Source organism: Bombus vosnesenskii, unplaced genomic scaffold, assembly GCF_011952255.1.
Source record: "Bombus vosnesenskii isolate JDL3184/JDL3185 unplaced genomic scaffold, Bvos_JDL3184-5_v1.1 scf7180000014105, whole genome shotgun sequence".
NCBI lineage: Eukaryota > Metazoa > Arthropoda > Insecta > Hymenoptera > Apidae > Bombus > Bombus vosnesenskii.
In genome coordinates, this window is record NW_022883371.1 from 4,048,512 (window position 1) to 4,259,971 (window position 211,460).

Here is a 211,460-nt window from a genome sequence, read left to right on the forward strand (position 1 = left end):
TCCAATAGAATTTAGCCTTCCAATAGAACCAAGGATTACGTGTCCGGTATCGTACGTGCGGATAACTGAGCCCGATAACGTTACATCACTCATAAACATACGCAACTGATACATCGGAACCTTGTTAGAAACTCAGAAACTTATCCTGTTCCTGCCTGAGTAGCTATCGCGCGGGTTTGCAAGAATAAAAAGAAGAAAATAGCAAGGAACAAAACGAAAACGATAAAAACAAATTATAAGCAGAAATCTAAATCGCATTAAATAAATAAGTAAATTAATCGGTACATAGTAGATAAATGACAAAGAAACATAGAAGTAAAAGGAAACAACGATAGAAAAATAACAGATGTGACAAGAATAAAATCGACGCATAACACAAACAAAAATAAAATGTACGAAACCTACGGATCGACATAACAACTGGAAAATGTTCACCGTGACACTAATTCGCGTTTGACCAACCTCAAGCGCGAAAGAATGATGATCCTTGGCCGGTTAACAGTCCCGATTCTCCCTCTACTATATCCCCAACCCCCTGAACCACCCCCGCTCAGCCCCTCGATCCCTTCCATCCGCGACCTCTATTAAGCGTTATATTCCGCTATCCAGCAGCGATGGAGGATAGTTCCAGTGTATTGGCATGCTGAAATACGGGGCGCGTTCGAAGCGCCGGCAGCCGTCAGGGTATTGATTTACAATGCTTACTCCTCTCCACAGCAACTCCCATAACTACAGACCCCTTCTCCGTCTCTCTCTCTCTAACCAACCTACACTCGTTCCTCTGCCATATTTTCTGTCTTTTTTCGTCCTTTACGTTGCGCGCTGCGAACTCTGTTCGTTGATCTCTGGCCGACGATCGTCCGCGATCTCGCCGATCTCGCTTTTCCTCGTTCGTCGAACGCTGGCCCCCCCTCGTGACCGATGAAACCGACACAATCGGTGACCTGGTTGCCTCCAAGATAAGCGGTTATACGAGAGACCTCGAGAACACGGCTGGCGCACGATTTTATTTTCATCCGGTCGTTTCCAACGATGTACAGGGTTGAGAGCGTACGACAGGGTGGTTACGGTGACCCGGTTGACGTTACAACGCAAACATCATTTAGACGTTTCGCCTGGCTTCTTTGCGAAAAACTTGTTCCACAGTTTCTTAATACGGTGGTTCGTCGATGAGGCGTGAACAGTGTTCATTGCGGCTTATTAAGGTTTACTTTTGGTAACTATCGGCTTTTACGTTTTCGCTTCGTACGACGAATATACGCAAACGTTTAAGGCTTCGAACGGGTTTGTTCTTCTTTTCACGTTTTTTCGAATTTCTTAACGCAGATGTTGAGGCGCGAAGAGCGTTAACGAGGCTGGGATCTATGCAAAATATTAAGTTTTAGGCTTTTGCTTCGTACGATGAGTATAATCGTTGAAGGTTGCGCAGGGCTTCCTTTCGACAGGTTTTAGAGTTTTCTAACTCTACCAGGTGATCGAGGTGCGAAGATTGTGGCTGGGATTCGTGCAAACTATTATTCTTTAGTTTATTACTTTGTACGATGAATATGGTTGTTGAAGGTTTTTAATGGACTCTTTTTGAGACACTTTAGAATCTTTTAATGTGTATTTTGGTTCTGAAGTATGGAAGATGTTATTTCGACTGGGATTTTGTGCATATTGTTACTCGTAAGTTTATTCATTTGCACGATGAATATCGGGTTTTTTACTCTTTGCGTGGGTTCTTCCGGGTTTTTGTTTCTTCAAATGGACGCGTTGATTTCCGGAATACCGAGGTTTCAGTGTATAAGAAAGCGTGTTATCGCGTGTTATTTTTTAGATAAAATTTGAAAAATTCATTCAAGAATTAATTGAATAGCCTGGAACCTGTCAAAGCGAAGAAAGTAAATAAAATTCTTGTCGCGAATTAAAAAATGAAAGAAGTAAATTTCTGGTTAAACGTTCTATACATAATTCAAAAACAAATCTAACTTTAGAATGCTTGCAGTTATACGCAACATATCGACGATATAGCTTCGTTTCTTTTAATTTCGATCAATTCTTCCACGAAAGGTAGTCTGAAAGGTTCGTACCATCCAGATGATCAACCGAAAGCTTTCTTCCAATATTCAACCATACAAACAGCTCTAATTACAATAAAGAAAAATTCTTCCGCTAAAATAAAACACACTCCACGTACGAGACTAATTATTCAAAAACTAATTACAATAAAGAAAAATTCTTCCGCCAAAATAAAACACACCCCACGTACGAAACTAATTATTGAAAAAGTGATAAGCCATCTTCTAGCCGAACTATACAGCTACGAAAACACCACGTACATTATTTTCTACCATCGATGGACCCCATACAACACACTATCGACGTGGTCGCATTAATATGAATGAATAAAGAAAATATATGAATTTCCGATGAACATGGTGGCCCAGATTCCGCCGGTGACGGAATTTTATTTTCAAAGGGACGTCTCGTACAGCGATTGTGCATCGAATCGCGCTTTCATCGAGCCGCCGCCGGCTCTCGCGAATATTGCGCGGATTTGCGTAATCGCGAGGCTCGCTAGGATCAGCGACGCCAAGGGAAAACGTCTGATACCAACGGAATCATCGGAAACAAATTCCTCTGAACGAACGCGAAATGAATATTTACGATGCATATGCCGTGTCTTTTTTTTCCTTCGTTCTTCATTCCCTTTTTCTTCTTCTTCTTCTACTTCCACTCTCCTCCTTCGAGCATCGACGAGCTCGTTTGTTTGCGAAGCCGGCGCGCACAGTGACTGTATCGATGTTCCAGTTTGCCTATTCGCCGTTGGAAAAAAGGCGAATAACGCGGAACCCGATGGAAATTGCGAAGGCAGCATGCAAATATTTGATGGATCGGGTAGTCGATTAGGAAGTTGGGATCGAGCGTAAGAGTAAATGGAAAAATTAGGGACAAATGAGAAACTTATAGTTGCGCGTGGCGTACAAGTACGTGTGTTTATTCGTAAATTTGTATTGCGCGCTATATTATCGCAATGAGTTTGTACTTGCATATGGAAAACACATATTCCCAGACTTGCATCGTACATTACGTTACCGCGTTATATGTGCACGGCAAATACAGAGCCGCGGATTTCCAGCGTATTTTAAGTTCATGTCGTATCTGACACCTTTGTCTAAGCTTTCTTAACGCTGGAACTACCGATAGTTAACAGGAAGCTATTTCTACCAAACCCAGTCAAAAGAGTGGTCTTTAAAAAATACGTAACGATAGAATATTTGTATGTTTATTGATTTATTGCTTTCTTACAGAAGGAATTCCATGTTGTGTAGTATATTTTTGGTATTATCAATCCATCTGGGACTATCATCCCTAAACGAGGGTCGACACATTTATAAAATTGTAGAACCAGTCGTTTTGACCGCTGTGGTATTTCTAGCGTTAGCATCTAGCGATCTAACGATCGATCCGGAATTTTCCTGATAACTGATATCACCATATCGAACGATACGCAGTAAAAATTTGAAAAACACGTGGGAAGTTGTACAAAACGAGGAAACTGGTTAATTGAAGTTCGATAGACAGATCGCAGCATCCTTTTACACTTTGACAAGTGCCAGTCATTTTGACTGTTATTGACATAAGTAGCCTTGATACAAAATTATTTTCAATTTGAATACAGAAAATACAAAATAAAATTCATTATATTATTCTTTCAGTTATCGTTGCGAAACTCGTTACATCATTGCGGAAAAAAATATAACATGAACATTTTATTTTAAAATGAAATTGTAAAACCAGTCAATTTTTTTAAATTTTCTTAGAGTTCCTACGATCACAGAATTTGATCGTTCGTTCCAACGTTCCTCGAACTTTGCCAAATTTTCAAACGAGGCGAATAACAGGACAAAAGTGAGGAAATTACGACCGAAATAATCATTTTCCTGATAATCTATATCAGGGCTTACTGAATTTTCGTGATCAGAGACCCACTTCCGGGAACGGTATATAATTCTTCAAGACTCGGTCGAACATTACCAATTTGATTTATTAGCAATTTAAGATCGACCAGATACGAATCTGCGACGTAAGAGAAACTAGATACCTGGTAACTCTCGTCTTAGCTTTAACCGAATCGAATTATTCATCCGACGATTCTCAATGATTAAAACACTTCTAACGGGCAAGTAAATTATTCTCGTTTAATATTTAACGTGGCTTCCCCTCTGGGTATCGATGATCTAAATCAGAGCTTCTTAAACTATGGGTCGCGACCCGATACGCGGTTAGAATCACGAGATCGTGAACATTTTTCCGACTACCGCGCACCTGTGAAACGACGAATATCAATCGTCTGGCATTAAACGACGACGAGGAATTCATCGAGTTAGCAATCGACAAAGGGAAAGGACACCAGCTTCTTAAAAAATCTGTAGATCGGTTTGTGCTTGGAATCAGGACATAATTTCCAGCAATCTCTAAAACGACCTTAAACACGCTCGTGACGTTTCGTACTGGATTTCTATTGCAAAACGACATCTTCGTCATTGGCGATTGTAAAATGAAGATATCGGTTAACTGTGAAAAACGTTGAAGATACTCCGCTACATCAAATATTCAGCCAACATTCGATTCTTCGTGCATAAATAAACAAGCATATTCGTCTGACGATAATAAATCGTGAATATCAATTATGAATGTAACAAAGAACCGTTTAAAATCGAACTTGTTCCATTTACTACCGATCAATGTTTTCTTTGCATATTTACTTGGTATAACCGAGGGTTCGCGTAAAATTTCACCCGAGGAGAATGGGATCGCGAATGGAAAAAGTTCAAGAAACGCTGACCCAGATCAAACATTACGTTTCATAAAGAAAAAGAGAGAACTAGGCCGGAATCCTAATACGCTGCTCATAGATTGCGAATTTGTATGCAAAGTTGCGGGTATATTATATAAAAAAATATGTAAAATATATAAAGCAGAGCGCTGCAACTTCTACTTCTTCGGTTGCGTCTATTAAAGTATGAATTTGCATAAAAATCTGCGGTCTACTTACGAACTAGACTACGCTTAAATTCTATTTCTTTAGTTGTATCTATAAAAAGAAGGAATTTACATAAAAAACCTACAGTCTAGTTATGAACAAGATTGCGAGACACTTGTCGTTTAACTGGGATACTTTTAACGTAGAAAATCATTTTTTTAAACAAGACCAGAACACCAACGATCAACGAATTACCTGTCCCTTCTTAGTCGTCCTTCGTGACGAACGCGTATTATTCACCTGGCTATTATCGCGTATGTAAATATCTGCACCAATGACGCGCAGGTTAGGATGGCATTGTGAAAGAAACTGGCAGGGCAGTGCTTTCTAAAACGCCGTGCACGGTCCCGTTTTTCTTCACCACGCGATTCCACTGGTCGTCGCCGTACGTAGAAAGCACAGCACAATAGAATTCTCGAATCGCTTCCGTTCGACCGCGGTTATTAGTTGCTTGTTCCTGTCTGGCTCGGAGCACACGGGCTGAATTCCAAGATGAATCGACGATAAGAAAAAAAATCGTGACAAGGAAATGCAGATGTATTTTTGCCGCGACGTTCGCTGCAATTGCATCGAGTCTCGTAGGCTTTTCTCATGCCTTTTTACTTCGCCGGAAGTAAATCCAAAGGAGAAGGTAATCTCGAATGAAAGCTCGCGTTTTTAAAGGCTTCGATTCAACAAAAATGCGAGAATACGTTTCGTACAGGTTTCGCAGAGTATTGTTAGTATTAAAAGATCGTAGGAAGATTTTGTATCAGGTATCAGGCGTACGTAGAGATTAGGTATTTTTAGGTCATTTTTTATCGAATATATTAATTATTTAAAACTGGTAATTAGCCACGTTACGGTAATTTTATAGTAACATGATCCACTATAAATATATTTAGAAATATTAATTCAAATAGAGTTCCATTGAATATTATAATTAGGTACGTTCAGATATACTAGCGTTCGAATGGAATTAATGGGCGCGCGAATGACATAGCGATTAAAGTGTTAACGTGATCTAACAATCAAGGTTATGAATGATAGTGTACTACTTATGGTAGCATTGTATTCAAATTGCAATATCCATTTGTGCATTCAAACGGCAACTAAATATTGACTCGATTACCAGCAGTGGGATGATATTTCTTATCGATGTTTGCCAACAATGTGCCTTGCTTTTCATTTTCTATGGTGTCAACTACATCCATATGACCAAACAATTTCGTACGTCGCATCGTTCTAACAAATTCTTCGAATATCACGCGCCTTTTCGCGACTTAACAATTCAAGTAAATAGAAGATTTCAGAATTTGAGTTCCTATGGAATACCAGCATGGTTTGTGTCTATCATAAACCTCGTAATTCAATTATCGTATACTTCGTCGTTGCATATTTTCATTGTTCGTGTTACGTAACACTCGTTGGCGATGAACGTTAAGTATTATTAGCAAAAGAAATATTTCGTAAAACCGCCCTGATATTTATCAATTTTTGTACGATATCGTTGAGTCACAGATCCATATATAATACAAACGTAATATTTTATATAATATAATGCAATATAATATACTGATAAAGTTCAATAATCGTTTTCGTCGTGCCAAACATCAGACATTCCTGTTTGCACCTATGCGAGTAATTCCAACATAGAAATTCTTCAACGATTCCAATCAAAAACTCTAAGATCCTTAAGGATGCATGTTGTTATGTTACCAACGAAACAATACATCGCGACCTTAAGATAGCTACAGTTAAAGAAGAAATATTCAAATTCAATGATAGATATAACATAAAAATTAACAACAACAATTAATTTATTTATAATTCTCAATAAAAATACTTCCAAATATAAAAAAAAAAAACGTCAGACACACCGAACAAAGTAAAATAGCGCAGGAAGAAATATTCGAATGCAACAACAGCAATAGAAATTAAAATGAAAACAACGGAAAACGAACACGAAGCCTGGTCACTACACGTCCTTAGACGAGATTTCAATGGACGTTCACCCATGGTCGTAGCTTTATGGCATTGCGTAAAATGAGTTACAGGCCGGATAATCGGGTAATAAACTTCCGGCCAAGACCCCCCGTGTGGGCGGCCACGTGGGTCGGACCAAGTTGCGGTATTACGGCGACGACGTCGGTGTAAATATATTTATTATGACCACCCTTGTCGCCCCGGTTCACCCAGGTAAGAGGAACAGGCTCGTCTGAAAATCCTTTTGCTTCGATTGTCTCCCTTTTCTCTTCTATACGAACTCCGTTCGCCCTAAGTCAAGACTGCCACGATAATTTATGATGAAAGAACTTTCCTTGGACGATTTCTGCTCGTTCTACGTTCTGTGGGAAAATTCTTTGCCTCTTCCGTGTTGTTTCTCTTTTTCATGCTCTTCCATCATTTAAACTTCGAAATCTTAGGTATAGGTATTTTAAGTACTGATTTTCGACCAGCCTTTGTTCACCATGTACATGTAACCAAAAGACTTGCCTTGAAAAATTTCGACTCGTGAATTTTCTGCAGAGAAATCCTTCGCTTCTAGTGTTTCTTTTTTCTTTAGGTTTCGAAGTCTGAGATTTGCATCGATGCTTGAGAACGTCTATGATCGTTGCTTTTTCTAACGAAGGGCGTAATTGAACACACCTAACGCAGAAGAAATCGGTTTCTCTTGGATGGTGTTCACTTACGAATATCTATGAACGTCTACGGTTCGGTGAGAAGATAGGAAGTTTCGAGATAATAAGATAGCTAAGTTACTTTAAACACTTGCGGAAGATAACAAAAGAAGATAGAAGTATTTGAACATTTCCTATTTTTACTACCTACTTATTTACTCGTTATCACGATCGTTAACACAGCTAATACTACGTTACGTGTAGTTGTTACAGTAGTTGGAAAGCGCAGTGAAACATAGGTGAATCTCACCGGTTTCGAGAATGTGTGCGAGTTCTACTAGCCTCTAATAACTAGAGTGTGAATATCTGCGAAGGGACGTAGCATGTGCAACAACTCGGCGACGAGTGAAACACGAAATTGCGAGTACCGCGGCGAACATCACTGGAAGGCGTCCAGCACGAATTCTTGCGCCTCGTTTATTAGGGGATGAACTATTTAATGGACGAAGCGTAACGTAAATATGGAGGCATTCTCAGAAAGCTAAATGGGTTTTACTTTGAAAGATCGTGGACACATTGCACATGGTATTTCCCTTTCGGATACCATTAAGAGTCTCACTTCGGTGCTATTTCACTTGAAAGTTACACAAACAGCTACCTATACGTTTCTATCTTCTAAATTTTATTCCGTTGGTGTTAACGTTGCGCTAAATTCGAACACGATTATTAAAAGTTTAATATCAGCTTGAGAAAATGTTTTTCTTCATAAACGAACAGATTAATCAACTAAAGGGTTAATACGAGCTACCTCGTTTTAAAACGCTACAAATATTCGTTTCCATCGATAAAAACAAAATTCTTCTTATCTAAATAAAACAACTACGCGAATACGCTTGCAGTGGCTAGAGAAAATATTGGCACACCGTTTTATTTATTGTAACGTGTATATAGCAATTTGTTAACACGTTCGCTACCACGCGTCACACATATGCCACGCACTACGTATGTATTAGGTTGCCCGAAGAGTTTCTTTCGTTTCATAAGGCGATAATAAATGAGCAACAATTTCTGGTTTATATTATTTTATTGAATTAGGTATGATCCATTTCGTTATATTTCTATTATTATGTTCGTGCATAATTCGGTAAACTAACATAAAACAAAAAACATTGTGCGTCTATTATTTCGTTATATTTCTATCATTATGTTCGTGCATAATTCGATAAACTAGTATAAAAGAAAAAAACATTGTGCGTCTATTATTTCCTCATAAAACGAGAGAAACTTTTCGCACAACCTAATAGTTGCTTTTCAGAGCCAAGCGACATACATACGTGAAACATATTGTGTTTCAAGTTTCTTTAAGATAAATGCACGATATCTTATTTATTTTCACTGGAGATACTTTTAGATATTACAGACAACAGCAAATTATCGCCAGTCTGGCATCGTGGCACATTGTCTTTGGTTATTTTGACTTTCTCCTTTCGATTGACAAAAATTCCACACGACTATCGTCTTCTAAACGCGAAACGTGAATTACGTCAAACAGGTAACGATACAATACGTCACACATGTGTGACGAATGGTCTGCAGCAAAAAGCGATAACACAGCGTCGCACGTATCATACGCGACGCGTCCTAAAACCCGCTTGGATCTTTCTATTTAGCGTTTTACGTTATGATATACGCAGTCTTATGAAGTAGATATTCTGAAAGTTTGAAACTTGGACTACGAACAGCGACTGTTTCTCCAAACGGCGGTAGCAAAAGAATTGAATTAAAGTATACTAAGTTTCGTATCGGTAGTGTACTTTCATACGACCAGAATTTGATACTTTGAAAATGAAATGTAAGACCTGATGAAAAAAAGGGTTCGTTGGGAAATAGGTATTTTTTATTCAGTTAATTTGTACTTTACAATTTGTCCAGCCGGACATTTGGTAAATTCTTCTATTTTATTGCTAAATAACACGTGGATGACTACCCCCAGCGCGAAATACCATCTTCCAGTTTGTTTATTTTATTTCTTTACTGAGGTCAGTGCGGTGTTTTCTTTTCAATCTTCTTATATCTACATACAGCCAGAGATTTTCGATCGACCGCGTAGAGCTGGAAATATCCTAGCAAAAACGTGCTTCTACATACTTGTATTTCCCAAAGCAGTATTTCTCTTATTAGGTTCTATATTTCACTTTGATCATAGACGAATTTGTACAGTTATGTGAAAACAGCTATCTATTAGCGAATGATACGAAGCTTGATTAATTAGTATCTAAATTCTGTAATAAATACAATGGTGTGTACAGATACATTTCCTAGCCATTGTATATTCCACGAGGTTCTACCTTTCACGCTCGATCTAACTATATGCAGCACGATGCAGTTGTATGTATGCACATAAATACATAGATGGTAAACCTGACGTAAAGGCGGACGATCGCGACGAACGTCGTCGCGAGGAGAAAAGATGATCCGAGCGGAACGTAAATTCAGCGGTAGCGGGCACGTACCTGCGCTACTGCCATGGACGGAAGCAATCAATAAGGCGGCTTAAATTACGGGAGGAATCGTCGTTGACGTGGAGAAACAGAGCCACGGGGCAAGCGCTAATAACCCAGATGCAAATTGATAGTGCTCATTATCATAGTAACAACGATCGTATACAGGCTCGTAAGAGCCACGCCGCGAAAGGGGCCGCGAGATTTATTTCGCTCGTTTAAATTCCCTGCTGCCGCTGGCGAAGCGACGAAAAACTTGTCACGAGTGGAAAATATCGCTGTTTTCACGACCGAAAGTGCTATCTGTGGTTTTTGCGATTCCTCCATGTTCGTCTTTCGTTTTGCAATAATGTTGAACTACCAAACGCGTCAAACAGATTTCAGATTTCTTCTCTTTGGTTTTCTTCCATTTTTATTATCCTTTATCGAACATTAATTGCGTATTACGCGTTACATACGCCCATATTGGGACATGTTCCAGTCTCATACAGAACGCGACAATTAACACAGATTGTTAAGTGATTAAATTGTTATTTCATAGGCATAGAAAATTCTGATTGAACGATCAGGTATTCGAGAAACTTTTGCAGAAATTATAACATATATAGTAAAAGAATGAAGGAACAATTATACATTGACTTCTATCTATTGGTTTGAAAATGTGTAGCTATGTAAATTTAAGTTTGCCGGATTAGCGGTTAGTGACTGTCGATCGAAGAAAGATGTAAAGACATATAGTTACGTTGATGATTTAATAACGCGCTTTGTCTAAATCGTAGCTACGATAGGCTTTCAGAAATTACCTATAGTTATTAATTTAGAATGTTAAATTACATTCACAATGTGCTCATTCAAAATGTATTTATGATATTCAATTCGAATTCATTAGCGATACGACTAGACGGATCTCAATCGTACGATCCTTCGTCGCTGATTAAGATCTTTATTCTTGCGACTCTATTATTTGCTCTGGTGCTGCATTGAATCAACCACGTGTTTGCACAGCTGTGAACAATATATTACACTGTGAAATATACCGTTTCAACTAATCTGCAATAAATACTACATTATTGTATTATTATTAAGTTGCTAAACTCTGCACAATCCAAGCTTCTTCAATTGTAACTTCGCTGGCGCAACGTCTCGATTTCACAGTAAGAAAGAAATTAAATGAAAAAAAAAATGGATTTAAGGTTGTAGAGGCAACAAACAAGTTGAACTTGTTTCGTTAGAATATTCGTAACACGAAAACTTCTAACGTCTCATTTTGAACGACGAAGAAATAATGTTGCAAGGAATCTCATCGAGAGAACAATCACAGTTAAAAGTTCCTCGACCTCTTACGTCGAACATCGATCGGTATAACGCGATTCCAGGGAAAAACGTGGAAATTCCAGAGCGTCTAGGCGCACGTTGGCGTCCCGACGAGGTGTCACCTGTTGAATCCAGCCGCAACGCGAAACACGGACCGCCTGTTTCCCTGGAAATTGCATGTTGTCAGAATGGAAAGAACGGACAGAGCATCGAAAGGGAAACCAATGGGTCGGCAACAATGATCGCCAGCCTTTCGAACTCCTTAATGACAGTTTCGATCGGATGGAACGATTTCCATCAAACACCGCTGTACAAAATAACGATTTATAGTTTTGCTATTTATTCTTAGGAAACTACACGAAATAATTAAGTAGCGTGTGAGTACTATAAGATGAAATGCTATTAATATTATCACATATATCACATGCGTAACTAATAAAGGACTAATAATAATGAGGACAAAAATAAAGAGAAGATAGCAAGACAGTGTAAAATTTATAACAACGGAAGAGACTTAATATTTTTCATGACAACAAAGAGGACAAAGACACAGCTAGCTATATAAAAAGTGATCAAGAAAATCGTAATATAACTGCGTACTGGTATTAAGGTTATTCTATACAAAACCATCTATTTCATTATTTTAAAGCGCAAGGTCCATGTCTAAATTATTTTTAAGTACAGAATAACATTATAATCAATTTATATGTATAGAAGTTATAAACAAAGTCAGAAATTATTTACCTATAATATCTATAAAAATTAGGAAGACTTAGATCGCTAGATATTTTCATTTCGACAGAATCAAATTGCGTTCCATGCATAGGACGTCCAGCAACAAGTAGAAATCGATCGATGAACAAAAATAGAACGAGCAGTAAGCGGGACGCGTTGCGAATTATAGGTACATTTAGTGATTCATATCGTTGTTAATTTAAATTATCAGGTAATGGGTTATTAGCTGACCGTTCACGGGGATGGTCGGGGAAATTTAATTAAATTCATTTGAGACTTATGAAGAGATATTCGTTTAACGAAGCGCTTCGATTTAACGATATCGCGCCACTGCGTATGTTTACTTCGTTTAAAGGAAATTTGTTGGCTCGAAAAAGTTTGCTGAAAACGATCGCCGAAGTACGAGACGAAACTTGATTATCACGTAACAAATCCACTCACCGGGTTTTCGAGTTACCCAATAGAACGCAGAAAATTCGAAAGTAATCCGAAGATGAGCCAAAGAACACATAGCCCAAAACGAGTATGCACGAGAACGAAAAAGTCTAAAGAAACTTAAATCTAACGCAAGTAATAGGAGGACGAAAAGAAGTTTCCAAAAACAAGTTAAAATATCCCTGGAAATTTAAAGGGAACATCGTCGAAAAAAGCGACACTCCAAAATCTCAACACAAACAGGAAGAATATAACGGAACTGAATTGTGTAAAGGAAGAACCTTTACTGCAGAACTAAGGAAAACCAACCGAAGGAAACCCAAGCCTAACCTAAACCGACCGTGAAAATTAAAACCGCTCGTAGATCACGGCGAAAATGACAAAGATCGAACGAAACTTTCCAAAGTCCATGAAAAGATCCTTATTCCGAAATTATTTACAAAAACCACAAAAATCAAGAGAAACTCGAAGAACCTAGTCACCGAACCAGAAACTCCCAAATCCGCGCAAATCCAGCTAAACCTATTGGAAAGAGCAAACAACGATGAAAAAAACAACGAGGATAAACGAGGAAGGAAAAGGGAAAGGAATAGTCACGTGAGAGGGTACGCGTGCACGCGCGTGTCCCGACATGTATACGCATCGTGAGGCACGCACGGCCGCGTATCCTCGCGCTCGCTACGTTCACGCTACGCTTCCTCCCCTCCCCTGCGTCCACTGCGCTACCCACCCCTCCCCTCTCCTCCCTCCACCACAGCGATCTTGTCCCCCCCCCCCTCTCCCCCGCCTGTGCATCGTCCGCCTGACGCCCCCCACCCCCGAGCCTAGCCGGTTACCCCCTCTTGTCTCCGCCTCCTCTCGGCTCACTCTCGTCTGGCTCGACGGTCCCGAAGGCAGCGGACAATTTATGCCCAATTACACCCTAATTACCGTAATGGCACGACTCCGGTACAGATGGTGCACGGAGTTAAGTAACTGTCACGGGCCACGGGAGCGAGGCCTCGGTTCTTCGATCGGTCGTTACGACGCCGCGCGGCGCGGCGCTTCTATGCCTATATAACGTTTTCGTTACGTTCGCGTTCTGCTGTGTCCCGTAAGTCGTAAGTTGCGCGATCATTGCGATGGAAATATATATGTACTCGCATATAGCGTTAAGAGGTTAGGATAGATATCTTAGAGGAAAGATCTTTTGGTAATTAATAGTATCTTGGCTTAAGGCTATTTTCGACGATATCGACGTATATACGACGTAAAAGAAGCGCGATATTGTATTAGCGCGCAGAAAGTAAAAGAAACGCTAATTGTTGTATGCACGAAGTAAAAGGAGCGCTTCTATGCTTTGCCAGTGCATGTATCTGTACGTAAGATATAATATAATACCTTGGCTTGTGACTTTTCTAGCGATAATTGTTTGATCGCGTAGAGTACAAGTTCGTTTGTTCGAGGATGGGACGCTTCTATGCCTTTGTAGCGTTTTCGTTACGTTCGCGTTTTTCCGCGCCTCGTAACGCGATGACTGCGATGTAAATATTACATACAGCGGTAAGAGGTTAGAACGAATGAAAAGATCTTTTGGTAAGTAATATCTTGGCTTATTACTTTTCTAGTGATAATCGTAATTGCAGTACAAGCGCGCTTATTCGAAGACGAAGCGCTCTTTTATCTACGCGGCGTTCCGTTACGTTCGCTTTTTACTGCGTTCTGTAAATTACGCGATCATTGTGACATAAAGTTGTGAGGTTAGGATGGATTAAAAAATGGCAAATGACGATTAATGTCTTGACATATGGTCTTTTAGTGGTTCTTCTTCCACTTATAGAATAGCGTTCCGTTCTATTCGCGTTTAGCAACATCGCGCAAGTTATACGGTGACTGCGGCGTAAGTTACAGAATTGAGAGGTTAGGATTAGTTATGATTTGAATCAAAAGATTATTTGATAGCTAATGTCTTGATCTCTGACTTCTTTGATGCTTATTATGTGTATAAACTAAAACTGTATTTATTCCAACATACAGCTCTTCTATCTGTAGCTTTTTTTTCCATTCTCATTTAGGAAATTTAGGCGATCCGATGATTGCGATGTATGTACATACAGAGTTAAGAGGTTAGGATGTCACGATTTGCATCAAAGAATCATTCGATGGGCAATATCTTGGCTTATGACTTTTCTAATCATAATTGTTGCATATATAGAGCTGTTGCATAAGTTTGTTTATTCGAAGATAAGACGCTTCTGTATATAACGTTTTGTTACGTTTACGTTTTTTTGCGCCCCGTAAATCGCGCGATAATCGCAACGTAGAATTCACAGACCTATGGATATTTCGTGCTTTATGTGCAGAGCAGAAGTTTATTTATTGGAACATGGGTTATTTCTAAGTTTAGCGTTTCGTTTCACTCGCGTTTAACATCGTCTTATAAGTTGCGCGATAATTGCGATAGGCATGCAAAGTTAGGTTAGGATAGTTAGATAGGTGGATGATCATCCACCGCTGTGTATGAAAGGATCATTTGATAGTTAACGTCTTGGTTTATGATATTTTGACACGTTTTAAATATTTGATACACACGGTAGAACTTCTCGTTTGAAAATATCGCGCGTCGTCTCCTCAGTTCGATATTGAAAGGCGATAAAGAGTAGGATCGATGGACGTTTGTACAAATTATTCTTGGCTGTAAATGTTTCCTTAACCTACACACGGACACGCTGCAATTCATTAATTATAAACAAATTCTCCTCTTTCGTAACGCTGTTATTCTTTAGCATTTTCCTCCTTCAATTTCAATATGAAATCGCCAAGTGAACGAATCCCGTGATGACCGAACAGACCTTGAACCTTCATCTCTATTTTCCAAGAAGATTAAAACCAATAAACACTTGCGCAGGAAAAATAAATTTCTCGATCGAGACTCGGTGAGTTTCCGGGAAGATTGTTGTAAAAATGGACGATTAAACAAACTGTTTAATGGTAAAACACGGGTGAAATCAAAGCCAAAGTAACGAGAGATAATACGCGAATTTACCGCATCTCTTTGCTGTACTCCGCATCCACAGCGAGAGAAATGAACTTTGGACATTGCAGGCTACGACATACTGAATCATAAAATCAATCAGGAATGTTCAATATGTAGTTATTTCTGGTTCAATCATCACTCAGACCCGTAACAACAACGCGTCTAAAGAAATTATAATTGAAAAGACTGCGTCACTTTGTAACAAAAAAAAATAAAAGAGTATCTGCGAGCGACAAATTCCCTGAACAGACGAAAATAGTACGATCTTAGAGAATTTTTAGACCATTCGGACGTTCCATGTTCGATTGAGCGATCGCCAAACTGCGAAAGAACGCTCGTTTAAAGGTACCTTGGTTAAGTTTGCGAACATCATTACTCGACAATAATAAGTTCGCACTAAACGAGTAGATACAGGCGAATGATCTTACTCTCGTGCTATCTTCTCGCTCGTTTAGTTTGATATTATATTCCATAATGAAGAAAACGAGTGTAACATAGAGAGTACAAGCAGGTAGTCGAGACGAAATTTCAACTCGCATTTCAACTTTAGTCGTTTCGACTATAGTGGTGTCCGTGTCAGGAGCAGATTGCCGGACAAGTTTCCAGCTTATCACCTTGGAAGCTAGACGATAAGGGACACGTCGTTCTCGCGATCCCCATTATCGAATTCCTGTTCGTCGTTGGAAAGCCTGGTAGGTTTCGTTTTCCGTACGAAGAGACGCGTTAATAAATGGTTCTATTTCGGAGAAACGGCCGCCTAATCGACGTGAACCAACGAAGATGGAAAAACACAGGCGAACGGGTCGTCGCGTCGCGTCGGCGTAGCATGTGGGAAACACGTGCTCCGCAAACCTCACCTTAGAAATCGTGACTTTGGAGCGGCTGTCTGGCTGCTTCGTCGTCATTAAAATCGAACGACCTTCGGAAATGATGAAACACGAAGGTTAACGCTAGAACTACGTGCCAGCCTTTAATATAATGAGACTGGCAACGTACATACATTTATTATGGGAAATCCAAAAACGCGAAGATTTGCGAAATATTGGAAACTTTGAATCAGCAAGCCTTGTTTTGAAGATGGAATAACGCAGCAGACTTAACACGGCTTCGATTCACATACGTGTGCCACGAAACGAGATACTTCTAGCTCGCGGTTAACGCGTGAAAAATTGTACTTTTCGTTTATTCTAACACAGAATGTACGTAGTATGGGAGAAGATCTTTTAGAATGAAATACTCGTTACAATATTGTAACAACGGTGAAACAAATATCTCTTCGTTCTATCAGAATCCTCGATCACCGAATGGCATAGAAGCTTCCAAGTATCAACCGGATTAAAATAAAAGATCATTTTTCAAATGAAATTCAAGACACATAAGTATAAGCTAAACAGGTGTCCCATGGAAGAAATTTTCTGGCGAGGCGGTTGAAGGGTGAAAATACGTGGAGGAAGTTGGCGAGGAACAAGTCGGCCAAAGATAAATCGTTTGGAGTTGCTTGTTTTTTTTTTTTGTTCGGGCCAAGAGAGACAGAGAGAGGGAGAGAGGCAGCAGAGAACGAGGCGTGGCTTCGACCGCGACCCCATAGTATTTCACCATACCCCTTTAATTCGGCGTATAACGCGGCTCGATAACGACTGCTACTATGTACTCCCCCATGGGACTCGTTTTCACGGTTCCGCGTTTCCTTGCACGGCCAACGTGCTGAAATGCCGCGCATTTCAATTCTCCCGACTTCTTCCAATGCCCCGAAGTAAATTAGATACAGAGATAATCTCGTCCCGAGCAAAGACATAGCGATGTTTAACAGTTGACTTTGCGATAGTTTTCAAGTTCTGCTAGTAAGCAAATGGAAACTTTAGTTTGACAATAATATTAGGAATTGGTTTCAGTGCCAATGTTTTGACAGTTCTGGATATTGTGGATTAAGGGCTTGATAACAGTTGGAAATATTTCAGATCGAAGGATCTTGAAGTCGTTCTGAAGTTTCGCCGCTAAGTAGCTAGAAATCTTGGTTTGACGTTAATATTAGACGTAGGTTTCGGTTCGAAAGTTTGGACACCTTTGGCTACTGACACGCGTTTCATAAGACTTGGAAATGTTTCGGATCGAAAGTTTCGCTGGTCGGTAAGTAGAAATCTTTGTTTGAAATTAGAATTAGCGATAGTTTTCGGTTCCAGTGTTTTGACAGTTTTGTATGTTAACGTCTGTGGGATTGACAACACTTAAGAATACTTCGAAAGTAACTTTTGGTGTCGTTTTGAAGCCTTGTTGTTAAGTAGAAATCTTAGCTTGAAATTAGAATTAGCGGTAGTTTTCGACAGTTTTGTATGTTAACGTCTATGGGATTGACAACACTTAAGAATACTTCGAAAGTAACTTTTGGTGTCGTTTTGAAGCCTTGTTGGTAAGTAGAAATCTTAGCTTGAAATTAGAATTAGCGATAGTTTTCGGTTCCAGTGTTTTGACAGTTTTGAATGTTAACGTTTATGGGATTGACAACACTTAAGAATACTTCGAAAGTAACTTTTGGTGTCGTTTTGAAGCCTTGTTGGTAAGTAGAAATCTTAGCTTGAAATTAGAATTAGCGGTAGTTTTCGACAGTTTTGGATGTTAACGTCTATGGGATTGACAACACTTAAGAATACTTCGAAAGTAACTTTTGGTGTCGTTTTGAAGCCTTGTTGTTAAGTAGAAATCTTAGCTTGAAATTAGAATTAGCGATAGTTTTCGACAGTGTTTCGACAGTTTTGTATGTTAACGTTTATGGGGTTGACAAGACTTAAGAAAGTAATTTTTAGTGTCATTTTGGAGCCTTGTCAGTAAGTACAAATCTTGGTTAGAAATTAGTATCGATAATAGCTTCCGGTTTCAATTTTTTATCCATCTTGGATATTGACGATGCTGGGATAAGATTTAAATTTTCATTGGTAAGTGAAAATCATGATTCGAATTGAATATTAGAGACAGGTTTTTGTTCGAACGTTTTAGCGCTTCTCCATATTCATGATTATGTGTTTACCAAGATTTGCGAGTGTTTCATAAGACAAGAAGCAGTTTTTGGGATCGTTTTAAAGTTTCGATGGCGAGTAAATGGAAATCTCTGTTTGAGAAGAAAATTAAAAGTTTCCAGCCTGTCTGTCGTTAAAGATTCTAACGAGGTTTACAAATGCGACGAAGATTTTTGGAATCTACGTTTTTACAAGCACGCTTTAACCAAAATAAGCATAATCTTTCTTGTTTTAGAACGACCAATATATCTATCTATCGATCAACGTACAGAACATTATTCCACAAATTTAGAACATCCTATTAATAGCGAAATCTATTAGTTTCGCGACGAAAGAAAATCTCGGCAGGATTCACGGGAGCAAACTGAATTTTCCATCGGTTTGCTACGGTTTCCCCTTATCTTGATTGTCTCATTAAATATCGACGAGTGTCGAAGGGCGAATATCTTGGGGTCGCCGTTGGTGCTTGTCGTTTCAACCCCTCGTTCGTTTGACACTGATTTTCCTAAAATTTGATAATATTTCACCATTCAAGAATCGAATTACCTCGATGATAAATTGGTCGCCTCTATAATAAATTCATCTTCCCAAAATACGAACGTTGAAGCGTAAAAGAACCTAATCTCAGATCGCGCACTTGCAACTGCAAAGTCACTCAACTCTAAAAAGTATTTATATTCCACAGAAGAAGCGAAAAATTACTTTTGAACATAGGTTTGAATCGAATCTATAAACAGCAGGAGTAACGTTCGTGAAACAGGTTCGGCTATATTTTCCCTTCATTTCTAGTTTTCAATCCTGGGAAAACACCCTCCTTAGTCAAGACACAATTCACGATTAGTCGTATTTATAGAACACGGTACAGCGTTACACGAATGAGGAAGAGCGAGATAACTGTGCTTCGCGAGTCAATTTATAACGATAAATGAGCGAGGTTTTCATAATCGGTCAAGACGGATTTCCGCAACATTTTCATACTGATAACTTGAAAATCACGTCTCTTTTTCGCGTCACTTTCGTCGCAAGCGTGCAACGATTATTTATCAAACACTCGCCGGTGTTTGACACGATAAACCGTAAATTTAGAATACCAAAATCTATAATATCTATCGAACGACTGTAGAATCGCATACGGTGACACGCGAAAATATTCGAACACTTACACGCAGAATCATTTTACGAAATGTGTACGAGATCTTTCGAAATTTCAGTAACAGTGCAAGGAGACTATCGCGATTGTTAAGTCTGAAAGCTACCTGAAAATCTTTATAGAATCTACGAGACACTTTTGTAAAAAAAAGAAGTTAACTCTGAAACATTTAGAATGGAATAATACGATGACACAGCGATGATCTTAGCGCCTCGTTCATTATGTATAGTCGCTGCTTAAAATAAAGACGTTCTCGATATTTGTACGGAATTACGAGACTTAATATTCGTGTCTTGGAAATTATTCGATTGAATTGGAATTTTCGCGTTGATTCGAACTGTGAATTCGAGCGTTGAATCGAAATAACGCGAGAAAACGAATTATCATTAAAAAAGACTTTATCTACATTACGAGTGTTACGCGAAAACCTTTGTCACATGAAACAAGTTGATTTATCATTCATCGGATTCAGGAGATTAACTGTACTTAAACTCTTGTTGGCTTCATTATCAGTTTCTCATGCAGCGTTAACGCGGTTGTATCCGCCGTTTTACATTAAACTTTCTCGATACTCGGAACGCCACGGTTACACTCTGATAACTTCTAAGTTACCTACACCTAATTATAGAGTTATCGCATACATACATTTGAAATTCGAAGTCCTGGTAATTTGCTTAATAATATGCGGCGAGTATTACACGACTGTAAATACCTTAAAAGATTGTAGTTGATATTAAAATTATCCGGTTTACCTAAACCAGAAAAGGAAACAGAAAGAAAAAACACTAAGACTAACAAGCGAATCCCGGTGACTGATACGCGCCGATTTTGACGAAACTTTGCCGGGTTTAACTTTAAGGAAGAATGAGAAAAGAAAGAAAAGATTTTAAAAAGTTAACATTAATTAATATTAATTAGTATTTGTTAATTAATATCAAAATTGCAATAAAAGATATGCCGCGTCTTCAGTCCTATAAACCTGTGCGATGAATTTATTGACAAAATTCAGTTTGTTTTGCAAAAATTATATAAGACAATAATTTCTTCCAAAAAAATATATAAAGTAACGTTTCTAATATTTAAATACGAAATGAACGTTTCTAAGAAACGTATACCGTACTTATACGAACTTATAATTTATCTTGAGTAAATTAAACCTGTGCGAAGAATTTGTCGACAAAATTCAGTTTGTTTTGCAAAAATTATATAAGACAATAATTTCTTCCAAAAAAATATATAAAGTAACGTTTCTAATATTTAAATACGAAATAAACGTTTCTAAGAATCGTATACCGTACTTATACGAACTTATAATTTATCTTGAGTAAATTAAACCTGTGCGAAGAATTTGTCGACAAAATTCAGTTTGTTTTGCAAAAATTATATAAGACAATAATTTCTTCCAAAAAAATATATAAGTAACGTTTCTAATATTTAAATACGAAATAAACGTTTCTAAGAATCGTAATCCGTACTTATACGAACTTATAACGTATCTTGAGTAAATTAAACCTGTGCGAAGAATTTGTCGACAAAATTCAGTTTGTTTTGCAAAAATTATATAAGACAATAATTTCTTCCAAAAAAATATATAAGTAACGTTTCTAACGTTTAAATAGGAAATAAACGTTTCTAAGAATCGTATACCGTACTTATACGAACTTATAACGTATCTTGAGTAAATTAAACCTGTGCGAAGAATTTGTCGACAAAATTCAGTTTGTTTTGCAAAAATCATATAAGACAATAATTTCTTCCAAAAAAATATATAAAATAACGTTTCTAATATTTAAATACGATATAAACGTTTCTAAGAATCTATACATTTCATTATTCTAATGTATTTGTTCGGAAGATAGACGGTGAGAAAGTACAGTGATCGTAACAGCCGAAAACTTCGACCAAATGAAAAAGAGGAAAAACGTCAAAAATGGTCAAAATGCAAAGAAACGCTAAACCATCGAGTAAATGGAGAAACTAGAACGGCGTGGATCTGTTTTTCCAGTAAGCACCACACGTTCCTCTGTAACGTTGATACGATCGATAGCCACGAAGAGGCCGGCGATTAAATACGATGGAGTCGTCATTAAGATGATTGAGATATAACTGCTTCCATTCGGGGCCCTTCATTAAGCGCGCGCTCAGCCGAACCGCAAAAGGGTGGAGAAAGAAAAGAATCGGACGAGAGAAGAAGAAGAAGAAGAAGACGAAGAAAGAAAGGATGGCGGTGGGGATGGGAAATAAGAAAACAAGAAGTCAGTCGCTAAACGCAGTTTCGTTTTCTTATTAATCAAACCACGTCGGCAAGGCCTAAGATTGTAATTACATAATTACGCGAGTCGATGCGAGATAATGTTACGCTGCGAAAACACGTTCTGCCTTCTCGTTATTCGTCCGATCTTCGAGATCTGCGTCGGTCGAGTGCACGCGCGCTTCAACATACAGAAAAAGGAAATAAGAAAGAAAGAAATCGACGCGTCGCAACCTATTGTGTATCGTCGAATGCAGATGTCGGAGCAAAGCGTAAAATTGTAATAAAAATACGATCGAAACTGGAAGAATCGCATATGCGTTGCAGGGCACAAGTATTGGGATGTGTATTGATGTTTGAAGTACAAATTGAATCATTTTTTTCTATTACTATTGTTTAGTTATTTTATTAATATATATGTACCAATACGATGTACATACTGATATATAGTGATATATAGTGATATTTACCGATATATAGCGTACATGATAATATTTGATTAATCTGTTAATTTAATCGCGTCATACGCGCGTGTTCTGTAATGTAAAATAGCAAATAAAATACACTGTGTCGTGATTTTTCAACAAGTGTAAGTTCAGAAAGCGTTCTAACAGTTATGGTTAACAACAGTATACGTCGTCTAGTGATCGTGAAAGTTTAGAAACTGGAAATTTTCGATTTAGAGGAAAAAATTGGAATTATCAATTTCGGTGACAATGCTTGGTATCAGTGGCTGCTACTCGTTGCTGGTCGTCTTGATAAAAAGATACTTTGCTAGTTTTCCCGGCAATCGTCCACTGGCGCGATGCCAAAAATACTTGGCCAGGTTTTAGGTTACGCTTGGTAGATAGAAGTATCTACGAAAGAATCGTCAATATCCATTAGAAGCATTAAACTTCCGAACAGACTCGATATTTTATGCAAATAAAACGTTTCTATTTTATTTTCATTGTTACTGAATTGTTACTGCATTTTCATTGTTACTGAACATTTATTGATACAAATGTAACACGTAAGATCGTGTCGGCTCAAATAAAAAATGTTCTGACTTAGAAATAACGATCGTATAATTTTATTGGATTTTATTTATCGTCGTATTATTGTCCTACAGTCGTATTACTGCAAATGAGTATAGTGATCGAAATATTACGAAACGTATTCGTTCCGTTTTCTCCATTTGACAGGGAACATCATTTCTTCCGATCCTTTACCACGCTCGATAATTTACGTATCATTTTAAAAGTTACATTTCGCCGATCGTTTCGACAAAAGCTTGTCGCAATCGTCGAGTCTTAGTACTTCTCGAAGTTTCAAACACATCACAAAGTAAAAGAAATTTCCTTGGTGCTACGTTTTCCTGCCAACGAAAAGGGTAAAACGAACATTGAAACGCAATAAACGTACGTTAGGCGATGCAATAATTGGTAAAAAATTGAAAATCAATTAGCGCGATTAATGAAAAGACAGTTTCAACTGCATACAACAACATGTAAGAAAAAGCAACGACGTTATAAAGGCCGAGAATGTACCATTGCCATAAATAAACGAACGATGGATTTTTTTTCAAAACTGAATATTAATCGTATGGCTACTTGCGTGATAAAAGACGAAGAAATTGAATAAGAAACGAAGTCGATCGGTTTGCCTTACGAGAGGCAGAGAAAGAGGCAAACTCTTTGTTCTTCGCGAACAAACAATAACGTCAATTATACGAAAGAGAATGAATCCGCGTTTTCTATCTATGAAACATTACGGGAAAAAATTGATTCTCATTGCACGATACATCCACTCGCCGGAGAGAACCCGATACGATTAAACCCGGCGACCTTCTTTTTTCTTTTCCTCCAGTTCCCTTCCCGTCCCCGTTGGTTAATATTAATTGGACGGCGCGTTTAACCAAGCGAGTAGTAGCACTCGTTCGCTTCGCCAGTGCATGGCCCAATGGCTAATGGATAAAGCAGACGAGTTATGCTAATAAGTGTGCAAAGGCTTCGCCAGAACGCATGCGCTCCGCTCATGAATATTCATCGCGCTATCTGATTACGTCACTGATTGCCGGTATTCGAAAGTGTTTGCTCGCCAAAGTCCAGAGCCTGGGTATCGTGACGTCCGATCATCCGCGACTGATCATCCTTTGTCCCGCGGGAGATTGTTTCATCCGACGCGAAGATCATTTCTCAGATTTTCGATTTTCGTTTAATGCGACTAATATTATTCTTCAGTTTCCATGTTTACGGGATAAGAAGTTTGGATTCATCGATTAACTGTAAGGACTATGTCCATATCATTTTTCACATTATGTAAATTTTCTCTTTTTTCCACTGTGTCATATATACGAATATTAGCTGAAAATAATCGACGAACCATGTACTGTATAAATATTTCTATGTTAAATGTCGTTGATGTCCGTTGAAAATCCTAAAAATATCAATATTCTGGAAACGAGAAAGCAACGATCGACCGACATTCATCCGAACCGATCTCAAAATTCCGGCAATTTTTGGTAATAAAAACAGTTTGAAGAAGCTCAACTTGGAAGATAGTTCGTCCGTTAACCAAGAAATTCGACAAACTGGAAGAAATCGTCTACGTAGAATGGATGGAGAAATAAGATCGGTCACGCAAACAGTGAATAGCTGGAGTCGAAGGAACAACGAAATGCTTGACGGATAAATGATCGTCTCTCTCGTTGGCAGGGTGCGAAAATAGAAAATCCGATTGGCCGGTGCGAAAGAGAGCGGAACAAAAGCTTCATGCAGAATTCAGTGTCGGCCGCTCCTCTATAATCGGAGCGGAGTATCGATCGGTTAGCAGCGGATACACCTGCTCGTGTGCAAAGCTTGTGGCCTCCTCTCTCTCACTCTCTTCGCTTCCCCTCTTCATCTCTTCCTTCGACACGCTCTCTTACTCTCTCTCTCATCCCATTCCACATCTCCGTCTGTCGCTTCGGCAACGTCTGTCTCTCTCGTTCCCTTTCAGGAATTTCACCCAGGGCTACCTTGTTAATCTCGGCCGCCGACATCGCCATCTTTACGGCGCCAGCCGGCGAGATCGTGGTCGATAGCGAGAAACCCGCGATAATGCACTATCATCGGCGATACCTTATTGTGGGCCCGAGATTAGGCTACGCGAACAAAATGACAAAGTTTTGGGAGCGTTTCGACGTTCGTCGTTGCCAGATTTTTCCTCGAATAATTGCGATGACGAGCTACCATCGACGTTGTGGCCTCGAGATTAGGCTACGCGAAACAGATGAGGAAATTTTGCGGACATCTCGACATTCGTTCTAACGAGGTTTCTTCTCGTATTCGCGATAATGCGCTGTACGATCGACGATACACCTCGTTGTGGGCTCGAGATTAGGCTTCGCCGAGAAGATGACGAAGTTCTGCGAGCGTTTCGGCATTCCTTGCTGGGAGATTTCCTTTCGCGTTTGCGATAACGCGCTATCATCGATAACACATCTCGTTGTGGGTCCGAGATTAGGCTACGCGAACAAAATGACAAAGTTTTGGGAGCGTTTCGACGTTCGTCGTTGCCAGATTTTTCCTCGAATAATTGCGATGACGAGCTACCATCGATCACGCACCTCGTTGTGGCCTCGAGATTGGGCTTCGCCGAGAAGATGACGAAGTTCTGCGAGCGTTTCGGCATTCCTTGCTGGGAGATTTCCTTTCGCGTTTGCGATAACGCGCTATCATCGATAACACATCTCGTTGTGGGTCCGAGATTAGGCTACGCGAACAAAATGACAAAGTTTCGGGAGCGTTTCGACGTTCGTCGTTGCCAGATTTTTCCTCGAATAATTGCGATGACGAGCTACCATCGGCCACGCACCTCGTTGTGGGCCTCGAGATTGGGCTTCGCCGAGAAGATGACGAAGTTCTGCGAGCGTCCCAGCATTCGTTCTGACGAGGTTTCTTCTCGTATTCGCGATAATGCGCTATCATCGATAACACACCTCGTTGTGGGCCTGAGATTAGGCCGCGTGGGAAACGTGACGAAGCTTTGGCAACCTTTCAGCATTTCTTGCTACCACATTTCTTTTCGTATACTTACGATAGCGCGCTATCAACGACCACGCTGCCTTGCGGCTTTCGAATTAGGATTATTCGAGGACTCGTTATTAGCAGATTCTTTCTTGATATTCGCGGCAATGCGCTGCCATCAACGACACTTTCGCGTGGATCTGAAATCGAAGCACCTTGGCACATGCGTGTGCCTATGGAACTATCGTCGATGAATTTTTCGAACGATCTGAAGGTTTGTCAGGAGGATATTTTGTGGGAAGATGGTTTTGAACGATGGCGTGGTTGGAGCAGGAGATACGAGAAATTGGAAAATTGCGTATCAGTTAGCGTATGCTAAATTGGTATGTATAAAATGATACGATAAAATGATACGTTCGTTGCCGATCACCGTGATCTTTCACAGTGATTTGTGGTTTCTCGTGATTGCCTTTGATTGGCGCAGAGGATAGCTGTTCCTTGCACGCATCACACTTGTATATTTTGTATTAACAATACCAAATGAATATTACGATTTTGAAAATCGACGAGTTTAAAATATCGATGTAACATAGAGAAAAGAAAATTGATTTATTTTCTATCTTTAATATTAAACAAAGGAAATTTAAATTGCGCGCAGGGAACCTAAACGTCGTTTTAAATTTCCCTCGTGTTCAGATATCTTTTATTTCATAAAAAATTTTATAAAAAATAATTCAATCAGAATCTAGAATTCGACCATTTCGACAGAATTCAAATCAGTATATTCAAATCAACGAGCTACGCACATTTATATCACAAATTTAGATATTTGTTTCCGATTTTCGTACGTATCCAGGATTTGTCTGAAAAGTTATAAAAGTTCGTACAAACAAACGTGAAAAATATATATGTAAAAGAACGCGTTTTCCACTTGTTGCGAAAGGTGTTCCTAACTTCGTCTTCGTCTTACTTTTAACGAGAAACCGTTTACATTATTCGCGCATGTTACATTAAGTTTATATATGTTTTCGCGATAAAACATATTTCAAACACGTAAAAGGCGAATAGTATAAACACGTTCTCATTAGAAGTAAAGGGACTAAATTAGGAATATTGTTCTTAACGACTGAAAAACACGTCATTCTATGTATATATTTTTTACTCTGTTTGTGCGAACTTTCGCAACACGTTGATTACGGATCTTCGTTACCGAGCTTTCAACCTAACTATACAAATGTTTCCGGATTAAAGAATTGATTTAAATGTTGAAAACGAGCGACATTTGGACGCGACCTCTTATAGAGCATATCGTATGAAATTGTAAAATTAAACGTGTTGTTCTAAGAAAGAGCGACCCCAACGAGGACAGAAGAAGTAATTGAAGATAATTGCGGAATTAAACGTAAATAATATTCTGCAAGACGATAATCTTGGAAGCTGAAGCGAGGAATATGTGTAATAGTTAAATTACGAATGATTCTGTGAAAGAATACTCTGTTCTACGAAAGAACAATGTTGAACAGCGAAGAAAGAAATACAGGGAATTATGCGATCAGTTCGATCTGAGATAGAATACGTTCAAGTTCGATATTCCACTAAGGAATAATCACGTGAACGATAAAAGAAGAAAGAATATGAGCTGTTGTCAAATTGGTCCCGTGCCAGCGGGAAATATATTCTACGGGAGAAAACGATCCTGTACGATGATCGAAGGAAGATAGTAACTGCGTGCAATTCCTGACGTTTCCATCCTTTGATAAAAAATATCTTCGTCTAATGAAAGTTAGCGCGTTAACGAACGATCAATGTGATCACAACTGTGACTGAAAATTGTATTGAAAATAAAGGAACCGATAGTAGAATTCTATTAAGTTATCGGGAAAGTGTCTTTCTTTTATAGACAGGTCTTTTACAACATCTTTATACAAACATGAAACCTAATCTGTCGAACGTTGTGATCTTTATTTTGATAGAACAGAATGGAAAATGTTGTGCATCCATTATTTCCTTATAAAACGGAAGAGACTTTTCGGACGACCTAATACTTAGACAAACCCGTGACAGCAAAATAGAAAACATAGATATGGTGTTCGCGAAAAGGACTGGAATTGATCGATAAAATTGGCGGATCACTGGATAATTGAAATGGTAATTGAATCATCTGCTACTTAGCGTGCGTATTTAGCGTAGCTGAACGTGATATAAATTGCCTGTTTTAATTCGGTAAAATACAAATCGAGTCTCTTACACGTAGCTACGTCATTGAACACGAAACGAAACCAAACGAAATAGCGACACCTCGTCAGGAAGATATGACGAGGCAAAATTAGAATACGACTGATAAATTCTCTTCTGCTATTTCCAGTAAACACAGATTTAGCATGCTCGACATATTCTTCCTCTCGTTTCCTTCTTAATTACCGTGCAGAATTCAAAGAATTTAACTTGCAATTAAACGTCGTTTGGAGCAGATTAAAATTGCCGCTGATTCAGGACAAATATTCCAAAAGACTGTGTATCTGAAAATTTCTTAGTAAATACACGCTAAGAATCGATGAGAAAAAACACGATCCATCCACAGTTTATCGCTAAGATCCCTAATTGATGCACCTTGGTATGTTACCAACAAAAACAATACAATATGTGAAACGATACACCGCGACCTCAAGATACCCACAGTCAAAGAGGAAATAGCAAAATATAGCGACAGATATAGCAAAAGAGTCAACAAACACCGAAACCCCCTAATCACTGGACTACTTGATACGACGGAGCAGATTCGCAGGCTGAAGAGACACTACCCGCTAGACCTAAACGACAGATTCAACTAGTATTTAAATTAAGTAACATCTACTTATTTACAGTACTTACATACAAATTATACTTATCTATAACAAGTATTAACTTATTATAAATAATTAGCCATGTTACCGCGCCATGTCAGAAAAATTACTGAAAATTCTCAACGCGAGAATTGATTGTAATTTTAATAAATAACAAAAAAAAAGAAAATCCACAGTTTACAAATCTTCCAACGCTGGTCAAGTTATTTCCTTTTCTCAGACAAACGCAACTATCTCGGGCTTCAAACTCGAACGACAAACAGACAGGCAACCAACATCCAACGACTACGTGGAGAACAATGAAATTGCTCAGAGACTTCGATACGTATGTTACAAAACTTAATTCAAAACAGTGACAATTCCATCGCTAATGATGAAGAAGTCGATGCGGTCGGACGACGTAAAAAAGAAAGTAGCAATTTAATTTCTCTCGCAGCTCCCAACATTAACCTAGTTTTTTCCTAATTTGGAACAACTGTCCTCGAAACTATCCAAAGATTTCTCACGGTGGGTACGTAAACTCTTATTCTTAAGTCACCCGATATCCATCAGCTTTCAGCTAAAATTCCACTGAATTTAAATGATCGGTAGAATGTACACTTGTGATGTTACACGCTAACTTTATTTCATAACATAGATTATTTTACAGCGTAAAATCGTGTATATTTTAATTGGTCTAAGCAGAGAGCAGGTTTATTTCTAACGATATCATTATAAATATTTAAAACATAAGTATGTTTATTGGATAAATATATATGAAAAACTCGTCAATAGTAATAAGAAGTAAGAGAATGTTAGAGTTCTAAGCAAGTGAACAGTTGTCCGTTTCACGGTAAGTGGTTTCGAATTATACGTGGCGAAGGGAACACGTTAATGAAAATAAAGTTATCAGGTGTTACGATTACAATCCTAAACCTTAATACTACGAAACGATAGAATCCATGACAAAATTAATTCTTCGTGCATGAATCATCGATATGATTCACTATCTTTAGAGAGTGTGACTTATCCTTGATACTTTAATAGCTTCTCTGATTATAAAGTGAACATTTTTACAAAACCCCTGTCTTACAAATTACGTTTAACGTAGCAATATCCACGAGTGGTAAATATAAGAATATAAAAAATCTACGAAACATTTAAGTAACAAAATAATTCCCTACAGTTCCATTCAGAACTCGTCGCGTCGTCAATTCCAAACCACAAGCGAGCGTACTATAAAATAATCTGAAAACAATGGAAATAATCGATCAAGCTTGCCCGTTAGATATTCTCGCTCCAGTCGAATAAAGGCACTTACTGTGTAACATTTTAATTTTAACGCATTGATACTAACCTTAACACTCGGTGTATAACGTTATCTCATAAAACGACACGGTAAAGCAAAGAAAATTCTACTTTTGCGTTCAAAGAAACACCGAACAGATTATTATTGGCTTGACAACTAAGTGATAGCGGAATTTGTCAAAATATTTGTCAAACCTAATGACAAAATCCGCGATCACTTAGTTGCCAAGCCAATTAGTATTCCATTGCGAGTGACAGTACGTCGGTACGTTCAGGTGAAATGACAAGGCACCGATGTGTTGCAGTAAACAGAAAGATACAGTAACACGTTATAATACGTTTAAAATTTTGACAACAGGATTCGCCTCGTTCAAAACCTGTCCCTTTCCTACCACATCTACCCTAACTCACGTACGAGCAGTGAAATCACTACAGAGGATCGTACGTATATTCTAATTTCATCATTTCACCCAAAATAAGCAGCTGTCCGATGACTTACTGACGTGTACGAAAGTGTACTGTAGCTACATGCTTAAAAAATTCACGATCGTAGAGAAAAACACAATCGACGTATCGTTCGCGAGGTTCCATGCTACCAACGAAACAACGATCGCTGTAAATTGGCGTTCGGAGGGAAAACGGGTCGGCGATCAACATTACGTTCCTGTACGAGAATACTTTATTATTCTCGGAGGCGGTGCGTGTGGCGCGCGGAACGTGGCGTTCCCGAATTAGAGTCGGTTTTTTATCCGCCTGAACCCGACGCAGGCCTAAGCGGCGGGGAACCCGTTGCTGGCCGCACCTGGAGACGTTCCAAAAGACATTCGTTTGCGCGCCAAAATCGCCTGACGCTGTCAACGCCAAGGTTGAAATGAAAAAAATCGCGCAGCCAACGCTGCGAGCGTGGCGCGACCACCTTTTATTTGCTACTCCCTTAACGAATGCCCGAAACGAGTTCAGCACACGTGAAATTGCGAACAGGAATGTCAGCAGCCTTCCTTTTTACTTTTAATCTGATCGTGCAAACGTCACTTTTAGTTGCAAGCGTCGGCTGCCAGTCGATCAGCTTGACGAATTCAACCTAACTTTGTCACGGTTTTCTCGAAACTTCTTCCCGATCGTAACGTTGTTCGAACGTTCAAACACGAGAACATCCTACTCGTACGTGGGTACAATCTCTCGTGTCAGTTTGAATAATCTTGAACATCCTCTTAAAACATTGGGCAATCGAGTTGCTTTCTGTTCGCCGCAGTGACAGCGGGATTGTAATATAAAAAGTGGCGGCTGCATCAAGAACAAGCTTCATTTTACCTCGCAATCCGACTTCTCTTCTCTCTTTTCTTTCAAAAATTCTTTTCCCAAAGGTCAACATCTTTTAAACTCAAAATTGAATCGTTCGATATAAAACCGACTACAAAGAAAAGTAAGCGAAGTGGCAAAAGTTGAAAGTTTCATTAGATTGCTATTGTTAGGGAAACAAAGGAGTGTTCTCGTCGAACGATCGAACCCGACGATGTTCTACTTAGAAGACCAGAATGATCGCGAATGGTCATTACATGTTGGCTTTTTTATGGCGCATCTCGGTTAATTCTACGTCGATTGAGTCAGAAAGTTGACGACACGCTGACCGGAATGGTATTGGAGTGAAATCATCGTTTCTTCCAAAGTGGATGCCGATCGCTTAGCGTCACGACGATTCGAAATCGTCGATCTCGATCATCGTTTTCCATGGAAAACGTCCGTGGAATGGACGGCTGTAATTTACCATGGAAACGCCTTGCTCGATTTTATGCTCGCGAATCACCTTCGCGATTCTAACTTTCTTGGAAGCGAGACAAAGCGTTCGTGTCACGAGATTAGATCTGAAATCCTTTGCGCAGCCGATGCGTGCTAATTGATTCCAATTGATCGATGTACAGTTGCAACGAAAATTATTTGCACGCCACTGCGTATGTTACGTATAGAATATCATCATCGTTGAGGGCTCACAGTCGAGAATCCACGTTCCAAATCACATCATCGAATAGAACTACTTTTCCTTAAAACACCGGTTGAAGAATGTTCGTAGTAGAAAAGACCGTAAGTGGTAAGAAACAAGTTTTGCAGGTGGAAAAAAGAAGCTACGCGTTAATGTAGTCGAAACTCATGAAAAAGAGAAGTGTATCTACGTGGAAAAGTGTGTACGTGGCAGCTCTTAGTTGTGAAGAAAACTGAATGTTGCATTCGTTTAGATGCAGCGTAGATAAAAGCTAGGAAACAATTCAGTGATCTTCTACTTTCTACTAGACATCTTCTAGCGTTATTAATAATTGTTTAGAAAGAGAAATTGGATTTAAATTCCGTGTTGCGGTATTCTCGTCGATACGTAGAAGAACGTTTCCCAATAAAAAGCCGAAATTTTCCAATTTGAACGCCTACAGTGTTTTCTAAAAATACCTTTCGATCGGATATCTATATGTTATTCGTTTGCATCGAAGCGTAGAAAATCAAATTGGTAATCACGGCGTTGGTATCATTAGTCATTTAATCTGCCACTGCTATGGAATAAATTATCGTACTCGTTTACTTGATATTTATAGATATAGGCAATTTTATATGATAGATACGTAATATGCGACGTGGTTGCGTACGTCTGGATGATTTCACTTAATAAATTATTCGTTTATTATTTATTTATTTATTTATCAGTTATTACTACGTCATAAATATACCTGTCAATATTAATACCAATTTCTTCCATCAAAATAAAGAGAAATACAGTTGATTTCAAACGAAGAAAAGTCTATATAATGCGCAGAAGATTAGAAAGAAGATCCAAAAATATCTAGGAATCTCTTTTGTAACGCGAAGATGATTCCTTTACGGAAAGTAAATCTATTTCGTAACATCTGTAAACCTCGCTCTCCAAATAAATCTCAATCGCTTTCATCGAACTAAGAACAAAATCTCGATTAATACACTTTACATTGCACTCGTCCAAGCTATTAATTACCTGAACGATAAATCCATTGTCATAAATATATTGTAGTATCGTGTATCGCGTGAAACTTGTTTTAAACTTTGATAAACCATGTCTACTTCGCGGAATAAAAGATAAAAGGCTAAGAACTAATTGGCTTGTGAAGCGGTTACTTATAATTTTCTCTCGATAAAAGTAGGCAAGTCTGCGTGTATAGTTAAAGGCCGGTTAAAGAGAGAAAACATGAGACGATTGGTGGTTCGTTTGATCGGCTTTTTATTTCGGTCAGGTGTGGATAAAAGTGTCGGGCGTACTCGTGGAAGAAAACCCGGTCGTGTTAATTATTAATCGAACCGGCGCGCCGGCATTCGCGTACAAGTTATTTGTTCCCCCTCCTCTGCTGGCGAAAACGCCGCTTTTTAATTAACGCGCTGCTTGTCCTCGCTATTTTTCCCGTAATTGCGGTTACCGATGCTTTGATCCGCTAACCACGAGTGTCGTCTAACAGAACGAGACAAAGGAGCTGGTGAAATCGTGTCAGAAACAATTCCAGGCAGCCTTTAAATCTTTGTGACTCGAAACAAACGTTCCACAGACATTCGAACTGCTGTGAAACGAATCAGCTAACGTAATGGCTAGCTTAATGGCTTAATGGCGAAAGTAATAGCAAAATTAGGATTAAAGAGTTAAAAGGAGAGATTTAAGTAGATTTGAGGGACGAACAGGTCAAATAAATTTACGATCGAGTTAGGGTGTAATCGTTGTAAATGTGAAAAGCATACTCGGTGAAACGGGTGTATAGAATTGTAAGCCAAATCGATTCCTAAGCCGTGCAGGTGGAAATAAAAATAAATTAGTGTCGTTATTAATGAGACGTTTGAATGTTATCTGTAACAGGTAATGATTGGCTGTAAGAAGTCGAATAGAATATTATTGAAGTCTGTTCGACGTCGTAATGGTGACACGAAAAGTTTTAATTGTTCTTGCAGCATTATCTCGACGATGTCGTAACTGACATCCGTTGCCTATCACACGCTTCCCATGCCTTCGATAAAGATAAACGCACGCTGCCTGCGTTGCAGAGGAAACCGCATTCCAGTCACCTCTGTTCAGTTTATTCAAGTTTTTGTTTGCCGTTTCTTTGGTCGAGGAAAATTTTCACACCAAGGAAATTGATGTTTGCAACTCTGTCACTTTCCTTTTGTAAGGAATATAATAAATAAGTAAGGTTACTTAAGTAGCTTGCGCTACCGCCGCGTAAAGGGAAAGTCGCTGCACACGATCCAAGTTTTACATTTTTAAGACTTTGCACGATACGATATGTGCTTTTGCATACGTAATAACAAAAAGTGCTAAGTAAACGATCCAAGCGGCGTTTAGAGTACGTTACACGTGTGATCACTTTTTGCTGCAGGTCGCGCATAATGCGATTCATTGTATCGTATTATCATCTATTCGACTTATAACGTTAATAAATGACTTTCGACGACGATATCAACAAGAACGAGAACGTCCACGTTTATATTTATTTCTCGTCGTACGTTCGGATGATCTGCGAATGCGACGTTTTACCAACTAAACGATGAATCGCATTGAGAAAAGGAGAGCGCGTAAAATTGTTGATCAATCGAAAGGAAGGTTTTAAAATGTGTTACGATGCCAGATCAGTGATAATTTGTCGTTGTCTATGGTACATAATAGTATCTGTAACGAAGATAAATGAATTCTCACGTATTTATCCTAAGGAAAATTGAAAGAAAATGTACGTCACGTGTGTCTATGTAACGCGTGGTAGCGAAACAGTTAACAAAGTAAATAAATGATTTAAGATTCTCGATCGCAAACGAAAGATAACGTTCACATGATTAAATAATAGTCGATCAACGATGGATAATAGCGCGAAAGACAGTCCTCGTTTGATTCAAGGCGTTCGTATGTGAAATTTTCTGCCTTAGGATTTTCCCTTCTTTTTTCTATATTAACCGCAATTGTAGGAAACCACAAGAGACACTGTTTATTCGATCGACGATGCAATCACGTACATTTTACTACAAAACTCTTAAAAATATTGGATATATTTTTCGGCGAAGAGAGAAGCTCTCTGCATTTATTTACAAATATCTCAACAGATAAATTCACGGAAATTCCCGTCTGGTACTCGTTGACCATTTTGCCATAAAAACAGGTGCGTTAATGCTGTCAATAAGAAGAAGCTACTATGTTTCAGTGGCAGCAGATGCGTTAAACACCCATAAACGGTGATAGTGCAACAGAGCAGATTTGATTCAGTCGAGAACAGGTAGGACATTAACACATTAACGCATTACGGTTGGCTGATAAACCTGTACACGGGGATCGTACTGATTTATGAGACTGAACGAAGGAGTGTTTGAATGGAGATAGGATGAAACCTACAGAGCGTGTGTGAGTAAGCTGATTCAAAGAAGCTTTTCACGCGTCACTTTACCGCGTAAAACGGTAAATTCAGTTGCGTCAACGATCCAAACTAATCTGTCGTAAATCTTTATATCGTACGTTGTAATTATTATATACACACGATGATGATGGTAAAAATTGCAAAAGAAAAATTTCCAAAATCTTATCGGATTATACGTCACGTTAATACGATAGCTTTCTACGAAGGTTAAAATTATTACCATCGTGTGACTCCAGAAATGATCCGCATTCAACACGACTAACAGTCTCCTCGTTTATTGTTATTATACTAAAGTTCTATCCTAATGCACAAATTTCGCAAATCGTTACTATACTACGATATTCTCTCGAATGTACAATAATCCTCGCTATTAGCATCGATCTAAATGCACAGAATTCGCGAACCATCACTGCACTATACTACAATATTTCCTTAGATGTATAGTAATCTCCACTGTTCTTGTAACATAGATATATTTATGAATCAATATTTTTTTGACTGTACAGTACCTAATCCTCGAATCATTCTACTGTAATTCTCATCGATTCTATCGTTTAATAATCTCCAACACTCCTCTACTATAATATCGTTCACTGCTGTAGCATGGTTCATATCGACTCTAAATGCACAGAACCCGCGAACCATCACTGCACTATACTACAATATTTCCTTAGATGTATAGTAATCTCCACTGTTCTTGTAACATAGATATATTTATGAATCAATATTTTTTTGACTGTACAGTACCTAATCCTCGAATCATTCTACTGTAATTCTCATCGATTCTATCGTTTAATAATCTCCAACACTCCTCTACTATAATATCGCTCACTGCTGTAGCATGGTTCATATCGACTCTAAATGCAACAAGATCCGCGACAGCGTTACTGCAATGTTCCCTGGAATGTATAGTAATCTACACTATCGTTGTACCATAGATAATTCATAGGAACGCTAAAACGCTCGACAATATTCTCTTGAATGTGATTAAATATTAATTGAATAATACTCGCATTATTCTACCATACTCTAGATCAACTTTGTACGTATGATCTTCGATCTAATGATCTTCGACTCTCCTATGCTACGATATCGTTGGCATCAACTCTCGGTGTACCGCAATCGCCACGCCAGCCGTTACGATCAACCGATAACCGGATCAGGCCGACCAACCTCCCCAAACTGCCTGGCCCTCGGTCATTTAAACCATCATCCACGAACCATTCTTACAACCCCTATCATCAACGTAGCCAGAAAAACATGCTTGCACCGGCAATATGTATGATACAATAAATACAAGGAACAGCCGACGAGGCCGGTAATTCCGCGCCGCGAGTTCGGCAAGCGTTCTCCTTTGTCCGCGAAAATTGTCATCCGGTGGTAGAGGAGGGTCCGTGGTAATTTTCATTCCCGTGTCACGAGCGTATTTTTTCGGCCATATCCTGTCAACGATACAGGCAGCAGGGCCGCATTAAAGCTTTCGAGGCCTAAGACTGTCATAGAGGAGATCGGCAGACAGAGTGAAAATCAGCGACGTTTAAGAATTTTCGCAACATGATCTCTGATGATTCCAAGTCCGTGTAAAACTTCCAATCACGCGTGTCTCGTAACGTTCGAAAGATCATTGTCGCTCACTGTGCATGTACGCGCTGAGTCATCAGAGTACTGGCCGTCTTAGAGTGGCGAAAACAGAGATCGCTGCGTCTTAGAATACTTACCGATTATGCGAATAACGCGTTGTTTAATCTAAAGCAGTTGCATTTGACGAGACTTTAAGCAACAACGATCAACGACAAAACATTCTCAACAAATCCGATTTTTGAAAATACAGTTGCTTATCTTTCATTTTTCATGGGAAAATTGACTGGTCGTATTCGTCAAATAAAATGTGTTTTTCTTCAAAGACAAAGTCCGCAGCTGTATCGCCCTCCCCTTAATCAGCGCCTGCACGGCAGAAAAAGAGGAAACGCGGAGAATCCTGGCGAGAGAGCACGGAACGACGAAAAGGCTCCGCGGAACGTACGAGAGCGCGAGACCGGAAGTTGGGAATGTGGGGCGGTGATGGGCCACTTCCGGTGGTCCCCGTACACGCCTCATATGCCAAGTCAGTCGGACTGTGATCACGGTGCACAGTCTCTCTTGTCCGTCGGCGAAACCGCAGACAGACCGTCTGTCTCATCATCCCATTAAACGGTCACCGTGCTCGCATGGGTGTCACGTCGGTACCGATACGTAGAGACCCAACACCCCCCGTGGGACGCAACGTGGTGATCGCGTTTAACTGGCTTTAATTAACGCGCGGAATCGATACGAACCGTGTGATAGGATTTTGGAGCTTTTGCTTTGGGATTAGGGTTTTTAGAAATTGATAAACGAGTGAAAATAACGCAACGATCGCTAGTAGTAGATTGCCTATATTTATGTATATTTTGTAGTTAAATAAATAATAATAAATTTGTATTTAAATATGTTTTTGTACTTAATGGAGCATAATCGGCGCGTAGGATCGCAGCGAATGGTGCGAGCGGATTTTCCGAATTTTTAATTTCGAATTCAGTTCCCTGAAGAGTAGTAAACGATTGAATTTATTGCAACGATTCCTAGCAGTAATGAGTCATGATTTTTTAACACACACGCGCATTATTCTTTATGTTTTTAAAGCTGAAGCTATTGTTGTATATTTAATCGAACATAATTAGCGCGTAGGGTCGCTGCGAACGGTGTGAGCGGATTTTTGCAACCTTTGATTCGCAGTCAGGTTCCCTGAGAAATGGTAAACGAATGAAAATACGTATTGCAATGATCGCAAGCGGTGCTTTTTATACGATAAATGAGTCGAAATTTAACACGATTGCTTGTATCTGTAAAACTGGGGCTACGTTTTTACATTTAATTGAGTATAATTAGCGCGTGGGATTTCTACGCACTCCGGTAAGTCTGCGTGATTTCTGGAATTCTTAACTCGGAATTAATATATATTTTTCATTTTTGTTTATGGTAACTGTATGAAATCGAAAGGACGTAGAGAATTTCAGCAAACGTATTTTCAATACCATCGCACGTTCCACAGTGTCTTTCTTTCGTCCCGAAAATACTTGAAACGTTTGTCAAGCGTTCGTGACATTTCTTAAGACCTTCGATCGTGAATACTCGGATAACTATCGATTTTCATGCAAAGAACGTTTAAACTCGGAGACACGTAAATGCAATTAATCGCGGCCGGCACAATAGAACGGCGATACGCGGCTCGTTTCTTATCGTAGCATAAATTTCAAGCTTTCGCTTATCCACAGTTCCCTCGAGTTATCTTTACGAGTTACACGATTATTCTGCATTGTATCATGCTCGTTTCAACTCGCATAGCATACGTGTATTCGCAAGAAACGCAGCAATGAAATGTATATTTGTTCCTAATGTCGAAGGTCCAGTACGTACGCCCTCGTTACCAAAACGCTGAAATATCACACGGAAATTGCATTCGGCAACTTGCAATCTTATGATTTCATCGCAAAATCAGAATACAAATTGAACGTCGACGAGAGTGAAAATCGAGCTTTGAATAAATCCAGGTACGCGGTCTATCCGTGGCGACTGTGATTCCACGATCACGAAACAAAAACATAGAAACTCAACAACATCCTCGGGGGAAATTTTGATGTGACGAAACCAATCGCAAGAGAAGTATAATACGAAAAATCTTGAAGGACGTTTCCAAGTTACGCATGTTAGAGCTCCGCGTCTGATTGTACGAGGTAGTCACGTGAGCGTCAGGTCACTTAACTCCGGTTCTCTCGCGTGTGCACCTCGTTTCGGGTTTTCGGTATGCGACCAAGCGTTCCTGCTCTTTCTCTTTCTCTCTAAGCTTCTCATCCGACCAACGACACGTACGAACAACGTCCAAATTGCGAAAAGAACCCAAGTACGAGATCCGACGAGAAGAACTTTGTATCGCAAAACAGAAGAATACGGAAAACCCATAAATCGTTTCACGGTCGTAACACAAATCAACACAAATGTGGCAATTTGTTGCATGAATTAAGACGTTATAAACCTGAGCGTTAAGTTACGCGAACAGGTTGACGATGAGCCGAACTGCGGTCGATTTTGTACTACGCGTGAACATACATCGATACACGTGTACATATTTACAAACGCGTGTCTTAATTCGAAAGAAATTCAACGTGTCAGAGAGTGGACAGTGTACAGAACCGTAACAACAAAATCCTAATACCTCAGTGAACAAGAAGACCCAAAGACAATAGAGCCATTTAGCGAACATCTGTTACGGGGACTTGTGCCCATAATCTGTCCGAATAGACGAAATTCTATCGTCTAGTTGAATTCTCGTCCATAAATCTTCCACGACTCGCTTATTTCGTGCAACATGAATTTTAGAACACCGGTTTAGACCTTTTCTTCATTTTATTCTTTACCCATACTTCGAAACGACGAGTTCCAAAATACGCGCAACGTTGATCTCACTCGAAAGTAGGCAAACGTGCGATGATTTATGGAAACGTACATAAATGAAACGAGGATTAGCAAGAGGATCGAAGGACAAAAGAGCGAACAAGGGCAATGTGCGAAATAGCCGGTGAATTAGCCGAAGCAGGACAGAGCTGGTTATTAAACGCTGAGCGAGGAAAGTACTCGAAGAGACGTTTATTAAAGGCGACGAGCGCAAAAAGGAAAAGAAATCAATGAGCCTGCGACCCAATGGAAGCAAGAGGACGGAAAGGCAATAAAAGGAGATCGAAGAAAAGAGAAGAAAACACCAGGCTCTGGTCGCGTACACGAAAGGGTAATTATAATCGTGCCTGTTCGCGCTTCTTCTTCCTCTTCGACTAACTCTTCCTTGTTCCGCTTGTATTGTATAGGTATAGTGGTGTCTCGGTCGAACTAATGGTTGGCTGATGGGGGCGCCACAAGCGGAAGAGAGAGACGCCGAGTGGCACTCATAGGAGCGTAACAATGGCTTTCCATGCCGGCTCAACCAACCAGACGACCGACTGACGATCATGACGAATCGTTCCCCGTGGGATTACCGGAAACCGGCCACTACCCCGGGGGTTGCTCGCTAGTGTTCTACCGTCCACGTCTATTGACCGAAAAGTTAAGCGAACTGAGGATTAAGGCTAAACCTATCGCATACCGAAAGAGCAATTGCAGCCGTGGAATTTTCGCATCGATCATTACGTTTATTACTAAGCCCTCGGTTGATGATTAACTCGTCGTTGTCGTATACTCTGTAAGCAATATTACTGCAATTATCTTGCGCGTATATCAAATGTACCAGTACCTCGATCCCACCTGTAATCCTTCGGTACACTAGTTGTACACCTATAGCAATACTTTTGGTACCTGTAGCAATACTTTTGGTACCTGTAGTAATAACTTTGGTACCTGTGCATTATTTGCGGGTATTTAAATTCGCGCGAATTGGCGTATTATCTTGGTATTTTAATTCGTACGACCTTTTATGAGTACCCGAGGAAAGTGAAAGATTTACAATCTGCAAGAATAGACGATATTAACAAAAGGCTTGTACCATTTCGGTACATGGAAATGTTGCAACAGTAGGGCAAATAACGACGCGTGTATTCAAATACGCTGGAAACAATGTGTGTACTGAAAGATCGAGGTACGAATATGTACAGTGTTTGCTTCGGAAAGTAAGTTAATGACTTAAACTTTTAGCGCAAACGCCGACTTACTTTCCCAAGCGACCGTACACAAATGTACGTACGAATGTCTCTTAAAATCCGCGCGTCACAGCGTAATCTCTAGTTTAGATAGAGATCTCTAGACAGTTTTCTACCGTTCACGTATCTCGATCGAAGAGTTTAACGAATTGAAGATTAACGTTCAACTATCGCATAGACATTAAACTAGGAACCGTAGTTCGTCGTATCGTTCGTAACGCTAATTATCGTTGTAGAGGCACAGGATTCGAAGGACGACACGAGTCGAGAGCGACTCATGCGGTTGTTTTACCGCGGGACATTGACTCAGCCTTGACGCAGAAATGTAATGATAAACAAACTGCGGGCAAAACAATGTCGCCGCTACATGCAACCGTCGAATGAAAACGAATTCAAATTTTCCCACTTCTCCCCGACCAGTATAAATAAACGGACGCACAGTACATATCGAGTATCTAACAGAGTGTCTCCGAGTATCTCACGAGTATTTACCGAGTTACGCGACGAGCATTAACGAGTATTTATTCCGCGATTTGATTTTGCGATTTATACTTTGTACTAACGACTCACGTTTGCGGCTGTACATTAATTTATTATTTTAACTATATTCGACGGTTTCAACAACGACCAGTCTCGTCCTTTAAACCTCACGCACTGACTATCCTCTAAATCGTTAACATCTTGACGATTTAATTGAGATTGGCTCATCGTTGTGTACCTGCTTCGTACACGATGTTGTTGCTGTTATTTGTATACGCTGTGAGTATTACCACGGCGAGTCAGATTCGTCGTTTGTGGTTTAAGAGTTTAATGTTAAACTGTCACGACGAGCGAGGCTCGTCGTTTGGAGCTCCGCTATCGAGTGCTATAGGCAGAAATATTAATGATATTGATATTGGAAAAATCCAAAACGGGTAAAAACAATAAATTATAAACGAGGAAAAGAGTACGAGTCAAATTTTGGGTAGCTACGTTAAAACACTTTTAAAATATTTTTTTTTATATTTGTTTACTTAAGTTGCATCAATCGAACCGAGTGATTAACAACCACGTTACTTACATAACGTGAAATGCAAATGGTTAAGGGTTAGATTATATATCGAGTTAAATCGAACGAAATATACCGATACGTTCCGAGGCTTCCGATACGTTTGAACACGACTTTACAATCTCAATCGCTTCTTTAGGATTTTCGTTGATTAGCTACAATCTTCTTTCATGTTCGTATAACAGGCAAGATTCGTTCCATTGAGTTAATTATTGCCGTTTTTTTTTTTTTTTTTTTTTTTTTAATCACGAGAAATTGATTTCACTTGTTTCCCGCTCTTCTATCTGAGATCGTAAAATAAAAATGATAATATCCAAAATTGAACAGTTGATCTTGTATTACGCTTTAAATATACCTAAGTGCTTCTTCTTTGCGAAACTAATTAACTCTGACTTATACTGCTGTGCCCGCCCACCAGGGAAATAAATAACCAACTTACGATATGCATTCTTATTGAAATACACAGCATAACAATTTCCTGCTCTTAAAACAGGTAATTGCAGGCCTGCACATACTAAATTCGTTGAACGTACGATGGCGCTTTTCAATTATCCCAAACCAATAATCGATCGAAGCGAGACACTAATACTAATCCTTACGGCACACCAAGCTAAATTCTAATCTGTAATTATCGACTACGAAACCAGTTTTACGCATCGCTCTAACATCCATTACGAATCACGGCGAATGAAAAATGAAAACGAACGAACGAAGGAAAAAGAAGCGAAACGACACACACGGCGAACAAATAATAAAGGGTTCAAGAGAAATATGAGCGGGTTGACGGTGAAAAATCGACGGTGAAAAATCCACTATGATACAATCGTTAATGGCAACTAGGCAAACGTTGTTGCTCGCGTTATAATGTCGTTACGAAGCTGTAACGTTCGATGTTTATCGTGCAACACGATGACTACATTTTAATCGCGCATCGAATATCACGAATACCGGTTGAAAGCAACGATAGACATTAAAATAATCGACAAAGGAAGCGGAAAAATGAATAACAAGAGGCAGAAATGAAGGAGAACCGAGGCAAAAATGTGGCCGTGGAAGCCTCGCGACCAGATGCTTACCTTTCGCGAATGAAGCCACCTCGAACGAAAGAGGAAGCCATATTTTACCTCGATAATAACGGCTGGTAATAGACAAATGTAATAAAGCAGCTACTTGATAAACGTAGCAAAGTTAATGGCGAATGGAACATGTGTTGTCCGATGAAATTAGCCGTAGCGAAGGAAAGATAATGGTTTTTTGAATGTTTTCAGTATATGGATGTTAATCGTTCGATGTTTCACATTGTGTACGTGCAACATTATAATTCGATGCATTATCAAGTACCAAAGTAAACGATAGATATGTTTGTCTCTGCTGTTTCTACAAAGTGTGTTTCTATTATTAATAATCGATCAAGAGAAAATACTTGACGATATACGTCATGACCATTTACGTTCAATGTATTTGCTTTTGGTGAAATTGGTTTCATTTTCCAACGTTAGTGTGTTATGTTTCGCTTACAGACACGTGGAAAAATTCTTGTCTTTGAAAAGATCGTACAAAATGTACTTGTATTAATAATTGCCAAGATTTATCGTTAATAATTAGTTTTAGAGAACAATGTTTCTTACAGTTAATTTAAATAGACTTAAGTTAAAGTTTAGTCTCTCACAGTTAATTTTCTACAATTTATTCTTAATAACTAATTTTAGAGAACAATGTTTCTTATGGTTTGTAGAAAATTCCCTTCTAAATAACGTTAATGCTCGACGTTGAACTTGTAAAACAGAGGAGCAGAAATTCCAACAATGTAGAAGCAAAATTTGACGACAAATTGTTCCGATTTAACGCTCCCTCATCCTTTCACGTATTTTCAGTGAATTCTATCGAGATGCCTAATCGATAGTTAGTTTGCTTACTATTTGCCAATTTGTCGACCGTTTCCTCGGATCACGCGGACAATTAACAAACTGCATAAAACTGGAAATCATAGCTCCGTCGAAATATTAGAGAATTTTTTCACGAATGGTAAAAAGAAAAAAAGAATAAAAAAACAAAGGGAAAAGAAGAGATACGCGCGAACGCTGGATTCGACGGTACACGCGACAAGCCGCGCTTTAATTAACACGAAAATTCTGTGCGAAATTTCCCGAACGGATTAAACGATTTTCGTAGTCGTGTGCCTGCAGGATCTGCACACTTTGCCGCTTTGAAAATGTAATTGGAATTGAGAACGCGTTTTGCGCGTGACGTCCGCTCTTTCGATAGTAAATGCTCCCGTTTAATGGTATTCCGCGCCGAAATTACTTCGTTACATGTTCCACTTAGAAGATTTGATGCGATTATCGGTTCTAATGGATTCGAAATTAAACGATTAATCGTAGGTATCATTTAATTTATATACCCAGCGATTTCATTTTTCCAGACTAAACGACAAATTGAAACGTATAGATTCACCTGCATCATACTTTATCGATAATTTCTGATAAAATTCAATTGCCACAGATTTCATTTTACGTTCAGAAAAAGAAATTAGATCATCGATCAACTCGTTAACTGGAATATATTTCGTTCTTAGAAAATTGTTCGTGATCAAGCATCGTTGAAATAAACGATACGGAAGAAGTTGCGCACGTTTTGCGCAATTGATACTGCGGTTAAAGTTTACGACGAGAAACTTTTCCGAGATGGATATTCCTTTGAAAATTGATCTAACGTCGTTCAAAGACGATTCTCAGAGCAACTCTTGCAAGCAGAATATGTAGCTACAACTTTTAACGAACCCATTAGTTTCGCCTGGAACGTCAACGATTTCTGCAGAATCATTTAAAGAAGCTATTAAAAAATCTCTAAGTCGATACGTTCGATACTTTCTTCTAAAAAAAAAAAAGTCTAAAAGTCGGCAATTTTACGGTCGATGAACCATCGTACCTAGTGTGTGAAATTACGCAAGATAAAAAAGATAAAATTAATCTGTCCTCTGAAAATATATTACAACGTTTGTAAAATTTCTGTAGCAAATTCTATAGATAACGAAACAATTGAAAGCGAAGAGCTTCGTCAACGAAGAGAAAAGAAACAAAATTACATGGATACTTGGTATTCGTTAGTGGAAAAATCAATGTTCAAAATGAATTAGCCAAACACGAATCGCTTTGTACGAGGCTGTAAATTCATATTCTTGAAACGATTTACGCTCTACAATGCGCACACCTGGTCGATTTCATTTTCGTTTTCTCATTTCCAACACGCGTATTTATATCACTAGCCCGGAGAATAAATTATCCGCGAGCTTCGTTACACTTCAAACGGTTAAAAACTCGAACGAACGATGCTCCGCTGATTAAAACACGATATTTACATGAGCCATCGTCGTTCTGACGATTTCCATTTTATTAGCATTCGGACAGCTGCTGTTCAAAGGCCTTTTACCCCGTGCAGATCACAGCCCTTGTCACATCGACGAATATTATTAAAAAAACGTCCGATATAAAGTTACTCGTTAACAACGACAACACGTTGCACTGGCAACCTATTCGACTCTCTTATCTCCAACTCTTTTAAATATGCAACGAGTCGGAGAAGAGTGACGTAAATAAAATGAAGAATCGCGAACTTGTCCGTAGTCGAAATTCAGCGACGAGGTGATCGACAGTCTCCGTACTAACGTTAAAATTATTGTTTGATTGCCATTATTTATGCAAATTTATATTTTTATGCGGACAGCGAAGAAAATGGAAGTAGCTGGCTAGAGTATCGTTCTACCTGCTAAATATTATAACTATACTTTACTATATATATATGTGGGATGGTGTGACGTCAGGGAAGGACGTGGCTGATTGTTTATAAACGTTGTCAAGATATGTTAATGTTGTCAAGGAGTGTTGCGAGCGTTACCAAAGTTTGTTAAGGGGAAAAGAGCGTGGTAAATGCTGTCAGAGTTGAATTTATAATGGTCGAGAGAAGTTCGACGTGAATTAGTGAGAAACGAATACGCGAAACGCGGTATTATATTCGATTTTGTGTGAGTGCTACGATATTGTATTTATCATACTGTTTTCTATTAACTAATAATATAACATTCCTACATATATATAATATATATATGTATAGTAGTATTAATTATTTATTGAATTATATTTTTGGAGTAGCAGTGTAAAATACTGTAATACATATGTTCATTGATATTTAGATATAATTTATTTTATTTAATTAAAATATTTTGAACATTTTTAATATTTGTAAATAATTGTATTTAATTCTGTTGAAATATACAATTATTGTACTGTATTTCTGAGGGGTTGTACAGAATAATAATATTGTGATATAGTTTTGTATTAATTTAAAAGTATTTTACATTATATAAGAGGAATATGTATAGTAGTATTAATTATTTATTGAATTATATTTTTGAAGCAGTAGCGTAAAATACTGTAATGCATTTGTTCATTGATATTTAGATATAACTTATTTTATTTAATTAAAATATTTTGAATATTTTAATATTTATATATATTTATATATATACTATACTTTGGATATTTTACTATTTTTTTTATATATATATTTTTTATATATAAAGAATCATGTATACATATTTACATGCACACTGTACATTTCTGCATTTCTTCGATAACTTCGATGAGTTCAATAAGAATTTCTCACAAATGTGCAATTTCTTACAAATTGTTAAAATTATTAAAATATATGTTATCGTGAAAAAGAAGAGGTATACTTGAAAAACATAACAAAAATGTTTTTCGAAGATTGCGCCACTGAATTTCGTTTGTGAAGCACTGTGAATCGAGGCGAAATTGAAAACGATGTTTTTTATTTTCCCCTCTTTTTGCAAGAATAACTGGCGACTAAAAAGGGAGGAACAGCGAAGTAGCGAAAAATGGTTGGCCAAAAGCAGTGAAAAACATTCGATATGGCGATAGTCCCCTGGAAAAATTCGAGACGCGAGTGGAAAACGAGGACGTAGTACATTTGGACGATCGCTTGAAAATGAAGGATCGTCGTTGACATTTGAAATTACTATTTTTCCATCCTATCTGCTTGAAACCTCGCTATTTCTTTGTTTCGTTTTAGCTTTCGCTTTGAACATCCACTTGCAATTGTTTTTATTTCATTCTTTCTTTTTCTAACGATAAAGAACTGTCGTTCGTGTGTATTTAAAATCTACCTATTGTTTTATATCTTCCCTGCTGACAATTTTGCTTTTCCTTTTCTTTCTTTTCACGTTTCATTGGCAGTTGGGAATTTTCCCCGTTTAAGACTCGATCAAATATATTTTCGCAATTACCGCTAACAAACCTATCTCTAATTCGCATAATCCCAGATCAATAGAGCTACGCGAAAGAAGAACCGTCTAATCGAACTTTACACATCGATTACGATATTTCGCGCAAAAAAGAAATCCTCGAGAAATTGGAACAGAATTAAGGGAAAAAATGCTTTCCAAACGAAGGAGATACAATTGCATTGGCTTCATTTTGCGACTCAGCTAAACTACCAATTATAAATTAGAGCTACAGAATATGGGTATAGTAATCAGGGAAGTGGAAGCTCCGCCCAGCATTTCCCAACTATGCAACAGTATAATAAAGGTGGGCCTGTGCGTCATATAAAAGCTACGTTTCGCGTTATATCAGCGTACAGACAAACTTCCTAGAATTTAGAATCCTTGTTCTATTGCATCACCTCGAAATTTACATACTTATCTAGCACACCGCATGCATAACCTATTGCACAGAAATCTCCAAACGTTACACCGAAACCTCGAGGAAAAATGTTGCAGAATGTCGAGTATACGTACCAAATAATTGAACGAAAAAATATTTAACAAATTGCAATTTTTCTAGGTTCCTAGTATCCGATATATAATAAATTTGATAGGATTGTATTCTGAGATGTAAAAATAAATTCATGCGTTAACAGTATATGGAAATATGAAATTCATTAGCCGTGTTTTAACGTTAAAGAATTGAATGAATTTATTCTATAAATGATAGAACCGCATTCTAATACTTAAAAATATTAGAAAAATATTAGAAAATTAATTCATCGACCAAGTGTCGGTTTATTTAGAATTATTTAGAAACAAATCCTATTTATCAAAATTTCATTGCTAAACGTAGTCTTTAGGTATGTGGTATAGTTAGGTATAGTTTCATTATAAAGTACCAAATCGTCTATTAAAATCGTAGATCGACGTTCGCGTGATAATTGCTTTTCTTAGACGAGTTTCGATTTGCTACAAACTGCTCGTCACATCATCTTTGTTTTATTCTAAACAACAATAGTCACGTTTCTATACGTAGATCAAGATTAACATTGATTTTTCTCGTATACAACAACGTGAATAGTGATGGACGTTCAGAATATCTGGCTATGGGAATAACTTGAGCGATGATAAAGATAATTGCGTGAAAACTACACTGTATTTTCTTGAAATCTGACCTGATATCTATGACAAATTTTAAGCCTCTTCGATCTGAAATTATCTAATGATTTTTGCCTAAAAATGTCGCCCGGAACATCATCTATTCATTGTGTCGAAGATACTTTTTCTTACGAATTGTCGACTAAATAATAACATAAAATTAGGAACCAAAGACGAAATACGCAATATCGTATCGTTATCAAAAATCGTCAATTTTACAGACTACGTTAGAAGAATATTGAATATTAATGTGAATAATGTGAGAAATTTTCATGAAGAAACACGGGCGTTCAAAATAAACTAACAAGTTATCGCAATGATCAACCGATGATTGTAATTGTATTTAACGATTAGGATGCTATTTGAAGATGGTCGAATTATACTGAATCTCGTACGTGTTATTTCAATTATTAAGTCTAATAGTCTCTCATATAACTTTTATTACAATATCTTGCAGTAATACGATTAAACCAAATGTTCGTCATTCTGTTCGATAATCTTCAGTCATCTGTTGGGTAATGTCATTATTCCATTCGCGTGGAATTTCTGTTGTTTCTGAGCAAAAGTGTAACCTCAGAAGGGTTGCAATTTACTCAGCCGACAACTCGCTATTATTTTCAACGAAATTATAAATAGAACGACAAAAATCTTAAAATCTGAAAATGTCACACGCTTCGTTAAGAATCTTGCGATCTGAGGAGCCCAGTCATCTAATGAAAACCCTTAAAACGTTAAATATTCAGCCATTCCATCGCAACCAGTTAATATCGGTGCATCGATCTTGCTCGAGCACTTCAATTTCCTTTTACACAACCTCGTCAAACTACCACTTTACATATTCTCTACTTACGTACTACAAGCCAACCCCTTGGCAAAAAGAAAGTCACCCGAAACAAAGCCCGCGGATGAACAAAATTCGCTGCGCCCTAAAGACCAAACACTCAGCCTTCGAACTCAAAACGATCTGTCTAACTTCAAACATCGGGTACAATCGCCGGTAAACTGGAATTCTGGACGAAAGAGAACACGCTAATATATCCTTTTGCTTATGGTTCTCAGAATACAAGTCACCTCCACATTGTTGCCAATCTTTCGCCTGAGATTCTAACATCCAAATCTAATACCTGATCTTACCTGGCGCTCATGTTGCAAATGCTTCTCCGCAAAGCTAATAATTCCGACGTACGTGCTCTTTTGTCCGGACGATATATCGTCCCTTTTACGTCAAAACCAAGAACGTACAAATTTTTCGTGAAAAAGAATCCTTTTTCTCGTTCCCAGCCTATACAACCTATACGTAGAGGACGAGTGTTAGAAGAATTACAGGATTAACGACGTAACGATTGTGTACTAAGGTTGGTTCATCGTCTTCCCAGTTATCCGACAGTTCTACACTCACTTGCGAATTTCTATGATCCAGCGAATCGCGCATTCGCGACGTCGTCGTAAAAGAGGCGATAGATACGCGAATCGCTGCAACATACAATCTGTCGTTGTTTTTCCAAAACATCCTTCCACCCTAAATTCCACTCGTTGTTACGTGCATACGTGCAATAATCACGTTGTTGCACGTCGGCGCCGTGGATCCCGCGGCGGAACGTCGATCGCCCGGTGAAAGCGACGGAGACGGGCTACGAGACGGTGTGTGCGCGCGACGAGGACAGACGGATACTTTATCACGGTCGGAGTGGCGCAAGTGCGACGAAGACGGGAATATCGAGACGCTCGCGCCAGAGTGAGACGCGCGTTACGATATGCTCGCGACGGTGCGTGTAACAAACAGAGATAGAACGAGTACCGAACAAACTGGTAGAGGCTGGAAGTGAAACGGAGGAGAGAAGGTAACGCGAGAGAGCCGCGAGGGCTGGCAAAAGAGCCGAAGGTCTCGCGCTCTCTCGCCGTAGACGGATAATACGCTCGCGCACAGCGGCGCGTTCTCTTGCACGTGCACGCGCGCACCAGCGAACAGTGGTGGCGTATCCGCGGATGGCTTAGCGCTTCACAAAAAAAGAGAAACAGAGGATAAGAGGAAGAGAGAGGCGAGAGAGAGAGAGAAAGAGAGGCAGAGTAGTAGAGTGTGGTTTGTTCTTTTTCCTGCTTTTTGTAAAACAGCAAACGCGCGCACCGCGCCGCGAAGCACCGACGAGTATATGCTACTCCGTTTCCTAAACTTTCTAGCGGCTCTCGGTACACTGGAAACGATACGACCGGCTGGAAAACCGGACGACGCCGGTTACACGCGACCGGGATCTGGATCTAACGAACGGGACGATCCTCGTGACCATGTTTCTCGATTTGAAGTAGGCAATTTGGAAACGGGGAAATTTGATAATAGGCGAATGACGGAATTCGATGGATTTTTAGATTAAGTCGTGGACTTTGGAAGATTTTTGATAATGTTTGTATTATTTATATCTTTCGATTTGAAGGTGAATAGCTGGTAAATGGCTGTTTGCTGGATTTTTAGACCATTATGAAATTATAAGTTTCGGAAGATTTTGCACAGTATAGTTCTTTGTTTATATGTTTATTTAATATGTTTAGTACTTTAGTTCGTACGTAGGTTCGTTTCTTATATTTCGAAGGCTTTTTAAAGTTAAATAAAGGATATTCTTTTTAACTTTATTATCCCTTGATATAGATAGGTTCTTTTTCGCAAATAGCATCTACTTTAATGGATTTAGATTTTGTAGAGTGTAGGGTTGTTGTGTAGGACAGATTTTAACTGATTCGCTATTTTTTGACAGATCCAACAGAATCATGAAGATAAACGCGCCAAGGACTGTCCAAAAGTGTCACGTATACAAATAAGATTACATAAACATGATTATCAACCGTTGTGCGGCGAGAATCTTTAAAACATGCAACACTCGACCGTTCAATGAAGGAAAGTAACCTCTTTTCTTTCTTTAGATTGTCAAATAAAAATAACAGTCCGATGTGAATGTACCGTCTTTTTATATGGCGCAGAATTTTATTAATTAATTCACGTATACTATGAGATGAAAAAGGCTAGCAACCGCTGGTATACAGCAACGTGTGACGGTCAGCGATAAAAAGCTATATCGCTCCGCTAATAATCTTTCTAACTTTAGTATGTACACTATTGTGCATAAGTATGGACATTTGATGGAATCTCATCGAAAGATCGATATTTGTATCATATTCTCAAGATTACGATGGAGGAACGTCTCTCTGCTGTCGATCCTTCGCTTCTTGCCACAACTGGCTTCACAAAGCTTCGGCTAAATTGAAACTAACATAATACACACCTGTATCGATCAAGCTTATCTCTAATAAATAGCTGAAGCTTCATAAAATTTGTACTAACTTTTAGAACGTGGCTGAAAACAAATATTCCGCTCGTTCTAAGATATCGAACAAATACGCTTAGACTCGCTTAGGTTTGGTGTTCTCGAACAAACAATTTTCATCCACCTTCGGTTATTGCTCTTTTATTTATACCCATTAATATCAACTATCGTTCTTATTACTATTTTTATCGTTAATATCATTATTCAACATCTACCACTGCTACTACTCCATATTTACCGTAGGTAGCTACATGCTTGCCCGAGATAAGACCAAAGTGGAGAATTAAATCAAACAGCTTTATTCGAAGCACAGTAGCCAGAAAACATATTGTCACATAGCTAATACTCTTTTATCAAAATTGTACGTTTCGTTTCCATGGTGTCAAATTTTTCTCGTCGTAAACTACTGCTAAATGATACGAAACTCAATACACCTGGATCTAATCAACATTAACATGCAAATGCTACAACGAATACAACCACGTGCTAATACTTTTCGTAGCCGTTCTACTCGTATATTTTATATATATCAGCAACAATTTGGAACTGTGAAAATACTTATGCACCGGTTAGTGCATCCACGCGTAAAATGCAACCGGTAGCGAGGAAGGATACCTCCGTATCCGGACGAGCAGCGTGGAGAAACGAGCGTACGTATTAAAATGCCGCTACGCGGAGTAAAGATAGAAAGAGGAACGGAAAGAGAGTAATCGGTAGGGGGCACCAGCCAAGCAAACTCCAGCGGAGAGGAGGGCGATTAAGAGGTAGGGGTTAGATCTTGTTACGCGGCGGGTGATCCGGAGCTAAGCTACCGGTCGAAACGCGGTCGGTTCTCGAGGACACCTAATTCCCCGTGCCACGGCTACGAGACATCGATACACAGATTCTCGAGTAGCAGGTTCGATAGTTGGATATAGCGCGCGTCCACGAATTCCTTCGAGCCGCTGTTCTACGTGACTGGAACGGATAGGGCGGGAACCACGCGGGACTGAAAATCCAAGGGAGATCCCATCGACGATGACAGTGCAACGCAGTCGAGAATTTTGATTCAGAATCTAGCCAATGGAGAATTTTAATAGACATTTCATTTGAACGATAATCGTTTGCAATATTTCAGTTGTATCATTTATAATTAGTAATTTAATAATTAGTAGTATAATTAGTAATTAGTATCGCCTTGAATGTAGATATTATTTACACCGGGCAAACTAATTGGTAGACACTATGAACGTGATTCTATCGTGTAAAACAAAGAGACAAGGGCAATGGGATTTTCGCGATAAATCTTTTACCGTATTTCTTACAGTAAATCGTTCTATATTTTCTTGCAGTACCCTTCTCCATAGCTGGCCGGTGTATTGTTCGCGTGATACGATGATAAAGATCGATTTTAAGATGGCAATTAAAAGAGAGAATAATACGCAACAATAACAGTTACATGATAGGCTAATGTTTTTATATAGCGAAACATAACAATCTAAATGGACTTCGAAGCGATATAAAAACTGATATAGCAATCGTAACCGAGACAGAATCCTTATAGATAATAGTTGCTGGTTACCTTTACAAAATAACGATTCTATAGATAGATAACTGTCTTAAGAACAGAAATCAATATTAAAACTATTTTCAATCCTTGAAAGTTTCTGGAGACGCGTCTACATAGAATTTCATTCTTAGAAAGAAATATATGCCAATATTTGTGTTTTTTATTGTATATGTTAATCTGTTTACGACACGCAATAACGTTGTATCCAAATAATATTACACTGCAATATTATTTTATTGCTTGATCTTGTCTATCCAATCGTACTAACGAGCAATAAACCGTAATCCCTTAGAGCTCATTTAGTTGGCGCGGTCAGTTAAATCAAGCGCACCCCCGAATTTGACTAATCGGCGAACTTATAAAACTCAGGACATCGTTATCGTTCTCAGGTTCGAATCTCCACAAGTGTCTTTCGTGACTTTACAATATTAATTCCATGATATTGGTTTGCAAGAAGTTTTTAACATATTATTACCTCTCCTCTCTAAGAGTATGACGATTATAAAAACTTGCCTCCGAGACCTACCGCAAATAGAAGAACACGGATAATCAAATGAAGTTACAAGAATAAAATGAAGAATAAAAATCACAGAACACGCAGGGAAAAGAGATCAAACGTTAGAAGCCATATAGCATCGATAATTAACAATTAACGGGGGGCACATCGAAATAATCGAACGCAATACGCGATCGCAGCAGAATTAAAATTAAGAGCCTCGTCGATGCTTCGACTAATTTAAAAAACACGACTGTCGAACAAAACCTCGGTAGAGGTACCTCGATACGATGACGCAGAAAGAACAAATTACTGTGCCGAATAATATAGCTACCTACACGCGCGCAACTTCCTTCGTTCTCTAATTAGTAACCCTTGCGTTACAGCAGTGCCTTCGCTAAAAATACACGCCGCCGTATAAGCCTGTGTCGCGTTCGATCGAACCAAAGTAACGCTCTGTTCGTAGTTCTATACATTAGCTCTCGTCTTCGAGAGGAGGATCGCGTGGATCTCTCGCGGCGAGAGATCGCGAGGTAGAACGCTCGGTTGCGAACGTCGAGGAAACACGGCCACAGAGAAAGAGAAAGAGAGAGAGAGAGAGAGACGATCTGTTGTCAGTAACACTCCCCGTAGAATACGTAGGACCTCGAACTCGTCTGCGGATCGATACGAGTTCCTGGTGGACTCGCGAAAGGGGGGCTTCAGGAGGGGGCTGGGGTGGTAGAAGAGGCAGCGGACGCGGGGAGGGACAGTCCGTGGTGTTTGTGGGGTGCGGGGGTGGACTGACACAGGGACGCCTCGGGGGTGTTTCCATGGTGACGGGAATTATCGTCCGGGGTGGGTGTAGGGTCTCCTCTCTCTCTGTTACTCTCTAACCCTCTCTCTCTCTCTCTCTCTCACCCTCTCTCTCACCCTCTCATTCTCTTCCTACGTACGTGCCCTTTTTCTCCTTCTTCCAGTCTGAACTTGTGATTTTCTAACGATGCCTCTTCTCTCTGCACGGAGCTGCTGCTCAAGGAGGTGGCAGAGAAAGAAGAAACAGAGAAAGGTTGAAGTAACAGGTGAACAGGTGTACAGGATATTATTCCTCGTGGAATTTTGGGAACGATGGGCTAGAATTTGGAAATTTAAATGTGTAATTTGAAGATAACGTGTATAGGCTTGTATATGTATGTATGTGGCGAAGTTTCGTGAAATACGGCTGGCACAAAGATATTAATTTGTATGTGCGTGTACGATAAGCGAAACTTAACTATGTAACACTGGCGTACAATTAAATTTCATTCATATCCACTACAATGTCTACTTATTTCTGTACCCGATCGCAGTATCGAAAGCGATAGATCTTTGAGTAAACTTTGGGCAGGATGCGAACATGTTTAACGAAACCTTTAGATTAATGGAATTCATCGGCATCCGAGTCGTCTGGATAAATCAAGGTTCACTAGGTAATCGAAACACAAGGTAAATCGGGAAATTTCGATTGAAATTTACAATAGGTACATCGCTATCTCCTTCTTATTCCGCGCCTTTCGAACTCAACACAGAAACGAAACAAATATCGAAGATAACGAGACGATACTGTACCAACCACGAGTGTTCTCAGAGAACGACGAACTACATCACTGAAAAAGGAAGGGTATAGCGTACGATTTTTGCATCAGATAATCGGGATCTGAATATCCAAGAGCCCGAATAATCAAGACTGCGGTTAATCGAAGCTCCACCGTGGTGTCTGCAAACGTTGAACGCGTTTCACTGCGTTTATATTTTGCGGTTACCTTATTATAAACCTGTTACCTCATATAGCGTAGGATTTATGGCGTAAAAATCGCTTTATAACGTAAAATACAGTAGACCCTTGGTTTACAGGTCGGAGAACATAGAGGTTCACCAGCCACTCTAACCTGCTTCCGTCATTAATCTATCATTGCAGAATATGCAAACAATTCTATATGTCCGTATATACGTTGTATCGTACAACTTTCTCTGCTACGGTTCAAATATTCCTTCCTTCGCTCATTTCCAACATACTACGATACATTTACTATAGTCCTTGTTAATGCTTCGTATCTCGGCTACCATACGATACAGTGCTGATAAACGAGATTCTACTGGAGCGAATAATAAAACGTAAGTGTGCGAAGTTAGTCAGAGTCTTGTAATAAATATAGCGAATCGGTGGTTCACTTACTATACCGGCGGTATACACATATGGTGGTAGCCATGGGTAGACGAAGAATACGAAAGGGTTTTTTGGAAGCGCGAATTCGGTGCTGGTAATTTGTTGGAAACAGGTTCTCTACCGTGGCACGGCCAAAGAAACGAGCACGACGGAATCATCGGCGGTCTCGTAAACGCATCCGCGAAACGGAAGAAAGAGAGAGGGGCAACGAGGATCGGGGCTTGATGTATCTTCCACTGGAAGCATTGCGCCGTGAAACACTCACGATGAACGTATAACATCTATGTGGTTACTGGCGAATACTCGATTTAGATCGCCAGTTTCTTTCTTTCGCTAAATATTCCAGGTGAAAGCAAAGATAGAAGCTGCCTTTCCTTTGACTCATTTTTTAAACGACCGTGTTTTTCCGACCTTATCTTTCACTGGATGCGTCTAAATAGAAGACGCTGACTACGAACGCATAGCCGAATATCCTTCTTACATTTTCACTTAATCGCGTCTCTTTCGTTAAACATTCCAGGTGAAATGAAAGATCGTAGCTGCCTTTCGTTTCACTTATTTTCTAAACGATCGTGTTTTCGATCTTCCATCGGGTACATCGCACGATGAAACACCAGCTGCGAACGTACAACTGAAGATCCTCGTTGGGAGAAAATGAATTGTTACGTAAACGAAATATATAAGAAAGCTTGTATATTTGATTAAATGAAAATTACAAGATTCGGACCTGCTAACTGATGGAATTGTTAAAATATCTGTAGAATCGTGTGTCGTCTCTATAGCATTCTTTATTGCGTTGGACAGCGTTCACTACGATAACAAGTTATCTAAATCAATTCATTTAAGGGAACAGCTAGTGCCACGTGTTACTTCCTACGTAAGATAAATCAACGATATGCTAGAATTACATAAAATGTACAAACCGATGACTCATTAAACCAATATTTCACCGCAAATTCACATATTTGCGAACGCAATTAATCAGAGTCTAGCCGAACGATTGCTTTACACGCTAAACGTTACAACGTGTAGGTACTTTGGATATTTTACATAATTTTATATTATACGCATTTTTGCATCTTCAAATTTCCCAAAAATACACCAGCATCACTATGTTACATATATATTTAAGATAGCAATTATCAAAAATCGGGCTGATTTACCAAACCAAACCTAGAAAGTCCTATTCGATATACGTAGCTATACAAAAGCTGTACAAAACCATCGATAAACCAATTAGTATACAGAGTAGCAGAGCAAAAAATTATCACATTATTTGAACAACATGGATACGAAAGAATCAGTGTGTACGTGTATCCATTTTAAAAGCTCCACTTCTCAAAGATTGAAATAGGTTGAAAACGCGAGATTCGAAAGAGTAGCGCGATCGAGAAGAAAAAGGAGGATCGTGCAGTTCGGCCAATCGGCGATCGGCCCGACCAATCGAGTTCCCGGGAAAATAATCCGATCGAATTTGCGGACAACGGGTGGTCTCGAAACACGGTCGAAACCGATGATCTCACCTCGAGATATCGATACGGACGTCGAGGTCGTCGGGTCTCGTGCCGTGGAAAGTTCCACTTGGCTCGAGAGAGGCAGGAAACCTGCGCAGACGCGGTACGTGATTTCGTACGTTCGCGCGCACGTCGAAAACCTCTAATTTATATCTGGACTTGGGTGCAAGATATCAAGACGATTCTTTCGTCGGCATTTTCTAGACCATTTCGCCGTCTTATATTTTAAATTTCATGGAAATCCGTTGAAAATTCGAGGAGTTACAGCGATTTTCTGGAAAGCCGCTTTGATGTCCATTCTCCTAAGGGATATCGATGTTTCGCGGAAAACATCGATTCCGATGTGTTCTATGTAACTTTTTCCTTGTCGATAACATCGCGCGTTAAATATATTTGCCAGGCTATAGATTCAGAATGAAAAGTTTGACATTAGGAAATCGATATTTCCTCCAGTTCCTCTGAATAGCCGCTCTCATGTCCATTCTCGTAAGAAACGTCGGTTCTTACGCGTTCCACGTGTCTTTACGATTATTAGCGACAACGTGCATTAAACGTATTTGCAGTAGCAACAATGGTATTAAGTTTCAGGAAGATAAACCTGAGATTAGACGATGGATGTTCATGCATTTCTAAGCAATTTCAAGATACTTTTCAAACTTGACGTCATCGTGTACGCGACTCGTAACTTTCGGTCGTCCGTAATTTACATTCGACATTATCTAGCTCCTAATCAAAGCATGCGACGCGTTATTTTAAGATTATTTGAAGACAATACGAGCCAATCGAATTTTGTAAAATCAACGATAAAATACAGAGGCTACCAAAAGCGTGTACATAGGCAGATACTTAGTTCGGTAATCGAACGATCGGTTTTACGTGTAACGCGTGATCGCTTTGGTAATAATCCTTAATTTACGTACTGCGGGATATTGCGTTTAGATGTACTTGGTTTTATTACATTTTCTTCCCTGTGCTTTCTTAGATGAACGTGTCTAGGATCTTGTAATGTTTCATTACGCAATTTGCTTACAATTAGCAAGTACCGTTCTGGAATATGATTGCTCAGATGGAAAGTGAAATCTGACGAGATTCGATCGGTCGCTGGACGATTAACCACGTTTAACAAGAGCCTGTTTATATTTAAGGAGGATGTAAATCAAGGCGCAACGCGAATTCTGTCCGGGAACAAAAGGAGGGTGTGGCGGATTTACGCGAGTTTACGGCTCGAAATCGAAAATAGAACGGACCATAAAGACCGGCATGCTCCGTGCTAACTAGAATACGTGAAACCCGAAGACATAGAAAGTACAGGGGTTTGTCAATCACACGCGGTTCCACGCTTGGTGAAATTCTTCCACGTTTGCTCTCCTTTCCTCGCGTAGAAGTGGCACGCTGCCTTAATTGAAACACTTACTTATCAACTTCGTTATCTCAACTTTTACGTATCCCAAGAAAATAGAATTAATTCTAACGCAACGTTAATTCGTCTATCGCGTAGCCGAAAGAAGAATCGCACAAAAAATTACCAAAATTTGACATTTCCAGAAAAATCCAAACGGCAATCGTGATTGATGATCCGGCAAACGTTAACTTCGCCGAGGAAACACGACTGATTCCGAGCGATTTTCCCGTTTTCGGTTCAAACATATCACTCGATCTACCGTTTTCACAACTGCGCACGCGGCTAAGTTGGAAAGGCGATCTTTCCATCTGCTTCTCGCAAGTTTTAATCCGCAAAGCGAAAACGGCAAGAGCGCGTTTCAACATGTCCGAAGAAAGAAAAGAAAAAAAGAAAGAAAGAGAGAAAATGGGGGTGGAGGTTAGAGCATATCGTGACGATAGAGAAAGCAGCCTCGGCCGGACTACCGCATTCGTGCTGGGACGAGTTTCGAGGGAAGGCCCCGTAACCTGCCAGACTAACAAAATGGTAGGACCCAGCAGGCCTGGCTCAAAATCGAGCAACAAGTTGCTGGCCGCCTCTAACTCCTATAGGGTGTCCTAAAAATAAACCGAGGGTGACCACGTTCCTATGAAACGAACGGGGAAGCCTTCTAACGAAATAGAATACACATGTACTAACATCTTTCGTGTCCGTTTCCATGGAATCTTTTATGTACCTACTTTCGCTATTCCTTCTGTCGAACATCGTTAAATGTGTGTATATTAGATTACATATAAAAATTACGAAGAGATTACGAAGAGAAAAATTACGAAGAGTACAACTGTTTGTCGAAGTTAAATTCACTTGCAGGAAATGGTATTGCAGCTTTCGCAAAGAACAATTTCTTGCAGAAGATCGTTGGATATACGTAATATTAGATCAGGTACAAAAATTATGAGATTTTGTACGGTTCTTTTATGAAGTTAGATTAAGCTGTACGAAATGCCATTGAAGATTCTGCGAAGGATAACTTCCCGCAGAAGATTGTCGAACATATGTATCTTATTAGATGCGCAGATTAGATGCAATAGATGCATTTAGATGCAATATATAAGGAGATTTTGTACAATTCTGTTTCGAAGCTAGGTTCACTTGCAGGAAATGCTATTGGAACTTTCGCAAAGAACAATTTCTTGCAGAAGATCGTTGGATATACGTAATATTAGATCAGGTACAAAAGTTATGAAATTTTGTACGGTTCTTTTATGAACGTAGATTAAGCTGTACGAAATGCTATTGAAGATTCTGCGAAGGATAATTCCTCGCAAAAAATTATCGAATGTAATATGTATCACATTAGCTACAGAAATTACGAAGAGATCATGTACAATTGTGTGTTGAAGTTAAATTCACTTGCAGGAAATGGTATTGGAACTTTCACAAAGAACAATTTCTTGCAGAAGATCGTTAGATGTACGTAATATTAGATCAGGTACAAAAGTTATGAAATTTTGTACGGTTCTTTTATGAAGTTAGATTAAGCTGTACGAAATGCCATTGAAGATTCTGCGAAGGATAACTTCCCGCAGAAGATCGTCGAATATATGTATTTTATTAGATGCGCAGATTAGATGCAATATATAAGGAGATCTTGTACAATTCTGTTTCGAAGCTAGGTTCACTTGCAGGAAATGCTATTGGAACTTTCACAAAGAACAATTTCTTGCAGAAGATCGTTAGATGTACGTAATATTAGATCAGGTACAAAAGTTATGAAATTTTGTACGGTTCTTTTATGAAGTTAGATTAAGCTGTACGAAATGCCATTGAAGATTCTGCGAAGGATAACTTCCCGCAGAAGATCGTCGAATATATGTATTTTATTAGATGCGCAGATTAGATGCAATATATAAGGAGATCTTGTACAATTCTGTTTCGAAGCTAGGTTCACTTGCAGGAAATGCTATTGGAACTTTCACAAAGAACAATTTCTTGCAGAAGATCGTTAGATGTACGTAATATTAGATCAGGTACAAAAGTTATGAAATTTTGTACGGTTCTTTTATGAAGTTAGATTAAGCTGTACGAAATGCCATTGAAGATTCTGCAAAGGATAATGTTCCGCAGAAAATCATCGAATATAATATGTATCATATTAGCTACAGAAATTGTAAAAAGATTATGTACAATTGTTTGTCGAAGTTAAATTCACTTGCAGGAAATGATATTGGAACTTTCGCAAAGGACAATTTCTCGCAGAAGATCGTCAAATGTAGGTGCAAAAATTACGAGATTTTTGTACGATTCTTTGTTAAAAGTAGATTAACTTGCAGAAAATGGTATCGAAGGTTTCGCAAAGGGTAATTTTGATCTTTCCTTTGACGTTTTGGAGATTTTAAAAAAGAAACTCGGCCCAAACTAAGTAGAAATTTGCTTTAACTTGCAGCGAAAACAATCTTCCATCGTTTGAATAAACCAGCACTGATCGAAAAGCCAAATTGATAAATAAATGATACATCTATCTAGAAAAGACGTGCAACCAACTTGTACGCCTAATGTTAAACGTACAAAGTAACTCGAAACTTCCTGGATAATCTAATACCTACGCACAGAAAGCATCGTGTTTCATACACATAATAATCTTTCAAAATAACAGGTCCAATTACAGTCACGAAGATCACCGAAATCACGGCTTTCATTGATCAAATTAAATCGTTTGATCGAGTGAACAACTACGTACGTATACGCAGTATAACGGAGCGTATTGGATACAAAGTGGGTCGTCCAATTCGACTATCGCGACCAACCGTAACGTTTCGTCGTCTATCTAATTACCAACATCATCTGTCGATCGTACGTGAATAGAATTAATGGACGATATCGATGGAAAACACGTGGAAACAGTATCAGCTGGTGTTCGCCGTCGCGTGCGAAAATCTATTTCGTAATTGAATAATGATCGTGCCAATTAGCGGCACGCCCGCTGAATATACCGAAGCGCGATCACCGAGTCCCATATCCTTCCCATAAATATCGATATAATCAAATTTTTCCTGTTTCACGAGCACTACGAAACAGCGAAATTTTTTCTCTCATTAACCCTGCTGCGTTCTATCGTCATTTTCAACCCAACTCTACGTACCTTTCCAATGATAAAGAGTGTCTCGAGTTCGCACAAAGTACATGATTATCATCAGTATATATTTAAGTACATGATTTTTCGTTTCAATTCCATAGGAAAAATCTTCCTAAAACGTTATCCTTCCTGTTTCCTAAAATCAATTGAAAACGATGTTTGATCGAGATGGATTTACATAGAATTCCGCGATCTGGTTCTACTTCGGATCGTTCGGTATTTAACGAAAAGATAAAATGTTAAGAAAAAAAGAAAAAGGGAAATCTAAACGAACGTAACACGAATCGACGATTTGTTTTAGGTACATCGATGAAGAACGATCCGAGAAATTGTTTGATGTCCAAAGTCTAAAGTTTATCTTGGAGAATGCTACTCGATCTGGTCGGAGAAAGCGCGCTTGATAATCGAACGAGTGTCGAGGCTTCGATCGAGATACGATATCTATCGCGTGTCGCGCACATTGTCTCTATTTATCGTCGGCCAACACGCGCCGCTGCTCGCGCGACAAAAAGGAACGTCCTCGGCGTCTTCCCACGCGTTATCGTGCGACGCTAGCAGCGAGCCAACGACCGTTTTCGACGCCGCGCCGCTGAATTTCGCTCGGAGCGCTGGTTGCCAAACGGAAACCATTTGGTAGCGCTTGCATAGTGACAAAAGCGGTTACAACCGATGCAGACGGGCGAACGTAAACGTCGTCGTTGCGATCTCGTTGCCCGATTCTGACTCTCTACGACTCCGCCTTTATATTACTCGATCTCGATCTTTATGTTACATGGACGCAAAATTTTAGCTCGACGTTTCCGTGATATATTATCCGTCGTTATTTTTCTTTAAATAAATTACGGCGCACTTAAATAGAAGCTAGTTGCGCATAAATAGTAACTACAGACGATTCTTCTAAATAAATCGTAAATGTAAATAGAAATTAGTTCTGCATTATAACTACGAATGATTTTCTTAAATAAATTATAAAGGCAAAATAGGGAAACTGGTTTTACGTTATAACTACGAATGATTTATTTCAGTAAAAAAAAAAACCGCATTCTCGTTTATATTTCATTTTCCTAATTACAGTCTATATACGTCATTGCACATTATGTTATCTATATGCGATATTTCGGAAACGCAGTACAAGCTTGCAAGAATATTTATAGAGGATACGGCAATTAGTTTAGAAAATTTGAATATGAGAGAACATAGCAATGGCGATTTATTAGCATTCAAGCGGATACGTAGACGCATAGAAACTGGATAAAAATATTGCAAATATTTGTTATACTTTTATCGCGTCAGAACTTGATTGAACTTTTGCATCCGTCTAGAATCTACTATAGCGTGATCGTGCATCATATCGTTAAAAAGATAATCCTGTCGTGCCACGTTCATTACTGAAAATCTACAACCAAACGACGTCATACTACAACGAGTATTAAGATAACTAAATTAAAAACGGTATAGATATAGAATTTTTAATGAGATCCATTGAAAGTGCAAAGTATTTACTACAGATTTTAGAATAATTTTTAGTGGTTTTCCGCATACGTACATATCGTTTTCCAAATTCACCCATTTCTTGCCGTAACCTAATCTTATTAATCATATTTTATGAGCTTGAATATACATAATTATCTTTTATACTGTAACATTCAACTACAGTCGAATGTATAGCTGTATAGTCATTCATTACGAGAATCGACTTTAGTCCAAGCGTCATTACAATTCATTCATCTCTATTACCAACATATTTAAATCAATAACGATAGATATATGTACATCTCTCTCTCTCTATATATATACATATATATTAGTAAGAGGATATGAAGATTAAAGAATTATCGTTTCCTTCTAAAACTAACAACGTTTCTCAAGAATACATAGTTGAAGAGATTAATAACACGGTGTAACGATTAAGACAATTAATCACGAAATTCATACGAGTCGTGTGTTCCAAAGATCAAATAAAGATATTGCGAACTTGGTGTTCTTAATGAAATAACAAATTTCTTAATGTTTGGTCTCTGGTGAATATTAAACGTGTTGATTTAAATGACGAAACGAGCGAATACTTGTGATAGTCAGATATGTTTCACGCTCGTGTGATGATGGGCCGCTACAAGTCTAAGAAACATATCGTAACGAAGGACTTAAAAGGAACAAAAATTCGTACAAAATAGGAAAATCAATGGGTAAATTTGATTTATAAGAATTCTAAGAATTCCTCGATTAGTTCTTTAGGAATAATTTGTAGGAAAATTAACTTTCAATTCACGCTAAGTACAGAGCGCAGAACTTGCGATTACGTTCGTTTGTTGTTTATTTATTTAAGGATGGAAAACCTTGGAATGAAGAATTTCGGCCTATCTTCAACATCGATGCTATATAACGATGAACGAAGTTGTATATGCAGTTTATGCGCCATTATAGCCAGTATTGCGTAATTTCTGAGTGGCCAGCTTATCTTTATTACATCCTCGCGTTATTAGATGAAACGATACTGTAACGATCAGAGAAAAATAGCTTCCCGTTTAACCTTTTAGCCGCTCGATTCGGAATATTTCATGCGCGCTATATCACTGAATCGCGTTCGAATGGTAAATCTTACAATATATCGGTGATTCAACTCAATACGTAACAAACCGACGAATCGGGTAACACAGGTGTTAAACTATGAATACTTCTATAAATTCGTATATTTATGGAAACAATTGAGAAAACGAAATCTACATAGAGTTGCATCTTTCACTCTAAATATCGTAACAAATATCGTATATCTTGAATATTTCCTACATTCTTGCATAAATGCATAAAAATCCGCGCTCTAGTAATAACTTCTTTATATCTAAAAATATTTTCTATCGGAATCACACTTGAATGAAACAAAGACTAAACATACATCCAGAGCGAATTTTCCCCAAACGGTTAATAATATTTCGATCACGCTCGTATCACTAATTTCTCGTGTAAAGCGTGAAAACACGGAATACCGTGTAATTACATAGCCACAAAGACGTTATCAAACGCGTTTCTACATTTTATTCGAGCGAAACTTGCTCGGAAAATTCATCGATCTAACGTCATAACAAACCAAATCTCATATAGTTCATCGTTATTGTGATCCTAATAATCCTCGTTATTTTCGCATGTAAGGACCATTAGCACAAATGTATTATTTATGAAGAATTTACATAATGTATTTAATGTATTATAATATCATTCAGCTACAGCGGAACAAAATATCGAAGTTGTCAATTATCAGAGACTACCTTATTGGTCCTCGATTATAGTTCGGATTATAATTTTCAAAAGCTAAACGCCGATTCTGTGCGCTTACAAACTTTAGAAAAGATACGCGAAAGATGGAAAGAAGGGATTTTCGCAGACGATCGAAACGAACGTACCGAGACTCGAACATCGTTCGTTTCCAGGCGAACGACCAAGCAAAAAAGATACTCGTTCGCCGTTACCTAATCAGCGGAGGCTCTCGAGCGTCGAGAGGTTTTTCACTGGTACTCGCGCGATTACGAGCGAGCGCGCGCGCGCGCGCGCATACACGTACACGTGGGAGTCGCGACGCTACTCGCGAGCCAACAGAACGCACTTAAGCGCCGTGAGACGAGTTCGCGCGATAACACGGCGCTGATAACAACACCACGACGTAGGTACATTCACGTTGCTCGTTACGTCGTGTCGTGGCTATTCGCGATAGGATACATATGCCTCGCTAACTGGCCGTTACTATCCCCATTTACTTTTCTTAAGACGAACAACGAGATTCTGATATTATAAGATTAGTATAATATTACAGCTATTAGTAGTATATATATATTAGTAGTATAGTAGTATAGTAATAGTATAATATACAGCTCACGAAAATTTTTCCAGCGCTTGTAGAGGTATCTTCTATGAATATATTTATATTTAAAAATTGTATTGACTATCGTCTCGTCACCGCATTGGCAAAATTTAACACGAATCTGAAAATGTATCTGTCCGAGTCGATTCGTTCGCTTTCCTCGGTAATTGGCTATATAAAGTACAAAGATACTGTGTACGCTAGTACTGGCGAGTATCCGGATTCCTACTTTGTTACATTTGTGCTTACTTTGATTTCTTAATTAGATGTAATCCATATATTTATAAATAATATAAGAAGTACGAAGTAACCGTTAACTATAATGTATAAAGCAATTCTGTAAAAGCAAAATGCCTATCGCGCGATACTTCTATAAGGAAAAAGAGAATGTTCATGGAATTTTGCAAGTTGATCAGAAATCTGAAGCACAAGAAATTATCCTATAGTCGATCGTGTACTTCATGAAAGAGATATAGCGAGATTGTAAAATCGATCAGAGGCTAAAGTTTTTAATGCTTGAGAATACTCGAACGAATTAAGCAAAGAGGAGGAAAATGAGTATCTAAAACCGCAGTTGCAATTTCATTAAGTACTGTTTTGCTTTAGATCTAGTAGTTCCCATAGAAAAAACCTAGGTACAATATCACGTGTGATCCAGATTATGCTATTTATTTAATGTTCTAGTTCAGCAGCTCGCTATATTTCTTCCAGCGACATATTCCAACGACCATACTACCTATCTTCATTCAGTCTGTACACGGAAATCCCTTGGATAACACTTGAACTGCATGGAGGATCAAGTAACAAAGTCACCCAATTTATATCGTTCCCTTTACGATCCTAAGATTTGCAGGCACTGTGAGCCCTGAATAACACGGAATTAGTTTAATAAGACTACCGCACTGTATGTCGGTATAAATATTACATTTGAATGACTTTTTGAAACAGTTCTATCATGCGTTTAATGAGTTTTCCCTTCATGAATGATTTTAAAAAAGACATGCTAGTATTTTTTGTGTATTATATATGTAATTATTATATACGTAATAGGTAATGAAGTCAAATCGGAGTTGAAAAAAGGTCCTTTGGAAGGAACGCGGATGTGATTGGTTGTTTTTGACAGACTCAACACAATCGTAAAGTTAAGCACACATATTGGCCGAAGGTGTCGCATACACAGACAAAGCAATGTAGTGTGGCGGCACTTGACAGTAAACTTCCCAACAGTTTAGGTCGCGTGACGCACGACTCAAAGACCCTATACCTGCGGACAAGATGATTCGTACCGAATATTTCCAGCTAGCCTAAGGACCGCTATAAATCTTAGGATTTATTTTAGCTAAGGTCCTCCAAAGAGACAAACAGTCTTTGTTTATCAGTCTCGAAGTCGATCACCTACCACGGGGACACACGAGAAATCTGCTATCTCTCACGTACGATGCTTCCCGCTAGCAACACCCTCTCAAGGGCAGCTAGTATCCTTTTCCAACGACCAACACGAATTAGCCAATAAACATTAACGTACATTTCCCTCACTTTCCGAACCAAAGCTTTTCTCAACGAATCCGATGCCTTCGCATCCTTAGACACATCCCAACGCAGTCTTCTTCCGCAGCAGCATCGCGACAAAAAAGTCAGTCTATTACAGCGAGTCAACATACCACGATCGTTATACTTACACGGTTCGAGTCGAATAATTACCTAAGCTCTCGACATCTCGTGCAATCATTGTCCTCATCTCGAATCATAGCTATCCAAGCTCTAACTTCTAACCGCGCATTCGCGAACCGAATATAATCGCGAGTCCTGCGCCAAGTGTACTCATTGACATTACAGTGAATAAACATTTATCGTTGAGTAAATCTGAGTTTTCCTTCCGACCCTATCACGACATATCACCTCAGTAGCAACGCGTGACACTGAGCAATGGAAGGCAGTACGTCCCTTGCTTCTGTCTCGTCCCACGAGACTTCTTTCCATCTTTATGTTATAGATTATAAATATACCTGCATATAATTCTATTTCATCGTTTTTTCAACGCCATAACATACTTACTTTTGTTGAATTTTAATTTTCTATTAATTTTGAATCTATTCATTTTAAACGTGTTATTTAAGACCTTTCGAGACCATAACCTACTCTGGATTATTACCTATAGTTTTTCTAACATCTATGATGTCTACTAGAACCTAGAACTAGATTATACATATAAGTACGGGATCATATACATAATTTGTGTCTTGAAAATTTGAAACTATTACAGACCATGCTATTGTATCATGATTCAACTGCGCATTTATTTATAGGAAAATAAACTGATGGAAAATTTAGAGCGGAAAAAATGTGCAGAATGCTCATAATACAAAAAAATGTATAAAATATCCAAAGTACGGTATTATAATATTCATTATCATATATTATATACCTATTGTAATATTTATCGTGTAAAAGAAATCTTTGCTTAGGTTCCGTTAATTTGCATAAACACGCGCAGTCTAACGCTTGTCGCCATTGTTGCAAGAAAAATCCACTTCGAAAGTGTTAAGGGATGTTCGCAAGATCGTTGTCACGCTGGTAGTACAACGCGTTATGCGTCGGTCCGTATAAAGAGCGACACATTGCGCCAAGCCTATGCGCCGCGCGCTCCCGCCGCTGAATTAATAATCGAACTTACGTGGGTAGTTGCTCGTCTACCGGGTGTCTACAAGGCGAATGCATGCTTGACGAATCACCGACGATGGTAAGCGCCACTCGGCCATTAAAACACCGCCTAAAAATAGAAGAAAGCTGTGTTAACTTGATGGCGGTAGTGTTAAGCCTAGACGATGATGAATTGATCGTGATAAGAAACCAGGTAAAAACTGTATCGCTGGCACCTTTCTCAGGTACTTAGGTAGTCAAGGATGATAAGCAAGGGCTGATAAATTGACGCGTTATGTGCACGTAATTGTGAAAGTCGCTTAAATAGCAAGTGTAGAAAAAGTGAACTTGTTATTCACTTTAATCTTACTCGCACACTATTGTCTTGAATGAATAAGCAACAACTGAAGCGTATAATATAGTTGGAAGTACCTATGTTTCTTATAGTACTAAATACTTGTGCGTAATTTGAGTAATTAGTACGAACATTAAGCGAAAAATAGATCGTACCTTTTCTAAAAAAGAGTAAGAACGTCTTGGTAGAGACTTAAATATGAATAAATTAGACATATTAGAATATCTAGTTCTAAAAGGATTGTACTCTACCGATATTGATAATTTAATTATAACATAATTGATCGAAATTTCTCAATTGAAATTGATATCGAACATCAAAAGACATTTCGCTGTGTCTAATATAAAAGAGCGAAACTAAATAATCTGTCGTATGTTACTTATAATTCCTATATATCTAAAACGAATAGTAAACAATTCCAAATCATGCTTAAAAACATACTATCTAGGAATAAGAATAAGAAAACATCCTAACGAAATTCCAAATTAACAACATTTATACATAGATTATGTGTCGAAAATCTCAAAACTATGCTAATTGTCAAACAAAGATTGTCTGCTTCACGCGCGAACAGTAATAAAATTACTACGTATAAGTGACGCTTCTTCCATGACATGAATGGATATTAAGCACTCGAAGAACGCATAGTTTGTCTACAACTCACTGTTAAGATTCATGTTACAAATTCAGCCGGTTGATCCAGCGGGGCGGTAAAAGAGTACGATATCGGTCGAGAATACACGAGCAACGTGAAAAATTTATAAATCCATAGTGTCGGTTACACGAATGGATTCCGAACAATACATATCAAACGCCATATCGTATGAAAGATTCATCGAGTTCTCGCTTTCGAACGACTCAAATGAAAATCAAATAGAGATAAATAAAAAAGACAGAAAAAAATAGTAGAGTCGATTTTTCGAAAGGTCGAAAACGAAACATATAGGTATGGATATTCCTTTCATACGTAATCGAGGCATCACTATTATATGCGACTGACACGCGATTAATCTTTTACGTACACAGGCATCTACTGCGCATTATAAAATGCATATACTGTCTTGGAAAACCGATAATTCATTTACATATAATTAATACATTTACACATAATGATATGTAAGTACATATACGAAAACATAGCACTCGTACAGGACGATATGATTCGTCAAGATTTACGAGTAGTTAATAATTCGAATTCATTTCGCTTCTCGTTTCGTAATTGGTTAGGTTTAAAAACTGTGTTAGATTTCCACCAATAGAGTCTTAGAAGAGAATAATAGCAACAAACATGGCGGATAATGAAGAAGAAGAATATAGTAAACGAGTTCCCAATCTCCGAAATGGACTTGAGAATGTCTCCAAGTACGCTAACCTAAAACATCGATTATTTAAAAAACTACTTATCGGATGAAGATGACCCTTATATAAATAAACATGACAAACGGTAGAGAATGTTACGTAGAAAACGTTACCTTGATATCATAATTCGATCCTGAGTTATTAAATGGTCACTTTTTCCACGAGACGACTGCTCGAACTCGGTTCTCCTGGTCTCTCTCGAGGGAACGCGCGCACACGTCAAAACTACTCGAACGCATATTCTATTATAGCTTTATGTACAACTAATTCACTACAAAATGTCACTTTTTACATTTCTCTTTATCACTTATCAATACCTATTAGTTATCAATCGATTAACTAAACCCAATTAGTCGTAATCTAGAAACTACACGATAAACTAGATCGAAAAAGTTAAGATGGCTATCGTATGATGCTTCTGTAAGTTACTCGATATTCGATTTCCCACTGCTATTAATCGATAACTAGCAAAGGATGTAAGGTCGATGCGCGAGATGTATCGATTCTCGTATTCATGCAATACCATATGCAATACAGAGCGGCTTGCAACACTGATTGCTTTTGACAGATAGCTTATACGATATTGGAATAATAAAAAAGAATTGTCGTGAATATTGAATATTATTCGATCTTACGTGTGAAACAATACCAACAATTCCATGCAACGTTGTCAAGCTTATTGTTTCGCAGTTGCAGAATCCGGCGGGTTTCGATCGATTTTCTAATATTCACTATCGATAATCTTCGATGTGATGTTTTCAGCTATAACATACGGTATGTATAACACCACACGTTTCCCTTTATCTCTCTTTATGTTGTTTACTCGGTACATTAGCCATTATTCCTGCATAAATGCGTGTTAACTGTCTCTTAATCTATCCACCATTTCTTCGTAACCTCAAACGTGATTTACGAGCAGAAAGGATGGTATAAATCATAAATATGATACAGCAATGATTTACTGAGTTGAATAAGGGAAGGTAAATTATTATAAGTATAATAAGGTATATTTTTAAACTGAATTGATAAATTTAATGTAATTGTTTTTTAGCGACAATCTAACCTAGTAGATACACTCAATTTTCTCATTTAAGAGGTTAGTGTAACTTTCTATTTTCTAGTATCTCAAAATTTCAAATATTGTACGCTAGATTATGTTTCTCTAGATTTTGATCACATGGTTTTATTTACAGTTTCCGGCTCGACTCGTTCGACAGAGAATAAACGCGTGACGTTTTTGTTAATCTTCGAAAGTGACTCATCATAGAAACGATTTCAACATTTGATAGAAGATTTTGAAGCGGATCCTGACGTACCATTAGATCCACGAAGAACGCGCCACGCCCTGCTTTCGACGTTGCCGTGTCCGCGATGGACGGCCCGCATAATGAGAAACACGAATCAGTGGCCTCATCGTTCTCCCGTATCTTTAGTCGCGTGCGCTGCGACTCCGTGCGCGTTTGCCTTTGCTTATCGCGTTCTTGCGCAGCTTTAATTAGCTAGCCGCCATCTCTTGGTCGCTATGCTACTTCTACGTACTTGCTTGTTCCTTTTATTTCTTTTGCAGTCATATATCTTCGCTCATAACCATAAAGATGGTACGGCGACGCTTCGAAGCATATATCAACAAAACACGTGCGAATTAGATGGACCATAGAATGTGCTTGTTAAGATACCAACGCAGTTAAAAGACATACACACAGGTTTCGTCATTTCGTAATACTGTTATTACACAATCAGTATCGGATTCTAAAATTAAATCAGCTCTCATCCCAGATTTGTCACGTGTAGATTGTCGTGTAAACCGAAGTAACAAAGTTAAACATGTCGCGTTTGAATCATTTGGAAATTTAAAATAACGAAAGATTACTTTAAACAGAATCCTGATGGCAGTGTTAAGGAGATTAAGGAGGTTACTTTAAAAGCGTGCACTACAGCAGCGACAACGACGACGAAGAACAAAGGAGAGCATTGCTTATGCAGGGGAAAGAAGGAAAAGGAGGGGACATGCCATAAGCTGCGTACCCGCGGCACGCCATCTACATCGGCTTTGTGTATTTCATGGTTGCGCAATAGCGCGCGACTCGAGAAAGCCGAGCGCGCGACGCACGCTGGCATTTTTGCTTTTGTACGTCGGTCATAGGGTTGCGCACAACACTTCGTCCAACAATTGATTGCGCTTCAAAGGGAGGCGAAACTCGAATCGGACGGCGAAAAGGGAGAAGGGGAAAAGTGAAGTCGTAAAAGAGGGTACGCAACACCCATCCCGCGACAAACCGTACCGAACAAGGGCACAGAAGGCAAGAGAGACGGATTACCAACATTACAGTCAAACGGAGAACAAAGGGGGAAGGGTGTAAAGAGAGAATGGAGGGAGGACGGAAGACGCAGACAAAGAGACGAAGAAAGAGGAAAGGTGCATGCGATGAGAAAGGGTGGGGAAGAGGAAAGGAAAGGAAGATCGGTCTCTTGGTGCAGAGCGTAGTGGTTATAAAGAGAAGCGGCATCGCTGCACGGCTACTTGGCTCTCCAGGGCCAGGATATTTCAATACCGACGGTGGTCGGCCACCGCCGACGTGGCTACGAAGAGGGGAAATGCTTGTGACGATGTGCGCTTGTACATATATATATATATAAATGTATATATGTAAATGGTGTATATATGTACTTCCCCTTGTACCCCTCACCCACGTGCCCGCCCTACGCGACAGCACATACGCGGTATATACGGCTTTACACACCCGTGGGCGTTAAAGAGAAAGAGAGAGAACGAGATATGACCGGTGGCACGGTAGCGCGCTCCGCTATTCGGGTTTCCTGCACGAGGGGAAGAGTGTGATGGGGAGGGAGAGAATTTGCTGTCTCTGTTTGAACATACACAGAGGGGGAAAGTTGCGGCAAAACGGAAAGGCTGTTGTCGAAGGGGAATACAGGGACGCGCGCGGCACGGCGATGGGGACCTCGAACTGAACCGTCGACCGACGATCGTCCGTGAGCCCGCCTTCTCGACGAGTCGAGGGGAACGGACGTGGGCTGTGCCACTCGTCGATTGGTCGCCGTGCTCAGCGGGGTTAGAAGCGTTGGTAGCGCCTCGAGAATCCCACCAATCGAGCGCCACTGTCGTGGCTTTTTTATCCTGCTATTTGCGCCGAAGGACGGAGAAGAGCAGAGGTTCCCCCATCTGGCTCTCTCACTCCTTTTGTATCCCTCTCCTTTTCCTTTGCTGAACCGCTCTCCCTATGTGTTCGTCGGCACGGAGAGGACACTCTCGTTTCGGGATCCGTTGAGGTTGCACACGTTTTCACGAACAGTGCCGCCGGTTTTACTGCGACGCGCTCTATTCTACGTTGATCGTACTCGATACCGTGTGTTATCATTCCGGCGAGTTTCCGATTTTTGCGAATAGTCCGTTCGAAAACGTCTGTTTATTATAAAAGCATCGTATGCGATGCCGTGCGGTAGTGTTATGTAGTGTGTGACAGTACGTCGCAAGAGGATACAGTGTTGCCAGATCGTGGGCGCGAATCGACACGGCAAAAGCGGTACCTTGATCGCTTGAAGCATCGTGATTAAATCACGCGTGTGTTTCTAGAAGGACACATCGATCGATTCGTTTTGTTTGTGATAACAAGTGATAAACGTAACGACGGCATAGTCGATTCTCGAGTTAATCGGGTAATACGCCAGTGACATTTGGTGCGGTGCTATCGACGAAATAGAGTTGGCAACGTTGCATCGACTGGTCTCTCACACAAATATACGCATACACGTACCTAGAAGGGAACTTGGGGTGGCTGGCTAGCAGGCAGGCGGCAGGCAGGCAAGCAGGCAGGCAGCTTTCTTGTTCCGAGGACGGCGCTCCTGGTCGCGCCGTCTCTCTTTTCTACCTCCATTGCGCTTGCTCTTCTCTCCCTCTTCTCCCCACCCTTCTCGTCCTCGGTCACTCAATCACACTCTCCTTCTTTTGCTTTCTCTATCTTTCTCTCTCCGTTGTATGCGCGGCGCACGTACCGTTGAGAGTTTCTCCCTTCCCCTTCTGATACTCTTTCTCTACCGTTACCCCCTCCCCTCCTAACCTCGAGCGGGTCGGGCGAGTCCACTAAGCTTGCGAGGGGAGTTCGGCAGACCTCGGCTCTAGTCGGCCTCGATCCGCAGAATGTGCTAGACGCTGTGAGTCGATCGCTCCAGTTTTTACATATTCGTATATAGACAGACTCAACGCCGTTCACGAGGCTTTAAAACGTCCTATTGCACTTCGTACACGGATCCACGAGTTTCCAGTGCCTATATCGACGTTAGTTTTCACCATCAGTTTCGGACGCACTCGATCAGCGTATATCCGTACGACGGCCATGTTTGGTGTTTACGAGGTGAGGGGGAATTGCTGACGTCACGAACCCCGATCTTGCACGAAGGGAGTAGCAGCACCAGCAGAAGCAGAAAACGTGTGTTGCCGGCCAACACCAGGCACCACTATAAGTCTCGATACCAATTCGGAGACGAGACACACAAGTCAAGCGTACTCGTATTCCTCGACAAATATCGTACGCAGATTTATCCGTAAGGTGAACACACGTAGAAGAAACTCGCGGCGCGCAAACTGTGCCGCTTGAAATTCCCTTCCCGATGGGACGTGCGTGTACGCCGACTTCGCTCGTGTTCGCCGGTCTTGCCGCGACTACTGGCCTTTCAAAAAACATCGGTCGCATTGCCGCCTCGCTGCTGAAATAGCAGCCACTCTAATCACCAGTCGGTCGACTCAGTCCCGATCAGTGCGAAAAACATCGAGCAATGCCGAGTCTTCTCGTATACGAGACAACACGTGTTTATTGTGTTTACACGGTGTGTCATCTCGATTAAATTAGAGCATCGTGGTCAGATTACGGCATAGGTACATATGGTGTTACGTTACTCAGTGTGGTTTTTTAGTGACACCCTCCACTCTCTTATTGGATATATTAACAGCTTTTATTACGGATCTAACGAACAAGGATTAAAAACATGGATCTAGGTGACAGAGTTTACGCCGCGGAACGGATTATAAAGAAGAGGGAAAAGCGGGTAAGAGAAATGCGAACCGTCACCAGCAGATAGCGCCACTACATGGAATCTGTTTGTCTACGCGTCGTTGCCGGTTCCTCCTCCCCTCTTCGTGATCTTTCTCTTTCCCACCTCTATCGTTTCGACAATTCTGCCCCTCCCGTTGCGATTTCTATCATGTACGATGGTCTCGATATCTCTCATCGAACTCGAACAGGCACGTTTTATTGGTACATTAACGTTTTATAGGAAATACTACGTTTATTTATTTCGTTATATTGTAAATATGCCTTTAAATATCTATGCATTACCGCGTGCCTTTTCGGGAAAAATAAATGTTATGATAATTTTCTTTTTCTTTTTAGTTTTTAATTTTCAAACTCATTATTCATTTAATTTATTCGAATTCTATTAATTGATACTTTTATTACAATTTACTACGATTTATTGAAACACTTAATGGAACTTTGTAATAAATGAAAGGATTACTAAATTTCTAATCAATTTGTGAAACTTATTGCTTGCTAATTAACCCAAACAATGTTTTCTTCTGAAAGATAAATGGGTCATAACTATATATGTAGCGTATAACACGTGATAGTAATTGGAAGTCTACAAATATACTTGAATTTCTGATTAACTTAATTTTACAAAAATTTTTTAATTCTCAGTTGACAATCGTTTCATTTCCTTATATCACGACTTATGATGGCACAAACTAAAATATCGGAATTTCATAACATTCAAAATTCGCGCCAGAGATATTATAACATGTTCGTAATCATATTCACACCATATGAAGGTGATTACACAACAGTCTATTATTCTTGTCCAAACTTACAAATTCAATATTTCAATTAAAAACGCGCTGACATTCAGGTTTCAAGTGGAGAATTCTCCAAATAATCTCGCATTAAACTTATAATAATATTGATTGATTTATTATTGCACCAATATCTGTGATATGGTTGTTTGAAAACGGTCGCGATTTATGCAAGAATTTATGCGTTTTTACCGTGACGGTGATCTTCGGAGTAACGACATGGTCTCGGCTGGCAACGTTGTAAATCGACATAAAACACGCGAGATTTCTCAGCTGCGAGCGGCTCATGCGCGATAAAGCAACGTGTCCTATACCTGCACAGTTATGTCATTGTTTTCCAACTGTCAGACTAGCTGCGCACCTAGAGCGGTCGGCATGCTTTCGTTCGTTGGCCGACGGCCAATAGGTGAGCCGTATCAGCGGTTCTCGTGGAAGTCAACGCCGCCCGTTTTATCGACCGTACGCTCCTACGGAGATGGATTCGAAAATCCGTCGTTCCGACGCAGACGCGCGAAACGGATCTTTGCAATCGGCCACATTCTGACATCGTGATCAACGATGACTGGCGCCAAGGGTCTTTTTATCGGTCGACGTATTCAAACAACCACTCATACATAATACATAACTATTATGTTTGTTATATAAAAATTCTATAAAAATAAGAAATTAAATTATGTATCAGATGTGTTCGTCATAAATTATGCCCGTATATAGTAAAACAAAGAGGATAAAGTCGTAGTCATTGTAGATCTATTTTTTATCATTTTATGTGATATCGAAATTGTACAATTCTTAAAATTACGTAAAAATTAAAAATTTAATCATGTATCAAATATCCTTTTGCAAAATGATATCTGCATATAGTGTATTAATCCATTAAGAATAAAGTAGTGGGATAATGTAGGAAAATTGCGTAAACGTAATATTATTGAAAAAATAAGTTAAATAAATTATAAAGATTATCGTTTTACGAAAATATAATAAATATGGCGTTAACACCACGTTGATTTTTAATGAGTTATTAGAAAAATTGTGTATCAAGTACCCTCGTGACAAATTTTCATCTGCATATAGTACGTATGTTAATATGAAAAGGATAAAATCGTACATCGTAGTCATAGTCTTATCTCGATTTCTCATTGCGTCTATGTCATAGATCTGCAAGATTTGGAAGAGTGCAATGTGCATTGCACAATTCAGTAGAGATTGTAAAAATCTTCTGGTTTCTATTAAAACGCTTCTCTCTTTTTTCTTTTGGTAAAAGCGTCGTACCGGGAAATGGAGGGACGATTTAGGGGATGATGTTTCGTTAGGCTACTTCCAGATGGAGAAATGATACAATTCCTGCATCTTGGTTATCTTTCAATACATAATTCGTTAGGTTTATGAGTAATTCATTAGGGAATAATTTTGTTGATAGTATGATATTGGGTATTTTTATCTGATTTAAGTACTAATTATATTAATATCGTTCCTCTTGTATAAATATCATAAGCGATATATATGTGTATTATAGTAATTCATTGAATGTAAACTAATTTTATAGATGATGAATCAAGTTTAGGATACTACTTTTTGTTACTCTACATTCACGATCTTAACATAAAGAGAGTAATAATTTGTGCATATTAGTACTCCTTGGAGTTTCTTATAAACATTTATTTTACAATAGTTAGATTTCCATTCTTTATGCTTGCACATGTAATATAGCTGCAAAATATTACACTAAAAATACTGTTTTTTTTTTTTTTTTTAGAAGTACTTCGTGTAGCATTGATATAGATGAGCTTCTAAAAAATTTTAATTATTATTAAAAATATAACATAAAAATAATAACACGCCAATAAAGATACTTCATTTTTGAACTGAATCAATTAAAAATATCGGATCTGTATCTTCGTGAGGTGTATAATTGCCGGATTCACATCCGTATTTTATTCTTATAGTTATGAATTATTTGTCATAAGTGAATGATTTCTGTTTCTGCCAGGGCAAAGTAGAGTACTTCGTAAAATGGAAAGGATGGAGCAAAAAGTAAGTTAAAAGTACAATTGATAAAGTTGTTAACAGGTTCATTATCATTAACAGATTATGAATGTAAGCGTTTTCACTTTTTACAGACACAACACATGGGAACCCGAAGAAAACATTTTAGACGTCAGGTTAATTGAATTATACGAAGAAAGTCAAAAAGGTGGAGATGTGACTGCAAGGAGACCTAGGCGGAGGGATACTAGATATAACGTAAGTAATTTATTCGTATTCGCAATTCATGTTCGCAAAATATATGATAATATATTACTGTGTACTGTAGTACATACTGCATATTTTCTAATTCAAATTTTCAAAATTAAATTATTGACATTACATTTAAATGCGTTTCTAATTAAATGTGTGGAAATGGAAATTATTAAAAATTAAGCTTTCATTCAATTATATTGAAACCTTTTTCATTCTTAGCAGTAAGAATTATTGTATTTTCTTTTATAATTTTTAATGTAAAATTGTACAAATATTTCAATAAAATAAACCATTTTTATAATTCACAGGAACACGTTTTGGCTAACTTGGTCGTCGAGGAAGAGCCCGGCGGAGACGAGAGAGTTGGAGAAGATAGTCAAGACGAATCAACTATCGGTAGCACCTCCGCGCCTCGCCTAAATCCCGTTGCACCTGACGAAGATACGCTTCCGAGTTCCGTCGATGGGCACGAATCGCCAACAGCCCCAGAATTATCTGCATCCGCGTTCAGTGTTGATTCAGATTGTTCCAATAGTAGTATAGACAGTCCTCTACTGCCTAGGAGAGAACCGACTGGTACGAAAAGAAAGGCCGAGGTTCTCAGCAAAGAATCGGGAAAAATTGGTGTTACCATTACTACGAGCAGTCCAAGCAGTGGTAGTGGAAGTCCTCCTCCAAACAAAATACCTCGACTATTGCCCCTGAAGAGTAATCCAACGTCTCCCTCTTATCACGTAAGTATTCGTTCATTCCTCTTCTTCTCTTCGTCTTATGGAGTTTATCTATAGAGTTTAATCAGTGCTAATCTATATTTTGAATTTATAGATAGTTAACAAAGTGTTCAATTATATACAATGAATCACAGAAGTGTCCATAATTTCGAAATCTATCAAAAATTTGTAGCATATATTATAATAAGGACAAAAAATAATAAAATAAATAAGGAATACATTGAAATAAATTCTAAAATAATAAACATATGATTGTAAATACGTTGCAGAGTCACAAGGTAAACGGCAGGAGGCCGTCATCGTCAAGCGTGAAGTCGACACCGGAGGAACCGCTGCCAGCGGTGCCGACGACACCAGCTCCAGCGGTGCAAGAGAAAAAGCGTGCCGAGGCTGACGTGCCTCACGGTCCTCCACCCTCGCTGCCGCGTGCACCGCCAGCACCTCTTTCCCCTCAGATAGACACGCCTTTGGAACAGCCTACCAAAAAGAGGCACTTGTCTGAGCAAAAACAAGAGAAGTCGAACGGAGCTGTGACAGTAGACGCGAACGGTCACAAGTCACCTAGCCCTACGGATTCATATACAAACAACAACAGGTTACCGACCGTCGTCAATGGGCATCATAGTCATAACAATAGCAACAATCATAACAACAGTAATAGCAACAATAGCAATACATCGAGCGTGAAGCAAACGGAAATCTCGAAGACCGACATGTATGTCCCTCTTTCAAGTCCTGGTACGGATTACTGGCACGCGCGGAATCCAGTTGCCGATCAGGTGTTCATTACAGACGTGACGGTAAATTTGAAGACCGTTACCATCAGGGAGTGCAAGACTGAAAAAGGATTCTTCCGGGAAAGGGATCCAAAGAGCGATATCTATTAACGATCTTTAAATAAGGACGCTTTAATGCGAATTTCTAATACTGAACCAGCTTGTAAATATAAATTATTTTCACACGTTGAAGTGTAGAGTCGAAAATACTGAACACACATATATATATATATATACGTATATGTATGTATGTATATATATGTATATATGTATATACGTATATGTATACTTATATTATATGTCGGAGATGAAAGGACACCGGAGCCTTCCCTCTGGAACTTCGGGAAAATCCGTAAAATTGTAATTAAAGCTTACAGTTTGTGATTAAACAACTTACCGTCATTCTACCCAATTGTACTTGTTGGCGATCGGTTATAATAAACTTGGGCTCAAGGCGACCATCAGCCGCCAAATGTAGCCGCGGTCAACGGGACGGGCACTTCTAACAAAGGTACGAAGGGATAGTATGACCCTCATTAAAAAAATACCCTTAGAGGTACCTGACAGTACAACATGCCAACAGTTCCTTCGGACAATGAATACCGGATGTTGAGGCACTTACATAGCACAAATCCAGTTAGCCCGAAGATCCGCTATAAAACCTGGGTTTTTTCGGTAATTAAGATTCTTCAAACGGACAAGCAGTCTTTGCCCCAAATTGGCCAATTGACAGCGACGTCAATTTCGCTTACTTTCGGAACGAGGGCTATACTCGACGAATCCGATGAACTCGTGTCCGTGGATACATCCCATCATAGCTTTCCTCAGTGGCATCATCGGGACGAAAATTCATTCTTTCTTGAGATCTGATCGACGAAGGGAGTAGCGTCTTACGATCGATGAGTAGTACACGTTTCAGTTAGAGCAAGTATATCTATTCTCCCGTTGACCGTGGATTCGTTATCGAGCCAACGTCGCTAGTATCGCAAGTGCCCAACCACCAAACGGTTGATCGTCGAATCGGTAGTATTACCAGGCCGTACCTTTGTTATAACCCCGTGATGGCCCATTCCAAGATCTAGCAAACGCCCACAACTCTATTCCTGACGCTTCTCCGACATATATATATAAGGACTTTTTCTAAAAAAGTAAAACGGACTCTTTTTTGGTGATTGCGAAGAGGATGGTCGAGGTTATGTGTAATTACAAAGAAATTGTTCAACTCGCAGTTTCCTAGAACAAGATGTTACGTGAACCTAAAATTGGACGTGGATTTGATTGGGGACAAAAATTCGAACGGTCAGTTCCGGCATGTCGAATAGAAAATTATCGTGTAAGTCGGCGGATAAAAGATAATAAGACTATCGTTATGCGACAAATAAACGCGAAAGAACAATGGTACACGAGTCACTGTCACGTCGTGGCATACACTTGTACATTTTAAAGACGCTTGATAGACCGTAAACTCTGTGTACGAAAATCAGACAAAAAAGAAAATGCAAAAAGATCTGAAAGAAACATTTTAGAGGATAAATAACATTTTCTCATTGATTGCATTTCCGCTTGTATTAGAATTCTGCAGAAAAAAAAAAAAAAAGGATAAAGAATGGTGGAATACCATTGTAAATTAGTTAATTTCAAATTTTAATATGATAAAATAGTACAGATCTGGAAAGAAATATTTTTCTAATTCATTTTTAGAATAATCAAAGCAGCTTCGTAGAAGCGTTTTAAGAAAATACGAAAAAAATGAATTTTCGAGTATATAGAAACAAAAGTAACAAAAAAGGAACTAATGTTATCTTGATGACGTATTTCTCAGCATTATGATATTATATTGTATTTAACTGATGAATATCACACTCATTTCTTTTTCTCTTTTTCTTAGCGAGTAATATTTTGTCACAAGAAGAAATGAAAAGAGGTATACCATTCGTTCGTAGATTTTAGATTTGTTTAGAGGCACGAACGCATTATTGATTTTTTTTCTTTTTTTTTTTTTTTTTTTTTTTCAAGTTGTTATAGCATCACACTCACACAAACAGACCTACACACACGTACACATACAGTTCAATGCACAGTGACAAACAAGCTGAAAAAGGGAAGCAAAACGATGTACGTTATCAACAACGTAGTACATGATAACTTTATAATCTATATAACATGTTTTATATCGGTTGTCGGTGTTTTTGTTACGAATCGATTAAGTATTGTTTAAACGTGTTAGATGTTGCATTTTTTTTTTATACCTTCAAAGGTATCTTTTCTTTCATTTCCCTTTTTTTTCCACTTGAATTTAAGGACTGACTGCGTATTATACGTTTTCATACACGCGACATTTAATTCCAACCATATATATATATATATATATACTTACGAATATGTATTTCGAGAAATATTTATGCATATCCTTGAGAGAGCGCCATTTTATTTTTTTAAGATGGGTTGTCGACGTGTATTCACCAAATAGGAATGTTCCTACCTCGAAAACGGTCATCTTGAACAGAGAATCGAGTACAACCAAATTCTAACGATCTTCTATCCAAACAATGTAATTAATTAATTAATGTCGTTAAACTTCCTCAAAGATTGACTCTATTCTCTTCCTTTTATTTTATTTTATTTTATCTTTCTTTCTCTTTTTAACTTCCGCTGCACCGTACATTTGGCGCCGCGTGTGCACCAATTTCGGAACCAGTAAATTCGTGATACAGTTAATTGTATAAGCGTAAATCTTAAAAGGAAAAAAAATACATATACGTTGCTTATTTATTCTAACTAATATAAAGGAAGAAAAGTTTTTTTTTTTTTTTGGTTTTTACATTCTTAGTATAGTATTAGAGACTATGCGCGCGATACGTCCCATTTTACGAGAAAAGGAAAAATTTTCTTCTCTGTCGTACATTAAAATTGATTAACTGTATAATTTAAAATGATAAATCGACGATACATTAGTAATAGATGTTTAATATTTCTTCTTTTTTTTTCCCGATTGACTATGTACGATCTATTTCCAAGCGAGAAGCAGAATTGTAACGGTTTATCTTTTTAAACGAGAAAAAAGAATGGGACTATTTGTGCGCAGTTAGGTCGCGCGATTTCTTGCAATTCGCGTTTGCAAGGAATTTTAAATACGCGTTTATTAAATTGTTGTGTAATGTAAACCAATACACTCTGTATATTGAGAGAGAAATATTCTGTAAAAATTGTAAATAGTTGAACACTTACAATTCTATGATAACGGAGCGATTTTAGAGCGAGAGTGAGAATGAAACAAAGGGAGAGAGAGAGAGAGAGAGAGAGAACGCGTAGCTTTAGACCTTTCAGTTTATCATAATTGTAAATAGAGAAACGGAAAGCAAGAAACCCCTTTAAGTTGTAAATGTAAGAATCGCAGAACTGCTGATCTAGGAGAAAAATCCTTTTTAGCTTTAGAGACTTTGAGATAGACTGTGCGCGTACCTTCAATATTGTTTCTGTACTTATAGAAATATTCAGATTCTACTTATAACGATTTAAAAAAAAAAAAAAAAAAGATGAAGTCAACACAGATACACACACACCGACACAAGGAAAAAATGTGAAAAGATAACCCAGCGATTACGCAGGCATATACGATATGAACCCCGGTAGTACCAAATTTAAACGGTAATTTTAGTTCTGTCTGGTACAGATTCCTTATATTTCAATAAAATCTTTATTTGAATCTTTGCTCGCGTGCAGTACTTGTTTACCATCCACTCAAAGCCGAAATTCATGCGCTTTATTTATTGAAGTAGCTTGAAAGCCTGATCAGTTTTTCTTTTTCTAAGTTCCCACTTATGTTACTGTCCATAATGTGTAAAGTTAAGGGAGAATAAAGCAACAGTTACTCGAAAAAAAGGTTTCGTCGAATAGAGTATGTTAAAGTATAAACATTATTGTGTTTAATGTTTTATCAATTTTCTTTCTTTTTATTAATATCACACATTCATTATTAACATTTAACGAATATACAGAATACAATAATGTGAGTATAATCATTATAAAGATACAATTTTTTACAATAAGAAATTGAAACTTATCGGTAGAGGAAGTAATTCAATTTAAAACCGATCAATTCTATTATGTTAGTAGAATTAATAAATGACTAGTTCATCTACTATTGATAAAGAAGATTCCCTACGGTTCGAATCTACTATGTCGACATATTGTATTGTGGATTCCGATAAAAGGAATACTACAGTTATCGATGCATTTTATGACGTGCATAAAGTATTTCAGATGTCGCTAAACTACAATTTCAATTGCTGTAGTAGGTGAATGTGTAGTCTGTAAATTAATAACAAGTTTTTAAAATATTTTATTATAGTTGATATTTTTATTTATGAATATTAAATATATAAATAATTATACAAATTTTTTTACATTTATTAAGATTATTACTAGCTGTTATTACGATTGTGAAAAAATATACTATGATTCTTCGAAATGAAGTTGCACCTAAAGATCTAGGTATTTTTATCATTACAGTTGCAGAAATGGTAGATGAAGTTTGTTTAAGTATTTGGATCTTTGGATACGAGAAGAAACCATGTGATAGGCATTTGGTTTGGTTAATTTATGTTTTAAGCGTTTGTAGTTATCAAAATATAATATTTTTTACTGTATTTTGTATCTTATTGTGTCATTAATATATGGGGTATACAATACCGCGTTTAATTATTAGGAACATTGATCTCTTACGACATAAGTGAAAAAATGCAAATGAAATTAAATTCGCGACGCGAATCAACAAATATTGAAGTAATTGATGTAGACGATTTAGTTTTAACGAGAAAAGGCGGAGGAAGTATAATTGATCAACGGCCAGTTTTTTCACACGATGGAGAGTAAGTTTTAATTCAGCATATACAAAAATTATAATTTTTTTTGGCGTTTAAATATAAAATTTCTGGTTGTAAACATGATGGTACTAAACATGTACTTCATTAATTTTGTTAATGAAATTATATGAGTAAATATCGTTATAAATGTTGGACTACGGTATTCAAGAACAAAGTTATAGTTAATATTTCTATTAAATAATACATATACGTTACAGAACATTATACATAGTATGGAAGCATGTTATAAGAGCTTACAGTACACAAACTGGAGATTTTGTTAAAGAATTAGAACCAGCAAATTACAGAATTGCAGGATTAATAATACATCCAGAAAATCCTAATCTGATCATTGCCTGTACAGAAAATGGAGAATTAAATTTTTGGAGTTGTCAAAGTGGCATTATCACAAAGAAATTGGTATAAACATTAAATGTATTTTTTACCATGATTTCCCTTTTTGAGGCTTTTATAAATCCATAATTGTTATACTTTTTACAGAAATTAAAATTTCAAATAGAGCCAAAAATAAAAACGTTTCACATTGTAAATTATAAAACTCATAATGGAAATGAGTTGCGTCAAGTGCTTGTAACATATATTTCCAAATGCAATACAAAAATTTATATAGTGTTATTTGATCTAGATAATGGAGTTTGTGCAAAGTCTACATGTATATCGTAAGAAAAATTTGCACTTCAATAATTATGAATGAAGCTCTTATTATGTATTATTTATGCGATGTATTATTCTTACATATTATTACAGGACAAAATCTTATGAATACTATGTTGATATAATTGGTAATCATGGTGAAAATTTAATAGCACTCCTTCATGATGTAGATTTGCATATATTGAATCCATCAAGAAATTTTGTTGATAAATTGTATGTATTATACTTAAGAAAAATTATTTAACATTAAAGACAAACTGAAATTTTCAATAAAAAATACTTATAAATGCCACTGTATTTCATGATCGCAGACATAAGACAGGTAAAACAGGTAGAATACCAACGTGTATTGCTGGACATCCAGAAGAAGAATGTGTTGCCACAGGAGATACAACTGGTCGTGTCGTAGTATGGAAGGGTTTGTTTCAAACAAGACCTTATACAGCAGTTTATCATTGGCATACATTACCTGTTACAGAAATAGCATTCAGTAAATCAGGTAAGATATATATTTCTTATATTTTTTTAAATTTCAACATGTACAATAACTGTATATACCATAAAAATTGCAGGTGGTCACATGTATACAGGAGGAGGAGAATGTGTTCTAGTGAAATGGGTTTTAGCAAATTCACATCAAAAATCCTTCCTTCCTCGATTACCTGCACCTATTAAACACCTTACTATTGCTCCTGATAATTTATATGTGGCTGTATCTACTTTAGATAATGGTATGAATATTTTTAGATATTTAAATCTTTAGATCTATTTTAGATAGATGAAATATATTTATAAAATATATCTATATTCATAGGTATCGTGGTTGTAAATCCACAAAGAAAATTGACATCAGTTATACAAAATTTTACATGGGGCGTGACCTTATCTTCTAAAGATTTATTTCCTGCTGGCCTTATCGTTGATCCACGTACGAATTGTTTAGTTTTAAATAGTCGTACAGGACATGTTCAATTTTATAATACCCATACGAAAAGTTTATTATATAATGTGAGTAACAGTGTAATATAAAACAGGTAAAAAATTTACGCTATGTCGTTTATTAACTTGTTAATAAATTTTCAGATAAATATTACGGCACAAAATTTTTTAACGCAAGAACGTAATGTACTTATTATAAACACGGAAGTTACAAAGATAGCAATAAATCATGATGGTATGTGGATGGCGACTGTTGAAGAACGAAACGATAAAATGTCATGTATAGAAGTGAGGCTGAAATTTTGGATGTATAACGTTAAACAACAACAGTAAGTACAAGATATGCATTCTTGATGTGTAAATATTAAGTTTCTGTGTTGTCAACCTGTTAGGTTCGCATTAAACACGTCAATCGAGCTTCCTCACGATGGCGGTGTGAATGCTTTGCACTTCCAACCGTGCATGTTATTCGGTGACGAGGGAACACTGGCAGTTACAACAGGCAGAGATAGAAAATTCAAATTATGGCATCTTGTAGAACCTTCATCTTTACACAGTATGTAAAAGTTATATTGTAATAAGAGAATTGTAGTATTAAACTTTAAGATTATATTTGTTGTAGAAAAAAATAAATGCTGGCAGTGCCATAGTGTAGGAGATTACAGAAATCTGCCTGCAACGGATGCTGGTTTTTCAATTGATGGTTCATTAGTTGGTATTGGTTTCGATTCTAGTCTAACAATATGGACTCCCGATACTTGTACGTTTAAATGTAGCCTTACACACTGTCAATATCAGTATCCAGTGACGTAAGTTTTATGAAAATTAGACCTTCTAATAATCATAAGAACAGCATTGGGATTATTATATATATTTTACTAGGCGAATTGAATTTGGAAAGCAAGATGCTTGTCATCTTGTGGTAGCAGTTTCCACGCAGCATATTGCAGTGTGGAACATCCTATCGCTTACGTTAATATGGAGCGTACCTCTAAAAATTGCAACTCTTACGGCAGATCCGAAATCAATGTACATGGCTGTTTTCACCACCGATAATTCACGTAAATATATAACTTGCTTTAAAAGATACCCAAATTTTTATTTTTGCATAGCAAGTAATCTATTAATTTTAGTGTTTGTATTCACACCCCACAAATCGACACCCGTCTACACAAGAAAAGATTTTATCGAAAATAATAGTTTCATTTTGGGAGCCACCTTTGTACCACATTTACAAGTGAAACGAGATTCATCGTACAGATCGTGGCAACGAAGATCGCAGCTTTTCTTTTTAGATTCTAATCAAGTATGTACACGGCAAATGTATGCAAAACGTATTGATATAAAATATCTGTACATTTATTGAATCATCCAATACAATGATCATATGTACTATATATATCTAATTGTTTTATCAATAGGAATTATTAACGTTAGAACCAGAATCCGAAGTGACTATTTCTCTTGAAATTTTATCTACGAATGCAACAGTTCCTGCGACCGCGTTTAGCAATTTAATAGCGAGCACAACTACCACAGACAAGGAAGTACCCGCTCTATTTATGCACGAACAACTGAAAACAGGAAAAGGAATGGTGAAAGAGGTAAGTAAAAAAAATATACCTTTGCAATTTATGTTTATAATTAGTGGACGTATGATTCGACAGGTAGGTGATATTCATCTGAAAATAATTTCGTGATAGAAAAAATAATTTTATTCTAGAACATATTCTCATTTTACAATGAGATCAAAGAGCGTTTATATATACACAATTTCTCGTAAAATATAGTATAAATAATTAAGTAGGAAATATAGAAGTACAAGTAATATTAATAACTTAATACAATATATAGTAATCTTTATCAAAGTTTTAATCTTAGGAAAATGGAAACTGTTAATCCCGTAAGATATTCTCATCTTTTTATCTATCTTCTTTCCCGTTTCTATTTTATACAAATTAAAAGACGAAGATAAATTTTGAAGTCTTGGAAATACAGTCTTGCAGTAAATAACGAGACATGAAGAATTAAATTAAAATCTATGCAAGTTGCATTTATCAACTAAGATCATAAGTAATTCCAAAGTGTTATTATGGCGTGCCACATCTCATTTCATTTTTATATAAGTTTGAGTATTTGCAGCAGAACATTTAGAACAGCTGGTCGATGAAACTTGAAATATTGTGACTTATCCGTTGCGGTCGTCCATACGGGATTGCGATGAGTTTGTGTTTGTCAGTGTTTCCTTCCTAAACGGTAATTCCGACACCGGCGTACGAGATCGAATTTTCTGTAGCGTAAACAGTGCCACTGTGGGATCTGTCGCATATTCTCGATCGCCTGCAAGTTATACATCTTAAAAAAATAATTGGTAACGTTTAATAAAACTTAAAGAACTGTGTGCACTATGAAACAAATATATAAATAAATTGAACAATCGTCTCGATAAAAGGAAGTCGCAATTTAAAATGTTCCTTTTTTATGCAAATTTTATTTATAAATCACTTTTATCATTTCTGTTTTAATAATTGTGACTTTTTTTTTATTTAATTTTAGAATTTAATTTAAAAATTATACAAAATTAAAACTATGATATATTTCAAGTAATTTAACATCATCCTTCCGTTTCTCAATTATATTACAATTTTAATATCGCTATGAAATATTAAAAAAAATTGTGATAAAAATATTTGTGAAATAGAATCTCGAGATTGTGACTTTGGAGGAATTAATTATAATCGAACGATTCGAACGGAATTTTCACAAGCATGATTTCTGTTTACGGTACCACCTACAGTTCGGTTTGATTAGATATACCAATACAAGTAGAGAAAAGAGATTGATTTAATAAGTACCATTCGCGAGCAACGTCCACTCGTGCTTGCAATATTATCATATGCATCCCACGTGCTTATAAGAAGGGAAACACGGAATTCCATTTATTTCTATTGATTTCTCTGTACTCTGCGTAAAAGATTAAACAAAAATTCCTGTTTATTTAAAGAAAAGAAATATTTCACACAAACCAACAACTTATGAAACAGTCAACGTATGATAATTAATTGGAAATTCAATTATAGCTCTATATCTAATTGAGAAAATCTTTGTTGTATCTATATGAATATCGATGACCGAATTATGTCATTTCAGGCGAAATTATCGCCATACACGTGTATTATGTGTTTCCCCTTTATCTATTTGCTCCATTTTGTCAATGCAAACTCGCGCGACCTAACGATAACATTTTCTGATTGCCAGAAAATCATGACTTGTTTGAAATTATCGTTTTTTTAAACGATAGAACGATTATTTCTTTTTTTCTTTTTGCGAAAACAAGAATTATAATGAAGATTATAATGAAGCAATGAAAAATTAATGCAATGAAGAAAGCTGCATCATTTTCAGAGACTACATTTTGATTTAATAGTTTCTGGATATTCACCGGACATCACCGGTTGCTGTATAATTGGCTGACTCACGAACGTGTCTTCCTATACTTATCCGCTTTATCGTTCTTTTCGCCGCATCTACGTGCCTAATTCGTAGAGAGGAACGCGACTTTATGAGTCAAAGCCCCAAGCAGATGCCCACGCGCCACTCTCAGCACGTGGTTACGTTTCAAACAAGATTTATATCAAGAATTGATGTATTAAACCATCTACAGGAAAGAATAGAATAGAAAACGAGATGCAGAATGTGATAAATGGACCACGATGGAACGTTGATGAAAGACGTGTACCATTACGTTTAACAGATCAAAGTAACACAATAAATGTATCATCTTCAACAAATTTAAATAATCAGAGATAGTTGAAGTAACTTGTCAGCGTTATTCAAGTGTAAGTTACACAATTTCACTGAAAGTATATGAAGAGAGGTACTCACTATCTCTGGATTGCCAGCAGGATATGCAGACGTGGTAACCATTAGGAAGAAGACGACTATCAGGATGCACACAGAATTCCACGCTGTTAACTTCATGCCCGAAATTGTCGTAGATAGACGTCGGAAGCTACTTCTACTCTCTCTTGATACACGAGATAATTTAGTTGAAGAACGTGGTCACCAGCTTGATACTTCAGTGTAATATTTGAAAAATTCTGCCAATCACAAACGCCCAAAAGTTACTTTCAACGAAGAATATCAAACAAATTGCAGAATATCAAGATCTCGATCTCCTCTGTTTAAATTTACCTTTTATTTTCTTCTTTTGCTTTACACTTGATTGTATCGAGGAATAGACACCGCTCACAAGGATATCTTCACAGTAAAGTAGAAGAAGAGATGATAACGTGTTGCTCGATAAAACGATGGAAAAAGAGTCACAACGATGAAGAGTTTCTTGGCTGAGCGTTCAACGTAGAACTGACTTTGGGAAGTGGCCTCGCCATGATTTAATATAGGAGCTACTTCTCCGCACTCCCACCCTCTCACGGCGTTCCAGTTGTCCCTCTGACCTAGGGCATTGTCTTCGACGGAAAAACCTTCGGCACGCGTCACTCAAGGAATCGTCTCGATCTTCCCGGAAATCGTCCAAGTACGTGATAAAATTGCAGGCTGAATAATTCTTTCAAAAATCTCAACTTTCAACACCTAACACATAGAAGAATTCTTTCAAAGGCCTGAAAACATTGAAAATCACAACGAACATATTGGTATCTTTTTGTGAAATAATTATAGAGGAGATAAAGGCGAAGAAAAGAAACAAATAATATTTGGTCTCACTCGTTCACTTCTCTTTCAGGATGATAAGAAATTTGTAATTGGCCAACAGGGTGGAGATAGAGGCGAAATTCAGAAATAAACTGACCGTTTGATATCACGCAAACATTCCAAAGAACAATGGAGATCGGTCTCAAGAAGGGATGTCCACGTGTACCGCTACAAAATCTCATTGCTTTAAGGCCAATGCAAAATCAATAGACCGAGTTTCCCTTATCGTGACCAAGCTGGTGCAACAAGTAGACGGGAGAGAAAGAGAGAGAGAGAAACTCGTTTGAACTGTCTCGTATACGATGTCGGTCTGCGTGTGATCATTTAAATGAACGCGATAATATCAGCTTGTCTAAAAGTAAAATCTTGCCCCATTTGGAGAACGCCTTTAGTGTCTGGAGGCTAAGCAAATTAAGGATCATCACATGAGTTTCTGCGGTCCTTAAGGCCGCATGATCCGCTAATGATGGCGTTATGGAGAACACGGACGCAGCGGATAATTAATTCTACAAGATCGTTCAGAGACCTATACGCGTTATTTTTTTTAACGTTTATCGAGAGAATCTATTAGAAGATATCAATTTTTTTTGCGGGGAACTAAACGTTTTTAATGACTGTTTTAAAGAAAGAAAAAACTATTTTCACTATTTATATAGTTTTGGCTAGTTAAATTTTTCATATTTATAAGAGATATCTTCCTGTTTCATTTTTTCCAAATAATGTGCTAGGCATATTTTGTATATTTTTCTAAATAATCACAAAGATATTTTGAAACGTGCTTAGGAGCATTTTCAGTTTTGAAGACGTATAAAAGCGGACACAAAGCATCTCGTAGCTATTGATTAATTAGGTAGGTCTACGTCGTTACTTAAGATTCACAGTACACGGATATCCGCTAGCTCACAGCTTTCTTGCATATTGCGTCAATTCTGTGGAATAGTAGAGTTAATTGCTTATGAACCACCTGATGACTGTTCCTTATTTATGTTACGTTACGTTCTATATTTTTCTAGAAATGCATAACAAGAAATCAAACACGAACCCTAGTATTTTTCTAAATTACAAAACAATTTCTCTCTTCGGTAGCAATAATTTTATATTATTTCCTATCATTGCTATATATATTCTCACTTTTTTGCTAATATCAACAATTTAATTTTAGACGTGCGAAATAATTAAATTTCATATTTCTAAATCTATCCTGATGGACTATATTAATCTAATATTAAACATCCGCTGCTCATAATTAAACAGTTTAATATATCGTTATATAAGTTTCATATCTCTATTTATTCCAATTTATTAATTCATTCGGTATCAATAATTTATCTTTAACTTTCTCTTAATGTCTCTCAGTCTGCGGCCACAGTTATTTGCCCCGACAAAAATGATAGATCGTCGTGCGCACCAGTCGGAGCGAAGCTTCAGATGTGCGTAATAAGTTTCCGATTTTTCGGATAGATTAACGAACTGGAAAGCAAAGTTCCAACAGCCGATGAAGAATCAAAACTTTCGACAGTACGAGCCTTTATTCATTCTCGTTACGGTGCACAATGGAGAACGATGGTTTTCAACGTCGCTCCGGAATTGTTTGCAAATGTTGCGGTAAAATCAGGTCAGGACGAACCTGTTGAGGAAGCTAGGAACAAAGTTTTATCTCCCGCGGGGGCTGTCCTGATATTGTTACGTTACCTATTAATAAAATCGTATTCCCCTCACGTGTAGGTGTATATCGAGACGGGTATTCTATCTAATCTTTTTAGATTGTTTCAAACTGGTCGCCATTCTCCCGTAAACTTGTACAGCGGTGCATTGTTTCTTCCCGGTGAATCTGCCGGTGTATGACGCCCTCGTGAATTTCGACGAGATCGAATTATAACGAGAAATCTAATAAAAACAAGCGGTCCGATCCCAGTGACCTTGGAAAAAATAAAACGACGTTTACAGTTAAACCTCTCTTCGAGGCATCTCTGTCTAAAATTGTTTTTTTTCTATTTTCTAATGTTACTCGATGGACAAAAGCGGAATGCAACGGTTTCGAGTTTGGGAAGCCATTGGTTCAAAAGTTATCAATATGTGTGACTCGATTTGGCAAGTCGCCTTGCGATGCGACCCGATCGCCGGAAAGATACGTGGCCCAACCAATACTACAGCGATAACGCTCATAGTGTCAACAAAGCTGAACACTTAAAAATTTAAAGATCTATCTCCATTCCATAGGACAGAGTAAGCCGTATTGTTGACTAAGACGGTATTTTATTTTGTCAAGGTCGTAGAGGTCCCACTGCCTGTTTTTATTATTTTTCTCGTTATACGCGCGTCACCAACAAGGTAATTAAAAAAGATTTCGTCAAAATCCACGAGGACGTCACACGTCGACAGATTGACCTTCTTCCCAATTAAATGCACCTTTGATCCATTTACATGTTTCGATTTTAATTTCGTTAAGATAATAGCTCTGTCAATTTATATGCTTAATACATTTGTTGATATTTGCACATTCGGTGACGCGTACGTTGCATCGATGCAGCTATTTAAAAAGTACTACTTATGCGTATATCTCGTGAGCTTAAAAACACCGGTAGTGAAAAAGATGGTGTAACTCTAAAGATAGGATAATACTTTAACAGTAACGTGTTAAGCTGTTCGTATTTTTAATATAATAAACGTTAATTATTTATCGTTGATTTAGCTAACATTTTAATATTACAATTATTTAGAGAATTTTGTATATTATATGCACGGAATATCCCAGTAAGAGTTAATTAAAGGAAACTCTACGAAATAATATCATACAAAATACTAAATACCGTGCGACTATATTAGACATCTCAATGGTAATCGATGAAAAGGGAAACTCTGTGAAATACTATTATACTCTGTTAAGATACTAAATATAGATAGTGTATGTTTCTCGGTACTATCGCTTGTGTTTTGCTTGATGAAACATGCGTCTTTTCTAGCAACTTTCTGGCGAAAACTGGTGTATACCGAGAAGAATATTCGTGTAGGTTGTAAGAGACGCGTCAACCTAGATCTGAAGTAGAAGATTGCAGGAATTGCAGAAATTTTCGTTCGGGGGTGTGCCTGCGTCAGCCTTAAGACTAATTAACTAATCGGATGTCGCGAGCGTCACAAGTATTACCGAAGAAGTAAACGCACGTTAAATATCATACGTATCTTTCCCAATTATAGTTAGCTCCTTACTTGAAATGTTTTTCTTTTTCTTGTTTCTTTCTTTATCGTCTTTAATTCGTTGTTTATTTTTATCTAGGTAAACGAACATTTTTATTTAAAAGGAGCATTTTATTTATTTATTTCTTTTTTTTCAAAAAGATATTAAGCACATTTTGAATGTATTAAGAACTGCGTGAATTTCGATATTTATGATAATATTAATTTTGCCTTTCAGCTTCTCAGCGTCTCAGCCCACACATTACCGCCCATGAAGATGCTTTGTGCATCATTCATCACATCTCTGCTCTCGCCATCTGTGTCAAAAACTCAATCACCCGACGATAAAATCGAGAGGTAATTTAATGAAACATTGTAATTAATAAATTATATGTATACTGTATGGATATGTTTACACATTTATTCTGAAATTGAAAAGAACAACAATAACAAAAGTATATAAAATTTTCAAAGTGAAGTATTCGTTGTAATAATTAGTAAGTCAAATAAAACTCTATTAAGTTAACTATATTCATAGGAATGTAAAATAGCATTAAGATCCACAGTCTAATTGTGAGAAATGTTTGGAAGTGAACTATTATAATTGAGAAATTAAAACTACTTAAAGCTTTAAGTAATAGATCTTCAAGTACTAGCTTTGAAATGATAACTTAGTAGTTAGTCGATTTTGGACAAATTACATGCTTTTCATTTTGATTTGCTTAGGGATGAAACAATCCAGAATGACGAAGAGTCAGAGGAAAGCGAAGAAGAACTATCACGACCGGAAAATCGTGAATCTCCACCTATAGCTGAAATCGATAATGTCGATGAGACAAAAGTACAACTTGTCGATCACGATTGGTCTTTCCTTAGAACTATACTTCCAGATCGAGAGGAGATTGAACAACAATTGATAGATGACAATCTTGAACCAACTTTACCATCTGAAAATATTTATAATATAGTGTGAAGATTTTTATTTCTACGATACACGAAAGACGAATTGTTTATACAATAATTGGCAAAAAAATAGTGATTATAAATTTTTTAATAGATTATTTAAACGAATACAGAAACAAGAAAGAACAACTTTTATTTCATAAATTCTATTTATGATATTACTTTATTGTGAACAATGTCCATATATAAATAATGTACATACAGTGGAACACCATGTAACGATTAATTAATACAATGTGATTTAAATTTTAAAATAAAAAATTTGTCATAAAGTGTGAGTAAGAAAACTTGTTATTATGTAATAAGAAATTTCATAACGTTATGTCGGTTTTGGTAATTTATCTAATCGGAAACTGAACTCAACCAATTCAGTAACAGTTTCTGATAATCGTTTTCTATATACCGGATCAATTTTCATTATTTTAAGCACTGTTTCGTTTCTATTTACAAATTCAAACTCATGATAACTGTCAGAATTATTCATAATTTCTGCACCTACTTTTTCATCCAATAACACAGTCTGGAAATATATAGCTGCAGTGATTAGAGCACATAATCTCTGCTCTTCCATCCCTTCAACTAATTCTGACCAAGATGGAACTTGCACAGAAACTGATTTTGCTGAGGTCAGTGTTTCACACAACACACTATAGTAATGCTTCAGCATAGCCTCTTCCCACTTTTCTCTAAAATCACGATCAGCGCAAAGATACAACAATTGTATCACGTCGTGCGCCAGAGGAGAATATCTTATTAGCTGGAAATCTACCAAAAAACACTTGGGAGGTACTGTGTTACTGAACATCAGATTATTCCCCCATAAATCTCCATGACTAATAACATTTCTTTTTGTAGCTGACATTTCTAAGGCTGCGTATACTTCTTCACAAGCTTTTGGTATCATACTGGCATCCAGACCAAGGTGTTTAGCTACAGCAACTATGGCATTCACACTTACTTGAAACCACATTTTAGTCTTGCCAGTCTCGGAGAAAGCATTCTCAACGAAAGCATGTGGATACATTTTCTTCAAAGACTTTCCAAAACGTGCTTCCACTAACAGAGAGGATGCATGCATTCTGGCAATGGATGTTAAACTGGATACAATGAGCTCTTTGTCGAATAACCTATTCCTCAACGAATAGCCTTTAACACCTAAATCTTCAAATACCAGGAGATTCTCCTTGACCAAGAAACAAGTTGCAGTCCATGGTTCATCTTTATACTCATGATACAGTTGAGGAAATATGTCACGATAGAAGATTTTCTCCTTTAGAAAGACACATTTATCAAGCACGTATTCAGCTTGACTGGGTACATCGTACGGCACGACTTTAACGAAGAAGGACAGGATCTCTCTCCCATTTGCGGTTTTGACTTCCACGCTGAGCTTCTGATGTGATCCCAAAAATCCGAGCTTCCCATCAGAATATGATCTCAAGAAGAATTTGTGCACCACTGTGTTGCTGCCTGTTGCATGTTTCACTAAAGCTTGTACATCTTGAAGGGTGAATAAATTTCGATAAGCATCCACATTAGATAGATGTTGTCCGCTGATCGAGTATTCTGGCGCGATTCGAACCTCCAGCTCTGATTTTGACATGGTTGAGGAAGTAACTATCGTAACGACTGATCCTCTTTATATAAGCATCAACCATAAGCTACTTTCCTTTTTAGACCGTAGGTATCTATGATGAATTTACAACAGGGTACTTGTACCTGTTTTTTAGCGTGTATATTTACCGACAATCAGTGCTGAGATAAAGCGGCAACGAGACAAAAGATCTGTGCGCCACATGATTCGGATTACGCTACTATCGAGTACGTGTAAACATCGTAATGTTTGCTCTGTCTCTTCATTCTATTACGCATGCTAAGCCTGTGCAACAGCTAACTTTAACGCTAAAAAAAGCAATAACTGACACGGTCACATAAATCGTTCTTTGTCCACGTTCTAATACTTTAATTCATGAAGATTTGGATTTTACGCTATTCTGTCTCGACGAACAAATAACCAATACGGTAACTCGAAGATGCTTAAGATACTGGCACCCATGAAGAGACCAATCGCACTTCCAACAGAAACTAAAAATAACAAACAATCAGATAACGTAACGTTGTAAGATAATATGGTACAAGGTGTTTCAGACATTGACAAATTTTAGAAACATATAATAATATTTGAAATATCAGAAAAGCTTATTACAAATATAAAGTCAAATTTGTTTGGTTATTGTAATATAATGGATACTAACTTCTCCATTCTAGCTTTATGTCCATACAAATATCAAAAATAAAAATTTGCCTACATGGTAATCACAGTAGAGGAATTCATATATCAAACAATTGATAATCAAGGAAAATAATAATGAGTAATTCAACATACTAATTATTTTACGGTCTGTATATATCTTTATCTCAAAGAGAAAATTTGTTACTTTATAAAATAAATTTTTCTTTTATTCTGGCAGTATGATTATAATTATATGGTTGTAATGTTCCATTAATTTATGTGATTATGTTTTCCCAATTGCTTCGTCAATGTCGGAAGAACAGCTTGTTTAATAGTTGATAAAAATAGCGCTGATAATGAAAAGATCTGTAAAAAAAAATGCGCGAGAAATATTCTTCCTCTACATCTATATAATATTTTATTACAAATGACTAAATAATTGTCACTATTAATTACTATTGTTAATCGTTTACCTATAACATCTAAAAGATCGTTAACCACATATCGACGATAACGCACCGTTGGATGTGATAGCAAGGTAAAATGAAGTCGTGCATACATTTGACTGGGAGTATCATATTCAGAGGGTTCCAATCGATTTCTGCAATACAAAATACCACTTATACTTAAAAGCATTATAAATTAGTTTGTAAACAAATACAAATTAACAGATATTTTGTGTCTAATATAGTGCTTAGAAGAGATAAAATAATTACTTTCAAAAGAATGAGTGCTACATTGTACGATACAAGCGATCTTAGGATATTTTAATATTTTCAAGATATTCTACGCTAATTGTCTTTCAATTAATGCCTTTCTTCAACTCCACAAGTGCGTTCAAACGTGTTCATACATAAAATAAAGGAAACTATACTATCTCATGCAAAACTTTCGATCCGAGCATAATATTTTTATAGAATTCGTACACGAGCAACAAAGTCCCTTCGCAATCCGGAAGACATTCTTCGTCTCTGAGCGATTGCAAGTCGATATTCGTTTTATTGGCTATTATGCAGACCGTCTCGGTGCCGTTGCAAGCTCTTGCCCCTTGGGGTACGAGATAATAAAAATTCACGCATCCGCAAAGCTTTATCATTCGTTCTATAATTACCTAGCGATAAATACCACTTAATTTATTAGTGCCGACATATAAATCAAGCTCTGTCGGCCAACAATGGGCAAGGATTATTGTATATTCGAAAATACATCGGTGTAGTTACGACAAAAAAAAAAAGATTGACGTACTTCCAGATAGCACGAGTCGCTACTGTAAATGTTAAATAGATTGTTCGCTCGTATTTCGTCGCGAAACCGACAGCCCCTGTGCTTAGCAGCAATATTCTTCACGCCAACCTCGTTGAACGTGTCTTTCATTATGAACTCGACTCGGGTCGTTTTTCCGGCTTTTATACGTATCTCGTCCATCCCCACATTGTTAAGCATTGGTAACTTCAAATTATTCAAAAGATGTACCTGTAAGTGTATAATTTTTGTATCGAGTATTTCTTTTCTTTTTATTTTGAAACAGTATTATATAACAGTATTTAAAACCAATATAGTAATTTATAACAGGCTCTCTAGTTTGATTTATAAAGTAATACGTACCATTTTGTGCATTGAACTTACAACTAAAAACTACTTTTGAAGAAACATGTTTGATTAGTATTAAATTTTAAATGATGCAAGCTTTTAATTAATTGTCTGGAGGATATAAGAAGGATCAAATTTTATCAATTTGTGTTTCTTTAAAGCTGCTTGATGATTCATTAATGGTGTATTGTATATCATATGAACGCGTCCTCAGCTAATTGATGAAGCTAACTGTAACGCACATGGAACATTTTATCAAAAGATCAGACTATGTTTAGATACTTTAAATCTTTGTTTATATATTTGCTTTGACTTTTAAAAAAAACCTTAATTACGCGCTGCCGTATTTCTTTAAGGATAACTGTAACTCTCTGATCAATACTTCCTTTTGGATCACCCAATATTGTTCCTTCTATTGTTTACTCTTGCAAAAACACGTGAGGAAGTGATTTACTTGTTTAAGTATTAAATTAATGACCGAATTATAGCTAATATTTTTTAATTAAATTATTTAACTTGTTAACCAACCTTTTAAGTAGGGCGAGTTAAGTCGCCACTCGGATATTATTAAATATAACAATTTTTTATTTATAGATCTATTTTTAATGCTGTTTTTTATTAAAAATTAAGCATATCATGTTTATATCTAAAGACTAAAATCGACCCAACTATTATTAATTCGTTTTCATTAAGTTCTAACTCTATAATTATACTAGTTTTTTTATTAAAATGTGATCCAGTTAACTGAATAGAAATATTATTTAAAAAAAAAACAAGTACGAACTGTGAATCCAGCGAAAAGATATTTCTTCATCTTTGCATCTAATCGAATATCGACGATAAGATCGCCGTACTTCACGGTGCGATTCACAAAGAAATGTACGCCGGGTTTCAAATGGAACGTATTCATCGCGATGCAATATCCCACGCCAGTTTTCCTCAGTTCCTGAAATTCAGTGCAGCAGTCGAATTTTACGTTGTTCCACGTGCATTCCGCTAAGAATTCTTCGCAAGGAACACGCATCTGTGATAAATAAAAGTAGAGAGATACATATTTACAGTATTTCAACTTTAGCGCCCGATAAATGTGATTATCTAACTGCAAGAAAATTAATAATCATTCACCTCTTGATAAAGAGACAAAAGATCTTCCGTCGATGCACGGAGGAAACTCGGGTTGGAATAATTGGTGAACAATCCCGGGTTTCTTAAAAAAAGGACAGATATCATTTAGAAAATAACAAATTTTTTATATTTTAATTTGTAATATAAGTAATTACGATTTCAAATATAATAATATTTTAAATTGCTTAATAGTAATACAAATTTCCTGTAATTAAATTTTAACGATAATGCAAAATGGCAAAATATTTCTTAAACTAAAATTTTAACGTACCTTTTGAAATATTTTTTAATGGCGGAAGTGGAAGTAATGCAAAAAGCAACCGTAGGAAAGGATGTTTGCCAATCAACATATATAGTCTCGGTAGTTAAAGCAACAGGATATTGAATATAATTTCTCACTACATCATTAATCATATTTGCACAACCGTACCAAGACAGTGCACAAAAAATTAGCCAAAATAATCTGTAAATTAGTTGTAAAAATGTAAAGTTGCTTCGTCATTATTTAATTAAAATTATTTCTATCCCACTATATTAATTGTATATTTCATATTATAAATTTTCAATCTACATAAAAAAAAGAAGGAAAATTTAAAACATTGCATCGGTACATGTTAATAGTGTTAATTGTGATTTTTATACATAATAATTTTTAAATAGACGCGTTTACCTTTCTATATACGAAAGCTGATCGTTCACAAGATATTTAACACCGTGGATAGTACAATTTGTTAAATATTGTTTGATAATTTTCCACCACCAAACGAATTTTGCCTTCATTGTTATGCTAAACTAACGTTCTAGATTGAACTAATCGAATTAAATAAACTGCTTTCTTAATTATAAACGAATCGATTAAATATGGTACGAGTTATTTCATAAATTATACAAACATTTTGATTTAATCACTGGATGCATGCATAAGTTTATGATTATTTTATTACGCGAGCTGAGCTTGTTTCATGCATTATTTTATATCTTTAGAGATCAATTGAATAGAATATTTCATTTTTATATTGTTTCACTTTTATTGCAGTAAGTATAGATAATTTAAACTAAATTAAATAAGTTAATAAAAAATTGATAGTAATTCGATAAAAATGGATAAAAGATATTTATAGTCATTTTTTATCGTTTCACTATAATTACAATAATTAAAACAAACAATAAATTTTGTAAAAAGAGATATCAAGTTCCCTTCTCATTATGTTCTTTCCTTTTACCAATATATATATATTAATGTATTTTTATAATAATAAATTATAACGAATAGTAGCAGTAATAGTAAAAGTATTTGCTGCTCCATCCGTACATTAGTCAATGTTTCAGATATGATATTAGCCTGGTATAGTCCAACAAGTACACAAAATATACAAAAACTAAATTATAACAAATATATGAATTTAAAATTTCTTAATAATAAATAATTATTGATGTATTTTTTTATATTACATTTATTTCATTTTTATTCTCTAAGTTTATATTTTGCAGACATGTAATAGGTATTTACAAGCATGTAGCACGTGCACGTGATGGAGTGGAGTACCGGTAAATGTGTATACATTTGCGTATATTTTGAGGTTAGCTTTTCGAAGATAAGTTGTATATCATAAATTTTACTAATTATTGTTTAATTTATATTAAGTAATTGAAAACGCATGTTGCATTTGTTTTAAATTTAAAAAAATGACAAGATATTTTATTAAATTTTCATATCTTGGTACACTGTACAGGTACAATTATCATTTATAATCATAATCATATATCTATTTTTAATAATTTATATGAACTCACATTCATGTTTGAAGTTACTTCTAAAAAAATTATATTTTTTTGTATTTCTATATAGATTACAGTAGGTAAAGAATAAAATGTAGAATTTAAAAATGAAATTTTCTATAATACCAGTTTTTAAGATATTAGAATACAAATTATGTGTATATATATATAAAATACGTATCTTTTATTACTTTTATTTTATTTGTATGTTTAGTGGAATGCAAAAAAATATAGTTAAAAATACAAATATTCAGATATATGATATTGACACCATTCAAGGTGCTATAGAAAGTGCTTTCTCAACGTTGCTTTCAAAAAATATAGTATGGCCAAGATTAACTTGTTGTAGCAGGTAATGTTTCTACATATTGTCAATTTTATTTGACATTATATTGCAAGATATTAATTATATACAGGTATGTGATTTATATTGATGAAACAAATTTATAGAACAGATCAAGGTGTACATGCGATACATAATTCAGCTCATATTGATGTAGGAAATAAGTATGATGCTATTTACAATCCTGAAACGGCACTTAAATATGTTAATCGGTATCTTATTAATTGCGGTCACAATATAAGGTAATCAAATGTTTAATAATTCCTATATTTTTTGATCATTAAAAATTAATAATATATCGTTTTAAGGGTATTGGAAGTAATTCCAGTAAAGGATACATTTCATGTAAGACAATGTGCAAATTCTAGAACTTATCTTTATAGAGTTCTGAGAGCTAAGAATAACAATGATCACAAAATTCCTATAATGGAAATGGATTATTGTCTGCACCTTAAGTATAACTTATGTCATAAGTATCATGTCATAACTTAGTATTATGTCATAACTTATCAATCTTATGAAGTATTTGTTACAGGTCAGATACTTTTGATCCTGAAAGAATAAAACGTGCAATACAACTTTTTATGGGAACAAAAGATTTCAGAACATTTTCTGCAAAAACTATATCAAACAAACCAATTAATTATGTAAGGAGTTTGTACAGCTTAACTTTTGAGAAAGGTTCTCCACTTATGCCGTTTGATCCTCTCTCTGAAAATTTTGAATTTTGGGAATTTACATGTTCATCAAAATCTTTTGTATATAAGCAGGTATAATTAATAAATATTATTTTATATACGAGAGAATGTATGTAATGTACATTACAATAGATGTGTTAATGATATTAATACTTTTATTTGCAATATGTGTGCTTTTCTAATAAATTATTTTTTGTAGGTTAGACGAATTGTAGCTACTTTAATTGCTTTAGGTACAGGTAAAATAACAGAAAAAGATATAACTGTAATGTTACAAGTTCCTGGCCATCAAAATTTTCTACCTATTTTACGGCCAGTACCAGCAACTGGTTTATACCTTTTGAATGTAGGATATAACCAAGAGTACTTAGATGAACATATTATAAAATATAAAATATCCGATGATGGAATAGTCATACCATTAAATGAAACTGAAGTATAATATACATCTAGGAATGTATACAAATATCACCAAATAATATTTTTTAATTAATTCAATTATTTTTTTTTAAAGTACTAGTAAAGTACATTGACAATGGACTTAAATAGTCTAATAAGAAGTAAAAAATTACAATTAAAAAAATGCAAGACTATTGTAACCAACACGCTTGGTCAAAAATATGTAGAGATTGATGGAATAAACACAGAATTGTCCTCTACTGCTACGCCATTTGTCATAGATGATAGACCAGACTTACAGATTGCACATGTAATACAAGGACTATTCCTAAGTTCCCAAGATCCTGTTGTAAGCAAAGAAATCTTGCAAAAGCGTAAAATTCGTCATATTTTAAGCATTGGTATTGATGCATCAGTAAAATTTGATGACATCAAATATTATTATTGTGACTTGTTAGATTTACCTGAGTCTGATTTACTCATAGCAATTAAGAAATGCATTAAAATCATACACGAACATCGAGATGAAAATATTCTTGTACATTGTAATGCTGGTGTATCTCGCTCACCAGCAATTGTTATATCTTATATAATGGCTTACGAAAAAATATCTTATGATGATGCATATAATAAAGTAAAAAGTGTAAGAAATTGTATTAAACCTAATGAAGGATTTGTACAGCAATTAAAAAAAGCACAACTCTCAAACATATTATAGTAGGTAATTACAAATTACCTACTATATTAAAATTGTATTAAAATTTATAAAATTTAAAGTTATTACTGTAGAGAATAGAAGGAAAAAATAACACTATTTTAACAATAGATTAATTATGTATATATATTGTTACAGTAGAATTCATGTATCATGACATAATGTGTACAGAGAATATTATTTCATAATTACAATTACTTTGTATTTATAATTCATTAGAAAAGGTACATTCATGCACAGCATCTATCAAATTTTTAGCCAAAACTAAGCATATTAAAATTGCTAATTCTGGCATTTTTGTATAAACCATGCATTGGAGATGACATACAAGTCGTCGTACCAAGTAGTTTTATAAAAATTACTGTAAATCTAAAAAATATAGATGAATTTCTGTATACACGATAATATCTATTATTTTATTTGTGATAGTAGTATATCATTGTACCTGTAGTACAATAGCTATCATATCGATTATATATATATATATTATAATAATAATAATAATAATAATAATGTAATTATTATCAATATTTATATAGTGTATACATATATATATGTGTGTGTGTATATATATATATATATGTATATTTATATATAATTATGTATAATCTAATATTCACATTCCTCCAACAATTGAAATGAGCTGTCTTGAAGAAAATAGACAAGGCACTTGAACCGAATATCTTTTTCTTAGCTAGTTGGCCTCATAAATAGTAGAATGCAAAAATTTGCACATCATACAGCAAACAGTAAAATAGAAAGAATAAATAAAATTAGCTATTCAAAGAATACGACGTATCGCTTGCATTATAAATATTCATGATTCTTTTCTTTTAATGACGCCAATGATCTCGTGTCTCGTCTTTGATGACTGCACAAGAGCAGTACAAAAATAGCAAGGCCTTCTAAAGATTATGTTCCCCAATGCACATTAAATCCAGCATTTAATAATATACATGACCATATTTATCTTTTGTTGGCAGATTCATTCACTTTATAGCGCAGTGAAATTTGACGAGTATAAAGCGATCTTATTAATTATACTAGCTATAAAAAAGCAGGAAATTATATCTAGGAACGTTTTCCTTAGAAAGACCTTAAAGTTTCACATTTAGCAAAAAATTTGTGTAGACTCTAATATCATTATAATGTGGTTCAAAAACAGTTCCACTTAAGTCCAACATAACAAAAAAATGCAATTTATATGTACAAAAAATATAAATAAATTAACAAAACATGCTTGGTTAAACGCAAACGCATTTAACCACGCAATCCATACAGATAGAGACAATCTGAGATATATATAATATACATAAAAAATTAGTTCCTACGAAGCCACAGTCTTAAGTACAACATATCTGTACCTGAAAGGCATATCAGCAGCAATAAAAGTTATTAAGAAATCGGATATTTCTGTGACAAATGAAATTACGCGCAATTTGCGTCTGACTGTATGTGTGAATATTTCTAACATGGCAATCAACCTAAAATCATGCGTTACAGTTACAGATACATAGGTAATTAGTATATGAACTGTAAATATAAACACCATCGTCAAACGTTATGTAGTAAACCAGTATCAGAGTCCAATAGAGTGGCCAGGTCGTATGCAGCAACATCAGTAATGGAACAGGGAACCACCTAGCACTAATGTATGTACCCTTCTGTATGGTTTGTCAGAGGAAAGTTACCATATAATGTTATCTTATATGTTTCATTGATTTTTACACTATTTAAGTATTAACGTTTCACACCCCAAGGACCATCAGGATTAGTTACAGGTACGTGAGAATATCCGGCAAATTGCGGAAATTCTTCAACGCTAGCGGTGTTCGGAGCACTTTGTTGTTGCTGCTCCCAAGGTCCTCCTTTCACTACAAACCCGGAATTTCCAGAATTCCTTTCGTCGCGTTGAGGTGAACGTAAATTTTCGCGGTACTCATTTTCTATAACGTCTTGAATCTGAAATTTAATAAATATTATATAAAGAGAATCTTTTTTATTATAATTTATAAAAACTTGTATATACAGGATGGTTGGTAACTGGTGGTACAAACGGAAAGGGGGTGATTCTACGCGAAAAAAGAAGTCGAAAATATGGAATAAAAATTTGTCGTTTGAGGCTTTGTTTTCGAAAAAATCGACTTTGAATTTTCGTTCGGTACGCGTGCGATACGTTATAACGGATCTCGCTGTAGACCGTTGTCTCGATGGAAAAATTTAAAAAAAAAAATGAAAAAAAATTTTTATTCCATATTTTCGACTTCTTTTTCCGCGAAGAATCATCCCCTTTCCGCTTGTACCACCAGTTACCAACCACCCTGTATGTTTCGTAGTGAACTTACATATTCTTCTTCTAAATTCAATAAACGATCTTTTGCATCAGCTACATTTTCTTCCGTACCCACAATTGTTACAATATTGGGATCAGGATCGGTTTTCCTTGGAAATTTAATATCAACTTTAAACTCATCCATTATTTTACGAATATTCCTTCCTTTCGAACCGATTAAACGCGAATGCACAGCAGCATTTATATGCACTTCTTCTTTCGTCAAGTCATTCTAAATTATACGAAAAAAAGTAGTTTTCATTAATAATCATTATATACAAAAAGTGATATTTTAATAAAAAATATTAATTTAAAAGAAAATGATATTTTAGACAAATAATATACTTACTAATTCGTTAACAATTTTCATGATATCATCTCTTGCGGTGCAAGCATTTTTTTCATAACCAGTGATTGTAATGATATGTTCTTCTGGATCACCTTTACGTGGAAAATTAATTTGAACATCATGATCACTACGTATTTTATTAATCACGGCCCCTTTTCGTCCAATTATCTTTGGATGATATTCTGGATCAACTTCAATCTAAAATAAAATGCGTTGTTTTATTTTAAAATGTTTATTTATAAATATAAGCAAACGTACCTTTAATTCGAACGATTTCAAAGCTCTATCTTGACGTTCAGCTTCCAAAGCTTTACACTTATCGAGTATAGCTTGTTTTGCATTTTCAACACACGGTGGTGTTCCAGAAATCTAAATAGAATATAATATTAGTCTAATATTAAACAGTACATTGATGTTACACTTTGATATTAAACATTATATCGCATATACCTTAATATAATCAAGTTTTTCCTCCGCTGGAGATAACATGATATGAACATCATATGTATTCATTAGTTCCCGCACATCACGACCCTTTTGACCTATTATAGAGCGATGAAGATCAAACGGCACCTCCACCTAAAAATAATATTATAATTTATGCAACTTTTCGTCATTTGTCAAATTATTTGATATGTAAATTAATCGATAAAAGTACTAACTTCTATCGTAATTGGTACTAGATCAAGCAACGCTTGTTTAGCAGCAGCTACATTTTCTGGTTGCCCAGTAATGCGAATAACATCACACGCTGGAACAGTTTCGGGAACTTCACCATTCTCACCATTCATTTGTTCTGCTACACGCTGTTCATCTAAAATATGAATATTCCAATCAAAAACTTGTAACTCTAAACTGGTAACATTCCTGTAACTCTTTTAAAGGAAATTTTTTATACCAACCATATGTTTCCCGATCAGGGAATTTTATTTGTACATCATACTCAGATGTAATCATCTGCACTTTACGTCCCTTTGCTCCCATAACTGTACGATGATGTTTTTGAGGTATTATACATTCTTCTGTCACCATTGATTCCTAGGAAACAACACACATAATTTATGTATAAAATAATTACGAAATTAGAAGAAACAAGAAGACAAAACTTACCAATTCTTGTACAATTTCACGCATTCGTTGCTTCGCTGCTTCTATACATTCATGTGATCCTTTTAAAATTACTCGATCACTATCGACGCCAGCTCTCGGAAATGAAATTTGTACTCCTCCACATTCATCTGCAATACGATGTAATACACCTCCTCTCCGAGCAACAAAATGTCTATGATGCTTCGGATCAATGCGAATTTCACCTTCAGTAATATTATCCTATAAAACAGATGAAACATAAACAATAATTTGATCCAGATAATGAAGAATAATTTTAAGTTAAAGCGAATTTTAACATAATTAAAGATATTAAAGACTTACGATTTCGCTAATTGTAGCTTCTAGTTCAGCTTTAGCTTTTTCAACAGCCTCTTTCTTTCCCATAATTGTAATTATTTCCTTATCCTGATCTGCTTCCGTTGGAAATATTATACGTGCCCCTGTGGATTCTCTTATCTAGAATAAATAAAGCCTGATAAATTATAATTAATATATAATTATGTAATATAAGATATGCAATAAGTTAGCTCACAAACCTTTTTAATATTGGCACCATTCTTTCCAATAAGGAATTTATGATGTTGTACTTTGGCACGTACTTCAGCCGAATAACTGGACAATTGTTTTTCATTTGTAAGCTCAAGCAACTGTTGTTTTGCCTTCTCAACATCTTCTTTAGGCCCCCTAATAGTTACCTATAAAGAACACAGCTAGATTAATGTTTAGTGTTGATAATTTAAATTAAACTCTTTACCTTATCACTCCGACTCTCTGCTGTAGGAAATTTAATTGCAACACCACCACAATCTTCCATAATAGAGTGAATTAATTTTCCACCAGTACCAATAAGAGAATTGTAAAACTTTGGTGGGATTACTATCTCATCCATAATAATATTGGCCTAATGTAAAACATTTACTCAATGCAATCACACAATTAACAACTTAATATTTTTATAATATAACGATATAAACATTACCAATTCATTTTGTATTTTTTGAATCATTTCTTTAGCTTTTTCTACATTCTCTTTCTTGCCAGTGATGGTTATAACATCGCTTTTCTCACCTTCGGCAGGTAACTCGATTTTAGTTTGTGTTTCTTCTCTGATCTAAATTATAAATACGGACAATTATTTTATTTATAATTTATGTTTAAGATAATAATTACGCATGCATAATTAAGATAAGATATTTGAATACCAACTTTACGAATGTTGACTCCACCTTTTCCAATGACAAACTTATGGAACTGCTTGAAAATAGGTACCTCTAAGACATAATTATGTTCATTGAGTTCTTTTACTAATTTCATTAAATATTTATGGCACTTATCTACATCCTCTTTAGGCCCTCTAATTTTTACTATATCTCCTTTTTCACCTATAAATAAACAATTTGTTTAATTATTTCTTTTAAGTCTTTCTACATTTTCTTTTTTATAAGTATAATGTAATATTGTGGTCGAGGGGCCTAGGGGGTGTCGTGCAAATTATAAATAAGCGGTTGCTGAGCATGTGCGTGGTGGGGCTAAGACAAAAGACAAGGGGTTGCTAAGGGACGATAAACGAATTAACAGGAGTATGAGTTGAGAAGCCAGAGAGTGTGGGTTGCGTTGTTGAGATAGTGTTGTTAGCATTGTTGAGAGAGAGTTGAATCTGTGTTGACGAGAGTTGTTAATTAATTATCTAGTTGTCTTAATTATAATACGTTGTTACGATTAGTTCATGTTAAATAACCATTGTTTTCTGTTTAATTAACATCTGTTTAATCTATTTATTATTAATAAACTAATTATAATAGTTTACGATACTACAATAATATTACTACCCCTAAAATTATAACTTTTATATAAAATATACAGAACTTGAAAATAGGATTCCTTTTACTATAACTTTCTAATAACTTTTAAATTAGTGGTCTCATATTTAAAACAACGAAAATATGCTACAATAGAAAATGATAAATATGACCTACACTCTAAATATGCATACTGAGCTCTTATTGGCTAAATGCCAACAAGAGCCGAGGTCTTTCAAATGTTTGTACCTGGCATAAATCCGAGTTCTAGTTATTGCATACATATATCACGCTACATACCTGGACCAGGAATAGTGATCTGTACTTGATTGAACTTATCTCTAATTTCTTTAATATTATCTCCCTTATTTCCAATAATACTAGGATAATAACGATGATCTATTATTACATCTTTCTCTTTTTCATTCTCCAATTTTTTCACCATTTCTACTAACTCCTGTAACAAATCGGAAATATTATAACGCAAAAAATTTAAATTATGTGTTATTCATAGAATATAAAAGAAGTATTACAAACCGTTTGAGCTTTGAGCACACCAGCAAGATTTCCTTCAATACGAATTATGTTACTACCATCATTCTCAGAGATATTAATTACAACACCTGTTCCTTCTTTTACTCGGTTTACTATAAGAAATGTATTTAAAAAATAGAAAGAAATAACTAAAATTTTAATACAAAATATGTCACATAACAAATTTCAAAGAACTTACCATTACATCCATTCTTCCCAATAATATGTTTATAAAATCTAGGATCAACATTTAATTCTGTAAAAGTGAGCTTAGATATAAGATCACTAGCCATCACTTGAAGTTCATTTTGTGCTTTTTCTACTTCTTCAGGAGGACCTTCGATTTTGATTTTATCTTCTTTTCCAGTGAACTCTACATTCACTTTTGGCATTTCTTGCGTAATACGTTTAATATTAACTCCTTTCCTTCCTATTATATATTTATGAATCCAAACGGGTGCTTTTACCACAGCTGTACGAACACTATTCGCTTTTTCATATACTTTATTTAGTGCTATAACATTTGGTTAAGAAATGGATTAAAATAAAACAATATTATAATTATTTAAAGGATTATAATTACCTTGACCAAGCTTTTCCTGAGGTCCACGAAGAGTAATAGTTCCTGTAGGAGAATCTGGTGCAGGCATTTCTACACTCACACCAGTTACTTGCAGTATCTCTGCTATTGTACTACCACGTGGACCAATGACGTATTTGTGCTGAGATTTTGGAACTTCAACTGATACTATTGCACATCTCTTTTCCTAAATCAGAAATGCGGGTTTAATTCTGAAATACATATAGACCAATTTCTGCTTAATAATAATTTTTATCTAATCATTCATACCATATCTCTATAAATGGCTTCAATTTTTTGTTTTGCTGCTAAAACACCTTCTTTTTCACCAGCAATGGTGATTTCATCTTCTTGAACAGAAGCAGGGGGAATATTAATTCGAGCACCAGTGTCTGCCATCATGGCATTGAGATTCTCATTATGTGCACCATGTATAAATGGATGATATATTTTTGGCACAGATATTCTTTCAAATGCTTTTCTTGACTAATGAGAAAACCATTGTTATACAAAATAATATAACTATATTATTTTTTCACTACAATTTAAATATAATGTAATTAAAATATAGTACTCTTACCTGTTCATCTGAAATCACTCTAATTTCATGCTCAGCCTTTTCTATTCCTTCTTTAGTTCCTGTAATAGTTATTGTATCTGACTGGTCTTGCACAGATGGAACATTTATCTTTGTTGCAGTTGTCTTTTCTAGATCTTTTAGACGCTGCCCCTGTTTTCCAAGAATCCAACGATGATGATCCTTAGGAATGCTAATCTGTTTGCTTGCCTGCAGTAATCAAGTAAAAATTTCAAGTTTTTACAAATTGCTATTCTAATTCTAATATTACATTTATTTATAATATGTAACCTGCGTCTGAAATGTTGTTAAAATTCGACGCTTGGCTTCCAATACTTGATTTTGTTTACCAGTTATTAGGAATGTTAGAGACTGATCTTTTGATGTAGCTATTTCAATGATTGTATTTGTCTCTTTCATTATTGTTTTACACGTACGTATGGATTCACGTTCTCCAAATTTGTCACTATGATCAAATTTGCGTTCCTCTCCAGGTACACGAAACATCTAAACAACAAAATAGTAGCAATGAAATATACAACTATAAAGGAAGTATACATGTGTTACAACTAAATAATTTGTACCTGTGTAATAGTTATACGTCCAAGTTGTAAATTATTATTTATAGAGAAAATATTTAATTTTCCTGAACTTGAACTGGCTGACTCAGGAAGAACTGGGAATGTCTCATCATAGGTAGGTGGCTCATAGGCCGTTCCCTCTTCCATTACTGACTGCTGCTGCATGTTGGGGTTGTCCTGTTTCGTGCCAAGTCCTTACAGTAGCACTATAATCAATAATTATTAATATATTTCTTAGATTACACATAAAATAACAAGCAATTTATTGAATAATACTTTAATTTTTAAATCTGAAATACCTAAATTAAATTGCACTCAATTCAAAACAAAAGACAGGAAATCACTTAATCTAATTCATTATCAAATTTATTTACAATATTTGTTAACACTTTACATTTATATTACATGAAATCACATACAATGGATTGAGAATCATGGTTGTGTAAGTTAAGATTTTAAGAATTTGGATTCAGTAGTATATTTCAATTCTTAGAAATATAATAGTAATATAGCATGATTACTAAATGCAGAATTTTTCATGACTTACACCACTATGATCTTCAGCTCTCCATATATGTATGTATAATTTCATAACTTAAACTGATCATTTGATAACATTAAACAAATATATAAAGTATAAATATAAATGAAAAAGAAAATGACGGAAGGAGTATGAAAAAAATATAACATATATATTATTACAGGAATTACAGGACGTTGAAAAATTTCTTTGTAAAATTCCCGTTTAATATCGTCTTTTAACATAAATTCTTGCTTAATGATTTCGCGGCTGACAAATGTAGTAAGAATTGGCAGACAGCGATAGAAATTCGTGACGATTAATATATTAAACGGGAAATGGGAAAACGGATTTAAGTTAAATGCCAGCATGTCAATGACCACGGAGTAGTTGAGCTAGTGACCACCATATGGAATGAAGTATTCACTTGACACGTCACAAGATCGCTAACCTTTTCGAAATGAATACATGCACGTTGCATAGATCAAAAATAATGTTTGCGTATTTCTACATCGAAATAAGAAATAGGTAATCTAAGGCTGTCGTTATATTCAGATAGAGAAAGACAGGAAGAGGAAAGAGATGAAAATACATAGAGAGAAAATGAGAGAGAGAGAGACAGACAGAGACAGAGACAGAGTTTCGTATGGGCAGTCACGACATATCACGAAATACATAATACTTACTCTACCGTAATAAAGAAATCCGGCCAAGTAATAAACGTGTATTACGAAGCCAGTTTATTAGTGATTTGCCTGAAACATTTGAAAATTCACGGTTATTAGACACTAAGATGACCACTTAATCTAATTTAATTATCATTAGGCAAGTAATTGTCCACTACTCTCACGAAACGTACGTCTTTCCTTACCGGTAACGCAAAGTGAAATGCGATAAATAGGTACTAGCTGGCTTGCAGAAAGTTACTATAATGCAGAGATGTCAAGCAGCATTCTCATTGCAAACCTTAGAATACAAATAACGCTAGTAAAGTTGTATTCCACAAAAAAATGTTTACACTTTTACACCTCTTTTTACGTAAAAACTACGTATCGATACTTAAAATAAATGAAAGAATTTACTTGTTAGGAATTCTGAAGAATAAATACATTCGTGTTTTCATGCACAATGCCAAATGTTTAATTTTTATAATGATGAAGTAAAAACTTTTTGTTGTCTAATTATTGTATATGCAGTGAAATTAAAAATAAAAAAAATGAATAAGAATATATTGATAGGAAATATAATCACTAACAATGATTACATTTTAGTACATATATACATATATTTTTTGTACCAGCATTTTATATTTAAATTTTGTGAAAAAGATGTGAATATTCATAATTTTTATATTATTCTATAGCTATTATATTATATGTATATTCCTATACATATTACCTTTACGTAAAAAGGAAAAAAATGACACCATGTGGAGTCAATATTTAAATTTATTTCTCTCATATTTAACAAACTTACAAAATAAGCGATATATTAAAATATTTCATTAATTTTTTTCTGTATCATTCACAGACTATAATGTTGTAAAAAATTAGTGTACTATTTGCTATAAAATAGATTCGAAATGCGATCAATGAAGAAATATACGGTAAAGAAAATGAATAAGTAATTCGTTTAATTTTACTAGCAATGAACATTGTTATCGTTGATTAACTTTTATATTTCAAGCGTATCATTATGTAACATGATAGAATAAAGGTTGAACATAGGTCATTCCGCGAATATTATATATGCTTAAATATTTTTCCTAATAACGAACTTCAAGTGAGAAAAAGAAGGAAAAATATGCCTGAAAACATCAATCGCACGGGTCCATTCATAGGAGCAATTGACGAAGGGACGAGTAGCGCTAGATTCTTAGTAAGTAAACTTCATTTGTGTTTAAATTCAAACAATGAAAACAACTGACAGCCAACTGAGATTTCTGAATGGAATTTGAACTCATATAGACTGTGTTCATGCGGTTGTTTCTCCACAATATTTACTTTACGATATGTTATACTATTTTAAACTGAACGATAGTTTCCTATTTAACAATATTCCACATTAAGATTTTTATTTTAATTTTTGTTAGGTCCTTTTATGAATTTGTAAGTTAAAATTTATAAGCTGCTTTGATCGTTGTTTTATTAAATTTTTATTTATAATTATATAAAATTTGTTGTAGCTTTATTTTATGATAAGTAGTAGAGTATATGTAGAAAAATTATGTATAATACAGAAAGTATAGTGCAATGTATTTTTTTCTAGGTGTTTGATGTCTTACGTAGGAAAGTAATAGCATCACACCAAATTGAAATTAAACAAAAATATCCACAAGAAGGATGGGTGGAACAAGATCCAAAAGAGATCTTAAAAGCTGTTATAGAATGTATCAAAAAGACTATAGAAAAATTAAAAGATATCGGCATGAGCGCGTCAGATATTAAAGCAATTGGGATCACCAATCAACGAGAAACTACTTTAATGTGGGATAAAAATACAGGAGAACCATTACACAATGCAATAGGTAAAGTATGTGGTTTATTATTAAGATATTTTTGTATTCATAGCATATATATTTAAACATATATTATACACATGTAAGAGTATTAAAATAAAATTAATATTATTTTTTATAGTATGGCTAGATATTAGAACTACCACAACTTTAGAAGGTATATTAGACAGTGTACCTAATAAAACAAGAAACAAAAATTATTTGAAACCTATTTGTGGCCTTCCAATGTCACCATACTTTAGTGCTCTCAAAATACGTTGGCTTATTGATAATGTACCATCTGTTAAACATGCAGTTGATGAAGAAAGATGTGCTTTTGGAACAATTGATACATGGCTTATGTGGGTATGTCCATTTATTTATTTTTATTCATATATTATTACATAATATCACAATAATTGATTCACTCATAATTTATTTCTCGATGAAATAAATCGTATTTGTATCATATAGAATCTCACCAAAGGTCAGTTACATATAACTGATGTTTCAAATGCATCTCGCACAATGTTAATGAATATTGAATCATTAAAATGGGATCCTCTGTTATGTCAATTTTTTGGAATTCCACAACATATTCTGCCTGAAATACGATCTAGTGCTGAAGTATATGGAATAGTTTCTAATCCAGAAGTTCTTGCTGGTGTACCTATAGCAGGGGTAAATATTTAAAATAATATATCCAGCTATTAATTTTGTTTCAAATTTGATTGATTAAATTAACATACTTTACCTTTAAATGTAAGTGTGTAGGTGATCAACAAGGAGCACTTCTTGGTCAATTATGCTTAAGGCCTGGGCAAGCAAAGGCTACTTATGGAACTGGTTGTTTCTTACTTTACAATACTGGAAATGTTGTATGTATTTATTTCTGTCAATCAATATATTGTGTAATATACGTTTTACTGAAAACTAATTCATTTTATCATTTTAGAAAGTAGATTCGACTCAGGGTCTTATAACAACTATTGCATATAAGATGGGTAAAGAACCAGCAATTTATGCATTGGAAGGCTCAGTAGCTATAGGTGGGGCAGCTTTAACATGGTTACGTGATAATATACAACTATTCGCTAATATTACACAGTCTCAAGACATGGCAGAAAGTGTGAGAAATTCTGGAGACGTATATTTTGTACCTGCATTTTCTGGTTTATACGCACCATATTGGCAACAAGATGCACGAGGGTAAGTAAACCGTAATAATAATATTTCAGAAGATCGCTACTCCTATTTTTTGATATTGCTAATTACAAGATGCGTACATTTTCTAGAGTGATTTGCGGTATCACTGAAGATACGCAGCAATATCATATCGTCCGGGCAGCATTAGAAGCTGTCTGTTTTCAGACGAGAGATATTTTAGAAGCGATGATTAAAGATTCCGGAACGAAACTAACAACTTTACAAGTTGATGGTGGAATGACAGTAAATAATTTGCTTATGCAACTACAAGCTGATCTAACAGGAATAAAAGTTGGTATGTAACATTTTTCATTGATATCACCTTTACCTGCAATGAACATATATATTTCACTTATATTTTAATAATAACATTTTAATAATGTATATAGTGAGACCCAATATGGTAGAAACAACAGCATTAGGAGCAGCTATATTAGCTGGTATTGGAGTAGGTATTGTTGATATCAGCGATGTAGACGCGTCGCAAGTTACAACATTTTCACCAGAAATTGGAGATGATGGTAATAACTCTTTTGAATAAAAGGATAGAATGCAAAAGAGAATAAGTTAATAATAATTTCATATATTTATATTTCAGAAAGAGATTTAAGGTATTCTAAGTGGAAAATGGCTGTCGAAAGATCTATGAAATGGGATTGTTCTACCACTTTAATAAACAATTAAAATAAGATAGTATTACTGTAAATAATAAAAAGGATAATATAAAATTTAATGATATTTAAATCAAGGAGTACATAAAAAGTAAATACTATCTTGTTCGAATCAGGATACATGTATATAGATTTGATTAAATATTGCGGAATGTTTAAATCTAATATGCTACATCATTTAAATATGGACACAACAATCTGGAAGATAATAGAAATGGAGGGTCCAATATTAAAGTTATATATATCTTGTTCCAGATTCGAAATATATATATATATATATTATGTACGTAAAATAGTCAAAATTATACATAAGTTGTGTGTTCATCAATGAAGTATTATGTATATTTTGTTAATGAATATATTGATTGAATGTATTATTATTATTTGTTATTGAAAAAACTTTTCTTTTGTGAATAATTGTTATGTGTTTATATATTTTTAACCATATCTGTAACTCCTACAAATAAAGTGTATACTTATACAACTTATATATCTGCATAATTTAACTACTACAAATTGATTAGTGATAAATTAACATACTTGTAATTATATTGAGAAAATACATTTTAAGCGATTACGAAAAAACATATTGTTGAAATTTGAAATAATACATTTTGTAATAATCCTAAATGTAATAATAATATGTATATGTAATAATAATATATATGTAATAATCCTAATGATAATATTATATAAAATTTTATTTTTTAGAAATCTTTCCAAGAGTTCCATATTGAAGATTTTTTGTAGTTCCATATTGCCGTAATCCAGTGCCACGAGTTTTAAATATTCTTTTTTTCACTATCGAATTATTTTTATCCTATTTGTATAAAATAATATCTTAATTTTATTAATCAGATATAAAATATATGAAATTTCAAAGAAAACTTATCTGAAAATATTACTTCATTTTTTTTCTCCTGCTGTTTCTTTATTTTTATATTCGATTGCGTTATATTTTTATTTTGAGAGAAATTAGGATAGTTTTCTGTATATTCAACAATCTATAAAAATAGTATTATTTTTGCTTTATCTTGTATTATTAAAAAAAGTAATATTAAACAATAAATTTCACCTTTGTTGGAGAATTTAACTGGAATCGAAGTTTCCTATTTTGTGACAATACCTATAATTACATAAATTCAATATAAATTCATTTATACACAAAGTTAACATGTTATATGTATAACTTACAGTTTGTGATTCATTGTTAACTTCTATATCACTAAAGTTATATATATCTTGTTCCAGATCCGACATTTCGTTTTTATCTTTAGATATAGCTTTCGACCTATCTACATTTTCTTGGTCTTGAAATTGTTGCTCTTTCATTTCACGAACTTGACTTGTTTGCGTTTGGCTTTCTATTTCTTTAATTCTTGTTTCAATTACATTATCGTTAGATTCTACTAGTGGTTGCATTCTTGTTCCCAAGTTTTCCTGCAGTTTGTTACGATTTGCTATTGTACATTGATCAGAATTTGTTTGTCTATTTTGATTATCTTTGTTCATTTTGTTTAAAGTTTCATTTAATTTTAAAAAGGCACAATGTTGTGTAGTTACTGTTTTCGTCATTTCTGTTAATTTAACATCATATTTTTGTTTTAAGGATGTTATTTCTGCCTCGTGTTTCTCTTTTAATAAGTTATAAGCGTGCTCCAGTTCCTATATGCAAGAAATGAATTTGAGTGACTATTTGTAAATTTACAATTTTTAATTATTTCTTAAAATTATACCTGTATTTTTGAATGCTTCTCTAAAATCATTCGTTCTTTTTCTCTTTCTAAGAATTCAATTTTTCTATTCAATTCTACAATCTTATGTTCGTTATCGCGTTTCATAATATCAAAAGACTGCTCAAGATTTAAATTACGAACTTGTGTCTCCTTTAATTTGTTTTCTACATTTATGAAATCATTTTGCACGTTACGGTATTTATTGTCAATTATCTCAAGATCTTGAGCTAAACTAGATTCTAGTTCTTGTCTTGTATTTAAATTTTCCTGTAATTTCTCGACCTATTGCGAGGTGTAGAATGTATTTATTATATATAAAAGGATATTTAAAAGAAATCATAAGATCACTATACTTCTTCTGTTCTCCATTGCAATTGTTTTGATAGTTCTTCTTCTTTTCCGAATGACGTTTCATATTTTGAACTTAATTCTGTGTTGCGATAAAGCAAATCTCCGATTTTATTTCTGTCGCAAAACCAATAAAGTAACGGAGTTTAAAATATGTATTTAATTAATCTAAATTCACAAAACGCTTACTTGTATGTAGAGATCTCCTCCTGCAATTTTACAATTTTATCGTCTTTTTCAGCTAACGCGGTACTTAGGTCTTGTTTTTCTTCCGTAATCTTCTGTAATTGCACTTGCAGTTCTTGATTCATCGACGTGAGATTTTCTTGCTTCTGGAATCATAATCGTTTACAATATTTCACACGTTTATTACATCTATGATAACAATGGTGATAAAACAAGTAAAATATTTTCCTTCCTTCGGAGGAGACAAGATTGTACACGTCTTTCTACTCAAAATAGGAAAATTAAAGTAAAAAGGAAGAAAAATGTAGAGATCAAAAATATTATATTTCTGACCTTCATTAATTCTAATTTTTCTTCTGCATGAACATTGTGCAAATAATTTTTTTCTGAAGTCGATTTATCCTTCATATCTTCGAATTGTTTTTTCAATTCGGTCTCAGCAATCATCATTCCATGTATCCTAATAATGAATTAGACAAAAGTTGACCATTACTTATATAATAAGTCATTCATAAATTTTTCCTAAGTACCTTTTCTCTTGATCCTTTAGTTTGTTTTCAATTGTACTAACAATATTTCTCTGTGCATCATCTATACAAAAACATATTAACCAAAATTAAAACAAATATATTTAAACAAAGTTTCTAGTGAAATTTACGTATCTATGTACCTTTCAATTTCATAGTACTTAATTCCTGTTGTAGCTTCTTCACCGTTGACTGTTGTGTAATAATGACGTCGTTATATAACTTTGATAAATTATCCTTGTGCTGTTGAAACCCCTTCAGGCTCTCCGATATTTCATCATAATAATTAGTAATTGATTCCCAATCGCTGTTCAATCTAGACATTAATACTTCTATAGCAATCATTCTTTAACTGCAAGGAATGTATAAATAATCTATGACAAATATGTTACTGTTGCAAAATGTCCTCTTTAGCTCGCAGCTCGGCCTCATGAGATGCAGAAAGTGAAGATATAGTTTCTTCAGCACTCTGCAGCTTCTTCTGCAACTTCTGAATCTTCCGTTCTTCAATTCCATACATTCGCCTCATTTCTTCCGTGATGGAATTTTCTTGTGTCTGTTTATTTAACATTTGTTCAATAATCAAACTTTATTCAATACTTTTCAATAATGACTTTTTAGTAGAATAAAAGACAATAGAACAATTTTGAAAGTAATATCGCTCGTTTAATAAGTCTCCATTATTTTATAATATTTTTAGATTATAAACTTGTTTTCTTTTTGAATTTTGCATGTTGTTCCGTTGTCTTTAAATGCTTGATATAGAATGCATGAATAAAGAATGGACGATAGAACAAAAATTATAATCACTACTGTTTGGGGCAATGCTGTTCGAACACCCGTAAGTTTGTACCACTGTCCTATTAAGGTATTGACGAATTTTCCGCTTGGAGATGTTTTCTGAATCTTTTCGAGGCTCTCCTTATGAGGTGACGGAATCTTTCGCTTTGTGCATTCTAAGTGCAATTTCACGTCTTTTCTAAAAGACCCTACGGTAAAACATTTCATACATTTAGTATTTAGCTAAGATGATTTATATTACTTTTATATAATATTATGAATAGATCACGGATAATCGTGCAAATTTATATTTTTATAAATTACGCTAAACGAATAGAGCTTAAACAAAGACTTGGTTTATCTATTAAAAATTACAACGAGTACTCTACTTTGGACATTTTACATATATCATGTATTCTGTATATCTTCGTACTTTTATATTTCGTATAAATGCATGAAAGTCTAACTATAAATTTATTATAATGAATATATTATACCGCTACTTTGAGGAGTTTTCGGATGTCTATTCGGGCTATTTTGAGGAGTAGAATGAATCCTACGTTTAACTTCCGACAGTATATCTTTCCTTTCAGATCCTACAAAACAATTACAACTTTACTTATTGTTCACAAGTGGAAATGTAGGTAGCTAAAGCTTACCAGCATCTCGTGGCGTTCTCTGTAATTTTTTTGGAGTTATGTTGCAAGATGCGAATTCAAATTTGCGATTATCTTCCTCTTGCTGCATCTTTTGCATTTATTGCGATCGTCACTGAATTAGAACGTAAACAAAAATTAATTGACAATGTGACAAACTTTACGTATTAACAATAGAATTCCTGTAATAATGATATTATATAAATATCATTAAATCAAAATAATTATATTATATAAAATTGTTTATATGGAGATAAATATTTCTATCAATAAAATTATTTTTCCGCACAGATTATTATTTGATTGTAAAAGATATGACAAATTTTTTCTAAAAATAGATATGAAATAACAAACGGTAGTAGAAACGGCCCTATAAGTAGGCTGATTAATTTCGGACTTTACTACGTAAGTAAGTACAAGCACTATCGATATCCTGTGCATTAAACTTTAATCGATATTACATGAAATACTAACATCTTTTAATAACAATAAAGTAAAGCATTATATGTATACATGTAATTTGATCGTGTTTTCTAGAGGAAGAAAAATTATTTAGGAACACACTTTTTAAAAATAATCTTTTCTTTATTTGTAGAGTTTAAATAGTAAACGTTGTAAATGCAAAAATTATTTTAATTTTTAGGTCTATGACGAAATATGTACTATTATATTCGCAAAAAAAATGTTAATTTTTATGTAATTGAACAATACAAAAATTAACATCCGTAATTTTATTAATTAATCTTATACATTTTTATCATTTATATTTTCTTCTAAATGCATAAAGTTAATAAACTCTGAAAATACACGAAATTCAAGTAATAAACTATTTAAATATCAAAGCTAACAAATATGCATATACTGTTTCCTTATTCTTCATTCATACCTCTTATATCATTTATTTCAACATCTCAATAGTAAGTAAAAGTTCCCCGTCTTTCTATTTTTATATTCATTATAATCCTGTTCAATTAGTTACTGAATGCACGTGTTACAGTCGGTAGATATATCAATAAAAATTTTATGATATATGAGATTAATCATCGACCATTCAAATGGCTAACCATGCGTTAAATCGAATGCGCATCTTTATGGTCCATGTAACAATAGCCTCTTAATAATCGACCACGTGTCAGGACTAAACCTTGTCAGTTAACAAGGGAGAGTCTATGCTAGGAGTTCTTTAATAATGTATATCTAATATTGTAGTATTAGTGATTAATGTATTAGATAACAATAATTTTTCAACAATTTCTTGAAATTGGTTTTTTAAAATGAGTCTCTGATGTTGGCTATATGTAAAATGAATAGATATGTCAAAAGAAGGAAGATACTTGCGACTCCCTAGATTATTTAGAATATTTCCTAGAAATGTTATTTCCCTCTCTTACTATTAGTCAATAAATCATTCCTGTATATATATATTTTTCATATCGTTTATTTTGACTAAATAATCTCTTCCTTGCTAAGTGATCACATTTGAAGTATAAGGAGAAAAATGAGGAATGTCCATTTTTCGTGATTTTCCATTTTATAAGACATTTTTGTTTGTGAGAACTGGGACTGTAGAACTATCACATCATCAATGATTATAATGTTCAAAATATCTCTACAACATAGCTCATTAAAGATTTAATACATTTGTTAAAAAGAGGTAATATGCATTCTTTAGCGGAACAAAACATAGATAAAAATAAATATTAATCTTTCACTAATCTTTTTTTTCATTCGTTAAATTTTGTTCTTTTATATTACAATTAATAAAATATTACAATTCAATTTTTTCAATAAAGATATTTTGCGATATTTCTTGTTTTCTCCTTTACTTCCCTTACTCTTCGTTTCATCCTAACCTGTGGCCAATGACCAGGGCAGTATTATAACTCATATACGATACCTATCATTTAAAACATTCTTACTTATATCATACATATCATACATATCATTATACCAACAGATAAAGCTAAATTTCAAAACAAGTCCAATATATTATAAAATAACTGTTTTATAAATATACATAGCAGAAAAATATGGAGAACTAAAATATTGACTACTTACTCGTTCATACATATCATTACATCAATAGATAAAGTTAAATTTCAAGACATTTCTGATATATTATAAAATAATTTCTCATAAACGTAACAGAAAAATGTTTGAGGCTAAAATATTGAAAAAGAAATGTATGACAGCGGAGTGTTTGCTGAAACATATTGGCGCGGTAAATCAATGGCGCAGCTCCACAGCGCATGTGAGATTTCACGGAGTCTGAGGTACTGCTGATTGGAAGGGGCTAAATATCTCTCCCTTCTCACGGGGATGCTCGCGAAAGGAAGTCAAGCCAGTATACGTGCCGCGGCAGCCTAATATACAGCGGAGCGGTGACAGGTGAGTCAGGGCACTTTTTGTCAAGCAAAAAAATCATAACGTCGAGATGAAGGAGCACGAGACAACGGGTGCTTGTCAGAAGAAACCGACGAAACTGCGTAACCTCATCTACAAAACCGAGGCTTTTGACTCCCTGCATGCTGGAAATGCGGAGGTACATATAACGAAAGAAACACTTTACAAGCATAAATAATTTTTATTTCTGTTTTCTCCCTTTCATTCCCTTCTGCTTCTTTAATTTTTTATTTGCGTGTTTTGTAGGTTACTTTCTTTTATGTATCTATCTTGGGGAATTTTTTATTTGGAAATTTCGGGCTGTATTTGACGTTGGAAATTGCACGGTAGCGAATAGTGTGAGAGTTCAAATGAGATTGCGAGTGTGGGCGAATTTGTAACAGAGCGAGTCAATACTATCGAAAAACGAGAGTTTGGTGGTCCACTAGTTGCGCGGAAATATGTATACTTACATTCGTTCATAAGTACTAGAACACTTACAGGAGAATAAGGAAAACTCTGACAGACCATTAGAAATCTATTAATTCTCGTTTAGAACTTCGTTAGACTGTAACGAATTCATACTTTTTTGACTTCAAGTTTCATATAATAAATTTAAATGGTATCTTTATTTATATTCATAATATGTCTTAGTTACTGTTTTAGTTACTATTTAGATGTTCATATTACTAGGTTTTTGATTATATTATAATTATATTAATAACAGTTATATGTGATATTATAGACATATATGTATATTTAGAATTATTATTATAATTAATATTGTATACATATATAGTTGGAGATAATTTCATAAGTTATTTTTTTAGCTATTGAATTCATCAAAATTCTTTCTATGTGTTTTAGACCATTAATTATATAGATGGCAAAAATAAAATTTTTACGAATAGTTTTCTTCTACAATCTCTCTATAATTTTCTCTCTATAATCTTTTTATGTGTTTTAGATAATAATGTTATTCTATACAAATACAAAATTCTGACCGATTAATTATTTCTTTAACAATCTAGATTAATTATTACAGTGTACAAAATTAGCAAATGTCCTAATATTTATGAACCGAAGTATATGTAATGTAATTATGCTACTCAAAACAGTCGGGAGATTGAGTTTTGAAATAATTGAAATAAATGAAACATAATATTTTTCTCGGGGATCCAATTTATATGAAACTGGTAAATAACTGATTAGAAATTAAACTGATTTGAATATACAATGCGATTAGTGTAATAATAATAATAATCTGATTTAAACGTGAAGCTGTTATTTTAATTAATAATACTCTTTTTTTACTACTTATAACGACCTAAGTAAACGATTAAAAAAATTTCTAATTTTTGGAAAAAATTGTATACTTGCTTAATTTTGTTACTTTCTTCAGAAAACATTGTGCTCTGGTCAAGTGTGTCTCGGTAGCATTATGCAACTACCGATTCATGGAACAGAAGCCCGTTCGAGAGAAGAGACCCTTGTGCATGCGAAAGATTTTCTCGAACAATATTTTTCTTCCATCAGAAGGTACAATGCATTCAAAACATGTTTTATATTTCTATGATATTTTATAGCATATTTTATACAATGATATTTATAATATTCAAGTTGTTAAGTAATATTTTTCCTTTAAAAAATAGATTAAACAGCGAAGCACATCGTATTCGTTGGGAAAGCGTGCAAAAGGAAGTTATGGCTACTAGCACTTATCAATTAACTGAAACTGAATTAGTTTTCGGAGCGAAACTAGCGTGGCGTAATGCCACAAGATGCATCGGTCGTATTCAATGGTCTAAATTGCAAGTACGTGACAATATGTGTCAATATGTCCTAATCAATCAAAACTTATATTTGAAGAATTAAAGATATAGTCAGTATAAGTTTAGGAAGCTTCTTCTATCAAGTTCAAGATCGTTTCTACTAATACAAAGCTGAATATATAATAATTAACGATATAGAACCTGAGAGTAAATAGATAATTACAACTAGATATCGGATTTTTACGTATTTATGGAAAATTTAAAGGTACAAAAATATACAGAATACGCATAATTTATAAAGTTAAAAATAAGTAAAAATATATCAAAATGCGTAAACTATTCAAAATATTTGAATAGTTATAGTATTTAATGAATTAAATAGTCGTCTATTCAGAACCCGTTTTTCAATTATATCCATAAAAATGTGAATTTGCATCTTCTCTACATTATCCAATTTGTTTCAATTCACGGATAAAATTAATAACAGAATAGAATGATATTCCATGAATTCTCATATATATGTAGATATTCATTTATTATAGGTGTTTGATTGTCGTTACGTTACGACTACCAGCGGCATGTTTGAAGCTTTATGCAATCACATTAAGTACAGTACGAACAAAGGAAACATTAGGTATTTCAATTGAAGAAATTTTCCATGGAATGCGTACTATTTATTTTTTATTATTTTTAGGTCTGCAATAACTATATTTCCGCAACGTACAGATGGAAAACACGATTATAGAGTGTGGAATCAACAATTAATAAGTTATGCGGGATATAAAAATCCAGACGGTACCATAATTGGTGATCCTGCAAACGTTGAGTTCACCGAAGTAAGCTGATTAATTCCAATTGTCTTTTCCATTTCTAATTTAAAGCTATCAGTCAACTTACTGTTTTTTACAGCTATGCATGAAACTAGGTTGGAGAAGTGCACGCACTCGTTTCGACATATTGCCGTTGGTATTGTCAGCAAACGGCCATGATCCTGATTATTTCGATATTCCAAGCGAACTTGTTCTTGAAGTACCTCTTAGTCATCCAACGTAAGTATTTTTGTTCGTTATTAATGTATTTTTGTAAAATTTATTAATGTCAAATAATTTTTACTTGTTCTATTCTAGATACGATTGGTTTGAGAAATTAGAATTAAAATGGTTCGCGGTTCCTGCCGTATCTGGAATGGTATTCGATTGCGGAGGTTTGGAGTTTACAGCCGCACCATTCAATGGATGGTACATGAGCACTGAAATTGGGTCGAGGGATTTATGCGATGTTCAACGATATAATTTACTAGAAGTAAATATTTTACGGAATTTTAATATTCATTCTTCTAGAGAAACGTGCTAAAATAAATTTTATTTTTAGACAATTGCAACTCATATGGGATTAGATACAAGAACATCCACATCATTATGGAAAGACAAAGCCATGATAGAAGCTAATGTTGCTGTTTTGTATAGTTTTCAAGTATGTATATATAAATTATAGATAATAATATTCAACATTTTTTATAAAAATTAATAATAAATCTTTTAGATGAAAAATGTGACAATCGTGGATCACCATACCGCTTCGGAATCTTTCATGAAACATTACGAAAATGAAATGCGATTAAGAAATGGATGTCCAGCCGATTGGCTCTGGATCGTACCACCGATATCAGGATCAGCTACACCTGTGTTTCATCAGGAGATGGCCCTGTATTATTTGAAGCCATCGTATGATGCTCAGGTTTTTATTGGATAAGTTATTTAGCACATCTCTATTTTATATTTATTATATTTCTTTACTGTAAAATAATAGGAACCTGCTTGGAAGACACATGTTTGGAAAAAGGGTCGCGATAAAAAATCAACATCTAAAAAGCCAAGGCGAAAGTTTCATTTTAAGCAAATTGCAAGAGCAGTAAAATTTACGTCTAAGTTATTTGGAAGAGCTTTATCTCGAAGAATAAAAGCTACAGTATTATTTGCTACGGAAACTGGCACCTCACAGATGTACGCTGAGAAACTTAGCGAATTATTAGGACATGCTTTTCACTCCCAGGTATTCATTATTTAATTAAATATCACAAAACTTTCAGTTTCAGTAAGTTCATTTTAAAAAAATAGCGCCTGAAAAATACTTGAAGCTATCAATTTTAGGTACTCTGTATGTCGGATTATGATATCAGTAATATAGAACACGAAGCTTTATTACTGGTTATAACATCCACCTTTGGGAACGGTGATCCCCCAGAAAATGGCGAAGTAAATTTATATCTTTTGTATAAAAAAATTGAAACAAATTATGGTTTCATATATATTTTATCTTCTAGGCTTTCGCACAAAATTTGTACGCAATGAAAATGAATGAAACGTACATTAATAGTGGCAATAAGATAAGGTATTTATACATTTAAAATAATAAAATGATGAAATTCTTAAATTGAATCCCAATGATTTATACCATAATTTCAGCCTAGCGACCTCAAAATCGTTCATTAAAGCAAATAGTCAGACAGAAGTAAGCAATTCAAAGAAACTAGATAGACTGGATTCACTTCGTGGTTCTACCACAGATTCTCAAACGGAAGACACTTTTGGTCCTTTGAGCAATGTCAGGTATAGATATTTATTTAAAATTAACTTATAAATGTGAAACGAAGCTTATATTCCCTTTTATAGATTTGCTGTTTTCGCATTGGGATCATCAGCATATCCAAACTTTTGCGCATTTGGTCGCTATGTGGATAACTTGTTAGGCGAATTAGGCGGAGAACGACTGTTGAAATTGGCACAAGGAGATGAAATGTGTGGACAGGAACAAACGTTTCGGAAATGGGCAGCCGATACTTTCGCTGTTTGTATCTTATTACTATAATCTTTTATATATTATTATGCAGTAATTTTTAAGCATTTCTCATAACAATTCCAGGTTGCGTGTGAAACTTTCTGCTTAGATGACGATGATACTTTACTTGAAGTTGCTTTATCTTTAGGCTCAGAAGCTTTGTCGGCAGCTACTGTTCGGTTTGTAGAAGCTGAACCACAACTAATTGGGAAAGGTATGTTATCTGTAACTGTTTATAAATTATAAATTTTATAATTGTAATATTTCAGCTTTAAGTAAATGTCACAATAGAAACGTGACTACTTGTAATATGTTCCGAAAAACAAATTTAAGCGGTGATTCATCGAGGTAATGATATATTTTAAATAATAATTTTATAATTATACAATGAACTTTGACTTTACGATCTTGTATAGTGGAACTACATTACTTCTGGAACTCGATGATATAGCAGGTATGGAAATACAATATAAGCCTGGTGATCATTTGGGAGTTTTCGCATGTAATAGATCAGAATTGGTAGAAGCAATTTTGGAACGAGTACAAACTCCCTTTGATCCAAATACACCGATTGAATTGCAAATACAGAAGCAATCCCACACACCGAATGGTTAGCATTAACATTATTGAAAATATTAAGTCTCGTTATTGTTCAGTAGCAATAAATTTCTTTTTCTTTGTTACATAGGAATCGTGAAAACGTGGATGGCACATGATAGGTATCTTCCTAATTCCTTGAGAATATTACTGAAAAGATTTTTAGATATCACGATACCACCAACACCAAACCTTCTTAGATACTTTGCGTCGATTGCTACAAATCCAAAAGAACAAGCTCAACTCAACCTTTTAGCTTCTGTAAATATTATATTAATCTTCAATTTGAAAAAATTTAATTACCAAAAGCATGAAAAAATCTGAAAAATCTTTTCTTCTTTTTAAATATAGGATCCAGCAGCATATGAGGATTGGAGACATTGGAAGTTCCCCAATTTAGTAGAAGTATTAGATGAATTTCCATCCGTGAAACCTTTTGCGCCCTTATTATTACTCCATTTAACTCCTTTACAACCGAGATTTTATAGTATTTCTTCTTCTCCGGATGTACATCAAGGACAAATACATCTTACCGTCGCTGTTGTACAATATAAAACACAAGGTATCTAATTTTACATACAATCCCTGAATTATCTAGAGACCTTATTTTGCTTAAAAATATAATTATTTGTAAAAAATTAGGCGGTTCTGGGCCAGTTCATTATGGAGTTTGTTCTAATTATCTACGTGAAATATCAGATGGAGAACCTTTATATGTATTTGTACGTAGGTAAGTTCGTATTTGTAAAAGCAATTTTTATTAATATAATTTTAGCAGATGTAGTAAAATATGATATATTTCTTTTTACATTTAGTGCACCTAACTTTTATATGCCAATCGAACCAAAAGCGCCAATGATACTAGTTGGTCCGGGAACTGGAATTGCTCCCTTCCGTGGTTTCTGGCATCATCGCCTTGCACAAATGAAATATCAACCAGGTATCATAGTTTATGATATATTATAATATTCTTAAAATAAATACGGAATAAAAAATTTGTAGATCTTGAGTACGGAAATGTCTGGTTATTTTTTGGTTGTCGTCAAAGAAGCTTAGATCTGTACAGACAAGAAAAGGAAGAAATGGTAAAGGTTGGCGTTTTAGATAAGGTTTTCTTAGCTCTTTCGCGAGAACCTGGATTGAAAAAGGTTGCAATTTAAAATATTTTTTAAACAATTTGTAACATTACTTTGTAGTATTTGAAATATTATAGTTATATTAATTTTAACAGACATACGTACAAGATTTAATTCAAGCAGAAGCTTCACAAATTTATGATATGTTGGTGTACGAAGGAGGTCATTTTTATGTTTGCGGCGATTGTACAATGGCAGAAGATGTTTATCAAACTTTGAAACATATTATACAGACTCATGGTGAAATGACTGATAAACAGGTCGAGGCGTATATGTTATCATTACGCGTAAGCCATATCACAATTTTATGTCTAAATATTCAATTTCAATTACTTATATAATTGTTTTTTAGGATGAAAATCGTTATCACGAAGACATATTTGGTATTACTTTAAGAACAGCAGAAGTACATAATCGATCGAGGGAAACAGCAAGAAATAGAATGGCTGCAGAGCCTTAAATCTTATTGTGATGTACATGTAACCTTGAAAGATTTTCAACAATTTTGTAGATAGTTTTCAATTATGCATATCATGCATTCTTATGCAAAAACTAAATGGAAAAATATTGAGATGTCCTTATTCTCTAATATGTCGTACCGTTACATAATTTACTATAGTTTTATGATAATTATAAATATTATAATGTACAAGTTTCTAGTATTATATGCGTGTATATTTTTGATGGTACTACTTAACTACTTATATTTGAATTAAATAATAGCAAGATTAGTATATCTTTGTTTTTTAGTAAAAAGAGTAAAAATACATATCTAAATAACATCTTGCTCATTGTGAAATTAATCAATGTTTCAACAAATTCATATTAGCAATAATGCGTTATTAGAAAGATATAAAACGTGCAATATAAAGTACTGAATATATTCTATTGCATTTATTTAATGAGTTTCAATATATTATGTTTCACCTCCATATTTATATAAAAGTCAATAGTTGAAGTACATACAAATAAAATCATTTATATCAGAAGGAATTTTTATTTACGGTAAACCACATTCGATGTTTATGAAAAATTTGACTTCAACTATATATTATTTTATTAAATAATTTAAATTAACTATATTTATTCGTTTTCATTTAATCAAACATATTTTCATATTTAATTATAATGAACGAAAAGTACATATGATTGACTAATTCCATTTTCATTTTTCACTTATACAGCAGCATCAATGCCAGGTTTTTGTTTCTCACTAATATTGGCTAACAATTTCTTTATTTCTGCAATAGCTTTGCCAGGATTCAGACCCTTTAAAAAAACATATAATTTTATACTGAAGAATTATATTTTTTAGATCATTTAAAATTACCTTTGGACAAGTACGAGTACAATTCATAATAGTGTGACAACGATATACTGAAAATGGGTCTCGCATTTTTTCGAGACGTTCCTTTGCTTTGGTATCACGCGAATCAATAATCCATCTGTAAGCCTGCATAAGCACAGCAGGTCCTAAGTACTTATCACCATTCCACCAATATGATGGGCAAGAGGTACTACAGCAAGCACATAAGATGCATTCATAGAGACCATCCTATATCACAAAAATTATATTTTATTGCACTATTACTAATTACTACACATTATTGCATTAGAATAAAAAATATAAAATTCCATTAACAATTATAATATTTAATTACCAATTTTTTACGGTCTTCAACACTCTGCAAATATTGCTTTGAACCACTTTCCTGTCCATCACCACGTTGCAACCATGGTTGTATACTTTTATACTGGTTATAAAAGTTATTTAGATCTGGTACTAAGTCTTTTACGATATACATATGTGGTAGGGGATAAATCTTACTAGTTGAATTTGTATCAGTATCAATTTTGCTGAAATAACACCAATCAGGATTTATATTTTAAATCTAACTTTGTGTTATTATTGAAAATTGTTCAATAAAGGTAATTAGTATATACCTTATACATGCTAATGTATTTGTACCACCAATGTTCATAGCACAAGAACCACAAATGCCTTCACGGCAAGAACGACGGAAAGTTAAAGTTGGGTCAATTTCATTCTTAATTTTAATTAATGCATCCAATATCATAGGACCGCAGCTATAACAAAGTTTGAATTAAAATAATACAGAATCACAAAAAAAATTTTTTTAAATAAACTTACGTGTTTAGATCCACTTTATATTCTTGCATATATGGCTTTTCATCTGGCTTATCTGGATTCCAACGATACACAGCAAAGGTTTTTAATTTGGCTGCAGCATTTTGATTTGCAGAAATATGAAATCTTCTAACCTAAATCAATGAAGACTAATATAATAATGAATTTAAATAAAAATAGCTAGTTAATATGAATTATTGTATAAAATAGTGTTATCTTTTTTTATTTAATTAGATAGATGTATTTAATCTTATACTATTGATTATGTGCCAATTACAGTTACGAAATTTTCTCACAAATATAATAATACATTTAACGAAATATTTATTTAATTGAATACGTTCTATTTGAATATTTGCCAATAAAGAATTTATCGACAATAAAAAATTATTTATTAATAAAATAAGAAACTAGAATTATATACTGACAGTCTGTCCAATTATTACACTACATTAAATAAAAAATAAAATAATGGTTTGAATAAAAGCATCGCGTAACATTATTTAATTAATTATTGTTCTCATTGTTGTGACATTGTTCTCAATGTTTAAGTATAAATGTCAAAATATATAAACGAAAAAAACAATGGAATTGACATCGGTGATGCGATAGATTAAAGTTAAGTTTTATTGTAGGTTTGCACAACACTTTGCAACATAAGCAGAAAAAGAATCTATAACTAAGAAAGTGTGATTATTTAATTATCAATATGAGTTTTATCAATACTTACTTGCCGAAGTGCATTTTTGCAAGCCTGCGGTGTAATACCAGCCATTTTTTAAAATGAATTAGGGTGAAGACGTTTGCGGTACCTGTGTTATGTAAGCTACGCACGTGAGGATGTACCAACCTTTCTGTGATCTTTGCTTGGGTAGAAATGTGTCTTAATCCACTGTCAAATTTCATATCAATGTCAATGACACGCAAGGAGTTACTCAATAGAATTGCTTAAAATTAAAAAACTTTTATTTGTTGATAATATCTGCACACAACTCCCAAATATATTTTGTGTAATATAATTAATATACTAGATTAAAATATGGATTCATTTTATTATATAAACTAAATTTGTTATACATTATATTTATTCTCATTGACATTTAATTATAAATATCACCTATTATTCTTAAATGTATCTATATGCTTCTTATCAGTTTTTTATATAGTTCCACTTTGAATAATTCAAAGAATTTATTCGTACTTTTAAACATGGATAATATAAAATATATCTTAATTGGATGAAATGCTTAAAATTAGACAAAAACCAACGAAATGTATTTGTAAAAATTGATAACATTCAAAGTTTTCGCATGCATATATAAAGATATGATGTATATATGCCTGTGTATATAAATTTTATTAATGTATGTTATATGCAGTGGAATTGTTAACTTGTACCATCATGTATAGGTAACATACTTTTTGTATTTATTTATTTTAAATACTCCATTCAGTATAAACTGTATATTGCTTATTTATCTAGGTTATGTTTCGTATGTGTGTTCCATTTCCTAAATTACCATTCTTAAGATAATTTCTTAAAATAATTGTAGATACTAAATTATGTAGTGCATATTAAATATAATAATCATAAAAAAAGGAAATTTATAATATGAAACAAATTATTATAATACATAACCTAACTAATATTTGTACATTTCACTTGCAAGCGTTCCTAAATATTTCAATAACTGTTATATTTTTAGAAATTTAAACAATAGTAATTATCAATTCACTCGCATATATATTTTCTCATAATTTTAAAACTTTCCTTTTAATAATATTATGTAAGTAACAATGTGTTATAATTGTTAAAATAAAATATAAAATTTGTTTTTATGATTAAAGAATAATAAAATAATATTTTTTTCGGTGAACCATTTAAATGCATAATCAAGAGATTTTTTAAAATTTTTAATTAATTTCTATGATAAAAGTATCAATGTCATTTTCAGACCGATTTTATTGCTTGAAAATGCTGTTCTTCAAAATAAGCAAAATTTTAACAAACAATATATAGGAAGAATATATATGATTGCAAGAACAAAAGAATATGAAGGTCGTAAATTAGTAGGGTGAGTTTCCTAAATTTAAGAATTGTCAATTTTAAATTCATCGGTACCTCACGAAGGAACTAAAAATATTATGACAAGTTCTTTATATACGCAGGTTCTCAATGGAACAAATATACGATGTCGTAGCTGACGTGCAAAATTATAAAGATTTTGTACCATTTTGTAAAAAGTCTGACGTTATATTCAAAAGTGATGATATGCTCAAAGCGAACTTAGTAATAGGATTTCCACCTATAAATGAAAGTTATACATCAAAAGTGACGACAATGCGGCCGCGTTTCGTAAAAGCTGAATGCTCAGATGGTAGATTATTTAATCATTTAAATACGTTATGGCTTTTCAGTCCAGGATTAAAAAATAATGCACAAACTTGCGTCATTGATTTTTCTTTGTCATTCGAATTTAAATCACTAATTCATTCGCATTTGTCGAATCTATTTTTTAATGAAATCGTGAGACAAATGGAAAATGCCTTCCTTGATGAAGCTAAACGTAGATATGGAAGGCCATGTATTAAAACAGTACGATTAGAAAGATGATGTAGAATAATATTAAACTAATAAATAATTAATGACAATATTGTATAATTTATAAATAAAAGCACTTCTTAAACGTTTTCCTTTTTCTGATTTGTAAATTTTTCTCAAGTCAAGGTTGTATAAATTATAATATTATATATATAATATTTTTAAGAAACTACTTACACTTGAAGTAATATATATTCTAATATACATATCTGGTATATGATAATATATATATATAAATATAAATATATATATATATTGCAAATATTTAACATCTAATTATAAAATTATTGCAAGTTGTTTTTTATATGTAATAATTTTTTATGTTACTACGGATGTTACAAAATTAAAAGATTAAATATTTGAAAACCAAAAATAAAGTAGTATTAACTGATTAAGATAACTGAAACCTATCAATGATTTTTTGATGTTTAAGACTATTAAATATGTGACTTAACAATGACGTAAAATTGAGTCATTGCCAGTGTATCTATGTAACTCAAGATATGTGCACGTGTATGTATCTTTAAATGTTTAATAGTATAGTGTATCTTTATCGCTACTAAACAAACACAATTATTGATTTTAGATATTAGTACTATACATGCCTTCGTAATCACTTAAATTTGATTCAAAATATCGTAAAGGGAAGGGAATATTCATTTTCGTAAAGATGTGTACGGTGCTTGCAACTTTAAGTAGTCAAACAGTATTTATCCCGCGGGAAATGATGTATTTTAGTAGAAATATATCACGATTTTATCACAGTCGTCAAAAATTGTGTTGCGTGGATAATTTTCTGTTAAGAAAGCATTCTTTATTTTCGTTTCTTGTTGATACGTGGAGTATATCGAGGACACGTTATAGCGCGGGAAGCAAAATAAATTTTCCTGAATCCTTAACGAAGGAAAAGGCGAAAGAAGTAGCCTCTAAGCTTACCTTGGAAGAACGAAATCTTTTTTTAAAAGTTCTTGAAGAATGTAAATCGGAAGAGGATAGAGTTGGATATCAAGGTAATTATTTTTTCTACAAATTATCATTAGACTGCGGATATTTATGTAAATTCATATTTCTATAAATATAATTAAGAAGGTAGGTAGACAATTGTTTTGCAAATGAAATGTTATAGAAGTATTCTATTTCAGGTATTCTATATATTTTTACATATGATGTGCATTTTATGCACTTTTTTATTTTTGAATTTTTCATAAATGCATAAAAATCTGCAGTTTATTTACCACTAAAATAGAATTATTTTTTATAAATCTGATGAATAATGTATGAATGAATTTTGCTTGTACAACATTTATGAAAATTATTCTTCTATTCCTTTAAGACCAATTAGCTGCTTTTCGATGGTGTAATAAACTTGGACGGCCTAGCAAAATATCATTAGGGGATATGGATCCTACAGGCACTTATTGTCCTGTACCAGAAGATTGGTTTGTGCGCAAGTATGGTAAGGGCTTAAGAACATTATTTAATTTTTGTAATAATCAGTAATTAACAATTTATAATTTTAAAATGAAATATAATAGCTTTTGCATCACTACTAAAGTAGATTGCAATAATAGAATTCTATATTACTAAGATTTAACTTTTTTTTATATTAATGATCTGAATTTCAAAGGTGAAAATATTTATTATTATCATATTATGATTCATTGCAATTTTCATTATTCTTTAACAGTATAAAAAATTTTCTTCCATTGCATTCTACATGGGCATCAATTTGTAAGTTTATTTTAATATGCACTAAACTAGTATTTTATATGCAACTGTTTTAATTGTGTTTTAATTCTTTTACTTACTTCTTCTATTCTAACTGAACTTTCTGGATGTTTTAAAAAGACAACTACAGAACCACACTTAGGTAATATATTACATTACATGTACATACTTATTATTGTTTTTAACACAATATACATAATGCTATATGGTAGCTTAAGGGAAATTTAAACTATTTAAGTTATGTTTTTATATTATACTCTTTTTAAACAATATATAATGATAAATATTTACAAATGTTATAAAGAAACATTTCTTAACACAAATTTTCTTATACATTTCACATTTTTTTAAACAATATATGCTATTTTTGAATAATAACTCTCACAATTTCATTAAGTAACTTTGATACATTTATGATTTAAGATGTTGAACACTTTGAAAAAAGCATATTTTTTACAAGAACTTTATAATGAGTTTCATCTATTAATTCAACAATGAACATAATGAATGCAGCCAGATACCTGTATAAAAATAAGTTGAACATTTAGGTAAATAATTTTAGAAATTTTCATTATATAAAAAAAGATCATGTTAAAATATTTTTACAATTTAATTTTTGCTACTTCCACTAAATTTTCATGTGGAATGTTTCATGTTTTTGCATGCTAAATATTCTTTTCATATTGTAGAACATATTCTAAAACAGAATACTTAACTTAATTTTACACAGAATACAGATATATTTAGCATATACGTAGTAAACTTTAATGTAAGTACTTTTTAGATAAAAAAAAAATGTACTTTTATTTGAATAAAATTTTGTTTTTCATAATCTTGTGTACTTAATTAATTAATTACTTATCCTATAGATTTTCTTTTATTTGTTGTTAGGTAATTAACCATAGTAAATATTCCTCGTGTAAATTATATAATGTTATCATTTCATGCCAATCTTTAGTAACTTCCCTATCACTTATAAAGCTATTAAACATGATTAAGTTTTGTATATATAAAGAAATGAATGCATGAACCTTTGTCATTTATGTGTTGTAACACAAGAATCATATTTTTCATAGTTACTTATTAATTAATTATTATCATGTTATAAAAAGACACACATTTACATTTTTCGTTTTCCTCTTGCAGCTGAAACTGTTCCAGAACCAACTACAAAAGATCTAGTATTAGGTATGAATTTTAAATATTAACATTCAACAAATATATTTAAGAAACATATAAACTCAATTTTAAGTATTTACTAAAATAATCTATCTAATAAAATATAATAATTTTTTGAACTTGTTATTGTGAAAGATATTTAATTAATATTATATAATGATATATAACATTCTTACAGTTGCAATTTCAAATGCAATTCCATTCATTGGCTTTGGTTTTCTTGACAACTTCATCATGATTGTTGCTGTATGTATTACGGATATATATTATGTATGTTCGAGTTTGTAATGTTGTCATTTCAGGGAGATCAAATTGAAATAATATTGAATAAAAAATTTCCAATATCGACTATGGCAGCTGCCGCGTTAGGAAATACGATATCTGATATAATAGGAATTGGGTCTGTACATTACGTAGAACGTTTTGCTCAAAGTGTTGGTTTTAAAGCACCAAAACTTACTCCCATGCAGTTAAACCTACATAGAACAAAAGCAGCCGCTAATTTGGTATGATACATTCACTTTTACATTAAGAATTTACAACGAATAAGAAAATAATTTTTAATAATCCAGGGACGTGTTATTGGAGTTACAATTGGCTGCATTATCGGGATGACACCTATTCCTGTTTTTTCCTATTTTCATAATGGTGGTTGAAATTATAGATATTACACGCTTAAAAACTTTTACTGTTATTACAATATTTACTTTTTATAGTAAATTGATGTACAATAGTAGAGAAAAAATTATCAACTTACGATATACTCGAGACCAAGTTTCATAATTATTTGCAACATTAATTTATGACAATCATAGCGTTTATGTAATATTGTGTAATTTCTGTACAATGAATGTATTTAATGTATACATAATCTATAAAGTAATTGTAAATGTATTATCAAAACTGTATAAATAGCAGTAGTAACAGAGATTATCCTGTGTCTTATATTCTGACATTATCATTTTTCTTTTTATTATTTAGATCTGTTTGTAGAGCTTATATCCTAAAGGTTGTCATAATTAAGAAAAACTAATGCCTCCATATTTCATATTCTTTATTGAAAAAATGATTTGTTAGTAAAGAAATTTTTTTTGCCAGTTACAGGTTAGTAAAAAAAATATATATATACCTTTTTTGGAAACTCTTCTAATATAGACAATATATCCTGTTAAATTTTAATATTTTGATATGTGATGTTCAGTGCTGATGATCGAGTGTCAATTTTGTAACACAGTTCGCGTAATATCTCCAGTCGTGCAGAAGAATTTCTAAATCAATCCCCAATATTTGTTTCCAAAATTTTATAAAAGGTTCGTCTGACATAGTAATGTCGAATAAAAATTTTGTTGTCATTGACGTGTCTGCATATTCGGTTTTATCGTTTGCTGTACGCAATGTTTTTGTCGACTCTAGACCTGAATATTCCGGTAGCCATATCATCATAGAATTTAACCACCATTTCCAATTTGCGTCAGTAGCCTCGTTTATTCTAATATATTCACAATTTTCTTGAGATTGATTGCAACTTAAGGATGTATATATAAAATCATCAATTAAAATATCTTCTGATGAAATACTTTCAATTTCAATTGGCAATGAGGTTATATCCATTACTGGATTACAATCTGTTTTCATATCTGTAGAATTATTTATTTGTCTTGGACTAAGTACTGTCCCTGGAAGGTAGCTCGCAACTAAGGCAGAGCCTAAAAGAGTAATTACTCCTGCAGTATATGTTGCCAAACAAATGGTTGACATATTTACTACAGCTTGTGCTACTGCTATTAATTGCATTGAATTCATTAGACAAGTTAATTCTGTATATGAAAACCAGCCTCTTTTCTGTGCTTCTCTGTAAGCTACATCTTTCTCCAATTTCTGTAGTCTTTCCCAAAATTCTTGATTATGAACAAAAACAGTCCAATCCTGTATAATTGGAAAGATTTCTTATTAATAACATACATCATAGATTCAGTAGTATATTTAATTTACTTACAATAGCTTTGAGAAAGTCTTTCTCTAACTGATTTATTTGTAATATAGTCAGATCACCCGATAGTGCCCACTCAGCATTGAAAACTTCATCATCTTCTCCTTCGTCGTTTAAAAATTTACTAGCCACCATCTGTAGAACAAAAAACAATATATTTTATAATAATCCTCAATAGTTAATTTAATCTTATTTGAGGCAAACATAATACCAAGGAAACAAGGAAGAGCTCAGAAGGTGCCACTTGTTGAAGATATTCTGGATTACAATCTTTCAATCTTTCCAAATACAGTAATGCTAAAACAAGGGAACATGGCGAAACACATGCATTTCTAGATATTCTGCTAGCCTCTTCCACATCTAATCTTTCAAGTGTATAACCACCTTTCACTTCAGTAAATAACTCTGCTGCCAATTCTAAGAATAAAGTTTAATTACATAATCATTAATGATGAAAAATATTTGTTTGTAAAAAATAATTGTTTGTGAAATATTATTAAAATATAAAAATTTTGCTTAAGTATCACAACAATTTATAAATTTATATCAAATAGATAAAATATAATAATATATAGGTTATAAGAAGGTAATACGTTATTTTTTACTTAAATAACTTGTTAAGACTATTATATTAGATTAATTAGAAATTATACAATTTAATTAATATAATTTAAGTAGAGCGAATATGCCAATAAATATTTTTAAAATTACTGATACTAACCGGTAACAGGTAAACTGAGGCAATCAGTTACTGGTAATTTCGAATAGTAAAGAGATTTCGATATACGATTTAAAAATTCGTCGTGATTACCAATGCTCTGTAAATAAAAATAAGGTTAGGAAATTTTTGTATTCCTATTCATTAAAAATGTGGTACGAAACTAGTGTTACCTTTAATTTCGATGGGGTTTTCCTTTTCCTTGACATAGTCGACATGTTAAATCACTAATGAAACTAAATGAATATTCTTTTAAATAATATATGTATATGTGAAAAATGGAAACAACAATTTATAAATATCGTATTTTGAAGCTATGATACATGAAACCCAATTTTGAGTAGAACAAGATGATTTATATTTCCTGTTCATAATGAATGGAGCTATAGGTAAAATACCATTCGTACCACTACAAATATTGAATTAGCTGATCTGAAAAACATTAGAGTACTTATTTATTGAACGGTATGTATGTAAAATTATATTTGTGTGAGAACAAAGATTAAATAAAATAAAAAATTAAATATATATATGTCGATTATGTTTATAGGATAACTCTTATTATATTGTTGGTATAACTGAAAGGCAATGAACTTATAATTGAATTACCAAAATCGAACGAGTAGAATGAGTGAATAAGAAGCTTTAATTTTGATATATAGAAATAAGGAAAAGTCGGTGTTCTTATTCAGTTACAAGTAAAGTATATATATGTAGTCTTATGTTTAGAAGAAGTTCAAGCTCATGTTATCTTTGTTGATGTTCGTAAATTGTTTCGTAAACGTGTTATATACCGTTCTTATTAGTGATTCTTTTGTAGCTACTTTCATACATTAAATAGGTTATTTGACATATGTCAGATTTCTTATTACCGAATTAGTGAATAATTGGTGGAATCAAGAAAGGGATGAACCAAATAAAGAGCGGTATCAAGCAATAAAATTACGTGAAAATGTGGTTGTAGTGATGCGTTTAAAAGGGAAAAATAATACAAAATCGTTTCAAAGCGTCTATAAGGTGCTTTCGCGTATATGCCGTAAGTATATACTATATATCATTTTTTAATTAATTGAATTGTTTAAGTCACTGCATTTCCTGAAGTAATATAATTATTACGTAAATGTAATAAATGAACCTATTCGATTAAAATCTAGTTGCCATTATGTGTCATATTTTTTATTCTCCTTATATTGGATTTTAGATGACTTAAATTTTTAATAATATTTAAAAACTAACAATTCTCTACTTTATAATAAATTAATTGTAAATCCAAAATGTACATTGTAAAATTATATAAAATTAGGAAGAATTATTTTTATGAAGTATTCAAATAAAAATTATAATCGCATAAAGGAGATAATTGTTTTATTAGGAACTGCAGATAAAGGACAACTTGACAGTTTCATGGCGGATGGTGCAGTGCCACCAATAAAGAATGGCCATAACTGTAATAATATGGGTTTTGCAACACAACCAGTAAAACAAACTTCTGATGTTTCCAATACCGTTTATGCTGTGGGGGAATATGCTCCGAAAGTTTTAAGGAATTTAAATACCCAAAGACTAAAAAATCAGTTTAGTGATGTAGGCCTGGTCGCTGGTGGAAGCATTATTAGAGCACACAGATCGGTTTTAGCAGCAGGAAGTGCTTATTTTAATGCTATGTTCACTGGTGGCTTGGTGGAAGAACAACAGGAATTAGTAGAAATTCATTCAGTATCAGCTCATATACTTTCCCTCTTGGTGGATTTCATTTACTCTGGGAATGTTGATATTACCCAGGACAATGTTCAAGAATTATTTGCAGCTGCTGATATGCTAGAATTAGATGAAGTAGTGTTTGGTTGTATTACTTACTTGAAACAGCAACTGCATTATTCAAATGCCCTTGGGATTTATAGGTGAGATGAGCAAGACTATAGCAAGACATAAACAAGACATATACCTAGATTATTGTAAAGGACTATTTCCTAAAATATTTATATTAAATAGATTTGCAGAAGCTCATAACAGATTAGATCTTTTGGAAACTGCCCTACGCTTTATACAAGTCAATTTTCCTCAAGTATCTCAAGAGGAAGAATTTTTGGATCTGCCAAAAGAACATCTTGTTCATTTTCTCAGTAGTGATTATATTCATATTGATACTGAATTCCAGGTTTGTACTCTTATATAGACTGTTTTGGAACAGGTAATACAGGTGGGCATGGGTAAAGATTCTCTACAAAAGTCGAAAATATAAAAAAATGACTTTTTATTTGCGGCCCCGTTTTCCAGAAAATTAAGTTTTAAAATTTTTCGTGTTCGCGGGTACTTGTAACGCTTTTGACTTAACCGATTGCATTATATGTTATTATTTTGACCATATTATGAAGGATACTGACTAATACTATGTTTTAGCAGAATTGAGACTTATATTAATAAAGAAATTATTGAAATTGTCGTTTAGTTTACTATAAAAAAATTGTTACTCTCCAAATCACGGAAGCATAAACTAATGTCAATAAATTTAGAATCCGTAGTTCAAATGCCTGTGTGGTCCAGTGATAATCCAGTGATGATCCAGTGATGATCCAGTGATGATCCAGTGATCTTGTAGGCCAAGTTACCATTCTACCAAAATCAAGCATGATATTGCTAATCTTTGCATGATCATAAGCACAGGAACGGAGCAATTTAAGTGTGGCAAGTGTTTCATGCATGCAAAGTATTTTTAAGTTTAGTTTTCTCAGAAACTAAGTCTCAAACAAAATATTATTATTCTATATTTTCGATTTGCTTCTCATAAGGAATCCATCCATATCTGCTTGTACTACCCGTTCCGAAACATCCTGTATATACTCTTGAAAATGTAAACTTAATAGTTCAAATAATAGTAAATATTATTTATATTATGATCTTTTGATATGCTACTAGGTCTTCCAAGCAGCATATAATTGGATTGTTCATGATATACCAACAAGAAGATGTTACGTATTTGAGATATTAAGTCATATACGTTTACGGCTGTGTTCATTAGCAAGATTGGAACGAGTTATTTTGGAATGTAAAGACGCGAGTCTTATCGTTGCGTTAAGATCTATACAAAAGGATTTAGTATCAAATAAAGGATGTCTTGTGCCTCTTCACGCACAACCTAGACTTTGTGCTAAGAAAAACATTTTAGTGATTGGCGGATTACGGCGTGAACATTCAGCAGGTAGTTGGGGTAGAGCTGCTGAAAGTACTTACGAAACAATCGAAAAATATGATATATTTACCGGGTACATTTCCATCCATATATACTAATTAATATTAATTTGCAGATTAAAAGTAATACATGTTAAATCATTAAACAATAAAATATTACATGTTAGATCATTAAATGATAATATCTTTTATAGTGAATGGAGTAAGGTAACACCTATTGGAATAGGACGAATATTACCAGGGGTTGCATTATTAGATGGTAAAGTTTACGTTGTTGGTGGAGAACTTGAATCATGTATTATTGCTAATTGTGAATGTTACGACCCACGTGATAATGTATGGACTTCGATCGCCTGTATGGAAGAACCTAGGTGTGAATTTGGACTTTGTGCCTTGGATAATAGCTTATATGCATTTGGTGGCTGGGTGGGTGAAGATATTGGTGGATCGATAGAGATATATGATCCAATAACTAATTCTTGGACACTTGACGGGCAACTTCCTAAACCGAGATTCAGCATGGGAGTAGTTGCTTATGAAGGTGAATGAATTTAATTATAGAAAGAATTCTTTGTTTTTGAATTAAGATATAGAATATGATTTTATATTTTAACATATTTAGGATTAATGTATGTAGTCGGTGGTTGTACACATAATAACAGGCATAGTCAAGATTTAATGAGTTACAATCCAGTAACAAGAGAATGGACTCATTTAGCTCCAATGCTTACCGCGCGTTCACAAATGGGAATTACTATTCTTGATGGATATATTTACGTTGTCGGTGGTACTAATAAAAATCAAGAAGTTTTAACGGCCGTTGAACGATATTCCTTTGAAAAGGTGATTTACTTTTTATATATTATAATGTTGTTATTTAAATCTTTTGTACGTTATAATATTATTCTTATTTCAGAACAAATGGAGTACCGTTGCGCCTATGAATATGGGTAGATCATACCCTGCAATTGCGGCAGCCGATAATAGGCTTTATGTTATAGGAGGTGAACAGTGTCAGGAAATCAATTTTTTTCGGACGCAAATTACAATTTCTACAGTTGAATGTTATGATCCCCATTTAAATAAATGGCATGAATGTGCTGCATTGCCGACAAGTAGAGGTGAAGCATCGGCAATTGTTGCACCTTTTTGATTGAAATTTTTTTTCGATCATATCACTCTAATCATATGCGTTTCCTTTTGAATTTCATAACGATATTTCAACATCTATTAAATACTTCTTAAACGTATATATGATATCAAGTGAGAAACATGTTTTTTGACTATCTTCGTTTACGTCGTATATACAAACGTGCAAAATCAAACATACATAATCTTCGATGTATTTTTTTATAGATTACAATTTTAACAGTTGAGACAGAATTTTTCCTAACGAACATAAGATGCAACAGGATTTGAAAAAAAAAAAAGAGAAATGTTCCACTATAATACTACAATGCTATTTTCTGTACCCATTAAATTACGTATGCTGATTTTCAAAAAAGAATTTATTATATATATTTAATAATGAAAGTAGCTGAAACTGACTTCCATATATTTTAAAAATTCCTTAGCGTAATAAAAATCTTATTAATTGTAGAAGCGACTGAGAGAGAAACAGCCTTCACATTCTATAGTCATTTACCAAAGTTATCAAGAATACGAGATATGATATTCTATAGTAAATTTTATCACACTACAACGAGAAATAAACGGAGAATATATTTCCATGTAGTATGTGTGAAATGAAACGTTCTTAGTCCAAAAGAATGCAAGTGAGATATATTTAATTTTCATAAAAAATTGTATGTTACAGTTACGCGTGCTTGAGATATTTTCTCTATCGATTTTTTCTCTATAAATAATATTTTTCGTTATATTTCGTTACTTATTCATTTTTTTACGGCATAAGGAGAGATAAATACTTAATGATATTATGCTCTTAATTAATATTTTATACAATTATGGAGAGGTATCTTATAAATTGCGAAGTCGTGTTTTATAGAATCACATGTAATTTTCATAAGTTAAGAAATTGCATCTTATGTTAATAAGTTTTATTAACAAACTTGATTGCATATTGGTTTTTGTAAAGAGTGGCTTGTATTATATACAAATTAAAATTGGAAGCATCCGTTTAATGTGTCGTAAAATTCGTACAAATTTGAAATGATACAAAAAGAGAAAGAAAACTAACAAGGGGTTGCTTGTCACATTTATATATTGCTTTTTACAAATTCATGCATATGAATAAGTACTTAGCCTGAAATTTTTATAAAGTGTACATGTTATATCAGTGTGATTCTATAATCAGCTCCTCTTAGCGTTTTCATCACAGAAACAGCTTCTGTTACATCAGTTACATACTTCCATGTACTTCTTATACCAAAGTTCTGTTTAACAAATGATTTATACAAGATGTTATTACGAAATAATTGATATAATAGTAATTCGTATTAAGTTTTAATTTGTTATACTGTTTTAGTTGGTTGTTCTTCTTATATTAGTCATCTATTGTGCTTATGGTTATGTTTTAATAAATACAAAACATTAGACACTTTGTGAAAAACTGTTTTGAAATAACGATATTCGTTGAAAAGAATTGTTTAAAATTCATTAAAACGAAGATTATTATCTTAATTTTATAAACGTATATACTTTTTAATGTGTATTATGTGTTTCTTATAATCAATTATTTTTTTATAATGAAATATTGTAGAAGAAAGTCTAGTTTTACTTACTTTGTCACATTTATAATGATATATTCATTCTTATTATACTAATTTACGGATATATGTATACGTTATTGAAAGTGCTATTTGATAAAAAGATGGCCTTTATATATAATTTAACTATGTTAACGATATTAAGAGCTTAGCTTTTAAATTTTGCTTGATTTCCAATTTGAAAGTATATACAATAGTAATATGCATAAAATATATATTGCACCTTTGTCAGAACCGAACTTAAAGGAATTGTATTGAATTCATAAATAGTTGAGAAATATCATGAATACAGTGATGTATGCGTATGTATATGTACACATATATGCTTTATGCCAATTTAAAAAAAATCTCTTTGGAGGTACAGACATTTCACACGCAATTTTTATACAAAAAATATGATAAATGTTTCATAGATAAGAAGCAAATATTATGTAAAACAAACACGACTGTATTCTCTAATGATACTTAAAAATTGTAATATAAATACATAAGTTCAGTATGTGAATGTTTTACACAATATATACTATAAAATATTAAACTGTCTTAAAAATTACAAATAAATATTTAAAGATAAATTGCCACTAGTCTCATTTGGTAGTTTAACAAATTAAGTTTCAAAAATAAAATATTGAAAAAGAATCAAGTTAGTGTTTTCATTATGATGTTGTTTTCATGAAGAATACAGTTCATTTTGTTTTATTTTTATGTAAATATACAATTATATGAACTTTTCTAACATTGTAAATGAAGGAAATATATCTTACGTAAGATTAAAATAATTATATTTCTCTTTTACTACAATATAATAAAATTTAAGGGAACAACTAAATAAATATTGAAGCGAAATAATGCTTCGAAATAAATTCAATATCGTTTAGAATACGAAACATTTTATTTATATACGGACTGACAAATATCTCTTTTTATGCAAATTTATAATCAGAATCAATTTCTAGAAGAATTTATATATAATTTGTTTAAAGAAGTCCAAGAAATAAATACTGTTGTCTATATCTTTTGCGTCACATTTAAGAACATACAATTATTTTAGCTGGTTTATAAACAATAATAAGCGAAGGATGCTAATTTCTACGGAGATTATATAAATGTATGATACAACATCTCTTATATATACTTTAAAATCATTACAAAACATAGTCCAATTCGTATCTAATATACTGATTCTTTGGATCATTCATAATTCGAGGATAACCAGCTACAAGAGCATCTTGTCCACCTATATAAAGAGAATTATAAATTTTCCAATATACATCTCGTACTTTTCGTGCTGGATGGAACAATCCCTGTAAAAACATTATGAAAATATCTATTATATTAATATCTTAAATACAATGTGTTGAATGATTTACCTGCAAAGTGTATTGTAGTATTTTAATTGGCCCAAGAGCAACACGTAAACCATCTACAGCGTCCATAAATGCTTGCACCAAGTGAGGTGAAGTTTCAAAAACATTGGGCCATACGTGATTCAATAAATGTATCAATGCGTCTTCACAACCAAATCCGTAAACACCCAATGCCATGTGTTTAATAGCAGCACATGCAGTTTGCCTGTGCACTAAATCTCTGTATAACGTTATATTAAATTGGATTATTATATAATTATTTCTAATTTAAAACATTAAGTTTTTGTATAAATGCTCTTTTTACCTGTCCATGAGCGCATCTTCTAATAGTGGGCTAACGGCGTAAATGTAATCTTTTCCCATTTCTCCAATATATTCAAACAAAAAGGATAAAGACTTTAATACACCATTTTGTACGTTTAGTTCTGGTACTCTATACTCATTCATCAAAGCAGGAAGAACCGTAAATGGACTACAGGTTTCAGCTACAATAGCTATAGCCACTGTAGTGCATACACGATTTTGACGTTCCTGTACCTTTAAGTTATTCAAGAGGGTTGCTAATACATCATGAGGTCTGCACAGAAAAAGATAAAAAGTTCAAAATGATGTTAAAACGTAATATATTATAAATCCTCTATGTTTAGTTTATACTTACCCTATTGCTTTGGCAATATAACCAAATGTATTTACTGTAGCTCTTCGAATCGCCTTCTTGTGAGCTTTGAGCAATTCTAAAAGTTCGAAGCATATTCTCATCCATTCTCTGGCAGATACATACTCGGGTCCTCTGTCTGCGATTCTACCTACGAGATCAATACAGTTTTCTTGTACCTAAACAGAGAAGTTTAGGTATAAATAATTTATATTTTTCAAGATTTTTGAATGTATACGTAAATATATTTGTATAAATAATGCAGACCTTTTCATGCCTGTTCTTCAGAATAGGAGTAAGACGTGGTAGTAAGTCTTTAATAGGTGGTGTCATTTTTGTCATTCCTATGACATTTACAATAGCTTTCAATGCGCCCAAAATGCTTCCTAATACCTCAGGGTACTCTTCTCCTAAATATTCATAAAGAACGACACCTAAATGACCCATTAGTTTTTCCTATAACACAAATAAGTATGATTTTATACTACCAAAATTTAGGTTTATGAAATTTTAATAAAACTTATGCCTGTATGAAATATGAATTTACCTCTTGACAAGTTTTCATGACAACGGCAATTCGTGATATCAAGTCGGCAGCTTGTTGTCTTACTTTTGCAGATTTATTGTTCAATCTCCACAAAATTGTTCCACAAATTTGTGGGAGGTATGCTTTCACTCTTTTTCCTAATGTATTCACAATAGTTCCAAAACCATTTAACATTACAACATCCTGTTAAATATAACAAATATAATAAATTCATTATAATATATGTAAAACTTGAAATTGTTTATAAAGATTATAAATATTATGAACCTCTGTTGTTTGTTCCTGGAAAGCATATAAAATACCGTCAATGAGTTGTTCTTCTAAACGAGAATCAACATCCGCGGCTCCCAAATTTCCCATTATTTTCTCAATGGTTTCCATAACCATCTTCCTATACTGTTCGTTTTCATCTTTTAAATCGTCTACCACACGATTTATAATTTCTGATGCACCAACTTTATTTGCAATTTCTACAGTCGTGTCAACAAGCTATAAAATTAAGATTTATAAAATGCTTTCTGTAATTATTGTAAGTATACCTATTAATATTATGTAATATATACTTGTCTGTAATTTCTACGATCTAAAGCCATTCGGTGGTTCCAAAAATGTTTGAAGAAATGTGGGAGGATTTCATCTTTAATATATTGTGCTTCTACACCATCTGTTCCACAACATTGTTTCACTACCTACAGTATATTGTAATGTAATAGTAATATATTTAACATGTTATAACTTATTATAACTTATTATAACTTAAGGTACTTACTTTCAGAACAATCTTTTTCATTTCTTCATCAGGAGACTGGAATTCACGAATAAGAATTAACATCACCTCACGAGTATAATAATTGGCATATTCGGCGTCCATAAGAGGAATTAAATAACCAATAGCCTTTAAGAATGCAGCAAGACCTTTTCCTCTATGTGTACGAATACCTTTCCAAAGCGGTTTTAGAACAGAGTCAAAGCTCTCAATACCATATGGTGTGGCTGCTTCTGCCAATGCAGCAATTGCTAAAGCAGTGATAGTACGAACTTTCTGTTGCTCATCCACAAGACCTATAAATTAATCAGTGACCTCTGATTATCTTTTGAAATTTTATTTAATAACCCTAAAAGGTAGTTTCACATTACCATGTTCTATAATTTCAACCAAACTCTTCAAATGTGGTAATATAGCACATCCCATAAGAATAGCAATCTGTTGTACAATTTTGATACCCGTGTGACGAGCTTGCCATGACTTTTTACTGCGACACACGGCTTTAAGAAATGGAAGCAAAGAAGGAATTCCTAGAGCTGATGCGACCACAGCGAATGCTCTGGCTGTCGTGTTACGAACGTATTCATCAATATTGTCAATATCTGGTCTCATAGTCGAGATCATCGTTGCTAAACCAGCTGCTTTAGCCAAATTAGAGATAATTTCTCTACCTTCGACACGAGCATAGTAATCTTCATCAATAAGTAAAGGTTCAATAACGACCAAAATCTAAAAATAAATCATATTTTTACATTTATCAATGTTAAGAGAAAATTGTTAAAATATTATATACAGCATATAAACTTACCTTATGTACGTAGGGTCTAACCAAATCATCCAGTTTATAAAGAATACGATCAATAACTTTCACAAGAAGATGCCGTTCTTGATCTTCAAGTGTAGGAGACATAAGAAGAGGGAGTATCTGATTAAATAAAGGACCCGCGCCAAATTCTCTTGCTTTATCTGTAATTTGTCTTAGAGCAGCTTTCCTCATTGGTGGTGTGCCATTTTTAATTTTTAATAGCAGCTTCATTATTTTCCTCTCTTTTTGTTCTTCAGGACTAAGCGTTTCTTCATCAACATCAACTAATAACTTATCAAAATATTGTGCGTCTTCTGGTTTCATAAAAGGCAAATTTCCTTTTGGTTGATTGTCTACGAATTTCGCAGTTTTATCCTCAGTTTGAATGAAAAATCCTTGTGGTGTGCCCGCAATAGGCGTCGGTGTAGCAGTGAGCTTCCTTGCAGGTGTGCGAATTGGAATATATCCTATATTATAAAAGATTAAATTAAATATACAATTAAATATTTCTCAATCATAATTTTAAAAATCATTATTTTGCATCATTTACCCGCAGGTGGTTGCAAAACTTTGTATCCAGGTGGGAACAGGGCATCCAGTTCATCGTCTGAGAGTGGTCTATTTCTCTCATCTATTTCTCGTTCCCAACGATATGCTTGAAGCTGTTCTGGTGTCATTGACATTAAATGTCCTGGTGTTGGAGTTGCCAATCCCATAGCTTTGGGTCCTGTTGGTGTTACACCACTAGGTGTTAAAATTGAAGTTTGATGTGGTGTAGTAAGAGGAGTTGCTGGAGTTTGTGGCGTCATAGACCCAGGTGTCTGATTCGAAGGTGTTTCATCCCATCGACTTCGACGTTTGCTAGCAGAAGGTGTTGGTGTCTCCTGAATTAAATCTCCTGCAACTCGATCTGTTCTTGGAGTCTCTGCCCAACCACTGCTATGACCAGGTGTTTCTAATATATAAAACAAACACTTATTATTTAACTATTTATTCCTGATTTGTTATCTATCTTCTTAATAAAATATACTTTATATTTACCACGTTCAGTTTTTGGCGTCTCATCCCAACGATTTCTACGACTTGAAACAGTTTTTTCATGAGAAGGAGTTTCTCTACCAGGAGTAGCTGCACCAGGTGTTGCGTGTCCTGGAGTAGCATCCCACATTCTTGTACTTACGCCTGGTGTTGCACCAGGAGTTTCTCCACCTTTACCATGACCAGGCGTTTCATCCCACCTAATTGCAGCAGGTGTTACCTAATAACATTTTAAAAGGTAATAATTTTTATTATTTCTCACACGTTAAAATTAGTTCAGAAGTATCTATTTACTTACATCTGCATTGTCCCATGATGTTGGTGTTGCAGTTGTACCAGATGGTTTCTTAGGTGTTGGAGCATCATCTGTTTGGTCCCAACGACCTCTTTTCTTAGGTGCAGGTTTAGGTTCACCATTTGCTTTCAATGTTCCCTCTTTGGCTTTTTCTGCTAATTTTTTTCTTAACTATAAGTATAAATATTATGTGAATATCTTAAATATATTTTTACTTAATAATATTTTTTACTTAAATATTAATGAAAAAGTTGAATGTGTTAAAATTGCTGATCATATACCTCAGTTTCTTCTCCTTTCAATAACTGTTCCCGCATAATCACGGTATATGTCCTAGAACCGATGTCTGGCGTCTTACCACCTGTAATCAGGAACCAAAAGTCACGCAGAGCGTAACCATTAGTTATTTGTTCAATGAATGCTTAAATTTTCAAAAACTTCTGAACATACCTAGCGATATTATAATGATATTTATTGTTAAAATGCCCCTAGAATATTTGAGTATATTCTAAGTAAACTACTGAATTGACTCTCATTTCCACGTTGCATATATCATCAAATTAAATGACAATAAAAATGTTTTACAGAAGTAAATGTAACAACAAATCGTAAATAAAATATCGCGTTAATTACGCAACGGGTTTGAGAGAGTTGCAACAGCAGATGGCATATAGCATACGTACGTGAAAATTTGGTGCCATAGGGAGCACTGTCCTGCTCATGTCTTCCACATCGAAAAATACTTTAGCCATCTAAAAATCAACTCATTCTTGTTATTAATAATATTTGCACACCAACCACTCATACTATGTTTCAATATTTATGTTCTCACGAGAAATGTGTGATACAATGAGAATTTATCGACCCATATGTTATACGCGTAAGCAATCAAAACAGTAAATAAAGAATTTGTGAAAAAGGAAACTCATGAAAATATATTAAATTATAATTGAATATAAAAAAAAGTCTCATTGTATCATTTATACGATGTGACTGTAATGCTCTGTGACAATTCAATCTCGCTTAACCTTCGACATAGTATCCTCGGTAAGCAGATGATTCCAAATGTGCAGACCGTCACTAAGATTGGAAAAAAATGTAAACATTAGTATTTATTTGAAAGAATCACATTCACTCTTTTCACTCAAGCCAGTCTGTCTTATTTATTTCTTAACCCTTCCACAATCTAAGCATGAAAAATTTTTAAATCTATTAACTGTTATAATAACTGAGATAAATATTTTGAACCCAAATATTTTAGAAAATAACTGTGCAAGCAACATATAATCTGTACCTTCACTAATTTAGATCTGATTATAATTAGCCGATTGTATATACTAAAAGATCATTATTTGTGCCTTTCATAAACTTATATAAAGACAATATAAATCATAATATTTTTGATATGTGAAACAACTTCTATCTCAGTTATTATAGTTAGTAATACTACAGCAACAGAAACATATTGCTCAATGTGTATTCATTAAAACAGACTAGATAAATATACTAATATTTGTTAATATTGAAAATAACTTTTGTTGTAATATATTTATATTTAATGTCTTCTTTGAACATCTATATACAAGTCTATCTATTTAATATAAAATTTTGATTTTGTGAAATATTAAATTACTTTATGTCTGTGGTGATATGTATAAGAAACAAATTAAATCATATTACGAATAAATGAAAATAAAATTTTCATATATTTGCTTATAAATTATTTAAAACATGTTAAGTTATGTTACTAATTATTTGGAAAACTAAATAACATAATTGCATACAAGTTTAAGTTCATCTTTTACATTATATTACTTTCTAATAAAGATAAAAATGATACAAAACAGACATTGGTGGTATGGTCATTCAATTATTGAAACTTGTGATACTTTATAATCAAGTTTGTAGTACCATTAAATGATTTTAAAAAAAGTCAACTTGACTATTTAATAATTTGGAACAAAATAATAATATCTATTAAATTAAATTTCATTTTTGCCACATTAAAATCAAGTTGACCTTTTTCAGATATAAAAATATATTTAAAATGACCTTAGTTTTTTTATAAACTGCAGTGATAGAAGCTTTATTGTGCACATATTTTGTTGCAATATAATTAGCACTTATATGCACTAAGTGATCTTAGTCTAAAAAAAGAAAAATTATATTTAACTCTATTAATTAATTTATCTTCATTATTATTTAGTACATAATTATTATTCTTTTACTTATTATATTGCTTCAAAATATTAACAAGGATAATAATATATAAACACACTTAATATCTAATTACCTGTTTTGTTTTCAAATTGCTTAACTTAAGAAGAAAAAAATACCAACCTTCTGCAAAAGGATCGACACGCTCAGGCGATATAATCATTCTTCGTCTTTTTTGCCTATATTCATCTTCTCTGTCAGCTATGGTGGGTCGTCGTCTGTCCGCAAAAGGATCATAATCCTTTTCACTCTGGGGCATAAAAAAATTAAACATTATTAAATTAAAATTATTAATACCATTAGCAACATTAATAATAATAAGAATAATATTGTTTTCAAAATATTATACCTGTGCAACATCATTGAGTAATGCTGCTGGTGCAGTATAGCCTGGTCTTTTATTAGTACTAAAAGTTGTTGGTTCATAGTCTTCATCCTTAAAAAAAAATAATACAATTCATAACTTATTATTATGTTACAATAAAAACAATCATCATGGTAAAAAATGAAATTACCTCAATCTCATCATTGGCTGCAATAGATGTAACATAGCCTTCATATTTATTATTACTTCCATCGTAAATATCTTGATCATAAAACCCAGTCTTTCCTAGCCCTACTTGGTCCTTTTCAGTAGATGCATTTTGAATCTCTTTTTTCTTTGACTGTATTTCTCGTATTTGTGCTTCAATATCTATATAGATCAATACAAATACAAATTACATTAAATTTACTAAGAATCTAACACAATGCAAGGCTAGAATAATTAAGATTAACTATTAGCAAATGATTGCTTAAATATCAAATTTACTTATGTTGTTTCTTATTACTGAGTCTAATCAAAGGAATTTAGATAAAGATTTGTAAATATTCGGTAATTAAATTACATAAATGAATAGAATCGCAGGTAATAATTTAAAATAAAGTATAATTCCAATCATAAATACCAGAATTTAATTTACGACAAACGAACCTTCATGCGTTCTGGGAATGGAATCCATCGTTCAGCATCAAAATTTTACAGAAAAATATCCTCCAGAACATGAAAAAGATTCACCAAAGAACCAAATCCCGTTTTCTTTACCAATCTTTATATTGGTAATGTTATAAGATGGCACACTCAATTATTTCCAAATCATTAAAGTGCGTTTACATGAGTATTCAATTTAAGGTTAGCAAAATGTTCAATAAAATTTGTTGTTTTATGTATGAAAATGAGGTTTGGAATATTTACACGACCGTATACACAACGATAGAATGTAATTCGGAAGACGAAATCATAAAAGTTCACAAATTAATCCTCTTTGTTTTTGTCACTAATGAAAATTTATATGAACATTGAAACACTATCGCCATGTAGCCGTGGAAAGATGGAACTAATCTCTATTGCAGTCTTTGTCGCACATTATCGCAATTCTTGTCTAACTCAAGTATGTATATCTGTCCTTGTCGCACAATATTGCTATCTTTATCTAGCAAGTTATGTGCTGTCATTTATCCTTACTGCTCCTATCCAGTCCTCTTATTCAGTTGCTGTTACTTTTGTATCAAATAGATGGTAGCATATGCCTCTTCCGTAGGCAAGGGACGCAATAGTGTGCGACAAAGATAGATATATATATATACTAATGTTAGATACAGACAGCAATAGTGATTAGTTTCACTTTTTCACCGCTTCGTGGTGATAGGGTTTCAACGTTCAGTCTATAAAGCGAGCAAATTTTTATTATTAAGAAAAAGAAACTGATTAAGAGAATTACCTTGTGGAATGTGACTTTTGTGATCCCCTCATTTTTTTTATACGCCATCTGATCAGCAAGATGCACGAATAAAAATTTACAAATTTCTTCCAAATATTGAATCACTTTAAATAGATTATTTTAAGAAGCTGTGCCTTCACATATATTTTTATACATGTAATGATGTTTGTGGGAATTATAAACGTATATAAAAACAGAATACATGTATATAGATGGAGTTCACATCTGATTTTGGACGAATTAAAGTACTGAGAGTATATAATTCGTATGGATCAATGAATCAAACATTTTTTAAAGAATCATTCGTTTGTAATTTAAGATACAGTCCCATTTAATTAACTGTTTTCACTACATTATCATGTTTTTCAACAATCGCAATATACACGGAAATTTGTTATATTTGATTCGATATTTTTCTTTATTTGTTCGATATTTTACTTTGTGTATACGTTGCGCTCGCGGTAATTACGAAGAAATTATACAAAAATAATAATACTAATATCACTATTATAGTAAGAATATTTAAACGTAGCCTAATGCAAATTATTCGCTATTTCAGACGTATATGTAATATGATATAACGCAAATATTTAGGCTGTGCTACTTTACAATACAACTAGATAATACAAGGTAAACAATGCACGAAAATCATTATCAACAAATGTTGACTGATAAAGTAAAATTTATAGCAATTATATCATTTCGCAAGAAGAAGAAAAAAAAGAAAAAATACAGTGTTTTCTTAATATTTAAACGTATTTAATACTTTAGTTATTTTTAATACGATTGAAAAGTTGGTCCGATAATATATCGACGATAATCTGGTAATTTATCAAAACTAAGCACCCCACGTTCTAGAAGGTATTTATTATGATTTTTATCGCATTATCTCTGTAAATTTAATTACGCCTCTGTTGCTGTGATTTATTATCGAATCCTCTGATATATATTACATTTACTATCTATTGCAGACACGTTCTTAGAAGTACCTGGTTTTTATTTCACTTCACAAGTTCTGCAATATTTATTGCTCAAGGAAAGGAGGATCTACGCGAAAGTTTTAAGGTAACCACGATGGTCATTAAGAAGCAGGATTATCATCTATTTGTCTCCGAAACATTTTTTAATCATTCCTTTACATTTAAATTCTTTCATCTAACTTTAGAAATATTGATAACCGAAGTATTTATATTTTATAAACATGTTATTCTAAAATCTTATCAAATTTATCATTCAGTCTTATGAAATGAGTAGTACGTGGTTCTCCGATGCAATCCTAAACGATGAGAAGTATATATATATATATATATATATATATATATATATATATATATATATATACACATGTATTTTATCCAATTGGCGAATTTCGAGTTGGCAACTGATCGTGAGTTTCTTGTCTTAAGCAGCTGTAGGAAATTTTAATTTCTTTTCCTCTTTCCTCCTTCAGGTGTAATGCATAATCAGATGAAACATCGTTTACCATAAATATTTCCCATACTGATAACGGTTCTATTTGGAAACATTTTGTATGTGTTCTTTCATTACTTATTGTATAAACTGTGGCTGACGCAAACTGGAAAAAGATTGGTTTAGCTTGTACAAATAATGCACAAGATTAATAAAACAATCCAAAAGGATAAAATAACAGAATGTAATTAAGAAAATCTTTGCAGCTCAGGCAGGTGGCCGTTTCTTATCGTTCAATGCAAATTACAAATTTTCCAATATAACTGGCAGTTTGATTATGGCTTGGACAAATATTGGCTCATGACGCCGAAAAAATGTATTTGAAATAATCGTGTGAACAAGCAGAAGATTTTAACTTTTTACCTCGTGGTACAAGATAAAAATTGCAGTACAAATCGACCTAAAAAATGTGTCAATATTAACTTGGAATAAATGCGTCATCTATGACTTCAAGAGAACATGCACGAAAATCACGCTTTCTCACGTTCTTCGGTAAACGATGACGTCAAGATTCGGCTGAAAACAGATTCCTCTGTGTTTTTGGAGATTTTCGGATTACCCGATTTCGTTTTTTGCCGTCCCCGGTAACGTTTAATGAATTCTTAAAGTTTTTCTTTCTACGGAACAACGTTTCGAAGTAATTTCGATAGAAAATCAAAGATCATGCGGTATATTAAAACCCATGTATAACTGCAAATGTCAATATGTCGCATTATCGTTGATCATTAAAGTAAATAGATTTACGAGCACGTCTTACGTTCGTTAAGCTAAAGAGAAGCCATTAATAGTAGGTTGTTATCGAATGTCCACTTCCGCGGGTGTGGTTTATCAGTGAGGCATTAGATGAGGTTAAAAATAGAAAGTACTTTGTCATAATACATAGGTATATACGACCGATATATGACTTCAGTATATGCTATGATATTATCTATATTCGAAGATACTGGAAAGATATAGAGATCAAATATACATCCATATGTATACATACAAATTGGCTCCAAAAGTATTTGTACATTTACCATGGAAAATTTTCATGTGCGTGTCATGCGTATTATATAAAACATTCTGAAATTTGATTAATGCTGTGATGAGACACCACTGATATGACTATATCGGCAAAACTCGAATCCAATTTGAAAATATACATGCATACTTAGAAGTTGCAAGGTATTTACCGTAAACTTATATTTAGTGAAAAGTTAGTATTATGAATAATTAGTAGAAAAATCTTAGGCATATTATAATAGCTGTTACAGTGAATGATAGCCTGTTCAAATATTTTTGTGTCTGCAAAATATATACATCTTGCAATTTCTATATACGTTTACAAAAATCTCAAAGAGAGGAATTAAAAAAATTCAAAATTGTATCAAATAATAGTTATTAATAATCATAATACTTGGGCGTCGTTACAGTGCCAATAAAATTTTGAAATGTTTCGTTTAACACACGTGATAATGTTCATGAGAAGTGTGCGACTACCGCGAGAGCTACACAGTTGCATTTTTTACCACTATCTGCAATGTATCTAGCAATGTGGAATGATTTATTAGATTAATTTCCTCAGAGTTAATGTAACATGTTAATATAACATTTCATCTCTAGCTACGTGTAAGTTAATGAAATGTAAATTACAAATGGTTTATAGATTAATTTCTTAAAGACTGAAGTTATGTTTATATTACATATGACGCAATCTTTTTTCACTGCGTTAAATACATGGATTGGCATATAACACGTGGATTTTATAAGATATGACTTTGCAAATATTTCCTTTCTATGTTGATTCGCAAGACGATGACAATAATGTGACAGAAAGGTCGGAAAAGTTCATTAATAATTCATCATTAATTGTTATGTTTTATCCTTAGAATTTGATGGACTTTGAAGTACGAATTCATAACATCATAATAAATTATTCTCTTTGAAATTACGACAACTTTTCATGTCTATTATATTTGTATAATCAGCATCTATGAAGCCAACGTGTAAGATATTTTCCTCCCATTACCCGACTTTTTCCGTATTTTTTCACTGTTTAGTTCCTAATGAGTAAATAAATGCGGATTAAGTTGCGATTAATTATATAAAATATACATGAAACAAGAAGGCGAAGAGGGGAATAATAGATCATATCAATTTTTAATCACAATAGTCTCCAATAATAGATTAAGATAAAACGTCTCTCGAAATTGTATCGATAGTATCAATTAATATTGTATAATACAAAATGTACTCTCTTCTTCTAAAAATAAAATTCGAAGGATTATAGTATTTATTAATTTCAATCGCGTTCACGTTATCAGGCTTTACGCTTCGCTTTCGTAATATCAAATTTTTCTAATTATATTTAGGGATACTAACAAACACATAGTACGAAATTTCATGTACCTGAATCTAATTAACTTCAACATAATAAATACAATGATATAAATATTAATAGAAAATTTGAAGGTGCAAAATTGTGCAGAACGCGTTTAATATAAGAAAATATATAAAATATGAAATAGTGTAGTGCTTTGCGTAATAGTTGATGGATAAAACAATTTTTTGTCAAGGCTCTACTATTTCAGTTACATTTTTCAAAATATAAATCTCTGTGAAACGTCGCAGTTGTTCTGTAGCCACTGTTCGCACGAAATCTTTATGTTTGTAAAATGATTACTAAGAGAAAAGGAAGAACACACTCGTTGCGGATAATTTTACCGATGCATGATTCATATAACACAGCTGATTATAGCTGATCTCTGCTAATCATATTGTCGTATAAAGATGGCATAAAAAGTGAATACACATTTCTTTGAAAAAAAGCAGGTAATGAGTTTGTTATCGTTCAACAATGGAAACTGATAAAATCCAAGTTCAAGAGAGAAATCTAACGACGTATACTTACTGGTGATTATTTCCTCGATTGTGTAAAAAAATGAAAATCAAGGGAAGCGAAATCATTAAAGTTATCTACCTCTTTAATTGACTGTCCGCTATCTCTATCGTTCCTTGCAATTTTTATTTACATGGTCTTCTACTATGTTAATTGCCGATAGGTTGAAATCCTAGTTTAGAAAAATAATTTACTTTCAAAGAAGAGGCTTATTAATATGTATAATATAGATAATTCATTCAGATTTCTTTCAAAAGGAATCGTTTAATCGAACATGTCCACTGGCCAGCCTCTTTTTCATCTTATAAAAAATTTATTAAAAATTTCAGCTACTTTCGTAAGCCAACTGTTACGTTTTATGATTTCATGTATTTATTTGTCCCTCAACTATTCAATATGAATATGAATATGAATATGAATATGAACATGAATATGAATGTGAACATAAATATGAATATGAATATAAAATTGATGCAATGAATGAAAAATAATGAATTTATGTAATGAAGTTGAGAGATTAATAAATGTAACGTGGAGCCGCACATGATTCATATTGCCCTTTTGATAAATTGTAACGAATAACTCGAAGAATAATACGAATGATTACCAAGAGAACAGTCAGATAATTTTTTCTCCCGAATGTATTTTCTTTGATTTTTTTAATAACATATTACGATAACGGTTTAATAATAACGATATATCATTTTTATTGTTGTTTCGGTCTCGTATTGCGTTTTTTTCTAGATACCTGTAACTTTTATCTGAATGTGAAGTGGCTAATCGAGTCAGCGGTCTTTCAGATCACATGAACGCGATAAAATTAACCGGATGAGAATTTATCAAGTATGAAATTTTGATAGATCGAGAAATTTATTTTGAGCGATATTTTCAATAGAGTACCTGGAATATGTACATATTCGGGTCATTCCTAATCCGATAAGGAATGTCAATAATTAGTATCGACTGAGGAAACTTACACTTGTATAATTTATGTGGCGAATAGAATAGTAGATGTACGAACTAAAACTAGTGCCAGAAAGATAAAAACCATTGGCTTCTTAATCAATCATTATTTATATCATCGATTGTAAAGATTATCGAAATGGATTATTTTATAATGATTTAGCTTGTTTTTTACTCCAATGTTTATTATTTAATATTTGTATTAACATACTTCGTGCAATTCAGATAAAAATGAAGATTTAGATAAAATGAAGAATCAAATTGCAGCGTAATTGAAGAGTTTTCCAATAAAAGAGCTTGTAGGCGTCTTCTAGCCAAACAGTTAAATTATTTTAAATTTCAATTATTTTGTAAATATAAAAGAGGAAACAAAGTTTTCTAAGAAATTCTTTAGAAGTTCTTCACGAGCTTCTTCATAATTATCAATTTAAAGGTATAATCAAAAAGCTAGAAAGCTTAAGGCTAATATTAAAAAATTATAGCTAAGACTTGAATGTAATTTGGTCAATTTGCCATTTCGCCTCATGGCGAATAAGAAATCTCCTCAATTATAATACACGCAAATTAATTGCGACAGTTTACAACTTTGACAGTTTACATAACTAGATAGCTTTTACTATTGATAGGATTATTTCGAGATTTTCTTGCTACGCGTACCATATCTTTTTGTAATGGAAAGTTCAACAATGAGTATTAAGCACGCGAGCATGATACGTTATAAGTAAGATACACGATGAAACGAACTCCTTGTAACATAGCTGATAAGTATACGTCGATGGAAATTCCTGGATTTAATTTCACTCTAACGAGATTTTTATGTACACCGGGAGAACTTGGAAAGGGAAAAATAAGACGAACCGTAATATCTGATGACCGTTCGATAAAAAAAAAAAGAAATTAATATTTCATTTCTCTTATAGAGAGCACAACCACAGGTGAAAAACATGATAAATCATATTTCTCGTCTTTTATAGATGAGCAATATTAAAATTGAATAGGTTGCCAAACAATTTCATATCAAAGCTGTGTTTGCGTTTGATTTTGGGATTAAATATGTGTTTTTCTTATCCTCTTACATACTTAAGACGTATTAATAACAGCAGTTACACGTAGATTCCCATTAATTTGATTGAAGCAACATGACAATTACACAAACATTTAATTCTTAAAAATCACTGTGGATCTATCAGCTATTTTCAAAGGATTTATAAGCATCATCAAATATATGAGATCACTCGCTTCTTCAAATGTGTATTTCGCATTAAAATATAACTTTTTAGCCACAAAATAACACAAAAGTGATGGAAACTAAGGAAAGTAGCCTTATTATATCTTTTTGCCCTTTGATCTTCATATACAGGCATGCAAGAGTATTTAAACGTTCATTGTGGAAAACTTGTACATTTTAAAATTTCATTAACACTATATCGAGACACGATTGTCATAATTACATTACCGGTTATACGTAGTTGGATACTTCATGACGTTAATTTAAATTGAATGCCTTGCAATGCCTTTATTTTTTCATTATTTTATTATAAATCTGTTAATTCGTCTGTTAATTCTTCCGTGTGTTAATTCGTATGTGGCTTACAATGTAAGATATTAAACAAAGTAAAAATTAGACTTTTGCAACAATCGCAACGAGTAGATATATTAATCCTTATGATAGGCAGTGTATATTGGTAAAATTTAAACTCTATCAAAAACTGAAAAAATTTTAAAATTTAAACTCAATCTAAAAATTTATATAAAAGTTACAAGACATTTACTCCAAACATATATCCAATAAAAAAAATTAAACGTATCAAATACGCGTTAAAAATGGTCCCAATATGGGATATCTGAAGATATATCGAATATCTTGCGCTAATTATCTATAACGACAAGGCAAATGATAAACACCGTATCGCAAAAAAATTAAGCTACTCGTCGGTTTCATCAGAAAGCTCGAAGCAATCATTATTACCTTGGTCATAGAGCGACGTCAATTATGCAATTTTTCTTTCGCTCGGTCCCATCAACGGAAACTAATCATCGGACGATCGAAGAGCCGCTATCATCAATTTGTAAACAAATTCCCACGACCGTGAGCCATCGTTGCATCGAATTTAATATCACAGCCTGGTATTACCACGCACAGCGTGCTTCTTTATATTTTTCAACACACCCAAGCAACTGGTAAATATAGCGCCGCATAGAACGATCGGACTTTTGTTGTACCGTTTCAATGGGCTGCTTCGTTAATTCGACGTGCATGTCCATCAGATACCTATCGTCGATTCTTCTTTTAAAAACGTTTTCTGAAAAATTCTTCTCTCTTCCCTTTTTCAGAATGAATTTTTGTGAAATTTTCGATAATGGCGAGTTTTGCTTGTTCCTTTTATTCGGATTATTTTTCATTCGTCCCTCAACGAGGTCGATGAGACTCGTTCGAGTTACGAGGTTTATTGTTAGATCGGGGCGTATTATTAATTCAGCCATCGTTCCAGATACGACATTAAGGAAGAACGAAATGAGTTTCTCTGTTTCTTTTTTTTTTTTTTTTTTTTAACTTAACTTCATTTATCGGTAAGTATACATCGTAGGATTAAATTGATAATAAAAATTAACTGGACCGTTCGCGTAATAGTTCACTGGGTTTTTCTATGGCTTATAATTTTCCTTTCTTATCGTAAGCGTTGACTCTAGTCAGTCACGGAAATACTTGTATACTCTTTAGAGTAGAATAACTGTTGAAAAATTGGACCAAACGACTTGAGCTTTCTTGAGAAGCCAGAAGGATTAGTACCAGATAACGTGTAAAAGAAATATTGAAAAAATTTAAACAACATATGTTGGACGTTTATATCAGTTATATACATACTGAAAGTTTCATCGAAATCGGTTAACGTTACTATAAGTTTGCTGTTCTTCGCGAGTTTTAGCCTGTAACTGCAATAAATTTGCAGAATATTTTCGTGACTGACTGTACATGCGATGACTAATAGAATTTGAACACATACAAAACTGCGTTGGGGGCTTCGTTTTGAAAATTTGTGAGGTATGCGTAAATTCGTTTGATTCTCAGCTAGACAGGAGTAGATAGTCGATGATCTATAATCGATGAATTATATTACATATGGAAATATAATATCAAAAATGTAGAATAACATCTTTTCATTTGAAGTCTCATTTTTCGATAAAATCTACGTCTACTTGGACTAATTCTTGGCTAACATATCTAAACTTCATTTTCCCCAAAACGAGAGTGTAAACAACGAAATTTTATTCTTCATTTTCAATTTATTTGTGTAGAATAATTTCCTATCAGTTGTCCATTTCAGTCCAGCCGACAATTGGTCAAATTCACGTACCCTGTACCTCGTAAATTTTCAAACTCGATTTTTTCAAACACGAAGCCTCCGACGCACTTTTGTTATATTTGATTTTCGTCTTGCATATAAATAATCATTTGAATCGTCATTATGTATTTTCTTCGGGATAGTATATTTGAAGAAGAACAAACTTATTTTTACATTGTTTTTAAATGTTTCAAATAATCGAAAATTATCTGCTTTTAACGAGTATTCTTCAATTACTGTAGTGTTCACGCGACTGGGGTAAGTCAACAGCAGTTTAGATTTGGTTCTAGTAAGCGGGCTATGGATCAAGCAAGTGGCACTGCGGCGAGTTCGATTCTTTCCGCGCCAAATGAGATACGCAATCAACTGGTAGATAGAGTACGCGGTGTTTACAATGCTTTTAAGACGCACCTTGTAAGCAAATATGCAGCGAAGGCCATGGTAACAGAGGCGCAATGAATCTATTTTCATTTCGCATATGTTATGCGTTTGCGCGTGCTATGAAACCTAATAATAAAATTGAAGAAAGACAATGAAGCTCGTTGAAATGGTTGGCAAACATCGGCATGCCTTCATTGATAGAATGGAATCAATCGCATTATTCGAAAGTGATAGAACCTCTCCTCTCTTTGTGCGCGTATCTTGAGAAATTAAAAAGAAATTGATTCTTTTCTAAAATGTGTACAGATTAGATTACCTCGAGTGCAAAACCTAATTCATCGATCTTCTGTTACACATAAATGAAAAATCTCTGTTTTTTAATTAATTTCTCAAGCTTTCGAGCTTCTTTAGATTTACTTCGAAAGTATCAGCAGCAAGAGTAGACTACACGTACACGCTAGAAATTGAAAACAAGAGTGGGCGAATCCCAGTTACTCAACAAATCGAGCAATTTACTAAAAATGTTTAAAAAACGTTAGCATAAAATATTCAATGCAACGACCGATTTCGTTATGTTATCTAGGTTTGTTTTGGAAAAAAGAACCAGTTCCTCCACTTTTTCACGATTAATACAGCTTACTGCAATAACGTAAGCTTGCATCGAGAGAAGATATGGCTTGGTTCACCTTTGTCCTCGGTGCCTCGTATAAATTCAAATTGAAACGTTAAAAGAAACGTAAAAGTAAAAATGCACAGAATGCGCGTAATATGCAGGCATACATACGACAGAAGCAAAGTACAGTATCCGTTATAATATTTAGTAGGTGAAACAAATCTTTGCGTCTTTAGTCCTTTAGTATCCTTTAAAATCTTTAGTTCTGTTCATAGAAATATCAATTTGCATAAACATCTATCCAGGTCTAAATATAACTTATTCTTATACGTATATTCTAATATGATCTATTTTTAATCAAGAATTTTTAAGGCACTTCAAAATTATTACTTGCGAGTTGATACCAAGTGGAAACTAACGTTTGCAGAAAATATGCTGTTAACGTGCAGCAACTTATCTGACAGGTGCATAAGTTATTGTTAATGATCGGACGTATACGGTGCATCAGCGTAGAATGTTTCGCACGCCGTTCCGCAAACAAACTGATTTAGACGGTGTACGTGAGCGTCGTGCGAGATGGAAACGGGCCACAGCGAAATTAGCATGAGAAAACGTTCTGAAGCGGGATTGAAATGTACGGTCCGACGAGTGTAAGTCAATGTGACGAGGAGAATCAGCGGTTGTCGAGAAACGAGATGTCATGTGTATGCAGCATCTTTCTATCAAGGTGATACGTTCTGCACATGTACATTTTCGAAATGCAGAATGTGTAAGAAAAGGGGAAAGCGTAACTGAATATAGTACGACCAAGATTAATGATAGACACGATATTTCTGCTTAACTTTAAATGGAAATGTTCAGTTGACGTCACTATGTAGTCCTTGCATTGTTGGTCTTTATTATATTTAAATTATCCTACCATTTCTTCTTAGAATGGATTAAAATAAAAAGGAGAATTAAGAATGGACAAATGATCGAATTCTTTCGCTTTATAGAGGGCTATCGTGCAGATGATCGTATTTTCGAATAATTAGTGAAAAAAAGCGAAGGATTTTATTAAATGTATAAGTAACGATCCCACTTTTATTTTTTAACTTCAACTTAATATCGATGTTGTATTTTTCCCTCTGTTACATTAATCTATACGCGTGTACGTTAATTTCTCCATGATCCTTTGAATATTTACGTATAACGTTTTTACTTTTCAAAGAGCCCGTGATTTATATTGGATCATTATCATTAAAAACTGGTTGAAAGTGTATACATAATTTGTATGAATAATTTTTTTATGAATCACTCAAAACATGATACCTAGGCAAAGAATTCTTTTATTCGCCAAATATTATACTAAGTAGGTATTATACATTCTACGGATTTCAGGAACTTCCAAATTTCTATGAATACACAAACATCCACGATCCATATAAAATATTCTAAAAATTTCCATATATTTTTTGTTTAGATTAAAATAAGAGAGACGTAGAGATCCTAATCTTCTGCATAGTAAAGCAGAGTAAACGTATGACTGCGAGTATTTTAGAAACCTGTTTTATTTTAATTTTTCTCCAACTATCAACAGATATCCTAACATGTTTCACGCTGGCCAATAACGATAAGCGATATACGGTCGATATAGTATTTAATTTTTTAGCAATAAAATGCTTCCCGATAATGTAGCATTAGCGACAATACGTCCAGTCTAGAGTGTTAGCAATTACAAAATCAATTACGATTTATGATGCAATTCTCTTGACTCATTATCACGACCGGTTACGTTACACCAGACGTGTCCGGGACGAACAATCGAGATCTAATCAAAGTTCAATAATTGGAGGCGGTTCGACGATTTCTTCGCGGAAGGAAGCCCCCATGGCGAGGGTGGACAATACACAAGGTGTGTAATGACTCATCTCTAGCGTGGATGTATCGCGTACTATGTCAGTAACGGCAGAATACATCATACGAAATGTGAGATGCTCGTTAGTCTCGTTCCAGGTGGCTCGTTATCGCTGGTAGCAGTGTGTCAAGTATCACATAAGTTAGCCTCAACGCGTGACACTCGTGTAATACCTAGTAAAGGCAAAATTATGAAAGAACCTCGGGATTCGATAAGAAGGAAGGGAGAGAAAGGGACGAGGAAGAACAGATTCGTTCGATGATGTGCGGTGAAAGATCCATTGACACGACGACCCGCTTCTTCGAATTTGCGAATCAAGCTGGATGCATCTGAAAGAGACGATGCACTTTGATTTTTGTATATGCGCCGAGCATACGGTCGATGCAGCGCGTTAAAAAAATATTATCAAGCGGACAGTGAGCTAAATTGACTGAGACGACACGTAGTTAGTTACGAGTGGATTTAAAGAATTTGCAATCCTTTTTCATTGCTTGCGACGTATCGTCGTTTACGTAATAAGAAAATTATCGAACCTTCTTATTTAGACGAACAATCTTTCATTACCGGATTATTCTAAGAAATTTAGACATTGATTAGCCTTTGCGTTTACTGGTTCGTTTTACATAGACGTTCAAAGAAAAATCTATAGGAATAAATCTTCAGTCGTTAACCAGTAAAAAATAGTATCATATAAGTGTTATAAAACTGCAGAAAATTAAATTTGCATAATACTAGTCTTTAAAAGGTCTACGTCGCGACTATTGATCCTCCCTGTACGAATAATAGCTCAAATCACGCGATACAATATACATACGCTTATAAGTTAATACCTGTCTGAATCGCTTCCAGGCTAATATTAAACGATCGATGGAATCGATAACCATCACGATTGAGTCATTCGGACATCAATTGACTACGTAAATTGAAACGTACAGGAACAATAACGTTTCAAACATTGTCTTTTAAATTTTTCTTACAATTTCCTATTACATATTTGCATAATCTTGTTGCAATAGATAAATAGATTTGAGGTATCATTCGTTTCTCAAGAATTGTACATTAATGTACTTATATAAAACGTTGATGTATGTACTTATGTAAACAGTAAGCTGCGATAAAATTAAGAAATTAAGAGAAAACGAAGTTAACCCCAGTTTAATCAGATTGGATGTTGAGATTGTTGAGGGGCTCGATTGTTGAGCATTATCGAAGAAACAAAGAAGACAAGCTAACACGACGAAACGCGCTGCACAGAGAAGATTAGATCCTGGAAGTCTGCGTGTTCAACGAAAATTATTTAACGTGGGATTAACAGAAACGCGGATATAATCTGCGTCCCAGTGATGAGATTATGGTAATACAACTTGTTTGCTGCTCGACGTGCGGTGACAGTTAGATTTAACTGTCCTTTCAGCGATAGAATTGTAAATGGTAAAAATCAGCGCGTATATGCCTTTAAAAACGTGATTCTCGAAATTCGAAACATATACAGGGTGGTTGGTAACTGATGGTACACGCGGAAAGGGGGTGATTCTACGCGAAAAAAGAAGTCGAAAATATAGAATAAAAATTTTTTTTTCTTTTAAATTTTTCCATCGAGACAACGATCTACAGTGAGATCCGTTGTAACGAGACGTGATAAAGTGCACGCGTACCGAGCGAACATTCAAAGTCGATTTTCTCGAAAACAAAGCCTCGAACGAAAAATTTTTATTCTATATTTTCGACTTTTTTTTTCACGTAGAATCGCCCCCTTTCCGCTTGTACCACCAGTTACCAAACCACCCTGTATATCTTGTACGACACGCAATATTTATCCCGCGGCTTCTATATTTATTCAGCGGATTTGGCACGATACTGGTCTGGCTTAATAATCGAATGGCACCCAGACACGTCACAAATCTCTTTGTCATCGTTCAGATATGTCTTCCGGTTGTTTGAGCACTTATACAACTTATACGTTGCACTACCGTTTGAAAGTACACCTATAATTTTTTCAGTTTCGGCAAGATGTATTTTAATCGTAAAGTTATGGATAAACGAGAAAATCTGCTACCTCGCAGTCCTTGCCATGATCTTATTATCATTCTTATACTCGTAACTACATTATATAATAATATCGTATAATTATATGACAGAGAATATTTCAACATTGCTAAGTTGTTTTTTAGAAGCCAACAGACAATAAATTTGACACTTGTAATTGCCAAATCCTGAGTAATTTTAGAATAACTTTCCTCCTTGTCAAGCTTTTTATCTTCAAATTCATTAATTTATAAGTTATAAATCAGATTGACTAGGCTTTTCTAAAATAATAGAAAGGTTTCTGACATTTATGCGAATAATGATATTTAAATATATATATATATATACACCATAGTATATGCATGTATAAGATAATATATATATAACCAGTATATATAATAACGTATAATCATTTTCATAAACTTATCATCATTTTTATAAACTTAAACAATTTATTAAAGATTATCATAAATTTAAATAACTTATTAATCTGTCGACTCCATAAAAATGTGCTGCTTCTAATTATTAATTTACCATAAATCTAAACATCTTTGACAAAATCACATTATTATAAATTGACCAAAGTGTCCGGATGCTTATGAATGTTAATATATGCACCCGCAACGAAAAATCAGTACAAGAGGGTATTTCGTATAATTGCGGTAAAAGAAGAATAACGAGTGGCTTGATGTTATTCAAGATCGTTTAAAGAGAACTGATTCTGCTTCCTCGATGGGAGAGCATTCGTCGGAGCATTCGTCGTTATTATTGCGTCGGAAGTAGGAAGCTTCGAAGATATTGTTGCGGTATTATGATAATGGCTCGGTAGCTTGCGACTGCATATTTACAGACTAGAGTCTAGAACGATAAACAAGCTGCACATAGTGTTCACAGCCATCCAAACATTAGATATATTGAATCATTCAATCGCGTAATTCTTGGCAGATTATGCGTCACTCACTTTCGTATTTTGTATACTAATACATTTAACCCGATACATGCACGCGCGTAAAAAAAATTATTTTCCTCCGTTTGACGTCTTGCTTCTTATCTAAAGATTTTCAAATGTCTATTCGGCGTCTCGCCTAATAAACGCGTCAACTATTTGTTCGAAACATTCCGCGTTGAATGTCAAGGATCTGAGACATTTTACGTAACATCATACTACGAAATAGCAGTCGAAAATTGTACCCGTTGGTTTTTGAACGGTCGACTGTTCAATGACTTTAACAACGTACGATATAAAAAAATATAAACCATGATCTACACCCACTATATCGTGCTACGTTTTAAAATCATTCGGAATCGCCGGTTACTGGCTTAGAATTGAGAGATAATGAAACTATTTGCGATAAAGGATCAATTAATGACCCACCATACATGGCATTACGATACATTTCGTTCTGAACAAAATTTTATTTCTTCATCGTCCAGCATGCTTACAGTTGCGAGCTTATAAAACAGGAAAATATAAGTGGGGAAATGCTTAATTCATAAACACGACTAACTGCATTACGATAAGCTTCATTTTTATCTTTCATTCTGTGTAATATAGGATTGATATAATGATACAGGATATAATATGGAGTAATATTAAAAATAAATTTTGTTCACCCTCTAAACCATTATAAATATAGAACAACTTTCTACTCGTTTCCTTTCTTTTTATCTCGAGTAATAATTTAATTTGGATAAATATTAATAATCTTTCTAAATTCGAGTAATAATGTACACCTATTACAGGTACGTTCTTCGAATTTGAGATACCTCGTGATACCTTCGGGACGTATTTTCCCCTTTTTTTCCTCTCTTCTATTTCATCGCTGGTGTGATTTGCTCGACGATTATTTTCCTGTACAGTAGAAGTAATTTTTAATTTCCTAGTAACATATATTTATTCAACGGGAAGGAGCGAGATATGTAATCGATGCTTCTAGTATTTAATTGTAACGTTATGTACGTAACGGTATAATCTTCCCGCAAAAAAGTTATACCGCGCGTCCGGCAAATATTTCCTTGATAAATACTATCGTTTTATAGTACGTCGATCGTGGAAAATACAATGGATCGGCTGTAATACTACATAGGGTCGATAGTAATACACGTTTAACTTTATCAAATTAAGATATTTATTGATTTAAATTATAATAATAAGTAGAACAAAAGTAAAATTTGTAACCGATCATCCAGAATCGCAATTATGACAAATATAAAAAAACATCTTGATAGGTACATTTTTCATGTGCCCAATTTTTTCACTCGCTACATTGCACCAATTTCTTCGTCTGGTTTCATCGTGCTGTAGGATTCCCAGCATACCAGACAATAATATTCTTTATCTTCTTCGTTATTAGATTCATTCTTTTCGTATAGATATTAAAAGAACGTTGCAATCGATCTCGGTCATACTTTCGAACGTAAATTATAAATTTTGATTAACGAAACGCGTAAAACTGTTAAGTAACGATCGCTGTTACTTAGAAAAAGGCTAGATTAGAGATCAAAAAATAGAGAAAGCAACTACCTGCAAAGGAAATATTTATATCACAATTTTCAGTAAGAAAGGGTTACTTTAGGATATCGTACATCATTATAGAGAAGTTATTTTATTCGCTATATACATGTTTATGTTTAATCGCTATATGCATTGTCTAACATTGATGGGTGTATCCCAAATGTTATTTCTCATTGTATATTCAAAATTTGTGTTAATATCTATCACATGTTTTGAGATATTTAACGCATTACATTTGTACAGCCCGTTACCACGGGCCGAACCAAATGCTTAACATTTTCATTACATCGCTTTAATTATAATCAACTATAGTATTTATGTACACATCAGAATCTTATAAAATTACAATTATATAAAAACATTAATTATTTTCAAGTGTAAATTGTCTATGTATGTTTTTCTGTATCACGTATTTCTATGTGCCATGAGCGCTCAATTTCCAATTTAACGTGCACAGGAATCATTATTTAAACTGAAGTATGGAAATTAAAACGCATGACCTCACGAGTAATTGTGAACTCTTATGCGAATATTAAATGATGAATACGACATGACGAATATTTCTTCAAAAATTTAATGTCCACTGACATCGTCATCATTGAATATTGAACGAACTAAAATCATAAAATCATGCTTACAAGAATCTCACAAACTAATACCTGACAACGAGTCAGCTTTGAGCTTGAGGTGAAGAACTTTGGTGTTAATGTTCTTCGTCAGTATCATCATCGATATCCAAAGAACCGAAAATGCGAGGCCACACTTCTAGTATCTGTAAATTTTGCAACTTTTCAATCCAAACGCTCAAAAACGGTGGAACATTTGTGATATCTAAAAATGTCAAATTCTTCTACCTGAATGAAGTATGACCAGGTCCAGCCGAAACATTGGAGGAAACAGCTTGCCACAATTATCGACGACCAAAACACCAGTAAATTGGAAGTCATAGATCTAGACTCATTGTAATGTAAATTCTCAAAGTTTTTTGTCCGGGATGAATATAAGTAATCAAAGATTTCACCGATCGACATCGCTAGCCTCACACAAAGCTTTAAAAGTACTAAAACAATAAAATTATATCTGTAATATTCGAAAATCTCGATTTCCTTTAATTCGGTCAAATATAAGCTGTCAAAGAACCTAACGTAAATACGTATTATTATCCAAAAAGCACCAAACAAATGAAGACAGTACAACCACATCTGTAGTATCTGAAAGACTTTAAAACTTCTACTCGACTGTAGAGTCTGAGCAGTGCAGAATTCTCCGGCTCGTAACGATAGTTCATACACGATTATAAATTGCAAGATATAAAAAGTTCGAAAGAGCAAGAGAGTGCATGAGAGACAGAAATCGTGCATGACAGACAGAAGTAGTGAGTGAGACAAAGAAAAGCAGAGGAAATATATTAAGGGGGGGTGGCATATTGAACGCATTCATTTAAATAATGAACTGAATAGGAAACTTGTTTCCTGACATTTATGAGATGCAGTAACATTTGATGAATACAACAAAATTTGTTTCTATTTATCTTCAGGAAAATGGTGGTACTGAGACGATCCGCCGGTGAGTCCTTTAAATTTGTCCTGCCACATTGTCCTCATTTGCATCATGACCCTACTTAAGAGGACTGGTCCCTATCACCGCGCGCGGTCGGTCGTAGGTGCAGTAAATGACATCCGAATTCTTCATGGAGTTTATCGAAAATTTACTGTTCAAAACGATTGGTAGACAATGTGACTTCGCAAATATCGCATCTTACATTCTTTATAACAGAGGAAAAAAGTAAAAATTATTTAAATTAAAATAGAAATAAAAAGAAGGAGTCGCAGCGCGCGTATTAATCCGCGCTTGGTGATTGAAGACAGTCGTCCGATTGCGTAATAATCCACGCTTGGTGATAGAAGACAGTCGCAGCGCGTGGATTAATCTGCGCTTGGATGCAAATGGGCTAATGTGATATAGACCAAAAAAATCAAAAGTCTTTGTTTTTTACATGGTAAATGCTATGCACGCATATAATAATTCTTAGAAGCATTTATTTTCATGAAAATCAATCGAGATCTTAACCTTATGCATTTCTGTACTTTTTGGCTTTTTGATCGTATTATCAATTATTATAGATATATTATTATTATTATTATAGATAATTATTATTATTATTATTATAGATGAAACTTCAGGGAAACTACTTGCTTTCTGATTGCGATGATTTCTGAATAACTTGCAAATCTCAACATTATGAAACACTTTTTTTCTGTACATGATGTAACTATCGGTCATAGTTTACCAGATAGTAGGAAAATTCTATTAATATCACTACAGTACGTTGTACTTATAATTATGGGTCCGTGGCAGCATAAGCGTATTAATTGTCAGAAATTGAATAGAATGACCTGGTCGAAAATTGACGCTTATTTTCAGTTTATATATACAACGAGGGTGAGTCTAAGAAAAGCTCCTTGCGCAACTGTATATGAGAAATTGTAAGAAATGTCTGTTATATATAACTCAATTAATAATGTATATAATAAAATAAATATAAAAATATCATCGATGTGTTCGTTTCTAATTGTGCACAGCACTTTTTACAGTCACGCACATACAATTGTGTAAAGAGCTTTAAGATAGCCCAACTTCCGTTTACATGTATACATTATAAACGAAAGATAGGCGGTCGGCAACCAGATTAACACGTACGCTGATAAGGGCGTATAATTATAGACAAAATTCAGACGCATGAAACATCGATCATTTTTTGGGAACATTTTGGTAACTATGCTTGAGTAAAAATAAACTATACAATTACAATGTTGATTTCTACAACATATCTAAAAGTCATCGGGATCGGAAAGGAAGTAAGTTTTCTATAGTTTCACTGGATAGTTAAACTACAAAATTCGCTAAATAAACGATTATGAATAGTATGTTTCAATACGTAACAAAAACTACAACTCCAACTTTTTGTGGACGAACTCGAGTCATAAGGAAAGAACAAAAATAGTTACAATTGATCAGACTAGTAAATACTAGATTAATGCATCAGATGTCAGTCTTTCGGCCACACCAAAAATTATTCCAATAAAATACCGACTTGCGTTAAGTGTGCCAAAAATCATCCGATCACTGATTGTGCAATAAAAAGGTCACGCTGATAAGGTGAAATGTTTACCACTGATCGTTCAATAAGACGTCACATCGATAATGTTAAATCTTTTAACTGCCACGATAATCACCCTGCTAGTTACATTGTAGCATTGAAAGTAATTGCACCAGAATCTCCTCAGCTTTGATAAAAGTCGCTCATATATATAATACATATGTGTGTGCCATACTCGACTAGTCACAGGTCCCCCATTACGAAGATAATCCCTCAATTTGATAATGAAGCTATTATAAAGTTATATACATAAGTAACTGGTGTTAACATTCATACGAAAATTATCTGCCAAAAATTCAGTAATCCTTATAAACATACATAACGAACAAATGAATTTTCTGGAACGATAAATGGAACAATTCAACACAATGCTAGATCACACCTTACGAAACTCAGGTCCAATAAAAGCAAATATAAATGCTACTGCAAATATAAGCCCAATAAAAGTGTTACGTTTAAAGAAGCAAAAAGAATTATATCAAACATACAACAAAAGCATAGGTATAAAAGAAAAAAATAAACACAATAACTAATCAATACAAAATAAACATAAAACACTTGACCTTCAGCTGATGACAGGAAAAATTATAAAAGAATATCCTTTTAGATAAGCCCTCTATAAGGCTGATTACAAGTATCTTCAATACAGTACTGCGATCAAAATATTTGCAAAAGCCCGGGGTTAGGTTGGGATTTGCATTTAACGACATCATATAGGCCAATCTTGTTGCTATTAATTATATAAAAAATACTAGCGAGAATAGTACTAAGTAAACTGAAATCAATCATCTCGTCTAGAAAGCTTATTATCTAATCACCAGTTTGGATTTCGTAATAAACATCCTATAATTCAATAAGCGTATAAAATTGTTGATACTATCATTACATGCTTTGAAAAAAAGTTATATTGTTCAGCCATATTCCTAGATATCGAGAAAGCATTACCGTTTAAAATAGCAATCAATTTTCCAGCTTTATCTCTAATATTACTATCTCACTAAATCTTACATATCAAATAGAAAATTCATAGCCAAATTTCGAGACAGTTACTCCAATCTATACTCAATAAATGTTGGTGTTCCACAAGACAGTGTCTTAGGATCTGTACTTTATATGGCACTTTATATGCACGATAACGTTAACACTGCCTCTCAGTTTCTGCAGCAATCCCTAGTAAGTTTGTAAACTTGGTTCTTAAAACGAAAAATAAAACTAAACGAGGAAAAATCCAGACGCATTACCTTTGCATTAAAGGAGCAAATATCTCATACTGTATCTCTGAGTAACAAGCTGCAGTTGTAAAATATCTAAGCATCTACGTAGATAGGAAATTAACGTGGAAACACCACACCCAGAAGAAAATAGGGCAGACTAAAATAAAAAGAAGAAACATGAACTATTTAACGAGAAGGAATTTAAAACTGAACTCAAAGAATTAACTTTTGTTATACAAGACCATCATTAAAACTATCTGAATCTTTGGAATCGAACTTCGATGTACAGTTAGCATGAGCAACATTAAAAAAATAGGAGCTTTACAATCAATAATCCTCCTTACGCTCGTTAATGCTCTCTGGTATATTAAAAACTAGGATCTTAGAATAGAATCAGTCGATAGTACAATAACGGTTTTTGCAGTGAGATACACAAAGGAATTAGAAAACTGTCTAAGTCTACTAACAAACAACTTATGTTGTGCATTTATCCCGACAAAAAGGAATTAGAAAACCGCTTAAATCTACTAGCAAACAACTTATATTTTACATTTGTCCCAAGGGGATTGAGTAAGAAACATCCCAATGATCTGCTTAACTAAAGCATTTAATAATCTACGAACAAATGTATTTATGTAACTGCAAGGCACGAACTACTGGGAATATATCTACAGGCTATTGTTCCAACTCGTTATACCAATTTACCGAATGTTCTCATGAACAAATTGTGAATTATCTCGAGGAAACTAAAAAAAATCTTCATTTGTGCTTTTTCTGTCCATTTTGCGAGATCCGTATTTCCTGACGTTTCTAAAAACTTTATTTCCTGTTTTGTCTAGATTTAATATTGTAATAAATTGTTACTAATCATCGATAGTTTTCTCGCTACTTGCTAATCTTGGGTTCTGAATATTTCCATACATGCGTACACAATTTTGTTAATTCTTTTCAGAATAGTACCTGAGCGTGGATATTTAGCAAGTATACGGGGAAAAACTACTTTCTGGACAATTTCGCACATTTTTTGAAATCAACAAAAAACAAGACTTATTTTGGAAATGCTGAAAAACATAATTAGAATCATTAAATTTGGGGTTTTTGTTACGTTAACAATTTCTTAACGACCAAAAATACAGTCGTTATAAAAAGTATTTGTACACCGAGGAAAACCCATTTTTCGCGATTTTCCATTTTACGACAATTTAAGCTATTAAATCACAATAGTTATAATGTACAAAACGTCTACATAAAAACGTGGTGTATCGGTTAATAGCGGGAAACGTTCGCTTTGTATTGGAACAAAACACGAAGTGCAGTTTCTGCAAAATAATTAATATTCTACTAATCATTATTTCTCTTAATGTCGAAGCAAAGTATAAACTTCATTTCAGAAGAAATACGGTGAAATCCATCGAATGTTGTTCTTTTTCTAGCGGACTAAAATATTAAAACTTAATCTTCTCAATAAATCTGTTTTTTCTTCTTTACTTTTCGTACAGTTATATCGATAAAAAAAAGAGTACACCGTATTTTCACTCAATTTTTTATTTATTTTTATTACTACATATATATTCCGTTTTTTTTTTTTTTTTTTTTTTTGAAAATATCTACGATTTGTTTCACCGTACGGCGCGGTGCGGGGCCGCTTCGAAGAGAAGAGGACTTGAAGCTGTTCCATCGGGAGTGAGCGAGCGAGCGAGACGGGTCGTCCCACGACGGGGCGGCTCGTGGTGGGGTGTCAGCCGCGGCTTATCTGGCGACTTTATGTATATTACGATGCCCAAGGCAGGAACACGAGCAGTTCACTGCTGGCTAACTGGTCGGAGAAGTCGGCAAAGCTGAGTCTGAGCGCGACGGCCCGGTTCATCGAGAGAAACGTGTTCGAGAGCTAACGACACTGAATTAAGACTTCTGACACACGTACGCGCACATATATACTACAAATACACTGATATCGATATATAAATATATACACAGACGTACAGATATACATATATATACATTGTATATATTTATATAAACGTATATACATACATAAAAAAGAGAGAAACATCAACCGTTGGCGAACCAACCGAATAATTACGGATACATACGCGCGTGCATACCGGTCAGGTGCGCGAAAACATAACCGTAGTGGAAGCTCGGGGCGGTCCAGAGTTTGGCAAACTGATCGAGCCGTTATCGGTACTTCTCAGTGATCACTACGATCCAGGATGATCGTCCTCGCGTGGTCCTTGTTTGTGCTGGTTTCGTTACTCGTCGCCACCAATCAGGCGTTTCTCGCTGCTCCCGTATCAGGTATTGACAAGTGATCATTTTCTCTTCTTCTTGTATGTTAATTAATTCTCTTCTTTTCTCTTCTTTTATACTCTGTCTCGTATTATTTTATTTTGAACGAGAACTGAAAACGTTGCGTGAAATCGTTATGAATACCGTAACGAATATATGTGAAAAAATATTAGTTGCTCGGTATGAATTACCGTTTGTCGATTTAAAAAGTTAAATACGATGTGTGTAAAATAGTGTGGGATGTGAGTAAATATATTCGATATAAATTACGTATCGATACGAAAAGTACAGTATATATGTATAAAACAGTGTAAAGGAAATACATATAGACATACGTGAGTAAATATTAGTCATTCGGTATAAAATAAAATTTTGGATGTATTGGTAAAATGGTATTTTTTCGAATTCTCCTTCGGAAAGTAGTTAAAGTGTCGGACGATAAAGTCGACGTCCTCACGTGGCGTCTCCGGTTGAATTTCCGCGTTGTGTTGGCGAATAATTGCCACACACGTTTTCGTCCTTGTATGCACGAAAGACGCGAGAAATTGTTTCGATGGAAATTTCGAGTAAATGGCGTGACTTTCTCGCGTGTTTGATAAGACTGGTGAGTGTAAACTGTAAACAGTGATCAGCTATGCCTAAGGTTGTATAAGTTTAAACCGGACGGACGCACGCGGATTTGTATGGTTTCGTGAATGAATCGCGACTACGATTTCGTGATACACGGTCCTATTAATGCTTCCATGTATCATCGTTCGAATTCACGCATCGTTCAATTATTGATCACAGTGAAGTTGAGGCAGCGTAGCTTTATACACTTACGTGGAATACTGGTTCGTAATTGATTCGTATTTTGATATTTGAATGTTATATTTGGTAGCTAATACTTTATGTAAATAGGTCATTTATGTAACCTTCAAGTCACGTGGAGGTATAGAGAATTCATACGTCGACTGTCGACCGAATTTTGTACGCCTTACTTTACACATAGTCGATATGCTATCACTTATGTCAGTACGATAGAATATGTATATGTACGTAGTTCGTAAAGTGATTGCAATTGCTTAAGCGCTTTATGGAGCGTTTGACAATTTTACGAATGTTTTTACACATTTAAATTTCTTTGTTTACCGATTATATTTTAATGGTAAACGCGTTGACAGATACACCGTATAATTAGTTTATACAACTATCTTTATATCTTTATGTCTATGAAAAAACGTGTTATTTTAGCAGTTTTCATTGCCATTTATTGCACACACCTGCGAGCATGTATACACTCGAAAATATTTAGATCTAAATTTCATAGGCTGAAGTAGCAAAGCATAGAGTGACTACGAATTAATTTAGCTAGACGCGTACTGTAATAGAGCCACAGAACTTATACTAAGTTACTCCGGTCATAGTATCAGGTATAGGTTTATTATATATTTAGACGTCGTTTCAAAATTAATTGGAAATTGCGCTATACTTATTGGTTATGAGAGTCTGTTGCCACTATTTGCCCTCTTAAAACTGCCAAACACATTTTTTTGGAGTTAGTACGTTTAAAGGTTCCTACTGTCGCCTAAGTTTTAGGACACTGAACAATATCGTTTCTTCTGCCAAGAAAGCATACGACTTTCCAATTATTAGGGGATTATGCAAAGTTCCAATACTTTTATCTTTAATAAACTATTACAATTATCTTTTCAATAATGGTAAGATAAAGCGTTTACATTAAAAGGAAGAATTACGCTTGTTCGTGCACGTTTAAAGGAGTAGCCGTACTAGAATTTTATACTTCTTATTCTGTTTTATAATACTTAATTGATATTATGAAGACGACAATTTGGATTAAAAAATTGTATTATTTGATCGTAGATTATTTCATTTCAGCTCGTGTTATATCGCGTAAAATATAAAATGTATAAATTATAATGATCGTCTATAACTCACGATACCGGTACGACGTTCCTTAAACTGTACCTTCTTATAGTCGAGTCGTTTGATTTCTCTCTCACAAAAGTCCCGTTAATTTCTAAGGTATCAGCAACGTGATCCGAAATAATTGAAATAATCAAAGAACACAGAATTCGATGATGTAAATGACTGGAAAAATAATTTCGAATGGAATTTGGCGTTAACACAACGTTAGTCCTTAATAATCTAAAAAAAGAAATTCATTCTCTAATGGCATTTCACATGTTTAATCTGGTTTTATCCATCAAACGGATTGTTTTAACTTCCACGAATCGTCAGCTAGGAGGAAATAGTTAGGTAAGAATTTAATTTAAGACCGGTTAATATTTCCGACAAGTTCGTCACGCATTACTATTGATCTTTGTACAAATTCACCGATTATTCTCGTTTATAGAAGTTTCTTATTTAGAAATTGTACATAGAACTCAATCTTACATCACATTATTATCGATTTATTTTCACTTGTTAATTTCCATTATTTAGCTATGAAGCATAGAGTTATGCTTTGTTCGAACTTCTTTATTTCAATCTATATAATCTTGTAATTTTTATTTTTCATTAGATTGGAAAATTTCGTCGTTAGATTTTTACTTTTACAAATCTACTTATTCAGGTAAAACGATCCTTACAATTTTGTTTAATCGAATAAAAATTACGACTTCCTTGTTTTTTATCTAGATGCAATCTTTGTACAATTTTTTCATCAAGAAATATCGAATAAGTATTGTGTATTAGATCGTGAAAGCACTAAAAGAATATTTTAATAACAGTAGTTATTACGTTGAAGACTAATCAATATTTAATTTACTTAAAATAATTGAACTTTTCCTTTCGAAAAGAAAAAGAAAGTAGAAAAGGAAAACAAATAAAAAGCGATTTTCCTATAAATCTGATATCTTCATAGATATCGCCCTTATTTCTCAGGCAATGTTTATAGCATAGTTTGTTTATAACGTTCGATCTTACGAACCGACACAATTAAAAACTAATTAGCCAGAGACTCGAATTATGAAGCTCCTTCGCATTGATCGATGCCAGTACATACGTATACTACTGACGTTCGATCGCTATTTCTAGCAAGGTTTATTCGATAAAAGAGACATCCACCAATGATCTCATTCGATCTCTATGTTTATGGATGTCATTACAAAAACGTCATCCCTTAATTTCTGGTCCAGTATAATTCGTATTAGTCATCTAACAAGTTATTTCTTACTCACTCTTACTACTCACACAGCATGAGAAAGTTTGGAAAATTCAGTTTGCAGATATAATTTGAAAATTTGTTAATTCTCTTGCCTTGCATGTATTTAAAATTCTAAAAATTCTTCTCTTTCGGATAACACAAAAATTCCTCTAAGCCTGTTCTTTTTCTTTTTTGTGCAATTTAAAATTTCGAAAATCCTCCTAATTCCTAATGGAATTTACAAATTCTAAAAACACGTCTTCTTTATACATCCTCTATTTACTAAGAAAATTATTGTCAATGCATCCTCGTGCCAGTAAAATTGTCTTTTTACTTGATTCTGGAGCTGAATGTACGTGTTTTCATTTTCTCGACAATTTTTGATATTATTATATTGCTATATTATAATATATTGCTCATCATAGTACTAAAATAGCGAGGATATATGAATATTTGTCTTAATAATTATGCTCTTGTCCTCCACAAGATTTAAGCTTATCAACCATTTTTAAAAGAAGTGATTTCTAAATTTTGTTCATTTTCAATTACAATTTAACGTTAAAATTCTCCCGCTTATTGATTATAACAAAAAATGGACAAAAATATACTTATCATATCTTGTAATCTTCAATTATTAGCAAGCTTTATATTACCTAGGGCTTAAAGTAATAGTTGATTATCTGTAGCAATTTTTATCAAGATACAAGTAAAATATACATATACCTATAGGCGATATCAAAGAAAAGAAACTCTCATACTTGTATGTGTTAAAATGAAAGAATTTCTGTCTTTGGCTACGTGATTTTCGTGATCACACCGCACGAGATTACACGGTCTGCGTTTTCATTGTACTTCATACGCGATCGTTATCACTTTCGAGATATTTTCGATGATCAGGATAATGAGATCGAAGTAAAACTGCAAAAAATACGCGGCTTAATTTTTAATGGATCGCTCGAGTAATCGGTTACATCGCAATCGCTAATGATCACGAGTACGGTCGAGTGCTTTCTTATTATCGATCGTAGAACTTGAACATTTAGAATCTTCGTAATTAGCTTTCATATATTTCATTATATTTACGATTGGATCAGAAAAGGTTTGGTTTTGATAAAAATTTGCTTAAATCAGACTAATAAATAGGGATTGATAATTAATAATATCAGTAGATTCATTGGTGGTAATAGGAAGATAATAGATTTATCTTTTAACAAAATTCCTGTATTTCAATTAACAAGCTTCGTTATATCTTTTATCTTTGGTATTATTATTTTTGCTCTATCTTTTTAACAAAGTTTTGATATTTTAATTTAAGCCATTATTTTTTTATCTTTCAATATTTTTTTCTTATGATAATCGTAATCAGTTATTTGTTTAAAAATATTTTTTTGTCCCTCGTTTCGTTTTATCGATAAATAAAGTTAGTTGCAACTATAAATATGTACATATTGGACTGAAAGAAATATGTACAATTCAAATGTGTACAAGATTTGAAATATTTATTACCAGTGCTATTGGAATAGAAAACTGATAAAGTGTATATATATATATTTATGTATGCGTATGATATACATATATGATTATAACAAGTTTCCTATTTTCGAGGGGTGTCTCATTCGAAGACGCATAATTTCGCTGAAACAATACATTTCTTTTCACGGAATTTCTCCTCTATTTGGATGGATTTACTTTCAAGTACAACACGTGATTCGATTTCTTGAGAACCTGACTTTTCTTGCACGCAGGTACGTTCGAAGAAACCAATCATATCGATCATACTTGTTTTTAGATCGCATGATAAAGCGATGGTCAAGAATAAATCCCTTCTCGACATATGCATGTGAATCAGAAATCTTTGATGTAATAACTCTTTTATACAATGACCTTTGAATTTTTCATAACAAATGTTCGATATACAAGCTTTCGATAAACAGAAGTTTTCGATTGTCGATGTGAGTAGTCAGAATGAAAATTAACATTAAAGTAAAGGTAATTTAAATCGATATATTAAAAGAATTGGGACAAGGAGATAGGAGAATGAACAATAAATAAGAATTCAAATTATTATTTATCCCTTCAGAAACATTGGCTACAGAAAGATTTATTAGGCTTCCAATATTTGAAGGAAGGAATAAAGATGTTGGTTTACAGACGATCCGTAAACTGTCAGTCAAACAGAAAAATAGAAGCGTACGAATCCATGAAAAGAAATATCACGCGTTTCTTGAGCTTCTATTGAAAAATGCGTAAGTTAAAAGCATATTGCGGCTTGCAATTGTATTACAGAAAAATACAAAGAATGGAACGAAAAGTGAAAATTTCGATACACGTAATCTAAAGTTACGAGTTTTCATTGTTTTAAGACTTGACGAGTCTTCTTCTATTTTTTAATGTCATTTTTAATGTCTGTGTTACTGCTGTAAGAAAAATGTCTTCCTCTAATTGTTGCTTTTTTTTGGGAAGACCAAGTTGCTTTGGGAAACGATGAGAAAAATGAAGAAATGTTACGAATTACGTAGTAGGCAGTTTGCGCATCATAAATTTTAACCGCAAAATCCGGACGTTCCTTAAAATACGAGGAGTGTTTTAACATACTTCCGAAACTTTTCACTGAAGGATCAGCAATTTAAGAAAATAAACGGAACGTTTTTACGGAGAAACGAAGAAAAAATCCGCGATCCGTATGCGAGATGTTCTCCCTAACTTTCTGTTTGATTTTTATCAATTTACCATTAAAATAAAAATATTTCCTCCATTGGCGATCTCAAACCTTTAAACCATTATCCTTTATCTTTTTCATTTTATTAGTATCGATTTTTTTTTAACATTAGAAGCTGTTGTAAATTTCACTAATTCTAATCAATTCGAATTGCTGATATCTATCCAAATTTTCTACACAATTTTTATTCATCGTTAGCTTTCTATAAAAAATGTCTTTTCGTTAACAATTTCAGATTCGTCCAATATAAATTTTTAGTTTTTACTTGTTCTATTTCGTTAGTTGTATATTTTTCGAGTGCCTCTAAGAGACTTATTAAATTGTTGCAAATTTTATTAATCATTATCATTAAATAGGAAGTAATTCGATGTCTTCAGGTCGGAGAGTTTTTATTTTCGAAAACTACTAAGCCAGTTACTAAATCAATAAAAAAGAAATCCTAGATGTATAATGGAAAAATAGGGAACAAAAGTACAATATTAGGTTTTATCGCTTTCGCGTATGCAGTATACTCGACCACACGCGTTATTCCGCGATCCACTTCACAATACACTCGACAAGCCAAGAACGTTCCCACTGCGCAAACACAAGTGTCAAGAGCTAGCAGAATCAAAGTACACTTCGGCGGAATTTGTGTGCCGGAAAGTGAAAAGGAACGTCAGTGGACAGAAACTTGTGCGCTTTAAAAATCACGTGTCTGGTCGCCACGGGGCAACGGGTTCAACGTTTGACCCCGAATCACGTTACACACTTGATTTTCTTTTTCTACGAGAACGATCATACAGACCTCCAAAAAATAGGAGCAAAGAAAGCAGATAATAGGTGGGAGAGCTGAAGAAGTACAATTTATGAGTTAGTGGAAATTAACGATTCGAATTAAAAAAGAGGGAAAAAAGAAAACAACTTGAGAGAAAGACGAGAAAGGCAAAAAACAGTGTAATTTATGGGTTGCCGAAAATTAAGATTTGGAGTAAAAAAGAGGCTTTCAAATATTCAAGAGTGTTAAAGTCACCCTCATTACGAATAATTAATAAAGTTTATCGCTGCGAATATTAGTCCACTATGAACTCGTAACATGTTTCAGAAAGGACAATCATTTCGATTGATTTTGTATCGATCTTTGTTGGTTTGCTCAAATTACTAAAAATTAAATACCAATAAAAACCAATCGTTACCAATTAACACAATAATAATTACCAATTAGATTCCCAAATGATCGCACGAACGCCACAGGGTTGGCCCAGGTCGTTCTCCAACGTATATGAGCCGAGATTGAATATCCCCAACAGATATTAATAAAATATAGAAAATTGTATATCTTTTTGTCGTTTCTCGTTGTTCCATATTCGTCAGAAATACAGTATTACAAAATTTAAGGAAAAGATATCTGAAGGAATATAAACTTGAGGAGTGAGCAGAACAGGGTCAAAGGATGCAGTGACGCAAAGGTTGATAGACACATTAAACGGGAGACAAAACGACGAGAGGCGGAATGAATTTGATTTTACACACGTTAATTACACGTGCACCAACGTTGGGCCGAGTGGTAGTTAAATACCCTGGCCCGATCGATTCGTTTACCTTAATTGTCGCCGGTTATCCGTTAACGAGCCTGTCGTTTTCTGTCAGCCCTATTGGCAGCTTGCCAGTGGCCCTTTTAAACCCGCCAGCAGGCTTCGTCGATTGGATATTGTGGTGAACTGCTGCAGCTGCAGAAAAGACTTGCATGTGCGCACTTGCATGCCTAAGGCGGGTCCAGCTTGGCCTATGTATCGGGGGCAAAAACAATAAATATCGTAGTCATCGAGGAGTGACGAGTGGAGAAAGGATAAGCAAAGAGAGGGATGTGATTTCAGCACCTTTGAACCTTTTTTGCAACTTTGTTTAAAATTCAGAATGAAGGGAGAAAGGAGAGAGAGAGAGAGAGCGAGGGGGAGAGAGAATGAGCGTGAAGATTTGTTTGTTTTTACCAAGGTAATAGCAAACTGGGAATCGTAATTGCTTGCCACTTTATTGCTATTTTTTCTGAATAAGTTTAGTACTACTATATGTATATTGACTTAATGGTGTTAATTAATTTCTTCTATTTTTCATGACTCGTGATTGTACTCGCCACCTTGTTACTATTTTTTGTGAATGAGTTCAATTATTATTATTTTGTATATATCGAAGTGCTAATCAAGATATTTTTATCGTTTAGAAATTAATTTTTCATACGTAGACAAAATACTTATTTGTATGTTCATTGCTATATGTATATCGATGTTCATTTATTGTATACTTGATAATGTATTAACATTGAAAATTGTATATTATTGTATGATTTACATATACATTTAGCCAAACAAATTTTTTTTGTAATTACGTTCGACTATTTTCAAAGTTATTAATATTGCTAGTAATTAGTATTTGACAACATGAAAACATTTAATTATAAAACTTATCTATTTTATTAAGCAAAACACCGATATGAAAATATATGAAACAAAGAATAAGATAAAAGATACTGTAGTACGATATTTTTATTACCTCTCGTAACAATATTGTAATACAATATCTTTCATCCTGTTCTTTGTTTCATATATTTTCATACCGTTTTTCTTTTCTTAATAAATCTATACGTTTTATAATTAATTCTTCTACGTTATCAATAATTATGTATCTACTAATTATAAATTATGTTAATAGCAATCAACAATAGTCGAACGTAACCAGAAAATATGGTTACCGTTGATAATGGTTATCGGTAACCAAAATTAAATTTCCATTATCGATAATAATTATTCGTAATCAAACTAAAATTCCCGTCATCGATAATGATTACCGGTAATCAAAAGGATTTTAATTATTTATAATCGTTATTCATAACCAAAATTTTTCTTAATTCAAAATATTAACTCTTATACCGTAGAATTTAGAATTTAGTTTTAGAATTTGTAACAGTTACAGCAGATAAAATTTATAACGGTGTGATATCTGAATTCAAGTCAATTTCGACATAGTCGTAACATCAGATCATATACTGTAACGTGAGATCCACAATAGTGGATACAGAAAGTAGAACTTCAGGTTAAGAAACCTAAGATGCTTCTTGACATCTCTCCTTGACACTTCTTCTTCTTCGAATTTTATTGAATATTTTTATTTTTCTGAATCTCATATTCAGATAAAAATTAACAATTTTAATAATCATGTCGTGATATTGGGCCATGAAAATCTCAAACATTTCTAAATATTCCAACTAAGGGAAATATAGAATATTATCGTAGATTAGATACGCGTACATCAATACGTACATATAGTAACAAAAAAACATATATTTCGATTTCACAATTATAGCAAATTTCTTCCAATAGAACATCGAACGACTAGGTTCGACTAGGCTCAAAGAGAACGATTTACGTACATCCGTCGTTACGTCTCGATTCACCGAGTGATAACGCGAATTAATCAGAGATCCGATTAATCGTCGACTAATCAGCCGGTGTGGAATACTCTGTCCGATTATTCTAGACCATGAATCTCAATTCCACGCTATAGAGAAGGCGATCACGAACGTCATCGACGAAAAATCTACAGACGAATGATCTTTGGGATGATGCAACATGACGTTGACTTTTACAAACATCACCTTTCTCTTTTCTGAAACTTAATCGAGCATTGCTTTCTCTTAACTTTCTGATCATCAATAGAATCAGAATTTTGTGGAAAATTCATTTATGCGTAGTTTGAGAAAAATGAAGGACGATAGTGATATTTATCATGCAATTATATGTGAAGTTTTGTCGCTTAGAAATTTATGATCATAACATCATAAATTAACAAACAATAAAATTCCTCAGGCTTGTCTAACGGCTTTACATGTTTTTGATCGTTTTTAATCGTTTTTAATTGATTGGGTAGAGCATTGGAAAAATGAAGATTGGTTTATTTTGTGTTTACAATTGATTCTTTTATAGAAATAGAATCGATGAGAATTTGTTCTTGGTGAAATAAGAAATGAAAAAATATTGAACGATCGCTCATCTGTCTGTTGCTTCTGCAATTTTCTAGTCAAATTGTTTTTCTATTTATTTTAATTATTTTCCTATCCATTGTATATTCTTTAACTTGACTTATAATTCCCCTATAATTATTTTTAATAATGTAACAATCAATTTCTCAATAGACTTACATTTTTAGAACAACAAAGCGTATAATAATAAAAAGGGTCATAAATCCTTATCATAAATCCCTAAACGGAGAGCTTGGAATTTTCATCGTTCCATAAATTCTGGAAATAAAGTTTTTTATTTCAATGCACGCAATACGCCTCTCCTGATTTTTTTTTTATTCAAATCGCAGAATATTTAACACTTGGAAGATTAATTACTGAAAAATTTACTACCGGATTAAAAGATTAATTACTACGATAATCAAATTTTAATTTTCCTTGTATCCTAGGTAAACAATTCTTAGTTTTAGGAAAATTAAAAAAGTGACTAATTGTAAAAGTATTAATATTCTTGAAAACACTGTTCTATTCAGTGTATTATCATTGTTGGCGCCTGTAATGCCACTAACAATACTAATTAATGAGTGATTCTCTTCAAGATGTCACCTATAGATGTTTTCCTCGATATCGATGGAAATCAACAAGAATAAATAGTCGTCGGCATTGTGATTCGTTTTCTATGTCGCATATTCAACGAAGCTCCCATCTCGAAATATTTACGCTTTAAACAACTTTTAAACACTTGCTGTTTACCAGGAATTCATTAAAAAGATTGACACTAATCGGTAATTCGGTTCTCCCGCGATTAGTCTTTCTCAGAATAGTCCTTTGCATAATACTTTGTCTTCTCCTTTCTTTGTCTTGTTTGAAAAATATCAAAAAATTTATATATGTAACAGCTGTTTACATGCTATTTTAGAAGAACGTAATCAGTTTTACGCGTGTTGTTGAAATGTTTTATGACTTTCTGCTGCGTTAAAGCGCAACACGTTCCGAAAAATTTGAATATTAACCAAGAATAACTGTTTGTATTATCCGAGCAGCTTTTATTTTTTTCAATTTGTAATTAAAATCTCGTGTAATCACCTTTGAAGCTCTTTTATAAAAATTCAAATAATTCTATGCTTACTATTGAAACGTTGTACGACGTCATGGTGGATGGCAACGTTACAAGAAATATTAAGCAAGAAGTTCCTATTAATTAAAGAAATATATTTTTCTCAATTTGTAATTCAAACAAGATAAGTTGCAAGCAAGATTAAAGTTCCAAAGGAATAGTGGTTATTTCTTTGCTACAGTGGTTATTCCTTTACAAACAAATATCTTACTGTAATTTTGTTCGATTTTAGAATCATATTAAAATTCTTAATCCGTGGAATTTTAATGATATAATCAGATTTAATAATTGTTAAAAAATTAACAAGTATTTCGAATGAATTAAAAGGCAAATTTTCTCTAGTAAGTCTTCACGTTAAACAATCTAAGATACAACATCGTTCAAGATAAAACACTTTTTCATCATGCATGTATCATTAAATATTCAAAAGCACGGAATCGTTTTGTTTCGTGTGCGTTAATGGACGAGAAACGAAACTGGGCTAAGAACAGAGTCGAACTGAAAAATCGAACAGCGCATTGTGCCGATTAAAGGCGTTCATTATCGGCGTTGTTTTTGCTGGTCTAAAATCGAAGACACTTCCAGCAAGTCGTAGCTCGTTATCGCGACCCAAGATCAGCAGATTTTTCGAAGATAACCTTCGAATTAGAAGAAGGTTAGAACCTCTTACAGGCAGTTAGAATCTTCTTAATAGGAGACTTCGTTAACCGATCTCGTTTTTGTGCTGTAAATTACTCGATTCCCATTAACTCTTGGCATACTAAGATGGGATGGACGACGTTCTTTGTTAGGATTTTTTTTTATCCCTGTACAGCGAGGTACTATAAAACGTAATTGGTTTTAGAATCTCATTCGTTGCAACTTCTATTGTACATTGTCAGCCTTAAATATCAGGACATCCACTCGTTATACATTTATTGGAAAACTTATTTATAGCAATTTTATTGCTTGAAAAATACTTTATCCGTAGATTGTTAGATTGTTCTTTAAGCTATTGGTCAGGTAGTACAGATACTTCTAAATTGATAAAGAGAACGTAGTTAATTAATACGAGAAGTATGTCTATATTTTTGAAATATTATTATGCTAATTTATTTATTATTACGTTATTGCACTATTATGTTGAATGAATATTCTTCGTGTCACGATGTTTTTTACTCGTCATTGTGTAAGAATGATAATGACATTGTATGGTTCTTATATTACATAATGTGGGTCTTTTTTACAACGATGAATATACCTTTCTTAGAAATATCTTCCAAGGATAGAATCTCGTGAACTTTGTAGCGTGGCGTCATCCTATGAATAACGCGATTATAGAAAATTAAGAATAAAATCAGAAAATTTGTTACTTAAAGAAAAATCGGAAGATACGTGTAAATCGCAGAAAATAGACGAAAAATATCGACGACTGTTAATATGCAGAAAAGTTTCTCTATCTCGATCTTTCCGAACGAAGAAACATACATATTTGCACTGTTTATGAGATAATTATAGTCTAATTTAATTTTTCGCTTAATCTTTTCTTTCCATTTTTAAATTCTCAAATGTGTACTTAACAACTTTCATTTCAATATTTAATTGAAATGGAGAGATAAAGTGACGAAATTGAAGGACTTCATCGCAAACTTTATAATTGAATATAATATGAATTTGCCACGTCGTTTCGAGAGCCTAAATAAACAATCAAGGATTAAATATTTCTGTATTCATCAAGTTATGCACTTTGGGATACGGGAAGACTGTAATTAGCAAGATATTAGGCTAGTTCAGATTGGCAGAGGATATACTGTCTGGATGTTAAATATTCGTCGTGCAAAAAAAAAAAATCACGTACGAATAGATCTATCGTCTTTTAGGTTTTCGCTTATTGTACGTTTCATATTGAACACACAGTATAGACTTTTACATTGCAAAGTAATGTAATTTATTGTCAATCCTCTGTAAATAAGCTCATTTCAATTCTAAACTATCAATGTTTTTACTGAATATTTGAAATTTTTTTTAATAAAAATAAAAAGTCGGAGGAGAGAACTTCGAGTTCTATTTTTTATTATTCCCTTGAACTGGCCTGATATAAAATTCTTCGGTGGTTTTGAAATTTTGAAATAGCGATGACGTTTGTCCGTTGCTGTTCTACGTTGCTAGGGTTTTCTCCTCTTCTCTTCTCCTTTCATGAATAACAATAAACAAGAATGAAATATAACTTGTTTCATCAATCATATCTTATTGCAGAATTATTCCAAAAAATGCGAGAAATCATTTCATAACTACCGCGAATATTTCAAAAAATAAAAGAAATAGAAGAAATTGCTGTTTTGAGTAGGAATAAAAACATTATAAAAACAAGGATGAGCAGCATTCTCAATTCTTCTTTAATCCAAAGAAACTTAATAAGCTTATTTAGATTGGATCGGCTTACGAATTTTGAATGCTAAAGAAAACAGATTATTTACAAAAAGATATCATGCAATAAACTTGAGAAACGCAAATCACTATAACAACTTTATGAGTAATAATCATAAATAAATGTTTTCGTTTTATTTCTTTGAAAAAAAACCAGATGGATATTTTTTATATTTCATAATTTACTGTCATTATATATAGATAAACCGTTCGTTTAAAGACCTACGTTTTTATAAAATTACATCAAGTTTACCTTACTCTCACACTTATTATTAATTACCTATTTATACTCGATAATGCACATAAATAATGTCAGTAAACATGATGTAAAATAGGAATTAATATAATTATCGACAAATGTTTATTTAACTTTATGATTGTAATGGATGAAAGTTCAACAGAATAAGCAAATACAATTACATAGTACTGTTACTATGTACTGCTATTACTATTACTATTACTTTATAATTTACTATCATTACTTGTATAAATATTTATTTATTATACCATAGATCAATGTCTTAAAGATGTACTTTTGAACTAAGGATATCTACTTCAGTACATTCATTATCAATGATTACTCATTAGTTTCTAATCATTTACTATTACTATATAAATATCTTATACTATATGCACTAATATCTTTCTAGAATTATATTACACCTTGGAACCAAAATTATCTATACCTCTAAATCATGAGATCTAATTGGTGTGTCCTAGTTCGAGGCCGGACCATCGTGAATTACCCTAATCTCGCTAAATTTCTGGTCGACCGGTTCAGTGACCTAGCCAGAAACTTTCTATGGCGGATTTATAAATGTTAACGCGTCTATTCTGCGCGTGTACAAGCGTGTAACAGGCCCAGGAAACCGTTATAGCTCGTGAGTCGTCGTTATATTTGTGACGTCGAACAACCGTCCTCGTTTGTGTAAAAATTACACGCGTGAATACAAAGTCGTTCGTTCGTTGAATAAATAAATGTCTTTGTGCTTTTTGCATTTACAAGTCTGAACATCCCTTGAATATTAAGAGAATCGTTTGAAATAAAATCGCTCGATGTAACAGACGGTGCTTTTTATGGAAAGATGCGCAGACATCGTCTCGTTACTGCATCTGACCATGAAGTTCCGGATGTACTTACACGAAGGATAGACTGCGAAATAGTATGGGATAAAGTGAGAATTCGTAGAGAACAAATCTGAATTGGTTAGCATAAATTAATTCGCACTTGATATTCTTATATTTCGTGTAATATCGTAAGTTGAATTAATTAATTTTAGATTACTTGAATTTAGATTAATTTTATTTAATTTTGGGTTAATAAATTCCCTCTATTTTCTCTTACAGACAAAATGCTACGTTTAGAAAAATTGTATGTTTTCAAAAGCCTAATAGTATGGTATTAAAAACACTTGATTACGCGTCCATTTCATAGAGATGAAATTTCTTATTCCACAATTTTAGATTTTCAAAATTTAATAGCAAAATATGAAAACATTTTTAATAGTAGAATATATTTTAAAGATATACGAATAATAGTAAGATACGAAGAAATTTTATTACACATGGGTAATTCCAATATTTTCGTATGATAAATATTATCCATTGCGAAGTATTTATCGATAAAATCATGAAACCTGATTGGATGGAATAAAGGATTCGTTAGATGTCTTGTTCAAAAAACTCTACAATTATCTTGAATCTCTGTTCGAGAGGAAGACCTTCGAACGTACTCTTTTGTTTTTGAGGCCGAGTCCAGCCGGTGGAACTTGGCCACCGACCAACTTTCACGTTTGTCGTGTATTATTATCGGAAGTATTGTTATCTGGCCTGAAGTGTACAGCCATTGTTCGCGTGCACGTGAACGGATACAAGAGCCTACACTAGACTTTCGCCGGATGCTGTGGCTTTAAGGGACGACCCTTCGGCGTTTGTTTCAAAGTCGGCCGCGTGAACGAGATCGAGATAGTGCATGTTACACTGATCCATATTTGTCAAATATACCCATGGAAAGATCTTTCAAATAAATCGAAACACTCTCAACGCTAAGAAGCTAAAATTTTAAAAGAAGTATGTTCCTTCGAACTTGAAAATGATTGCCATTTTCCTAAACGTTCTCCTTAATTGAGTATTTATCTTTCTGTGGAAACATGTGTGAAAATTCTACAAATTTGAATAAAATGTCCGATTAAATCAAGCTGGTCTTTTGTTAGAAAAATTTCTTTTTGTTTTTCTTTTTATTCGAGTACCTTGGATTTTGATATAAATTATCAATAATCAGTATCATTTAAAGAAAAGATAATCAGTATCGTCTAGATCAATGAATTCGAAATATACTGTAAGAATCAGCAACGAAAGAAAGAATCGCGATATTATGAAGAAGACTGTGCAGTTACCGATGCAGTGCGTTATCAAATGCATATTACGTGAACGATTATTATAAATATCAAATGCGTGACTATGCTCTTTTACGCGATACAACGTAGGCAAGCATCGTAATTGCCTTAACTGCACGTGTATATTTTATCTGATTAGTACGAACGTACTCTCTATTCATCAAACGCATCGAAAAGATTTTAATCGGATTTTTCACGTTCACTAGACGCGTTTCTATAGATTTTTGGCTATCTGCCAAAAGTCTGGTTGTAGAAATTGCTTAGATTTTACGTAAGAATACAGAGCGAGCGATTTTCTCAGTGTCCAAAAATAATTTCGCCATCAAAATCTGATCCCTCGTCGGAATCGATAACGCAAGATTCTTTGGCTCTGCATTTTATCTCTCGAAAACATATTTTAATCTTGGCGATAAACGATCGACGCGATAATATTGAATCGTTAATCATGATTTCAAATTATATTTCGCGTTTTAATTCGATTATTCACCGATCTAAGAATACTAAAGTAAAAAGAGAATGAACTTTCATGAAAGTTATAAGGCTTCTTGAAGAGTGTTATCGGGTAGATTGAAAAATTGAAAAATTTCCCCCACTCGTTTACTGTATCGATTTAATTGTTTTTCAATGAACACTTGGCTGATTATTGCTTCTTATATCTTCAAATTCGATGAATTCGACGATAGTATGAAAAGCGATAAGGATGTAACGAGTATATATATACATTATTAGCATTATATCAGTAATATAATAATAGCTGTTTCGATAAATACCGTATTATACATAATATGTTACTGCAATAGAATATCATCGTACAATGCAAAGCAACAATTTAATACACTATTTTTATTTTTACACTATTTTATTTTTAGATAATACACTATTTTTCTCTATTCTCTCTATATCTATGCTTCGTAGTTTTTCTTAGGTATTTCGTTTCTAATAATTAATTTAAGTTAATCGATTTTATCTCTGCCAAGTAAAATCTCTATTTTGCAATTCATTAAATTCCTATCTTTTAAATACGGGGACAAATTATATAAATAACACGTAAAAAGAAATTTCCAATGTCTCTATGTCTACATGGTTTTATTTGGATAAGTACATTAGCAAACTGCGTATGGAAAGCTTTCTCTTTTCCTCTCTCTATTCGTTATCTTTTATGTGGCAACTATTTCTATTGATATCGTAGTAAATCGTAAAAAAGATGATTATCGGAAACGATGTATATTCTAGTAAAAAGCTATTATAATTTCATCAAGACTATCTATAAAATTGCATCAGCAAAATAATAGTCACCTCGGCATACCACACATAAGTAAGTACCTCTTATGATAAAACTACGGATACAAAATCGCTCTAATACTGTAATAAGATTGCACTAATTCTATAATAATACTACTTTAATCATTTTAATAGACATTGCAATAAATCTTCTAATAGATATCACAACAATAAATTAGTATATTATTATTATTATTATACTTAATAATATATATATATTTTTTCTTTCTATCTGTTTAACTTATTCTTATTTCTTCTTCTTTTATTGTAATTTTTATAACGATACTACGCTCGTCGTTTTATTCTATTTTTGCAATAAATCTGGCAATTAATAGAAAGGAAGCAAGTATCGCGATAAAGATGCAATTTTTATGCAAAGTTTCTCATTTCTTCCAAAAGAGAAGAAAAGAAAAAGAACGAGGAAGTAGGTATAAGAAGTGTGACCAAGAAAGCCTCGAGATTCTCAAACGTGACTACTATTTGTCGCTAGGCGAATGAAATTTTATCAGATGACGCGATCATGCGTAGTAAACCGCAGTCTGGATGATTAACCGCGCGTACACGGGCATGTAAGACATATGACCGATTCGCGAACCGTCTAGGAATAGTGCAATACAATGGAGAACAACAGCTTTACCAAGCGAAGTCAACGAGGACTCCACGAACAGTCAACAACACGTTGCGCAACTTTTATAGTCGCGCTACGTACTTACATCACTGCAAAGAAGCACTAGTGGATATACATTTATTGTTAAATTCATCTGCATTCAGATAATTAACTGTATCATTAATAAGAGCCGATTAATGTTGAACAACATAATTAGGAACCAAATTTATTCTAACCTTCTGTAAGCACCTATTATGGAATAGTGTTGGTTGCGAGAATTAGAATTATTCGCAAATTGTTCTCAAGTTTAATGAATATTTCTATTTATGAATTGACAATTACAAATTATTATTCATAAGTTTCATAAATATTGGTATCTATCGATCATTTATTTATGAATGATATTACTGAAGGTTATACATTATGTTAGATTATGCTGTGATTCTTATAAAAAATACAAAGTTTTATTACTTTTTGTATATAACGTACTAATCGGGATAGATTTGCCAAACTTTTCATTGTTTTTATAGCTATGTGAATGTTTCTAAATCGATAACTAGAATTGTTCTTAATTTATGCAAAGATGGTTACGTCTTGAGACAAGTTAAACAATTTATAACACAATATTGTTCGATATCAACAAAATTCAATATAACGGATATCGAATGTCAATGAATTTTTTTCGTCGTTTTGATGCTTTGAGCATTAACAATATGTATGTTGATGATATTAAAAAATACGAGAGAGCTATGGAGATCGAAGAAACTTTATTTTCTTTGAAATTTGATGCTTCTCAAGAATAATTAGAGGGACTAATTACACAGCGTTAAGGGGTTAAAAATTACTTCCTCTACAAAGAATTATCATGATCTCTTCCTAATTATTTCTTTTTTTTCCCTTATAATTTTGATCAGTCTATAGGTGATGCTACGTACTTAACATTTCCTCATAGTAATTGGAAAAAAGTTTCTAGTATAACAGAACAAGCTTGTAGCGGCATGAACCTATTTCATGAGCACGCCGGAACGAGGAGACTTTAAGCACACTTTCATAGCGAAGTTCGCCAGCAACTTTTCGGTAAAAAGTTTATCAACGAGATAGAACCGAGTACCGAGATAGGACAGGAACGCGAGCCACCCTATTTCTTAACAACTATGAAACAAACGCATTACGAAGTAGGTCGGCGTTCGTTTTAGAAGTGATAGAAAAATGGCATTAGATATATGTAGGGTTTTCTGAGAAACTTTTCTTTACTCATAAAGGAAGAGCTGATTGGAGCCAACGAAACGATAAAATTTAATATATGTGCTTCAAAAGTGTCTTAAAAATATAGTATACTTAAGTAGACAGAACAATTCACTGGCCTATAATACAGGGCGCACATTTTAGACGTCAGTTTTAATTAAGAAATATGCATTGTATGGTGTACTAAAAAGAACACAATATCGCACAATGGATCATTTGTTAGTATTGTGCGAACAAACGCGTATAATTTGTGTTTATCGTTACTGTATTTTTCCCGCGACTCCCCACTTTTAAATTATGTATTATAATTTACAATAAGCCTCTTGTTTTCCCGTTGCATTCTTCCTCGAATGCATTCTTAGTGATATACAGTTTGGTTTAAATACCAGATAAGAGAAATTGAAAAAGATCGATGAACAAAACGTGTCTTATTATTTTTCGATCGTAAGATGGTTCCGTCGTTCACCAACAAGAGTAGAAATAGAAATAGAAATATTTTCATAAAACTAGAGAAAATTGTTGATAAAAGTTGTTTAAAATATTACTTGATTTTTGGGTTAAACAATTATCTATACTGGAAAATATCTATTATATCTATTTAATTGTTCTAGTAAATTACAATGTTATTTTGCGAAATTACATAATTTTTTTTTGCGTCTTAAACTATCTTTTTTGCGTCTCTGTATACACCTACATATTCGTAATTGTTCTATTAAAGCGTTCAAGAGAATTCGAATCGAGTCTACCTCTTCTATCTGGAATTTAAAACTCATTTGTGACTAACACGGGTGCCGACGAGAGGCAAATTGGCGCGTAACAGCGCGTTCAATGGTTTAACACGATTATTGTATTAATTACATTTGCAATTATCCAAGCAGAATAAGCAGCAACAAGTAAGAGTCAATTATCTAAATTGTGCGCGCAAGGTAAACCGCGAACCATCTGGATTGCCATGTCACCACTGTTTTTCCCACTAGCTATATCTCATTTCGGTGATCTCAATCGTAAAACTGTCCGAAAAATTCCACCTCTTTTTTGCAACTGAATGATTCATACCTAATTATTCATATCCATCAGAATTCTGGGACGTCAGTATACACAGCGTGATAGTGTAAATTTCCTGAATGATCAAAGAAGAGAACACGATAGGTATTCATTTATATAAGCTTGTTAAACAATTTTGTCAAGAAATAACTTCTTTTTCTTGATTTATAAAAGCATGGTACATGGTAATTGTACAATAATTTGATATAACATTAAGAGAGTTTGCTTCGAGATGAGAAACGTAGAATGTTTCTAAAATATATGTAGTTGAAACGATCGGAGATTTGTTTCCAAAGGTCTTTCTTTGTTAATTGTCCACGATCCTTAGAAGATGACCAAAATCGTATTTAGCTCACAGCATGCGTTGCCAATTTTAAACGTTTCGTCGATATTAATACGTGTCGCATAGAACTGTCTATGTCTAAAAAATCAAAGACCCGAGTAATAATTGTTGCAAAAGAGAAAAATGAAATGAAGAGAAGAATCCCTATATGTGACATAAAAAACAATCTATATCTAGAAAGCTAAAAACTTTATTAATAATGGCAAAAGAGAAAGACAAGACAAGGAGAAGGGTAAAGCGAAAAAAGAAGAATCGGAAGATTCAAGAAGAGGCAAAATCTTATCCAAGCTGTTCAATTTGCCTGACGGCATATTGGAGACGATGCAAGTCCTCGCCAATTTCTCGTCAGGCCATCTCCTGTAATCGTATTCCCGAAGGTCGCCGATGATTAAGACTGCATCGTACACGGAATGTACGTAAAACCGTGGTGAATCGCCTCGCGTTAAGTGGGGAAAAAGGCCTGTATAAGCGGTTCCACGTAAAACGTGAACGTTTCGTGGATCACGTACGCCTTTTTCCTTCGAAGGAAATGAAACAACCTGAATATGGAAAATCCTGGTGCCGACCTGTTCTGCGCTGGTATATCGACGTTGGCACAATGAAAGTTACATAAGCTTCAACTTTGTTCGTCATGAAAAAGAAAAGGATGGAAGTAAAAGAAAAAAAAACGGATCATATTTTTATTAGCCAGGAATTGTGCTTGCTATTGGATACTTTTACTTACTATTTAACTTACGATACATATATTAAATTTGTGTTGCGCGATGGCAAAATAAAGACACAAATATATTGTTAGTATTATTAGAATGCGAATCGCGAAAAAAGAGAAAAATGAAGCGAATCTTGTTTTTATTGTCCAATTACATTACCTTTTTATTGTGTATTTTCGTGTCGAACGTGTATACGTGGGTGGTAAAACAGAGACACGGACATGTTATTACGTTATTGTGATCTGAGTCACGAAAAAGAAAGAAAATCAAGTGAATTCAGTTTTTAGTAACCAGACGCTACCAATAGATCATTTTCACTTGCAATATATCAAATTTGTATTTTAAAAATTTATACACCATCGCTCAAACATATTTGGACATGGAATTTTGTATAAGAAAATGAGTTCATAGAGCAAGAAAATACATGTAGTAATTAGTTAAATTTAATATCGAATAATACTGCCAGTAAATGAACTTACCAAATAAAGGAATATGTATGGTACTTCTAAGAAAAAATGAGACAATCAGCTACACATATCTTATAAGATATCTGTGGTATGTCTGATTAAAGACTGATCAAGGAATCGTCTCGGGAACACAATTTCACTGTTTTACGTTTTAACTGCGTACTCGTGAGAATCAGAGTCACGAGAATACGAGAATACGAGAATATCGTACTTAGAACTCGTACCACTCACAATCAATATATACATTCTACTATAATCTCAAAGTGAATATCATTCGAGCCGTTTCCATCAGGTGATCGTTAACTACGTAAGATTGAATCATCTAATAGTACTACATTTATGTACAACGTAGTAATTAATAGGAAATAATCGTGTCAGGGTAGACGTAAATTTTTCATCTGTGTTTACAGAACGAAACGTTTTTTCCTTTCCCTATTTCTCGTGACACTTCGATCCTTCTCGAGTATATTGAAAAGAAAATTGCTAATGAACTGTATCATACACGTTGATCACAAAATTATTTATTTTGGTATTATATGTTTGAATACGAGAATTTAAAGAACTATGAAAGTATCTGCCCAAGTAGAATAGATCGTGCTATAGTGTGACTTTATAGGGTAAAATCACCCTTTGGAAAAACGTAAAATCTTCTTTCTCGTCGATATCTTAAAAAAATTATAAGAAAATTGAATAAAAATCGTGGCATTTCTTATGTGTACAGAATGGTTGGAAATAATAGTAAAAAAGGTTTTGTTTGTAATATTTTAAATATTTTATAGCCAATTTTTAAATTCTTAAATTATTTTTATCTTACTGATTCGTATACGTGTATACTTAATAGCTATCATTTCTCAAATTATTATCTTATTATTCATTCATGTCACTGATTCCATATTTAGCGATTTATGTATTTAAATTTAGAATATTAATTTATATTTTGCTTTGAGCAAGATGTACTGCACACTTGACGTAACTACGATACTCTTGCGATCAACCGTAGAAGCCACTTGATAATTTCGCGACATCATTTTAAATGAAATTAGGTTTCGTAACTGATGCCGTGACTTTATTTCATTCACATCGAAGAACGTAGGAAGTAATTGGATATAACTTCTTATTTCATCTCCTTTTTTTTCATATTCAGTCTATATTTGTCTTTTCAAAAAACATGCTATCCATAACGATATATTTTAAAATATTGGTACTTGACAAGTCTCTCCTTTTTATTTCCACAATGATTTATCAATAACGATTGCAATTGTTTTTAACATTAATGACAAGATAAACAAAAGTGGTAATTTGAGACTAAGAGAAACGATAATTTATTTTATCAATCATTTTTTTGATTGGAACGATCTTCTGTCTGATTCGAGATTAACGAAATTGACGAGATTAATATTGATTGTTATTGAGACAGAAATAAAATCATACTAATGCGTTACATACAATGCAATATGTTGATTAAAAATTTTGTTCGGTAATGTATTGCTAAAAAAAACATACAAAGAAGAAAAACATACGATTTCCCAGTGAAATGTATCTCGATATATGTATAGATGTAGAAAGCGGATGCATCTGTGAGTGTCTGTGCGTGTAAGAAGCAGTCAACGAGTCGAAGGTGAAAACCATTGCGGAACCGTTGCCAAACCGTTAGGCTGCTTTCACACGGAGATACGCGTATCGCGATACATGTATCGTGAATTGCTTTCCGTGTGAATGTCGCCACTTGTTTTAATGTTTCGTCTGTTCCCTTCATACGAAAAGTATCCTTGCCAAGATACACGAAATGAGTATCACGACAGTGCGTTTCAGGAAAATCGTTGTGTGAACGTCTCCATTGATATGTTCATATATGTTTATACATGTTCATATATTCAGTATCTATCATATGCGCATCGCGACGATACGCGATCAGGCAACCGCGACTGGACGACCGCGACCACGACCAGGCTAATCGGTAGAGTCGAATCGAAAATAAAATAAACTAAAAAATCAAGAGTCGAATTGCTGAAGAAAGTCGAAAGTCGTGCGCGGAGTTTAACGGTTGCTCAGCGAGAGAAACGTAAGTGAGTTGCGATACCAAGTGTTGTAACCGATCGCGTTAATTGATACACTGTGGGTGTAAAAGCATTCGCACATTCTTTCAAACGGAATTTCAACAAAATGTTCAGCATGTATATAACATAAAATCTGGAAAATCTACTTTTGAAATTTTCATTATAGGCTCAAATGAAAAATTTGTAAAAAGTTACTTTTACTATTTTCTTCGCGAGTCCGATCGACTGCAACCTCCTCAAGAACTTTTTCCACGTCGTCTAGTAGACTAATTCTTCTAACTTCTCAGAAAAAGCTCAAATCTGGCCCAATTTTTGAAAAGTCGATCTATCTTAAAGAATGTACGAATGTCTTTCACGTCTATCATATGTGTTAGATTGTCGTAAAAGTTTCTTTCGTTTTATAAGGAAATAATAGAACAAAATGGAAATGGATCACACATAATTCAATAAAATAATATAAAACAAAAAAATGTTGTGCGTTTATTATTTCCTTATGAAACGAAAGAAACTTTTGAGACAACCTAATACTTTTAATTATAATTATATTATACTTTAATCGCAAATTAAACATCGTTCCTCATTCACTCCTAATCTTAAATAAATCCATCGAAATAAACTACACTGAATAAAATTCCTATTTAATGTACGAATTTGAAATGTCCCTTTTTCCTTAATTTCAATGTTATATATAGATAAGATTATCATAAGAAACGTGCATTGGAAGCAGCATATGCGCAAAATTTTTATTTCTTCTTGAGCACGTACAGATAATCATATTTCTTTTCACGATAAGAATGATTAATACCGTTCTTAACAATTACATAGAGCATAAAAATAACGTATTCTTAATATGCTTTTCCTGTCCATTAAAAATCGAAAAGAAATATGAAGAAACCGATGAAATCTACCAAAAATTAATCATCGCTTTATCGAACCTTACAATTAAATTCGACCAAGTACTAAACCATTTCAACGACACGCTGTTGCTGCAAAAAAAGAGAGAAAGAAGACAAGCATAAAATGTAAAACTGTAACAATGTAACGTAAAAACGTCTTGAACACTCGAAAATTTCGTTCACGTGAATCCGTGATCTTGAATCGTAGTTGATCCCAAAATCTTAGAAGATATTTGCAGATGACAAGATAGAGGAAACGTGTTTGTCAGTGAATTGGGACAAATCTGGCGCCGTTGAGGCAACATTCACGTCTTGAACGATATATTGCCCCCCCATTAACAACGTGTGACACGTGAAATACTCGTTGTCATTCGTTAGTAGCCAATCAATAGCTAATTCTTTTTTATCTCGTAAGTTTTCCTTCCTTTTTCTTTCTTTATCGTTAGAGTAATATGATTTGATTATTTGAAGTACCTTGGTTCTTCGGTTCGTGACGTTATGTAATTTTCTTTTACGTTAATATATCGTGTGTATGTTGTATATAAGATATGCATGTGTGTATTGAAAAATAGAAATTGTAAAATAGGAAATTTACATAATCTTCCGCATTCTGAAAGTTAATCAATTATATCAGTATTAAGGAAGTATAGAGACTTCGAATTCCTACAGAAATACAAATTTCTAGAAATTTGTAAGAAATAATACCGAGTTTGTGGTTAGAGTGAAAAAGTTGAATATCTGTATTAATATTAAACTGAAAACTTCAATTTATATTTATTAAGAATTTTTAATATTTCAGGTATATATCTGAGTTTTTATTTACTATTAATATTAATATTAACATATTCCATTGAAAACCATATCTTACGATTTAATGTCTTAGAAATGTTACACTGCACGAATTTTTCTACTTATTCTATTAACAATATTTCTTTATTTAAATTTAAATAATCTTAAATCTATTTTCATTCACACAATAGATTTTTAATCATTTTATATCATTAAATAAAATTTTAATTCCAAGTATCTACAATAATAAAATTTCTATCTGTAATGGTACAATCAAGTAAAAATTTCAAACTTTTCAGACGAGTATTTCTCTGAACTTCCCAATGAAGCTAAATTAAGATTGATCAAAATTTAGTTAAATAGATCCTTGAGTACAGCCTCAATTCCCAGTTATTCGGTACAATCCTCAATTGTTTCGAGTTATATATTACGAAGGCGTTCGCGACAGTTCCAACAGTTAATTTTAATTTTCCAATTGTTAACCTCTGTCGCTTCTACATTGTACTTCTGTTAAATTCATATACGTATTGTCTTATTGCAGTTCACGGAGCGCCGAGTTACGATGTCACTAGCGTTCAGTCACGATTGGAGACCAACGAGGTGATTCATAAAGTTAATAACAACCACCAACAGCCGGTCGATTTGAGAAACGATGATGGTGACGATGGACAAACGCTCTATGTGATCGAGTTCGAGTCTGAATCGAACGAGAAAGAAGAAAGGAATAAAGGGAAAGACCCGTCTCTCGGTAAGTAGTGATTCATCTTTACGGATCTTAATTGAGAAAGTCAGAAGGGCGAAAATGATTTCTTCTATTGGTTTAAATAGTAGAAACGCGATACAAGTGACGAAACATTTAATTCGAGAATATCGTGGATACAATTAATTCTAATAGAGGAATCTATACATCTCTTATACTATTATTTTCTATACTGTGTTTAGTATAAGTTAAATTTTTATTTGATTCTGACAGAAAAACAATTAATAATACTCGATTGCTTACGTGTTGATTAATGTACATTAAAATGAATTTCTTTTATTTACGAGGGAAAAATTATGACCAGTTACAATCTTTCACTTTTAATGGAAAAATTGAGAATCGAGAACTATTATAAATTCGCAAAGCGATAGATATAGTACGAGAATAAGGATATAAAATAATAATTGAAAAGTATAAATATCAGATCGTGTAGTATTACAGAAAATTATAAATTGTAAATTAAATTATAAGCATATTCTTGTTTCTTGCAGTATATATAAAGCACGATAATCATTGAAACAGATGATAATAAATCTAATCACTATTTATCAAATGTTAGCATTTATTTTAGGGTTGTACATAAATCTTGTATCCATCACTCTACGTACATATTTAATAGCACAAATTTAGATTGCTTGAAATGATTCAAGAAGTTGGAGATAGTAGATTCTAAATCACATTTTGATAGGATATTCGATTCTATATGTGTTTTTTAGTTTGACGATATAAATGCCTCGGAGCAATGAGAGGGAACACATTTTAAAAGGGAGAAATAAATTAATTCTTCCATACTTTAATTATCTCAAGTCACTTGACCGTTTCAATCATACAATAAACCATCTGTAAGACACCGGATTCTCAGTGAACAGATAAAATCAACAAACTAATGATCTCCCAATTACTTAACAATCTTAAGGTTTTAACCAACGCAAGACACGATTCTAATTTTATGCGCAGCATTTTATTAGCATCTTCTGTGACCCAACAGTGCGTATCAACGAGTTAACAATACGATCAGGCAACCGCTCGTTTGCATATAAATCTTGTATCCATCATTCCACGTACGTATTTAATAGCACAAATTCACGCAACACGATCGTTAGTGTCACTCATAAAAATTCGTTTGCCGATTTTAAAGGCTTTATTATCTCGAAAACTTTTCTCGTAATTTATATTCCATCATCGTAGCAGGATCTTACATGAAACATTTCTGATCATTCGTGACCAAATTTGATGCCTTCGTTTGCTCAAAATTTCAGCCTCGTACATTCTTTCGACTTCTTTTTTTATCTTTCTAGTATCTTCTTTCGACCAATACAGTTTTTTTCGTATAGTCAGTTCTATTTCAGTTCTTCTTCAGTTCCCTCTCTCTCTTTCTCTCCCAGAAATAATTTTATATTATTTTAATTTGTTTGAAATTGTATATTCCACTTATATTGTCTTTGACGATAAAAAGTAAAAGAGAGAAAAATATATAACCTTTTTCTTTTTGGAACAAAACCCATATTCTCAAGAAATTCTTTTGTAGAAGTATGCTGAAATTGTTGATCGAACTTATCACAAAAATTTGTTTAAATTCAAAGAATGAATATTAATACGAATGACATTTGATTTCTCCTTCAGTCAGTTGATTATCAATGTGAGACATCAGACGCATAATTGATTATTATTTATGTTTTCAAATGGTTAGTCGAACGTATTAATAGAAACTGATTATTTAATCGTGAATCACCGAATATAATTTGCATAAGATCTTACGTACAAGCAGCTAGTGATTGAAATAAATCAATTCCAGCATTGATTTAGCGTAAATCATTAAGGAATTTATTGCAGTAAACTAATTCTCCAAATGGTACCATAACGAAAGACGTCAGCAGAGTAAACCAATAACTGCCTCTCCTGTGTATCTGTCTGTAATCTATTGCTTTAGATTTACGTATATACCTACATATACGTTTCAGATCGCGTGCATGTTATTTTATTACGTGCATTTCTAAAATTTAACATATTCTAAAATTACCTATTTCCCCAAAATGAAACCAGTCGAAACTTAAACGATACACATATGAAAAAGTAAAATTATTATACAGCTAATTACATAAATGAAAATCATGTAAAATTTATCACATCCTATACACACAATACGCATCCTTTAAAATCCCCATCAAAATTAAATCCTACTCATAAATTACATGTATTAATATAATTTTATTTTTCAATAAACTTTCTATGGGATTGCCGCTGATTGCATATATGTAAATATATTACATAAATCCTTTGTCAAAAATATCTCTTTATTTGCATGGGCTTTGCAAATTTTCTAACCGTTATAAAAAGAGGTCGCGACTTGGAAAAGATCGGAAAATATCATCACAGATATTCTTTATTCTTATTCTCTTGGGTGAAGCAATAGAACCTTAGGTATATTATCACAGTATCATAGTATTAAAATCATGTTCACCTAACAAATCCTCTAATTCTTTTAAGCTGTGCATCTTGCTATAAAGGATTATTATAAACATTTTATTAACTCGTCCGTTCCTTTTTTCACAGGCGGATTTCTTTTTGTTTCAGTGGACAATGACGGTCAAACTCCTCTAGACCCATGGTCGATCGTGTGGTACATCGGATCCTTCGGAGGTTTAGTCGCCTTTTTCCTAATCGTCAGTTGTTCAGAATGGTGTTGTCGTCGTGGTGGACGACCGTTAACAGTCCCCTATGCTCAACGAGCTGAAGCAATAAACGGACCTGTAGTAACAGAAACACCGCCTCCGCCGTATCATTTATTCGCACCACCGCCATACGATTCCGTAAATTACGGTGAAATCGTGGACAAAACAGCCGGAGAAAAATTGGATATCTACGTGATATCCGTGCCGATTCATAGACCCGTGGTCGAGGCTCCAGCCTAAGGTTTTCCCAAAGAGTTCCTCGAACAGAGGATTGCGACCGAATCAAGATCGAAACGACAAAGAAGAAGAAGAAGATATAGTGTATTGTGTCGCTTCTGAAGGATTTGTCGAAGCTTCCTCGTTGGTATTCCCCTTTAACCGGGGACATTTTGACAATCGTCTGCTGATCCATGTGCAGGGTTCGTTGAAAACGAGCTGTGGATCAAGAAAGAATGTATGACGTGCTTAATGAATGTGTAACGTGTTGGTTGAACTTTTAGAACGTTTTAAGTATCGTGAACACTCGAAAGGACGAATAAAACTCTTGCTCATGACGAAGATAAGCTTGACAAACATGTTGCTCGGATCCTGCAGATATTTTAAGCATCGTGAATAGTTGAAAGGACAAACAAGATATCTGTTCGTGATAGAGAAAATACTCTTCATAAGACATGTTGTTTGAATTTTGTGTAACTTTACTTGAGGATAATTTGAATATACGTATGATGAGTCTTTGAAAGGACGAAGAAGATTCTTGTTCATGGTAGAAGGAACAAACAATCTTCTCGAATTATTAATTGTATCTAGGAACGAGAAAGCACGAGAAGAAGCTTCGAATCTCTACGACGCTCGACGAAAATCGAGTTCATAAGAAATCCCCGAGAGGGAAAATTTCAACGCATTGTTAACGAATATTTAAAGGGAAACTCTCTATCTTTGTGAGTGTGGGCGAAGAAAAACGAAGTCGATGAACAATTAATTAAAGCAATTAATAGGGACTTAAAGATACCAGCGAGGGAGAAAAGCAAAAACGATTATGAGAAATCTCATCGTACACTCCGATGTAGGTCCAACTGAGAAGCAATGTTCTCTGTGATGAAGTTCGTGAAGCGAACTGAAATTAGAACTAGAGACAATCTTTTCGCGTGTGCTTTTAAAGTAAACCCGTTGTACGGGTGCCAATCAAGGAACTTTACTTTCTCCTTTCTTTAAGTCGAGTGAAAGATTAACAAGATGCAAATAACGTGTAAATCAAAGCTCGATCTCTTTCGAGGGACGAGCAAAGAATTAGAATGAATCGCGTGTTTCCATTAAGTGCTTTTAACACTTTAAACGAATTATTTATCCAATCACTGCCTGATCAGGTGAATAATTGAAATTTGATAATCCTTCTAATCCTTCCAGCTTATTAACCCGTGTATACGTTGATTTTTGCGCTCGACTCGTCCTAACTAGTTGAAAGAAGAAAGAAACTGCCATATTTTCGTACACTGTGCTCGTTATTCGTTATCCCTCGAGATCTACAACGCCATTTTTAACCCTGCTGCGTCCTTTCTTCGACTCACTCGTGATTTCTTTAGAATAAACAATTTTTTAAATATAGAAAATTTCTCAAAGTTATAATAAAATATAAAGGAGTCGTTATTGATATGCATAATTTCTATTTTTAATTTAATGTCAGAATCTTTTTTAAGGTATTAACCTGTTAATAGGGGGAAATGAATCATTTACATAATAATCTCTTATTTAGTAATTCTATATTTGTTTAGGTATAATTTCATGTTTGCTACAAATAAATTATATGTATAAGAATTGCGCGAAGAAAGCATGATAGATCGATTTTTGTTAATTTTCTAATCTCTTATAATAGTTATAAAAATTTCTGGCTGAAGTGCAACCAGGTTAACAAGTTAAAAGTGAGGTTTATTTAACGAAACAGGAGTAATATTGGAATATGCAAACTCTGTGATCGCAGCAGGGTTAAGGAACTACAAAAGCAACGCACAAAGACAAGTTCAAATGACGAAGTTGGTCGTTTCCTTCGCGCTCCTACGACGTCACTTTTATTTTTGCATTATTCAAACTCGACCGAAAAATCAATCAGATCACCCGCGATGAAGTAATTAAATTGGCATTTAATTCATAGGTTGAAATAATTGCAAGATCATACAGAGAAATTCAAAAACTTGTCTAGTATATTGTACGATTTGGAAATTAAACGAAAATATTTGGGATTATTTATGTTTATTTTCGAATTATTAAAGTACACATGGTCTTTTGATTATTCTCAATAACGTGATCTACAATAGGCACTTTTCTTAATCCTACTATGTTCTTTGGATTATTTTTAAGTAAATCATTCTTTTCTATTGTTAAAAGATTTTTTATTTTTGATAATAAGTATAAAAGAATCGGTAGAGATTTTTCTTAAAATATTAAAAATCTTTTTATTTGTCGAAATAAATGATATAAAAATGTGAAAATCATAGCAGGGTTAAGTCAGGTCTTTTTTTAAATATAATTTTACTACGTATTGCGAAAATATCCAAATGCTTGCAATCGACATATACGTTGAAAATATTTCAAGAAAATTTAAAAGACAAACCGATAACTATTTCTAACTTCATTACAGAATCATGTAAATTATATCGACATAGAATACTTCATAACGACTACCATGTCTTATCTAGCATCTCCTTATTTTTCAAAACATGTCGAAATATTCGAAGTTCGCCGTGTCTTCTTTTTACCTTTCGATTAAAGTTAAATTATACAGACTGTTACAAGACAATGATTAAATATTTTAAATTGAATGAAAACAAACAGATATTACAATTACAATGGATGATACAAGGAGAATGATAAAAGATCAGTCTTCTTCAGTTTCGAAATGATACATAGAACATTTTAAGTTAAATTAAGCTTGAATCGAAAAAAATTACAATCAAATATGGATAGATGCTTCCTTTAAAAGCAGGAAAAAAGATATGATGGTTGAAATGTTCGGTTGCAAGCGTTCCGCTAATTACACCGTATCTCTAATCAGAGCCAATTACAACTGCGATTCTTTATATTTTTTTCTCGTTTTAACGGTAACTCAACTCTTCTTCCGGGTTGTGTATGTGTACAAGCGTTGCATAAGAGGGCGCGCGTGTAACTCGCCTCGCAACCTGAATGATCTATCAACGGGACACGTGTGCGAGAAGTTCGAATAATTTCTAATATTGCTACACGCGATTGACCTCAATCGCGATCGTTACAAGTCCGACAATTGCAGACGATCATATACATAGATTACGAGTTGACTGCCATAAAAAGAATTTAACCGAAGGGGGTCACGAAAACAGTTCGTGAAATATTCATGCGATTATGTCTCGAGGGAAGGACGATCCTTGTACATGAAAGCGTTTAAATACTTGCAGAAACATTTTATGAATATATGTTATACGAAACATTTGAAAATGTCATTAACACTGTAACAAGAGCCAACTATTATGATTATATTGGTAAACTGAAATAGATCTAAAAATATATGTATATGTGTGGAAGTAATAGATAGGATAGATATATAAAGTGTGTAAAAATGGCAAAAAAAAAACATGTTATTATATTATTATATTACACAATACATCTCAATGTTCAATAATAGATAAAGCATCTTTAGCACTTATTATATATTCAAGGTAGCTATTCCAGATAAGATATACTAATTTTTTATTAAATATATGTTTGCAATAAATGAGCCATTCAGAAACCACAATTTCATAAACCAATTAATTTCATAAATTGAAGAATACAGAGAGGTGATGATATTACAAATATACTTTTAGATTTACCATTATATGTACATATCTTTTCTTGCGATGAAGAAATTTATAGAAGTAAGTGCACTTACATAATGAAATTGAGAAATTAATAGAAAATGGAATTCATCAGTTTGGTTTGTAAGAGGATCAGATATCTTATAACTTCTATACGTATTTTTTAGATTTGTTTCAAACTTAACCAATACATTGATACTAGCCAGGTCTTATTGCAATGCTGGTGAGATATCAAAATATTTCATGTAACACATATAATATGTACATAAAATGCTTTTACAAGTGTTATTGACAATACTTTCGTGAGCAACTTCCTCGGGAAAAATATTTTTAGTCTTCTCATTTTGACGCGTAGAGCGCCTTTATAAGAAAACGAAGTTTAGTATTTAAAATGTTAAATGTTTTGTTAGAAAAATAAGTATTAGATATCTTAGATAT

The 211,460-nt window shown here is 34.1% G+C and overlaps 17 protein-coding genes and 3 long non-coding RNA genes across 28 annotated transcripts; 12 read left to right on the top strand and 8 right to left on the bottom strand.

Moving 5' to 3' along the window:
* Window positions 1-73,741: 73,741 nt before the first annotated feature.
* Window positions 73,742-80,334, top strand: LOC117239638 (polycomb group protein Pc-like). The gene is made up of 5 exons (XM_033505360.1): window positions 73,742-75,592; window positions 78,385-78,428; window positions 78,515-78,638; window positions 78,944-79,369; window positions 79,636-80,334. The coding sequence occupies exons 1-5, from the start codon at window positions 75,533-75,535 to the stop codon at window positions 80,251-80,253; spliced, it is 1,272 nt and encodes a 423-aa protein (XP_033361251.1). The 5' UTR covers window positions 73,742-75,532; the 3' UTR covers window positions 80,254-80,334.
* Window positions 80,335-84,680: 4,346 nt separating this feature from the next.
* Window positions 84,681-95,501, top strand: LOC117239632 (WD repeat-containing protein 75). 3 transcript variants are annotated; one of them, XR_004494498.1, is made up of 15 exons: window positions 84,681-85,013; window positions 85,226-85,427; window positions 85,509-85,687; window positions 85,776-85,895; window positions 85,994-86,181; window positions 86,255-86,413; window positions 86,497-86,690; window positions 86,766-86,950; window positions 87,014-87,177; window positions 87,244-87,430; window positions 87,504-87,682; window positions 87,755-87,927; window positions 88,043-88,225; window positions 94,298-94,528; window positions 94,747-94,821. XR_004494498.1 is itself a non-coding variant. In XM_033505356.1 (15 exons), exons 1-15 carry the CDS (start codon window positions 84,883-84,885, stop codon window positions 95,479-95,481), a joined length of 2,610 nt encoding a protein of 869 aa, XP_033361247.1. In that variant the 5' UTR covers window positions 84,682-84,882; the 3' UTR covers window positions 95,482-95,501. The 3 variants fall into 3 exon arrangements, 1 of the variants encoding a protein (XP_033361247.1); XR_004494497.1 differs by having other exon boundaries at window positions 94,298-94,486; XM_033505356.1 differs by lacking the exon at window positions 94,298-94,528 and adding an exon at window positions 95,235-95,501 and having other exon boundaries at window positions 84,682-85,013; window positions 94,747-94,865.
* An 82-nt stretch (window positions 95,502-95,583) lies between these two features.
* On the bottom strand, window positions 95,584-97,385 carry LOC117239635. Its single transcript, XM_033505359.1, has one exon. It carries the CDS (start codon window positions 97,072-97,074, stop codon window positions 95,791-95,793), a length of 1,284 nt encoding a protein of 427 aa, XP_033361250.1. The 5' UTR covers window positions 97,075-97,385; the 3' UTR covers window positions 95,584-95,790.
* Window positions 97,202-101,454, bottom strand: LOC117239639 (pickpocket protein 11). Its single transcript, XM_033505361.1, has 8 exons — window positions 101,090-101,454; window positions 100,691-100,882; window positions 100,420-100,501; window positions 100,079-100,318; window positions 98,950-99,177; window positions 98,631-98,815; window positions 98,178-98,305; window positions 97,202-97,556 (listed from the first exon to the last, which is right to left on the bottom strand). The coding sequence occupies exons 1-8, from the start codon at window positions 101,197-101,199 to the stop codon at window positions 97,456-97,458; spliced, it is 1,266 nt and encodes a 421-aa protein (XP_033361252.1). The 5' UTR covers window positions 101,200-101,454; the 3' UTR covers window positions 97,202-97,455.
* Window positions 101,455-101,952: 498 nt separating this feature from the next.
* Window positions 101,953-103,709, top strand: LOC117239640 (tRNA pseudouridine synthase-like 1). Its single transcript, XM_033505362.1, has 6 exons — window positions 101,953-102,152; window positions 102,413-102,550; window positions 102,649-102,783; window positions 102,850-102,996; window positions 103,077-103,311; window positions 103,439-103,709. Exons 1-6 carry the CDS (start codon window positions 102,106-102,108, stop codon window positions 103,679-103,681), a joined length of 945 nt encoding a protein of 314 aa, XP_033361253.1. The 5' UTR covers window positions 101,953-102,105; the 3' UTR covers window positions 103,682-103,709.
* A 27-nt stretch (window positions 103,710-103,736) lies between these two features.
* Window positions 103,737-105,232, top strand: LOC117239641 (dual specificity protein phosphatase 19). Its single transcript, XM_033505364.1, has one exon. It carries the CDS (start codon window positions 103,775-103,777, stop codon window positions 104,354-104,356), a length of 582 nt encoding a protein of 193 aa, XP_033361255.1. The 5' UTR covers window positions 103,737-103,774; the 3' UTR covers window positions 104,357-105,232.
* A 244-nt stretch (window positions 105,233-105,476) lies between these two features.
* Window positions 105,477-113,695, bottom strand: LOC117239631 (vigilin). 2 transcript variants are annotated; one of them, XM_033505354.1, is made up of 23 exons: window positions 113,595-113,695; window positions 113,422-113,490; window positions 112,219-112,421; window positions 111,926-112,141; window positions 111,638-111,844; window positions 111,328-111,543; window positions 111,061-111,244; window positions 110,677-110,991; window positions 110,481-110,590; window positions 110,244-110,400; window positions 109,351-109,526; window positions 109,124-109,255; window positions 108,899-109,045; window positions 108,681-108,839; window positions 108,466-108,600; window positions 108,145-108,363; window positions 107,937-108,072; window positions 107,697-107,848; window positions 107,485-107,613; window positions 107,293-107,403; window positions 107,035-107,232; window positions 106,699-106,917; window positions 105,477-106,315 (listed from the first exon to the last, which is right to left on the bottom strand). In XM_033505354.1, the coding sequence occupies exons 3-23, from the start codon at window positions 112,378-112,380 to the stop codon at window positions 106,094-106,096; spliced, it is 3,702 nt and encodes a 1,233-aa protein (XP_033361245.1). In that variant the 5' UTR covers window positions 112,381-112,421; window positions 113,422-113,490; window positions 113,595-113,695; the 3' UTR covers window positions 105,477-106,093. The 2 variants fall into 2 exon arrangements, with proteins under 2 accessions (XP_033361245.1, XP_033361246.1); XM_033505355.1 differs by having other exon boundaries at window positions 113,607-113,625.
* A 581-nt stretch (window positions 113,696-114,276) lies between these two features.
* On the top strand, window positions 114,277-117,358 carry LOC117239634 (glycerol kinase). Its single transcript, XM_033505358.1, has 9 exons — window positions 114,277-114,613; window positions 115,004-115,262; window positions 115,375-115,598; window positions 115,707-115,913; window positions 116,000-116,110; window positions 116,188-116,441; window positions 116,528-116,733; window positions 116,828-116,959; window positions 117,037-117,358. Exons 1-9 carry the CDS (start codon window positions 114,539-114,541, stop codon window positions 117,120-117,122), a joined length of 1,554 nt encoding a protein of 517 aa, XP_033361249.1. The 5' UTR covers window positions 114,277-114,538; the 3' UTR covers window positions 117,123-117,358.
* A 250-nt stretch (window positions 117,359-117,608) lies between these two features.
* Window positions 117,609-121,545, bottom strand: LOC117239633 (synaptonemal complex protein 1-like). Its single transcript, XM_033505357.1, has 14 exons — window positions 121,346-121,545; window positions 121,184-121,282; window positions 120,717-120,895; window positions 120,299-120,462; window positions 120,050-120,222; window positions 119,910-119,970; window positions 119,713-119,839; window positions 119,383-119,525; window positions 119,199-119,310; window positions 118,846-119,127; window positions 118,304-118,774; window positions 118,185-118,235; window positions 118,015-118,113; window positions 117,609-117,929 (listed from the first exon to the last, which is right to left on the bottom strand). Exons 1-14 carry the CDS (start codon window positions 121,440-121,442, stop codon window positions 117,810-117,812), a joined length of 2,178 nt encoding a protein of 725 aa, XP_033361248.1. The 5' UTR covers window positions 121,443-121,545; the 3' UTR covers window positions 117,609-117,809.
* Window positions 121,546-123,640: 2,095 nt separating this feature from the next.
* On the top strand, window positions 123,641-130,962 carry LOC117239566 (nitric oxide synthase, salivary gland). Its single transcript, XM_033505249.1, has 24 exons — window positions 123,641-123,884; window positions 125,127-125,263; window positions 125,377-125,539; window positions 126,039-126,130; window positions 126,191-126,332; window positions 126,406-126,545; window positions 126,624-126,798; window positions 126,868-126,969; window positions 127,039-127,233; window positions 127,306-127,548; window positions 127,647-127,751; window positions 127,820-127,887; window positions 127,962-128,105; window positions 128,169-128,343; window positions 128,419-128,548; window positions 128,604-128,682; window positions 128,751-128,944; window positions 129,023-129,192; window positions 129,283-129,493; window positions 129,574-129,661; window positions 129,747-129,871; window positions 129,934-130,079; window positions 130,163-130,354; window positions 130,420-130,962. The coding sequence occupies exons 1-24, from the start codon at window positions 123,777-123,779 to the stop codon at window positions 130,525-130,527; spliced, it is 3,432 nt and encodes a 1,143-aa protein (XP_033361140.1). The 5' UTR covers window positions 123,641-123,776; the 3' UTR covers window positions 130,528-130,962.
* Window positions 130,963-131,048: 86 nt separating this feature from the next.
* LOC117239567 (succinate dehydrogenase [ubiquinone] iron-sulfur subunit, mitochondrial) lies at window positions 131,049-133,104 on the bottom strand. The gene is made up of 6 exons (XM_033505250.1): window positions 132,947-133,104; window positions 132,220-132,350; window positions 132,012-132,155; window positions 131,729-131,924; window positions 131,398-131,622; window positions 131,049-131,336 (listed from the first exon to the last, which is right to left on the bottom strand). The coding sequence occupies exons 1-6, from the start codon at window positions 132,989-132,991 to the stop codon at window positions 131,244-131,246; spliced, it is 834 nt and encodes a 277-aa protein (XP_033361141.1). The 5' UTR covers window positions 132,992-133,104; the 3' UTR covers window positions 131,049-131,243.
* A 224-nt stretch (window positions 133,105-133,328) lies between these two features.
* LOC117239647 (coenzyme Q-binding protein COQ10 homolog B, mitochondrial) lies at window positions 133,329-134,914 on the top strand. The gene is made up of 3 exons (XM_033505376.1): window positions 133,329-133,626; window positions 134,172-134,291; window positions 134,386-134,914. The coding sequence occupies exons 1-3, from the start codon at window positions 133,583-133,585 to the stop codon at window positions 134,828-134,830; spliced, it is 609 nt and encodes a 202-aa protein (XP_033361267.1). The 5' UTR covers window positions 133,329-133,582; the 3' UTR covers window positions 134,831-134,914.
* A 402-nt stretch (window positions 134,915-135,316) lies between these two features.
* On the top strand, window positions 135,317-138,591 carry LOC117239727. Its single transcript, XM_033505534.1, is given in 10 exon segments — window positions 135,317-135,331; window positions 135,405-135,828; window positions 136,152-136,269; window positions 136,506-136,532; window positions 136,534-136,549; window positions 136,667-136,688; window positions 137,693-137,734; window positions 137,904-137,971; window positions 138,028-138,231; window positions 138,298-138,591. Coding segments are annotated over 9 exon segments (921 nt in total). The 5' UTR covers window positions 135,317-135,331; window positions 135,405-135,488; the 3' UTR covers window positions 138,382-138,591.
* A 173-nt stretch (window positions 138,592-138,764) lies between these two features.
* Window positions 138,765-140,827, bottom strand: LOC117239726 (protein CNPPD1). Its single transcript, XM_033505533.1, has 5 exons — window positions 140,607-140,827; window positions 140,437-140,533; window positions 139,927-140,132; window positions 139,722-139,850; window positions 138,765-139,651 (listed from the first exon to the last, which is right to left on the bottom strand). The coding sequence occupies exons 1-5, from the start codon at window positions 140,649-140,651 to the stop codon at window positions 138,923-138,925; spliced, it is 1,206 nt and encodes a 401-aa protein (XP_033361424.1). The 5' UTR covers window positions 140,652-140,827; the 3' UTR covers window positions 138,765-138,922.
* A 196-nt stretch (window positions 140,828-141,023) lies between these two features.
* LOC117239725 (actin-binding protein IPP-like) lies at window positions 141,024-146,917 on the top strand. The gene is made up of 7 exons (XM_033505532.1): window positions 141,024-141,469; window positions 141,806-142,334; window positions 142,426-142,591; window positions 143,350-143,696; window positions 143,817-144,163; window positions 144,245-144,465; window positions 144,539-146,917. The coding sequence occupies exons 1-7, from the start codon at window positions 141,400-141,402 to the stop codon at window positions 144,773-144,775; spliced, it is 1,917 nt and encodes a 638-aa protein (XP_033361423.1). The 5' UTR covers window positions 141,024-141,399; the 3' UTR covers window positions 144,776-146,917.
* A 304-nt stretch (window positions 146,918-147,221) lies between these two features.
* On the bottom strand, window positions 147,222-155,172 carry LOC117239724 (splicing factor 3B subunit 1). 2 transcript variants are annotated; one of them, XM_033505530.1, is made up of 19 exons: window positions 155,012-155,172; window positions 154,554-154,732; window positions 154,388-154,474; window positions 154,162-154,288; window positions 152,103-152,182; window positions 151,825-151,992; window positions 151,530-151,746; window positions 151,039-151,443; window positions 150,492-150,955; window positions 150,055-150,412; window positions 149,687-149,979; window positions 149,481-149,606; window positions 149,185-149,406; window positions 148,918-149,100; window positions 148,638-148,826; window positions 148,374-148,549; window positions 148,020-148,292; window positions 147,719-147,935; window positions 147,222-147,652 (listed from the first exon to the last, which is right to left on the bottom strand). In XM_033505530.1, the coding sequence occupies exons 1-19, from the start codon at window positions 155,037-155,039 to the stop codon at window positions 147,494-147,496; spliced, it is 3,951 nt and encodes a 1,316-aa protein (XP_033361421.1). In that variant the 5' UTR covers window positions 155,040-155,172; the 3' UTR covers window positions 147,222-147,493. The 2 variants fall into 2 exon arrangements, with proteins under 2 accessions (XP_033361421.1, XP_033361422.1); XM_033505531.1 differs by lacking the exons at window positions 154,162-154,288; window positions 154,388-154,474; window positions 154,554-154,732; window positions 155,012-155,172 and adding exons at window positions 152,505-152,573; window positions 152,850-153,453.
* A 536-nt stretch (window positions 155,173-155,708) lies between these two features.
* Window positions 155,709-159,542, top strand: LOC117239648. Of its 3 annotated transcripts, XR_004494501.1 has the most exons (4): window positions 155,709-156,259; window positions 156,358-156,659; window positions 156,770-156,863; window positions 157,249-159,542. It is a non-coding gene; the product is annotated as an uncharacterized LOC117239648 (long non-coding RNA). The 3 variants fall into 3 exon arrangements; XR_004494499.1 differs by lacking the exon at window positions 157,249-159,542 and having other exon boundaries at window positions 156,770-157,104; XR_004494500.1 differs by lacking the exon at window positions 157,249-159,542 and having other exon boundaries at window positions 155,709-156,043; window positions 156,770-157,104.
* A 7,621-nt stretch (window positions 159,543-167,163) lies between these two features.
* LOC117239689 lies at window positions 167,164-167,677 on the top strand. Its single transcript, XR_004494515.1, has 2 exons — window positions 167,164-167,344; window positions 167,435-167,677. It is a non-coding gene; the product is annotated as an uncharacterized LOC117239689 (long non-coding RNA).
* Window positions 167,678-171,962: 4,285 nt separating this feature from the next.
* On the bottom strand, window positions 171,963-173,264 carry LOC117239590. 2 transcript variants are annotated; one of them, XR_004494487.1, is made up of 3 exons: window positions 173,028-173,264; window positions 172,742-172,947; window positions 171,963-172,659 (listed from the first exon to the last, which is right to left on the bottom strand). It is a non-coding gene; the product is annotated as an uncharacterized LOC117239590 (long non-coding RNA). The 2 variants fall into 2 exon arrangements; XR_004494488.1 differs by having other exon boundaries at window positions 173,033-173,260.
* Window positions 173,265-178,054: 4,790 nt separating this feature from the next.
* On the top strand, window positions 178,055-209,435 carry LOC117239589. 2 transcript variants are annotated; one of them, XM_033505299.1, is made up of 3 exons: window positions 178,055-178,559; window positions 204,311-204,517; window positions 207,083-209,435. In XM_033505299.1, exons 1-3 carry the CDS (start codon window positions 178,475-178,477, stop codon window positions 207,439-207,441), a joined length of 651 nt encoding a protein of 216 aa, XP_033361190.1. In that variant the 5' UTR covers window positions 178,055-178,474; the 3' UTR covers window positions 207,442-209,435. The 2 variants fall into 2 exon arrangements, with proteins under 2 accessions (XP_033361190.1, XP_033361191.1); XM_033505300.1 differs by having other exon boundaries at window positions 207,104-209,435.
* Window positions 209,436-211,460: the final 2,025 nt, after the last annotated feature.

Coding starts and splice junctions, on each gene's coding strand:
- LOC117239638 (XM_033505360.1), top strand. CDS start 75,533: ATGGATCTAGGTGACAGAGTTTACGCCGCGGAACGGATTATAAAGAAG. Junction 78,639..78,943: donor GGAGGGATACTAGATATAAC/GTAAGTAATTTA, acceptor TATAATTCACAG/GAACACGTTTTGGCTAACTT. Junction 79,370..79,635: donor CAACGTCTCCCTCTTATCAC/GTAAGTATTCGT, acceptor AATACGTTGCAG/AGTCACAAGGTAAACGGCAG.
- LOC117239647 (XM_033505376.1), top strand. CDS start 133,583: ATGTTATATGCAGTGGAATTGTTAACTTGTACCATCATGTATAG. Junction 133,627..134,171: donor ACTTGTACCATCATGTATAG/GTAACATACTTT, acceptor TGTCATTTTCAG/ACCGATTTTATTGCTTGAAA. Junction 134,292..134,385: donor GAAGGTCGTAAATTAGTAGG/GTGAGTTTCCTA, acceptor TTATATACGCAG/GTTCTCAATGGAACAAATAT.
- LOC117239632 (XM_033505356.1), top strand. CDS start 84,883: ATGCAAATGAAATTAAATTCGCGACGCGAATCAACAAATATTGAAGTA. Junction 87,683..87,754: donor TTTCACCACCGATAATTCAC/GTAAATATATAA, acceptor TATTAATTTTAG/TGTTTGTATTCACACCCCAC. Junction 87,928..88,042: donor TCTTTTTAGATTCTAATCAA/GTATGTACACGG, acceptor TTTTATCAATAG/GAATTATTAACGTTAGAACC.
- LOC117239589 (XM_033505299.1), top strand. CDS start 178,475: ATGATCGTCCTCGCGTGGTCCTTGTTTGTGCTGGTTTCGTTACTCGTC. Junction 178,560..204,310: donor TCTCGCTGCTCCCGTATCAG/GTATTGACAAGT, acceptor GTCTTATTGCAG/TTCACGGAGCGCCGAGTTAC. Junction 204,518..207,082: donor AGGGAAAGACCCGTCTCTCG/GTAAGTAGTGAT, acceptor CTTTTTTCACAG/GCGGATTTCTTTTTGTTTCA.
- LOC117239635 (XM_033505359.1), bottom strand. CDS start 97,074: ATGTCAAAATCAGAGCTGGAGGTTCGAATCGCGCCAGAATACTCGATC.
- LOC117239640 (XM_033505362.1), top strand. CDS start 102,106: ATGACAAGATATTTTATTAAATTTTCATATCTTGGTACACTGTACAG. Junction 102,784..102,849: donor AATTGCGGTCACAATATAAG/GTAATCAAATGT, acceptor TATCGTTTTAAG/GGTATTGGAAGTAATTCCAG. Junction 102,997..103,076: donor GATTATTGTCTGCACCTTAA/GTATAACTTATG, acceptor TATTTGTTACAG/GTCAGATACTTTTGATCCTG.
- LOC117239633 (XM_033505357.1), bottom strand. CDS start 121,442: ATGCAAAAGATGCAGCAAGAGGAAGATAATCGCAAATTTGAATTCGCA. Junction 120,463..120,716: donor CAGCATTGCCCCAAACAGTA/GTGATTATAATT, acceptor TTAAATAAACAG/ACACAAGAAAATTCCATCAC. Junction 119,128..119,198: donor TGCAATGGAGAACAGAAGAA/GTATAGTGATCT, acceptor ACCTCGCAATAG/GTCGAGAAATTACAGGAAAA.
- LOC117239567 (XM_033505250.1), bottom strand. CDS start 132,991: ATGGCTGGTATTACACCGCAGGCTTGCAAAAATGCACTTCGGCAA. Junction 131,925..132,011: donor AATACATTAGCATGTATAAG/GTATATACTAAT, acceptor GTGTTATTTCAG/CAAAATTGATACTGATACAA. Junction 131,623..131,728: donor TTGAAGACCGTAAAAAATTG/GTAATTAAATAT, acceptor TTTGTGATATAG/GATGGTCTCTATGAATGCAT.
- LOC117239634 (XM_033505358.1), top strand. CDS start 114,539: ATGCCTGAAAACATCAATCGCACGGGTCCATTCATAGGAGCAATTGAC. Junction 115,263..115,374: donor ACCATTACACAATGCAATAG/GTAAAGTATGTG, acceptor TATTTTTTATAG/TATGGCTAGATATTAGAACT. Junction 116,734..116,827: donor TCTAACAGGAATAAAAGTTG/GTATGTAACATT, acceptor TAATGTATATAG/TGAGACCCAATATGGTAGAA.
- LOC117239725 (XM_033505532.1), top strand. CDS start 141,400: ATGCGTTTAAAAGGGAAAAATAATACAAAATCGTTTCAAAGCGTCTAT. Junction 143,697..143,816: donor AAATATGATATATTTACCGG/GTACATTTCCAT, acceptor TATCTTTTATAG/TGAATGGAGTAAGGTAACAC. Junction 144,164..144,244: donor GGGAGTAGTTGCTTATGAAG/GTGAATGAATTT, acceptor TAACATATTTAG/GATTAATGTATGTAGTCGGT.
- LOC117239566 (XM_033505249.1), top strand. CDS start 123,777: ATGAAGGAGCACGAGACAACGGGTGCTTGTCAGAAGAAACCGACGAAA. Junction 127,752..127,819: donor ATCCCCCAGAAAATGGCGAA/GTAAATTTATAT, acceptor TTTATCTTCTAG/GCTTTCGCACAAAATTTGTA. Junction 129,662..129,746: donor TTATATGTATTTGTACGTAG/GTAAGTTCGTAT, acceptor TTTTACATTTAG/TGCACCTAACTTTTATATGC.
- LOC117239639 (XM_033505361.1), bottom strand. CDS start 101,199: ATGAAGGCAAAATTCGTTTGGTGGTGGAAAATTATCAAACAATATTTA. Junction 100,502..100,690: donor ATTAAAAAATATTTCAAAAG/GTACGTTAAAAT, acceptor CCTTTTTTTAAG/AAACCCGGGATTGTTCACCA. Junction 100,319..100,419: donor TTTTGTCTCTTTATCAAGAG/GTGAATGATTAT, acceptor TATTTATCACAG/ATGCGTGTTCCTTGCGAAGA.
- LOC117239724 (XM_033505530.1), bottom strand. CDS start 155,039: ATGGATTCCATTCCCAGAACGCATGAAG. Junction 150,413..150,491: donor TTAGACCCTACGTACATAAG/GTAAGTTTATAT, acceptor ATTTATTTTTAG/ATTTTGGTCGTTATTGAACC. Junction 147,653..147,718: donor TACTACAATACACTTTGCAG/GTAAATCATTCA, acceptor ATGTTTTTACAG/GGATTGTTCCATCCAGCACG.
- LOC117239641 (XM_033505364.1), top strand. CDS start 103,775: ATGGACTTAAATAGTCTAATAAGAAGTAAAAAATTACAATTAAAAAAA.
- LOC117239631 (XM_033505354.1), bottom strand. CDS start 112,380: ATGCAGCAGCAGTCAGTAATGGAAGAGGGAACGGCCTATGAGCCACCT. Junction 107,849..107,936: donor CCCTGATCGGGAAACATATG/GTTGGTATAAAA, acceptor TTCATATTTTAG/ATGAACAGCGTGTAGCAGAA. Junction 107,233..107,292: donor TGAAATCGTTCGAATTAAAG/GTACGTTTGCTT, acceptor ATTTTATTTTAG/ATTGAAGTTGATCCAGAATA.
- LOC117239726 (XM_033505533.1), bottom strand. CDS start 140,651: ATGTCGACTATGTCAAGGAAAAGGAAAACCCCATCGAAATTAAAG. Junction 140,534..140,606: donor AAACCCCATCGAAATTAAAG/GTAACACTAGTT, acceptor TTTTATTTACAG/AGCATTGGTAATCACGACGA. Junction 139,851..139,926: donor AGCTCTTCCTTGTTTCCTTG/GTATTATGTTTG, acceptor TTTGTTCTACAG/ATGGTGGCTAGTAAATTTTT.